General features: G+C 46.3%; 1 protein-coding gene and 1 long non-coding RNA gene across 3 annotated transcripts; both read right to left on the reverse strand.

Annotated features, from left to right (window-relative positions):
• Positions 1-23,477: 23,477 nt before the first annotated feature.
• Positions 23,478-232,077, reverse strand: LOC147673212 (beta-1,4-galactosyltransferase 1-like). 2 transcript variants are annotated; one of them, XM_086947006.1, is made up of 7 exons: positions 231,625-232,077; positions 143,156-143,272; positions 70,876-71,111; positions 50,660-50,847; positions 35,341-35,463; positions 30,433-30,537; positions 23,478-25,214 (listed from the first exon to the last, which is right to left on the reverse strand). In XM_086947006.1, exons 1-7 carry the CDS (start codon positions 231,764-231,766, stop codon positions 25,079-25,081), a joined length of 1,047 nt encoding a protein of 348 aa, XP_086803132.1. In that variant the 5' UTR covers positions 231,767-232,077; the 3' UTR covers positions 23,478-25,078. The 2 variants fall into 2 exon arrangements, with proteins under 2 accessions (XP_086803132.1, XP_086803133.1); XM_086947007.1 differs by lacking the exon at positions 231,625-232,077 and adding an exon at positions 151,692-151,809.
• LOC147673213 (uncharacterized) lies at positions 179,324-181,192 on the reverse strand. The gene is made up of 2 exons (XR_015302503.1): positions 180,829-181,192; positions 179,324-180,233 (listed from the first exon to the last, which is right to left on the reverse strand). It is a non-coding gene; the product is annotated as an uncharacterized LOC147673213 (long non-coding RNA).
• Positions 232,078-288,358: the final 56,281 nt, after the last annotated feature.

Raw genomic sequence — 288,358 nt, forward strand, 5'->3', positions numbered from 1 at the left:
CTCCTTAAAGTGACAATGCATGCACCGAGTGGGTGTATGGCTGCACCGTCTGCAAGTCTCGCTGTTTCGCATCATTCTCGGTAACACAGCGCTTGGATACCCTCACAGGTAATAAGAAGCACTTTACAAATCCGTCGTTTGAACGGGGATTAATGGTACTCCAGTTATCGGTGTCGTCCTCGGAAGGATGAACAGCGGATTCCGCTGAGCCAGGATCACATCTTTGCCTCTTTTGGCCACAGGCAGATGTCTTTAAAACCATAGACCATCCTAAAGTGATGCAAATACCGCGTGCAAACACACCTACACATACACATGGTGGGAGCCAGAGTATTATACAGTATTAACCTCCTCAGGGTGGGCTGGTACTTACAGGTGAGTGCAGAGCGCATGGCGGCGGGCGCGGGTCCGAGGCACAGCTCCTGTGCTCGGAGTGGGCTTGGCAGGTCATAGAGGCACCAGGGAGGGGGGAAGAGGGCCCCTCTCCTCATTGGCTGGCACTCAGAGCTGTCTGTAAGGGCGGAGCATAGTTACCTGTGCCCAGGGAGGGAGGGGCACCAGCTCCAGGTGGGGAGTCCGTCCAGCTTGTGTGAGGAGGGGCACACGGTGTGTCTGCGCTTTCGCAGTGCCTGCCCCTCCACTGATTCACACAGGGAGGGAGGGGGGACGATGGGTCTCAACCCCGTGATTAAAAGTCTATTTACAAGTCAGGCTTGTAGTCATGTTGTAAACTTTATTGCGGAAAGGTAATCCTGTCTGATGCAATCCCTGCTGCATTTCACATTTTATCGTATCTTGTATTTCATAGGAATATTTACTTTTTTCAAGCTGTTTTTTTCTGCATTTCTTTCACGCAGCATGAGCCTCGTACATGCTCTGAACTCAGTCACAGGGTGAGTTCCCGTTGAGGGTGGTTGTGAGGGGCACGAATGAGAGATCTGGGGTTGAGGAAGGCAGTGTGAGTTTCTCATAGTACCTGGTCATCAGAACCTAATTTGAGCCGGTGTTTAACAGGGAGGTTCCCCTGGCGCTCAGATTTGGGGACCTGTTCTCTTATTTATCCCTTATCAGAATTTGACGTAGAACAAGAGACAGAAAACGCAAAATGGCGAAAGAAGGGGGACGCGAAAGACTGAAAACAGTGACAGAAAATCCCAGGGATGAGAAAGAAGCCGAGCGAGTTAAATAAAAGGGAAGGAAGTGATAATGTTTCAAGTCCGAAAATGTGATGCTGCAAATTAAAGATTCCTACGGTTTTTGGCGCCTTGATTGTCCTCATTCTACCATTCACCATTTTCCTCTGAAGCCTCTCTGTTAGGCAGGGGCCAACACCCTTTGGGCTGAACAGGCTTCAGATACCCCCCCCCCCCCACCCCACACTCCTCAGCTGCCACTTCCCCAGACTCTTTGTTCAGTTTTATTTCCATAATCTGTAATGGTGATGTGTTTCAGAATGTTTCCTCTAGTGGGACAGCTGACCGTGCCTGGAGCACCGCCGGTTGGTATAGGCACTGCTCGTTGGTACCAGGTGTATAGGGCAGAGACACAGAGGTAACCTAGGCATAGACAGTTGGAAATACACTAAGCTCTGCCCCCCTTCTATCCCTCGTTGATTATAGGTATGCACACAAAACAACCGGAATTTATTATTAATTAGGGGGGAATTACTTATCATACCTGCAGGTTGCCTGGAGGCGACCGCTGCTCCACAGCTCACAGAGACTGCCTGCAAGCAGACCAAGGGTGCTGTTCTGTTGGACCTCGCCGCCGCCGCAAACCACGCCACCAGCGGCCGCGGAGTGGGAGGACCACAGCCCCCAGAATCACTGGCGTGTTAGCCACGCCCACCAAAACGCGATCTTTGGCGCCCGGAGGCGCATTTAAAACCGGCGCTTTCCCCGACAGAGCGGGGGAATTACTTATCATACCTGCAGGTTGCCTGGAGGCGATCGCTGCTCCACAGCTCACAGAGACTGCCTGCAAGCAGACCAAGGGTGCTGTTCTGTTGGACCTCGCCGCCGCCGCAAACCACGCCACCAGCGGCCGCGGAGTGGGAGGACCACAGCCCCCAGAATCACTGGCGTGTTAGCCACGCCCACCAAAACGCGATCTTTGGCGCCCGGAGGCGCATTTAAAACCGGCGCTTTCCCCGACAGAGCGGGGGAATTACTTATCATACCTGCAGGTTGCCTGGAGGCGACCGCTGCTCCACAGCTCACAGAGACTGCCTGCAAGCAGACCAAGGGTGCTGTTCTGTTGGACCTCGCCGCCGCCGCAAACCACGCCACCAGCGGCCGCGGAGTGGGAGGACCACAGCCCCCAGAATCACTGGCGTGTTAGCCACGCCCACCAAAACGCGATCTTTGGCGCCCGGAGGCGCATTTAAAACCGGCGCTTTCCCCGACAGAGCGGGGGAATTACTTATCATACCTGCAGGTTGCCTGGAGGCGACCGCTGCTCCACAGCTCACAGAGACTGCCTGCAAGCAGACCAAGGGTGCTGTTCTGTTGGACCTCGCCGCCGCCGCAAACCACGCCACCAGCGGCCGCGGAGTGGGAGGACCACAGCCCCCAGAATCACTGGCGTGTTAGCCACGCCCACCAAAACGCGATCTTTGGCGCCCGGAGGCGCATTTAAAACCGGCGCATTCCCCGCGACGCGGGACGCGCGCGGGTGCAGCCGGGCGGGCCCTCTTAGGCCCTCAAAGGCCAGACAAGGCCGGGCTGGGCCATATCCCCTTGCACTTAGAATCATGCCCAAATCTGGAATCGAGGTACAACCATCTGTAGAAGAGACCCCCATCCTCGGACCCCTCGATAAATTCTTCTTCAAGGCAGCAGGTGAAATTGATAGAGACCTGGCTCTGGCAGAGCGTCGCATTGCACGGCGTCAATCCATAGAGCTATTAAAAAACTCCACTCACCCAGCAGATCCGTTTCTTACTCCTGAGCCCCTACTACTTAACTCGACCTTAAAAAATATAGATGAAGATCCCATGAACACGGATGATGTTCCATCAGTGTTCCGATCTTATTTTCCATCAAATAATGGACCTTCTCTCCCATCCCCATTAAAATTCACTAACAATGCAATCTCTGAACCCCCTGATCTCATCGACTTGGTCACTCCTAATTTGCCAAAAATTGCTGAGTTCGTCCCCTCCGAAATAATTGAAATACCTTCTTTCTTGGCCACTCAAAAGGTAACCATGTTTCAACCTAGGCCAGTTATTCTAAAGTTAGATAAACCTAAACCTAAACCTAAACCTAAACCTTTACAAGATAAACCTTTACATTCAAAAAATCAACCCAATAAGAAACAGGTTATTATTAGATCTCCACCCAAGAAACGACGCAAAAAAACCGTCATGAAAAGTATTGCTAAGACCCAAACATCGGCTCAAGAATTATTAACCAAAGAACTATTACAAATTGCAGAAGGTATATCCAGACCATCTAGGGAAACCTTTACCTCCTCCGTCCCACCCACAATCAAAGACTTTGTGGACGCCATTGAACATCTCGTTAAGGCTTTACTAATACCCATACATGAGAGAGTCAAAAGAATAGCCACCCAACTTGACACTCTCTCAGAATCTCTAAACCAAAAACACCCAGCAAATGGGGCCGTAAAAGTCATCTCAAATTCAACAGCTAGAGACAAACCCACCCAGGAATCAAATCTTATAACCCCCAATGAAAAACCCACTACATCGGCGGACGGGGGAACAAATTCAAAATTAGGAAAAATGTCTAAAGTACAGAAATCTAATAAGCAACCCACGGCTTCAATCCAGCAAAAAACCCACTCTCCAGCCCCAACTAATAAGACAGCAACTACTCATAATTCAGTGCCCCCACCAAAAGTATCCTCTGACACTCATTTAACTCAAATCAATTCCCTTATAGCCTCAGCAAAAATGGGCAAGGTACAACCTACCCCGGAAAAAATAAAGCTTGCAGCTCCACAGGAAAAACACCCACCCAAAAGATACGTCGACTTACCCCCTGCCGCAGCACAGAACATTATCGTGCTGACGGGAGTGCTACCATTACCTCCTACAGGAGGATACGAAAACTATCACAGCTTAAAAAACAAGGTGATTTTTTGGCTTAGAGAAAATAGGCCCCTTCCCCCTTACATAAATGGCGACATAATAATGGTCAAAAGGACCCACTGGATCGGGATCCGCCCCAAAGACATTGAAGGGGACGTAGTGATTGTTACCTTCAGAGATCCAAGGGTCATCATGCACATTATAGACTGGTTCTCGGGCTTTTCTAGGGGTCCAATTTTGCCAAAACCCCTAGCTTATTTCTATCCCGAGGCGTTAATGCACCCCAAATTACATCAATCTAAACCTTACCATAATAATCCTACATCTGTGCATTATAGGGACTACAACCGAAAGAAGGGAACAGGAGAACAGCCATTCTTTCCTTTGATTAATTATATGCATTTGCCGACTCCACGGCACTACCTAGAGGGATTCCCTCAACCTTCCCCGTTCGTAAATCCAACATGGAACTTACCTTGCCATAACTATTATGAGTCACTGTACGGGCTGGACGACATAGAATGACTCATTCAAGACAAGGAATTTAATTATGATAGAAGGTTTGGTGATCAAATAGTGACTTATATCGATGTTAGTCAAGAGGACCCATCAGATGGGATCATTAAAAAGCTCACAGAAAATGACCCCATGAATAGAGTATCAACTCCTGAAAGTGGCAATGCTAGAAGACAAACCTCTCCTTCCTCAATTATATCGGGTAACCCAATTTTCACCCACAAGGCAGACCTTAATAATACGCATAATCTCCAATTCCTGTCATGGAATCTGGCAGGACTTTCTTCTAAAATTACAATACCGGAATGGCTAAAGATTGTTAGCCAGTATTCCATCTTGTGCTTTCAGTAAACCTGGGCTATTTCTCCGAACCATCTGCAAGGTTTTCAGACATTTCATTCCCCGGCTGCCACGAGTAAACAGGGCAGACATAAAGGGGAGCTATGCTCTTATATTAGCGTAGCAGTTGGTCACAGGATTAGGAAACAATCCTGAGAGAGTCCTTCCAGATAATTGTAATGGACATCGCCCCGTCACTGTCTTTATTAATTGTCAACTTCTATAATAACCTTACGGTAGAAAAATTGGGCTTTGAGCTGGAAAATCTCCAACAAGTGTTGCAAAATCTTAAAGAATCATTCGGCAGAGAGTGTGCAATGGCCTTTCTGGGAGATCTAAATTGCCATATTTGCCCACATATTGTCAGAGACGATTGTGATATCTTCGTGGCATATGATTCAGACACTGGTAAAGCCACTTTTAACCATTTCCTGCATACACTATCTGGGGATCACCTCAACAATTTCATGACCTCATTCAATTTACGCTTTGTAAATGAGCTTCTTCATACCCCTCGTCCACACAAATCAACTTTCCATGGTAGAGGTTCGAATACCATCATAGATTTTATTCTATTTTCAAAAACATATGAATCGCTAATACAAGACTGGAATACCCTTGACCACTTATACAGCGACCACTATCCTTTGTCCATGTCAATCGAACTACTGGGGCCTACAAAAAATCAAAGCCCACACAAGGTTAACTACCAACAACCTATCCAAATGGGAGCTACAAATGGATATTGTGTCAAATGGTCAAAAATTAATCCAAATAACTTGCTCAGAAATCTAGTTAATAAGAGGAGGGAGGAGATTTATATCTGTCTTACTACTAATAACAACCCTGATGTCATCTGTAAAGCCTTCATAAAAATTCAGGACACCCTAAAAGAACTTTTGACAAGACAGTTTAAACCAGGCCCAATTGAACATAAAGGATGGTTCGATGCAAACTGTTCGAAGGCTTTGAAACATCTAAAAAACCTGCTGCATGCCATACCCAAACCCCAAACAGAAATACGTTTGGCAAGGAATCAATACCGTCTAGCAATAAAAAATAGGAAAAGGACACTTAAACAGGAAGCATGGCAGAATTTGGTCATAACATCAGAAACGGGTGATATGTCAGCCTTCTGGAGACTTATCAATTCTCCCCTACCATGGGTAAAAATGCCTGAAAAGAACCTGGATATGGCAATAAGTGGAGAGACGTGGGTGGAACACTTCCAGAAGTTATATTCAAATCCCACAGGTCAGAATAACCTGGAAACAGAATGCCCCACTGTATCAAATTTAAATCCACCGCAACAGTGTCCTCATATAATTCCTTTCTCACTAGAGGAGGTGGAACTGGCGATCGCAGAAAGTCCAGCAGGGAAGGCACCTGGACCGGATGCAATTCCTGCAGACGTTTACAAAGCGGAAATGGAGTTTTGGGTACCTCTTCTGACCTCTGTCCTAAACTCGATAAACATCGTTGATCTCCTTCCAACATGGGGAGAGGCAATAGTAATTCCAATTTTTAAAAAAGGAGACAGACACTCGCCTTCATGCTATCGGCCCATATCCCTCCTCGATACCCTGATGAAAATTGTCGGACGAATAATCCTGAAAAGACTTACTATCTGGCTGGAGGAAAAACACATATTGTCGAAATTACAATATGGCTTCCGGGCAGGCAGAGGGACAATTGAACAGGTGCTCAATTTACATCTAATTAAGGCCAAATACATGGATATTAAAAAACGCAGTCTGTACATAACGTACATAGATCTCACTTCAGCATTCGACTGCGTCCAGCATGATCAACTCTGGGACATATTACATCAATTTGGGATAGATCCATCAATCCTATTACTCATCAAGGCTTTGTATAGAGAAGCTGGAGCCAGAGTTAGATTTGGTCTGAGGGGAGAGTGCTCGTCACGTTTTAACATCAATAGAGGGGTTAGACAGGGGTGCATCCTGGCACCTCTTCTCTTCTCCCTCTATATAAACGCGATTGGCGAGTATCTCAAAAACATCGAGTGTGATTTTCCGAAAATAGGTGGTCAGCCGGTTCCAATCCTGCTATATGCAGATGACGCCGCAATTCTCTCCCAGACTAGAATGGGCCTACAAAAGGCAGTCTTAGAGTTTACAGCTTTCATGAAGGCCAGGGGCCTCAGAGTGAACATAGGCAAATCTTACTCCATGCTAAGTAATAAAGGTCAGAAAAAAATCTCCTGCCCTATCTTTATCGAGGGCCAAAAATTGGAAACAGTGGAGGCATTCACCTACCTGGGCATCTGCCTACATAGAAAGTCATCCTGGAAGGCGGCGATAGATAAGAGGAAACTTGCCTTTGTGAGTGCCATTGGCGGGCTCCGCGACTTTGCAAGTAAAATAGGGGGAAGACCGGTGAAACAACTATTGACTGTATACAAGGCAAAATGTGTCAGCACTGCTACGTACGGGGCAGGCCTTTGGGGAATTGACAAAAACCTCTCGCCAATACAAATTGTAGAAAACAAATTTGTTAGGTATCTCCTGGCCTCCTCAAAAACAACTTCGGTGTATCAGATGCACATCGAATTGGACCTACCATATATATCAGATATCATAAAATCTGAACCTCCCCTTCTCTGGCACAAAATTTGGACCACCCCCGAAACTGATTTTAACAGAGAGGTGATACAAGACATTTTAAAACTGGAAGGGGCTAAACATCTTTTACCAAAATGGCTGACCTACGTGAAAAAGTTCCTTCTGGACATTGGGCACCCAGAATGGTTTTCAGATCCCTCGTCATTAGAAAACATCTCACGGAAAGGTCTAAGAAAGATGCTAATGGCCCACATGGAAACAGCCAGATGGAACAAACTGAAGCACAGTGCCACCATGCTGGCATATCAAAGGGTGACACCACACAAGGGCCTTCAGTTTTATCTATCAACAGACTTTTCGTGCTATTCAAGGATGCTGCTTACCAGATTCAGACTGGGTTCTTTCTTTCGTTATGTTACTTTTCCAAAAAGTAATGATTGGTCTCGGACTCTCTGCTCCTGTCCATGTGATAACATATCTCAACAAACCAACATTCATACCATTCTTTTTTGTAAATACTATGGGCTATTGAGAAAAGCTTTATTATTACCCGTGCTCAAGAAATGGAATCTCAGGTCGTGTAAACTTGCCTTTGAGCGTCTTCAGGAACTTGAAGATAGGGAGGTGATAACTAGAATGGAGCAGTTTTTAAAATTATTGATAAAAATCAGGAATACTTTAGACTGAAATCATAATTACTTCTGTTTTTAACCATCGTCTCTTATTCATTTTTTACCAATGTCGTTATTTTTTAAATAATTACCTCTCTTATGTTTTTAATGCTTTTTAAAAACTTGTATAACAATGTATGCTTATGTGATATTTGCTTGAATATCGAATAAAGCTTATTTTGAACCTTTGAACCTTATTATTAATTCCTGTTTGTAGAGCACAGACATAGCATCTCTTAGTGTTTCAAGGTACCAGAGCCAGCAAGGAAATTGGGTGAGTTGATGCCTGGAGTCACATGGTGCAGGTGAGCTAACTTAACTCCCACCTTATCGGCCGCTGGAAATATAGATGAGGATGGTTGCCGTTTGGGAATCCACCAATGGTTTGTTCAGAATAGCCAAGCATTGGAAACATGGCTTTGCTTGCTTTCCTGCCCCTTGGCTGTGCTTGCTTCCCTGCCCCCTGGCTGTGCTTGCTTCCCCGCCCCCTGGCTGTGCTTGCTTCCCCGCCCCCTGGCTGTGCTTGCTTCCCTGCCCCCTGGCTGTGCCTGCTTCCCTGCCCCCTGGCTGTGCCTGCTTCCCTGCCCCCTGGCTGTGCCTGCTTCCCTGCCCCCTGGCTGTGCCTGCTTCCCTGCCCCCTGGCTGTGCTTGCTTCCCTGCCCCCTGGCTGTGCTTGCTTCCCTGCCCCCTAGCTGTGCTTGCTTCCCTGCCCCCTGGCAGTGCTTGCTTCCTTTGTGCTTCTTTAAACTCAGCGCCCACACTTGCTCCCTGTCGCCGGCTGCAGCGGACTCCACCTTGTCCCCCTTCGGTCCCTCTCTTCGGCTGCAGATGCCTCCTCCTCCCTCCTGCTTTTCAAACACAAGGCTGCCTGCTGTCCCGGTCCCTGCCTTCTTAAAGCTGCTGCGACTGGTTCTGACGACGATGCCAGCTTTCCTGCTGGGTAATCAATAATTAAGTGCAAGTTTGCTTTGAATGCATGCACTTGCCGAGTTTGCTTTTATTGCCTGGCCTGGAGTCAGCAGGCGTGGAAGGCATGCGGGCGAGATCGGGCAGCTTTGTCAGCGCACACAGGCCGACTTCGACACGCTGCTCTCTCTTCAGAAAACGAAAACACTTTTCATCAAGCTTAGACAGTCTTCCGTCACACCCCGACCTCCCCCCTCTGCTCGAATTCCTGGAAGCGTCTCACCTACAAGACTCCAGGTAAAAGCGGCTCCACGCAGGGGCCTTTCGGGCACCGCAGGCATGCACAGGAGCACACCGTGTACCTAATACACTTTAATGTATGCACTCTTTGCGTTTGCCCTTGTAAATAATGGCTGGGAAATCAATAATTAGGCGCACCGCCACCTAGGCAGTGCATGTGCTTACCGGGTGGTAATCAGTAATTAAGTGCACCAGGACCCCACCTACATCCACGTCCTGTCAGCGTGCATTTCAACATCATGGGCCTGCATCATCGTACCATCCCATCTGCCTGCCCCTTAATGCTCACGGGTTGTACGGCGTCCATGCGGTTTTAAAAGCATGCTGTAGCTCTACTATTTTTAGCACTCTCTTATCTCTTTCCTGTCGATCTGCCCCTTTACTTCTCCTCACCCGCCCCCTTTCCTCTTCCTCTTTTCCTTCCACTCACTCCTCCCCTCCTCCTTCCTTTTTAAGAACCCATACATTTAGCACTTTACTCTCTCTGGCATATATTTGATTTCCTTATTTCTTCTCAGTGTCGGATTGGGATCACAATTCGGCCCGGGCACTGACGAAAAAAGTGGCCCACATTCAAGAGGCGTGGCCCATATTTAAGGGGCGTGGCCCACATTCAAGGGGCGTGCCCTTTCATGAAACACTATTTGCACAGACAAGGAATGAAAGTGGGAGGATACTGTTCTTGCACAGGACACAGGGCAAAGGTGTCAATGGCCTACATGCTGAGCAACTAAAAAAAATAGCAAGGCCCCTTTCTGTCACAAAATTATTCCAGCCCTCCAGCACAGGAGCACCTGAAAAGCAGCAAAGCCCCTGCTATTACTAACCTACTCAGCCCTCCCCAGACCTTCAGCTCAGGAGCACATGAACAGAGGTAAGGCCCCTGCAATTAGTAAATTAATCAGCCCTCCAGGCCTCGGGAAAATGTCCTGGCAGGGGAGCACAAAACACAGCTTTCTGGGTCATCCAAGGTAGCCAGGGGGGAGGCTGAGGTGAAGCTGGTGCATGGGAAGTGCCTTCCCAGTGTGTTCTGGCAGTTTGAGTGTTTACCATTTACTGTAGTATTACCCTTGTACCTGTGTATGGTACCCTTTTGTAACTTGCACACATCACTTTTCTCTGGTATCACACTGTATGCTACCTCTCACTTTTGTTTGCTTTAGATACTTGCACAAGTGCCACCATTGCCTATGTAACGTTTGTTCTTGTGCTGGAGTGTCTGCCATTTATTGCAGTATTATACCTCTACTTGTACTTTGTACGCTTTTGTAACATGCACACATATCACTTTTCCTCCTGCAATGTACCGATTGCTACCTCATGTATTTTGGTTGCTCACTATTGTCACTTTTGATTCATGTAACTTAACGTTTGCTTTTGTAATTTGTCCACTTGTAATTTTTCTCCTCATGTATTATTGCTGTTCCTTGTGTGAAGCGCTCTGACACCTTCGGGTAAAGTCAGCGCTATATAACATTGCATAAATAAATAAATAAAATTAAAAAAAATCCAAACATCACCTGGCCCCCACAGCAAGACCCATTCTTCCTCGTCCACTATGCCCTGAATGTGAAGGGCTGTAGGTGAGGTGCTAAGACTAATACCGCTTCTGGGCTGCATCGGCCCCAGGGGGGCCGAGGTGAAAATGGCTCAAAGGCCTGAGAAACACCTGGCCCCCAGGGAGGCCGATTCTTGCAAACAATCATCCCTCCCCAGCCCAGCCTCAGCTTGATTGCTTGGCAGGGCAGGGGTGGAGGAGAGGCCACAGCTGACAATCGCTGTCCGGCCACACAGCGAGGCTGCTTTCATTTTCTCTGTCTGTATCGTGCATTCTGTGGGCCGTTTTTTTTTCTCCCGTTTCCTAGTCCACTCTCTGTGGACTGGGACAGGGGAGAAAAAAACGGCCCACAGAGGGCACTGAGGCACCGGCCCTTCGGCCCATTCCCGAATGCCCGCCTTGCCAATCCGCCCCCGTTTCTTCTCAGGATCCCCGCCTGGGGTTTATTGTGAACTCATACATAAAAGGCACATTTAGGGGAGAGGACGTAGCCTAGTGGCTGGGGCGGTCGATATCTAATCTGGGTAAACGGGTTCGAGTCTCGGCCATGACGCTCAATATCCTGTGATTCTGGGCAAATCACTTCATCTCCTCGTGCCTACAAAAAATGAATGTGTCCTTGAGTAACACAGCTGATGCTCATGTAAAGTGCTCTGATCCCTTCGGGTCAAGTTCGTGCTATATAAAACAATGGGGGGTAAAAACCTCTTCGGGCAAGGGTATTACCTAAAAAGGATATATTAAACCACTGTGCACAACAATTAGTGAAAGCAATGAACGGATCATGCAGAGGCTGCTCCCGTAGGGGGCTCGAGAGCCGGCGCCATAACCAGCGCTGCGCCCCTGGACACAAACAAGCTGGTGGGGGGCTGCTTTTTGGCGTGCAAAGCGACCAGGAACTAAGGAAAGGCCCGGCCCCTTCCCCCGCTGCGGCCGCCGAAGAGGCGCCAGCACCCCCGGCCAATGGAGGCCGAGGCAGGCTACGAACTATCCAATGGGCATGGGGGCCCACCTGGCCTGGAAGGCGAATGGGGGAGGCATATAAGCGCTGCTCCCCCAGGCAAACTCCTATCTTATCGGAGCGGGGGTGCAGCACTAGCGGCGAAGTGCAAATTCTTGTCCCACCCACCCACACCTAAGGAACAGCAATGTCGCAGGGCTGAGAAACAGGCAAAGCGTGGCGAAGAACTACGCTGATATCGGTTGGTACGGAGGCACACCGGAGGGCGGTGCACCAGAATAGGTCCACTCACCTTCAGATGCCTCACGGCTGGGTGAGTTGGCCTAAGGACAGGTGTGTAGGACCACTCACTCTGGGATGCCTCACGGCTGGGAAGGAAGTTGGCCTACCAATGATGGGGGGGTAGCAAACGGAGACGGCGCTCGCAGCCCAGACCCCGCCTGAAGGCAGGGCACAACAAGAGTCAGACAAGGTAGCGAGGTGGCCTAACTCCGGGACAGAAGCTACCCCCTCCCCGCGCAAAGTGAGCGCAAAAAACCAAACTACCAAAGAGAACAACCCAGAAGGGCCAAGAGACAATAACAATGAAATTTTGTCAATACACGACATGCAAAATATGCAAAGTATATACCTGTTTATTTGTATTCCTAATAAACTGCGGCCAACAAATGACCACTATGTGACGAATGTGTACGTTGGCTTTTCTTGTCCGGATAAGTAATACAGTATGGGCAAAGGTGGTATACATGTGGGAATGGGGCAGAGTGCGGGGGTTAATTGAGCACTCGCCCAGCCCCCTCCAAACACACCAGCAGTACCCCTATTTACAAGCCATCATGCATTCCTGCTCTGCAGGCTGCATGTCAGCAGACTCACCCTGGTGTGCTCACAAGGCAAAAGAAAAGAAAATCAAGTTTCATCCACTCTATAATGCAAAAAAAAGTGGTTAGGCTTCCTTACCAGGTAGGATACACGAGAACGTTCTTTAACATTTCTGGCAAGTTAGTGTAGTGGGGCTCTGGGACACAGCATGTTCATATGATTTATTTACAACGGTCTCCTTTGCTTAGTTTCTTTTCTGTGTGTGTGTGTTTTTTGTGTGGACTTTAATTCTGATTAACAGATAGCTGTATTGTACAGATAGTAGAACTGTTCTTTTAATACTTTGCAAAAAAATATATAAACTGGGGTGAGTAGCAATGTACCGTAGTGCACAAGTAAAGCAATTGGCAAAAAAACATAACTAAGAAACATTGCTATTTGCATCGACAATATCTACAATTTTAACTAATGGAAGACATATTGCATTGCAAATGCTTTTTCTAAAAGGCTTGTTGCAGCTGGCACAGCACTCGTTCCAGAGACACTTACATTTCCACATCCCCATCTTCCCTCAGTGCCATGGTTTTCGGAGGATCTTAAAAAAAAGAAACACATTTGTAAGCAGCAAGAGCGCCTTTGGCGCAAAGACTACAACAGCCTAGAGAAGGACAGATACAAATTCTGCCTTTCTACCTATGAAGCCCTTTTAGTGAAAGAAAAAGCAGCTTTTTTTACCCAACAAATAGAGAGAGTTAAGCATTTTTCTAAAGAATTGTTCAATGTTGTTAGGAAACTTACCACACCAAATATGTCAAAGATTATTAGCAATCCGTCGCTCTGCGATAATATTGCAATACACTTTACGAATAAGACAGAACGCATGTTCGAAGTCTACGGCCCCAGGGTGAATTCTGCTGAAGCCCTTCTTCATGCCAGTCACGAGCTTGTGCCCATCCTGCCAGAATCTCAAACTACCCTCTAATTTTGCACTTCTTTCTTGTAATCAGGTCTTGCACCTCATTCTCTCGGCTAAGTCAGGTTCTCCACTGAACCCTTTTCCAGTTTCAGTTTTTAAATTGGTTCCTTAATTGATGATCAATAACCTAACCACCTTGTTTAACATCATGTTCAAATCTGGGTGTTTTCATAGGGCCTGGAAACTTGCCTCAAAACTCCCTCTTCTCAAGAAAGCTAGTCTTGATCCTAATGACACAAATAATTTTCGACCTATTTCTTGGCTTCCTTTACTTGCCAAATTGGTGGAGAAATGTATGAATCTCCAACTGTCCTCTTTCATTCAGGATAATTGTATGCTTGATGACACGCAATATGGCTTCAGAGGAGGCCATTGCACCGAATCTGCTCTGATTAACTCAGTTTAAGTAATCAGAGAGGCTCTAGATTCAGGAGGTAAGGCTTCCCTGATAATATTGAATCGCTCTGTGGCCTTCGATACAGTCCACCACGACCTCCAGTGGAATGCCTTGCAGCCATAGGAGTTCAGAGGGTATCTCTGGCATTGTTGCATTCCTTACTTTTTGACAGGAAACAGTTTGTGGCACTTGCTTTGTTAGTTTCTAAGCCTTTTTCTCTTTCCTGTGGGTGGGGTCCCACAGGGCTCGTCAATCAGCCCAACCCAGTTTAATTTTTATGTATCTGCTCAGATCCTTTGGATTTGGTCTGACCTCCTGTGCCGTGGATACACAAATTGTTGTGACGGTTTCAAACCAGGACATTAACATCGGCAGCAATTTCCATGACTGTATGCGGGCCATCAGTTCATGGATCAGTAGCAACTGTTTAAAATTAAATTCAGATAAAACGGAGAATATTCTTTTTGGCAGCAATCCTGCCTTTTGGTCTCCGTCCTGGTGGCCAGAGGAATTGGGTATATTATTCACTCCTGTCAAGAAGGCCAAATATTTATGAGTCATTAGAGAATATAAACGTTCCTTTGGAGATCAGACTAATAACTTGACATCCACCACATTTTTTATGCTCAGAATGATCAAAAATATCTTACAATTTATTCAATGTATTCCATCAGAGTCTCAAAAAACCTACCTTATTCTGTCAAGGCTAGATTATTGTAATAGTTTGTACATCAACATGCAACAGCAACAAAATGCCTCCGCCAAACTCCTTTTGGGCACTTCCAAATTTTGATCAAGTTCAAAGCCTTGTGTATGGCCTTTAAGGCTTTACACAATACTGGTCCTGTCCGTATCCAACAAAAGTTCTTGTGGTGTGTACCCAATAGAAATCTTTGTCCTTCAGATTCTAGAACATTGGTACTTCCCAGATTTAGAAGTTTAACTGGGGAGGAAGAAGCTTCATCGTTGGTACAGCCAAGGCCTGGAAGGAGCCACCTCACTTTATTCATTGCCCAATTTGCTCATTTTCAGGAAAGAACTTAAAACATGGCTATTTAATACTGAGGGCCCGGTCTTTTCCGCATTCAGATTGGAGTTACTGCCAGGACCCCTTTGGGTAACTGAGATCTATTAACATGGTTAACAATATACTCCGATACACTGAACGTTTGCAAATTTTTAAATATTTGACCTTCCTGTTACTACATTCTAGAATGTCGCATCGCACTCACACTTTCCATTCCCCTTTGCACCTCCATGTTATTTTATCGATAGGTGTCAGATCTCAAGAGTCACTTCTCGGATCCCTGTGCCGCTTTCCTGTCCAGATGGTTGAGCATACAAATAAATACAAATGGATACAAAAGTCTTGATTTTGGTCTTAGACTTGATTTATTTACAAAACACACAACCTTGGACTTAATTTATTTAAAAAATATACAGCCAAGCCTTTAATTGCACTCTGGTCAGATGTGAACTTGATTTTCCATTTCACTTCGAAGTATGCTTAAGCTCCCTTTCTTGTAGTTCCTCATTCTTTGGCCAACCCCGCCAGTATAGATCTGCATGTTTTGCTCCAACACTATTATTTTACCTTACAGTATTTCAACTGTGATACACAGGAATAGAGAGTTTGGTAAAGAAATGATTAATGCATATTTCCTTTCATCGTTTCAGTCTTTCGCCATTCCACATCAAAAAAAAGATCATGATACACGGAGAATCATTCTACCTGGTCCCTGACCGGTTATCCCACCTTCATGTTGTCTGGCTAACTTTCATATCTTCGATCATCCTGATTTTGCTATAGAGTTAGTATATTTCTAAACTAGTTAGTAGCATCATAATTTCTGCCACACAGACACACATATGGAGATGTGCAGTGTAATTTGCTATTTATTACCATTGTTGAGTAGGGGTTGGGAGGAATCCAAAGCCTTGAGTGGGCCAGGGTGCCCCTCGTTCTCCCTCAACAGTGGCAATACATAGCATGTTACATTCTGCACATCCGCATATATGGTTTATGCCCTGGGCCCTTTCTTGTGTATTTAACCTAACCAGGAGGCAAGGGGTAACATTTGTGCATTAAGGTAAAATCCCATTGAAGAGGCCTTGTGTCTTTTAGAACAGTTTTCTTGAGTAAAGTTATTTCAAAATGCAGTGTGTCTGGCAATAAACCTATTTTCTCTTGAATTTTACCCTCCTGGAGTAATAAACTGGAGTTTGACCTTCACAAAGTAGTAATACACCCGTGAATGTGTGTTTATCAGCACATTTGCTCCAAATAATACGTTATTCGGCCACATTCATTTGAACTGCCATGGCATAAATAAAAAACTCACAATCTAGAACATTCTCATTCTTCATCCACAGAACAGATCCTTTACCAGTTCCTCAAAGGAATAAAACACTTTCTTACATGAGCAACAAGCCATACCCTCTAAACAAACACTTGCCCACCTGACCATACAAAACAACCAAACAAACCCCTTGAAATCAACCATAAAACTGGAAGGATTGAGTGTTCAATCACCTTAGGCGTTACACACCATACAGATAAAAAAATAGAATTCTGGAGGTTATCATTGCAATGACCTCTCTTTTAGCGTTACTTTGGTTTAATTCTGTAAGCTCCTCTCCAATATTCTTTTGGTTCCTGGCAAATTCCAGCTATCCCAACAGTTCATTGCACTTCCACAGTATTTTGTGGCTAGAAACAAAGCCCTTCATAGTTAGATTTGGGCCCAAGCCTTCAAAACAGGTGACACACTTCTCTTTCAAGATGGCCGTCAGCACTCCCGAATCGAAAGCAGGTTTTTCGAAAACAACTCCTTGATAAATTCATAGGCCGCGGGCCTCATAGCTTTTTCGATCATGAGGTAGATGGAGGACGTTTGTTCCTAGTTGGCTACCCAAGGCCTCTGAATTGTACTATGTCCCAGGTTGTCCGAGGTCCACTGTGATTTTTGTGTACAGTTTGTGCTTGGTTGTAGTCACAATCTTGTATTGTATAGTTCTCACTCCATCAATGTTCATCCTCCTGTGAGCCTGGTTAATCAGTGGAAAGCTGAGAAAACATTAAATGCAGAAAAATTACAAATTGAACAGCCTAATATGGTAACATTTGGAATTTGAACAGTGCCCAGATATTTATTTTGTCTTAATTGTGGTTTAGTATGAAATGAGTAAGAGATAAATATATTTTGAAAATTTCATACACGGATTACAAATATTTTTTGAAATATGATTGACAGGCATGAATGAAGTTTTATAAAATTTTATTTCATGTTTGGAAGAATGATCCAGGTTGACGTTTACGAGTACAATTCCAACTCATGGATAAGGAAAGCTTACTACAAGTGCAAGCGGGACAGCGTAACCCAGTCATCAATATGGTGGTTATCTAAATAGGTGAATGCCATTCACTAAATCTTTTAAAATGAAAGTGTTTCACCAGTGCCCCAATGTACGGTAGTGCACAAGTAAAGTAATTGGAAAAAAAACATAAGAAACATTGCTATTTGCATCGACAATATCTAAAATTTTAACTAATGGAAGACATATTGCATTGCAAATGCTTGTTCTAAAAGGCTTGTTGCAGCTGGCACAGCACTCGTTCCAGAGACACTTACATTTCCACGTCCCCATCTCCCCTCAGTGCCATGGTTTTGGGAGGATCTTAAAAAACAGAAACAAATTTGTAAGCAGCAAGAGCGCCTTTGGCGCAAAGACTACAACAGCCTAGAGAAGGACAGATACAAATTCTGCCTTTCTACCTATGAAGCCCTTTTAGTGAAAGAAAAAGCAGCTTTTTTTACCCAACAAATAGAGAGAGTTAAGCATTTTTCTAAAGAATTGTTCAATGTTGTTAGGAAACTCACCACACCAAATATGTCAAAGATTATTAGCAATCCGTCGCTCTGCGATAATATTGCAATACACTTTACGAATAAGACAGAACGCATGTTCAAAGTCTACGGTCCCAGGGTGAATTCTGCTGAAGCCCTTCTTCATGCCAGTCACAAGCTTGTGCCCATCCTGCCAGAATCTCAAACTACCCTCTAATTTTGCACTTCTTTCTTGTAATCAGGTCTTGCACCTCATTCTCTCGGCTAAGTCAGGTTCTCCACTGAACCCTTTTCCAGTTTCAGTTTTTAAATTGGTTCCTTAATTGATCATCAATAACCTAACCACCTTGTTTAACATCATGTTCAAATCTGGGTGTTTTCATAGGGCCTGGAAACTTGCCTCAAAAATTTTCTCTCCTCAAGAAACCTAGTCTTGATCCTAATGACACAAATAATTTTCGACCTATTTCTTGGCTTCCTTTACTTGCCTAATTGGTGGAGAAATGTATGAATCTCCAACTGTCCTCTTTCATTCAGGATAATTGTATGCTCGATGACACACAATGTGGCTTCAGAGGAGGCCATTGCACCGAATCTGCTCTGATTAACTCAGTTGAAGTAATCAGAGAGGCTCTAGATTCAGGAGGTAAGGCTTCCCTGATAATATTGAATCTCTCTGTGGCCTTCGATACAGTCCACCACGACCTCCAGTGGAATGCCTTGCGGCCATAGGAGTTCAGGGGGTATCTCTTGCACTGTTGCATTCCTTACTTTTGGACAGGAAACAGTTTGTGGCACTTGCTTCGTTAGTCCTACAGGGCTTGTCAATCAGCCCAACCCAGTTTAGTTTTTAGGTTTCGACTGCAAAAAGCTGCGCAAGCAGCTTTTGCGCAGGAGAAATCTAATGATAACAGTATGTTGCTCGGGAATCCGCCCTCTGTTCCATTGGCTAGCTCCATAAATGGAGGCTAGCCATTGGAACAGAGAGGCGTCCGTCATGGCCGGACCAGATTCGGGGGCGTTCCTGAGAATTTTTGGCTTTTGGCTACGTCATGCTACGTCAGCCAAAAGCCGGGAACGCCCCTGAATCTGGTCCGGCCGGGCCGCAAGCAAGCCGGAAGTCCCGCGGCCGCTTGTTCTTTGCCACGGGAAAAGTGCCCGGGAGAAAGGAGTGGGGCCGCCAGCGAGGCCCCGGTGCAGGAGAGCCCCGCCCACGGCACCCGAGAAGAGAGCCCAGGCCCCGGCAGAGGAAGGACACCGCAAGCGCCCCCACCGCCTCCTGGGAGCAGTCCGGTGAGTTTTGAAGTTGATGAGCGTTAGGTATTGTATTGGGCTACTTTTAGTAGAAAGTCTGTTTGTTGTCGGCTTCTCTTGACGGGTGATTGGGCTTGTCACAGGTTTCACATCTGAAGCTCCTAAGCTCCAGGTAGGATGGCGCTGGCTCAAGCAAGGGAACCCGACCTTGTGTTGCGTTTCCTGCAGGAGGTGGAGGAGCGAGCCGAGGAGGTGCTGGCGGACAAACAGCAGGTGAAGAAGGGAGGGCGTGTGCATTTGGAGGAGAATGCAACTGTTTCGGCGTGCGGTGCTCGTGTGCCCCGCCCCCTTCCCAGGTGAAGCAGGATAAATGACTCATGACTCTTTCAGAGACCTGTTTTGTACGCTCTGCTCAGAAGTTGTAATACTCTTTACCTACAGAGGTTCGTTTTTGTAGGGGTAGGAAGATCTCCGGGGGTGCAAGGGGCTTCTAACAAACAAAATAATTCGGCTCTTGGGGGGGGTAGTTGCTGTATAAAAAACGGTTTGATTTGAATGAATCATTATGCACGCTCAGGGTGTAGTGTAAGATGCACACTATTTTTTTTGGGGTACCAGTTTCACTAATTGTTACTGGCGCGGGCGCATGTGTGCTGCGCAGAGTAATAAGCAACCATTAAAGAAAGTCCCTTCAGACGGTGTGCGGTGCTTGTGTGCCCCGCCCCCTTCCCACGCGTCGAGATGCCTCCAGGTGAAGCAGGATAAATGACTCTTTCAGAGACCTGTTTTGTACGCTCTGCTCAGAAGTTGTAATACTCCTTACCTTCAGAGGTTCATTTTGGTAGGGGTGGGAAGATCTCTGGGGGTGCAAGGGGCTTCTAACAAACAAAATAATTAGGCTCTTGGGGGGGGGGGGATAGTTGCTGTATAAAAAACGGTTTGATTTGAATGAATCATTATGCACGCTCAGGGTGTAGTGTAAGATGCACACTATTTTTTGGGGGGTACCAGTTTCACTAATTGTTACTGGATGCCTTGCCTGTTCCGATACCCGACCAACCGTCATCTGTTACCTTGCAACAATCCGTTGTCTAGGTGGATGACTACAGCTCCCAGGATGCATCAAGCCGCCAAATGACACCCGGGGCTGGGTTCTTGGTGTTCTGAGTGGCATTTCTTCCTTGAAACGAACAGACCCTTGCTCCCAAGGAAGTAGTTTGTGCTTTCCATGGGCAGGCACAGAATTGCCATCTTTACAAATATCTTGGGTTTTCTCTACACTGTTTTTACCTCCCTTCAGGCGTTTCCAAAACGCTGCAAATGTCAGCTGTTACTTGTACCCAAATAGGTGATCATTAATTTACAGATCTAAGAAGGTGAAAGGGCGAGTCTCCCTTGTAGTGTAGGCAGAATTGACAAACGTTAAATATTTTTTGGGGGTGGCGGAGCAGTATATTAAATGCACCATTAAGTTGGGCAAGTTGTCTTTCTGTATGTATGCGTGTGTACATGTCTATATGCTGCTTCTTTTGGTAGGGCCGGCTTATTTACCGGTCATTACAAATGTTTTTGTGATTTCTGAAGATGTGCCCACAGTGCAGGAATCCCTGCAACTCACAGCCCTCCTTGCAACTCACAGCCCTCCTTCCACCTCACAGCCCTCCTTCCACCTCACAGCCCTCCTTCCACCTCACAGCCCTCCTTCCAACTCACAGCCCTTCTTCCACCTCACAGCCCTCCTTCCACCTCACAGCCCTCCTTCCACCTCACAGCCCTCCCTGCAGGAGCTCACTGCACCTCACAATCCTTCCTGCAGGAACTCACTGCACCCCACAGCCCTCCCTGCAGGAGTTCACTGCACCTCTCAGCCCTCCCTGCAGGAGCTCACTGCACCCCCCAGGTGGTTAAGCTGATCTCGCGAGGATAGCTCTGGTTGGTTCCGGAAGTGGGGGTCTACGACTTTGAGACCACCTTCTCCGTGTTTATTCCACCTGGCTTTCCTGTGGCAGAGACTTGTTTGATATTGGACAAGGTGAGAGCAACTCGACGTGACAGCTTCTTGCATTTCCACCAGAATTTCCAGCCTGTCCTCTCCCTGCCTGTTGTCGTGTCCCGGCGGCAGCAGGCAGGAGCAAGTAACAGCCCTAAAGCAAGCAAGAAGTACGCCCCCCTCCCACCAATCCCTGTTAGGTAGTGGAAACTGTCCAAACTGGGGTGCAGGCAGCCCCTCTCACCTTTCGGCTTGGTACCACTGCACCAGCCGCACTACTTCCCTACTGACCGTTCTCCACTTCAGCCCCGTCTAAATTACAATTCCTGCTGTGACCCTTTTGCCTGCTTGTGCTTGTTTTCCTGACCCTGTTGCCTGCTTGTGCCTCCGTGTGCCCCTGTTGCCTGCTTGTGCCTCCGCGTGTCCCTGTCGCCTGCTTGTGCCTCAGTTTTCGTGCCCCTGTCGCCTGCTTGTGCCTCCGTTTTCGTGCCCCTGTTGCCTGCTTGTGCCTCCGTGTGCCCCTGTTGCCTGCTTGTGCCTTCGTGTGCCCCTGTTGCCTGCTTGTGCCTCTGTGTGCCCCTGTTGCCTGCTTGTGCCCCTGTTGCCTGCTTGTGGCTCCGTGTGCCCCTGTTGCCTGCTTGTGCCTCCGTGTGCCCCTGTTGCCTGCTTGTGCGTCCGTGTGCCCCTGTTGCCTGCTTGTGCGTCCGTGTGCCCCTGTTGCCTGCTTGTGCCTCCATGTGCCCCTGTTGCCTGCTTGTGCCATATGGGTGTGTGTGGAGGGCTCTGTGTGGCTGTGTGTGTGGGGAGCTTTGTGTGGCTGTGTGTGTGGGGAGCTTTGTGTGGCTGTGTGTGTGGGGAGCTTTGTGTGGCTGTGTGTGGGGAGCTTTGTGTGGCTGTGTGTGGGGAGCTTTGTGTGGCTGTGTGTGTGGAGGGCTTTGTGTGGCTGTGTGTGTGGGGGCTCTGTGTGGTTGTGTGTGTGGGGGGCTCTGTGTGTGTCATTTGCGAGAGATAAAGCTAGTGGCATTGTAAATGACAATGCCATTTATTTATGTTAAAAAAACATAAATAAAAATAATGTCAAGAGCAATGCCAATAGCTCTACCTTTAACAAAGGCGAAACCATTGCATTGTAAATGCTTGTTATGTATCTGCTCAGATCCTTTGGGTTTGGGCTGACCTCCTGTGCCGTGGATACACAAATTGTTGTGACTGTTTCAAACCAGGACATTAATATCGGCAGCAATGTTCATGAATGTATGCGGCCATCAGTTCATGGATGAGTAGCAACTGTTTAAAATTAAATTCAGACAAAACTGAGAATATTCTTTTTGGCAGCAATCCTGCCTTTTGGTCTCCGTCCTGGTGGCCAGAGGAATTGGGTATATTATTCACTCCTGCCAGGAAGGCCAAATATTTATGAGTCATTATAGAATATAAATGTTCCTTTGGAGATCAGACTAATAACTTGACATCCACCACATTTTTTATGCTCAGAATGATCAAAAATATCTTACAATTTATTCAATGTATTCCATCAGAGTCTCAAAAAACGGTGGTGACCTACCTTATTCTGTCATGGCTAGATTATTTTTAATAGTTTGTACATCAACATGCAACAGCAACAAAATGCCTCCGCCAAACTCCTTTTGGGCACTTCCAAAGTTTGCTCTGTGAAATCAGTAATTCAGAAGGTTCACTGGCTACCTGTCAGGAACAGGATCAAGTTCAAAGCCTTGTGTATGGCCTTTAAGGCTTTACACAATACTGGTCCTGCCATATCCAACAAAAGTTCTTGTGGTATGTACCCAATAGAAATCTTCATCCTTCAGATTCTAGAACATTGGTACTTCCCAGATTTAGAAGTTTAACTGGGGAGGAAGAAGCTTCATCGTTGGTACAGCCAAGGCCTGGAAGGAGCTACCTCACTTTATTCATTGCCCAATTTGCTCATTTTCAGGAAAGAACTTAAAACATGGCTATTTAACACTGAGGGCCCGGTCTTTTCCGCATTCAGATTGGAGTTACTGCCAGGACCCCTTTGGGTAACTGAGATCTATTAACATGGTTAACAATATACTCCGATACACTGAACGTTTGCAAATTTTTAAATATTTGACCTTCCTGTTACTACATTCTAGAATGTCGCATCGCACTCACACTTTCCATTCCCCTTTGCACCTCCATGTTATTTTATCGATAGGTGTCAGATCTCAAGAGTCACTTCTCGGATCCCTGTGCCGCTTTCCTGTCCAGATGGTTGAGCATACAAATAAATACAAATGGATACAAAAGTCTTGATTTTGGTCTTAGACTTGATTTATTTACAAAACACACAACCTTGGACTTAATTTATTTAAAAAATATACAGCCAAGCCTTTAATGCACTCTGGTCAGATGTGAACTTGATTTTCCATTTCACTTCGAAGTATGCTTAAGCTCCCTTTCTTGTAGTTCCTCATTCTTTGGCCAACCCCGCCAGTATAGATCTGCATGTTTTGCTCCAACACTATTATTTTACCTTACAGTATTTCAACTGTGATACACAGGAATAGAGAGTTTGGTAAAGAAATGATTAATGCATATTTCCTTTCATCGTTTCAGTCTTTCGCCATTCCACATCAAAAAACATATCATGATACACGGAGAATCATTCTACCTGGTCCCTGACCGGTTATCCCACCTTCATGTTGTCTGGCTAACTTTCATATCTTCGATCATCCTGATTTTGCTATAGAGTTAGTATATTTCTAAACTAGTTAGTAGCATCATAAATTCTGCCACACAGACACACATATGGAGATGTGCAGTGTAATTTGCTATTTATTACCATTGTTGAGTAGGGTTGGGAGGAATCCAAAGCCTTGAGTGGGCCAGGGTGCCCCTCGTCCTCCCTCAACAGTGGCAATACATAGCATGTTACATTCTGCACATCCGCATATATGGTTTATGCCCTGGGCCCTTTCTTGTGTATTTAACCTAACCAGGAGGCAAGGGGTAACATTTGTGCATTAAGGTAAAATCCCATTGAAGAGGCCTTGTGTCTTTTAGAACAGTTTTCTTGAGTAAAGTTATTCCAACATGCAGTCTGTCTGGCAATAAACCTATTTTCTCTTGAATTTTACCTTCCTGGAGTAATAAACTGGAGTTTGACCTTCACAAAGTAGTAATACACCCGTGAATGTGCGTTTATCAGCACATTTGCTCCAAATAATACGTTATTCGGCCACATTCATTTGAACTGCCATGGCATAAATATATGTATATAAAAATATCTCCAGTTTATGTGAGGGCAAAAACTCACAATCTAGAACATTCTCATTCTTCATCCACAGAACAGATCCTTTACCAGTTCCTCAAAGGAATAAAACACTTTCTTACATGAGCAACAAGCCATACCCTCTAAACAAACACTTGCCCACCTGACCATACAAAACAACCAAACAAACCCCTTGAAATCAACCATAAAACTGGAAGGATTGAGTGTTCAACCACCTTAGGCGTTACACACCATTCAGATAAAAAAATAGAATTCTGGAGGTTATCATTGCAATGACCTCTCTTTTAGCGTTACTTTGGTTTAATTCTGTAAGCTCCTCTCCAATATTCTTTTGGTTCCTGGCAAATTCCAGCTATCCCAACAGTTCATTGCACTTCCACAGTATTTTGTGGCTAGAAACAAAGCCCTTCATAGTTAGATTTGGGCCCAAGCCTTCAAAACGGGTGACACACTTCTCTTTCAAGATGGCCGTCAGCACTCTACTCCCGAATCGAAAGCAGGTTTTTCGAAAACAATTCCTTGATAAATTCATAGGCCGCGGGCCTCATAGCTTTTTCGATCATGAGGTAGATGGAGGACTTTTGTTCCTAGTTGGCTACCCAAGGCCTCTGAATTGTACTATGTCCCAGGTTGTCCGAGGTCCACTGTGATTTTTGTGTACAGTTTGTGCTTGGTTGTAGTCACAATCTTGTATTGTATAGTTCTCACTCCATCAATGTTCATCCTCCTGTGAGCCTGGTTAATCAGTGGAAAGCTGAGAAAACATTAAATGCAGAAAAGTTACAAATTGAACAGCCTAATATGGTAACATTTGGAATTTGAACAGTGCCCAGATATTTATTTTGTCTTAATTGTGGTTTAGTATGAAATGAGTAAGAGATAAATATATTTTGAAAATTTCATACACGGATTACAAATATTTTTTGAAATATGATTGACAGGCATGAATGAAGTTTTATAAAATTTTATTTCATGTTTGGAAGAATGATCCAGGTTGACGTTTACGAGTACAATTCCAACTCATGGATAAGGAAAGCTTACTACAAGTGCAGCGGGACAGCGTAACCCAATCATCAATATGGTGGTTATCTAAATAGGTGAATGCCATTCACTAAATCTTTTAAAATGAAAGTGTTTCACCAGTGCTGTGAACTACAGATTTAGATTTCCTCCACCTCAATAACGTTGGGATGCTTGTGTTGTTTCTTACACGATACAATACTATGACACAAGTTGTGGCTTCATGACTTAGGGTCAAAAAATGGCAGATGTCCATCCCGCCCAACTGTTTGTTACCTAACCTTATTTACTGGTGCAGGAACTGTTGTGTTTTTCTGTTGGAGGCATAACCAGATCAGATCACTGGTATGCAAGCACCAGGGGCATTGGAGGGGCAACTTTTATAAAGGAAGCTTTTTTCCGACGTCAGCCAGGCTTTTATTTGCTGTTGTGAACTTCCATATAAACAAATGGCTTGATTTAGAGTTTGGTGGACAGTGTACTCCAGTCCCTGATCGCCAAACTCTTGTTCCGCCTGCCTCACTTAGAGATGAATGGACCATAAGTATTGCCTCATGGGAGCCCCCGTTGGCTCCATCAACTGAATACGTCTTCAGACGGCCTGAGAGAGTAGGAGCCATCAGAGGAATGACATTACACTTCCAACTCTATTTAGGGTGGACGGTGTAATGACATTTTTTCCTCTCCGCCACCACCAGTAAAACATGGCACAGAGAGACAGGAAAAATAGAATAATGATCTCCACACAATGGTGGAACACTTCCAGGCATGGGGTGTCATTTTTGTTTTTCAAACAAACAAACTTTATTTGAAAAACAAACAGTTTTTGACAAGTTTGATGGCTCACCATCATGGTCGACAGCACCACCCATAAACCTTTCCTTCAATGACAGTGGCCACCGTGACAACTGTTCATGGGATTGTATAGAGATCCATCGTGCCTGCAGACATCTCCAATTTAAAAAAAAACCTTTTTATTGGTATTTGCAACATTACTCCACACATTGCCATACAATACCCACTGGCGGCATTTCTCCGCTGTTATGCCGCTCGGATATGGTTCTCTACCCACCCTTTACATCTCTAGGTTTGGTGGATGTGATGTGCATCTGGGCGATGGAGTAAAGTACTTCTTCACCCTAATGTGCATTATTTTGTCAGCTGAACTCAAAATCAGGTCCTAAGCCTGAACACTGGAAACGTTGGTTATGTTTTTGTAGTATCTACTCATATAACAAAACACTTCTAGGCGTGTTACCTCATTTAATATAGTCTAGGTTTCACAGTGGCATATGATTTTTAGTACCACATGTCTGGGAACCCGCCACATTCCTAGGTTCAGAGGTTTTATGGTTTAAGCTTTCTTGATATTTGCAACACTAAGCTTTTAGACATGAGACATATATCATAGAATGAGTTAGGAGCAGGGTTGCATGAACCAGTGTCACATATCTAACTTGCTCCTCCCTAATCTTGTACTGTTACCACTTAGGATGGGCTATGCCCATGTCTGTGCATACAATTCTAAACCTCGCATGCAGTACATTCGCCAGGCTAAGTGAAGCAATTGCCATTCAAGCTCAGGTCTGGTTTGGTTTTTACAAATTAAGAGATACATTTAAAAAGAAGGATCTTAAATCTATGTTGGACATGTTTATTACAATTAAGGCTCCCAGTTTTATTGTTTTTTTTTATCATTCCGTCTGGAATGGAGAAGTATGGCTCACTGGTTAGAGGAGGCAGACCTGGAAGCAGAGGTCAGCCCGGGACCAGGGTTCAATTCCCGCCTCAGCGGGGTCTTGAGTCCTAAAATGTCCATGGACTCGACAATTCTCGCTCCGGTGCCTACTTGATTCACGGGTTCACACTCTGCGACTCTGGGCAATAGCTTGCTTAATCTCCACAACGGCCCCTCGCGGCGGGATACCTGGCTTTCACCTTGTGGATACCCTGCCGGGGTTATCTCACAGGGGAATACCAGGACGGGTTCCCTAAGCAAGCGCTTAGAGACCGGTTGGTGATTTGCGCTATATAAATTCCTGTACATTTACATTTACATGTATTTATCCATATTTATGTTTGGGCCATTGTATTGGTCTTTATCCATATTTATTTTATGTTTTGAAAATAAATGGAGTTGTAAAATGGTGAAATTCCAGATTTATTTAACTTATAAACATGCGCTCATACTTTGATGCCTGTCACGTTTTAGCAAATTAAGCAAACAAATATAAATAACACTATTCCGGCAGGTAGATATTAGCATTATGTACAAATATATGTTAACATATTCCTGTATTAAGGAAATCTCCCTATTTTTACATTCTCATGGTGTCTATCGGTTTAGAAGTTGGTCTGGAATTCATGAAGCATAACAAGGACTGTCACTCACAAGAAGCACAATTTTCTACTTTTAAAAATGAGTACAGGCAGGAAATAAAAAAAATTCTGTCTGTATTTATCTGTAAAAACCAGTAAAATCGTAAAACTGGATGCCTTAATTAAAATGCACATTGGAATATTATGTCACAAACAAATCTTTAAATCTCAATCTTTGGAAATGGGTTTAAATGTAATTCTTATAAATTCATATGATGTGGGAAAGTGTCGGGGTTTTTAGGCAATTGCATTTATATATTGCTTCATACCATTGACTAGTTGCTAAAGTGCTATTAGAGGAAACGTAGCACACAAATTCATAAGTTATGGACCATGCGTAAGATATCTCAGGCATAAATATGGACTTTGATTCTTGGTCCAAAGACCAAGAGTTTTTGATGTAAAGCTACTTAAACTCTTCCAGTAGAAACCATTCAGTACCCAACTTCTAAATGGGGCAAGGGAACTGTGAGGTTGGCGGACAATACATCTTCTGGTTACTAGAGTATGCCCCAATAAACACTGACCTCTAAATGAGGTCTTATGCCCACCAGTGGTGGAATTATACAGAGAATGGGTCATTTTTTTGATCACTCCTCTTTACTTGTCCTACAAACCCCTCTCTAGGACAGATCATCTTTTGTCCTGGTATACTGGATGCCTCATGCACATTACTGTCTAAGTGAGATAAGACAGGTCTACCAAGCACTCTGAGGTATGATAGGTCCGGAGAAGACAGAGTGTCCTCAATCTGAGTTTTGGAACCGGTGGACGGAAATAAGTACCTCTGGGGGAGTTTTGGAAATTGGAATGCCCTTCTCATGGTGGTCCTAGGTGAAAAAGTGTGTGCCTTTGTATGGCTAAGTTCTACCCTGAAAAGAGGGGGGGGCGGCGGTGGAGCTCTGGGCAGGTTTTCCTGCAAGAATGAGGACAACGTAAGTTAGATTTTGAGAGGACTATTTTCTAAAGTGCTGTTGTTTAATATGTCAATATTTTCTCATGGACAAGCCTTTGTTGTGGGGCTCGGTATATCTGCCTTGTTTGTACCTTTAGATGCCAGAGAAATTTGTGATATCAGAGAAAATTGGTGCTTTTAAAGCCACAAATTTACAGTTGTGTTTTCTCTTTTTAGAGTAGTTTACTAAGCATATTAGTTTAAGAACTAAAGTTCTAAGAAGGCAGCGATTTAGCAACTTGTGTGTATGATTTGATACTTGGCTAATCTCATTTGTAAAATCACTTTTTGTCATTGTTAAATCACAACAGTTATAGATAAAGTAATTGTGATTAAAAAGTTTGACTAGATTCTTTGATCAATACGTAGGTTAGAAATATTACTTCATAATAAATTATGCAGTCACATAGGGGTAGCGGCATGCGCTGTAAATTGTTTTTCCACTTATGCCTGGTTGGCTTTTTACACACAAGAAGTAAAGTCCTCAATTCAATGAGCAAAAGTGAGATGTCAGGCCCCTTGCGACCATTAGTGAGTTGCTACCATCACCCATTACATTTTTTTGATAATACTTTTTTCGCCCAGCATGCTCCAGCATTTGATATAAATAATTAAACATGACCCATACTCAAAAAGTCTTTATGTATCGTAAAATAAATGGGTCAATAATTATGTAAATAAAATCGTTGGCATGTACAGTCATGCTGTGGCCTGTCTCTTGCAAACGTCATGCACCTTTCAAGCAAGTTCCCTTTATAAGAGCCCATAACAAAATAGCGCAAAGCGTACTTGTGAATGTGCCGAAAGTTCTTGTGCAACTTCTCAAACCCTTACTTTGATGAGTGCGAAGATATTTTGAGTACTATTACTGCATAAATGTTTAAATATCTATTAGACTTCAGTCAGCAAGACCTAATTCACGTCTTGCAACACAAGATCAGAAGAACTTTGAAAAACAATTGAAGGCAAGCCTGTGAAAAAGTTGAAAAAGTCTAGCAAAAGGTCTCCCCAAGAAATTCAACCAATTATAAACCGATCCAATGGAAATAACCTGGCAGTCTGTCCAACAGCAAGTTAATAGTGTTAGTCAGATCAGAAATCAACATCTATTTGGACATGCCAGATGAGCTCTACACATCACTTCATGAGATTGTGCATACACCAGACAGGGTTTTAAACATATGAAGAAAAAATTGTCAGCAACAGATCTGAAGAAATTTGATCATCCTACAATGAGTAATATTCTGCATAACAGCCCTGAGCCTTCTCATCTCCCACTGTATTTGATTGTCCCGTTCTTTTCTTCTGCTTTCTTACTGCCTCTTTCTTCCAGTTGTTCATTGTTTATTAGTAGTTTCATTTTTTATTATTGTAAAAGTTACAAGCTACTATATAGAATATTTTTAATATGTACACGTTTTTGCTCCTTACAAGTCCTACTCCTTTGATTATATATATATATATATATATATATATATATATATATATATATATATAATCAAACATGCATCTAATATTGTTTCTAATTAAACCCTAAGCACATTGATGCACACAGTGACAACACTTGTGGTGGGGATTATGAAAGCTGAAGTTCAATCAGTGCCTACACACAACATACCTTTTACCGTTGCTTTCATTCCCAGAATCCCTGTTGTGGACAATCATTTTAGACCTTGCGATGGCACTGTTGGGACGCTCAACCTTCATGCCTGCTGATACAACCCTATTTATCGTGGACAAAAGCACAAATGTTACTTTATAGGAGACCAGTTTCTCTGCTCACTCATTGCATGTATTGGTGGCCCAATTGGCACACTGAATGAAAGAGGGGAACAATCGTAAATGTTAATTGTGGCTACCCTTCAAGAATGCCTAAAGCTTTTACATTTCGGTAGCTTTCACTTGTGAGCCATATGCTTGTTTACATGTTTAGTAGATATGCAGGAACCACAAACAAATGTTGTGATATTAGGAGTAGCAAGAGTGCATTTCCTGAAATAGTTGCTACATTATGTACGAAATATAAACCAAGTCCTAAGGCAACACAAATTATGGAATTCGAAAAGAGGAAGTCTGGGTAGTTTCCATTGCAAGTGGAGGACAGTCTGAGTGAAACATCAATTCACCAGCAACATTTGAAATATACGCTTCTCAACTGACTGTATTTTGAGAACGTTTGGGTGTTGAGTTAGCACATGCATTAAGGGTGTGGCTGGTGGACTGGTGTGCGTGGAAGGCTCCAAATACAAGGAGAGTCAACCCAACTGGCCAAAAGGGACAGGGTAGTTTACAACTAAACAACAAATAATCCTCCCTTTCATGCTTTGTGTGGGTCTATACACCCTTCATTACACACCTCAACCATTATATATGAAAGAATTTACATCTAGGGTAATATTCAACAACAATATTAAAAACACAATTACTATTAAAAACAAAAAAAATAACTGTCTGTCTCACTCTCCTTTCAATGATTATCAAGTGTTACAATATATAAATTACATTAAAAACACATGCGTTTATTGAAAAGGATCACATCAATATACACCATATTCAAATAAATAAGTCATTTTACTTTTGTTAAAATTCTAAATAAATAAAATTATCTTTTTAAAAAAAATCTGTTGACAGTTTCGATGGAAGTCAGAATGGTTCACACCACCTTCATCAGGACATATATTTTAAAATCAAGAGACTATAGGAGACAGAGAAGCATAAATTACTAACGTGCATTGCAACATAATATACAATCCCCTAGCGTACAATCAAAATTACAAAGAAGGACTCCCCTTTGTGCTCCCGCTTTATATATGTAAACCATTAGTCTATATTATTAGCGTGGTCAGAATGCACTACACAAAATACTCCATATATTGTCAGTGCATTAAACCATATTTGAAACTCACTCCTTACTGTGAAAATATATACATGTGTATTGTAATTATTCAAATAAATTTAATAATGTCCACTGTTCACATGTACAAAACAATAGACAGTTAAAAGTTTAAAAACATAGATATATCATATCATCATATTTATTTATAGTATTGCATAAACAAACTCCCCTTTCTTCATAGACACTGTTTATATATATCCCACATTATAAATAAAAATATCAAAATATTTGAAACAGCAACATACATTCCTTTCCCTATATAGGGATATATTGATAACCATCTATCAAGTTAGACACATTATAAACAAATATATACCTTAATCATTATTCATCACACCATCGCTCAAGAGTTGTCTTGTAAGTGAGGACTTAATAACGGGTTTTACAATTAGAGATGAAATCATTAAGTAATACTTTAAATTAGGTCGGCTAATTAATTTTTATATATTGTAGGACATAGAAATTTTCAAGAGACAATTATATATAGACCTCCACAAGACCACCCCTGAGCAAGTGTGTAAAGGGTCGGTGATTTTTAGCCAGTAGTCTGCACTAAAGTAGGATACATATTTAATGATGCTCAAACATAATTGCTAAATATGGATTGATTGGGTTTTTAGGTCTCTCTTGTTTCCTATAGAAACAATTGTTTTACTGTGTGAATTTTATATCTAAATCGATTTGTCCTCAGGAAGGCGGGGGATTGATCTCACGAACCGACTAAACGCATCAACAGTATTTATTAATGCAAAATGACTTGATGTGATAGAATTTTAACGTTTAGGGATGCATTGTTGCTGTTCCAATTTTTTTAATATTTTTATTTATAATGTGTGAATTATATAAACAGTATCTATAAAGAAAGGGGAGTTTGTTCATGCAATACTGATAGGAGCAAGCTGCACCTAACAGTTGCTCATCTAATGGTAATTAGTTCCATTGTATGATTACCAGAAACATTGTCTCCACTTTTTGGGATTAACTAATCTGTAATGAATAAACCCAATTATTTTAGTTAATGCAATCCTTTATGATGCACACTTCATTCTTCTGTGTAGTACGGCTAATGAAATGTCTCCTCACTCTTACCTCATTATTTATCATTGCTTGGTGTTCTATATTTCACACAAGACTTACATTTCCTTATCCGTTTTCTATTAATTTAAAACCGTCCGGAGTTGGTTTAATTATCCACTCCCAAGACCGATATACTTTGCAGGAGGCAAAACAATAAGAATTTAACATAGCGCACTTCCTCTAAATTTAAATGTAAAGGACATACCTATGGAATATGATTTGATACTACCTAAATTAGTGAGCATTATTTAGAAGAGTGCAAAAGGGAAGCAAATCTTGTTAGAATATTTTTCTACTATAATGCTGGAAATTTCATTAATATCAATGTATTCTGTCATTAATCAACACTGTGATCTATTTCTAAAGTGTATATAAAAAAAAGCTGGCAATGGTAGGAGCTAAAAATACGGATTTAATGTATACAATGGAAGAGGTGGTGACAAAATGATTTTAGGGCAGCGCAAACAGCACTATATTTTTTCGGCATTAATTCTAAGTAAACAAACTGTTGGAACAATCAGTAAGCTCTCAGAAGTGATATGAATCTATGAAGACCTGTGTCTTTGCCACAACATAAAGACATCAAAATGTAGGCTCTTCATCAAATCTACCCCCAACTCCATCATCGGGAAATTTTTTATTTGCATGATGGCTATTTTCACATGCAGAGTTAAGAAACATTGAAAATTTCTGAGGTACACTGTAGGAGGAAACCTTTACCAATACAAGGTTCTTCCTTTCGATCTCGTCTGCTCCACAACTTTTCTCCATATGTATGATGGCTGTGGCAGCTCACCTCAGGAAAATGAAGATTTTGGTCTATCCATAGGAAGACGATTGGCTCAATAAGGCATTTTGTATCAACAAGCAAGCTCTTAGTCAACTGGGACTGTAGGTAAATTACAAGACATCTACCTCAACAGCAGTTTAACCCCTACATGACCTGAGTGCAGTCCTAGACACGGTGTACACAAAAGTGTTTACTTCTGAGGAGAAAGGCTTATCTACCCTTCAGAAATGTTGCAATATGAAGACAACAGCCCACCCCAATGCAAGAAAAGTCTCCCCTCCTCAAGGATCAATGGCATCACGCATTTTTCTGGTCCCGAATGCACGTCTCTACATGAGGCCTCTACAACAGTGCCTAGGTGATCAGTGGGATCAGCTGTCAGGAAGAAGGGAGGGCAGAGTGGTGGTAATTTATGTAAAACAATCGCTCAGCTACGTCGCCGAGCATAGCATCTTTTCAGAGGAGTGAATTTCCATCCAGACATTTCAATCAAAGCCATAGTGACTGATGCTTCCCTTACAGGTTGGGATGCTCAATTGGACCATCTTCAAATACAAGGTATGGGATCCCCAAGGGAACAGTCTTACCACATCAACCCATTGGAGCTGAGAGCAGTACATTTAGCCCTGAAAGCTTTCCTCCCACTATTCAGGATGCATTCTCTCCTTGCTCAGATGAAGAATACAATAACTGTGCATTATCTTAACATTGACATTATCTCCATTGAAATCATAAGCTCAACCCCGAAGGAAGAGACATAATAAGTACAACTCTATCCTGCTAATTTGTATATCCAAAAGAACTGAGCAAGCTGCCATCTACAGGGCATGATGGGAAACTGGAGGTTACGGAGCACTAGGTGCAGTGTTTCATTTTCAATATATTCAATGCTGCAGCCTACCCTACATATCTACATTGCCATATATTCCCCTATCTCTTACATCAAAAAGAAATAAAAAGAGTTTGGGGAGGACGTTTTTAAAAGGTCACCTTTTAATTATTTTTATTGAATTTTTAAAGCTTATGCCTTTTTGCTTCCAAGTTTTAAAGGAATTCAATATATTTGGCAATATAGCCTGTTTTCAGGCTGCAACATTTCACATTTGTGTCACATGTGCTCCTGGCCTTTCTGAAGTACAGCAAAGAAAATGTGACGTTGAAAGATCTTCTCCAGGGTCCTCGCACGTGAGGGGGACTATTCAGTGTTGTTGATCATCAATGGAGATCCCATGAGACAGAAATAGTTTTCAACATGAAAGTGCATGTCAAGCAGGTGCAGGAGTCACAAGGGGGCCCATAGATATCAGAACAACATGTGGTGAGCCCAAAGTGGGGTGCTTGTCATCGGTTACTGTGCCCTGGAAAGCATTGCCGTACTGTCCTTCCTGTCCCTTCCTCGGTCCTCTCCATGGGAGCAGGGTGGTGCACAAAAAACATAAGCTGACCCATATGCTTCGGTGGGTTTAATAGACAAATATTTTGATTACTGGTACATCTGTAATTCCAGTGGGGTTGGTAATGGGCTCTACTGGTGAAATTTCCAGGTGAAATATCAGGAGTAAAATGGAGGCTGGGAATTACTGATTTCCTCTTGAATCCTGTATTTCACAAAAGACCCTCTTGGTTTGACACAAATTACCATATTGTTGTGATTTGTGGACATAATGTGGCGACATATCGGTTTCTTGTTGATGTGTATACACCCCTGGTCTGCAGACACAACCCGTACCAAAAATACTTTAGACTTTATCTGAGATACAGACCTGTTGTACAATTCATCGTCTTCTCCTCCCCAGCCCCAGAACACGTTGGAATATCCATTGATTTTGAGAAATTGGTCTTTGCTGAACGCTACCACTCCACCGAAGAGCGTATCATAGGGTAAGCTATGCAAAGAGAAATATTCAACAGAATGAATGAGGTGGCCTTGGACTTAGGAACCATAACATCACATTTTGTTTACCACTACACTTGCTAGCTAAGAATTCCCCTAACCCGATCAATGAAGATAGAGAGTACAGTGACTCTTGAAAAACATTGGCACACAGTGGCAGAGGTCAGAAATTCTATTTTATTAAAACTAACCACACTGAAAGTTTTTTTTAGATTAAAAAAGCTGTTTGTCATTATTATGAACCCTTCCCATTACCAAGTTATACAGGATATTGTTTCAGTAAAATAGGTTTTCCCATCTCTGCGTTGACGTAATTATAAAGAAGCATTTTGAGCAATCACTGTATTGTTATACATCATCGTTTTAAAAGGTAAAAGCGAGGATACATTTATATGCATTAACAGTGCCTGACTGAGAAGTTGGAAACAGGGCTATTTCAATCCAATTCAAAATAAGCTTTATTACATTTCTTCTGTGGAAATCATAAAAACAAAATGCAGATATAAAAACACTATTTCCAAAGCTAAAAATCATGTACAAATTAATTAAGTATATGACAATCACTGTAGCTAAGAAAATTTATCATAAAATACAGTCACATTTACATCACCAGAAGATCACAATATGAAGGCCCTTTTGCACCTAATTACAATCTTTAAAAACATTGCCATAGACCACATAGTGTACTCATTGGCTAACAATTGAAAGGATGAAAATGCTGGACGGCATTGCCTAAGGCCAAGAAGCCTTAAGGTCGGTAAAGTTAAAATCTTTCTCTGTTTTTATTAAAATTTACGAAAGAGCACAACATGAATTGTTGTCTGTTATGACTTATCGTCACATGGACATTTACAAAGCAAACATGACCAGACAATAGTTACAGGAAAGCTTGTTAGGCGATGGAAAATGCCTAACCTAAAGCGCGTTTAAACAAATCTGTCCTGCATCCCCTCCATGAATTACAAGTATGGCTGTATATCATAACTGGTCAAGATAATTTGTTTATTACAAACACGCACCTTCAATATTTCCAGAGATGTCCTAAGAGAGTCCAATAGCATCATGAACTCTCTTTTAAGATCTTTTCTGCTGATGTATCTAGAGATTCCAGCTGTTCATAATATTCCGGGTGATCTAGGTCTCTTGTGAAATCTTTGATATACTTCATCCAAGGTATGAAAACAAGTTACTTACCTGTAACTTCAGTTATCCAGTTTTAGTATCTTTCATAGATTCACATGCCTGTATCATTCCCCGTCGCTGAGGTATATAAAAAAGTTGTGCCAAAAGTAAATTACAGTAGTAGGCCCTATGAGAAAGGCCTGAGGCCTAGATTGTAGTAGCCTATCTACCTCATTATGCTACAAAAAAACAAAGTCTTTGTTCCAACCAATCAGCCCACAGCACCCTCTAGAACCCTCCCTGCAGAGCCAGTTCGCCTCAGATTTTCGTTTGCACAAGTGGGAATGGGTATCCCAAAAATTAGATAACTGACTCTCTGGGGAGGAGGGTGGGTGCATGAGAATCTATGAAAGATACCAATATTGGATAACTGAAGTTACAGGTAAGTAACTTGTTTTCTTATCCAGTATTGGGGTATCTTTCATAGATTCACATGCCTGAATCAGAATAGCAAGCAGTATGCCAGACAAAAGTCGGTTGCGGATTGTGGGAGACTTATTGTGATACACTCCCAAAAACATATTTAACACCCAACAATCGTGAAGTAAATACATTATTAATTAAAAACATGACTAAATGCTAAATAGCAGTCATATAATATTAAACAGAAAAAGTAATATCAGTACAAAAGAAGCAAGTAATCTGTACAGCATGTACATCTTTAACCTTTATAAAAATATTGAAAGGCATAGACTTATTATAAGATGAATAAAACATTGGTTACCTGAATCTGTTCTTATGGAAACAGGTGACGTAAAACCGCTTGACCAACTTCTGCATCCTGTTGATTTGCTGATTGCAGGCAGTAATGTCTTGTAAACGTGTGGACATTCTTCCATGTCGCAGCACGGCAGATATTCTCTAGTGTCACTCCTGCAAACAATGCTGTAGACACTGCCACAGCTCTTGTAGAGTGCGACCTGACAGTTCTTTGAAAATGTCGTTTGGATTTGATGTGGCAAAAATGGATTGCGGAGGCTATCCACCTGGAAATTGTGGCTTTAGTGACCGCTTTTCCCAGTGTAGCTTGGCCATAAGCCACGAACAACTGATCTGATTTCCTGAAGCTTTTTGTTCTTTAAAGATAAAACGTCAAACATTGTTTAATGTCCAAAGAATGCAGTGTTCTTTCCGCTGGGGTTGTAGGATTTGGGAAGAAAACTCGCAATTTCACTGGTTCTTTAGATGGAACCGAGAAGGCACTTTGGGTATGAAAGTTGGATTCGTTCTAAGAGTGACATACTCTTGAGAGAAATGTAAGAAAGGTTCCTTTATAGTGAAAGCCTGAATTTCTCCCTCTCTTCTGGCAGAAGTGGCGGCTAAAAGCAAGGCGACCTTCCATGTCAGGTACTTGAGGTGGCTTTGTGAATCGGCTCGAACGGGTGCTTCATCAGTTGTGAAAGGACCGTGTTGAGTTCCCATTCCGGTGGTGAAGATTTAACCGGAGGATAAGTCTAGAAAAGACCGCTCATGAACTGTTTTATCAGCGATAAACAGACCCCCCAGGATATAGCGGCATGGATTAGCAAATTTAGCGGCACAAAAATGGAAATTTAGCGGCACAAATATGGAAATTTAGCGGCAATTTTGCAGCATTTTATGTGGCCATTTTTCCTACAACAAGCACAGATATCTTAGTTTTTTTAGTTATTTAACATGAAGCTATGTATACAATATAGACACTTTGGGGCAGATTTACAAGCCCCTTGCGCTGCTTTTACGCCGCCGTTGCGTCACTTTTGTGACGCAGCGGCGGCGCAAAAGATGCACCATGGTGCGGGGTATTTACAACGTGACGCCGGAGAGTACGGCCAGGGTGCGGATAGTACGGCCCATGTGTGCAGAATCCGGCCCAACTGCGGATGTAAAGATACGACTCGCAAACTATCTCTGTAAATACTAAAAGTCATAAAGTTAGACCTTTGTCTAAGATTACCTTTGGGAATCGGCCCATAAGTTTCTCATTGCTTAAATAGGTGTAATTTCTGATATTTATGTTTCCCTCGTCTTCATTGCTTGATTTGCTTGTGAGAAAGTGTCATTCATAATCGTTGAAATGTAACTCATATTCACACTGAAAGTATGAAAATGTCACACATAGCATTCTGAAGCCTTGACAGTTATGCTGTTTTATTTGCGAATAGAGGCCACTATTATTTTGGTGCCAGCGCGTACTTTCTGTTCCAGAGGACACTGCTTGTTGGTGGTGCAGCAGATCGCAGAGTGTTGTCAGGAAGGAAATGGTGGAAAACCACTCGAGAAAGTTTTAAATATTTTTGTTTGAGAAAATTCAACAACAACAAGTGAATCCCAAATAGAAATTGCTGCTCCTCAACAAAAGCGTAAAGATGAGATCGTTATTCATTACCAATCAATGCTTGGTTTTAACATTAAATGCACCGCACAATTAATTGTTTACCAGAGAGGCTTTTTATTGGGCACCTGCAAAGAGAGGCACTGTGACATAACAGTACATCACTACTCAAGGCTCAAGAGGCGCTAAAAGGGTTTGTTTATTGAGTAGTTTACACAACGCCCCCGCCCCCTCGAGATCTCCCCCTCCACTGATTTATAACCTTGTGATAAGAATGCCGTTTGATTAATCTCTCTGAAACCTTGTAACGAGAAACATAACAGCCCTGTATATATTTCTCATAAAACCATCAGGGAGTTAGCAGGTATTATATGTGCCTCGGAGATCAGCATCTCTCCCACTTCGTGAACATCACGAAGAAAGGAAGGAAGGCCTGTCGAAAGAGCCAGCACCTGTCCGTCAGTACCGGGGGATAAGAGCAGGCGCCCTTAGCTCGAGCCATCAGTGCAGAAACAGCAGGCGGCCTTTGACCAATGTGCAAACCAGCAGGCGGTGGTGACGGCTTGTAGGTTGGCTGGAGAGGCAGGCAGACAGCCACAAACACGCCAGGTACGGTAAACTACCCAATCCACAGGCGATAGCCGCACAATTGCCAAATGGGCTGGCGCTGGGCTTGGCACCTTCACTCCTTCCTAATGTTTGTCACGCTGTGACTTGTAGGTTTGCAAATTCGTGTTGACTGAATCTCCAAGACGCGCTGGAGGTGTCAGATTCTACACGAGCCCTTGCGGCAGCTTTGCAAAGGAATCCCTGACTCCCGGCCCCTGCTGCCAGTGTATCATCTCGCAGCGGCCTTCATGAAAGGAAACCGAAGCTCGCGGCCTGGTAATCTACCTGTTCAAGGTGAAACAGAGGGAATGCTAGAACTGGGAGTTGGCATGTTTAAATTCCATCGAAACAGAAGAACTCACCTGCCTACCTTGCTTGGCCTCTCTTTAAAAATGCTTGCCTATCTAGTGTACCCCAGCCAGCTTTCCACCACTGACTAGGCTGAGAAGTTATCAAGGACGCCCAGCCCTTGGTCGCACATTTCCCATCCCAAAATGCACTGATTCGCGGTGCCAAAAGTTTCACGGGACTCTGACACCTGGCCAGATGGCAGGAGAAGAGGCGGGGCAGCGCATTCCCTCCCCCTGGTTCCCAGCCTGTGAGGTGGGGTGCGCAGGCCATTTGCATTGCTGATTATTGTGTTTGATCTCAAATGAGTTGCCAAGACAAAGGGCACATTCAGAGCTGTGGTGCGGGGTGTCAGATGTTATATACACCCATTCCAGGACAAAGATCTTTCAGCATGCTGTGTGAAAAGGATTAACGCGCACACGCATGCACGCAAGCTGTCTGTCACACACACGCTTATGCACACAGACCCCCCAGGATATAGCGGCTTTTGTAAAAATGCCGCGATTTCTAGAAAAATGCCGATTTCGCGGGCACTTTTGTAAAAATCGCGGCATTTTTTCAAAATTGCCGATTTCGCGGCAAATCGCGAAATCGCGATATCCTGGAGGGTCTGGATAAAGAACATAGTGAGGGAATGTCAGCCACCTTCCTGAACCTGGATAGAGCCGCTAGGTGGACCTTTATCGAAGAGAAAGGAAGACCAGAACGAGCCAGATATAAGAGATAAGGGAGATTTTTTTCTGCTGGAGCTTCAATAAGGTGTAAAGCATTTGAAGTACACCAGGAGCAGAATCGCTTCCATTTGAGACGATAAGTCTTTAATGTGCTCTGGACTCGTGCTCTCTTTAAGATGTCCTGGCAATCCTGAGGAATCTGGAGGTGTTGAAATTCTAAGAAGTTAGGAGCCATGCATGCAATTTCAGAGATTGAGGGTCTGGGTGAAGTATTTGACCCTTGTTGCGCGACAGTAGTGTTGGAGCCGGGAAAAGTTTGATTGGAGGCTTCTGTGATAGCAACATGAGCTCCTGAAACCAATACTGACGAGGACATCTGGGAGCAATTAAGAGGAGCGGCAGCTCTCCAGTTTCATTTTGCGCAACACTCGTGGAATCAACAGGATCGGAGGAAAGGTGTAGGCATAAATCCCTGACCATCGCATGGACAGGCCATTCCCTCTTGAACCCTGTTGAGGGTATTTGCTGGCGTAATACCGCCATTTCTTGTTCTGTTGGGTCGCAAACAAGTCCAACGTTAGCTGGCCCCAAGTCTGAAACATCTTGGTCAATTGAGTGTTGTCCAGCTCCCACTCGTGGCAATCCGACAAGGATCTGCTGAGTTTGTCTGCTAGGGTATTGTGGAGGCCCTTGACATGTTCCGCCTTGAGAGTTATGTTGTGAAGTGTCTGCCATTCCCATAACTTCTGAGCCTCCTTTGAGAGCGTAGCTGTCCTTGTCCCTCCCCGCTTGTTTACATAAAACATGCTGGTGGTATTGTCCGTTCTGACCAGGACTGAAGACCCTGCAATTCTGGGAAGGAACGCTTGTAGAGATAATAAGATGGCTCTCAACTCTAGACTGTTGATGTGACATTGTTTGTATTTCTGGGACCATTTGCCCTGCACTTGCAAATCCTGGAGATGACCTCCCAACCCACCATGGACGCACCTGTTGTTAGAGCGAAGTCCGGAGGAGTTTGCAAGAATGTGAGTCCTTGTTTTAGATTGTGCAGTTGCGTCCACCGTTGAAGAGCATCTACCGTGCGTGGGGTGACTTCGATGATGTCCTCGAAGGAACCTGTTCCTTGTTGCCACTGGAGATGTAGCTCCTCCTTTAAAGGCCGCATTTTGAGACGTGCCAGTGGAATGAGATTTATGGCCGACTAACACATTCTCAGAAGGGAAGCAAACAGGCGAACAGAAAGTGACATTTTGACAGTTTTATGGCCAATGCCTGTAGACGGAGCTGCCTTTCTTGAGACAAGAATGCCTTGCATTGTTTCGTGTCCAGACGAGCCCCTAGGAAAAGCACAACTCTTTTCGGAAGAGTTTGAGATTTGCTTTCGTTCACAGTGAGACCTAGGGATGCAAAGAGATTGTGACACTCTGCTATGTCGTTCTGCACTCTGCACTTTGATGGACCTTTGACTAGCCAGTCGTCCAAGTATGGGAACCCCTGGATCCCTGACGAGCGTAGTGCTGCCGCTATCGGAGCCAGGCACTTCGTAAAGATCCTTGGAGCCAACTTGAGGCCAAATGGGAGTACTTTGAACTGATAATGGGCTCCAGCCACAGTGAAGCGGAGATACTTTCGATGTTTGGTTGAATTGGGATGTGAAAGTAAGCGTCTTCTATGTCCAAAGAAGCCATAAAATCACCCTCGTTTAGGCAAGTAAAAATTTCCGAAAGAGTGACCATGCGGAAACCCTGCTTCTTGAGATATCTGTTGAGATTGCGCAGGTCCAAGATCGGTCGCCATTCCCCTGATTTCTTTTTTATGAGGAAAAAACGGGAACAGAAGCCTGTCCGCCTCTGATGAACTGGGACTTTTTCTATAGTGTTCTTGAGGAGCATTGAATGAACTTCCTTGAACATTAAGTGAAGACGAGGGGGAGGGGGACCCCTGGGCGGAGTTATTGGTGGTTTGATGACAAACTCCAGGGTGTGTCCATGTTGAACTAAGTCCAGCACCTACTGATCGAATGTAATCCTCTGCCACTGTTTTTGAAAGGCAGATGTCTCCGCGCCCACAGGGAGGGAAGGAACTAAGGTTGGTGCCCGGCTGATCTCACTGTTTTCTGTGAGTGTCTCGCCCCGGATTGTTTGTGCGCTTTCGTCCGCCTTGGCGAGAGAAACTAGCTGTTCCGGACTGGCGATAAGAAGACTCATAATTTTGCCGGTACGGAGGCTGATATTGTCTGCCTTGTTGGTAGTAACTTCCTTTAGAGAAGTATCCACGTCCTCTAGCACCTCTAAAAGATCCTCTCTTATATTGTATTGCACCTAGGGATCTTGCGGTGTCAGTGTCAGTCTTGATTGCTTGGAGAGCCTCGTCGATGTGTTTTCCAAAATAGAGACTCTCCGTCATAAGCCATGTCCAAGATTTTTTGTTGGACCTCGGGCCTAAAGGTGGTAGCCTTTAGCCAGCCCTGTTGTATGAGAACTGCAGCTCCTGCCAGTTGTCTAAAGTTTGTATTTGGAATATCCAAAGCGCAGTCGATGGTTTCTGCAGCTGCACGCTCCCCCTCCATTAAGATCTTCCGTGCCTCTTGCCTTTTATCATCTGGAATTAGATTAATCATAGCAGCCATCTCTGACCACATTTGGCGATCATAGCGCCCTATAATCGCCAAAGAATTTGCAGCTCTGATCGAGGCAGCAGCCATGGTAGAATTGTTTTTACCGATAAGGTCCAAACGACGCCCCTCCTTATCTGGCGATGTTGTAATGGATGACTGGGTTTTTCGATCTTTGCTGCACGGCCTGTGAGATGACCAAATCCGGTCGCGGGTGTCCAATGAGGCATGAAGGACTATTGAGAGGAGCGCGATATTTTTGATCAATCTTTGGTAACACGGCCGGCACAGAAGCGGGATTTTTCATCACTTTGACTCCTTCTTTCCAAATATAATCTATAATAGGAATGGCTCTTGAGACCTTCCTAGTTTCCTCTTTAAAATCATGAAGAAAACATTCTGTCTGCTCCACTGTTACCGGTAGTTGAAATCTAGTTGCAGCTCGCTGCATAAGATTATGGAAGTCACTTATGTCTTCAGGTGGTGAGTCTGAAGGCTGTGGAGTTGGTAGAAACGGCATGGGAATAACGTAAGTATCCCACGGATCCAACGGAGGATTATCTGGTAACTCGCCCTCCTCTACTTCTTCATCCGAAGAAGTATCCGGGGTGTTCGCAGGCACATCAGGTTGAGGTAGTTCAGTTACCGGAGACCTAGGTGGTGGAATCTCAGGTTGAGGAACCGGAACTGCAGGTTGGGGTGGAGGCACGACCTGCTGCGGCGGAAAACGTTGTTTATAGTCTGCCAGCATGGCCTATAAATCCTGTATAAGGCTCGGTGGCAGATGGCTGGATTCCGAAGGACGAGATCGCCTTTGGTATTCTGTCTGACGAGGCACTACAATGTCCTCCTGATAGTAATGTTCGAAATAGTCTTCATCCTCCTCATCATCCTGGCACTTAATGTTCAATTCTGAAGGATGGTGAGCTATCCCAAAAGCTCCCTCATTTTCATCATCCTCAAAATCATCTTCCTCTTCATGAGCATAAGTCTCTTACAGATGGGAAGGCGTAAGTAGAGAGATGTAAGCACCTTCTTGCCGCTGGTATGGTATTAATTGAAAAGGTTTAGAAGAAAGTGGCGTAGAAAAAACCTGCATAGTGGTTGGAGGCCATGGAGTAGCAATAGCTATTAGTCTTGCTGGAGGCGTCGATGACGGGACCATCGTCGAAGGAATCCAGGTCGACAGAGTCGTCGACGGAGTTGACGCCGACGGGACCACCGCCGACAAAATCCTCTTCGACGGGGCCACCGTCGACGGACTCAAAATTGACGGACTCGACGTCGACAGGACCACCGTCGACGGACTTGTCGTCGACGGACTTTGCCTCTTCGTCGACGGTACCATATGTGACTTCGTCGACGAGGGCATCGATGGTGTCTTAGTCAACGAGTGCTTCTTCGATGACGAGACTGTCGTCGACGGATCGTCGACGATGGTTCTTTTTGTCACAATGGAGATCCTAGTAGACAGGATAGGAGAGGTGATGGCTGTGGTGAAAATCATAGCCGTAGACGAAGGAGCAGAAGATGAGATGGTAGTCACAGGTGAGGAGACAGAAGAGGTCTTACTCACAGTTTTCTTTGTAGATTCCTTGAGAGCTGGGGCTTCAGGGAGAGAAGATGAAGATCTCTGTGAAGAGTCCGAAGGGGAGTGGGAGATTTTAACATGCTTTCTCCCCTCACTTGGATAATCCTCCTGCGATCTCGCTCTCTTACTTGAGGTCGAAGCTCTGTCTTCATTATCAGTTGAAGAGGATTTGAGCCATAAGAGGACTCTGGCCTCCCTATCCCTCAAGGTCTTGGAAGGGAAGGTGCAGATCTTACAATTTTTTGCCTCATGTTTTGGATGAAGGCAATAAATGCAGTCCTTATGTTGGTCATCAACATGGACCCTTTCTTTAGACATATTCTGCAAGGTTTAAATAAAGCCTTTTTGTCAGACATCCTGAAGTAGAGAAGAAACTGAGGAGAGACTCAGAGAGACTCCCTTCCACATGACGTGCGGTGAAAATCTGAGTAGAACTGGCTCTGCAGGGAGGGTTCTAGAGGGTGCTGTGAGCTGATTGGTTGGAACAAAGACTTTGGTCTTTTTAGCATAATGAGGTAGATAGGCTTCTACAATCTAGGCCTCAGGCCTTTCTCATAGGGCCTACTACTGTAATTTACTTTTGGCACTGCTTTTTTATATACAGTGTGACTCCCACCTCGGCGACGAGGAATGATTCAGGCATGTGAATCTATGAAAGATACCCCAATACTGGATAAACTAAGTACCCATTGTAATTTAAGACAGTCCCTTATAATATCCCTATTAAGGGTGGTTTTATCTGAGGACCAAATCTTATGCCATAAAATAATTGATTGTATTTTATTTAAATTTGATAAGTGGGGGGACTGCTGATCCGCGTAGCATACATAGGTGGAATAGCTAGTACAAATCTTAAAAAGGCATTCTCCACCTGATGTAGGGGCTGACAATCATAATAACCCATAACCCAGCACCATACATAGCTGTAGTTATGCACTTAGCCTTAGATATATTTATTAATTCTACAGGCGTTTTTTTTCCCAGCTTCCTTGAGAAGTTAACCAAGGCTGCCGAAGCTTTAAATGACAATAGGTTTCTTCGTTTAATTGCCAGGCACCACGAGCCATTCTGGTCAAACAGGATCCAGGTACGGAAATGTCTTGATGAATTCAATCTTCTTCTTATCTATGAGGATATCCCTGCACTTTGAGATCACTTAACACAGTCCTTTATGAAAGTCTTCGATTTATTTACTTGCAACCCCAGGTTCTGCATGTAAGCATTAAAGCTGATCAATAGACGCTGTAGCCCCAACTGAGTTTGTGCCATCAGCACTGCATCATCGGCATAGAGGAGGGTAAGTATTGGACGATGTCCAATTTGTGGTAAATCCCGGCACTAATCAAACGGTGTCAATCCCAAACTATTAATATATAATGTAAAAAGAAAGGGTGCCAAAATGCATCCCTGTCTTACCCCTCACTCTCTGCTGAATGATACAGTGCACTCGCCCTAAACCCCATATCGAACACTTGCTTTCATGCCAGAGTACAATTGCCTCAAGAAGTCTAAAAGCAGTGGCTCCACACCTAAATTGGCAATTACAATCCATAATTTATCGTGCTCTACAGAATCAAAAGCCGAGGATAAGTCTACAAATGCCAGAAACCGTCTATCATGTTTGGCCAGGATGTATTTCCCAATTAATAGGTTCAGCTAAAGTCCCAGCTCAGCTGTGCCAAGACCTGGTCCAAAGCCAAATTGCAACTCAGATAAAATATCATTGGCCTCGGCCCAGTCCTGAAGTTTATTTAGTACGCGGCGTCCAGCCACCTCGACCAAAGAATCGAGAAGTGAGATTCGCCAGAATTCACGCGGTCACCTTTCTTGTATATCAGAACTAAGAGTGATTCCCATCTTCTAGCAAAGAAACCTATGTTACAACAAGCTGTTATAACTTGTGTAAGTAGTGGGCCCCACAGGGGCCTGAGGAGGTCTACTGGTATCTCATTGGGGCCAGAAGCTTTCCCCTCTTTACTTGCTTCAAGAGCTAAATTAACCTCTTCTAGGGTGAACTGAAGGTTTATTAGTGATCTGCGGGGCAGGGGAGCAATTGTGGGAGCACTATCAGTTCTTATCTTCTCTACTGGAAGTTTATACATATTTGAGTTGTGATTCACTCATTCCTCTTCGCTGATTGCAATCTCTATGGTTGGAGTATCCTGGGATCTCAGGAAGGGGGCGTTTACGGCCCCCCAGAACGCATTATTATCTCTAACCAACGTTGCTTCATGCAGTGCCCTCCATGCATCCTCTCTCATGCCCTTTATGCGTTCTCAAAGAGCGTGTTTATACCCCAATCTTCATACTTTTATTTCTTACTTAGCTTACAAAGTTTTTTGTGTAGCGAAGTTTCAGGTTCCTATATGCCCTGGTACATCTAGTGTCAAACCAAACGTTCCTTTTTCTATTCTTTTTTTTGGGGAAATCTGTTTTTATTGTTTTAAGATAACACTCAGTAATAACAGGCATTGCATACAGAAGTTTGCAATCATGCATCGATTTTTGATCAGTACATGAGCGTGTGGCCACATTAGTTTAACATGCGTTCAAGCTTTACTGTGAATGAAACAATGAATGCTCACCTAGGAGCTAGCTGTACTACGTTCTGCCAGTTTTGATTCAGTCTCTAAATTACAGTAGAAAAACAGTTTATCAACCTCCCAGGTACTCTTGTGGTCCAATGCTGATCATTCAGCTCCATCAATGAAACAAATGTTTTACTTACAAAGCAAAGGAACAATAACAATGGCAGCGTAAACCATGTGTACATGCTTAATTCCCTCCCCCCTTACCTTTGCCCCCACCCCTTGCCCCCGGGGTCACTTGTGTCCTCCTCAGCTATAACTGCGCTAGTGTAGTTGCACTCGTGCCAGAGTAGAGCAGGGAAAAAAGGGACCATACTATCCTGTCAGTACAGCGGCCTGTGGCATGCCTCCGCCTGCGTGGTCATTACCTGCTTCCTCCGTGTCTCATGTGGCCCTCCCTTTCCAGCCGCTGTAACGCATAGAGCATCTGCTCCCAGTGGGCCGCTATAGGCTCCTTCCGTAACCCCAGCGTTTCCTCCCTTCGGTTGGCAGTCCACTCTGCCCTAGCCCATGCCTGAAATGAGGAACTCCATGCCCGTCTGTGTGGCGGGTCATGCGCCTTCCATCTCCTTGTAAGGAGGCGCTTTGCTACCACGTGCCCCAGAACTAAGAATCGGGACTTTACCTTGTCTTTAGGGGACCTCTTGAAGTGATGCAAGATGTACCCGGGCCAGTCAAAGGGTATGGTACGACCCGTGTGCCCTGCAGCAGCCCATTAATCGCGCGCGAATAGGTGCCCAGCCCAGTACAGCTCCACAACATGTGCAAGAACCCCGCCCCCAGCTCATTACACCTAGGGCGCAGTGCATCGTTACGATAAAAATACCTGTTGATCAGCTCTGGAGTGAGATAAGCCCTGTGGACAATGAAGAACTGGATTTGGCGGAACCGCATGTTCATGGGGATACGCACGGGACTTTTAAGTATCCTTTCCCACTCCTTATCCACCAGTGGCTGCCCCAGGTCCAGTTCCCATTTGCATCGAAGCGGGCCCAAGCAGACAACCGCATGCTCCCTCAGCAATGCTGCGAACCAGCGAACCAGGTGCCTGCCTCTCCCCATGATGTGTAGGTATTGCATAGTTAGATGCTAGTTTGGCTCCGTGGTCAAGTCCCCCCATTTGGCAGTCAATTTCGCCATCAGGAAGCGGTGCGCAAAAAAACCCCTGGGCGGGAGCCCCTCCTCTGCCACCAGGATCTCTTATTGTATGAGCTCACCATCCCGGTATAGATCTCCAAGCGTATGAACATCTGCCTCCCACCATTCCACAAGCGCATGAGCCGTAAGCACCCCCCCACTGCTAGGGGAACCCTCCAGAGGTATGGCCGGTGCGTAAGGGACAATATTGCGGGTGAGATATAGGGCCCTTCGGTAGCACTTGTGTGCCACAGCTAGGAGGAGCAGCTTTGGCCGGCTAACTGTAGCAAGAGGATGGAAAAGTCTGGTTATTTGTTCTAGCGAGTATGGCGGCATTGTTGTGGCTGTATCATCCCTGCTCCTATCCGCCAGCCAGCGAGCAACTCATTGCAGCTGAGCGGCCAGATAGTAGTGTTCGAAACAAGGAGCAGCCAGGCCTCCCCGATCCTTTGGCAGGTATAATTTCGCAAGCGCCAGCCTGTGCCTAGCAGCACTCCCAGAAAAAGTCCCGCAGCATCCTATTCAGCATGCTAAAGAAGGGGGCCGGAATAAATAGTGGCAAATTAATAAAATAGTACAGGAGGCGGGGAAGCATGACCATTTTGGCGAGCGCCACCCTACCTGTAGTCGTCAGCGGAACTGTACTCCAAAAGCCCACCTGTGATTTAAGAGCCGTGACTGCCCTTCCCAGGTTCCCATCAAACAAATCAGCGGGGCGATGGTAGATTTGTATACCCAGTTATCGAAAGGTACCCTTTTTCCACTGGGCCTGTGTACCGTCAAGACAGTATCCCGGGTCCGCAGACCCTGCCCTAAAAGCATAAAGACAGGATTTACCCGCATTCACGTGAAGCCCCGAGATGGTGGCAAAGGTCTGCAGCAGCTGGGCCAGCCGCCCCAGCATGCGCCCCACATACACCAACAGGTCGTCAGCATAGAGCGACACCTGATGAACCGTGTCCCCCAGTGGTATACCATCCCCCAGAGTCGCCCGTATAGCCACCGCTTGGGGCTCAATTGCCAGTGCGAACAGCAACGGGGACAGGGGGCATGCCGGGTGCCCCGGCCCACCGGTACCGCTTCAGAGATGTAGGGGCCTAGCCGCACACGGACTGCGGAATTCTTGTATAGCAGGTCAACCATATGGAGGAACCAAATGTCCAAGCCGTATCGCAATGTTCCCTTTTCTATTCTTGACCAATAAGCCTGCTTTAATCCCATGAGTAATCAATTGGAAGGATTCTAAAATTTTAACATGATCCACATTCTCACCTAAACAAGCTAAAAAAGCTTTTAGTGTTTACCCACAAGCTGCTTGGTAAAATTAACAGGATCAACTTTGGACCACCCGTAAAGAGTAACCATTAGTTCTGTTAAGAGAAATAATACTAACCGCATTTGAGCACTTACCCTTTCTTTTTTTTGCTTTGCTAGGCAGTTTAAAACGTACAGTCTGCGGAAAGTGATCACTTAGAGGATTGTTATGTGTTTTAAAACCATGAACTCTAGATGAATTCCGTTATCACATAATCTATAATTGTGTTTGCACCTCTCCCATTAAAGGTGCAGTCGAATGGTACTGGTGGAGTGAATAATTCATCAGCCAAGCCTAAATCAAACGAGCATAATATCATTCAAATTATCCACATGAAGTGAATGAGGGAACGAGGTATAGCCTATAGCACCTTCTAATGTTACACTACAGGCTTTTTTCTGCGTAATGTGGACACAGACTAATATTAAAATCGCCATTCCAAAGTACAAACATGTATTTAACTGTGTCATTGGGTATGTACGAAAAATCATTACCATTAGGCATTGTCTAAGGGCCACGCAAATCTGCTCAAACGCAGCGTTATTAGAATAATGTATCACAACTAATCAGCAATGCTTATTGATTTCAATAGTGATAATTTGATATTAAATTTTAGATGCCAGCAGCTTTATCTTGGTCACATCCATATAATTCGAAATGTATGTACATAATCCTTGCTTAGCTCTCCCATATACAGAATGTACGGCTGAAGTATGACAAGTCTTATACCCATTGATATGAATTCGATCCTCTACCCAAGGTTCCTGAAAGCAGAGAATAAAATGACAGATGCAAACCATATTCATTTACCGGAAGCCAAATTTGTCCACGGCATTCGCCATGTGCCGAGGGTTGCTGCCACAGCGATAGAGGTTCCGGTCATCCATTGGGATGATGTCAATGTCCGAGAAGACAAAACAGTTGTAATCGTATTCCTTCTGGGCCTCGCTGAAACCCACGTTCATCAGCTTGGCTCGGTTAAAGGTTGTGTCCCCAAACTACAAAGATAAACAGAAAGCTGTTAGGAATGTGCAAAAAACACATCATTAGATTTGATTAATTACAGTATGCAACAGAGAGGACTGTTCAAAAACATCATGAGATTTTATTACACCATGCAACAGAAAGAAATCTACAAAAACACATCATGAGCTATTATTAATTAGAGCATGGGACAGAGAGCAATGTGCAAAAACACATCATAAGCTATTATTAATTAGAGCATGGAACAGAGAGTAATGTGCAAAAACACATCATAAGCTATTATTAATTAGAGCATGGAACAGAGAGGAATGTGCAAACAAATCCTAATGTTTTATTATTTAGAGCATGAAACAGAGAGGAATGTGCAAAAACACATCATAAGCTATTATTAATTAGAGCATGGAACAGAGAGGAATGTGCAAAAACACATCATAAGCTATTATTAATTAGAGCATGGAACAGAGAGGAATATGCAAAAACACATCATAAGCTATTATTAATTAGAGCATGGAACAGAGGAATGTGCAAACAAATCCTAATGTTTTATTATTTAGAGCATGAACAGAGAGGAATGTGCAAAAACACATCCTAAGGGATTAATAATTAGAGCATGGAACAGAGGAATGTGCAAAAAACACATCATAAGGTATTAATTATTAGAGAATGGAACAGAGGAATGTGCAAAAACACATCATAAAATATTATTAGAGCATGGAACAGAGAGCAAAAACGCATGACAAGGTATTATTAATTAGAGCATGGAACAGAGGAATGTGCAAAAACACATCATAAAATATTATTAGAGCATGGAACAGAGAGGAATGTGCAAAAACGCATCATAAGGTATTAATTATTAGAGAATGGAACTGTGGAATGTGCAAAAACACATCATAACGTAATATTAATTAGAGCATGGAACAGAGGAATGTGAAAAAACACACCATAACGTAATATTAATTAGAGCATGGAACAGAGGAATGTGAAAAAACACATCATAAGGTGTTATTAATTAGAGCATGGAACAGAGGAATGTGAAAAAAACACATCATAAGGTATTATCAATTAGAGCATGGAACAGAGATGGATGTGCAAAAAACACACCATAAGGTATTAATTATTAGAGCATGGAACAGAGGAATGTGAAAAAACACATCATAACGTAATATTAATTAGAGCATGGAACAGAGGAATGTGAAAAAACACATCATAAGGTATTATCAATTAGAGCATGGAACAGAGATGGATGTGCAAAAACACATCATAAGGTATTAATTATTAGAGCATGGAACAGAGGAATGTGAAAAAACACATCATAACGTAATATTAATTAGAGCATGGAACAGAGGAATGTGAAAAAACACACCATAACGTAATATTAATTAGAGCATGGAACAGAGGAATGTGAAAAAACACATCATAAGGTGTTATTAATTAAAGCATGGAACAGAGGAATGTGCAAAAAACACATTATAAGGTATTATCAATTAGAGCATGGAACAGAGATGGATGTGCAAAAAACACATCATAATGTATTAATTATTAGAGCATGGAACAGAGGAATGTGAAACAAGCATTTGCAATGCAATAGGTCTCGTATTAGGAAAGTTTGAGCTATTGGTATTGTAAATGCCAAATCTTTTATTTATGTGTTGGTTTTGAAAATAGCGAAATTAATAGCTTTGTCATTTACAATGCCAATGGTTTTAACTTTCGCAAATGTGACACCTATAGTATTTGTAATGCAATATGTGTTGTATTTACGTGACTTAGATGTATTGATATTACAAATAACAATGGCCTTTAATTTTAAAAAAATAATTAATACTTACATAAAAGTTATTGTAATTTATAATGGCAATAGCTTTAACTTTTGTAAATAACTTTTGTGAAGATTATGTTCAGTGTATTTTATTGTAATGAAAATCCAAGAACAGAAGTGAAATATTAACATATTTTTCTGACATTTGTAATAAAGCTTGAAACATTGAGAGAACATATTTAAACCAGTAGTTGTTGAATGGTTGCACAGATTGATGCTGTGGTGGCGCTGAGTGATGTTGTGGTGGCGACAAGTGATGCTGTGGCGTTCAGTGATGCTGTGGTAGCGCATAGTGATGCTGTGGTGCCCCTGAGTGATGTGGTGCCCCTGAGTGATTCTGTGGTGATGCGATAGAGTGAGGGTGATAAATAGATAGAAGGAGGGCGATAGATAGAAGGAGGGCGATAGATAGAAGGAGGGCGATAGATAGAAGGAGGGCGATAGATAGAAGGAGGGCGATAGATAGAGGGAGGGCGATAGATAGAGGGAGGGCGATAGATAGAGGGAGGGCGATAGATAGATAGAGTCAGGGCGATAGATAGATAGAGTCAGGGCGATAGATAGATAGAGTCAGGGCGATAGAGTGAGGGCAATAGATAGATAGAGTGAGGGCGATAGATGGAGTGAGGCCGATAGATGGAGTGAGGCCGATAGATGGATAGAGTGAGGCCGATAGATGGATAGAGTGAGGCCGATAGATGGATAGAGTGAGGGTGATAGATAGAGTGAGGGTGATAGATAGAGTGAGGGCGATAGATAGAGTGAGGGCGATAGATAGAGTGAGGGCGATAGATAGAGTCAGGGCGATAGATAGAGTCAGGGCGATAGATAGAGTGAGGGCAATAGATAAATAGAGTGAGGGCGATAGATGGAGTGAGGCCGATAGATGGAGTGAGGCCGATAGATGGAGTGAGGCCGATAGATGGATAGAGTGAGGGTGATAGATAGAGTGAGGCCGATAGATAGATAAAGTGAGGCCGATAGATAGATAGATAGAGTGAGGCCGATAGATAGATAGATAGATAGAGGGCGATAGATAGATAGATAGATAGATAGATAGATAGATAGATAGATAGATAGATAGATAGATAGATAGAGGGCGATAGATAGAGGGCGATAGATAGAGGGCGATAGATAGATAGATAGATAGATAGAGGGCGATAGATAGATAGATAGATAGATAGAGGGCGATAGATAGATAGATAGATAGATAGATAGACAGAGGGGGATAGATCGATAGATAGAGAGATAGATAGATAGATAGATAGATAGATAGATAGATAGATAGATAGATAGATAGATAGATTGATAGATAGATGGCGATAGATAGAGCACTATCACAAGTGGGCTGTTTCCCGAGTGGCAAAGTTATGTGCCCAAAAGTTAGCTTTTCCAGATTAAACGTTTTGAAAGTGAATGCAATTGGATCTATTTTATGTGTTCTTTTTTTCTTGCAGTTAATTACTTAATGAAAGCGCCTTTGTCTCGGTAGGTCACTTTAATTTTCTAATGAACAATGTGTTCTGCCTTTTCTTTTCCCAAAAACGTTGTTTCCTCGAATCAAGTACAGCATTCTCATTTTTTTTTTAATGTCCAGTGATTTTTAATTATATGGGATTTAAGTATGCTATTTTTAAGTATTAGATGCTGGCTTGACAGGTTTTTTGGCTCTATTTCGGAGTGATGAAGACTTTAAACTTGCTCACACCTATAGGCTGTATTCTTACCTTGTGTTGGCCCTTTTAAGCCCTTTTTCCAGACCTAGAAGAGGATAGCTGCTTTATATGATGATAGATCCCTTATTCTTGACTCTAATCCATCTATTGCCTATTGGCTTTAGCATAGTTATGTGTTCTTTCATTATTTTGCCTATAGTAGAGGGTGGATCCTGTGGTCCTGACTTTATATTACACATTGGTATGGTTTGTGTAGGTACTCTGACAGAGCTAAGGGTTATTTCATCCTTGTCAGGCCTACAAGGCCCAGAACTAGAGAGACTCCATTTTGCTTTCTATCCCTGCAGAGCTGAGATGCTTGAAGGGGAAAGGTAATATTTTGGTTTTGAGCTGTTGTTCGCCCTAAGCGAACCGGAGAGAACCGGCCAGAGCTGAATCTAATCAAGAAGTGTCCCTGGGCTCAGGTCTCTAGACGAAACAAGCAGTTGATCACTGTGGGAGCGTCTGGAGCAAGGAACCTGGTGCATGGACCTGGTGGGAGGAGGCTGATGGCTGGAACTTTCCATGAGGAAACAGGATTCCATAATAGTGAAGTGCAGAGGCGGAGTCAGTTAGTTGAGCTGGAGTGGTAGAAGCAGTTGAGTTGGAGGAGCGGAAAGAGTTTGAGCTGAAAGCAGTGGAGTTGGATTGGAGCAGAGGAGAGGAGTGGAGTTGCAGGAGGAGAAGAGACAGAAGCAGTTACTTATCAGGAGGAGTTGTGAATAGCTGGAGTCTGAAGTAATGCCTTTTAGAAGAGACTGAAGTTATATCGTGGATTAATCTGTGGGAGCAGCTAGAGTTAATTGGACATTGGCATGGAAATATTCAAACAGAGTGAAGAAGCTAGTGGAGCGAACGGTTATCAGAGCGGCAGAAACCATTAGACTGAAGTTGGAAGGTGGAGAGAGTCCGTGGGGGAGAGGAGTTCAGTGCAAAGTGATCAGCGCAGATGTGTGTCCAAGAGTACAGGAGAGAATCTAAGACGAGCTAAGGCACAGACGAGAGAGAAGCCCAGATGACAGCTAGAGCAAGACTTCATACTCCCAAGGTGACATTGTTCCTTACTTTATAAATATTAACCTTGTCCTTATATTGTATGTCTAATCCTTTTCTTTCAGCGGTGTGTTAAAGTTCCTGTTAGTTATAGAGACCCCGCAGATCTGTGTATGTGTATTCTATTGTTATTGTAATAAAGATACCCCAGTTCTTAGTGAACTAGTGTGCATGTGTTGTTCTTATGATAGAGAGCGTTTTTACTCTTGCATACAATGTGTGTCTATTGTTCTTAAAGCACAGGTAACCTTTCCTTCTAGTCGGGTGTTACAGCCAGAACAGATGCTGCCCCTGATCCGGTAAGTAGCCACTGAATAATTAGGGAGAGAGAGGAGCCCTTGAGCTAGGGAATTATTGACACTAAGTGATTCGGCCACCCCATAATATTATTGTAGTAGCGAACCCTTAGTGAATAGTGAGAGAGACTTCCCAACATAGAGAGAGAGCTGAAGGTATTCATAGGAAAGTGGTAGTCATTGGTAAGTGGCGTTAATGAGAACACCAGGTAGGAGACTGGTGTGTAGATTCGCCGAATTGCGGATCGGGCTGTAAGTGAGCGAGCACTGGGAGGGAGACCAGTGTTGAGGTCCGCCGGATTGTGGACCGGATAAAGAGAGAGAGAGCACTGGGGCTGCAGCCCAGTGTTTATTGCACGCCGGATTGCGTGTCGAGTGAGCACTGAGGGTGAGCAGTGTGTATGGCACGCTAGATTGCGTGTCGAGTGAGCACTGAGGATGATCAGTGTGTAATGGTACATAATCAGAACTGCCCCAGGGTAGATTAGTAATCCCTATAGATTTAGTGGTGTTTCTAATGATATGAGCTTGTATATTGCGAGTTCCCCATCCTCAGGTAGGTACCCAGGTGTCTGGATAGATGGGTCCTGAGGAGGGAGGTGGTTACGTTCCGACTGGGTTGGAGGTGCTCCAAGGAGCTGATCCCATCTGGTTCGAGAACCCGGTCGTTACAGATGCTTATGTCTTATGCACACACCTGGGGTTTTGTATATTTGGTTCTTATTTTTTAAGCATAAATAGTCGGTGCAGTGTGAGCTTTATTCCTGTCGATGTTCCCAAATCTGAAATTGTACAAGTAGTATTTATTGTGTCCTGTGAATTTTAGTTTTGGTCGGGTTTGAGTAGGGGTGGGGGAGGGGAAGTTCTCGGTGCATACCCGGGGAAGGGTCGCCCACAGCTGCTTTGGTGACGTTACTTTTCGCAGTTCTAGTCGGCGAAAAGGTGTCGTTTGTACGCATCCTATATTTCATTGCTCGTCCCATCTTTATTACCAGAGGGGGTGGTTGCCTGTTTTAAGTAATAAAAAGGGGGATACTACAGATATAGGCATTGGCAGTGTTGTCCAGAAGGGAAGTGAAATCAAATGTGGATTCTGTTTTGGTGCATCTTTAAAAGTACATTTTATGCCCTCCCCGAGTTTCTGACTGTCTCCCATATCCTGAGAGTGTGTGAAGCTAATACTTTCAGAACAAACGTGTTTGAGGGGCCCTTTGAAAAATGAAAACCTGGCCAGTATGTCAGTCGGGACAAATGTTTATCAATGGCCATCCGCTAAATGCTCGCCGTTTAGCCTGTAAACCCTATGTCATTAGGGGTCTAGTTCGAGCTGTTATCACCCCCAGCACCCCCTTTCCACTTTTCACTTGTAACAAAGGTTTCCGTCTAGTGAAGTCCATGGGGCCTCTCCAGTGCACTGCCTGACCGCCTTCCCCTCTGAGAGCACACGTGTCTGTGGCGGTGTACGCCCGGTGGGAACACACCGTGGCATGTCTATGGTAATGTATCTTGTTGAAAACACAGAGGCGTTTTTCAGTAATGAATTCTGTTGGAAACACAGTGGCATGTCCCTGGTAATGTGTCGTGTTGGAAACACAGTGGCATGTTGCTGGCACAAGATGCAATGTGCGAACCCTGCGTTCCTCGGCCTATCATCTCTATGAGATTAGGCAAGTAGGGCCCTTGCCGATCTCCAAGAGTTAGCAGTAATTTTATTTGCCTTGCCTCTCTCTTTCCCAACAACATGCCTTTCTCCCTGCCAGCTGTCTGTTGAAAAGGCACAGGCTTGTTCCTTGGCCCTAACAATGCAATTACAGCCCGAAGATCGCACGGTTTGTGCATTAAGTACAGTGCCAAAACGAGGCGAATTGATCGTTTGACTTGACGAAGCCATGTGATCTCTTCCATGCGGGTGATGCGACATGCATGAGCTGGCACCGCTGCAGCACACCCCGGACCCAGACCTTCTCTTGCCCCTGTCCTTGGAGCAGTAAAAGCAGCCTCAAGAGAGCGCCACGGCGCGCATTCTCATCACTGCAAACTATTCTAATAATCACGCCCTTAATTCAGTATTTAAGTCTAACCGGCATAAACAGGATCTCTGCTAGTAGGCACTGGAATACCTTAATAGGTATTCCACTGGCCGTGACTGGCGCAGTCTTGTCAAACTATCTGCGTAGCCTGGCCTGAAGACTAGGGTAACCAGAATTTTAAAGCAACAAAAACCGGGACATTTCACAACAAGCATTGCTGCCTGCAGTTGCTGAGTTTAAAGAAGTAATGGCAGAACAAGCATTAGCGGCAGCAATAGCGGCCATGAAACAAAAACCGGCCAAGCGAAAGGAGCAGGGGAGTGAGCGAGTGGGAGGGAAGCGCTGGCGACAGGGGGCTGGGGATGGCGCCTCCAGCCTAAGCGCGGTCGTCTGACAGCAGCGGGCTACTGAGTTAGACGGGAGTCGAGGTGCTCTGAGCGGTGCACAAACCACATAATGCAATCACGTCTCTCGTCTAGAGTATACATCTGTGTTATCGTCGTACAACCGTCTCCAGGAGCTCCCTCCCAACTTCAAGGAACCGAGGTGGGTGGTAGAAGTACTAGTAGTAGTGGGAAAAAATAATTGGTGCCATGTCTTATCTAGTGGTCAGTAAATTCATAGAACATGGAAATTGCAGAGTGTAGGTAGGGAGTCTCATGTGGAAAATGCGCAAGATGTGGGTGGGAGTAAACTCAGATAAGTGGTAGGGTTACGTAAAGAAATTGGAAGTGGTGATCCAGTGGAAATTAAAATATGGGTTGCATTTTATTATATACACGGTCACATGTACACTGACCCTATCTGAAGTCCGGTAGTCTGCTATTTACAAAAGAAAAGTATATACTAAAACTTGCAGTTTGGTATTTTCATAACTAAACAATGCTTTCGATGATCCCCTTTGCCTCTGTTTGGAGCACATGCATTCGGAAATTGTTCTCATTTGCTGATGACGACAGCAATGGTATTTATAAGAATATTAATTTCAACGTCGTAGTCTAAAATACGATATAAACTTAATAAACAGTAGGTTGCGCCGTTGCTTGGAAATTATTCATAAGTACTCACGGGATTTGGCAATTGATTTTACATTGGTGGTTATCTTCTTACTTACCTGCAACTAAACATCATTACAGTCCCGGTATTACATATATATTGAGGCCATCTAAGTTGATCGTATGGGTCCTGCAGTGTGTTAGTAGGACTGTATCCTGGCTGAGGAGCTACGTCTACCAGGGCACAAGTCCTTAAAAACAAGAAGTGGGCAAAGAGGTGTCACGAGGGAGACTGGGAGAGGAAGGAAGAAGAGGGAACGTGGAGGGAAAGTGAATGCAGCAGGGGGCGGAGCGGATCCCTTTGAAGCACGGCCGCCGTGAAAGAAGTGTGTGTTAATTAGGGGGAGGAGAAGTGAGGCAGAGTGCGAGTGCGCTGGGGAAGCAACAGATGGCTTTAATTTGAAGCTCTCGGAGGCAGGCGGCTCGGATAAAAGCGCGGTCACGAGAACTCATGCACTCGTGGAAATCCGCTTTAGTTAAAGTTTTTGGGTTCACCGTAATAGGTCTCTCTACGAGACCTAAAAACACATCATAACGTAATATTAATTAGAGCATGGAACAGAGGAATGTGAAAAAACACATCATAAGGTGTTATTAATTAGAGCATGGAACAGAGGAATGTGCAAAAAACACATCATAAGGTATTATTAATTAGAGCATGGAACAGAGATGGATGTGCAAAAACATCATAAAGTATTATTAATTAGAACATGCAACAGAGACGAATGTGAAAAAAGCACATCATAAGGTATTATTAATTGGAGCATGAAACAGAGAGGAAAGTGGAAAAAACACATCATACGGTATTATTAATTAGAACATGGAACAGAGGAATGTGCAAAAAACACATCATAAGGTATTATTAATTAGAGCATGGAACAGAGGAATGTGAAAAACACATCATAAGGTATTATCAATTAGAGCATTGAATAGAGAGGAATATGCAACAACACATCATAAAGTAATATTAATTAGAGCATGGAACAGAGAGTAATGTGAAAAAACACATCATAAGGTATTATTAATTAGGGCATGGAACAGAGGAATGTGCAAATAACAAATCTTAATGTATTATTATTTAGAGCATGGAACAAAGAGGAATGTGCAAAAACACATCATAAGGTCTTATTAATTAGAGCATGGAACAGAGATGGATGTGCAAAAATACATCATAGTGTATTAATTAGAGCACGGAACAGAGAGGAATGTGCAAAAACACATCATAAGATTTTATTAATTACAGTATGCAATAGAGAGGAATGTGCAAAACACATCATAAAGTATTATTAATTGGAGCATGAAACAGGGAGGAATGTGGAAAAATCACATAAGGTATTATTAATTAGAGCGTGGAACAGAGAGGAATGTGGAAAAAACATCATAAGGTATTAGTAATTAGAGCATGGAACAGAAGGAATGCGTTACTTACCTGTAACAGCAGTTATCCAGTATTGGTATCTTTCATAGATTCACATGCCTGAATCATTCCCCGTCGTCGGGGTAGGAGTCCCCGGTAAATAACAATAGTAATGTCACATAGACATATACTTAGTAGTAGGCCAGAGGCCTCACATTAGTAGCCTATCTAGGTCCTTATGTAAAAAGGACCAAACTTTGGCCAGGAGCCAATCAGCTACCATCACCCTTCTCACCTTCCTGGAAGGAGCCCTAGTCCCTCAGATTTTCGTAAGCACAGTGCTAAGTAGTACCTACTGAGAGGGAGAAGGTGAGCCCTTCCAGGGGAGGCGGGTGGGTTGCATGTGAATCTATGAAAGATACCAATACTGGATAACTGCTGTTACAGGTAAGTAACGCATTCCTTATCCAGTATTATGGGTATCTTTCATAGATTCACATGCCTGAATCAGAATAGCAAGCAATAATGAGCACATTTCGCATAATACATTCGTAAAGACATAGTAATCTTATCATAAGTTGTTACACAGTTTACATGATACTCACAACCTGATAAGAAATGTGCGATAAATTACCTGGAAGGTGGGATGATAGGAAGAAGGCTCACCACTAATGAAATAGATGACGTAGGACAGCCTGTCCCACTGCTGCATCCTTCATAAGTTCAGAGTCCAAGCAGTAGTGCTTCGTGAACGTATGTGGTGTCTTCCATGTCGCCGCCCTGCAAATGTCGACAATGGATACCCCAGCAAAGAGCGCCATGGAGGTGGAAACCGCTCTAGTGGAGTGTGCTCGTACTTTTGAAGGCAGAGGGTGGCCCGCCTGTTGGTGACAGAAGGCGATGGCCGCTGAAATCCATCTGGAAATGCTCTGTTTTGTTAAGGCTAAGCCTTTCCTGGGTCTGCTAAATGCAACAAACAATTGGTTGGACTTTCGAAATTGCTCCGTCCTGTGAAGGTAAAATTTGAGACATCGTTTGAGGTCCAATGAGTGAAGAGATCTTTCAGCCGCAGATGATGGATTCGGGAAGAAAGATCGTAGGACAATAGGTTCGTTGAGATGGAAAGAGGACGGAACCTTCGGTATAAACTTAGGGTTAGTCCGTAGAATGACCCTGTCGTTCTTGAACTGGATGAAGGGGTCTTGCACGGAAAAGGCCTGCAGTTCACTCACTCTCCTTGCTGACGTGAGCGCCAGCAAAAGAGCTGTTTTCCATGACAAATATTTTAGATCTGTTCTGTGGATTGGCTCAAACGGGTGTTTCATTAGTTGAGCTAGTACCACATTTAGTTGCCATGTAGGTGGAGGCGCTCTAACTGGAGGGAAAGATCTGAATAATCCCTTCAGAAACTGTTTGATTAGTCTGTTGGTCCATAATGAAGCTCCACACGAAGATCGTCTGAACCTGGATATGGCCGCCAGGTGGACCTTTATTGAAGCGTGTGCCAGTCCAGAATTGGCTAAGTGGAGCAAGTAGGGCAGAATTTGTGCTGGAGTAGAAGTGAACGGATGCAAATTCTGAGCTCTACACCACAAACAGAACCTTTTCCACTTGAGGGAATACGTCTTATTAGTACTTTCAGCCCGAGCCCGGGCTAAGACGGCCCTGCATTCCTGTGGAATATCTAAATCCTGGAACTCTCTGAACTCAGGAGCCAAGCTGATAATTTTAGAGATGTTGGATCCGGATGCTGGACTTGTCCCTGGTTCATTGTGAGGAGATGTGGGCATGTCCTGAATAGAATTGGAGGTTCCAGCGATAGAAGGTGTAGCTCCGTATACCAGTGTTGGCGCGGCCACGCTGGGGCTATCAGGATCATGGTACAACTCTCTGCTTTCAGTTTCCGGAGAACCCTGGGGATCAGGGGAAACGGTGGAAAAGCGTAAGCAAAGACGTTGCACCATGTCATCGAAAAGGCATTCCCTAGGGACCTTTTCTGGGGAAGCCAGCTTGCGTAATGTTGGCATTTCGCGTTCACTTCCGTCGCAAAGAGATCCAGGTGAGGTTTGCCCCAACGGGAGAACACCGAGTCGAGCGTCTGCTGGTCGAGCTCCCACTCGTGGCAAAGTGAACGCTGCCTGCTTAGCGAGTCTGCCAGGGTGTTGTCTACTCCTGGGACATACTCTGCCCGCAGAGAAATGTCGTGTTGTACCAGCCAGATCCAAATTTGCTGAGATTCTCGAGACAACGTCCTGGATCGAGTACCCCCCTGCTTGTTCAGGTAGTGCGTTGTGGTGGTGTTGTCCGTCCTCACAAGCACTGGGGAGTTCCTGATTCGGGGCAGAAATGCTCGAAGTGCCAGGCGCACTGCTCTCAACTCTAGCAGATTGATGTGGAGTTGTTTGTCTGCCACTGACCATTGACCGTGTACTTGCAGTTCCTGCAGGAACGCCCCCCATCCTTACAGTGAAGCGTCTGTGGTTATCACATGAGGAGAGACTGGGAGAAGAAAAGGGAGACCCTTGTTTAAGTTGTCGCCCAGAAGCCACCATCTCAGAGCTTTCTTCATGACCTGAGTGATCCTGATCCAGTCGTCGAAAGACCCTGTAGATTGGATCCACTGATTTGTTAAGGCTTCCTGTAGAGGCCGCATGTGTAGGCAACAGTGAGGAATGAGAAAAATGTTGGAAGATATCATTCCTAGCAATGATTTGAATAGTCGAACTTTGACTCTCTGTTTGGCCTGAATGTGGACAGCCAGGGTCTTCAGCTTGACCTGACGTTCTCTGGAAGGAAAGGCTTTCTCTTGTTGTGTATCCAACGTTGCTCCCAGGAAATTGAGACGTTGTGACGGTTGGAGAGTTGACTTTTCCTGGTTGAGTGTTAGGCCCAGATTTTTGAATAGATGAAGGCAGGCCGAAGAGGACTTGGCTACGCCTGACCGAGTCGGAGCTTTGATGAGCCAGTCGTCTAGGTAGGGAAAGACTTGGTGATGATGCTGGCGAAGGTATGCCGCTACTGGTGACAGACACTTCGTGAAGATGCGTGGAGCTGACTTCAGGCCGAATGGTATAACTCTGAACTGGTAGTGCCTGCCTGCCACTGCAAACCTCAGAAATTGTCGATGACTCTTGTGAATGAGGACATGAAAATAGGCATCCTGGAGGTCTAAGGATACCATATAGTCTTTTGGATTGAGTAGATGTAGTACCTCCTGGAGGGTAACCATACGGAAGGACTGCTTCTTGAGGTATACATTTAGGTTTCTCAGATCCAGTATTGGTCTCCATTGCTTCTTCTCCTTTTTTCTGACCAGGAAGAATCGGGAATAGAATCCTCTCCCCTTCTGACCTCGAGGAACTCTCTCCACTGCTCTTTTCTGGAGCATTAGAGAGAGCTCCTGCTGAAGTAGACGTAGATTCTTGTGCTGCATAGGACATGGTGGGTTCGGAGGAGGATGTTCCACAAACTCCAAAGTGTGTCCGAAGCGAACTAACTGCAGCACCCAACGATCTGTTGTAATTTGCTTCCAATTGTGAAGGAAGTTGGTAATTTTTCCTCCAACTGCGAATTGTGGAGAAGAGGTGGAGGCATGCTGGAGAAAGCAGTCATTGGCGTCTGTAATTATCCTTCTTTCCTCCTTTCCCTCGAAAGGACGACTTGTTGTAGGAAGCTCGTCCTTGTTGCTGTCGCTGCTGATATTGCGGCTTGTACTGCTGAGAAGAGTTATAAGCGGACTTGTAACCTTGATAGCTGCCTCGATTCTGCTGCCCTCTACCTCTGGAACCTCGAAAGGAACTAGTTTTGTATTGTAGGGTGCCTAAGGCTTTCGCCGTGTCGGTATCCTTCTTAATACCTTGCAGCATATCATCGATATGTTCACCGAAGAGCAGTTCTCCATCAAATGGCATGTCTAGAACTTTGGCTTGCACATCAGGCCGGAATGCTGTGGCTTTTAGCCAGCCCTGGCGTCTCAAAACCGCTGCTCCTGCCAGTTGACGAAATCCTGTGGAAGCGATATCCAAGGCCACATCGATCATTTCTGAGGCAGAGCGTTCGCCCTCCAGCAAAATTTTCTTAACCTCTTCTTTCTGGTCTTCTGGGATTTCCTCTAGATATGGGGCTATATCTGCCCATATCTGTCGATTGTAGCGACCTAGTAATGCTAGAGAATTTGCAGCCCTGACTGATAGGGCGGACATAGAAGAAAATCTTTTGCCGATGGCATCAAGTTTTCTCCCCTCTTTATCAGGAGGCGCTGTTATTGCCGCTGACGGGTTGCTAGACTTCTGCTGAGCGGCCTGTGATATGACTGAGTCCGGTTTAGTCTGGCCAGTTAAACATGCGGGAGCAGTGTCTGGGGCTTTGTACTTCCTTTCAAGTTTAGCCGGCACTGGAATGAGAGAGGAAGGATTTTTCATAATTTTAAGTCCTTGCTCCCATATATAATCGATTACTGGGATGGATCGAACAGATCTTTTGAAGGATTCCTTAAAGTCATGAAGGAAACAGTCCTGCGTTTCCGAAACTATTTGGATGTTGAATCTTGCAGCCGCTCTCCCTACTATATTATGGAATCCCCCTAAATCTTCAGGGGGTGAATTATCCTGTACTTGCTCTGGGGATGCCGGATCCTGGTTGGCGTTATCATCAGAATCCTCATCATGTATTTCACCTTCCTCATCTTGGACTTCATCATGTCTCATTTCTTCCTCATATTCATCCTCATCCGAAGAAATTTGAGGAGGCAATTTCTCTTGCTCCTGATGCACAACCAGAGGAGGTGGTCGCTGGCGACGTTGAGGGGTTGGAGCTTCCTGCTGTGCTGGCACTCCTGAAGCAGGAGCAGAAGACGGAAATCTTTGCTTATAGTCTGAAATCAGAAACTGTAGGTCAGAGACAATTGACGCCGGAAGGCATACCATAGGCTGAACAGTGGTATGCTGACGAACTTCTTCTTGAATTGTCACCTCTTCAAGATCTTCACAGTCTGAACTCTCATGAACCTTGATGTTAAGATGAGAGGGACTGGATGCTATGGGAAACATGTTCTCCACGTCAGGGTCTTCTGCTTCTAGAAACTGCGTTGGCAGCAGTTGCTGGACTTTGCTAGGTGAAGTCATCTCTGGTGTCACCATGCATGATGACATCTTAAAATGGGTATAGGAATACTTCATTGATGGTGAGCCCTTTGATTGTAGATTCATTGTAGCGTCTGATGGAGCGTCTACAATAGATGACATTTTATCATACATTTTCATTGTGGACTGCATCGACGTCGATGATGTCCTCGTGGACGTCGACGACAATGCCCTCGTCGACGGCGGCGTCGACACTGCAGAAGTCGACGACGATGGCTTCGTCGACGGTGTCGTCGTCGACGGTGCCCTCGTCGACGGTGCCCTCGTCGACGGTGTCGTCGTCGACGGTGTCCTCGTCGACGGTGTCGTCGTCGACGGTGTCCTCGTCGACGGTGTCCTCGTCGACGGTGTCGTCGACGGTGCCCTCGTCGACGGTGTCGTCGTCGACGGTGCCCTCGTCGACGGTGTCGTCATCGACGGTGCCCTCGTCGACGGTGTCGTCGTCGACGGTGTAGTCTTCGTCGACGAGGAAGTCTTCGTCGACGGTCTCGACGTCGACGGTGTCCTCGTCGACGGTGGCTTCGACGACGATGAAGTCTTCGTCGACGATGAACTAGACGTCGACGATGAACTAAACGTCGACGATGGGTTTTTCGTCGACGCTGGAAGCCTTGCCTTCGTCGACGATGAAGCAGACGTCGACGGGAGTGTCGTCGACGGTTTTGTGAGAGGAATAACAGAAGGTATTGACCTACCCATCGTCGACGACGTTGTGGCAGTGGAAGCCATGGAGAAAGTAGACGCCGTGGATGTCGAAATGGATACTGTCGACATTGTCACAGGCAGGCCAGAAGATACCACAGCAGGCTTTTTGAAGGCTGTCATCTGAAGAGAAGGTTTGACCTTAGGATGACCCTCCATAGATTTTGGCTTCTTGTGAGGAGGCACAGCAGACTGACCTGGAGATGTCTGTCGAGGCCTTTTAGGAGAGGAGTGGAAACTTCTGAAGGAACACTCACTCTCACCTGAGGAGACTTGGTCCTTGTCCTTCCGTCTCTGGAGCCACAGAAGCAGTCGCCCTTCCCTGTCTTTCAATGTCTTGACCGGGAGAGTGCGACAAATCTTACATTCCTTGGCAGAATGCTGAGGATAGAGGCAGTACAAACATTCTTCATGCTTGTCCTCTATGTGTAGCCTCATTTTACTACATGAGGCACATGGCCTAAAAAGTCCTTTTTTAGGAGTAGTAGACATATTAAATACTAATATTCCTTTCCCAACTGAACCTGAAGAAAAAGTAGGCAAAAAACCAAAGATATAGGAAAAAACCTGAGCAGAGCTCAGTGGAGACTCCTCTGCACGACGTGCGGTAGAAAATCTGAGGGACTAGGGCTCCTTCCAGGAAGGTGAGAAGGGTGATGGTAGCTGATTGGCTCCTGGCCAAAGTTTGGTCCTTTTTACATAAGGACCTAGATAGGCTACTAATGTGAGGCCTCTGGCCTAGTACTAAGTATATGTCTATGTGACATTACTATTGTTATTTACCGGGGACTCCTACCCCGACGACGGGGAATGATTCAGGCATGTGAATCTATGAAAGATACCCATAATACAGGATAAACATGTGCAAAAAACACATCACCCTGCGCATGCTCCGAAAGATCTTCCGGTGGATCCCCACCGAAACCAGAAAGACGGTCACCCAGGCCCTCGTCACCAGCCGACTGGACTACGGGAACGCCCTCTACACTGGAACCACAGCCTTCATTCACCCACTGGCGGTTATGCTTAATGGAATTAACTTGAGGAACGTGGCGCTGTCTCCTAAGGCACACGCCCACCTCCAACAGCCCCATTAGTACTGATGCATGGCTGTATTGGCCCATCACCGCCACACTCCGCGCTTCACACGCGCCATTCTCTCTTGTGACACTGACGCTTTATATATTTAGATATCTGTTCCCTACTCGTATTTCTTAGTGATCACTCCTTGCTTCACCGTTAAACACTGCGCTTCACACGCCCCACCAGTTCCGTCGCTATTCCACTGACGTGTATGTTACTAAATTCTTAGTGGTCGTAGGTTGCTCCAATTGCACGATACATAATCCTCGTGGCCGTTAACTGCTCCAAATTGCTGTATTGATCTAATATTGCAATATGCTTCTATGGTTTCTCAACTTGTGCACTCGGCAACCTTGTTTCCACACACAACTGTTCCTCGTGATGCGCAGGTATTAGTAATGAATGTACTGCTGAACGGCGATTGTCTATGTATGTCAATTTAACCCTTGCCCACATTGTTTTAAATTGTTCTCATTTCCGGCCATAACATCTAATATTAATTAATATGCATGGTTAATCCTCGCCCATAGTATATTTGCAAGCTTGCCATGTCACATCCCTCCCTGAGAAAATTCGGCGCCTTAACCTTTCCTACACGCGTTCAAGATATATTGAATACTAACTACCATAGACATGTATACAAGCGCATAGACCTGTCTCCCCACCACCTTACTTGATGCACTTCGTAATTCACATACTTAGGGGCCGATTATGATCGCGGACGGACTTGCGTCCGTCCACGATCACTGAGGAGGAGGGGACGTCCGCATGGGCTGCGGAGTCCCCTCCTGTGCGATTAGGATGTGACCGCCACCCTGGCGGTCACATCCTCTATTTTTAACATTGCGGCGGGTGCGGCTTCAAGCTGCACCCGCGGCAATGTTAAAAATGCAGTCATTGCATTTGCATGCAGAAAGAGGCAGGCACCGCACGGTGCCTGCCGCTTTCTGCATGCAAATAGGTACCCCCATAGGTATCCCCCATGTGCACCCCCCACCCCTCCCTTCACCTAGGGGGCCCACAACGGGCCCCCGCAGTGAAGATCCGTATGCTTTTCCACGGCGGAAAAGCATATTTGACAGCCCATCCTAATATGGCTGACGGTGTCTGAGAGACACCGTCACCGTATTAGAGCTTTTCCGACGCGGTTGTGAGCCAACTGCGGCGGAAAAGCTGCAGACGGAAACCAGGACCCACCAGCCATCATAATGTGGCGGTGGGTCTTTGGTCAGTCCGCTGCGGTTTTTCCGCATCCTTTGGGCCGGCGGTGGCTTCCGCCGGCCCCGAAAATGCGGAAAAACCACAATCCTAATCTGCCCCTAAGTGCCAATTCCAATCAAGCAGATGAATCACTCTTAATAACCCTTGACTCCTACGTTCTTAGACGCACGGCAATCACTGATGCCATTTCCAATCACACTCACCCACACCATGACCAGCCTAAATCACAATATGCCACATGGGCCCTTTGGAGTTACACGCAGGTTGTCACCCTTATTCCTTGTCCCCCGTTACATCTTCTATAACACCTGTTTTTCTTGTATTTTCCTCCCCCTTCTTCCCCAGGCAATTGAGGCTTTCAAGTATTAGGCATCATATCTATGTCCTGAGGATGATCTGCAAATTATAAGTCGGATTGAAACGCCGTCAACAATTGAAATGCCTTATACAATTCAACCTTCAGTGCACTAAATTGTAAAGGTGTTTAACGCGATTTGCTGCCTTTGATATTGTTCACTCGCCATGCACAACAAACCGTGAAGCTTTGCCTAAAGCCCTCTGTATGGTGCTTTTTTGTTTGCAATTGTTTCTCATGTGTTTAGTAGGTCACAGGCTTGTGTCCCACTTCTTGTATTGTTAAAAATTGTTTTCTACTACCAAAAGTAAAATTTAGACCTCTGCGACATGTCACTCTAATACAGTTACGACTGAGTCTATATTTATTGTCCCTTACCCCCTTTTCCTGGGACCACTGTTGCTTATAAAGAAGTACTTCCCAAGGTCCCTGGTTGATCCTTTTGAGTTCCCCTGTTGCTTTAAAATATAGTCTTATCTGGAGGGCAGACAAGTAAGGCTGTTCATCTCATTGTCCACCTTTAATCATCAGCTGGTTGGCTATAAATGTGCCTTAATTTGGGCAGACTTTGGGACTTGGGGTAATGGGTGATCATTCAAGGCTATTTGGCTTGCTTTGGTATCTATTATAGAGAAAGTACTGTAAATAGGAAGACGGACGAGGGGCAATCTTCATAACCCTGCAATTCTTTGCACACTACTTTCACTTGTCTACCCTCAATACATGAACCTTTCTTTTTAATCTTTTTTTTAGATCTTTTTTTAAAACTATCAATTTTAAAAGTTACAAATAGTACCACGTTAGTGACAGTACATGAAATATGTTGTTGTAAAAACACAAATTTGCTCCATTGATGCAAGAAGGAATAGCATAGTTGACAGTTTGTTCTACACATACAACAATTAGTGTATCCGTTAGTAAGTCCAACAATCATCATGTAATGAAACATATAAACACTTTATCTGCATCATACCTTAGGGGGAAAACACAATGTTTGAATGTATACACAAACAAGAAAACTGCAACGTATGTGTAACACAAAGCATAAGCCAAATTAATCAGCCCGGTCAATCGAATCCCCGTTGCTGCAAATATATGTGTAGTGGTTGCCAAATATTCCAAGGATGGGATGTGGGTGGCTGCAATTAAGCGTACAGTTCACTAGTGTGACAGACTGAGACTTTTAATCCACATCCACTTTGCAGCAGTGGGACAGTGGCTACTGCCCCAGCATAGAGTAATTTCATGTTTTGCCAACAAGACTGCCCTCGCTGTAAACCTTTGAATCCCCTTTGGGACATCATGTACATATCCCAGCAGTGCTAACACTGGGTCAGGTGTCAAGGTGGATTCACCATCAGGGAGAGTTGTGCGAAGTTATCTGCCCAGTAGTTGCTTATGTGTATACATATCCATGTTAGATGTATAATATATGCTTCATCAGCATGGCATTTAGGGCAGGCCGAGGGTCGGGTAGGGTCAATCTTGGCCAAGAGACTGGGCATAATGTAAGTGTGTCTGATACATTTCAGTTTGTTTTTAAAGCTTTATTTAACGAATATAGGATCTGATTTAGTTCTTGGCGGACGGGTTACTCGGTCACAACAGTGAGGGATATCCTGTCCAGCAAAATATACATCCTGTTGGATATAGTGGGATTTATATTTCAGTGGATGGGATATCAGTCACTGTTGTGATGGACTAACCTGTCCACCAAGATCTAAATCGGGTCCTTAATGTATAATAGTTTCCTGACAAAGTCATTAAAACTCTTATTAATTTAATATAATAACAGTAGAAGATGTGTGCATAGTACATCTAACAATATTAAGATGCAAACAAACTATTTTTCTTTGAAACTGAAAAACAGTCATAACCATAGACATAAGCATATATATAGCAACAAAAGCTAAAACAATGCTAAAAAAGAAAGTAAAAGAAAATTAGGAAGGAAGGGTTGAAAACAATGGTTTCGATATTAAAGATAGTACAAGAATAATTGCACGAATGAAAAATAAAGTAAGTCGCAAAAAGTTACCCAAACGTTACATTATCTCACTGTAAACTTAAAACAGATAACATACAATGCACACAGACAAATGATCTTTGATATGTGTGAGTTGCCGCGTTCAAGGCAAAAGGCGGAAAAATATTTTTCTTATGAGTATACAAGCAGAAAGCCTGTGTTCAGTGGAAATTACCAGTAAGTATTTACCTGCTCAATCACATAAATTCCATAGTCTCCTTGCTGTCGTTTGAGGATGGGGATCAGGTAATACAGCCAGAACTTAAGGTGTGTCTCGCGGTTGCGGAAAGGCACCACAATGGCGATGCGCTGGCGGGCCGTGCACTCCGCTGGCTTAAAACGCCCCCCTTCACTCACATCTCCATGCTCCGCAATGATGTCGTCAATGGTTATTGTAACTGTCAAGTCAATGTTGAGAGGCCCAACTGCAAAATATTAGAAACAAATCCTTACTGTTTCAATTAAGTAATTGTATTTGTAAAGCGCACGTTCGCCTGTGAGCATCTTGGCGCTGAATAACAGATTTTTCTTTTTTTATTGATTATCATTATGGACACAGGTTCAACATCAGGGCATTCAAATACACAGGTATAGACACTAGGTTGATATAGCCAAGACTGATCAATACAGTCGAGCGTCAATATTACACATCTGCATCTTCTTGCCCAAGTAGTTTGCATCAAAGTCCTGGACCCTGGGTCCAATTAACAATCCCTGCAATATCGGCAAGGGAACATGGGGGGAAAAAGAGTAGAAGGGGATAAAGAAGGGGGGGGGGTGGCAGAAAAGGCCGCTGGCCTCCAGGCGAGGTGGTCTTACGAGCCCACTTACATTCGTTCGGTCTGTGTACAAGTGAATTGTTTCCACCATGTGAAATTCATTCATAGCGACGGGGGAGTCTTGTCGAAGACTTGTGGGTGGGAGTTAAGATACCTCTGCAATGGTTCCCAGATGACCCTGGGTGGAGTCTGGGCAGGCATAAGTTCCCAGTACTCAGTCAGTTGTCCCTGACAGAACACCGCATCTCTAAGTCAATCAGCAGCACAAGGGCTTCAACGTCGGACCCAACACATCGCCATCCAACATCGGCGAGTAGCAAGAGCAGAGCCCCTAGATTTCTATTCGTCGCAGCCACAGGTCGCACATATCCCAGCAAAATAACAGATGTTTGTTGTCACACAAATCAATGGTACTCATTTCATCAATCTCAGGAAGAGGGAAGGCTGAGGTAAAGTGGTGGCTATCTTTGGTTATCCAGATAGTCACAGGACAGTAGAGGTTCTAAGGCTCATAACTGCAAAGCAATTAGTACAGATATTTGTATAAATAAAAAAAGCCCTTGCGCTGCTGCACTCTGCATAACTAATTAGAAAACCGTTTCGCCTGCCTGGTTCTAGAGCAGAAAGGACTCTTCTGGGGGCTTTGCACATTTGTTCTAAAGCTGGAGAGCCTCAACCAAGGCAAATATGGTGCCTCGATACTCGCTATGACACGCCCTCTTGTTGCAGAGGGTATATGCCAGCTTAAAGTGGCACGTGCCCAGAGCCGAATTACCAAATAGGCAAAGTAGGCACCGGCCTGTGGGCCCCACTCCTTTTAGGAGCCCGTGACAACGGATCAAAATAATATTGATTTGATCTTGAAATCGATCTTCAATGACGCAAGAACGACTGAACTCACTTGCCATTATGGCCTATGAATATGACGTCTTGCAAAAACTTCCAAGATATCCTGAATGATTTCAACACAAACAAATTGAGGAAGGTGTATAATTAAAGTTTTGTTGGTTTATTAAAAACATTGAAAAAAAGAATTTTTATTAAAAAGTTATTGGGAGATAATTTGCGAAGGGGGCTCAGAGTAGCTGGTAGGATTTATCCACTATAAGTGTACAAGGTCACTATTTTGTAATTTGTTTACTTTAGTTTGCAGTCGCAGTTTTCAACTGGTCCTGAAGAAAGCTAGGACCAATTGTCCATCTAGCTGAAACATGTCGACCTCAATACACCATGCCCCTATATAGTTATTATTTAAAACTATTGGGCGTTGTTTTTATAGTTTGACCCTAGCACCATACCTATTAAACTTACTTTTGGTCCTTTGAGTCAATTTTATCCTCACTTTCACTTCTCACTTGCACTGCACTCCATTGGCATCACCAGTGAAGCACTGTGGTCTAAGATTATATCTACAAAATCCATCTCCGCATCATGATCAGGTGCATTGACTGAGATCTGGATTTATGATACATCTCCCACGTGACGATACTCCACCAGATGGGTGGGCTGATGGGAATTTTTTCTAGCCCTGTGCTATCACTTCAGTGTTATTAATGGATTCATGGTTCTAGACTCAATATGGCATACCAACAGTAATTTGGACCAGGCTACTTTCTTTTGTTTTGCTATACCCTACTGTTGGCCAGCTCCCCTACGGGGCACTCCATGAATCCACGGGCAGGAAAGCGTGGTCAGTGGTTGAAGAGGGTTAAGCCTGAAGGACTAAGGGCCTGATTTAGAATTTAGCGGACAAGTTACTCCTTCAAATAAAGGACGGATATCTCATCCCCATACTTGCCAACATTTTAGAGAAAGAAAGAGGGACATTTTTACAAAATCATTGGGAGAATGCATTTCCCCCATTGATTTCTATTGAAGCGGAGGCAGTTTCAGGCGGGAGACAGGCATGGCTTCATAAATCGGTAGCCTCCCACCTGAAGTAGGTCTATGGGAATGCATTCATCCCTCTTACTGTAGGTGCCACAGGATATAATGCACTTGTAAGGCTGATGGGCTATGCGTCACGCTTGTGATGGAGCCACGCGTCTGCCAAACTCCAGCTCAGGCCCGAGGGAACACTGACCCTGTTGCGCCCTCTTAAGGAGACAACTACAGAATGCATCGCCAAGACTCCCGACCCAGAGCATGGCTCCGCCTTCAACTCACATGTCCTCAGAATTCAGCAACAGTAAGATGCTGTGCCATAGACACACTTTTATGCAGACTTTTGACTGGAAATATCAGCCTTTGAGTGAGAGATCATATCTGATTAATCATTTAATAGTTTACTGGTTAATAGAGAATCTTGAAATGCACATTTTTCATGCTACTTAGGCCTTTCAAAGGCCAACAGTGTGAACTTTGTGCTAGGTCCGGAAACTTGTCTGGAAGTAGTACCTGGATCCACCTTAACTAATGAAGGTATAAGGTGGCCTATGAACAGTCAGGGCAATGGTGTAGAAGGGAAGCAGATGTATGTAGGGCACATTGTTTGACTTGCAGTCGTTTAATTTAACATCAACTCTTCTCATACTGAAATATGCAATGGGCCCGATTCTCTAAGCCACTTCATCTGGAAATATGTCTTTCCATTTCTCTTACCGGAGGTGCGAGGAAGCATGCGCAGCTTCTTTATATGAACTTTGACCCACCGTTGCTTGGTTCGTCACAGGGCAGGGTAGGGTGGGCTTAACAGTGAGGCTTGCTGAACTGTGATTGGTGTGTATCCCTGGCCTCTGCTGAGCTGTAGCCCACAACGCCCAGGTCTAACTTTATTGGTGGGGGAGGTCCTCCAGGAAGGAATGCAATGTCTTTGTCGAGCTGGTGATCTCGCGAGCCTCAAACTTTATTGGCTGAGAGGTCCTCCAGGAAGGAATGCAATGACTTTGTCGAGCTGGTGATCTTGCGAGCCTCTGAGCTTGTTAGCCGGGCACATTTAGGATTGCTGGTGCGTGCTCGGAGTGCATAATTTGTACCTGCTAAAAACCTGACTTGCGAACACTGCCTGAAGTCAATGTCTGCGTACTGGCAGAAATTATTTTTTACTTTTAATCGTAAAAAAATAAAAAAGCACAGCTAGGGGGGCAGAGAAAGGACGCCCCTCCACCCATACAAATGAACCGCCACAGGACCACACCCAGTTTTATAGATACTTGCAATTGAAGCAGCGCTCCAGCCATATGTACCTGCAATCACTGACCTACCTAACTATAGTCCCCCCAAAGCAAAACTGATCATGCCTAGAGCATGCGTGGACCAGGGAAACTGATTGGGGCCGGGTCTCCACCAAAGACCTTGGTACTTAACCCTGCAGATTCCTTCCCAGGACTACGAGGTAAATGGGAGGCGGAACTTGGCCAGTTAGACAATGTTTATTGGGCAATAGCTTTCATCAGGAGTCATCGATTACCACATGATTCTGCCCGATCCAACTTAAATATCTGCATTGTATATAGTTAACCCCACTACTACTCTGGCGAATGAACAGAGAGGCAGATCCCACTTGCCTCTGATGCAGAATGGGTGGACTGTTTCCTACACAAGGTTTACAGTTACACAGTCCCTCGCCCTTTTTGGGACTCCACTGACAACACTCAGTGCTGTTGTTGACCGCCCAATTGGTCTCACTCCCAAAATGGCTCTCCTTAACGTAGTTGGAGATGAAGAGTTTAAGTGCAGAGGACCCTTGTCTTGTGAGACTGGACCTGGTGACAGGGAAAAGAGACATAGCCCATCAATTGATTCTGGCTGATGCTCCTTTCCAGGGGGAGGGGGAAGCATGGAGAGCGGAGATGGACCTATGCTGTTTAATGGAAAACTTGTGTATCAAGCCCGGGTTTGCACCAGAGGCACAAGACTATATTTGGGGAGGGTGAGTGGGCGGGAGAGTCAGTAGCACTGATTTTGAGAGGATGTTTGAAGCGATATGTTTTATTGGATGCTTGATCGATTAATGGCAGATGGGCAATGGGGATTCTGACAAGATTATTACTCATATGGGCAACGCTTGGGCTGTGTGTGGAATTAACCCACTGTTATTGTCTGTAAAGTCGATGTTAACTGAACGTTATCACAAAATCCAAATAAAAACAATTTCGCTAAAAAAAAGACAATAGGCCTGGTATATTATTGTGAAAAGCATATGTTAGAGGTTAAAGGCATTTACGGGGGGTTAGTTATTAATCTGTATTAAAGCATGCAGAGAGGTATTTTGTTGCATGGAATTTCACAGATTACCTTAATAGGTATGAGGGGATCACTGAAATAATATCGATGACACAAATATAGACTTACCAAAATATCGAGGCAAAAATATAGAATGCAAAAATATCGAATCCTTATCTCCAAACAGGTAAGTACAAAAATATTGAATCAAAAATATTGTTGTAAAAAATATAGTTAGTCAAAATATCGATTTTTTATGTCTTAAAAGTCATTGAAAATTAATGAAATAATAAATATAATGAACTTAAACATACTTAAATAACCTTAAAACTAATAAATAATTAATGTAAGTAAAAGACAACAAAATACAATTTAATATATATATATATATATATATATATATATATATATATATATAATAATAAAAAATATACAATATTTTTACCATTGAATAGCGTAGGGGTAAAAATTAGAATTCCCACTCCAGAGAGTGCAACAGTAGGGACAGTGTTGGATAGCGGGAGGGTAAAAATTACTATTCCCACTCCAGAGAGTGCAACAGTAGGGACAGCGTTGGATAGCGTAGGCATAACAATTACTATTCCCACTCCAGTGAGTGCAACAGTAGGGAAAGCACTGGATAGCGTAGGGGTAAACATTACTATTCCCACTCCAGTGAGTGCAACAGTAGGGAAAGCGTTGGATAGCGTAGGGTGAAAATTACTATTCCCACTCCAGTGAGTGCAACAGTAGGGAAAGCGTTGTATAGCGGGAGGGTAAAAATTACTATTCCCACTCCAGTGAGTGCAGCACTAGGGAAAGCGTTGGATAGCGTAGGGGTAAAAATGACTATTCCCACTCCAGAGAGTGCAACAGTAGGGAAAGAGTTGGATAGCGTAGGGGTAAAAATTACTATTCCCACTCCAGTGAGTACAACAGTAGGGAAAGTAAATACTTCATATATGAATACAAATAAAATATTAATACCAATTACAAATTAATTAAAAGTAATTACCAATTTAATATAATATAATATTTAATCTATTAAAAATACAAATAAACATTAATTATTAAAAATAATTACCTATTATTACAAATTAATGACCAATTACCAATTAATTTAAAAAATCATTCAAAATTAATTTAAAATAAATACTAATAAATAAATTACATTTTTTTAATTAATTACAATTAAATTACTTTCCACCCTATTCCCCTATAAACCCACAACCTGCAACAGAAAATAAATAAAATTAACATAATTATCAATTAATCAAATAAAAATTAATTATCAATTATATTTTAATTAATTACCAATTAAAGATTAATTAACAATTAATTCAAAATAAATACATTAAAATATTTTACTTCCTGGTTTATTTCTATTAGTATTTACTACATATTTATGGCATATTATTGCTTTTTTATGTACCGTGGGGCTCCCACTCCGACGACGGGGAATGATTCAGGCATGTGAAGCTATGAAAGACACCCCTATACTGGAGAACTTACTTACCTCAAATTCGATATCTTTGTTGACTATATTCTGTCCATTCGATATTTTGTCCATTCTATATTTTGAATTCGATATTACTGCAATTCAATTCGATATTTTTGTTGACTATATTCTGTCCATTCGATATTTTGTTCATTCTATATTTTTTTATTCGATATTACTGCAATTCTATATTTTTGACTCGATATTTTGACTGTATACCGGTATGAGGGGTGAGGTTGGTCGGAGCGCCCCCTTCTGACAAACTAACGGTGGAAGATTTTCACTGTGATAATCCTGGTTTGGACTTTTTAAAAAAGATTGTATATTGTTTGCCAGCTCTAGTTCTGTCTATATAACAACATTTGTCTGTTCACATGGACACAACTGCCTGAAAATAATAATGGTGCTTTATTCTCAGGGCTAGCAACCCAGATCTTTAGTTTTCCATGTTCTTCTGTTATAGATAAGTTTTTATTTCTTTCCTTCTCCTCCTATTATTTTCATTGTTTTAGATCTTCGTACAGCTCCCTAGACAGTGCGAGTGGGCCACTTGCTTGCCACTCCTTTCATCTACAGTGAGCGGCATCCCGTGCAGCCACTGCTCTAAACCACACGTCACATAGAATTGTATCGTCTGGAGTGCATTCGTGTTTTAGCACTCAAAGATGGTCGACACATTACTTCGTCATAATAAGCTTTAGTTCGGCAACTGCCATAAAAGCAAACACAATAACTTTCAACTGTAAAATCATGCATAAAAACATAACATATAAGCTATAAATAGTTAAGATATTTATATACCCACGGTTAATGCTAGCAGCATATAGAGGGAGCATGACATATAGAATATAAAATAATTGTAATATTTATGATACCCACAATTAAGACTAGTAGCATATAGGGGGAACATCACAACAGTTTTTAGATGCAAGAGTGAATCTCATCTAACAACTCCTGTACCGGTTATCTACTATTACACAGGCTTTAAAGAAAAGTCATAAATGACAGAGGAGTGCAACTCGGACACACAAGAAGGTGCTAGATACCGGGCAGCAATGTGGCAATCTTTTTGTGTCTGTGTCTGCACATATATACAAGAAACTGGGAGACAAAAAAGACAAATAATTGAACTGGGTCTGCCCTGAATACCCTAGTTGCAATTTTGTGCCCAAGTTACAGCATAACGGTAGGATTCCTTTCCTCCTGTGTGCATGATACTGTGGGCAAGAGTAAAGGACACGAGCTACAGTTTCCTTAACATCTGGGCAAAATGGTCAGCATAAGTCAGGCTCAGCATCAACGAGGGTGTGCCGCCACTTCGTAGTAAATGATCAAAGTGGCAAAGTCCCAATTCAGAACTTAACGTAGAGGGTCTTAGCACCCAGGCTCAATTCGGTCCATATACCTTTCCAAGAGATAAGTGTCTTTAAATTTCAAAAAGGTAGAAGTTAGGATACCTGCCCCTACATACTGTTGCACTCTACCATCTACGTATCTCCAATACCGGTCCTTGAGCATAGACTTGGAAATGCCACTGGATGTTTGGTTCTAAACATGGCGGCCATGACAGAACGTTAAAACAATGATACGATATGTATAATCCCATTAAAATATGGCCACCCATTGCTATGTTTAATTTTATTTGTTATTGCAAGCATATGCTCACCATGTTTACATGGCAACAGGTTTTCTTTTTCTACTTGTACTCTTATCTTGCATATGTTGTTAATTTTGTGTGTGTGTTTTATTGTGGCTGTGTAAGTGGGTGAATGTAAGTGAGGCTTGGTGTGTGGAAGAAGGGATGCATGAGTGAGTGAAAGAGTGTGCATTATGATTATTTATTGAGTGCCTAATCCCATCAATTACTGAAGAGGCGCTTTCTTGAATCTGTACCTATTGGCATTTCCAGTGCATGTTTACTTCCAGGTTCCATTCTTTCCCAGAAACTAGGCTGCCCGTTTCTAATCTTGGCTGCTATTGTTCCCAAGTAGATAAGCCTTCACAGTGGCAGCTGTCATGGTGCTTGCTTTGTGCATTACGGTCCACACCGGTCTTTTTGAATTGTCATGAATGTCTTTCAGAGAAGCAATAAATGGATCAGTTGTTCACTGCTATGACCACAGCAAGAGCATTGTGGTGATGTCAGCTTTGTCATTGCATTAAGGATCCCAGTAACTTCTTGACTTAAAACAGAATACCCGGAAGAAGAGTCTTTCCTGTTAAACAGACTTTCTTTGCTATGGCTTTTTTAGTTTAAGCGTTGATTTTTGCAGAGCGTTTGATATCTCTTTACCTTGCTTATATATCATTAACAAAATCAACATTAAAGATTCCTGGAGTGTAGTTTGCGGAGCTTCGTGTGTGTGTGTGTAACTATATAGATTTATTATTATATATACACACGCATATATATCGCTTCTTAACCAAATGACAATGAGAATGCCTAGCCTCGCGGGTCAGCGCTTGTGTGTGGGCATTGATATATATATATATATATATATATATATATATATATATAATTTTGCACAAGGCCCGTGGTATCTGGGAGTGAAATATCTGAGAGTCACGGGGACAAAAGTATAAACCGAACAATTGCGTAATTTGCACAGACATAGCAGCATTTAGGCTGGGAGTTTGCACATTTAATTCTGCATTATAAGAATGATTTATAAGGGTTCATCTTGTAAATATGTATGAAATGTGTAAATAATGTGTAAATAATAATGTAAATAACTTTATAATTACATTGCAAGAATTATTAGAATTATTTATTTGCGTACTGTTAGTCGGATATTTATGCATTCAAGCTGTTATATTTTACCGACAAATGAACATTATATTAATAAAAACAATGTATAATGTAACCAATATGTGCTCAAAGGAAGTGTAATTGCCATCTAAACCACAAGTATTTCTTCACTTTCCATAGTCACGTGGCGTCTTGAAATGAAAAAATGAGTATTTAAATGTTACCTCGTACTGCATGAAGGTTATGTGATCAAGGGTATTCGTTACCCGAAACGCGTCATGCCACTTGAAACTAAGAGGAGATAATAAACTTGCCAATTTACTCGAAGCTGCTTGGTGGTCCGTGATTTCGGTGTGCCGCATTGGAGAGACAGAAGCTGCTCGGATATATATATATCTAAAAGAAAGCACGCTTTCAACATCTGAGAGCATGAAAACGAGCCACACCATCGGTAATCTGGCACAAATCGTTTATTTCAGCGAACAGTCCATCATGGCGCGTTTCCTTCCACTTTGGGTCTTGATCACATGACGTTCGCAGTGGTCAGTTCCTTTTTAGGTCGAGGACCGTAGGCTGCGCTTGCGCAGTCTGTGGGAGGAGATTTAATGTTTTGGAGTATGGGGGCTTGAACCTGCGTCTCTCCTCCATTCTCCTCCATTGGCTGGCTTCCTAAATGGAGGCCAGCCATTGGAGGAGAAAAGAGTCACTCCAATAAACCCCCGTCTCTTTCGGATTCGGTGGCGTGTTTTTTTGCGTTCTTTCGACTGTGATGTCATCCGTCACTCAGAACGCCAAAACACGCCCCCGATTCCGAAAATTTCGGAGCTTTGAGGCAGCCATTTCTGCTCGAAGCTCACCATGATGGTGGACGCGACTCCCTAGCGCTCTGCTTCTCATCCCCAGCTTTTCCTTCAATTTTGTGAAAGTGTTGCCATTGGGGTTTTTAAACAATGGATTTACAAGCGCCTCTTCCAATTTGGTATGTATGTGCACAGCTTTCAGTTTTGAATTTTACGACAGTATAGGTTTGGCGTAAGGGATTTGTCTGTTACGGGTTTGGATTTCATACCCGGCTCACTACACATAGCTGTAGGGGACAGGCGAGCAGAAGAAGGACACACCACATCTGCAGAGCTCTGCCTTCAGGCTGCAATCCCGATCCTGGAGGTCCGCACTGACCCCACCACAAAACATCGCCTCCAGACCCGCATCTAGAAGGGGAGAAGGTTCCTCACACCGGAGCCTGCCCGCCGGCGGACCCCCTTTCCGGAGAAGCAACCCCCCGCGGCTGGCTGCCAGCGCCATCGCCCCCATTCCAAAAGCAGGCATTGCCACTAGATCGGGACCAGAGGGCACCACTAAAGCTGCAGCGAGACCCACTGACCGGCTGAGCCACCCGCCTGGCGAGTGAAAGCTGCAGCGAGACGCCTCACACAGCGGGACCAGCCAAACCACAGTCCCCCCACCTGGCGAGTGAAAGCTGCAGCGAGACGCCTCAAACAGCGGGACCCGCCAAACGGCTGACCCCCCGCCTGGCAAGTGTCCCGGCTCCCTGCCAAAATCGGAGCCACGCACCGGAGAAAGAAACCCTCATCACCTACCCTCTCACCCGACACCGAGGGTCCTAGGAGCACCTGGTTTTTCCTTTGGCCATCCCAGGGATTTGGACGCCCCCTGAGTGCCTTTGTCGCCACAGTGAGGTCCAGGATAAAACGGACCCTCTCCACCGTTTTTTTCAAGTTTTTCCTTGCACCTCCGATCACCTGCACACAAAGGGTGACCACCGCCAAGACCACATCAGCAACAAGACCCTGGGAAACAGAGCTGCACCCGTGCCCATCGCAGGCCACCTAGAAGAACAACAGACGAGCCCCTCCAAGAGAAAAACGGACCGGCTGTTCGCCTTAAAGAGCAGCTGTGTCCCCTTTTTGCCACCCAGCGGCCGCCAAGCAACAATGCGCAAAGTCCAGCCTGTCACTGCACCCGAGCGCAACCAACGACAGAGCGCAGGGAAAGCTGCCAGCAAACGGCCATCACAGAAGACTGCCCACAGTGAAATCAACGGCCAACAGATAAGGTGAGTCTGTGCCCCCCTGCCCTCTGGGGGCCCCTCCACGGTCAGAGCCCCCCCGAGGACCGGGCCAGCATCAGGGTCACCACTCAGACACCTAAAAGGGTGTGGCGGGGCTCCGTGTCATCAGGCCGGTGCTTGCTGTGGCCCAATGTCGGGTAGGAGGTGTGCTCCTCTATCTTCCCTCTCCCCCACCCTCCCTGCCTCCACTCCTGCCCCTTCTGTTCCTCTCCACCCTCCTCCAATAACGTTGACTCTCCTCACCTCTTCCTTTTGCTCTTTTACCCTCTTCTCTCTTCCAAACTTACCCCCCTCTCTCTTCCCACACCCGCCAGGAAACGAAGGTATGAGGACCCCTTTGCACTGAGCACCACCGTCATCGCCCCCGCCACCCATTACGCATCCATGCATGATATGTTCGAGCCTGCCAGAATTCCTTTTCATGTACTTTGTGTATGGATGCCTGTGTCATATGACTGATGTTTATTTCATTCCATGAAGGGGAGCGTTTGATCATTATTCGGGCTGTAGTGTCTATGCTGCTGAGGCATCGTTTGCCAATAGCACTGGCATCCTCTTGTGTGCTGTGAGTGGCATATTCTGTAAGGTTGTGTGTGAAGTGGGCAGCGCCCTCTAGAAGGCAATAAATAGCCGCCAGTAAGGCTTTGCTACGCTGATGTCTGCCTCCGGTTGCGATGGGGCCTAAGTCCTTAACTGATTGAGGGTTGGTTGCCTGAGAAGAGGGGTTTGGTGTGTGGGGTTTGGCTACTCAATGCTTAGCAGGTTGCTTTGGTACAGTGTTTTGTGCATGTGAGTTCTGAGAGATATTTCTGCTGTGCTGATTGGGGTTTAGGGATGTTTAGAAGTAGACCGAATGCGATGGGTAATATACTCTCTTCGCTTGTAAGTGTTGCTGAAAGACCCTTGATAGATTATTATAGGTCATATTTGTGCTTTGTTGGATGCAAGAAATACCTGCAGGTGATAATTTTCTGGGTTAAATAATGGACTCTCCTGCGGGGGCAGTGTGAATAAACATTTTGTCAGGTTGATGCTTAGGAAATAAATTTGATGTAATGATTGGTGCTACAGCACAGTTGCTGTCAATTGGTGTGATATACCCCCTTTACATTCTACAAATATTTACAGGTTTTTCTGCATTAGTCAGGTTTTTAAGAGGAATTCCTTTATCTGGTCCAGTTATGAGATTCAAAATGTTTTTTAGAGTTTCTGGGTCTGCCTGAGGAAATATACATTTTATGGTCAAGAAATGTTCCCTAACGTGTACCCCACCGTCTCCATGTACGAGCTTAAAGTGCATGTAACTTCCCTCCTGTATCAGCTATGAAGACGCAAATACATTTGCGTCCAACGTTAACATGTCCTCTTTGAGATCCACCATGAATGGGTCAGATATTCCGTTACTGAGTGTGCCTTGCCAACGTCTTTTCATGGTGCACTTTTCACGTTTTCCCTGGCTCAGGCGAGTTAGGCCCTGATTTCTGTCATCGAGTCCTTTCCTGCTTTTTGCCTCTGAATGCTCCAGCTTGGATGAGCATCTGTATCCATGACCTTTGTCTTACTCCCTGCGCGGCTAACGGTGCCTGGCTCAGCCTGTTGCCTGCCAAAACGGTATTTTGCCTTCAAGTTATCTGCTCCGCTCCTCGAAAATACATTCCTGTCTAGTAGTTTAGGAAAACATCCTTCCAGCTGCAGAGCAAAGGGCCCGGCCTCACTGTCTCCATGCAAGTAATTCATAGCTCCTGTTACCATGGTAGGCCCATGCCCCCTCGCATCTCATGTAGACACGTAGACGCATATGCACGCACTAGCAGTCAGTATAGAATAGCCTTTTGCCCGAGAGACCTTTCCTTCCAGATAATACAGTTCCTTAAACACAAGATATTAGATACGATTTGGGATTAGGTTGTTCTGACACCCCAGACTTCTGTCTCCTCATGTAAGGCTAAATGTCAAGTCCCCTTCACCCTCCAGTTACACGTCAATTACACGTCATACTGCTGCGCGCGCATCTCTGCCATATATTTCTGCTGACACTGCAGGATTCTCTTATGGATCCACCCACCTGTGATATCACATAATGACGTTTCTAGTACATGCCCTCATGCACGCCTATTGTAACGCCTCTTTCATTACGCATGTGTATTCTTATCTCTCCTCTCAGCTGTTACGCCTCCTGCATCTGTCTCTACTGTAATGCATTGACTATATATATGATAACTTGTCAATAAAGTATTGTCTATCCTTTCCCGAGCCTTAGTGGCAACGGAATACGATTTGCCATGGTTCGAACCATATAACCAATTCCTTTTTAAGGAATAAAACCCCTTTTAAAACCTCAAATACCACGGATTCTGCCTCTTATTTTTGACTGAGTTATTCTTATTGAACTTTACCGCATAAATTAAGTATAGGTAATTTAAATTTACCACATAATTGCGCCCGAACAGGGACCCCTCCCTCACCTTACGCGCCGGAGGTGCGTTGCAGGCCCGGTCCCCTGCCACAGCCGGACGGACAACTACGCGTACCCGCAGGATTTCCTGTATCTCCCTCAGGCCAACGGAGGTGACCGAGGCTGCGATCAACACCCAGACGAGGCGGTGAGGAGTGCGGAGGATCCCAACCAGAGCCTAGCTGAGAGAGCAAGATCCGAGGTATACGGAGGCCCACCAGGTTCCGAAGTTCCGAAGTATCTGCGTCACGAGTCGAGTCCAGTCCAGTCCAGTGTCGAGTTTCCGAGGCCTTCTGTTCAGTGCTTCCCGGTGAGTACCGTTGCTGGGGACGCATCTAGACGTGCGCATTAGTTTGTGCCGGTCAAGACGGGTTTGGGTACACAGACCCGGTATGCACTGTTTTGAGCGGTGTATCTGTACTGTTTAGCAGTATATACGGTCTGCACTGTTTTAGCGGTGTATCTGTACTGTTTAGCAGTACATCCATGCAGTTAGCTAGTTTTATTATAATTATTATTGTTCGTTTTGAGAATGTTTTTATTGTGGTTTTAAATGTCGTGGTATGAGTGATTGTTCGATTTTCATTACTGTGTTTATTGTATTAACTGTGTTCAAGTTCGAGTAAGTATCAAGTACTAAGCAGCACGGCTGAAAGATGCCGCTGTTCTCCAAATTAAGACAGATAAAAACCAGAAAAGGGGTACTCGAGGAAGCTGTTCCTATTCCACCTAGGGACACTCCAGGGTACTTTATGTACCACAAACATGGCTTAGATGCCGTATTATATCTCGATTTGTGGGTAGATTATACTAAAGATTTAACAGAGAATCAGAGATGGCCCGCTGCTGGGACATGGGATGCTGATTGCATCATGAGAGTAGAAGAATTTACCAATACTGATACTGAAACGCTGTTCTCAGTCGCGCTGCTGACCACGCTAGCACGCATCTGTTTGCACTTGAAACTGCATTATTTTAAAATCGCCGCTTTGCTGCATACTTGCTAATAGCATTATTTTAAATCACCGCTTTTGTGCTGAAATTGTTGACTATTTGCACGGTACATTTTTAATTGATGTGGGCGCATTAACGAAGTCACCTTGCTAGATACGACCGCTTACCTCCCCGTTCCACCGCAGCTTGTGCTGTTTGTTGTGGAGGGAGTGTCTAACGCGGTACAGAGCCCTCCACCCTCACTTCCGGGGGCCATCTTGGAGAGCTGACGGTCTAGTGGTTGTACTAGGACCGTCAGCAGCCTCCTATTTAGGGCGAGCACTTCCTGCCGCGATAGAATCTAGAATTTACCAATACTGATACTGAAACGCTGTTCTCAGTCGCGCTGCTGACCACGCTAGCACACATCTGTTATCACTTGAAACTGCATTATTTTAAAATCGCCGCTTTGCTGCATACTTGCTAATAGCATTATTTTAAATCACCGCTTTTGTGCTGAAATTGTTGACTATTTGCACGGTACATTTTTAATTGATGTGGGCGCATTAACGAAGTCACCTTGCTAGATACGACCGCTTACCTCCCCGTTCCACCGCAGCTTGTGCTGTTTGTTGTGGAGGGAGTGTCTAACGCGGTACAGAGCCCTCCACCCTCACTTCCGGGGGCCATCTTGGAGAGCTGACGGTCTAGTGGTTGTACTAGGACCGTCAGCAGCCTCCTATTTAGGGCGAGCACTTCCTGCCGCAATAGAATCTAGAATTTACCAATACTGATACTGAAACGCTGTTCTCAGTCGCGCTGCTGACCACGCTAGCACGCATCTGTTTGCACTTGAAACTGCATTATTTTAAAATCGCCGCTTTGCTGCATACTTGCTAATAGCATTATTTTAAATCACCGCTTTTGTGCTGAAATTGTTGACTATTTGCACGGTACATTTTTAATTGATGTGGGCGCATTAACGAAGTCACCTTGCTAGATACGACCGCTTACCTCCCCGTTCCACCGCAGCTTGTGCTGTTTGTTGTGGAGGGAGTGTCTAACGCGGTACAGAGCCCTCCACCCTCACTTCCGGGGGCCATCTTGGAGAGCTGACGGTCTAGTGGTTGTACTAGGACCGTCAGCAGCCTCCTATTTAAAGCTCATATGGAGCAAACGCGCAGCGGTGACGCGCAGCGGGCGCGCCATTGGTGCGCCGGAGGTTCGCCAGAGGTGAGCCCATCTTTGCCCATCCGTGACCATCCGGGGCCTGGGGCCAGAACCCCTGCCCAAAACGTGTTATATTCTAGGGATGACATATTGCAGCTCAACTTGGGCAAGTCTCATCTTGAGCCAGCTACTATACATCGGCTGGCTTGTGAGGGCTTGTTAATCTTACCCAGGAGCATTAGAGGGCGACAGCGCTCGTCTAACACCCATACCCTGAGCTACGGCTTACTGAATACTCGCTCTCTGCAGAGCCATAGGTTGGAGGTCTTCACACTTTTGGAAGACGGAGAGTTAGATGTCCTCGCGCTCACCGAGACATGGCTGGAGGATTGCTCAGCGCCAGATTTAGTGGCGGCCCTTCCAGATAACTATCTAGCCATTCATCTCAACAGGGCGGGGGCCAAGAGAGGAGGAGGAGTAGCCCTCTTATATCAGTCATGCCTCCATGCGGATAGGTTCCTCTCTGAAACCCTTGGAGGAGCCGAGGTCATGGGGGTTAAGCTTAGGAGGGGAGCGGTCTGCGTGGTGTTCTTGGTGGTTTATCGGCCACCTTGGGCGTCGCCAGATTTCCCCACGCTCTTTGTAAAATTGGTCCAGGACCTATGCACAAGATATGATAAACTGGTGATCGTTGGGGACTTCAACTATCATTGGGAAAAATCCCCCAAGGAAGGACAAGCGCTACAGATCGAGGAGGCGGCCTCCTCACTAGGTCTTATTCAACAGGTCAAGGAACCAACACATGACAAAGGTCATATACTCGATTTAGTCTGGACCAATATGCCAGTCCAGGGCAGCACGGAAATTCTACCCTGTGCTTGGTCCGATCATTCTTTAATAAAGGGCAGACTTATACTGAAGGGCCCTCCGTTCAAACCTGGGGAGGGCTGGAAAACGGCCCGCAAATGGAGAAATCTAGATGGAGAGAAATTGGTCCACCTTTTAGAACACTGCCCTCCAATAAAAGAGCAGGATGCCAACGTTAACGCTCTATGCGGTCACCTCCAGCACAAACTGAGGAGTGCCATTGATGTGGTAGCACCTCTTCGTAGGATAAAGAAGGTGGCAAGAGGAGCTGGGGCACCTTGGTATAACGATTCCCTAAGGGAGATGAAACGTGGGGTGAGGAAGAAAGAACGGGCATGGCGTAAAAAATACGACGCCATCTCCAAACAAGAATATGTCTCATCCTTAGCCCAGTATAAACTAGCCATACAATCTAGGAAGGCTAGTTTTTTCGAGGAGAGAATAGTGGCTGCAAAAAACCCACAAAAAGAAATCTTTCGGGTTTTGGCAGAGCTCAGGGTCAACAAAGAACAAGGTCCCGAGTTTACCCAGGAGGACTGTCAGAGGTTTCAGGATTTCTTTGTAAAGAAGATATCTGACATCTTACACGAAATTGAGGAAACTGTACCCCTCGATTGCCCCCGCCTACCGGACCTTATCACCCCATTAAACATCCCATCATTAGTTGAGTTCGCCCCTATGTCCAAACTAGAATTACTTAACATCATAGGCCGAGTTAAATCGGGTTCCTTGGTAGACCCCTGCCCTCCTGACATATTCAAGGTGGCAATGCCAGGAATAGAGGAAGAGGTCCTGCACTTATTGAACACCTCTCTTCGCACAGGACAGATCCCTCTAGCCTTCAAAGAGGCTCGCCTGATCCCCTTATTGAAGAAACCCGGTGCAGACACAAAATGTCTGAAAAACTTCCGGCCCATCTCTCAGTTGCCTTTCTTGGCCAAAGTGATTGAGCAGTATGTGTTAGCTCTTCTCTCGACCCATCTAGAGAGTAACAACCTGCTGGAGACCAATCAGGCAGGGTTCCGTGCTAATCATAGCACGGAACTAGTTATGCTATCTATTCTAGATGAGCTAAGAACCCGGGCTGATGTAAAAACGCCAAGTGCCCTGATACTATTGGACCTCTCCGCGGCGTTTGACACCGTGTGTCACAAACAGCTTCTGTCGCGGTTGAGATCCTTTGGTGTCATGGGCACAGCACATGCATGGCTTGCATCATTCCTGCAGGGTAGGACACAACGAGTGCAGTTGGGCGATCTACTCTCCACCCCCGCGCCGATCACCTGCGGGGTCCCACAGGGCTCTGCTTTGTCACCCCTACTTTTTAACATCTACCTGCAGCCATTAATTGCTCTCCTGAATAGGATGGACTGCCTAGTGTATAACTATGCCGATGACACCCAGATCATCATCCGGCTGGATGATGGCCCAGGAGCATCCACTAGGCTACAGGACATACTGAAAACCACAGTTAACTGGATGTCTGAGAACTCTCTGAAGGTCAATCCAGACAAGACGGAAGTGTTGCCCATTTCCATCTCGGGCAACCCCTGGAGCGATAAATTCTGGCCTAAAGAGTTGGGTACACCACCAAAACCGGCAGCCGCAGTCAAAAGCTTAGGCCTATATGTGGATAACAAATTATCCATGGAAAAACAGGTTTCCACTGTAGTGGGCACCTGTATAGGGCTCCTAAAACAACTAAGGAAGATCTCTGCATTGCTTTCATTCCCTACTTTGAGACACGTGGTCTCAGCCACAATTCTGGCTAGGCTGGACTACGGGAACTCCCTTTACCTAGGCTTGCCTCAGCGGCTGCTGGACAAGCTTCAGGGAGTTATGAATGATGCAGCTAGGCTCATATTCAAAAAACCCAGGACTGCCCATGCCTCCCCCCTGATGCAGGAGCTGCATTGGCTCCCAATACGTCAGCGAATTGTATCCAAGGGATTGTGTATTGCTCACAAGGCTCTGCACGGCAAAGCACCCAAATATCTGAAATCCCGAATATCCCCCTACACACCGGGTAGGACTTTGCGTTCGTCGGACGCCACTTTTCTGTCCCAATCTCGCTTCAAACTGACCACGGTGGGGGGCCGTGCGTTCTCCAACGTGCTTCCAGCTTTATGGAATAAATTGGATTCAGATCTCAGGAAGGAAAGCAATTTACTTCCCTTCAGAAAAAAACTAAAAACTGTGTTGTACAAACAAGCATGGAGTAGCTCTTAGGTGCACAGCTGATTTCAAGTGAATGTAACATCTCATTACGTAACATCTTTCACGTAAATCTGGACAGACAGCGCTTAGAGACCCCTGTGGTTATAACGCGCCATACAAATCAAATAAATAAATAAATAAATAAAAATAAATAAAGAAGCATTATGGAAAAAGAAAGCCAGACAATACAAATCAAATAAATAAATAAATAAATAAAAATAAATAAAGAAGCATTATGGAAAAAGAAAGCCAGACAGTCAAAAAAAGATGCCATCGAATTATGGCGTAAAGAATCGCATAGACGCACAGAGAAAGCGCTCAGAAAAGAAGAAAAGAGTAGAGAGGAGTCGGACAAAGCCCGAGAAAACGTATTAGTTGAGGAAGGTATACGAGTAAAAGCAGAACAAGTAGACAGACAACGAAACACTCTTATGAATGGTATGTATCCTCTTCTGACCGACCACCCCGGAAGTACCAAAAGATCTGCCACCTCCATTGCTCCCGACTAAATTACACCACAAGACCGCAAAGGACATTTTTCTTTCATCTTACTTAGACGATGTAGCTCCCGCATATACAGATCCACGTGTCCAGGCGCCACCCGCTGATGGCACTCCGCCCCGAAATAATCCGCCCCCACTTCTACAGCAACAAACTCCTCCTGCCGATCAACACCTTCCGCCCGTTCCACCACCTCTTCCTGCACCTATTCTCCCTATCTTCCACTCAACATATCCTTTTGGACCTGGCACCTCAGGAGGTGCCACAGGAGGTTTTCAGACCCCACCACAAGCACATAGACTGACTTTTAGGGATTTAGCACACCAACGTGCACCACAATCAGCGAATTACGACATACTTAATGAACCTCTTACAGACTGTAGATATGATCCAGTGCCCGGTAAAGATGACGACAGAATGATGCTATCATCAGTACGTCTACGACGAGTCTCGAACTACTTACTGTTACTACCAGGAATGGTTGATCATCTAGACAAAATATCACTTTGTCCAAACAGGGCAAGGTCCTGAAAGCATTGGCGAGGCCATGGCATACCAGAAAGTTGATACTCAAAAACTGTTGTTACGTTTTTTCATAAACTGCTTAATAAGAAACAGAGATAGGCCTGGTGTAGACCAGGAAGAAATGAAAGCACTTAATAAATGGGGTCAGAATATAGCAGACGGAAAACATGATAAACAAAGTTGTATAGAAAATATGTACAAAAGAATCCGAAAAACAGTAGTACAGATACATGAAAGAGAACAGCCTGAAATAGAGAATGATGCAGATAAGACTGAATCTTCGGAGGAGGACGATCAACAAGGAACGACAACAGGACAATTACAATTACAATTACCAGCTAGAGAAATGATAGCTTATGTAGGTAAGGGAAGACCCTTGAATAATTCAATACGTCCGGTACGTCCAGAAAGTAAGAGACTTTATCAAGCTGCCATGTCAAATCGGAAGACGCCTGAACACTTATTTCAGGCTACGGATAAAATACTTCGAGAACGAATGGGGTACCATGTACTCGATTCTATGGATGAACAAGAATTAGCCAGGTCAGCAGTACAATGGGCTGACAGTCCTGATAAATACAGTGATGATGCGCTAGCACACATGTTTTTGAATCTTGCACCACACGAACAGCGTTTAGCTGGTATGTACATGATACAACATCTTCTTATATTGTATAAAAACCAACACTCTGATCCAGGTCCCCTACCCGATATATTGATAGAACTACTCATGAGGAAATGGAGAGGTCTAGGTACTGATTTAATTAAAGTAATTCTAGAACATCGGCACAGGTACAGTGCCTTCTTGCGTCCACGACTTGATCCAGCTCCCTTCATGGAAAGAAAAACGTATTACATAGACAGACAGAATCCCTTACGAGAAGTACATCCAGTAAGAAAAGATGATGACACACTAGAACGTGTGTATGTATATACACCCCTCACAAAAATAGAATTGCTCGAGATGAAGAAACTAGTACCCTGTCATGATAAAGACCCTGCAGGTTTTCACCGAGAAATTAAAGATATGCTACTCATGGGAGACTACACATATTCAGATATTATGAAAATGTTAAAGGTTCTGTTGCCAGCCGGCATTTACGAGAAACTCAAAGAGAAAGAATGGGAGGTGGGAGATAAAAAGATTAATTGGACCGAGATAGAGGATGAAGAAAATGGTCGTACTCCAGTGGTAGGCCTTGGGGACAAAGCTAAAGCATTACCAGGATTAATTGTGCAAGTTCTGCCAAGATTATTGACAACGAAAAAAGAAGACTGGGATGCAATCTCAGCCTGTAAACAGAAACACGATGAAGACACTAGTGACTATTATTCAAGGTTCGAGAAATGTTTTATTATTAACAGTGGTCTGAAACCAAGTAGCGAGTCATACCCGCACCTTTTTGTAACAAAATTAGTCGAGAATTCCCTGCCCCAGGTTAAGAACCGTGTATATAAAGTTGAGAGTACATGGCAAGCAAATTCCCCATCCCAAATGTTACAAATGTTACAGTACCACCAGAATAGAATTAGAGAAGAACAGGAACACGAACAAAGACGTATGAAAGACACGAAAATGAAAATGCTAGTTGCTCAGTCAGTTCCAGCTGATGGCCAGAAAAAGGGTACAACACAGTCCAATAATTCAGCAGGTCCTGTTAAAGGGACATGTAACTACTGTAAGCAGCCAGGTCACTATATAAACGATTGTGCAGTTTTGAAACATAATATCTCTACGGGTAAAACCAAAGAGAGACCACGTCCACCCAGACAAGACCAGGTCCAACAACAGGTACCACAGAATATCCAGCCTATGCAAGCCTCACAACAGACAGTACAGACCGTAGCAGTGCCACAGTCACAGCCCAGCACCGCAACACAAAACACGACAACAGATGTATCAGTATGCGCAAAATGATTATCCTGACTATCAGCGATACACATGAAACAGCCTAGAGAGGGAGGTTGGCTTGCCTCTTATTGAGGTTCCTGTAGATCAAGAGGGTCCTTATGTACATAGTCAAATATTAGGGAAAGACAGAAAGTTTTTAATTGATACAGGGGCAAGCAGGACAACTATCAGTCACGACGAGGTTCCAGGGGCACCCCTCTCAGGCTTACAGAATGTTTCCCTTGGATTTTCAGGAAAGCCTATTATTAACGAAGTATCGCAACCACTTCCCCTCGCAGTTGGTCCTTTGACACGTACTACAGACTTACTACTTACAAAATCATGCCCAGAAAACTTGCTAGGTATAAAGACACTGAAAGCTCTAGGAGCTGTAATATGTTGTTCTCCGGAAGGAGTACGACTATTTCTGCGCGACTTTAAAGGTCACTATGTATTGAGAGATATGGATCACAGATTACAGAATGTCCCTGCACATTTATGGGCGCAAGGCCCCACTGATGTAGGTTGTATGCACATCACACCATATCGAGTTACACTCAAGCAAGGAGTGGTATTACCCCGAATGCGACAATACAAGTTACCCCCAGATGCTGTAGTGGCTTTACTGCAAATCATTGACGAGCTCATTGCACAAGGAGTGGTTGTGGAAACAGACTCCAATGTATGTAATTCACCTATCATTCCAATTCTTAAACGCACCGATCCCAATGCACCACCAGTTTATCGATTAGGTATTGATCTGCGCGAATTAAATAAATGTATTGTACCACAGTACCCCGTGGTCCCAGATATCTCTTCATTATTGACAGCTATCGATCCAGAAGCAACGTTCTTTACCGTAATTGACCTGAAGAACGCTTTCTTTAGTGTTCCAATTGACCCAGAGAGCCAATACTTGTTCGGATTCTGTTTAAATGGACGAAGCTTCAAATTTGCACGCGCACCTCAAGGATTCACAGAAAGCCCCAGCATCTATAGCCAAGCACTAAAAAGACAACTCGACAGTATTCACATGCCTAATAACACTGCCCTACTTCAGTATGTCGATGATCTGCTGATCACCGCCCGAAGCGAACCTGAATGTGAAAAAGCATCACTGACGGTTTTACATTTCCTGGCCGACAAGGGGCACAAGGTGTCCCCTTCGAAGCTGCAATTCTGTGTTCAGCAAGTTGTTTACCTTGGGCACTTGCTGTCCAAAGGGGGGAGACAGCTCACACCTGATCGCATCCAGTTAATTGTAAATATGTCACGACCCAAGACACAAAAGGAGGTACGGGCCTTCATAGGCCTCACTTCTTACTGCAGACAATGGATTCCCCAATATGCATTTCTAGCAAAGCCACTCATTCAGTTGACAACCCAGGAGGCAGCGTCTTCGACTGTCCTCCCTTGGACTCAGGAACATACACAAGCTTTTGAAGACTTAAAGAAAGCCTTATGTCAAGCACCTGTTTTAGCAACACCATGTTACAATAAGCCTTTTACACTTTTTGTTACTGAACGCGAAGGTACTGCCTTGTCAGTACTCACACAGGAACAAGCAGGTTCACACAAACCGTGTGCTTACTTTTCTAGCACATTAGATCCAGTAGCCCAGGCCCTGCCTGCGTGCTTGAAATCAGTTGCAGCGACAGCTCTAGCAATCAGACAAAGTGATTCTATAGTGTTAGGACATCAGTTGACAGTACAAGTTCCACACTCCGTGGAAGTTCTTTTAAACCGAACACAGACCCAGCACTTGACTATAGCACGACTGACAGGTTATGAATTGACATTGTTTCAGCCACACATAGAGATCAGACGCTGTAGTACATTAAATCCCGCCACACTTTTGCCGCTAAGTGGAACAGACCCATTGGCACATGATTGTATTGAAGTCATTACTATTACGACGAAGCCTAGACAAGACTTGACAGACACTCCATTACCAGACCCAGACCTGACACTTTATGTGGATGGTTCATGTATGAGAACAAGTACAGGAGAGTTAGTGGCCGCCTACGCAGTCACGACAGACACTGAAGTCATAGAAACAAATTGTATTGACACCCTGTCAGCTCAAGCTGCAGAGCTCATCGCTCTGACACAAGCCTGTATCCAAGCCAAGAACAAGAGAGTTAACATATACACAGATTCCCGTTATGCTTTCGGAGTTGTGCACGACTTCGGCGTATTATGGCGAGAGAGAGGTTACTTAACTTCTCACGGTGCCAACATTCAACACGGTCCCCTCATTCAAGCTCTGTTAGACGCAATACATCTGCCTACTGCTATATCCATCATGAAGTGCAAGGCACATACAAAAATCACTGATATCGTTTCCCAGGGTAACGACCTGGCAGACCGAACAGCCAAGCACACAGCTCAGACTCACGCAACTGACCTGACAAAGACAATAGTTCCGACACCGACTCACTGCATGACAGTTTGGGATCCCGCCCATGATGTAATTGACATACAGACACATGCCACACCAGATGAAATAAAGAAATGGACTGAACTAGGAGGGATCCAAACAGATCAGGGATGGATGACGAAGGGAAGATCTACATGGTTTCTCCCCGACTCTATGGTTCAAGTTATCATCAACACAGTACACAGTCCTGCACATCTAGGAGAAAAAGCTATGCTAGACAGTATTGAAAACATCTGGTTCAACAAACACTTACGAGCAGCAGCCAAACAGAAAGTGCGTACTTGCATGATCTGTTGTCAGTTCAATCCAGGTAAAAGCATTCCTGTAGAGCAAGGTGGATTTCATCCTCCCGATCACCCTTTTGAAGTCCTCCAGATGGATTATATCCAGATGGAACGTTGTCGAGGATTCAAATATGTCCTCGTAGTTGTATGTGCACTCTCCCGATGGACAGAAGCATATCCAGTCCCAGATTACACTGCTCCGACCACTGCTAAGCAGCTGGTTCGTGAATTCTTCCCACGGTACGGTTTGCCACGTATCGTATACTCAGATAACGGCCAGCCATTCTCATCCGAGCTTGTAAAACAAGTTACACTCCTGTTAGGCTATCAGTGGAAATTCCACTGTGTCCGGCATCCCGAGGCAGCAGGTCTCGTGGAGCGCCATAATCAGACTCTGAAAATTCGACTTGCTAAAATCTGCAGAGAGAAAGGCGTTGACTGGATAGTAGCTTTGCCAGTTGCGCTCTTCTACATGAGAATGATAGCACATTCTCGATCAGGGCTATCCCCGTATGAGGTGGTCTTCGGTAGGCCACCAAATATGTGGGGGACGCCTATACCTCGTAAAATTACTGATGTTGATTGTAATATGCTGACAGATTACCTTGCCTCCTTGATGTCTGCACTACAATCTTGTCGTTCACAGGTAGCTGCAGCCTTTCCCGACAACACCGACGTGAAGCCCCATGAAGTGGTTCCTGGGGATTATGTTTTTATAAGGAACTTCGACCGACGGAGCCCGCTGGAGCCCCGCTGGCAAACGCCGAAATTGGTACTTTTGACGACGAGGACTGCTGTGAAAATTGAGGGCCGGAAGGGGTGGCTGCACTCGAGCCACATCAAGAAATTTCACGGACTGCCTTCTGATTTGAATTCTCAGCACTGCCCTCTTCCACAGACTGACTCAAAACTCCCCCTGGTTGAGAAAACCGCTTCTCAAGAATACAAACTGAAACTAAGGTCTAGCAAGTCAGACAGTTTAATTGTTTAAGTCCTCCCCTAGGTGAATCGGTTAAATTAGTTTCTGACATGTATCCCCTAGATCGAAATAGAGAGAGAGATAGACAGAGACAGCTCAAGAAACATGAATATTGTAAATCACTTCGTAGTCACTGTATAGTGACACTATTGATTATGTTTTTTCTAAGTCTTTTGATTATTGCTGCAAGTATACTATTGCACATCTATTACCCTATTTCCAAGCGTGCACATTCTGCTTTCAACGTCACTGCCGAACATTCTTTTAGTGAATTACCCCCGCATGAGTTGTCCTACAGACTTGCGCTGCGCAACAACACCTTCATTAGTATGTTACATCACTCTCATCAGACCAGCAACGCTACAAATTGTTGGATATGTGGCCGACTCCCTCCCTACCAGAAATACAAGGGAGTTCTGCCCCTTTTTCCGTACCCGTTCACACATAATGGTTCCTGTGGCGCATGGTTTAGTTTGATTAATTCTTTAGATTCAAATACAGTAGTTTACCAGGGCAACTGGGTATGGGGAAACCTGAACACAGTTCTGCATAAAGTAGGTTTCCCTGACAAGGAGGGACTCCCCAAAAGGACAGGGACTGATCTAGAAAATGAAGTATATGGACTAGGTAACTTTACACTTAATCTCATGATTCTGAATGTTGAATCCGAATCCGAGCCAGTCTTGCCTGCTATGTCAGTGTTACCAGTCAAAGGTGAATTATGTGTTAGAAAGAATGGTTCAGTACACCTGGGTCATAGTAAATGTACTACTGTGATCGAATTCAGTGATAAGGGCAAGTCTGCGTTTAAAGCTTCACAACATTCCTACTTCATTTGTGGTCATACCGCATATATACGTTTACCTCTAGATTGGGACGGTACCTGTTACATTGCATTCCTTCTGCCACCTGTTTTCCTAGCTCCTCCTGATTATCATAGGAATACCCATCTAGTACACAATAGACCCCAGAGAGATCTCCCGATTGTCGACTATACTGAAATGGCATGGGAGCAATACACAGATTTCAATAAAGGTTTCTTTCCCTACTTAGGTGCTATCTTTAATAGTAAACTGATACGCAAGTTAACTAGAACCCTCGAAGCAGTAGTGAATGAGACTACTTCTGCCCTAGGCAACCTAACAGAGGAGCAGTCTGCGATGCGGATTGTTGTTCTTCAAAATCGTCTCGTCCTTGACGTCATCCTGGCCGATAGGGGCGGAGCCTGTAGAGTCATCGGATCGAGTTGCTGTGTTTTCATTCCAGAAAACGAGCCATCAGTATATAGAGCCATTACTCGTCTTCACAAAATTGCAAGTCAGATACACCAGAATCCAGGCACCTGGACTTGGTCCGGTTGGTTCTGGACCACGTTGTCAGCCTGGGGATGGAAGATCCTATCCTTCCTAGGTATTGCCCTACTCATAGTATTCAGTTGTTGCCTATGTCTACAATGTGGACCAGCGATTTGCGGCTTGTGCGCCACATCATGTATTCCTCATTCAAGTTCTCATTCAAAACGACATAAGAAGAAAGAAGAGCAAATGATACTACGTGAACAGATTGATAGACTTATGAGTATCGATATATCATGAAGGGTCCTTAGGGAACAAGGAGGGAATGAGGAAATATAAATTTTATGGTCAAGAAATGTTCCCTAACGTGTACCCCACCGTCTCCATGTACGAGCTTAAAGTGCATGTAACTTCCCTCCTGTATCAGCTATGAAGACGCAAATACATTTGCGTCCAACGTTAACATGTCCTCTTTCAGATCCACCATGAATGGGTCAGATATTCCGTTACTGAGTGTGCCTTGCCAACGTCTTTTCATGGTGCACTTTTCACGTTTTCCCTGGCTCAGGCGAGTTAGGCCCTGATTTCTGTCATTGAGTCCTTTCCTGCTTTTTGCCTCTGGATGCTCCAGCTTGGATGAGCATCTGTATCCATGACCTTTGTCTTACTCCCTGCGCGGCTAACGGTGCCTGGCTCAGCCTGTTGCCTGCCAAAACGGTATTTTGCCTTCAAGTTATCTGCTCCGCTCCTCGAAAATACATTCCTGTCTAGTAGTTTAGGAAAACATCCTTCCAGCTGCAGAGCAAAGGGCCCGGCCTCACTGTCTCCATGCAAGTAATTCATAGCTCCTGTTACCATGGTAGGCCCATGCCCCCTCGCATCTCATGTAGACACGTAGACGCATATGCACGCACTAGCAGTCAGTATAGAATAGCCTTTTGCCCGAGAGACCTTTCCTTCCAGATAATACAGTTCCTTAAACACAAGATATTAGATACGATTTGGGATTAGGTTGTTCTGACACCCCAGACTTCTGTCTCCTCATGTAAGGCTAAATGTCAAGTCCACTTCACCCTCCAGTTACACGTCAATTACACGTCATACTGCTGCGCGCGCATCTCTGCCATATATTTCTGCTGACACTGCAGGATTCTCTTATGGATCCACCCACCTGTGATATCACATAATGACGTTTCTAGTACATGCCCTCATGCACGCCTATTGTAACGCCTCTTTCATTACGCATGTGTATTCTTATCTCTCCTCTCAGCTGTTACGCCTCCTGCATCTGTCTCTACTGTAATGCATTGACTATATATATGATAACTTGTCAATAAAGTATTGTCTATCCTTTCCCGAGCCTTAGTGGCAACAGAATACGATTTGCCATGGTTCGAACCATATAACCAATTCCTTTTTAAGGAATAAAACCCCTTTTAAAACCTCAAATACCACGGATTCTGCCTCTTATTTTTGACTGAGTTATTCTTATTGAACTTTACCGCATAAATTAAGTATAGGTAATTTAAATTTACCACATGCCGATGTGTACGAGATTGCTCTTGCAGTCAGCTATGACTAGCATTGCCACTTGTTTATTTCAGTCTGAGATTAGTTTGCGTTAAATTGATGATAAACACAAAGTATTGTACAACGGATGGAGGCAGTTGTTCCTTTTCAGCGTTAAACGTTGAAATTGAGGGCTGAGAGCTACTTTCGTTTCAAGAACCCAGTTCCATCTGTAAGGGAACAACACTTACTACAAAATGACAAGTGTGATATAGAAAGGTCTCTGAGAATTATTGTTCCCATGGATTCACTTACTTCTTGCTCTCCTGTCCCCTGGCTGTGCTTGCTCCCCTGCCCCCTGGCTGTGCTTGCTCTCCTGCCCCCTGGCTGCGCTTGCTCTACTGCCCCCTGGCTGCGCTTGCTCTCCTGCCCCCTGGCTGTGTGTGTGGGGAGGGGGGTTGGGGGGGGGTGTTCTGTGTGTGTGTGTGTGTGTGTGTGTGGCTGTGTGTGTGGGGGGGGCTCTGTGTGTGTGTGGGGGGGCTCTGTGTGTGTGGGGGGGCTCTGTGTGTGTGGGGGGGGCTCTGTGTGTGTGGGGGGGCTCTGTGTGTGTGTGGGGGGCTTTGTGTGTATGGGGGGCTGTGTGTGTGTGGGGGGGGCTCTGTGTGTGTGTGTGTGGGGCTGTCTGTCTGGGTGTAAATGCAATAGGTCATGCATTTGCAAGCGATTAAGCTATAGGCATTGTAAATGACAATGCCATTTATTTAACGATTAAGCTATTGGCAATGTAAATGACAATGCCATTTATTTATGGTTTAAAAAAAAAAAATCATGAGCAATGCCAATAGCTCTACCTTTAATAATGCCGAGACCATTGCATTGTAAACGCTTGTTAAACGTAAGAGCAAGATCAAAGAAAGCATAAGCATCCAATACGTCCATTATCAATAACAGCATAAGCAGGAAAATCCATGCTTATACTATTTTTGATAATGGATTTATTGGATTAAACCTTATTTCATCGTCACACCGCTGTAAGTGCGCTGTTTTGTTCCAGTTCGGCAGAGCTGGATTTGTGCTGTTAATATACATTTATATCAACGTTTTGCAGTGGATTGTGGCGTCACTGCATTTTTCTCTATTACAACTATGACCGCGGGATTAGTGAATCAACTGGTTCATATGCAGTTGTGGTGAAGTTCGAATCTGCTCATGCAAGTTTCACTTGCGCCCGGAGGTCACAGAGGGCTCTTCCTGCTGCATGGGTGGTCACAGTCAGAAGTGCGCGCGGTGCTGGAGCCACCTTGTCTGCTCTTGCAGTCCTTCCGGCCTTGCCCGTGCACGGCCGATCTTGCAGAGCAGTTACAGTGCAAGTCAGAAGCTGTTCTTGCGAACAGCGCATTTATTTTCCAGGCCTAAAAGTGAATCAAATAAGAGTCTTCATCACCAGGTGAGGCTGGAACCCGGAAGAGGGCTGAAGATGCCCATTGGAGCGCGCACTTCCGGATTCCAGGGCTGCAGTGGGGATAGAGGGGCAAAGGTCAGGGACACACTTTGCAACTCTGCACGTGTAGCGTCAAAGAAGCAGCCAGGCGCTGTTCAAAGTGTGTTCGTTGCTCAGCAGGCTTGAAGCTGAAGCACCAGGTGAGGATCACAGAGTTTTTATCCTACAACCTGCAGGGTGTCCTTCAGCACGGGTCAGGGAGAAGTCCCGGAACACTGACTTTTGGGTTTCAGCCCCATTTTTATACTAATATTTTGCCAGAGAAAATTTGTGGATTCTTCAGGCACAACTGTCAGCCTTTTGGGCTTGTTTTCAGGAATGTCGACTCCTTGTATTTATTCCTCCCAGACTGGTTAAGACACAGTCCTTGCCTGTGAGTGTCAGCAGGAAGCAGGACTGGGCAAGGGAGACTGACTCATAGATCCGAAAACACACAACAAAAGAAGGATGAGTCTTCACACCCTAAAACCATCAATTAGGTCTTGGTAGCACCTCCAGTGGAACAAGAGGGCTCAGTACTTTTGACCTTTGCCTCCTTTACATGCACACCCTAGAGAATGGCTTGTCGCAAAAGCTTCAAGAATGATTTGAAGAGACCAGAGGATACCCTGCTCACGTGGCAGGCTTCTTCGTTCTCCATCGCCATGTTGGACAACATACATCCGAGGAAATCCAAAGTAGATCATGCTGAGCCTACAGTCAACCATGACACACACACACACTCCTTACGCATTTGATGCACACATACTATATATATGCAAATATGAGATCCTCACATAACTGGATGCAGAGAAGGAACCGGTCACAGGGGACCAGCCGACCAGTTTGAGGGGGGAAAAGCCTGTATGCAAATCTCCCTGCAAAGGTTACAGGTAAGAAGACCTTGTCCTACCATGCAAACACATCCCTGTATAGCCCGGTGAGCGGATACTAGTCCAGCTCGATTAAGGAGTTTGCACTAGGCGTGCCCCTCCACACCACAGAACCCTGCCCTGGGTCCTAATCCACAATACACCGGACCCACTCTGTACTTGCAAGACGGTCTGTGGCAAATGAAACAGAGTTAAAATACCCAGTGACTCACTGGCTAACTGATGGCAGAGTCGTGCAGAGAACATTCCCTGCAGAGATGTCATTTTTCATTGTCGATAGAAAAGGGGGGAGCTTTCTTTGGATTCTAAGCATTCATTCTCATTGTAGGTGCTGCTGAGGATTCTTGCACCCACAGTAAGATTGGCAGAAAAGAAATGCGTTACTTACCTGTAACTGCAGTTATCCAGTATTGGTGTCTTTCATAGATTCACATGCCTGAATCATTCCCCGTCGTCGAGATGGGAGTCCCCGGTACATAAATAAAGTAATGTCCTATAGACATATAGAGAATAGTAGGCCTAAAGGCCTCACATTAGTAACACATCCATGTCCTTTTGTAAAAAGGACCAAACTGTAGAGCAGAGCCAATCAGCTGTCACCTCCCTCTAGAACACTCCTGGCAGGAGCCTCAGTCCCTCAGATTTTTGTACACACTAAGCTAAGTAGGTGTGTTACTGAGAGAATTAGGTGAGTCCTTCCAGGGGAGGAGGGAGGGTTGCATGTGAATCTATGAAAGATACCAATACTGGATAACTGCAGTTACAGGTAAGTAACACATTTCTTATCCAGTATTATGGGTGTCTTTCATAGATTCACATGCCTGAATCAGAGTAGCAAGCAATTCAGAGTGCACATTTCGGATGGTACAGTATATACAAGTCATTAGATAATAACATATTAAGCGACTAGCAACAGCCAATAGACGCCAATAACAAGTATCAGTAAAGAAATGTGCATACAAGAGAAGGATGGAGGGACGAAAGAAGGCTCACCTCAGTGAAATAGATGGCGTAGTACTGCCTGTCCCACTGCTGCATCTTTCATAAGCTCCGTGTCCAGGCAGTAATGCCTAGTGAAGGTATGCGTCGACTTCCATGTTGCCGCTCTGCAAATGTCAATGACCGGCACCCCTGCAAAGAGTGCCATAGAAGTGGGCATAGCTCTCGTGGAGTGGGCTCGCACCTTAGAGTGTAGTGGCTGTCCTGCTTGATCATGACAGAAAGATGGCAGCAGAAATCCAGCGTGGGATGCTCTGTTTAGTAAGTTGGGAGACCCTTCCTAGGTCTGCTGTAGGCGACAAAAAGCTGGTTTGACTTCCTGAATGCTTTTGTTTTGTCAATGTAAAATTTTAAAACATCTCTTGAGATCCAAGGAATGCAATGAAATCTCTGCTGCTGTACTTGGATTTGGGAAGAAGGAACGCCAAACCACAGGCTCATTAAGGTGGAAATCCGACGGAACTTTTGGGATGAACTTCGGATTGGTTCTCAGGATCACCCTGTCATTTTTAAATTGCAGAAAAGGACCCTGAATTGAAAATGCCCGCAGTTCACTCACCCTCTTTGCAGAGGTGAGCACAAGAAGGAGCGCTGTCTTCCAAGAGATGTACTTCAGGTCAGCTCTGTGCACAGACTCGAATGGATGCTTAATGAGCTGATTAAGAACCACATTCAGATGCCATGTAGGTGGCAACATCCTTACTGGAGGGAAAGATCTGTATAATCCCTTCAAACATTGATTAATCAACCTGTTTGACCAGAGGGATGGACCCGCTGAAGTTCTCTTATAACGGGATATTGCAGCCAAGTGGACTTTAATGGAAGAGTGGGCTAGGCCCGACTTTTCCAGATGTAATAGGTAAGGTAAAATTTGTTTCGGTGAGGAAGAGAAAGGGTGTATCCCTTGATCTGCACACCAGACACAAAAAACTCTTCCATTTCAGGGAATACGTTTTGGTGGTGCTATCGCTCATGCTCTGGCTAGGATGTCTCTACAGTTCTGTGGAATATTCACATTTCGAAACTCTCGGAACTCAGTAGCCAGGCGGCTAACTTGAGAGATTTCAGATCCGGATGTTGAACTTGCCGGTTGTTCATTGTGAGCAGAGACGGACACTGCTTCAGGCAGATCGGCGGCTTCAGGGATAGACGGTGGAGTTCTGTAAACCAATGTTGTCTTGGCCTAGTTGGGGCTATTAAAATGAGAGTACAAGGCTCCACTTTCATCTTCCTGAGGACTCTGGGAAGCATCGGGAATTGCGGAAAGGCGTAGGCAAAGACGTTGCACCATAAGATCGAAAATGCATTCCCTAGAGACCCTGACAGGGGATGCCAACTTACGAAGTGTGGGCATTTGGCGTTGTTCCTTGTAATGAAGAGATCGATCTGTGGCGTGCCCCATCTGGAGAAGATTTGGTTGAGGATCTTCTGATCTAGCTCCCACTCGTGAGATGATGTTTTCTGCCTGCTCAACGAGTCAGCAAGTATATTGTCCATGCCTGGGACATATTCCGCCCGTAGGGCCACATTGCTCGTTATTAGCCAGTTCCAGATTTTCTGCGACTCGCGAGAGAGTATCAGCGAGCGCGTACCTCAGTGTTTGTTGAGGTAGTGCATCGTCGTAGTGTTGTCTGTCCTGACGAGCACTAGGGAGTTTTTTATCCTTGGTAGTAAAGACTGCAGGACCAGGAAGACCTCCCTCAGCTCGAGCAGATTGATATGGAGTTTCTTTTCTGCAGCTGACCATTTTCCGCTTATCTGCAGCTCCTGTAGGAAAGCTCCCCAACCTTCTAAGGATGCGTCTGTTGTGATGACATGAGGAGCCACTGGAAGCAGAAATGTCAATCCTTGAGACAGGTTTCGTGATGACATCCACCAATGCAAAGCTTTGACCATCTGAGAAGTCACCTTTATGCGGTCGTCGAATGACCCTGTGCATTGGACCCATTGCCTCGAGAGTGCCTCCTGCAGAGGACGCATCCGTAGACAACAATGAGGGATCAAAAGGATGCACGATGACATCATCCCCAAAAGGGATTTGAAGAGGCGGACTGTCAAAACTCTTTTCGAGGCTACTCCAGAAGCTAGTGCTATGAGTTTGTTTTTCCTCTCCTGAGATGGGAACGCTTTTGCAGAACGTGTGTCCAAGGTTGCACCCAGGAAGTTGATGGTTTGAGAAGGTTGTAGGGTCGATTTCTCCTGGTTGAGCATGAGACCTAGGCAATTGAAGAGACTTAGACAGGCATTCGAAGACCTGGACGCGTCTTCGAAGGCTGGTGCCTTGATCAGCCAGTCGTCCAGATATGTAAAGACTTGATGACGGCGCTGTCTGAGATATGCCGCCACTGGGGAAAGACATTTTGTGAAGATGCGGGGTGCAGACTTGAGTCCAAAGGGCAGGATGCAGAACTGGAAATGCCTGCCCACTACTGCAAATCTCAAGTTCTTTTTGTGATTCCTGTGAATTGGTATATGGAAGTAAGCGTCCTGTAAGTCTAGTGACGCCATGAAATCTCCCTCTTCCAGGAGATGTACGACCTCCTGGATCGTCACCATGCAAAACAACTGCTTCTTCAGGAATTTGTTGAGAGCCCTGAGGTCTAGGATTGGCCTCCATTTTCTCACTTTTTTCTGGATCAGAAAGAATCAGGAATAAAATCCTTTTCCCCTTTGGGATGGTGGACCCTTCTCTATTGCTCCTTTTTATAGCATAGCAGAGATTTCTCGTAGAAGCAGCCGTAGGTTTTTGTGATGCATTGGGTGAGGCGGAGTTTGTGGAGGGGTGCGCATGAATTCCATAGAATGGCCGAATTGTATTTATTGAAGGACCCAATGGTCCGTAGTAATTATCTTCCAATTTTGCAGAAAATGGGTCATTTTACCTCCAATTTTTAATGAGTGCGATGAGGTGTGGACCGGCTGAATAAACAAGTCATTGTCTACGCCGTTGTTTCTCCTTTGTCCTCTACCCCGAAAGGACGACTTTCCATACGAGGATTGTTGGCCTTGTTGCTGCTGGCGTTGCTGGTACTGCGGCCTACTCTGGTTGGAAGAGTAAGAGGACCTGTATTGAAAACCTCATTTGTAGGAAGATTGACCACTTCCTCGGTTTCCTCGAAAGGACTTATTTCTATATTGGAGTGTGCCCAAGGCTCTTGCAGTGTCTGTGTCCTTTTTTATATTTTGAAGAGCCTTGTCATTTTTAGAGCCAAATAATAGTTGGCCGTCATATGGCATATCCAAAACCTTTGTCTGCACCTCAGGACGGAATGAGGTTGCTTTTAGCCATCCTTGGTGCCTCAAAACCGCTGCTCAACCCACTTGGCGGGATCCTGTCATAGCAACGTCCATTGAACAGTCTACAATCTCCGATGCTGATGTTTCACCCTCCAGTAGTATTTTCTTTACATCCTCTTTGGACGCGTCAGATAATTCAGACAGGTATGGGGCTATATCTGCCCACAATTGTCTATTATAAAGCCCAAGAAGCGCTAGGGAAATTTGCTGCCTTGACGGTCATTGCCGACATTGAGGAAAACCGTTTACCGATGTTGTCCAACTTTCTTCCGTCTTTATCAGGCGGAGCCGATAAAGGAGATGAAGGATTCCTGGAGTTCTTTTGGGCCGCCTGCGTCACCACTGAATCCGGTTTAGGATGACCTGTCAGACAGGCTGGTGGCGTATTTGGAGCTTTGTACTTTTTGTCCAATCGAGGGACTACTGGCGAAACAGAGGCGGGATTCTGCATAACCTGAACCCCTGTGTCCACAGATAATCAATAATAGGAATTGACCTCGTTGATTTTTTGAGTGGTTCCTTGTAATCGTACAGGAAACAGTCCTGCTATTGGGAATCCATCGTAATTTGGTAGTGTTTAGCGGCCCTTTCCACCACATTGTGGAAACCGCCGATGTCAACCGGTGGAGAATCCGAGGTTGCGGGCACCAGAAATGCTGGCGAAGGTATATCCTAATCCTCCCAGTCCTCATGGACAGATTGATCATCCTGCAATTCACCTTCTTCTTGCTGTTCCTCCTCTTCTTCTTCATCAGAAGATTGAGGACCTGGCAAATCCACCCGTTCCTTTTGAATGGTTAAGGGCGGGGGTCGCGGTCTTGGTGATGGAGCTGCCGTGGACGTTGGAGGAGCTGGAGATTCTGGGAACCTCTGCTTGTAATCTTGGATGAGGTATTGCAGAACTGTAACTAGGGATGTTGGAAGTCAGACCATAGGTGTAGGTGGTGGACGAACTGCCTCTTCCTGAATATCCTCCTCATCTGAGCTCTGGCATTTAACATGCCGTTCTGAGGGGCTAGTTGCCAACTGGAACATATCCCAGTCGTCAGAATCCTCATCCTGAAGGAGACATGCTGGTGGCAATAGTTGCACACGGCTAGGAGAAGTTAATTCCGGCGTCAGCGTCTTTCTCGTGATCTTCAGACACACAGGAGCTGTTTGGAAGCCAGAATCACTCACCGTCAATGGGCCCGTCGACGGTAAGATCGTCGACAGAGTAATGCCGACAGTTGCTATAGCCGGTGAAGCTGTCATCGACGGTGCCGTCGTCGACTGTATAGATGGTGCCGTTGACGGTGCCTTCGACGGTGCCGTCGTCGACTGTATAGATGGTGCCGTTGACGGTGCCTTCGACGACGGGGCCTTCGTCGACGGCGCCATCGTTGACGGTGTCTTCGACGATGAGGCCGTCGTTGACGTGGCCTTCGTCGACGGTGTCGATGTTGACGGTGATGATCTCGTCGGGATCTTGGGCGTCGACGATGATATCTTGATAACAATCGTAGACGATAAAGCCTTAACCGCCGTCGACGATGGGGTCGTTTTCGATGATGATAATGACGACGATGCCGTCGTCGTCGAGACTGTCGTCGTCGATGTAGACACATAAGCAGGAGACTCTGCTTTCTTCATCAATGAAGATGTCGTCGACGATATTGTCGTCTTTGACGGTGTAGGCTTCTTGAAGGTGTGAACCTCTTTCTCAGAAGCTGTTTTTGGCAGGCCTCTGAAACTTTTTTGATGTCTTCTTTTGAGGAGTATCCAAGGGGCTAGGAGAAGCTACCCTTGGCCTTTTCAGAGATAATTTTGAGGAGATTGAAGAACATTCACTTTCCTCAGAGGAATCCAAATAATCTTTATCTTTAAGTCTTTGGAGCCAGATTCAAAGGCATCCTTCTCGATCTTTGAGGGTCTTAGTTGAAAAGGTTCAACATAACTTGCAGTCCTTAGCAGAATGATCTGGGTATAGGCAGTACAGGCAGTCCTTATGTTGGTCATCAATGTGTAGTCTTTTCTTCCCACAAGAGCCACAGGCTCTAAAGAGACCTTTCTTTGGAGTGTCAGCCATAGTGTACAGCTTTCACTTGAGGAAAAAACAGGAAAACATTCCAAAATGCTGAAGAGAAATCTGTGAAGAAACAAACCTGAGCAGAACTCAGGGGAGACTCCCTTAGCACAACGTGCGGTAGAAAATCTGAGGGACTGAGGCTCCTGCCAGGAGGGTTCTAGAGGGAGGTGACAGCTGATTTGCTCTTCTCTAGAGTTTGGTCCTTTTTGCAAAAGGACATGGATATGTTACTAATGTGACGCCTTTAGGCCTACTATTCTCTATATGTCTATAGGACATTACTTTATTTATGTACCGGGGACTCCCATCTCGACAACGGGGAATGATTCAGGCATGTGAATCTATGAAAGACACTCATAATTCTGGATAAAGAATGCATATAAATGTACATCAAACAACTGTCAATAATTGTCCATCACTACAAAGTCCACTTTTATTTAATTTTATAATGCGCGACAGCTACCCAAAAAGGGTTTCCTGGCGCTGCGAGCAAATGCAGTATTTAGATAAATAATCAGCCTCTCTTGGTTTTCTATCAAAAAGCCACGTCTTTAAGGACTTGCGGAATTGAACATAGTCTGTTTCATTGCCTAGTGCTGTGGGCAAGGCGTTCCAAAGTGTGGGACCAAGATAAGAAAAAGACCTTCCGCCCATCCGACCTAGTTTGATTTTAGGGACAATGAACCTCCCTTGAGTGCCGGAGCAAAGTTTTCGGGAGGGAAAGTAGGTATTTTATGTATTATTTAAATTTAGACTTCTCCGTCTTACGAGGCATAGTGGGTGAAGAATGAGCAATGGAATGTGGCCCTGAGCCATTGTCAATGTTGTAGACCTTTGCAAGAATTCTGCTTATCTCCTTTCTATTCTGTGCATTACCTTATGTATGCCTAGTCAGGCGTCCCGTGCTTACAGTACCAAAGGTCTTAAGGCACAGCTCACTGATAACGCCTAAGTAAGCTGGAACCGGTTTGGATGTGCTTGACATTCCATTCAAAAGGGATTAGGCCACGGAGTTCAGGCGGGACTGTTCCAACAAGGGTATTTATGACTAGTCACCGTCTAAAGTAGCACAGTTGGTGAATAAAAATGGACCTGAATGCAGCCCTGAGTAATTGCCAGTGGCAGAGACTTTTGCAAGCATTCAATATTTCACCTTTGTGTTTTTTCTCAGTGCGACGCCCTAAGCGTGACATGAATGCCCAAATGTTGGGCATGATCACTCGTTGAGTAAGTTTCCCAAGTAAGGTCAAAAGCTATGTCCGCACACCTCCGCTGAGGCCAGTTCTAAAGGAGGCAAGAATGAATGCATGAGATGATTTTATGAAGCGCGCATCACCCAAGGGTGTCTTAGCGCTGAGCAGATTCAGTCCGGAAAGAACAAGGGTGTCATAGGTTTATGGGGTGGGGGGTTGGAGAGTTCAGGTGACCTAATTGACTTAATGTCGAAACAGCCAGGTCTTCAGCTGCTTCCTAAACACCTGCAGCGCTGGCTGTGCGCGTAGAGTCAGGGGGAGAGAGTTCCATAGTTTTCCTTAGTGATAGGCTAGCGTTCTGCCACCCCAGTTGGCTCGTTTGATTCTAGGGACCGTAACCATGAATGCGGAACTGGATCGAAGGCTCCTGCTGGGCGTGTACCAGGAGAACCGCTCTTGAAAATATGACGGGCCTGTTTTATAAAGCGCCTTGTGCATAAGGTACAGTGCCTTGAAAGACACCCTATTCTCCACAGGCAGCCAGTGCAGATCATGCAGTAAATGGGATACAGGTTTGAATTTAGGAATTTTCAGAAGTGTCCATGCTACAGCATTCTGAAGAGACTGCAATTTCCTTAGCAGATATTTAGAAGCCACTAGATAAAGGGAGTTACAATAGTCCTATTTGGATGTGATGAGGGCCATCATCACAATTTTTTGCAGGTCGAAGGGAATGTAAGGGAAGACTTTTTGGAGTACACGAAGCATGAAAAAGCCTCCCGAAATTACTGCATTAATGTAAGCAGAAAAACACAGTTTTGTGTCAAATAAAACTCTCAGGTTTTTAGCCTTCTGCACTGGCTTTGGAAGGTTGCCCAACTCTGCCGGCCACCAGGATGCATTCCAGAAGGAGGTCTCTCTCCCAAAGAGTAATACCTCCATTTTGCCTGAGATTAATTTGAGGCAGTTGGTCCGCATTCAACCCACCACTGCCGTCATGCAGAAGAGTGACTGCTTCACCATCACCATCGACACGTCAGACGGCGAGTGCCCAAGTACTGGTGCTCTTGATTAGCTGAAAAGTAAACAGACTTCTAGGGAGTATTGTGCATCTTGGGGACCAGATGAAGAGCCCCTTCTATTGTTTCAAAGATGGACTAGTTGAGATAAGCATCATACCAATAACACCGAATGGAAAGTGATAGCTGTGTAGGAGAAAGCCTTCCTCACCTCCTGCAACCTGGCCTTCAGGAGTGTGGCTGACACACACCCAGACACTTCTGAAGACATTCCAAACATGCCTCAATGTGGGATGAAGATGGGGTTTTGTCCAGTGAGCACGGGTGGTGATGAAATAAGGTGGTCTAGACTTAGACAGTCAGAGTGCATTCAGTAAGTACAACTCAACCAAGTAAAGAAAAATGTTTTCTCAACCTACAAAAAGCAGGAAATATTGAAAACTGTAACTTGAAGATCAGCAAGAAGTCCCTGGAACTGACAGAAGCTACCAGTACTACCGTGCCTCTAGTAAGGGGCAAGAACCCACTCATGATCAGCAATTGAGTTCGAACAAGCACCAGGAAAAGAGCGTGCTGATACAATCCACTTTTTAGGTCTGGCGTTGATTTGACTAAACTTCTATGTATAACATTCGTACTTACAGGGATTTTCAGCCAGGTCTCTTCATACATTAGTCTGTTGCATCATTCCCATTTTAAATGCAATAAAATCCCTGAAAAGAGTTAAAGCCCCCGGCCCTGATGGCATCTCCGTTGAACTTATCTCCTCCTTTTCACATATTTTTGTCCCACATTTACATGATCTTTTCACCTCCTTTCTATCACATTCCAAACTGGAGGGCTCCTTTTTTGATGCCCTCATTGCCATGTTATGTTATTTTAATTTGAAACGCGCGCAGATACTCGTGAGTGTCCCGGCACGGAGCAAAGAGAGGTAACCAACAGAAAATTAGGCAAAGAGATAGGTTTTCAGATTCTTCTTGATGAGGCGCGGGTCCTGGACATTCCGAAGTGTGAGAGGAAGAGCGTTCCAGGCAACAGCCGCTTTCCTTGCCTAGGAGCTGCCTCCAAGCCTCTGACGTTGGAAGCGGGGGACCAGAGCCAGGTGCTGGGACAGAGAACGCACATGACGTACTGGGGTATAGAAGGCGAAGCGTTTCTGTAAGTAGGTGGGACCAAGCCCATGAAGAGCACGATGGACCACGACCACGGATTTAAATTTAACCCGTTTAATCACCAGAAGCAGAGAATGCAGGTAAGGTCTCATGCTAGTCCTGGCCGGAATTTCCAGAAGGAGTCTGGCTGCCGAATTCTGGACTACCTGAAGTTTCCTTAGCAGGTACTCTGGAATACCCACATATAGGGCATTGGCTTAGTCCAATTGAGACAAAATAAGGGCGCAGATGACTCACTCCTTCGCCTTCATAGGTAGGAGCGGTAAAAAATTTCTGAAAGATTTCAAGAGCCCAAAACAGGTTTCTTGATCTGTGTGGCGAAAGAAAGATTTTCCGCGAACCACACCCCTAGAGAACAATCTCAGATATTTCTTCGTTGCACATGAGTTGTGCTGCGACTACCCAATGAAAAATAGAGGACAGGCAGTATTGGGCAGAGAAGACCGAGTCCACATTCTTGTCCCAAGTGAAAAGGAGCTGGGTGTAATCACCATAGGCCATGACCTTAGCCCCAAGTTGCTCTGCTAGATACACCAGAGGTGTGACATAGATATTAAAAAAGAAGGGGGCTGAGGGAGGACCCCTGCGGAACCCCTGTGGCTGCTATCTGAGCAGGAGAAGAGGATGGAGGAAGCCATATCTGTTGAGCCCATCCTTCCAGGAAGGATCTGGGCCATCCCCACATCGCACATCGCACCTGACACCCCAATCTCTATTAGCCATGATAGGAGGAGGGAGTGAGGGACAGTGTTGAACAGGTCAAGCAAAACCAACGCAGCTTTCCCACCAGCATCCAGACACTCCCTAATGGACTCCTCAACCTCCCCCAGGGCAGGCTCCGTGCTGTGGGAGGCTCTGAACCCTGACTGGGCTGGATGTAACAGGCCCTCTCTCTCAACAAACTCCATGAGTTGTCTGTTCACCACCTTCTCGCATACCCTGGCCAGGCTAGGTAGCAGGGAGATGGGCCGGTAGTTTGCTAGGATGAGAGGATCGTGGGACGGCTTTTTTAAAAGGGGCAAAATCTTGGCCTGCTTCCAGGTCTCTGGTACGCAGGAACCACAAGAGATAGATTAATAATACCGTTGACCTCGTTATTAATGGTCTCGGCAACAGCTGTCAGCATTCTAGCCGGGCATGGGTCCAAGGGGGAGCTCAACTTCAGGCATTTAAGAATTTTAAGGGACTCAGAAAGGTTCAAGGGCTTGAAGGTGTGCAGAGAATGCTCTGGATCAGCTGGTGGTGATACCATCATTGTCCTGGTGTCCATATTACAGGGGACAAACGCCACCTGAATAGAAAAGATTTTGTCCCGGAAGAAATTAGAAAGGCTCTCACACCAGGTGTCCGTGGATTTTGACTCCCTAGGTAGTCCAGCAGGGGATGTGAAGCTCTGTACAATCGAGAAGATTTCTTTAGCGTTGTTATTTGCTAAACCGGATAAACACAAGTCCTTTGTCAAAATTATGGCCCAATATCATTAATTAATTATGACTACAAAACGTTTGCAAAAATCCTTGCCTCTAGTTTAGAAAGTGTCATACCCTTCCTTATAAAATCTGACCAATCTGGATTTATCAAGGGAAGACTCACCTCTGATAATGCTAGGATGTTCTCAAATATCCTTGCTATGGCAAAGAGCAATCCTGACCCCCTGGCTGCTTTATCACTAGATTCTGAGAAAGCATTTGATCGTATAAATTGGCAATTTATGTTCAAAACTTTACACTGGTTCGGTTTTTGTCCCAAATTTATTTCCTTTATCAAAATATTATATTCAGCCCCACAGCCATGCGTCTCGGTTTACGGTCTACTAGCCCCCTATTTTGACCTACACAGGGCCACCAGGCAAGGTTGTCCCCATTCCCGTCTTATTTCTCTTATGTCTCGAACCCTTTCTTGAACGCATTCTCCATAACTCCTTGATATCTGGTTTCCAACATAAATCCTACGAAATTAAATCATCTGCATATGCAGATAACATTCTAATTTATCTCTAGAAACCTATAACTTCTTTACCGCCCTTCTAACAAGAAATTGATTTGTACTCAAAGTTATCTGGTTATAAATTCAATTTTTCTAAAACTGAGATTTTACCTCTACATTCCTCGTGTTATTAATTTGTGTATTCTAACGCTAATTTCAAATGGTGTCCCTCTAAAATTGAATACCTAGGCATTTGGTTTCCCCCTACCATTCCTCAAACTAATTTTAGTACATTAAAAACTAAAATTCTAAATGCTTTTTCCACCTCTTCACTTATCTTGGTTGGGTAGGCTAGACACCATCAAAATGATGATTGTACCACTCATCTTATTTTTACTCTCTATGTTACCTTTTAAGATTCCCAATTATTACTTTAATCAACTCAATTCCCTTTGTTCTAAATTCCTCTGGAACAACAAACCTGCTTGTATTGCATTATCCAAATTAATCAAAGCAAAAAATGAAGGGGGTGTAACATTTCCTAATTTTAAATCTTACCACACAGCTTTTTTACTCAGACAAGCTTATGCATTAAACAAACAATATCACGATGAACCGATACCCACCTGGATCACTTTTGAATGCTCTCTACTAAATGAATTCTCTTTTTTTGACAACTGTTTTATGTCCAATTGTACATTTATAGCTAAGCACCCCATTTTAAAATACTCACAATACCTGTTACATTCACTGTTTAATAATGGTTCCAATTTTCATCAAGCTTTTCTTGCCTCTATTTGGTATAACAAATTTATTAAATTTAGACATAAATCTTTCTATTTCAAACATTGGAAAGAGAAGAATATTATTTATGTCCATCAACTTCTCTCATATAATTCTGTTATTCCTTTCAATACTTAACAAGAATGTTATGATTTACATTCCTCTGGTCTACCCCAATATTCTCAAGTATCACAGGTACTCAAGGCTTTTATTTCTAATAACAATTTTACACCGAATGTCACTCTATTCTCTCCCTGGAACCGTTTGTATGACATTTCTCCTGGTTTCGAATGTGAAAGCCTCCCTTATATATAAACTCCTCTTCTCTTCTAACTCAGAAAGACCAAAAACATTGATTGAATTAGCTTGGGGACTTGATCTCTCGATAACTCTTTCAATTAAAGATTGGGATAAGCTATGGCACAAACTTTTTAATACCTCTAAAGCTGCTAATATCACACAATAGTTTTTTCGATATAAAAGAGCTTATCGAACAAATGTTTTTCTACATAAAATTAACCCCTCACTCTCCTCTTTGTTGGTCTTGTTTATCTTCTAATGGTACTTTACTTCATTTACTGTACTATTGCCCTAATATTTTTTTTATTTTGGGAATTCGTATGGTTCAAATGTTCTAAGAATTTTCATTTTTGTATTTCATTATCTATTCAAAATGTATTTCTTGGTTCCATGTCTAATGATCTTCATATTACTTCGTTGAGGTTGAATTTACTTGATCTCTTTATTGCTATGGCATTTAAAGTTATTCTTACTTGGCAGTCACGGCCGAACGGGCGTCGAGATGGCCGCTTAGTCAGCGAGCTCCGCTGACCGCAACATAAATCCTGATTAAATCCTGCCTGTTTCCGCTCGCACAAACTCGGAACCGACACGATACGACATCGAATGATCTGGGGCATAATCGACGGCAACTCCGGTGTCCTGGCACAACCGGGAGTCCATCTTAGACTCCTTACTGCCTGGGCCGTGGCGGAGTCGGGCTGCGAGCGGAGGTGCTGGAGGTCGGCGCCGGCTACTGGTGCCAACTGAGGACGCGGCTGTGTGGGCCTGGACGATCGCTAAACGGAACTGCGGGAGACGGCACAGAACCCGCGCTGGTGAAGGTGGGGTAAGGGCGCTGTCCCAGCTACGGATGCAATACATTAAAGATCCCACCTTGCAAGCCCGCATGACTTTATCTTTGCTTTGAAGCCTGCTTGTGTGGGTCGGCAGGGCGGGGGCCGCCATTTTGGATTGGGCACAACACCGCAATTAATGTTGGAATTGGGGCAGAGCTGTGCATCCTGATTTCTAGACATCAGTGACGTGGAGGTTATTGATTTTACACACGCTTGGAGGGTCAACCATTAAAAGCATAATCCCGTGTCACACAGCGCTACTGTTGCCTGCGCCTCACACAAGGGGTCCAGAAACTGAGTGATCTGTGCATGATCATGGTGGCAATGGCGGATTGCCCCTAATTGCTGAGGATGGTGTTGGCCCCTGCCTTGTGGATCTAAACACAGTTCTTATACCAGGTAGAACTGACTGGGCTTCTGGTGCTGTGTTGGGTGAGGAGCTACATCACGAGAGACGGAGATTGGACCGGACACGCACGATGGAGCCCACGGTTCGAGACCTCTTTGTTGCTCTCGGCTCCCTCCATGCCGCCTGGGTGGGAGGAGCCAGAGAGCTTGGACGGAAGCTGGACGCCATTGTTGTCCCACCGATGGATGGGAGCCCCGATGGTCCTCGGACGAGTGGTGCCGCCCGCGGCTCTGCACCGGCACCGGGGGTCACTGTTACACACCTACAGTTGGTTACGTGGGGGGCCCCGGCATGTATGAGAGATGGGTTCCATACGGCCGATCAAATGAGTGCTGCAAGGGGGCCTGGAACTACATTGCAGGCAGAATATTTCCACAGAACAGTGCCTTTGCCTACTCGAGTTGCACCGCCTTTGCACCCGGTTGAGATGGCTTTCTATCCTTTGTTGCCCTGGCTGTGTCGCGATTTGGGAGGATGGCTTGGAACCCTGTTGCTAAACCTGGACGTCCGTGTGTTGTGTTTTGTCGGTCCCCTGCTGCTGGAGTCTCACATGGAGTTGGCTTTGCTTTGCTTTCCTGTTGACTCTGATCGTGTGAGATTGTACTGTATGGCGAATGTTCAGTTGATACGTACCAATGGACGGGTTAAAGTGGGTCAGGGTTGAATTTTCTTCCAGATGACAAGGGACGGATGCCCGGCCAGCTACTGAGAGGGGGGTGCTTTAGTGTTCTGTTTTTATAATGCAACAGTCGATTGTCAATTCGTGGGCTTATCTGTGATCGATCCTGTGCTACTTAGTGCGAGCGGGGCGGGGGAAGGCAAATGCCTGGTTTTAATGGCTCTCCTCCGTTTTCTCCCTTTCTTTGGGGTTCATTTCCGGGGCGACAGGCACGCTGGTAGGGGGGTGGGCCGTAGCCTCTTCAGACGTGCAGGGCGGGGGGTTGGGAGGGGTGGGGCTCTTGGTTTCGTATACTCCTTATTTCTATGGCCCTCTTTCTTTGGTTAAAAGTCTCTCTTCTCTATATTTCGGGTTTTCGTTTTAAGGGCGACAGGCACGTTGCCAGGGGGGGGTAGGCCGTAGCCTTTGCAGGGGTGCAGGGTTGGGGGATGGGTTTATTGTTTCATTCTCCCTTAGTTACTATGGGCCTTTCCTTTTTCTTCTTCTTTCTCTCTCTTGTTTCTTTTATCTATCCCTTTTCTTTTGGGTCAGTATGCTGGGTCAGTGTGGTGCCTCTTGCTGTTTTCGCTTACTGTAGTAATGCGGGAGGTACTAGGGTTGTCCTACGTTCTTGGGGTGGGCGATGACTGGTGTGATACGTGTATAGGTACCTCTTATCCTATTAAGTGTTTCAGCACCGGTATTCTGAATAATTCGCTGTGTTGCCGTTCTGATGTACGTATTGCCCACTCGGTGTTTTTTGATCGATTGTATAGCATTTGATCCTTTATATTCTAATTTTTTTTTTAAATGAACCTTATTTACTCCTGCATCTCAGTAATCACGTTTGCTTTCAGTGTAACTCGGAATACTTGCTGTTTTTATATCGGTGTACTGCTGAGTTGTCATATAACTTGCGTATGTGCTGCAAATTGACGTCGAGGCCGGCCAGGTGGTTGTAGGCCCGTAACTGTCTGCTGATACTGCACAATAAAGGTTTAAAAAAAAAAAAAAAAGTTATTCTTACTTGTTGGAAAGACAGCTCAAACCTATGTACACTAACCTGGTGGAACTTTATCTGTGATGAACATAGAATCTCTACTGTTTCATCTTTTTCAATACCTCAAAAAATTAAATCCGACTTACTTTGGTTACCCTTTACTACCTTTCTATCTGCACTCATCCTTTCACTAATTATTAATTATATTTCTTCTGTCTATTCCCTCTTCCTTCTTTCCTCCCTCCTTTCTTCCTTTTTCCCTTCTACCTATGCTTTCTTTCTCCCTCTTTTCTAATATTCCCAAAATATACTCATAATTATTAATTAATAGATACCTAATTGTTCCTTTCATTCCTATGCATAAGGTTGTATATTCTTCTGTTATACTTCTCTTGTTACCATGTTACTTTTCTTCCTCATGTTATTTGTAACGAAGGTACTGTTTTAACCATTCAATAAAACATTTTTTAAAGTGCACCGAATCATCATACATTAATTCTGCATCTTTTTCCACTTCCGCAGGCTTTTAAGTTTTAGCCAGAACTTAAAATGCAATCCAGCCCTGTTGCATTTGCTGTGCTTTACAGTGCTTGTTACTTTACTGCATACAGCTTTTTCTAACGGTGTGGGTATTCTTTTAGTACAAATATATTTCCTAATCCCACGATTGTTTTGTTACTTAGCAAGGGTGTTCATTGCTTAATAACATGACAAAAGTAAAATAATAATTTCTGGTTGCGACACGCAGAACTCGCCGTCTGCTGGTGAATGCTCAAAGTGTAATATTAATGGAACTATTGTAAACTATCGGACATTAAAACAATCCAACTGACTTCATGTGGTTTGAGCGCCACGCTGAAGTGTGACAAACAACCCTTGTGACTTGAACACGCTCTCCCATTTTTCGGATGTTCCTCTCGGTCTTTACCTTTCTGTATTTCTCGGCCTACTGGTCCTGTACCAGATCGCTCTGACCTCTTTTATATATGCCCTCGAGAAAGATTTAGCTACATTACCAGACTCATGAAATCCACTTGATGTATAAAAAAAAAACATGTGCATAGGGGCTTTGCGCCAGCCCTCTTCACCCATTGGCCTGTTCAACAGTAAATCATATTTTGCTTCCGCCCCCCAATGCATACACTATAGGGCCCACTTCAGCCTGTGACTCTCTTGCACCAGTGGGTGGTAGCATTAGCTTTAGCACATGTGCAAATCCACGCAAAAAGACGCACTGTACCCTATTACACGTACAACTAAAATAACTACTGTCCAGTGCCATGGCAAGTACAACACTTTGCCAAAACCTTTTTTTCGTCTCTCTTTTTGCTTTTTTAAATTTGTTTTAGCCATCCTGGTGTTTAAGCTACAGGCCCAATGCACTAAGGGCAGTATACAAATCAGTATATGTAAATTGCACACTGACTGGCTTGTGAACGCCTCACCTTGTCTTGTAACTCGTACTAATCCGTCATATCGCAAATGTATACTCGTAGAGTCGCAAAACTGCCATATGAATATTAATGAGACAGGCTGAATTTTGAGACCCTCTATATATGACTTCCAACATAAAGATGGAGGCCTGCAAGGAACAGTAAACCTGTATTAGCATGGTCAGCATTCCTCTTAAAGGGACAGATGCCGTTTTAAAAATGTAAATGTTGACATGTTGGAAAGACATTGCAGAAGCAGGCTGGGGTCAACAGGACATTTGTGATGTTAAACATCTGAACAAATGTCTTAAAACTACTAAGAGCTGGGTGTCCAAACACTGTTTACAGTTAAAGTGCCCTAAAAACAGAGCTGAAAATGAGTGGCAATGAGTAAAATCCACCTGCCCATTTTCATATCCTATGCTTAAACTAGTATTAGAGCTCAGGTGTCCAGGTTCAAAGGTCAACATCACTGCCCATTTTAAAGGCAAACCTTTGCTACTTTTCCAGATTTCTGGTCAGAACTCGGACAACCATTGTCGAGTCTGCCAAGTTCCACGGCGCTTACTCAGTAAAGTGAGGCATTTTACCCCCCAAGAGTGAATTGTGTAGGTGGTCAGACACTGATCCTATGTGGAGTTGATTCCAAGTACTGCCCGCCTCTTTTTAGCCCCCAGAAACCTCTTCAACGCATAGTTACGTGCTACTGTTGAGTAATATCAGAGGACAAGGAAATCAAATGACTCCGTTCTCCGAGAACCTTCACAGCAGCTCTTGGAAGGTAAACATCGCATGTCTAGTTTCCCCAGGCCACGCTTACCCGATAGAATCAGGATGTGTCAAGAGATTCAGAACTTTAGAGGCTGATCCGTTTTATTTAGGAAAGTTTAAACACAACAGCCACCTTCAATAATGCAAGATTCTTAGTCAGCACCGGGAACCTGGCAGGACACAGCACTTCTAAAACGGCTTCTTTTTTTATAATAACTCCTGTTACAACATGTACAAGACCGCACAGCTGGAGTGGAATGTCATTATAGCTGTGACCTCATCACTTCTCGCTAGGAATGACAGAAGAACTCTATTGTAGCTTTGCATTCCATCCCATTGTTTCACCCTGACTAACGCTGGGTACCGGGTGCCAGTACACATGCATGCGCGAGCAGTCATACGTACACACATATGCAGGCACAGACACGTGTATCCTCTCACACAGAGTACATAACGCCACACATCTTACTCCTCTAGAACCACAGACACAGTAAAGACCAGAGAACCACACCGCATAATCGCCCTAAACAACCAGAGCCAGACTGACAGACAGACGGGTGGACGGACAAGGCGAGGGACATCTTCCTACTGAACACACACAGCCTGCCATTGAAAGATGATGGAGGAAGGAAATCCTGGGATTTCTTGTATTAGACAAAACAACTTCCCACTTTTCAGGAGTAGCAGTTTTTAGGACTCGCAAGCGAAGCGAAGCGAAGCGAAGCGAAAAGCCCTTTTATAGGGGGGTTTAAAAATGGACCTGGAAATTCCACACAGCTCGTGCGTGATATTTCCTAGGTCCATTTTGATTGGGCTGTGCATGTGTGCTGTTTTTTAACAGAACACGCAATAGGCCGTAGGCGGTAGCGTAGCTCCGCCCATGGCCTATTGGTGTCTGTTATGCGCACCAAAGCCCATATATCTTTAATTATCGTGGCCAGACACGGCCGCGATAATTGAAGACATATGCCTCGCTGTGGCGCGCGTGCACGCACCACTCGCGGGTGTTTTTTTTGGGGGGGGGGGTCCATTTCACGGCGAAGCCTGATGTCTTGTCTGTAATGGCCTCGTTCTTTTATTTACCCATACTGAAGTGTATTCCGTTGTGTCTTTTTTCTGCTTTTTTTACGGGTATCTGCTGATAAGAGAGAAATACAAGAATGAGGGTTTCCCTGAAGGTGACGACAGCGAGCGCACTGGTTCAGTTCTTGAACGTGTATGCTGCCTGTGGCCTTTGCGTTGGCACCTCTTGAAAGAAACAGACACAACCCGTCCTTGACCCGCCCAATGCACTCTCGCTGTGAGGGATCACAGGGATGCGGGCCACGCCGCTGACCTCGGCCCCCGGGGGGTGCAGTTGAAAAGTACATAATCAAAAGGCCTGTTTAAATTGTTTATGCAACTTTGTCTACAAATTCTTTTTGGTTTTCATGCAGGGGTGAAATTCTTTGTTTTCACTCCCTTAACCCGGCTCCTCTGTGGTGCGCGCCCACCACTGTTTTTTTTTTCTTCAGACCCTAAATACTTTAATTGCAGAAATGAGTACGAAAAGTGTGCTTCAATTGCGTTACACCGCCTTTTAATTTTATGTCGGAAGCCACACTGGAGCAGCTCTAGCCACTGTGAGTGCCGGGGTAACTAGGAGGCGGCTGGGCACATTTGTGCTGGTGCCATGTGAGTACATCTTATTCGAAGCGTAGTATATATCTGTAAGTGTTTGCCTCATAGTGTGAGTGCCGCAGTTCCTGTGATCATGTCAATCATTGCCAGAACTGGTGACTGTTTGTGCTGATGGTAATATGAGTATCTCGCTGTCCGTGTGGCCATGCCTGCCACTGTAAGTTCTAATGACGCTTGACTATCTCTTATTGTGAGTACCCGTGAACACATTTGCCATTGTGCCTACTGATGGGCAGGCGAGTAGCTCAACTGTCACCGAGTATTCAATAGTCTGTGATTACCTCGCTGTCTTGTTTATGTGTGAGCTAGCTTCTCCAATTGATAGGGGGACTCCGCTCAGTGTTTCCCTCAGTGTAGGGCCCAGGATGATGGGTGAGTGAGTGCTCATATGCCACCCCATCCACAGTGCACCGCGTGCGCCTCCCGGGTTTCCGTCTACATCGCAGCGCATTTTGTGCCTTACAAACGCCTGATAGAATGTTTATAAGTGTAGACTTGGTGAGTGTTTGGACAGAGGGTCCTGGGGTTTAGAGACATTACTGGTGGTACCCCCTCCTCACTCTGTCCTGCGGTGGTGTTCAAACTGCCCATCGGTATCTCTCACCACTGTTCACCTCTGACTGCTTTTCACTAGTGTCTGCAAAAAACACACGTATCTCTGCCACTGCTCGCCTCCGCGTGCTGCTGATCGTGCCGCTGTGTATGTATCCCTTGTCCAGCGTCTCCGCGGGCAACGCACACAGGGCTGGGTCTGCTTTGCGCACCTGGTGTTATCAAATGCATTATTTCCTCTGCTGCGGTCCTTACAGACGTGTTTGCTTATCTGGCATTGCGACACTGTTTCCCTTATAAACAGTTTTTATTTTTAAAACCCTATGTTGAAAAATCCCGGTGTGGACACCATGAACCCATCCATTTGCTCCGCGTTTTCGCAAACTTGTTTTAATTGAAACCTAGAAAAGCTAACAAGTGAGCTGCACGTACACCGCGAGGAGCTGGCCCATTTGCATGATCGGGGTCTGCATTTGCCCACCCAAAAGCACGGACTCAGCACCGACATTGATGAGGCGAGTGTAAGCGCCCTTTACTGCAGCCAATCAGCAGCCTTAGACCTAGGGCTGCGTAGGACACGGCTGATTGGATCGCATCATCTCCTTGTGACGTCACTCTCTCCAGGAGTAGTTATACTTTATGATCTTTCTCATCTGCAGCGATTGCACTGGTTTTACTTTAGTCAGGAGCCAGCTATACCATAGATTTGCATTCAATGATGCCCCCCACCTCTCCCAGATGAACACCACTTTATATCTCTATCGGCCGGCTATATAGCACAGTGCTACGAAGTGGGCCTTCTTCCAGCATTCCGCGCTGTACGTGTATGAAATACAGAGCAGCGCCTCATTAGCGCGAGCCTGGTGGGAAGAGCTGAATGGGAACAGTGTTTCGCCCCCGTGAGGATTATTTATAGGTCCAGGATGAAACCTGGTCGACAGGGTGTTTTTGTGAAGGTCTTTAAATATTCCCAGGGTCCTACCCCACCGTTGTGTTCCTATTGTTTTTGTGTACGCCCATGCCAGGGTAGAGTCGGCGCTAAGCACAGGCGGGGGGCGCAGCCTCTGTCTGGAGATGACTATTAAAAGTAAAATGTGCCATTTACAAAGCACTTTTTACAAACTGTTGGTTTCTTTGCACTACAAGGTTACGTGCTGTCATTACCTAACGTAATGGTAATGCTTCCTCAAGCGTGGAAAGGTTGAAAGTCGGAGTCAGCCCTGCTTTGATGTGAGCCTGTGACTGCTGGGTGCTCACAGATGTCTTCAGTACACCTGGTGACAGTCGCACCTGTAATCTGGGGGTTCACACCTGCCCTGCAGGGAGCGTGCAAGGTTCTGCAGCAGAGGCTCAACTCCCGGACCCATTTTGTGGGACTTACAGCTCTTATGCCTGTGCGGTACATTCTAACGTGGCGCAACTGTTTAGCCATTAATTCCCCTCCGTCCTGTAAATGGCATAACTGTGCCTCGCCTCCCCCTTCCCACCACACTTGATATTTGTGTATTCCTCCATGCTCGATTCCTGAGGCACACCCAATGCCACCTGCTGACGACGTGGTTGCAGAATTACCCGGGGCAGTCTCCAAATTGTCGGGATTGTCCAGGGAAAAAACGGGACAATTGCCACGTATGATGAAACATTTAAAAAGCTGGAGCGGACGTTGCGCTACGTCCATGACAGTTTAGAGGAACATTTCACGCTGCCGCTTCTGTGAAAGCCAGGGACATATTACATTCTTGTTTGGCATGGCTTTGGCGCGGGTTTCCAGTTCTTCTTCAAATGAAGTTCTTCCAAATAGAATTTCAGCCAAACTTCCCTTCAACTAATTCTAAAAGTAACGAAACTTTAGTGTAGTGATTGATACATGGAAGTTTACCACTTAAAATATTATTAGAACCGGGTCCCCAGTTCCAAAGTAGTAAATAGCTTGGCCGTTACGCCACATCCTCTCCTCAACTTCCAAGTTTCCCTACTTAAGGAAGGATAGCGCAACGGTGTTGTAGGGCAGAAGTGACACTGGCAGGCCTAAAAATATATGTGGCATCGAAGAGGCTGCCAGACAGATTTGAAAGCGAGTGCTTGTTTTTCTAGTGGGAAGGCCTTATTGCTTCATTCGGTCTAAGGAAGGCCTCCTGTGGGTCGCAAAGGTTTGTGGTTGGAGTTTCATTCTCTTTTCTGGCCAACAACGTCTGTCCAAAGACACGACTATTGTATTTACATACCAAAGCTTCCTTCCGTGGCAGCCTTAACAATTGTGTTTCTTGGTTTCCAACCGGATTACTTTGGCAAAGCTCCCGCACCCTCTGGTCTAGTTTAGTGCTCCGAAGTTATTTTGCCATCTATTGAGAAGGGCACTTGGACGGTTTGCTTCGTCCTGTAGCCATGTATGTCTCAGCGCCCATCAAGGGTTCGGGGTTCGCTTTGCCTGGAGTCATGGTGTTTTTTTTTGCCGAATTTGGTTTCAGAGAAGGCAGATCTCGCATTTACACGAGTTTAAAACATTGGCATTGTAAATGACTGCCTTTTAGTTTTAAAAACATAGAAAGGGCAGTCATTTACAATGTCAACAGCTCAAACTCATTTTTTATTTTGTTGATTGCAGACAAAGAATGTCCCCATAAAAATCATTCCTGTCGCTGTCGCAGAAGAGTCAGCGCCAGCAAATTAATTAACCACACACTGTTGATTCAAGTCGTTGCTATTACTACAGCGATACGAGGCTATACTAATGGCAGTCTGCGCTAAGCAAACGCATATAACATACCATGCATGCCATACCATATCCTATCATCACGTTACATCACATAAGATAAACTACTGACGTGCAGGAATGTGCACCCTTGCCTTCAGACTGTACGCTACACTTCCAAAAGTGTAAAGACACTCCCTCCTCCCCAGGCCTAGGGCACTCTCCACTAGTGCACATTTACACACATGTCCTGCATTACATGAGTATATGCACCACTAGAGTACATGTACATGTCCTGTGCGTTCAGCACTCCTGAACATGTTTGCACATACCCTCCATGCCACACCTTAGTGTACGTATTACTACTTCACATATAGACATACAACATCTACTCCAGGCCTAGTGTTCTCTGCCTTGCACATATACCAATCACTCCTAGCCTCAGTATATTCCACAGTACTCCACATGTACACATATACCACTCACTCCACGCTTCAGGGTACTCTACAGTACTGAACATGTATGCACATATACCACTCACTCCTAGCCTCAGTATAATCCACAGTACTGCAAATGTACACATACATCACCCACTCCATTCCTCAGGGTACTCTACAGTACTGATCAAGTATTGAATGAATGAATGAATGAAATGTATCTTGTCCTGCGCAAACTTTGCCCGATGGGCGTCAAGGCGCCTACTTCAAATAATACAGCTCGCCGAATAAGACAGCATTCTCTCATTGGTAGGCTCTGATGAAGAACCAAGTTTTAAGAGCCTTTTTAAACAAATCAATTGAGGGTAGGGTTTTTTTTTTTTTTTGATTTAAAGATTTTTATTGAAAAATAAAGTGGCATATACATTGGCAGTCTTACAACAGTGCTGAAGAGAAAGAGAGGGACGAAAGAAGAAGGAAAGAGAGGGGGGGGGATTAGTGTGGCTCCTTTAAATGTTCGTCGAGTTGTTTCCACATGTGCTCTTGGGGCGTGTGTTCTTTCGAGAGGTTGCCCGTGATGTTATCTGCTCCTCTTAGGAAGGTGACCCAGTTGATCCATGTTTTGAAGTTTGCTTTCGCCGTGTTCTTCCAGTTTGTTAAGATTATCTTCAGGGCTGCTGTCAGGAGCAGGTCTAGAAGGTCTCTTTCTTCCCTGCTGTTCAGGTTTGCTGTTACGTGCCCTGTCGCCAGTGTCACATAGTTTAACATTAAGTCTGTTTTGAACATGTCATTTATGAATGCGTTTATCTGGGCCCAGAACTTCTTGACTTTGACGCACCCAAAGATGAGGTGTTCAAGTGTGCCCTCCTCTTTCTGGCAGTTCCAGCAGTCGCCTGAATCTGCTATGCCGCTTTTATGGAGCCTGGATGGGGTCCAGTAGGCTCTGTGGAGTAGCCAGTATTTTGTTTGTGCCAGTTGCGGGGTGATCTTGCTTTTTGTAGCTGAGGCCCACATTTGCGCCTGTTCCTTTTCGTTTAGCTGTCTGCCTAGGAGTGTTGCCCATGAGTTTGTTGTCTTCATGTTTAGAGACAGGGTCGTTGGGGCGAGCAGTTTGTAGATCTTGGCGGTTTGGTGTCCCGCCGAGTTTAGCATTAGCACGTACTTGACGATGCCCGGTTCTTCTCGGGTTAGGTTTGCTCTGGTTATGGCAGTCCTTATTTTCAGAAATGTGTATAGCTCTTTGTTGGGGAGGTTGTGTAGTTGTTGTAAGTTTGAGAAGGTTAGCTGCTTCCCCTTTGTTTCTATTTGTTTGGGAAGGCTTATCCCCTTTTTAGGTCTCGCTCGAGACCTATTGTGATTAAGACGGCTCTCAAGGGACGTCGAGAGGGGAACGCGCGGCGATTTCATAGCGTGGACGCGCATGCCCCGCCCCCCCCAGCCGTGCACATCTCCAGAAGCCGATTGCCAGGGTCAGCCATGCCTCTCCAGTCACACGCGCACACACACTGCATACACGCACGCGCGCACACACACACTGCATACACACACGCTGACACAGAGGTGCCAAGCCCCACTTACCGCCTCAGCCGCCTCTCCTGACTTCTGCTGCCATCCACTTCGTGAGAGTGGGCGCGGGCTTCTCCAAAAGACGGAAGTCCCGCCCCACGACTGCCGTGAGCGTGCACATCCCGAGACCGGAAGTTCGGGAGAGTGCACGCTCACTGCTTGTTTAGTCAGTGCCCGGGCCGAATTGTGATCCCAATCCGACCCTGCCTCCAGCCACAGGCTCCGCTCACCGCCTGACACTAGAACTGGCCCTTCCTGCTAGATCATGGGCTTCTGCCGGCCACTCGTGCTCCAAAACACACTGACGTCTTCTCAAACATTAATATGGCACCGACCTCCGCACTACTCTGCGGCTGTAGCGCTGCTTCAGATTTTGCCAGCATCTTTCGCTCCTTTTGCTATAATCAGCTGGCTGCAGGTTTCGGGTTTACAATGTTTCAGGACACACAGTTTTGGGATGTCGGTCCTCTTACGGCTGAGTAATGTTTTCCGGGGCAGTTCGGCGACCTCTTCAGGTGCAGCCGGGTTTGTTTTCATCAGTGTTGGATGGCCGTGCTGCTCGTCCTAACCAATCGCAGGAGCTTAGCGGGAGGTGCAGCCACACAGACACTCCCAGCACGGCGCCCTGACCTGTCCATCGCAACAAACCCAGCTTTCCCAATTATCTCTCTCTGGTTGGCTATGGTTAGAGTTGGAAGCGAAGAAAAATAAGAAGCCTGGCGTTCTTGGGGCGGTAGGTGAAGTTCAGTCTCGGGTTTCTCCAGATTATGAGATTAACATCAGTGTTTCCTCTAAACAAACTCAATCGAAATTAGAGCAAAATAATTTCACGGTGTCGCTTTGGGCACTTAATTTTTTTATTATTTCAAAGTTGAAGCTTGCACTTCAGTTTGTCATACGTATGTTTGACGTTGTGCGCGTAAATTCCACAATGCTGCTTGCGAATTAAAGTATTTGGTAATGTGATACATTTGAATGTTAAAACAATTCGCGCCACTTTGTGTGAGCTTGTGACAGCAGCGGCTAACCTTCACCGACCATTGCGCAGCTGCTCAAAGTTGCACTGTTGCTTTCCTGTTTATTTGTGACTGGCTCGCTACATTTGATCAACATCCACCCCTCTCAAGCGAATTGCTTCTTTAGCAGGGATAACAGCGCTTTAAAAAGATAACCAAAGAAGGACATGATGCTGAAAAACCTGCGTAAAAAGTTATCTTCGTTCGCTATGCTCTTGGCTGCCATGCAGGTCCCGTGTTATGTGCAGCACCTTACTCGGTGCCTGCTGTTTTTAGATTGCCATGGGCATTTCTGCTTTCAGGGATATGTATTTGTGTGTGGCAAAATGTGAGTAACACCCCTTGATTCTGGGCAAATCACTTCATCTCCCCGTGGCTCCCCCAAAAAATGCATGTGTCCTTATATAATGTAACTGGTTAAGCGTTCCAATACCGTCGGGTCGAGTCAGCGCTATATAAATAAAACCACAAAAAACAAAGTATGAGGTCAAAGCGCTATTGGTTAAAAAGGCAAAATGGCATAGTGCTATTCAGCTGCCGTTCTTCGCACGGTTTATGTTTACGTATTCATTTACGTGCTCACGATGCAGGGCTTTCACAAAGTCTGCAAAGCAGGCAAGCGCCTAGATGTTTTCTAAACTTGCACGTTCATGGTTTACAGTGGAAAGCACTGGCAGATTATTGTTGTGGCTGTCAGACAACCAGAACTGGCAATGCACGAGGCTGCCTAAAGGGCTCTCTCTTTACAAGACCGACGGGAAGTGCAGGGCTGGAAAGCAACAAGATTGGTATAGTGCAAGGGCGTTATCACAGTCAACTTTTAATGGCTGGCATTATGCCTGACTGGCAAGCTCTGTGCCCGCCGGCATTGCAAAGAAGCCATGGCTGGTATTGACTGCTGTCGGCAGTCTGCTTGACTGGCAGATCACAATGTTGTCTCCATTGCCAGAAGTTTGCAAGTAAAGCAGAGAGGGATTAGGGCTGCACAAGGCCACTTTTGCACACAAATGTCACTAGGGTTTATGGTGTGAGGGGCAGCTTGAAGGACTTTTTGTGCAATGCTGTTTATGCAAAGCTACCTGTTGGCTCTCTGCGCAAGGCAACCTCTTTACATTTATCAATGTATAATCACAATTGATACTCCAGGGAATAGCAAATATGGAAGGAACACGAACAAACCCTCCATCAGGTGTGTGCTTACTCTCCTGGTCAGTATGTGGTGTTTGTTTACAATAAAGGACGCCAAGCCCTCATTCACCCTAGCGTGGCATGTTTCATGATAGGGCCGGCTTTTCACTCACACTATATATCTTTGCTTCGAGTGCGCTCGATCGCCTTAATGAAGGAGTATTCAAAGTTGAGATGGTTTTATTATGGACACCATCACAGAAATGGAATCTAAAATTAACTAGATGCCCGTCGTAGACTTCGTTATGGCTGCCTCCTAGTAAGGGAAACAACAAATAGGGGAAATTACAGTGACAGCAGTAACCATAGTGGAGTCACTAAATGTGGGAGTAAAGACGCCTGACCCGTTGTGAGTGATTTGAGTGCATCATCAGGCCAGGAGCCGAGGAGACTGGGAGGCTCCACAGCTGAGACAGTTAAAGATGCTTCACACCCTCATCGCCGCTCTCCCCGCTTCGCCCCCTCCCCTGCCTGCCGTGTCTCATTTCTCCTACCCCCCCCCCCCCCCCCTCCCCACAGCAATGCCCTCCGTCTTGGTTTTTTTTTCATTCCACTTATTGCCCTGACTACCACACTTGTTTTAATTTGGAGGGGCCTTCGGGAAAAGCTAAAGTGGCTCTCACGTGAATGCACTGACTGTGAATCTTCCTGTACTAATGGACACAAGCACAATGCACAAAGCTGCAGAAAATCATTGAGTGCTATCTGTCTTTTTCTAGTGTCCATTTAAAGTTGCGGCGGCTTTAGATTGACATTATTGTATTCCCAGCAGCACCGCCAGTCAATAACTAACGTTATTTGGCCTTCATGAGCGGCGTGAAGGCCCGTAATGTTGTTAGCACATGAATGTTCTGCCTGCTGCCTCCTATAATATTCCGGTCGGCACTTCCGGAAACCAGGAATCTTAGAGCCTTTGCATTTCAAGGAATCTGATTGGCTGTCCTGCTCCCACCATCCAATGGCTTTAATGATCAGAACTTCTGCTTGAATTCATTAAAGCTAAAAAAGGGCATGAGTGTCAAATAAAAGTAGAAAGGGGTAGTTGTTGCCAGTGCTCGTTGTTGCTGGTACTTCTCTACCCCTGGTCTCAGAAACCACGAAGGCAGCGTCAGGAAAAGAAAGTAAACACACTTCTAAGAATTCTGTTTAATTTCTCTAAACTCCACCCATTGCCCCCTCTAGCCTTTTACTTTAGGAGGAGTCAGTTGTCGAGAGGTCAGGCTGTGATAAGTGGGCAAACGTGTGATGTGACAAGGGTCAAAGTGGGCTTAAAGTCACTTGCGCTAATTTGCTACAGTAAATTTGCATACCCAGGGCTTCTTTCTGTTTCCTGATTTTGGAATGAAATTCTCTAATGAAGGGCTACTCTGGGGTTGTACAGTGCCTAGATGGCCACAGGTTTTATTGTTACCATAGTAATAGGTGTTAATTCATTGTTTCCTTGGCATGGTGTCATTACTGGCCACACCAGAACGTCCGCTACTGTAAAAACACGTCAAACATCCAACACCGAGCAGCAAGCAACTAGGGCGAAAGTGGTCTTTGATTGTTGAACATCTTTGGAAAGTGTTGTTACTTGGCTGATGAACTGTAATTTTGAGTGACCCGCCCTGTTGATCGTGAAGATATTTTGAGTTTTTTTTTTACACAGAATCACTAAACTTACAACTGTACAATGGTTTTCTACTGTCACTGCACTGCACTCCTTTACTTCTTGAAGTCCTGCGCGTTTGCAAGGACCCAGCTGCAGCAAGCTCCGAAGCGCTTGGAAAAAACCTGTTGGCTCTCTACAAAATCTCTACAACAACAGCACGTCAGGATACATGGTCTCCTGCCTCCACCGCACTTAAACCAGACCAGGTTCCCGGGGAGGAAAAATAGCCCCGGGTGCAAGGTGCGAGCTGCAGCGCCACACAAAAGCTGTATTGTTCAGGCTCGGCTGGACCGACGGAGGGGTTGTTTATGTCAAAAGCCAGTCATTCCTCTACCCCCCGCTTAACGACTGTCTATTTGTGCATTCAGTACTGTACATGCACACTGAGCTTTGTCCATGTAGCGCTGTACAGGCACTCAGCCTATCGATGTAGCGCTGTACATTCACTCTGAGTTCGATCATAGCGCTGTACATGCATTCTGAGCTTTATCGAATTAGCACTGTACATGCACTCTGAGCTTTATCTGTATAGCGCTGGACATGCCCTCTGAGTTATATCATAGCGCAGTAAGGCACTCTGAGCCTATCGATGTAGCGCTGTACATGCACTCTCTGAGCTCCATCGATGTAGCGCTGTACATGCACTCTCTGAGCTCTATCGATGTAGTGCTGTACATGCACTCTCTGAGCTCTATCGATATAGCGCTGTACATGCACTCTCTGAGCTCTATCGATGTAGCGCTGTATATGCACTCTGAGCTTTATCTGTATAGTGCTGTACATGCCCTCTGAGTTTTATCATAGTGCTGTAAGGCACTCTGAGCCTATCGATGTAGCGCTGTACATGCACTCTCTGAGCTCTATCGATGTAGCGCTGTACATGCACTCTCTGAGCTCTATCGATGTAGCGCTGCACATGCACTCTAAGCCTTATCTGTATAGCCCTCTCACGCTCACCCCCTCACACCCACACACACTCACACACACACACCCTCACCCTAACACCCCCTCACCCTCTTACACCCTCACCATCTCACACCCTCGCTCCCCTCACACCCTCACAACCCTCTCACCCTCACTCCGCCTCACACCCTCACCCTCGCGCCCTCTCACCATCACCCCCCTCACCCTCACACACCCTTACCCTCATCCCCTCACACACCCTCAGTCACCCTCACACCCTCACCCTCACACCCCCTAACCCACACCCTCACCCCCTCACACACCCTCACCCTCACACACCGTCACACACCCTCACCCTCACACACCGTCACACACCCTCACCCTCACACCCCCTCACTCACCCTCACACACCCTCACACACCCTCACCCTCACACACCGTCACACACCCTCACCCCCCTCACTCACCTTACTCACCCTCACATACCCTCACCCCCCTCACCCTCACACCACTCAGTGCTGCAACACATATTGTGTTACAATAGGTGTCACATTTGCGAAACATAAAACTATTGGCATTGTAAATAACAAAGCTATTACTTTCGCTACTTTCAAAACAAGCACATAAATAAAAAATGTGTCCTTTACAATACCAATAGCTCAAAATTTCCTAATGCGAAACCTATTGCATTGCTGTGCTGCTCTCCCCCGCTGCACTCTCCTGCTCTCTAGAGATGTGGCCTAACTACCAGAGCTGCCATCTAAGTAACGTAAATACAAAACATGTTGCATTCCAAATGCTATAGGTGTCACATTCGCGAAAGTTATTACTATTGGTGTTGTAAATGACAAAGCTATCAATTTAGCTATTTTAAAAACCAACAAATAAATGAAATATTTGTCATTTACAAGACCAATAGCTCCAACTTTTCTAATGCGAGACCTATTGCATTTCCAATGCTTGTTGATCCATGTGTCATAGTTTATTACTGCCCCTTGATATGATATTTTTGTGTTGTACCAGATGGATTTCCATGTTGTACCTCTCAGTTTCTGTGCCATTCGCCTGTCCACCCCCATCAGCGCTTCTCTGGTGTGCTTCAGTATCGTGTTGGACCATAGGGGGTGTTTGTTTGCAGTTAAAATCGCTGTCGGGTGTAGGCCTCCTAGGAGCTCTCTTTCCAGTTCTAGCCAGACTGGTTTGTATTGTTGTGTTTCGTCGATCCATGCGAATCCTTGTTTAGCTAGACAGGCTGTCTGGTAGGTTTTGAAGTTTGCCAGGTTGAGGCCACCTAGTTCCTTCGCTAGCCTCAGTTTGGGTAGGCTAATTTGTGGTTTTTTGTTTCTCCATAGGAAGGTGTTGATCAAGCCGTCCAGTTTTTTGTGGAAGCCTTCCGTCATTTGGATCGGTAGCATGTTTAGCGTGTAGTTTATTGCGGGTGTTATCATCATTTTTATCGTCTCTATCCTTCCCCACCAGCTGATGTATTTGGGCGACCACAGTTCCAGTCTATCTTTGACTTTTTTTAGCAGTGAGTCTTCGTTGTGCTGTATTGTTGATGTTAGATCCCTTCCGAACTGTAGGCCAAGGTACTTGAGTGGTTTCGTTTGCCAGGCTAGGCCGGAGTCTCCTAGTACCGATTTTGTGGTGTGTATGTTCATTGGTTTGCATTCCGATTTGTCCTTGTTGAGTTTGTATCCGGATGCTTCTGCATATTCCCCTATTGCCTCCATTAGTGCTGTGATTGACGTTGATGGCTTGGTGGTGGTGATGAGGATGTCGTCCGCGTACGCTGCGAGTTTAACTGTCTTCTCTCCGATCTTGACACCCGTTATTCCCTCATTGTCTCTTATTTTTGCAAGTAGTGGTTCAAGTGCCAGTAGGAAGAGACCAGGTGACAGTGGGCATCCTTGCCTAGTTCCTCTTCCTAGTAGGAGCGGGCCAGATGTGCTCCCATTGACCACTATTTTTGCTCTCGGTTTGTTGTATAGGGCCATTATCATTGCTATGTACTTCTCCCCTAGTCCGAACTTTGTCATGCAGTTCCTAAGGAATGGCCACGAGACTCTGTCAAAAGCCTTCTCCGCATCCAGTGCTATCATGACCGCCTGTTCATTGCTCTGTGTTGTGTGGTTGATCAGATGGCACAGCAGCCTTGTGTTGTCTTGCGACAGCCTGTGTTTGATGTAGCCCACTTGTGAGTTGTGTATGATGTCGGGTAGAATTCTATTAAGTCTGTTAGCAAGCACCTTTGCATAAATTTTGCAGTCCACATTTATGAGTGATATAGGTCTGTAGTTTTGCGGGTATTGGTGGTCTTTACCTTCTTTGGGTATTATTGTGATGTTTGCCTCTCGCATGGTGTTTGTCATCTCCCCTTTCCTTATGCAGGCGGCGTATGTTTCCGATAGTATTTTCTTGATGTTTGGGCAGAAGGTCTTGTAGAACACGGCGGAGTATCCGTCTGGTCCTGGGGCTTTGTTCCGTTTTAGCTGATTGATTGCGGCTTCGATTTCCTCTTCCGTTATGTCCGCCTCTAAGGGTGCTTTCTCCTCCTCCCTGAGTTTCGGTAGGTTGATGTCCTTGAGGAGGGAGTGGCCCCCATCTTTGCTCAAGTTCTTGTCTTCGGAATATAGATCCTGATAGAACTGTCTGAATACCTCCAGTATGCCTTTGTTTGTTGTTTGCGATTTGTTGTTTTTGTCTGTTATTGCTGCTATCGTGTGCTGTCTTTGCTTCCCTTTGAGGTAGGATGCAAGCTGTTTCCCTGCTTTGTTCGCTCTGCATAGATTCACCGACTTGAACTTTGTTAGCCACGAACCAGCTCGTTCGCTTAGGATTCTGTTTAGTTCGTATTTTTTTTTTGTGAGCGTGGTGAGTGTGTTTTTGTCTGTTATGTTTGCGCAGTGGCCTCTTTCCAGTGCTTCTATTTCCCTTTCTATCTCTGAGATCTTCTTATTCCTGCTTTTGTTCATTCTTGATTTGATGTTTATCAGTTTTCCTCTTAAAGTCGCTTTGAGTGCTTCCCAGATGGTGTCCTTCTCCACTTCGCCATTGTCATTGTCTTCCAGGTAGTTATTTAGTGCTTCCTCTATTTCTTTTACATTGTCTCTGTTCTGTAGGATGTCGTCGTTGAGTCTCCACCTTCTCGTCATGCTTTCATTGTGTTTGCCGTTGAGGGCGAGGGATATATGTGCATGGTCGGAGATGGTTATTGGGGCTATCTCTGTGTTCTCAATTAGGTGCGTGCGGTCGCTGGACATCAATATATAGTCAATTCTGCTGTAGGAGTTATGCGGGTGTGAATAAAAGGTGTATTCGCGCGCTGTGGGGTGTTGTAGCCTCCATGGGTCTGCTAGGTGGTGTTTGATACAAAGATCTTTAAGGGTGTTGCTGCCTGGAGAGTTGTGGCTTGGCCTGCTTGGGTGTCTGTCCGTGGCCTGGTCCATTGTCTTGTTCAGGTCGCCGGCTACAATCAGGAGGTCGTCCTGTGGTAGCTTGCTGAGTTCGCCGTCTACCATTTGCCAGAAGTCTCTGTCTTCAGTGTTTGGTCCATAGATGTTTGCTACGTGTAGCTTGTCGGTTCCTCTTTGGACACTTGCTATCAGCAGACGTCCGTCTTCGTCCGTGTTCGTCTTATGTATGGTGAGGTTGGCTTTCTTGCTTAGGATGGTTACCACACCTCGCTTCTTCCCCTTAGCAGGTGAGCATAGGATGTCACCTATCCATCTTGCCTTCAGTAGTTTAGCCTCTTCCTCTGAGAGTTTGGTCTCCTGTAGCGTGTAGATGTCCCCCTTGAGTTTCCCCAGATGTTCTAGTATTTTCCTGCGTTTGATTGGATGATTTAGGCCTTTGACGTTCATGGAGATTATCTTTAGGTTCGCGGAGAGGTTCGCCGGTGTTTGGTCTGTCATGGGGGTTTGTAGTTGCCGCTGGTTGTTCTGTCATCTTCATTGCTGGATCTTGAGGTGCCTGCCTTTGTTCCTCCCAAGTACTTGGGTCCCCCCCCCTGGGGACAAAGTGAGCAGGGTGGGAGATGAGTAAGGGAATGGGTGTAGAGATCAGTATAGAAAAAAGAGAAAGAGTAGCTATACATTGCACCACTGTCCGTTGTCACGCTGGCCTTCATGCCCGCCCGCCCCCCCCGCCCCATCTGGCCGCCCCCCTCCCCTCCCTCCCCCCTCCCTCCGCCTGTAGAAAACCGGGTGTGTGACAGCAAGGTTCCTCACACTCCCCTCCCCCCCAAGTCTGGCAGTGTCTCTGCGGACAAAAGGCAAAGGATATGTGCATCATCGGTCTTCATTGTCTCTCCGATCATCATTGGCGATATTGAGGTAGCAGCGTTGATCATTGGCGATATTGAGGTAGCTTCGTTGATCAGTGTGTGCGTTATCGAGGTAGGTTTGTTGTCTAAAGTTCAAGGTTAGTCATTCTTGTTGTGTGCTTAAGCTTTGTCTCGTGCGTTCGGAGTCTTTGAGCTGTTTGTTGAATATTGACCAGCGCTGCATTCTTGTCATATGCCCTCTCCTTCGGTCTCGTCCGTGGAGGCTCTTCTCTTGGCCCCTGGGCTTTGGTGTTCCATCTCTTCTGGAGGTGGCCCCAGTAGGTACCTGTGTAGGTCGTTGGGGTCTTCGAAGATTTTGCTCCCGTGTCTGTCTGTGATTCTCAGTTTGGAAGGGCCTGCGAAAGAGAAGGTGATGTTGTTTTTCCGCAGTGTATCTCGTTGAGCTAGGAAGCCCTTCCTCACTTCCACCGTTAGCTTGGATAGGTCTTGTGTGATAGTCACTTTCTTCCCGTTGATTGTCATTGGTTTACCTTTCCTGGCTACTGCGAATATTGCCTCTGTGTGGTCCTCTCGTAGCGGTTTGCATATTATTGGTCTCGGGGTGTTGCTGTTTGATTGTTTCTTTGCTGGGATGCGGTATGCTTTGACCAGCTCAAGTGGTCTTTCAAAAGTGAGGCCTGTTAGTTGGGGGATGATGTCCTCCAGCATACGGGCGCATGCCCCCGGGGTGTCCTTCTCCTCCTCGGGTATTCCTAGTAGTCTTATGTTCCCCTTGCGGCTTCTGTCATCCTGCTCGGCCATCGATCTTTGTAGGGCTGATGTTCTTTTTATGACTAGACCTAGATCTTTGTGTGTTGTATTGGCCCGGTCTTCCAGGTTGCTAATTCTTTTTTCCGCTTCGTCTATTCTGCCGTTGGCTCTGCTCTGCTCCGCTCTTATGGCTATTAGTTCCATTTGTATGTTGTCCACTATCTTTTTTGTCGCCTTTGCGAGGTCGTTCCCCTCCGTTATCTTCTTCAGTAGTGTGTCCAGAGTAGTTGTTTCGCCGCCCATGTCTCCGCGATCTTTCGCGGGTAACGCGGTCAGATCGTTTTTGTTCTTCTTCTGGGCGTTTGTCACTAGGTTGCCTTCTTTCTCTGCCATTGTGTCAAAACCTCTCCTGACCTGGTGCGTTCTAGGTTTAACTTCTGTTGGCTGCTGCTTTGTGGGTGTCTTTTGTTGTTTTTCGTCCTCCTTTTTTCTTTGGGCCGGCCCCGTTGTTAGGTTGCAGTCTCTGAAGCGGGGTGGCCACTTGACCACTCTGGTCTTGGTCCTGGCCTCCGCCAGCCTCCTGCGATTCTGCCCTTTTTATTCCTTGCTGTGTCAGGCCTCTGTGGTCGCTCGTCGGTTGGGCCTTGCATAGGCAGTCGGCGAGCGGGGTCTGCTTCGTTGTTGTGCCTGTAATCCCGCTCCAGTTATTGTGCTTCTGTTAGCTTGCTGTCTGTTAGTGCTCCCCACGTTCTGCTTCCATGCCCGCCTGGCAGCCTCCTGCGTGGACTGAGGCGGACTAGTGTTAGCCCTGGTTGTGTTGGTGCCTGTGAATTAGTGTTCCCTTGCTGGTGGCTGTCTGCCTTCACACGATTTTCACACGACCTGCGGTGAGTGGCTGCCTGCGCCTGCGCCTGACCACGCTGCCTTCTCCCCGTTCTTCGCCCTGATGTTCCGCGGGCGGGTAGCTGTACTTCCTGTATATTGCTCTATTTCCCGTTGTTCCCCAGCCTCGCCTCTTCTCGCCCGGTTTCTCAATACGGCCGCTCCTGCCGCCGGAGGTCTCGCTACCTTGTCTCGCAGGTGCCGCACTTATGTCGCTTCGGGAGTGGGCCCGGGGGTTCCGTGGTCTCGAGCGTTTCTGTGTGGCTGTGTGGCTTCTGTGCGGTTTGGCCTTATTTCTGATTGTGGACTTGTTGTGCACGGGTTGGCGCTCCGCTCCGCTGCTGCTGCCCCTCCTAAGATGGCCGCCGCCGTTCAATTTCTTCGGTTTCCGTCGCCGATTCTCATCCCACCCCCTCGATCTGGTTCCTTTTCAGGGTCTGCGCTCCTGCCCTCCTGCCTGTGGTTTGAGTGTAGCGCTGCCTTTGTATTCGGCGCCTGTTTGGACCTGGGGTGTGGCTCCGGACTTTACCGATATGGCCGCCTCGGTGTTCAAATGTGCGGTCTTCTTCTCTATGCCTTTGCTCCTGCTACACTCGCTGTGCTCATCGGCCTGCCCCGTTTTCGGTGCGCTCGCCGTCGGGTGGTTGGGATGTTCCCCTAGCGCTTCCCTCCGCTTGGTCGTCTTCCCTTCTTTGTACTTTTTACTGCACCAAGATGGCCGCCCCTACGCCTCCGTCCAGGTGCCTCTTCCCTCCGCCCTTGCGCCGATGTTCGTTAGTTTAGGCGCTCCTTTCTAGGGGTCGAGGGCCTGTTCGGGGGTTGGGGGGGGGGGGGGGGGGGTTGCGCGCTATTAGTAAGCCGGTTCGCTCGGGTATTCTTACTTGAGGCTTTTCGGAACTTTTCAGGAGTCCGCCGCCATCTTGTGCTCCCGCACTCTCGTTCCCTCGGCGGTTCTTTTTGTCTCTAGCGACTGCCCAGCGTGGTTTGTGGGTTTGTAAAGGGTCGCGGTGGGTGCCCCTTCAGTTCATGCACCTCTCCGTGTGTTCATTCCGTTGCCTGTTGCGTTTTGTCCTTTCGCTTCGCCGTTATTTGACTTGGGGGATCGGGAGCTCCGGACTCAGGACTGCTGCCTCCTTGCCATCCAAGCCACGCCCCCCAATTGAGGGTAGGGTTTTAATCTCAATTGGAAGAGAGTTCCAAAGCTGAGGAGCGGCTACAGAAAAAGCTCTCGCTCCCCATCTAGTCAGCCTAGTACGGGGCACTACAAGTTGGAATAGGCCGGCCGATCGAAGGCATCTTTTTGGAACATAGCGGGTAAGCAAGGTACCAAGTGCATCATCGGGGCCAGCCGTAAGTGCTCTGTATGTCAGACATAGGATCTTAAAAGAGATTCTATACTGGACAGGAAGCCAGTGAAGGTCTCTCCTAGCAATTGTGGTCGATGATGCCATAGGAAGGGCCAGAACAAAGCGCGCTGCAGCATTCTGCACGATTTGCAATCGATGAATGAGGCCCTTGTTGAGCTCCACATACAAAGAATTACAATAGTCGATCCTGGAGCCGACAAGAGCGACTGCGATCTGATTGCGCGCCTGAAGGGAGAGATAGTTACGAATTCTATTTAGGATCCTAATGACACCCCAGCACGTAGCCACAGTCCTGTTCACTTGGAGCGTCATAGAAAGTGAGGTGTCAAAGACAACACCCAGATTTCTGGCTGATTGGGAGGGAGAGGTGGCAGGTGCCAAGAGATGAAGGCCACCACTCGCTCGACCAAACATCTTGGTCTTTCCCAAAGACCAAGACCTCTGTCTTATCGCCATTTAGCTTTAGGGAGTTGATGATCATCCATTCTGCCACATGCTGCATGCATGACCTAAAGCTAAAGGCGGATGTACGGACAGAGGAGTGAGCCAGCGATACCATGATCTGGGTGTCGTCTGCGTAAGACACCACCTCCTTCCCCTGCGATCTTACTAGTCTAGCAAGGGGGGCCACATAGATATTAAACAGGGTCGGACTCAAGGCCGACCCCTGTGGCACCCCACATTGCAATGACTTGGCAGGGGAGAGGAAATTTCCAAGCATTACTCTCTGTTCTCTACCATGGAGAAAGGAGTTAAGAAGATATTCACATATACCACCCACTCCAGGCCTCAGTGTACTCTGCAGTTCTGCACATGTATACACATATACCACCCACATATACCAGCCACTCCAGGCCTCAGTGTACTCTACAGTTCTGTACATGTAGACATATACCACCCACTCCAGGCCTCAGTGTACTCTGCAGTTCTGCACATGTATACACATATACCACCCACATATACCAGCCACTCCAGGCCTCAGTGTACTCTGCAGTACTGCACATGTATACACATATACCACCCACATATACCAGCCACTCCAGGCCTCAGTGTACTCTACAGTTCTGTACATGTAGACATATACCACCCACTCCAGGCCTCAGTGTACTCTGCAGTTCTGCACATGTATACACATATACCACCCACATATACCAGCCACTCCAGGCCTCAGTGTACTCTACAGTTCTGTACATGTAGACATATACCACCCACTCCAGGCCTCAGTGTACACTACAATACTGCACATGTAGACACATATACCATTACCACCCACTCTAGGCCTCACCGTACTCAGTAGCACTGCAGGTGTATACACATATACCACCCACTCCATGCCTCAGGGTACTCTGCGGTACTGCACATGTATACACATATACCACCCCCAAGGCATCAGTGTAGTCGACAATAATACACATATATACATATAAAACACCCACTCCAGGCCTCACTGTATTGCACATATATGCACACCCCCTTCACTCCTGGCCTGTGTGTATGCACCCTTCATACCACACCTTAGTGTATGTATCACTACTGCACATGTACACATACACCATCCACTCCAGGCCTCAGTGTACTCTGAAGCATTGCACATGCATACACATACACCAGCCACTCCAGGCCTCAATCTACTCTGCAGTACTGCACATGTACACATACACCACCCACTTCTGGTATGTGTACACTGCATTCCTGCACATGCATGCATACACCCGCCGTACCACACCTCAGTGTATGTGTTACAGTCAAAGGGTGAAATCCCACATTCTATAGAATGCCTAGGTAATGTATAGAATGCCTGAAAATCGAACATCAAAGTATGAAATGATTGATATTTTATACATTACCTTGGCATTGAATACTTTGCCGGATTGTCTGCCGGCAAAGTATATAATACACCTAATCCGGCCTTTCTTAGTGTAACAAGTACTTCAATCTCAGTTCTGCTTTCATTGTTTTCCAGTAAGAATATCCTGTGCTTTATTTTGTAGTTTTGTTCTTTCAGTTTTAAATGCGTATTAATTAATAAAGGCTTCTTATCTTGTGCCCTTTTAACAATTTGTGTAAATGGTACTGGTCGTTCTGTATAATGCCTAGGAATTGTGTAGAACGCCTAGGAAAAGTATGTAATATTTTCACAAAAAACGTATATTTCCTAGTTTGCCTCTAAACCATCAGGCATTCTATACATTACCTAGGCATTCTATACAATACCAGGATTTCACACTTTGCCGAATGCCTAGGAATCTCATCTTGTGGCCTTTTAACACTTTGGTTAATGGTACTGGTCATTCTGTATAATGCCTAGGAATTGTGTAGAACGCCTAGGAAAAGTATGTAATATTTTCACAAAAAACGTATATTTCATAGTTTGCCGAAAACCATCAGGCATTCTATACAATACCGGGATTTCACACTTTGACTGTAACATATGTGTCACTACTACACATGTACGCATACACCCTCTACTCCAGGCCTAGTGTACTCTGCACTTCTGCACATATATGGACATATACCACCCACTCCACGCCTCAAGGTACTCTACAGTACTGAACATGTAGGCAGATATACCACTCACTTCTAGCCTTCGTATAATCTGCAGGACTGAATACCATCCACTCCAGGCCTCTGTGTACTCTGCAGTACTACACCTGTATGCAGTTATGTACATGTACCAGCCACTACAGGCATCAGTGTACTCTTTAGTGCTGCATACGTATGCACATGCATCATCCACTCTAGTCCTTTGTACTCTCCACCACTGCACATGTATGCACATATATCAGCCAGTACTGGTCTGTGTATTCTGCACTCCTGCACATGTATGCTCATACCGCATCCACTCCAAGCCACACTGTACGCTGCAGTACTGTAGTGTGTGCACACACCCTTCGCACCAGACTTTAGGGTACTTTGCACCACTGTGCATTTGCGAACACACATCCTCCCCTACAGATCTCAGTATAATGTGCATTGCTACACACCCAGTCACCTGGCCCAGTAAGCTCAATACACTTGCTCTTTGAGTGAGGGGTCTACTCTTATATGTACAAATGGTTTAACCAGGAGTCACTTCTGCAGCCTATGACAGGGGCTTGCATTATGTTCATGGCCAAACTGAGACCATCAGGCAATATTCTCATTGGTCGCTAATCAGGTTGTTCATACGTGAACTCTAATTGGCTTAAACATAATTAAATCCTTCCTCCTTAAGAAACAGGCATTTGCAATGCAATAGGTCACGCATTATTAAAGTTTGAGCTATTGGTGTTGCATTATTTAGCAATGCCAATAGCTCAAACTTAAATAATGCGAGACCTATTGCATTGCAAATGCTTGTTTTTCTTTATAGGAAACAACCAAACATTTTCCATGTCAGATTTCTTTTTCATTGGTTTGAACTACCAAAAAAGGTTCCAGGAGCTTTACAATGCGATGAAAGGCCAGTTTCTTTTACATTACCTAGTTACTGTACAGGGACGTCAATAAGGGGAGGGCAGTGGCACCAGTTGCTACCTTGGCTTTCCTATTGAGACACCTCGCGCTGCCCTTGAAACACCTCGAGTCAGTTTATGAAGGTACCAACAGGAACGGAGAGCGAACATGTCTCCAAGACCGCCGCCAGTTCAGGTGCTGAGGGTGGTCCAAGGTGTCACTCCGGTGATGCGATAGGGAGCTCAGCGGTTATGTGATGTCACTGCCATACGATGAATTTTTCTACGAGACTCTACCCCGGCACAACCTGGCAAAATTCTTCTGACCTCACTTATAAGCCAAAACTACCCGGAAAGCTGAGGTTCTCACTTGGGAGAAATACATATGACCAGTAGCTGTCCTACTTGCACTGGTGGAACATGCGGACATATGACAAATTCGAACACTGGAATGTGGAGAGCTCCATTGAAGAGAGTGGAGTGGCTCTGAGCTTAACATTTCTGCTAAAAGCCCGGAGCAGCACCATTCCAATGTTTTTCTTCCTGTTTCTTCCTTTTTAATTTAGAGAATTCTACCCTTAGTGAGTGGGATGTTCTAATTACCTTATAGCCCTCCTGCCTAGAGCTATACCGGTTGTTAAAGGTCCTATCCCTCGTCAAAGGCCCGGGTTCAGGGTTTTTAACAATTGCTGTAGCCCTCGGCAGCAGACTACAAGGCTATAGTGTTAAAATCTTTTTCTTCCCCAGCAAGGCGTGAGCCCTTCCCCATCCCTGGTATTCCTATCCCTATCGAAGGTGGCAAAAAGCAAGGAGACGGTGCAAGAATTAGTGAGCTCCTTAAAGGCCAGAATATTGGTATTGCACAGCATTTTTGTCGCAAAAAAATGCATGGGTTTCACATAGCCGTGGGCCAAAGGTAGGGACAAGCTCCCAACTCCTATGCAGTGGAACAGACTCCAACTTGTTGCCTTGAATCTCATCCACTGGGGTCAGTTGCCCCACCAGTGGGGACCCAGAGTACATAGATGGTACCTAACGACCAATCATCAGCTGTTGAAACTTCAGGCTCCGCCCCTTCTTCTGTGCCTGGTAAAGATGGGCTAAGACCACACAGCCCAGGGGGTCCTGCTTGTAGGGGGTCCAAAGCTGGCCAGTGCCAGACCATCCAGCCCTTTGGCCACTAAGTGCCCGGTACATCCCTCAGGAGGGACCCACATGCTGTCAGAGTCCTCCCACTGCGGGAATATCGTTCTCTCCACCCCCTTTACCAGAGCGATTGGCATTTCCATTAATAAAAGTAAAGTTTGTGCCTGGACTCTATCCTGGTAAGTAAAAGCCGAGTGATATTTAGAATATCGACGGTTATGGGGCAGTAACTTGTCATTGTACACACCACAGTAAAAGAAAAAAGTTGCAGTTATTTCACATGCATGTCCCACAGCAAAGTGTGCACTCATAAACACGCCTCCTTACCTAAGCGGGGTGGAGCTTCCGGGCACTGGGGGATGGCTTCTGCTGTTGAGTTACCAATAGTTTCACTTTCGTGAAACTCCTCCTTGAACCGTGTGACATTCACAGACGGGGTAGTGTCTATTTCAAAACAGACAAAGAGAAAAAGTTACTTTTACAGCATTCTTTACATTTAATTATTGACAGTTTCCCATAGTGCAAAAAACACAGTTGATGGATAGAATGCAGAACAATGTCTTACATTCACCCCAGTACAAAGATCTGGGCCTAAATCCATCGTTTTTTTGCACTCCACACCACCCTAGGTCAGACACTGGCTATATGCAAATCAGCCTTGACCCTGTGCCTCATGGGAACAGTCCAGCCCGAACTACCAAGCCATGTCTTTCCTAGACCGGAATAAAGCATCCAAGGACCGGTTTCTGGCTATCAGCCTTCTTCAGCCTGGATAGCTTGACTCCAGTGATGTGGAGAGCCTGGGACTCACGTGAGTCTAGGAAAGACATGGCTTGGTAGTTCGGGCTGGACTGTTCCCATGAAGCCATAGTTGCTGCTTATTTATCTTATGCAACTAATGATCATTGACAAAGCCAATAGTTGTGACTTGTTGTAGGTATGAGGTTACTTGTATCATATATCTGAATGCAACAACAGAAACAGAAAAATACAAGTCAGGCAGCACACTATGCTAAGTACAGATTTTTAGCTTATGCATTTTTAAGCCACACCCTTAATTACTTTGGCCACGCCCCTTTAAGAACCCCCTCCCCCCTCCCAGTTTTTTCATACCACTTAAAGCCCTGGGTAGCATAAAGTAGCGGTAAGAAGCGGCAAGTTAAAGCTCAGCAAAAGATGTATATTTTTGTGTTTATTTATTTATTTATTTTGAAAGTTTTATATAGCACGAACAAGATCTTTGCAGATATCAGAGCGCTTTACAAAGAAGGGGTACGAACAGGAGAGTGAATAACAGGCAATTGGGCATAGCGTAGTTGTAGGTAATAAGTGGGGTGGGGTAGGTACATGAGGGAGCATAGTCAAACAGGTACGTCAAAAATGTTAATAGTACAGATAAGTGGGAGCATTGACAATCAGGTAAATCGATAATACAAGTAATACAAATAAGCAAAGGGATCAAACAAGTGGTACAGATCGATGCAGAGTCTTTAAAAAAAATCCAAAATAATAGCTCAAGTGTATTTAGCCATGAGGATAGCTTTTACTTCTTTCTTAAAAAGTGTAGTGGAGGAGATGAGCCTGGTTTCAGGAGGGAGTGAGTTCCAGATCCTGGGTGCCATTCCTGAGAAGGAGCCTTTATAAGTTTTTTCCTTACGGAATCTTCGAGGCTTCAGCAGAAGATTGTTTGTGCTTCTAGTAGTTCTAGAGCCTCCAGAGATTGTCAGCTTCTGGGTGAGGTATCCGGGAGAGCTCAGGTGTACAGCCTTGTGTGTCATGCAGGCGATTTTCAGATGTATTCTGGCTTCAAAAGGCAGCCAGTTCAGGGATTTAAAGTCAGTGGAAATATGCGAGTGTTTTTTTGACCCAGTAATGAGTCTCGCTGCAGCGTTTAGAGAAGCTCTTAGGGGTGCAGTAGTAGTTAGGGGTAGTCCGCAGAGGGCGATGCTGCCGTATTCTATTCGAGGGATGACTAGTGTTTGTACTGCAGTTTGGAAGTCTTTGGCTGGGAGGAAGTGTTAATCTAGGAAGTCCGCTAAATATATGAGTTTTTGTGCAGCCCATGACATGACAGCTATGCAGTTTCAGTGATTAGTTTTGAAAAAACTATGAATATAAGGATTTGTGAAAGTGTGTGCGCCGCAGGGATATCTAATTAATTGGAAGTTGTGTAGTTAACTTTCAATGCAGAAAGTTGTGGCACTTGTAATGTGCTGTTAAAAAAGCAGAAGAAAAAAGCGCTATTGAGGAAGCAGCAGGCAAGGAGGAAGGGGGTGGAGGGTGGAAGAAATAGTACCACACTCACGCCGGGCGTAGCGGACGGGCACTGATTATGATGAAATAAATCTGTGATTGGGTCCTGCTTCACAAAGGATCGGAAGTGGCGTTTTGCCTGCACTGGCCAATTAACAAAGCTTCAAAGAAGAGTGCCAATGTAGCCAACAAATGGTAAGCAATGGGCGGGCTCCAAGCCCTTTTTGTTAACAATAGCGTCTTGCAAGTGAGACACATGCGCTAGCGCAAGCTGCATGGACATCATTTAGGGGTCGCCAGGGGTTGCTCCTGCGATCCCTGGCCTGCCCCTAATGAACCCTGGCACTGCCTTTGCGACCCCTAGTGTCAGCAGTGGCAAAGTCAGTGCCAGGAACAGAAGCAGCCTTATTGACATGAGTGGGGGGCTTCACTCTCCTTGTTTTTTGACATTTTTGTATTACACAGGTAGTGAATATTATTACATTGTTTGCTATTATTTTAATAATAAATGTAGTACAAATACCTGGAATATAACTTTCTCTAGCAGCTGAGGTAAGTAAAAAAAATGCGCTTTTAAATGTATGTAGTGACAGTGCTTGCAGTTTTGAGTGTGTTTATGTAAGAGAGTGTGTGTGTAATGTGTAGGCAGAGTGTGCATAGGTGTGTATGTGTAAGCATGTGTACGTGTGAGTGAAAGTGAAGGTCAAAGGACATGTGAAGTCACTTCCGCTACCCCTGGCATTTTGGTGAATTGACGTCCATGACATGCTCTCACAGGCTGGACCCTAAAAAAATTAATACTGGCGATTTATTTCATAAAGGGTTAGGTTTCACTTAAGAATAATGTTGGGGCCTTAGCAGAATGTTAAAGTGTGAACAGTTGCCCAGTATTTTTCTCTATGAAAGGTGTAAACCGTACATTCAAGACAACTGTAAAAGTTAGTCTTATACCGAAAAGGCGCCATGTTCAGTTTCTAAATGTTACTACTTAAACTCTTGGGGGCAGATTTAGGGATGGGGGGCTGCGCCTTCGCGTCACTAGGAAGGTGGACGCCCACCGCCGCCTATGCGTAGCCTGCAAAGACACCATTCATCACATATTTTCACTTCCCTGCTTTTCAGGTGGGACACTTTTAGCAAAAGTGCTCCAGGTGAAATGGCGAGAGCACTTTCAGAGAAAAACCATTGCTGGGACAGCTGACACTCCGGGCTGCCCATTTGTCATTGTTTTGATTCTCAGAAACAAAGGCCTAAAAACAGAAAGGTAACGGAGTATCAAGTTGTGCATCCATACATTTAATTGATCCTTTATAAGCCTGAGGCTGTTCTATTGGATATATTTTTTTTATTAAATCTTTTTATTCGTTTTTGTCTGTTAGCACAGTGAAACCGTTTTATATTGGATATATTTTTAATAGTTCCTCCTCAGGACCTCCTAAACATGTTATTAGTAGACCATTTGCTTGATTGTTGTTTTTATTATTTTTTCCAGTGGTTTTACAGTTCTGTGTTTTGGTTTATTTTCGCTTGCTTTCTTTTTCTGACTGCTACACCGACTTCCTTTATGGTGAAACTGCTTTTCTGCCTACAGGCCTTCATTTCACCAGCAATGTGTTTACTTGTCCCCATGCTGATCTTACTTTTCTTTAATCGGTGTCCGTGGTGACAGCCTATAGCACGTGTCCCATGCATTTCATCGCATTTTCTGCTGTATCCTTACTAACAATAAGCAACGCCTCTCTTGCGCCTACATCACATGTCTGGGCGTGAAACACGTGTTTATAAATCAAACTGCTCAAGTATTTGCTTTGATCTTTTCTTGAGTCTGAAAAAATGCCATCAAAACACACACACATTCAACAAAATCATTCATTAGCCCAGAACTCTGCAGCGAGGCTACTTACGGGTACCAGCCACCGCACATCAGCTGTACCCGCGCTGAGCACCTTGCATTGGCTTCCAATAAGGGAGCGGGTTCACTTCAAAACCCTTTGTCTGGTCCACAAAACACTCTATGGGAGGGCCCCCCCCCATCCTAAATGACATGATTAGGCCATATAAACCATCTAGGAACCTTCGCTCGAACCAGCAAAACCTTTTAGTAATTCCCAGGATTAATAGGGCCCGCACAGGGGGCCGTCTTTTTTCGCAAAATGCGGCTAAGTTATGGAATGCTCTTCCTCCACTTCTCCGTCAAGAGCCTAACTTACTTGCATTTCGAAAGAAGTTAAAAACTGTCCTGTTCCCCAAGATCTAGACGAGTTAGGCTTCCGCACCTTCTGCAATCTATTTCCCTTTGGTTAGTCCTAAGCGCTGGGATGCTTCCGAGTAGCCATGCGCTATAGAAGGTCCTTTACAACTACAATTACAATTACAATTAGTCATCCCAGTCATACACGAAGATAATATTTTGATTTAATACATGGCGTAACCCAGTGTTTCTTAGCCTGTGGTCCGGGGACCCCCCGAGGGTCTGCAAAACCTACTCAAGAAGTCAGTGACTGCTTATAAAATTTAATAATAGTAACAGAATAATGAAGTGTATACAAATGAAGAAACAAAATGTAATATTGAACATTTTAAAACGTTCTGTAAATGTGAAAGAATTTGAAATTGGAGGCTAAAAAGTTAGTATTTATTTTATTTATTTATTTATTTATAGAGTTTTATATAGCACAAACGTGACCCAAGAGGGTATCAGAGCACTTTATATATGGTCGGGGAAAAGAAAGAGGTCATGCAAAAAACTAGCATATTTAAGAATGATACAGGATGGCGCAATGCCAAGATGAAGGGAGAGAGACCCGTACAGAACAAGGCGGACAAGTCAAAATGCATGAGCGTAGATAGTCGTAATAAACATGGGTGAAGAGAATACGCCATAACACAGTCCGGGCGGAGGAGTTCGGGAATTAGAGCTCAGAAAATTATTCATCAGTAGGCCTTTGACTTCTTTTTTGACAGCCGCAGTTGAGAGATTCAGTCTGGTTTCAGGGGGCAGGAAGTTCTAAATTCTTAGGGCAATGCCCGGAAAAAAAGCATAGTTGAAAGTTTCCTTTATATGAAATCTTTGTGGTTTCAGCAATAAAGTGCTGGTGCTTCTGGAGGATCTGCAGCTGCCAGATAGTTCCAGTTTTTGGGGGAGGTGCAGCGAGGTGTTGAAGTATAGGGCTTTGTGGGCCATGCAGGTAATTTTGAATGGAATCCTAGCCTATATGGAAGCTAATTAAGAATTTTCAAATCAAGAGAGATGTGGTTGTTGCTTTTAGATCCTGTGATGAGCCTTGCAGCCGAGTTAAGAGAGGCCCTTAGAGGACACAAATTGTATCTCGGTTGACCACCGAGGGGTGCACTACCATAATCCAACCTAGAAATTACTACGGTTTCAACAGCAGACATTTGAGTTTTAAGTACAGTTGTGATGAGAGACCGGCTATCCTCAACAAAAGATATTTTCAGGTACAATTGGGTGTCATCAGCATAATGTGATAATGGATGGTAGATGATTTCAGAATTTCAGTTAACGGCTTCATGAACAGGTTGAAGAGAATGGGTGAGAGCGTGGACCCCTATAGAACCCCAGGCGTGATGGTGTGGAATTGGACAAAAACTGATTGACCTTGATTCTTTGCATTCTGTTGTGGAGAAACAAGGTGAACCAGTTTAACAAGGACCCAGACTGTCCTTCGTGGGGGCAGTGCAAGTGCATCAAACAGAATATAGTATGGATAGGAAGCACCCTCAATTCAATTTAGAAAAACTCAAACCTTGCCAATAAAATTTGAATGTGGTTTTTTTTTACATTTCTTTATAGATTTAAAAAAACTTTTCATCATTTGTGTATTTGTTTGATGAATGCTTGTTTCTGAATTTTTGTGTACTGTTTTGTGGTTCAAGTAATGGAAAATGCTTAGGCTTGTGTCCCCGGCTTCCAGTAATGACAGGGTGGGTGGGGGGTGTCAATGGAATGCAATAATGATTCACTAAAGGCCCCTAGATTCCAGAAATGATTAAATGGGGGTCTATAGGAGTCTAGCCTATCTAAAGGTGCTTTACCTGCTATTCCAAGTCGAAGGATAATTTCATCAGATGAAACGGGTCTATGACAGAATATCGAAAGTCAGAATGTCGAGATACAAAAATATCGCAACAAAAATATCGATGTCAACAATATCGACATCCTATCTACAACAAAATATCGGGAAAAATATAGATGTCAAAAATATCGTTTAAAAAAATATTGTTATTTTCAATTAAAAACAATATGTAAAATTAATTAAAAATACTTTAAAATATAATAAATATAGTTAAACATATTTTATATTATTTAAAATTAATATACATAATTTAATAAAAAATATTAAACAAATACATATAATAGATAATATATACTTAATAATCAGTTTTAATAATTATTGTAATAACATAATTAGAAATCATATAAATTACAAATTCAACTATAAACATAAAATAATAAATAAAAATGTAATAATTATAAAAAACAAATTTAAAAAAAATATTTACTTTTAATATTTCTAAAATGAATTATATACTACATTAAGTGAAACAAAACAAAAAATATTAAATAACAGAGAAAATAAAATACTATTCCAACTCCCCCAAAAAAAACAGTAAGGAAAATGTTGGATAGCGTAGGGGTAAAAATTACTATTCCAACTCCAGAGTGCGCAACAGTAGGGAAAGTGTTGGATAGCGTAGGGGTAAAAATTACTATTCCCGCTCCAGAGAGTGCAACAGTAGGGAAAACGTTGGATAGCGTAGGGGTAAAAATTACTATTCCCACTCCAGAGAGTGCAACAGTAGGGTAAGCGTTGGATAGCGTAGAAGTAAAAATTACTATTCCCACTCCAGAGAGTGCAACAGTAGGGAAAGCGCTGGATAGCGTAGAAGTAAAAATTACAATTCCCACTCCAGAGAGTGCAACAGTAGGGAAAGCGTTGGATAGCGTAGGGGTAAAAATTACTATTCACACTCCAGAGAGTGCAACAGTAGGGAAAACGTTGGATAGCGTAGGGGTAAAAATTACTATTCCAACTCCAATGAGCGCAACAGTAGGGAAAGTGTTGGATAGCGTAGGGGTAAAAATTACTATTCCAACTCCAGAGAGTGCAACAGTAGAGAAAGCGTTGGATAGCGTAGGGGTAAAAATTACTATTCAAACTCCAGAGAATGCAACAGTAGGGAAAGCGTTGGATAGCGTAGGGGAAAAAATTACTATTCCAACTCCAGAGAGTGCAACAGTAGGGAAAGTGTTAGATAGCGTAGGGGTAAAAATTACTATTCCAACTCCAAAGTGCGCAACAGTAGGGAAAGTGTTGGATAGCGTAGGGGTAAAAATTACTATTCCAACTCCAGAAAGTGCAACAGTAGGGAAAGTGTTGGATAGCGTAGGGGTAAAAATTACTATTCCAACTCCAGAGAGTGCAACAGTAGGGAAAGTGTTGGATAGCGTAGACATTAAAAATAACATACTTATAAACACATTTATATTTTAAAATATTAAAAATATTATTTATTAAATAAATCTAAGCTATTTACAAATACCAATAAATAATTATTAAAAAAATAATTACCAATTAATAATTAATATCCAATAAATGAATTACCAATGCACAAATATAAATGTAATAACTACTTAATTACATATCAATTACTTTACACACTATTCCCCTATGAGCGCACAATAAACACCAATAATAAAATAATACACTTAACATAATTATCAATTATTAAATGAATAACAATTAATTACCAATTAATAAATATTGATAACCAATTAATAATTAACAATAATATAATTACCAAAAACAATTAATAAAAAAATTATTACTTAGTTACATTTAAATTACTTCCCACCCTATTCCCCTATAAACCCATAACCCGCTACAGAACATAATTATCCATTAATCAATTAATTCAAATAAATCACTAATTAATAAAAATGAATTACCTATTAATTAATAATTAATTTATAATTCCTAAGAAAATACTAATTAGTTTACTATAATTAAATTACTTCCCACCCTATTCCCCTGTAAACCCATAACCCGCTACAGAACATAATTATCAATTAATTAAAATAAATAACTAATTAATAAAAATGAATTACCTATTAATTAATAATTAATTTATAATTCCTAATAAATTAATAATTAATTCAGTATAATTAAATTACTTCCCACCCTATTCCCCTATAAACCCACAACCCGCTAAGGTACTAAAATACAATATTTACTTAAATTACGTAAAAAAAAATACATAATAATATACATAAAAATCATATAAAAATCGATATTAGTAACATCGATATTACTATTATAGATATTAGTAACATCGATATTACTAACAGATATTAGTAACACCAATATTACTTACATAGATATTAACAAAATCGATGTTAGTTACCTTCGATATTACTTACATTCGATATTACTTACCTTCCATATTACTACTTCGATATTATTGTACTTCGATATTAACAATTCGATATTTCGACTGCCTACCAGATGAAAGATAACTTAAGGTGATGAATACATTACACATTGACCAGGGTGCAAATAGGGATACGTGATAATGTGCATACAGCTACCTGTCAGGTACAAATAACCATCTACCATTTGTGTGCTCTGTGCTGCTCTTATGGGTTTTGGCGCTTTACCGGGAGCAGAAGCAGATGCTGTGGCAGATGATGGATGGGACAACCCTAGAGGGCCTTAAAAGTTAAAAAAATTAAAATTAAAATTAATATATGAACATTTAGTTCTTTAACAATATAAATCGCACGGTGAGACTTGGCTACAAATAAAAGTATTTGACTATTTTAAACATATTGTAAAATATAATCTTTGGCCATAGCAAACAAAATGGTAAAAATTTCCTATAGTGTGTTAGTAACATTGATAGCATAATTTTGGATACTTTGCAAGACTTGGGGCCGTATTATGGAATGTGGCGCATTTTCCTTGTTAGCACCGGTGCACCGAGCAAACAAGGTGAGTGCTCTGTATCACAATGAATGCGCTGCCCCCAGGGCAGCTGCAAACTCATGCTTCCCTGGGGGCAGCGCATTGGGAGTGAAATACAGAGCGGCTTTGAAGCAGTCGCTCCGTATTTCATTGTGCAGGTGGCAACCCACCTGCACTTTTAAGGGGTAATAGAGATACTCTTGCAGGCGTGTGCAAGGGGATGTCTGAGGGGTCCATAAGACCCCATTTCCCCCTTCAAGAGGACTGCTATCAGGTGGCACACTCTCAGTGCGCCGCCTGACAGCTTCTTTGCCTCTGCGTCCGCGCCCTATACGCATATCGCCACGCCCCAGTGCAAATGAGGCAACACCCTCTGGTGATAGCACTGGTGCTTTATGTGCTCCAGTGCTATCTGTATTACAGAAAGGGCTGCACAAGCATCTGCGGCCCCTTCTGTAATACCAAAGTGCCCAAAGTGTTCAAAGTGGGCGCACATGTCCTATGTGTCCCTGGGCACTTTCTATAATACAACCCTAGTTGTGTGTGTTGCCCTAAAATGAGTGAGTTTGCGTATTGGAGCCATTGGAGCTCCCTGAGGTGTGATGTGATATGAGTTTGTTCTGTGTGGGAAGTTGACAATGAGTCTGGCTTTTGAGGTCTGGATGGTTTGAAGTCTCCTAGTGAGTTGCTTGAGAAACCCGGCATATAAGGTGTTCCCATAGTCCAACCTGTTGGTGACTACAGTGTAAGGGACAGTTTTCAGAGTGTTGCTTGGGAGCCATCTGAAGATCTTACTCAGCACCTTAAAGGTGTGTAAACAGGATGCAGTGGACTCGTGCGTGACTTGTATGGTTGTGTCCTGTTTGCTTTTAATGATTATTCTGCGGTTCCTGGCATAGGCGCTGGGTGTCGATCCAAGATTGGCCAGCCACCAGTTGGAGTCCCATATGAGGTGCTCTTCTTGAAGAACTACTTCTATCTTGTCTGTGTTGAGCTTGAGGCAGTTGGATGAGTGATTGTAGGTTTATTGTTATGGAAAGAGAAAGAAGCTTAACATCTGACCTGGAACAAAATTAGTGTCATCCAAAAGCGGTAGCCCATATAGCAGATGGAGCGGATAGCTTTCTCAAGGAGGGGTGGGGGGGGGTGGAGGGGGGGACGAAAACAGGATCCAGGTTCCGCTCAAGAAAGAGGTTGCTCCAGCTGAATCCTGGAGAATTTCTCCCTCATACACCTCCTCATCTTGGCATTTCATTTTAACATCCCCCACGGCGAATGTATGACGTTAAAACGCATGCTTTTACTTTTACAACGCATACCTTTACAACGCAATTTTTACAACGCAACATCCATTACAGCGCATACCATAACAACGCATACCATAACAACGCATACCATTACATTGCATGTATGGTAAGTATTGGATAGTGTAGGGGTAAAAATTACTATTCTAACTCCAGGGGGGTGCAACAGTAGGGTAAGTGTTGGATAGTGTAGGGGTAAAAATTACTATTCTAACTCCAGGGGGTACAACAGTAGGGTAAGTGTTGGATAGTGTAGGGGCAAAAATTACTATTCTAACTCCAGGGGGTGCAACAGTAGTGTAAGTGTTGGATAGTGTAAGGGTACTATGCGTTGTGATGGTATGCGTTGTAATGGTATGCGTTGTAATGACATGCGTTGTAGTGGTATGCGTTGTAGTGTCATGCGTTGTAATGGTTGCTTTGTAATGGCATGAGTTGTAATGGATGTTGCGTTGTAAAAGTTTTGTTGTAATGGTAGTCCGTTGTAAAAGTTGCGTTGTAATGGTTGTTTCCCCCCACGGCGCATGCCTCCTCCCAAATGCATTGACAGAGTATCTCACTTCCTGCATCAAGGCTCCATTGTGTTTTTTTACTGATGGACAATGGAGGCAGCCCATGCAGTTGTTTCAGTATTTTTCACCATAAATTTAACTAGATGGCCCTTCATCTCCTCAGAAAAGTTTCTTTTCCTCTCAAAATTGTGGCCTACGTTATTCAAGAAGCATGTGGCGGTTGCAGGATCTAAAAGATGAAGAGGAAAAAAGGAGAGCTCATGGTGTGGGCAATAATTATATTATTGGAATAGAATGGGTGTCAGGTGTGCGAGATTTGGTACCAGTGTATGTAATTCTATTATAATACATGTAGAGGTCCCCCTCCTGTGTGCGGATGTCTTTGGCCCAGTTGTGGAGGTCTGTGCCCCCCACTTCTTTTTTGCAGTATTTTATAGCGTAAACTCTACCCAAAGGTATTGGAGCACTTTACATAAGGACCACTTACATTACACAAGGTCAGCTTATTTTTTTTTACTTTTTAAGGCTCCGGGAGATTAAGTAATTAGCCCAGAATCACAGGTTGTCGAGACGTCGCCAAGACTCGAACCATTTTGCCCAGTTTCAAAGTTGACAGCTCTGGCCATAACGCCACATCATTTTCCCCTTTTTCAGAGGTCTCCACAAATTATGTGGAACCTTAAATACAATTGCAATGTTAATTGTGGCAATTTAACAACTGTAAATTACATTTACGCAGACTCCACCCTCTGAACTGAGGGGGTGGACACATTTAAGTCTACAGGTTTACACTTGGAAATAGTGAAGAGTGAAAACTAGTAAAGATACCCTTACTTATAATTGTAAATTCACATTTGTGAACATGCCCTTCCTCTTTAACTTGATATTTTTGTTTCCCTGAAGGTTAGTAAAAGGAACCAGGTATTCTAAGTACCGCTCTAGCATTTAGCGTATTTATTTTCACAAATGAGCAAAGACAGTTTCCTTGTTTTTAAAAATGCAAAATACAGAAAGCAGGATTTCTTTTAAGTGACTCACCATAATGGGAAACATAGCTACTAGTAAAATAACAGTGCAGATTGACAGCATGAGGAAGTACAAAACCAAGAGATTTCCTTAAATAAATATGCACATGCACTTGAACCATGATGCCAATTTTTTCATAGGATTATATCATATGTTATAAATGAGGCCCAATGACACATTATTTAGAGCAACTGTACTAATAAACACACATTCGCAGATGGCAGTAAAGCACGATGAACACGTTGCAGTCTAGCAGATCTCCAACAGTGGAGCACCAATGGGCACGTGGCAGTCTAGCAGATCTCCAACAGTGGAGCACCGATGGACACGTGACAGTCTAGCAGATCTCCAACAGTGGAGCACCGATGGACACGTGACAGTCTAGCAGATCTCCAACAGTGGAGCACTGATGGACACATGACAGTCTAGTAGATCTCCAACAGTGGAGCACCGATGGACACGTGACAGTCTAGCAGATCTCCAACAGTGGAGCACCGATGGACACGTAACAGTCTAGCAGATCTGAAACAGTGAAGCACCGATGGACACGTGGCAGTCTAGCAGATCTCCAACAGTGGAGCACCGATGGACACGTGGTAGTCTAGCAGATCTGAAACAGTGAAGCACCAATGGAAACGTGACCGTCTAGCAGATCTGAAACAGTAAAGCACCGATGGACATGTGGCAGTCTAGCAGATCTGAAACAGTGAAGCACCGATGGAAACGTGACAGTCTAGCAGATCTGAAACAGTGAAGCACCGATGGAAACGTGGCAGTCTAGCAGATCACCAACAGTGAAGCACCAATGGACACTTGGCAGTCTAGCAGATCTGAAACAGCGAAGCACCGATGGACAGGTGGCAGTCTAGCAGATCTGAAACAGTGAAGCACAGATGGACGCGTGGCAGTCTAGCAGATCTCCAACAGTGGAACACCGATGGACACATGACAGTCTAGCAGATCTCCAACAGTGTAGCACCGATGGACACGTGACAGTCTAGCAGATCTCCAACAGTGAAGCACCGATGGACATGAGGCAATCTGGCAGATCTGAAACAGTGAAGCACCGATGGACGCGTGGCAGTCTAGCAGATCTCCAACAGTGGAGCACCGATGGACACGTGACAGTCTAGCAGATCTCCAACAGTGGAGCACCGATGGACACGTGGTAGTCTAGCAGATCTGAAACAGTGAAGCACCAATGGAAAAGTGACAGTCTAGCAGATCTGAAACAGTAAAGCACCGATGGACATGTGGCAGTCTAGCAGATCTGAAACAGTGAAGCACCGATGGAAACGTGACAGTCTAGCAGATCTGAAACAGTGAAGCACCGATGGAAACGTGGCAGTCTAGCAGATCACCAACAGTGAAGCACCAATGGACACTTGGCAGTCTAGCAGATCTGAAACAGCGAAGCACCGATGGACAGGTGGCAGTCTAGCAGATCTGAAACAGTGAAGCACAGATGGACGCGTGGCAGTCTAGCTGATCTCCAACAGTGGAACACCGATGGACACATGACAGTCTAGCAGATCTCCAACAGTGTAGCACCGATGGACACGTGACAGTCTAGCAGATCTCCAACAGTGGAGCACCGATGGACACATGACAGTCTAGTAGATCTCCAACAGTGGAGCACCGATGGACACGTGACAGTCTAGCAGATCTCCAACAGTGGAGCACCGATGGACACGTAACAGTCTAGCAGATCTGAAACAGTGAAGCACCGATGGACACGTGGCAGTCTAGCAGATCTCCAACAGTGGAGCACCGATGGACATGTGGTAGTCTAGCAGATCTGAAACAGTGAAGCACCAATGGAAACGTGACAGTCTAGCAGATCTGAAACAGTAAAGCACCGATGGACATGTGGCAGTCTAGCAGATCTGAAACAGTGAAGCACCGATGGAAACGTGACAGTCTAGCAGATCTGAAACAGTGAAGCACCGATGGAAACGTGGCAGTCTAGCAGATCACCAACAGTGAAGCACCAATGGACACTTGGCAGTCTAGCAGATCTGAAACAGCGAAGCACCGATGGACAGGTGGCAGTCTAGCAGATCTGAAACAGTGAAGCACCGATGGACACGTGGCAGTCTAGCAGATCTCCAACAGTGGAACACCGATGGACACATGACAGTCTAGCAGATCTCCAACAGTGAAGCACCGATGGACATGTGACAGTCTAGCAGATCTCCAACAGTGAAGCACCGATGGGCACGTGACAGTCTAGCAGATCTCCAACAGTGGAGCACCGATGGACACGTGACAGTCTAGCACAGGGTCTCCAATCTTTTCTGTAGTGAGAGCTAATTCTGCTCAAGGAAAGTCCTGCTGAGCTACTAGCATATTTTATCACTGTAAAATGCTGATATGTATTAACATTACACTATGACCACCCTAAGCACAATTATCAGTAGTAACCACCCAAACATTCCAGGTCAAGTTATCAGCAGAATGCTAGGAAAACATTTATCAATATTAAATGCTTGTAATCAAGTAACATTCAAATCATCACATGCTGTGTGCCACAAAGGGTATTACGACATCAGTAAGTCTCCCCAACTCACATTGAATTATCATTCAGCTAACAACTTTAAATGTGTTTTAGAATTGCAATATTGTGTTGTCATTAGCATATTAGTTTTTGAAAATACACATATTTTTCTATCAAAATCCCTTTCCACTTTGAGCAATCAAACTCAATTTTCCAGAAGAAAAACCTTTTCTGAAAAAGCATAATTGTTTCCTTTAACCTCATAGCTGCTATTACACATTCCTCCCCAGTGCTGCGCTGTCCATTAGAACTAGTGCTGAATGGACGTTCAATGGTCGTGCGCAGCACTGGGGAGGTAGTGCTGCCGTCGGCCAATGCACTGAGGCAGCACTTAAGGGGTTAAAAATCAAATCAGTTTTCATTGTTAGAAAATACACAGTCCCTAAACATCAGCTTTTCTATTTCATTGAGTACCACCATGACAAATGCCTCTCATGGACAAATTATGCTTCAAATACCCAGGTATTGAAATCATAGGCCATGCTTCCTCACCATAACACTAAGAAAGCCTCTGTTATGCCAATAATGCCCACTATTAAACCAAGGCTACCACTGTGCCACATCTGGATGCCCAACATATATCAGTTATGGCCATTGTTATGGGAAAAGCAGTTGCCACTCTGTCAGGAATGGCTAAAAGCAGGCAAGTCATGCTCTTAATATGTCAGTGACGGCAGCAAGTATGTAATTACTAGACTTGTATGCCCAAAATTGTCAAAGACGAAAATATTATGGCTATGGCACAATTATACCATGAATGGGCACAATTGCATCAGAGATAATACTCTTATGAAGGAGACCAGCATACATATTTGGCAGTCCTTGACGCTAGGAGTAGCTTTAAGGAAACAACACTGTTTATGTGGGAAGGACCTTCAAATGGACCCACCCCCCGAATCCAGGAAGACCGTCACCTATGCACTCATCACCAGCAGGCTGGACTACGGGAAAGCCCTCTATGCCGGAATCAACAAATCTCTACCCCACAAACCTCAGACTGTCCAGAACACCACAGCCAGACTCATCCTCAGCATCCCACGACAAGACCACATTACCCAGCATATACGAGCACTCCACTGGCTCCCCGTCGAAAAAAGAGTGACCTTCAAGCTGCTCACACACCTATAAAGCCCTCCACAACACTGGACCCCAATACCTCAATGAAATAATCTCCTTCTACACCCCAAAAGAAACCTCCGCGCCGCTGCATCCACAGAACTATAACAGGAGGCACACCCTTCTTCTACATCATGGCCAAGACATGGAACGAACTCCCCCTGAGCATCAGATGAAGCCCCACACTGAAAGCATTCAGGAAGAGCCTCAAGACCTGGTTTATCGAATGACCTGAGCTGCCCAAATCCCCCCAACACACTCCCCTAGCGTCTTGAGACCCTCACAGGTGAGTAGTGCACTCTATAAATCCCAAATGTATTGACTAATAGGCCACCACAGTGTGTGTTTGAGTGTTATCAACAGGCCCTGTCATTGGTTTGGCTGTCTGTAACTCTTAAGGGTAGTGAAATGAGCAGTGCTGCCTTCTTTCATATACACAGAATCTCTGAGATTGACTTGGTTTGGCTTCACCTCTGAGAGCTACTTTGAGGGTGCTGGTGAGCTACCAGTAGCTCCTGAGCTACTGGTTGGAGATCCTCTAGCAGATCTAAAACAGTGAAGCACCGATGGACATGTGGCAGTCTAGCAGATCTCCAACAGTGAAGCACTGATGGACACGTAACAGTCTAGCAGATCACCAACAGTGAAGCACCGATGGACACGTGACAGTCCATCAGATCTCCAACAGTGAAGCACCGATGGACATGTGACAGTCTAGCAGATCACCAACAGTGAAGCACTGATGGACACGTGACAGTCTAGCAGATCTGAAACAGTGAAGCACCGATGGACAGGTGGCAGTCTAGCAGATCTGAAACAGTGAAGCACTGATGGACATGTGACAGTCTAGCTGACCTGAAACAGTGAAGCCCCGATGGACAGGTGGCAGTCTAGCAGATCTCCAACAGTGGAGCACCGATGGACAGGTGGCAATCTAGCAGATCTGAAACAGTGAAGCACCGATGGACACGTGACAGTCTAGCAGATCTGAAACAGTGAAGAACCGATGGACATGTGGCTGTCTAGCAGATCTCCAAAAGTGGAGCACCGATGGACACGTGGCAGTCTAGCAGATCTCCAACAGTGAAGCACCGATGGACACGTGACAGTCTAGCAGATCGCAAACAGTGAAGCACCGATGGACAGGTGGCATTCTAGCAGATCTGAAACAGTGAAGCACTGATGGACACGTGACAGTCTAGCAGATCTGAAACAGTGAAGCACTGATGGACAGGTGGCAGTCTAGCAGATCTCCAACAGTGAAGCACTGATGGACACGTGACAGTCTAGCAGATCACCAACAGTGAAGCACCGATGGACACGTGACAGTCTAGCAGATCTCCAACAGTGAGCACCGATGGACACGTGACAGTCTAGCAGATCTCCAACAGTGAAGCACCGATGGACATGAGGCAGTCTGGCAGATCTGAAACAGTGAAGCACCGATGGACGCGTGGCAGTCTAGCAGATCACCAACAGTGAAGCACCAATGGACACTTGGCAGTCTAGCAGATCTCCAACAGTGAAGCACCGATGGACAGGTGGCAATCTAGCAGATCTGAAACAGTGAAGCACTGATGGACACGTGACAGTCTAGCAGATCTGAAACAGTGAAGCACTGATGGACAGGTGGCAGTCTAGCAGATCTCCAACAGTGAAGCACTGATGGACACGTGACAGTCTAGCAGATCACCAACAGTGGAGCACCGATGGACACGTGGCCGTCTAGCAGATCACCAACAGTGAAGCACCGATAGACACGTGGCAGTCTAGCAGATCACCAACAGTGAAGCACCGATGAACACGTGGCAGTCTAGCAGATCTCCAACAGTGGAGCACCGATGGACACGTGACAGTCTAGCAGATCTCCAACAGTGGAGCACCAATGGGCACGTGGCAGTCTAGCAGATCACCAACAGTGAAGAACCAATGGACGCGTGGTAGTCTAGCAGATCTTCAACAGTGAAGAAGCGATGGATATGTGGCTGTCTAGCAGATCTCCAACAGTGGAGCACCGATGGGCACGTGGCAGTCTAGCAGATCTGAAACAGTGAAGCACCGATGGACACGTGACAGTCTAGCAGATCTGAAACAGTGAAGCACCGATGGACACGTGACAGTCTAGCAGATCTGAAACAGTGAAGCACCGATGGACACGTGACAGTCTAGCAGATCTGAAACAGTGAAGCACCGATGGACACTTGGCAGTTTAGCAGATCACTAACAGTGAAGCACCAATGGAAACGTGGCAGTCTAGCAGATCTCCAACAGTGAAGCACCGATGGACAGGTGGCAGTCTAGCAGATCTCCAACAGTGAGCACCGATGGACACGTGACAGTCTAGCAGATCTCCAACAGTGAAGCACCGATGGACATGAGGCAGTCTGGCAGATCTGAAACAGTGAAGCACCGATGGACGCGTTGCAGTCTAGCAGATCTCCAACAGTGAAGCACCGATGGACACGTGGCAGTCTAGCAGATCTCCAACAGTGAAGCACCGATGGATACGTGACAGTCTAGCAGATCTTCAACAGTGAAGAACCGATGGACATGTGGCAGTCTAGCAGATCACTAACAGTGAAGCACCGATGGACACGTGGCCATCTAGCAGATCACCAACAGTGAAGCACTGATGGACACGTGGCAGTCTAGCAGATCACCAACAGTGGAGCACCGATGGACACGTGGCCGTCTAGCAGATCACCAACAGTGAAGCACCGATGGACACGTGACAGTCTAGCAGATCGCAAACAGTGAAGCACCGATGGACAGGTGGCATTCTAGCAGATCTGAAACAGTGAAGCACTGATGGACACGTGACAGTCTAGCAGATCTGAAACAGTGAAGCACTGATGGACAGGTGGCAGTCTAGCAGATCTCCAACAGTGAAGCACTGATGGACACGTGACAGTCTAGCAGATCACCAACAGTGAAGCACCGATGGACACGTGACAGTCCATCAGATCTCCAACAGTGAAGCACCGATGGACACGTGACAGTCTAGCAGATCTCCAACAGTGAGCACCGATGGACATGTGACAGTCTAGCAGATCTCCAACAGAGAAGCACCGATGGACATGAGGCAGTCTGGCAGATCTGAAACAGTGAAGCACCGATGGACGCGTGGCAGTCTAGCAGATCTCCAACAGTGAAGCACCGATGGACACGTGGCAGTCTAGCAGATCTCCAACAGTGAAGCACCGATGGATACGTGACAGTCTAGCAGATCTTCAACAGTGAAGAACCGATGGACATGTGGCAGTCTAGCAGATCACCAACAGTGAAGCACCAATGGACACTTGGCAGTCTAGCAGATCTCCAACAGTGAAGCACCGATGGACACGTGGCCGTCTAGCAGATCACCAACAGTGAAGCACCGATAGACACGTGGCAGTCTAGCAGATCACCAACAGTGAAGCACCGATGAACACGTGGCAGTCTAGCAGATCTCCAACAGTGGAGCACCGATGGACACGTGACAGTCTAGCAGATCTCCAACAGTGGAGCACCAATGGGCACGTGGCAGTCTAGCAGATCACCAACAGTGAAGCACCGATGGACGCGTGGTAGTCTAGCAGATCTCCAACAGTGGAGCACCGATGGACATGTGACAATCTAGCAGATCTCCAACAGTGGAGCACCAATGGGCACGTGGCAGTCTAGCAGATCACCAACAGTGAAGCACCAATGGACGCGTGGTAGTCTAGCAGATCTCCAACAGTGAGGCATCAATGGACATGTGGCAGTCTAGCAGATCTTCAACAGTGAAGAAGCGATGGATATGTGGCTGTCTAGCAGATCTCCAACAGTGGAGCACCGATGGGCACGTGGCAGTCTAGCAGATCTGAAACAGTGAAGCACCGATGGACACGTGACAGTCTAGCAGATCTGAAACAGTGAAGCACCGATGGACACGTGACAGTCTAGCAGATCTGAAACAGTGAAGCACCGATGGACACGTGACAGTCTAGCAGATCTGAAACAGTGAAGCACCGATGGACATGTGACAGTCTAGCAGATCTGAAACAGTGAAGCACCGATGGACACTTGGCAGTTTAGCAGATCACTAACAGTGAAGCACCAATGGAAACGTGGCAGTCTAGCAGATCTCCAACAGTGAAGCACCGATGGACAGGTGGCAGTCTAGCAGATCTCCAACAGTGAGCACCGATGGACATGTGGCAGTCTAGCAGATCACTAACAGTGAAGCACCGATGGACACGTGGCCATCTAGCAGATCATCAACAGTGAAGCACTGATGGACACGTGGCAGTCTAGCAGATCACCAACAGTGGAGCACCGATGGACACGTGGCCGTCTAGCAGATCACCAACAGTGAAGCACCGATGGACACGTGACAGTCTAGCAGATCGCAAACAGTGAAGCACCGATGGACAGGTGGCATTCTAGCAGATCTGAAACAGTGAAGCACTGATGGACACGTGACAGTCTAGCAGATCTCCAACAGTGAAGCACCGATGGACACGTGGCAGTCTAGCAGATCTCCAACAGTGAAGCACCGATGGATACGTGACAGTCTAGCAGATCTTCAACAGTGAAGAACCAATGGACATGTGGCAGTCTAGCAGATCACTAACAGTGAAACACCGATGGACACGTGGCCATCTAGCAGATCACCAACAGTGAAGCACTGATGGACACGTGGCAGTCTAGCAGATCACCAACAGTGGAGCACCGATGGACACGTGGCCGTCTAGCAGATCACCAACAGTGAAGCACCGATGGACACGTGGCAGTCTAGCAGATCACCAACAGTGAAGCACCGATGAACACGTGGCAGTCTAGCAGATCTCCAACAGTGGAGCACCGATGGACACGTGGCAGTCTAGCAGATCTCCAACAGTGGAGCACCAATGGGCACGTGGCAGTCTAGCAGATCACCAACAGTGAAGCACCGATGGACGCGTGGTAGTCTAGCAGATCTCCAACAGTGAAGCACCGATGGACACGTGACAGTCTAGCAGATCACCAACAGTGAAGCACCAATGGACGTGTGGTAGTCTAGCAGATCTCCAACAGTGAGGCATCAATGGACATGTGGCAGTCTAGCAGATCTTCAACAGTGAAGAAGCAATGGATATGTGGCTGTCTAGCAGATCTCCAACAGTGGAGCACCGATGGGCACGTGGCAGTCTAGCAGATCTGAAACAGTGAAGCACCGATGGACACGTGACAGTCTAGCAGATCTCCAACAGTGGGGCACCAATGGACACGTGACAGTCTAGCAGATCTGAAACAGTGAAGCACCGATGGACACGTGACAGTCTAGCAGATCTGAAACAGTGAAGCACCGATGGACACGTGACAGTCTAGCAGATCTGAAACAGTGAAGCACCAATGGACACTTGGCAGTCTAGCAGATCTGAAACAGTGAAGCACCGATGGACAGCTGGCAGTCTAGCAGATCTGAAACAGTGAAGCACCGATGGAAACGTGGCAGTCTAGCAGATCACTAACAGTGAAGCACCAATGGAAACATGGCAGTCTAGCAGATCTCCAACAGTGAAGCACCGATGGAAACGTGGCAGTTTAGCAGATCTCCAACAGTGAAGCACCGATGGACAGGTGGCAGTCTAGCAGATCTCCAACAGTGAAGCACCGATGGACAGGTGGCAGTCTAGCAGATCTCCAACAGTGAAGCACCGATGGACATGTGGCAGTCTAGCAGATCGGAAACAGTGAAGCACCGATGGACACGTGACAGTCTTGCAGATCACCAACAGTGAAACATTTAAAGACTGCTTTGATCTGGTAGGATATGTCCCTTCTTAAACATTCTAGAGCTCGTGACATATTGTAATGCAGTGCAGTTGCCATCTGGAGGGGAACCCATTAATTACATATTTAGAGTTTGGTGCACCAGTGGTTGCCGGTCCGGTAATTAGGCCTGCACTAGGCGAGTAAAACTACAAGCAAGGTGGGGAGTGGACAGAGAATGATGTTAAAGGGGTGAACGCCCAGTGCATACTAAATTGCTGCACAATCCCAAGTTCCCTCTCGCTCCTTGACATCCAGAGATTTACTCCTGCAATCCAGTGAGTGCCAAAGGATTGCAAGCATATCTTGGAAAACTTTTTGGAAATTTCACATAGTCAGAAATCTGCAACAAATCAGGGTCTGAAACCTTGGGGTAATTTATCCCAAAATGACACTGAATCATGTGGCAACCACGGCTGACACTCTTCAGCAGTGCCTCTGGGCTTGTGTTATTTTTTATTGCCGTATGCGCTACCTGGAGAGATCTGTGTGACTTTGTGTGTGTGTGTGTCAGAGCGTGTGTCTGTATGGGTTTGTGTTGTTCCAATGTATGTCAGTGTGCATCTGTGGATGCGTGTTTGTATGTCAGAGTGTATATTTTTTGAGTGTGTTGTATGACTGTGTCTATGTTAGATAGAGTGTGTTAGTGTATGTGTGTGTAGACCTATGTCAGTGTGTGTCTTTGTAAACACGTTTGTTAGCGTGTGTGGTGTGTATGTGAAAAGAAGCTCACTGAGTCAGACAGTCTGTACAAAATGTCTACATCAAAGATTTCCCTCAACTTACTTGGTAAGGTCACTGTTCTGATCTGACTTGATGGTGCATTATTCCAATGCAGATCACCTTGTTTGACCGGGCACAGTTCTTCATCGATTGTGTGTGCAGAACACTATGCCCCACTGGTCGTCTGTCTCTTGGTTAAAGGCCAATTTAACTTCAACATTAACGGGAATTTCTGTTTGATAGTCAGGGACGTAGCTTAGTCAATGAGGAATTGTAAATCTCAAATGTGTCAAGTAAACAAACATAATACCGCAAGGTGGAGAAGTGACATGACCTGGGTTTAGGGTGCCTGTTCCCGCGAGGAGCAGGGTCAGCGCTGATCTGTGTTATGTGGGCCTCGGTCTAGAGTGACACAGTGGGTGAGAAATAATGGGCCGGCATGCTGCCCGAGCGCCTGGCAGTGGTCAGACTATTTTCAAGCATTCGTCCCATCACCGGTAGCATGCCTGGAACCCTGGGCATGGTGCAGCTTCCAGGCCTACTAGAGACTTCCCAGAAAAGTAATACATTTGCACCCACTCAAGGAGTACTTTTTTGAGTGCAGATTTACTAATCATTTGGTAAACCAATCACTGTGCACACACACACACACACATATGTACAATACATGTTCCTTATCAAAACAACACGTTCAAATCTCTTAGTCAAAACAAGGATGATGCAAAAATACAACAAATAAATAGCAGACTCAACTCAGGTCCCCCAAACTTAACTCTCAAGGGAAGAACGTATTTATTAGGGGAAGTGTCACACCCCAACCACCACCCCTGAAGCTTTGCCCATGTTGGTTGCCCCTCTGACAACCCGTCCTTGGGGTGAAGAAGCATTGCCACAGTGCCAGGCAGAGCCAAGCTGCCACACGTCCTTCCCAAAAGCAGGCATGTTTCCTGAAAATAGCTCCTGCAGGCATTGTGGGAGGAGAGGTTTTTGGCAGGGTGGGGTGGTTGAGTAGTGGAGGAGGAGGCTAGAGAGGATGCTGCGGATAAAGGGACCTGACCTGGTGTATTGGGGATTGAGCGGAATGGGGGACCGATGCCTGGTCCCTGGAGTGATGGTGTACGCAGGGTTGAGGTGATGAACACCTCAGGAGAGGCTTTTTCTGGTAACGGAAGCAAAAAAGGCTCCGATACAATAAAAGGGGTGTGAGTGACATAGGTTTAGTAAGTTTAGAGAAGGAGATACTGAAGAGAAGAGATGGGTGGGACTGGCAGCCCTGGTCCAAGTGTGGAGGCGCTGCCTGAAAGACATGGCATTTGGTCGGGAAAGCAAGAATGGGAGGAAAATGGTGCCAGTGGGGCAGAGGCTGGTAGGTCTCATTTCTCGAAGAAATGCGAGACCGTAAGGCAACTGGGTCCGCGTAATCCAAGTGGGGGGGGGGGGGGGGGGGGGGGGATAGGATTCAATTCAGGAAAGAATGGTGGAGCAGAATGATGGTCAGATGAAAGTAGTTAACGAGAGGGAGACGGGCATATGGGTCAAACGGGGTACATTCATTTTTCTAAAGGATGGGGGAATCTGTAGTTAACTCAATGCATTAATTTGATGTGAAGGTCCATAATAAAGCATATTTTCCCCAAGCCCAAAGCACGCCTGAATGGTTTGTCTGCCACCAAGAGCAAAGGGTGAGAGTGACCTTGCATTGGTTCCTATCCTACCAGTGAAGTGGCCCTGAAGCGCTCTGTGGTACTTGTCCAGTTGTAGCATCCTGCCTCATGTCAATGGACGGGAGAGTGAATGTTTATCGTGTGCCCTAGTCTGAAAGCATTGGTTGTTTTGAGTGAAGGACAGAGGCGGCTTGAGTTTGTAAATGCGGGCTTGGCAGAGTGGAACAAGACCATAAGCTGGCCACAGAGCCAACAAAGAGCTTGTCGGGCAAAATGAAGCGCTGGGGCGCCTAGGGCTGTCTGCTGCTGGAAAGCAAGCTAGTAAAGGCTTTTGGCTTGGCATGGGTAGCACTGAACGCAGTCTCAGAGTGTTCTGAGAAGCCTAAAAGGCAAGTGCTCGAGGTGCCCCCAAGGGTCCATTGGGCAGACAGCATTACAAAGCATGAGCAATGCACACATATCTTACAGCTGCATAACTTCACTGGGATGCTGGACTGTGACTTGGCGCTTGCAGTAGCTCCTAGCAAAAGATAATCCAATTATCAACTTCAGAAGGATAAAAGGTTAAGTCGCCACTGTCCAATTTTCAATCTGTGACTTGAGATTATGCAAGTGCATTAACCAACTGAGTATCCCTAATGGGGTTGCAGCATATTACCTTTACCTGAGGTGTTCATTGACACATATATGGTGAGTAGTCAGATTGCTGCTGATTTAGAAATGTAAAAAGGAGCCGTCATTGTAGGAGGGATCGGTATACCAAGCTGATCCTCTATTGTTCCAGGATTTATTTATTTAGTGTGTCTTGTATAGCGCACAGCTACCCCAACGGGGTGTCCCGGCACTCCTGTGCAATCTTAAGTTGATTTAAGTGTTTTTATGAATAGGTGGTTAGCAGAACAGGAATGTTTTTAAGGCTTTCCGAAAGGGGAGTTCTTCCTGGATCATCCGGATGGAAATTGGGAGCTTATTCCAAAGGGCAGAGGTACATACTAGAAAAGTTTTTCCGCCTGAACGGGTTTTTTTTTATCTGGGAGTGGTAAGCAGGTTTTTTGAAGAGAAGCAAAGGGGCCTGGTAGTACTGTATGGGGAGAGGCAGGCATAGAGGTAGGCAGAGCCCTACCCCTTATTGCGCGATGTGCCAGTTCTAATGCTTTGAATTCTGCCCTTTGTTGTATTGGCAGCCAATGTAGTCTACGGCGGTGGGGCGTGATGTGCTCACGTAGGGGAATGCCACTAACCAGCCGTACTGCAGCATTCTGGACTGTCTGGAGTCGGTGGCAAAGACCTGCGGACAGTCCAGTGTATAGGCCATTGGCGTAGTCCAGGTGCGAGGTGATCAACGCCTGGACTATGGTCTTCCTGATGTGGTTAGGTAGGTAATTGATAAACTTTCTCACCATCCTTATTTTGGCAAAACATGCTGCAGAGACCGTATGTATTTGTTGTTGGAAAGATAGGTTGGAATCCCATCTAACCCCTAAGTTTTTCACCGAATCTTTGGGCTGGGGAGGGGCACTCAGATCAAGAGGCCACCAAATGTTGGGGTCCAAAGGGGATGGCTGGTGAAAGAAGAGTACCTCAGTTTTCCCGGCATTAAGCCGGAGGAAATTGTTGGCCATCCAGTGGGCGATGGTACGCAGGCAGTTTTTTAGTGGGTCAAAGGTGGAAACAGTGGTGCTGTTAAACGAGAATAAGAGTTGAATATCATCTGCGTAGGAAGTGGCCTTTATTCCAGTTTGTGCGATGATTTCAGCAAGGGGTGAAAAATAAACGTTAAATAGAAGGGGACTCAATGAGGAGCCCTGGGGGACACCCCACCTAAGTGGACGACTGTCCGAGGTGTAGGGAGGGGTGAACACTGCCTGTGTCCGGTTGGACAGGAAAGATGCAATCCAATTTAAGGCCGTACCCTGGATACCTTTGGATTGTAGGCGGTCCAGGAGGAGGGGGTGGGAGACGGTGTCGAATGCTGCCGACAAGTCAAGCAGCACCAACACCGCTCTTGATCCCTCGTCCATCCTCCAGCGTACGGCATCGGCCATCTCGATTAGTGCTGACTCAGTGCTATACCCTGTTCTAAAACCGTGCTGAGAGTGGTGAAAAGCACAATGTGTTTCTAGGAAACCTGCCAGTTGTTGCTGGACCAGTTTTTCGAGTACTTTGGCAGGCGCTGGTAGAAGAGAGATAGGCCTGTAATTGGAGGGTTCACTGGGGTCGGCATTGGCTTTCTTTAATATGGGTACCAAGGGAGCATGTTTCCAAGAGTCTGGGAAGACACCAGTATGCAGAGAGTCATTCCAAATCCCATTCAAAATGGGGTTGAGAATGGGTGCCAAGGATTTGTATTGCTTGGCAGGCCAGGGATCAAGAGGAGAGCCGGATTTGCATTTTAAAAGTTCTTTAAGGGATTGATCCATGGTAATCTCTTTAAAGTTGGAGAACGTGCAATCTGATCCAAAGGATACAGTATTGGTTGCACGAGATTCTGGATTAGTATTGCTGGGGAAGGAGTCGTATATAGTGGCAATTTTATTTTCGAAAAAGTCGGAGAGACTATTGCATAGTGTCTGAGATACCAGAGGAGGTCGTTTTAAAGCCAGGGGGTCGGTGAAGGTTCTGACTGTGTTAAATATTTCCCTAGCCTAGATGATCCCTGTGCGCAGTTAATTTTTTCTTCCAAAAAGATTATTTTGTGTTCAATTATTTTTTTCCTGTATTCTTTTTGTGCAGATTTATAGAGGAGCTTCTGGTCGGGGGAATAGGTTAGTCTCCAGCGTCTCTCAAGGAGCTTACATGCTGATTTGCTTTTTCGAAGCTCGTCGGAGTACCAAGGGGCAGAAGGAGCAGAACGATGGGTTTTGATAGGCCTAATAGGGGCAAGGAGGTCGATGGCGGAAGAGATCCAGCCTTTGAAATTGGTCAGTCTGGCGTCTAAATTAGAAACCGTATCCAAAGGATGGATAGGGGAAAGGTGGGCAGCTAGACTATCAGGGGAGATTTTACTCCAGTTTCTACCTAGTGATTTAGCCGGGCGTATATGGCGGTTTTGTTGGTGCAGAGAGAATGAGAATGGAATAAAAAAGTGATCAGACCAGATCACCGGGAGGGGTTCACTTGTGGATAGTCCAACCAGGTTGGTACAGATCAGGTCAAGAGTATGACCGGCCTTATGTGTAGGACTGCAAATAAGTTGGGTTAGTCCTCCATCTGATAAGGTGGAGAGAAAGTTGAGTGTAGTGGGGTCCGAGGGATTATCGACATGGAGGTTAAAATCCCCGAGAAGGGTGAAATTTGCATACCGCGATGTTGCTTGCAGAACATAGTCTAAAAAAAAAGGTAAGTGGGATGTTTTAGAGTTAGGGGGGCGGTAAACCAAAAGGCCAGAAAAGGTAAAATTGGCCGCTATTTTGATGCAGAAAGGGAGTGCTTCAATGCGTTCCAATTGTTTGTAAGGGAAGGAGGAGATAGTCCAATGGGATCTATATATTATGGCAACTCCACCTCCAGGGCGAGAGCCCTGTCTGTTAGCACACAATATACTGTAGCCAGGAGGTATGGCTAAGTGAATAGCGGGATTAGTTTCGTCCCCTAACCAGGTCTCGGTTAAGAATAGGAGATACCACTTTTCCTCTTCCAAGGTTTGGGCAATGTCGAGAGAGTGTTTTCCTAAAGAGCGGCAGTTAATCATACCAGATTTTATGATTAATGTGTTTGTAAAGGGAGGGTTAAGTACCAAGGACTGAGTAATAAAACATTTGTGCCTTAAGTCATTCTTAGGCAGTCCTGTGCTGCAGGTTGTAAAAGAAAGGTGAGGGGTAAGAACATGAGAAGCGATGGATGCCGAGGTACAGTGAGTGGGCTTAAGGTTCTTAAGCGTTACACTGTCGTAGGAAGTGAGGGAAGGGGGAATAGAAAGTGTAACATTACTTGCGACTGCGGCCGCTTCCTGGTCGCGGACGGGCGCAGACGGGCAGGACTCTGGCACGACTCCGACGCGTCCGCTGATCGCGTCTGCTGCGCGGAGCCATTACCTTCCGTTTTTATAGTGGCCAATAGAGAGCGTGTAAACGCTGCCCCAAACAAAGATTGCCGCCAAAGTCGATTCAACCTGCCCGAGACTCGGCTGTCTCAGTGCCCAAATCGGCTGAGGGGGGTCCGAGTGGCAAGGGAGAGTCGGTAGCGCTTAGTAAGTCAAGCGGAGGGCGGGGGGATAATTACCACCACTTCTTGAGTCGAGCAGGGTAAAACACACGAGGACATACAAATTGTTCGGACAGTGCTGCTAAGCTTCGTGGTCAAGCTGAGTGCAATGATGTTAAAAGCTGAGGGTCCAGCGAATTTTTAAAAGGTGCAAAAAGTAATGAGAATCAAACAAATAAAACAACTACCTCCCGGCTTCCGCCTCAGGAGGGGGTTAGATGCACAGCGAATTAGAGTGCTTGGTCTAAGATGTCCTTTTATAGTGGCCAATAGAGAGCGTGTAAACGCTGCCCCAAACAAAGATGGCCGCCAAAGTCGATTCAACCTGCCAGAGACTCGGCTGTCTCAGCGCCCAAATCGGCTGAGGGGTGTCCGAGTGGCAAGGGAGAGTCGGTAGCGCTTAGTAAGTCAAGCGGAGGGATAATTGCCACCACTTCTTGAGTCGAGCAGGGTAAAACACACGAGGACATACAAATTGTTCGGACAGTGCTGCTAAGCTTCGTGGTCAAGCTGAGTGCAGTGATGTTAAAAGCTGAGGGTTCAGCGAATTTTTAAAAGGTCCAAAAAGTAATGAGAATCAAACAAATAAAACAACTACCTCCCGGCTTCCGCCTCAGGAGGGGATTAGATGCACAGCGAATTAGAGTGCTTGGTCAAAGATGTCCTTTTATAGTGGCCAATAGAGAGCGTGTAAACGCTGCCCCAAACAAAGATGGCCGCCAAAGTCAATTCAACCTGCCCGAGACTCGGCTGTCTCAGCGCCCAAATCGGCTGAGGGGGGTCCGAGTGGCAAGGGAGAGTCGCTAGCGCTTAGTAAGTCAAGCGGAGGGCGGGGGGATAATTACCACCACTTCTTGAGTCGAGCAGGGTAAAACACACGAGGACATACAAATTGTTCGGACAGTGCTGCTAAGCTTCGTGGTCAAGCTGAGTGCAGTGATGTTAAAAGCTGAGGGTTCAGCGAATTTTTAAAAGGTTAAAAAAGTAATGAGAATCAAACAAATAAAACAACTGCCTCCCGGCTTCCGCCTCAGGAGGGGGTTAGATGCACAGGGGACTAGATGAACCGGGGACTAAACATGCAGACATTACTATTTTCCCCATATGTGAACCTGTATCTTCAGTCTTTGTGGCCTTGAAGAGGTGTCCCAGGTGAACATACAGAATTTTTAGCATCTACAATCCCATCTACATTAATACTCTGTCACTGTTGACTCCTAGCCAGATGGGAAACCATTTGCACCTTCTAATGAGGGACTTAAAGTATTAATCTAAAAAATAAGAAGTATAATGTGGTCTGAAGCCAATATTTTACCACTTAAGAGACTACAGACAATACAAAACACAGCAGCAAGACTCACCCTCGACCTCCCCAGATATACCCACATCACCCACCACCTCAAGACGCTACACTGGCTCCCGATACAGAAGAGATGCCAGTTCGAAATGTTGATCCACGTATACAAAGCCCTGCACAACGAAGGACCAGCGTACATCAAACAACGCATGACTTTCCACCAACCGACCAGACACCTATGTTCCACCTCCCTCTTCCTCGCGGACACTCCCCAGATCCTTAGAGCCAAAAGCAGAGGATGTTCCTTCCAACACCTGGTGGCCAAAGCTTGCAACAACCTTCCCCTGCACCCCATGACTGCCTCATCGCTCCCGAGAATTCAGGGTCGGAGCCAAGACCTGGATGTTTGTATAAACAGATCTCCTTGATGCAGCTAACTACTCCAGCGCTTTGAGACCCTCACAGGTGGTTTGCAGCGCTTTATAAATCCCGCTTGATTGATTGACCACTGATCAGCACGGTGCAAAACATATTTGATTTTCATTCCAAGAGATAAGGATTGTCGACAGCCAAAGGTTTAGCACTGAGAGGTTAATATTTAAGGACTGATAGCAAGGACAAAACATAAATCTGATATACGGTGCAAGGTCCAACACTGGACTGCTTCTAGGAAACAACGGAATCAATGGTTAACAGATTTAATACCCTGAGCAATGTTCCATGGAGACATTCACAGACCGGCCCGTGTCTCAAACACAAAGGGCTCTTATCACAAAGCTATTTTCAGCCTCAAACATATATTAACTGATCAAAACATCTGATTTACGCATACCTGATGTCTACAAAAGGCTGATCATTTACGACAAAGTTGTAGGTGTCCCAAGAGGAGGTGCTCCAGATTGCAGGGAAGCCTGACAATTCATGTGTATATCTCTGGAGAGGACCCCCAATTTACAACAACTTTAAAGAGGGCCCTCACAAACCAGCCACGGCGTCATGCTTCATCAGAGGGCAGCAGCATTAGTAAGAAAGGATTATAGGGACAAATAGGGTCCCTGATTTCAGGGAGTACTTTCTGTGGTAGTAGTGCGGCATCCAGCATTGGTGACTAAAAATCTCAGCCTCTTCCAAAAGATATTACTTTATTTCTAGACTGCCCTGGAGATGATTAAAATAGAGTCCTACTTTTGAGGAGCGTTATTCCCAAAGCATGAGTTCCGCAAAAGGCTATGTAGCAGGCATCCACGCAACCACTGCTGCATGGCAGTATGCCGTGATAGCAGGGGTTGGGCGGCTCAAGCCATGGTTTGTCCTGGGAGTTTGTGAACACCCACACACTTGTGCGTTTGCAGGCATTCAGAAACACCTTTCCGAGCCCTACCCACATTGCAAATAGTCATTGTATTGCTCTAGGAAATGTCTTCCCTGGACCGGAATCAAGCATCCTAGGACCGGTTTCTGGCTCTCAGCCGTCTTCAGCCAGGGTAGCTTGACTCCAGTGGCCTAGTGAGCACGGGACCCACGTCTGGGCATACCCTTCCCACATAGGGTGAACAGCAAAACACACAAGGTGATGGACGGAATGTTGCACATTGGCAAGATGATAACGCAGAAGCATTTACCCAGAGAGAAGATAGAGTCTGCTGAGAGAACAAACTGGTAATTCCCCCGATTAAAAAATTGTCCCCCCTGGCACTCCAAATGAATGCACCAACGCTGAACCAGGCTTTGCGAGCTGGGAATGGTAGAACAGACTCCGGAAAGGAAGGGAGGCCCACTTTTAATCGTATTTCATGCACCAACCTTATTGGCTACATACTGGTAGACGTGAGGGTCTGGCCGCATGTAACTGATGTGGCTGTATTACCCAGGCACGACAGTGACCATAATGCCCTGATCCTTGCTGTGGACCTCCACGCTTGCTGCAAGCGAGTTAGCTCCACCGAACCCTTTGACAGAAGACTGAGACCAACTAATGGTAGGTGTAGAGTAGAGTGGCCACTAAGGCTCATTCCCAAGAGCTGGTCCGGGCAGTTTATAAGCTAGTATCAACAAGTACTGAGGGATCCCTTCTTCTAGACTGGTCCCTAAACAAAGGGGAAATACTGGAAAATATCAGCACCATTAATAATAATAGGTGGAAACAAAAAGGGTCGTCAGGAGGAAAAGCCGCCCCGACCAGTAATATACATAAGGCAGTCACTATTACCCTTTTAAATAACAAACACGTCCTGCTTCCTTCTTTTCTAAGCGCACAGCAGGCTCATCTTTTTGGCGTGTTAGTGCCATATATAAATGCAATTACAGCACACCACAACACTCAAAACAAAAAACACATGGGTAAAATACATTGACATTTACAATGCATATAGCCAGGCTAGACTACCTCAAACACAGCCAGTACAAGCTGCATCGCGCACAGAACAGGCATGTTACAAGCAGCCAAACTAGATTACGTCAAACACAGCCCAGACAGAGCCAGTGCGAGCTGCTTCGAGCACAGAACAGGCATGATACAAGCAGCCAGACTAGATTACGTCAAACACAGCCCAGACAGAGCCAGTGCGAGCTGCGTTGTGCGCAGAACGGGCATGTTCAAGCAGCCAGGCTAGGTTACCTCGTACACAGCTCGGGTAGAGCCCGGGCAATCTGCATCGCGCACAGGACAAGCATGTTAGAAGCAGCCAGGCTGGAGAACGTGAAACACAGCCAGTGCGAGCTGCGTCAAGCACAGAACAGGCATGTTCAAGCAGCCAGGCTAGATTACGTCAAACACAGCCCAGACAGAGCCAGTTCGAGCTGCGTCAAGCACAGAACAGGCATGCTCAAGCAGCCAGGCTAGATTACACCAAACAGTGAAAGCTTCCTTCACACACAGAGCACTTTCCGCAGAAATATCCACGCTGGTGCGCACAACCCTCACACAGAGCACCACCTGGGACTCATCACCCAGGAAGCAGAGATATACTTGGCACTGAGCTAGCACCGCGGTTGATTTGCTGACGCCGGGTTCCCCACAGCCCAGGTATCATTCGTTACAAAGCTATAGCGTGTAACAAGGGGAGAACCACTGCCAAGCGTGAGGTCCGAATGACCAAAGAGGCAAAGTATGCCCCGGCCTGTGGGCTCCACTCCTTATAGGGCCACGCGACAACGGATCAAACTAATATTGATTTGATCTTGAAAGAAAATCACACTCAAGCTTTCTTAACTATTGTCTCCAAAAGATAGGGGGAAAAAGAATCAACTCAAAGAAACAAAAACTTTACATTAAAGACTCTATAGATAAAATCCTGTATTAATGTAATGTACCCATTAACAACTTAAAGTACACAAAGCACAGACATTAGATTCACATAGCCGTTTATCTCAGCTCATCTTCTGGTAGCTGTGTCTGTTTGTAAAAAAATCCGGTGCATTGGGTATTAGGAGAGAATTTGCAAGGGGGGGGGCGATATTCACACTGCCTAGGGGGCTCCACGGGCTTTAATCTGGCACTGCCAAGCAAGGCCAATTTACCAACCAGCAGGCCAGTCCATGGCCCTAGCCAGAGGCAGGTGCCTAACTAGAGCTCAGCAGCACTGCGGCCCTTGCAGCGGGCACATGTGGGGCATGGATGCCAGGATGGGCTGGGTTATGCCCTGCCACCCCTGGTCCAGAGCAGCAGGAGTAGGTTTTCCTGCTATCAACGATTGCCACGAAAACCGACCCTTTTATTGTTAATAAAGAGTGTACTGTGTGAGGCTTCCACGTTTAAAATCACTTTTGGCAACTTTGCGTGCGACTTCATCAACCGAAAACAAATGCTTCCTTCTCACACCGCCGCTTCCTTCTCACACAGCCTCACCTCCAACTCTTCTCTTAATTCATCCCCACCAGCCGCGGCCCGTGCAGGTAAGAGCAGTGAGGACGGGTGGGGTTTGCTGGGAATTCCACGGACAATGACGAGGGGAAATTAAATATTCAATTTTCCCTCGTCATCGTCCATCGAAATCCCCCTCCCCGCAACCCGGCCCCACAGCATTTACCTGCACAGGTTGCGGCTGATCCCCGCCACATTCCCTACGCTCATCAGCAACGGGCGAGTGTCAACAATCCTACAGAAATTTGGTTTAGAGGCAGGTCGGACTGGGAACCACAACCAGCCCTGGCAAACTGATCGTCCGCCCCCCCCCCCCCTCCCTACTCGAGGGGGTTGGAGTGGCCACCTAGCTCTTTGCCGGGCCCGGTTTTTGGACGATTTTGCAGCTATGCTGCAATATTGGCCCTGTACCAACAAGCATTGGAAATGCAATAGGTCTCGCATTAGAAAAGTTGGAGCTATTGGTCTTGTAAATGAAAAATGTTTTATGTATTTGTTGCTTTTTAAAGTAGCTAAATTGATAGCTTTGTCATTTACAATGCCAATAGTTATAACTTTTGCGAATGTGACACCTATAGCATTTGGAATGCAACATGTTTTGTATTTACGTGACTTAGATGGCAGCTCTTGTCGTTAGGCCACATCTCTAGAGAGCAGGAGAGTGCAGCAGGGGAGAGAAGCATAGCACTGCAATAGGTGTTGCATTAGGAAAGTTTGAGCTATTGGTATTGTAAAGGGCACTTTTTTATTTATGTGCTTGTTTTTAAAATAGCGAAAATAATTGCTTTGTTATTTACAATGCCAATAGTTTTATCTTCCGCAAATGTGACACCTATTGTAACACAATATGTGTTGTAGGGGTGAGTGGTGTGAGGGTGAAGGGTGTGAGGGTGAGGGGTGTGAGGGTGAGGGGTGTGAGGGGGTGAGGGTGAGGGGGGTGAGGGGTGTGAGGGTGAGGGTGAGGGTGAGGGTGGTGAGGGGGGTGAGGGGTGTGCGGGTGAGGGGGTGAGGGTGAGGGTGAGTGTGAGGGGGGTGAGTGTGAGGGGGGTGAGGGTGAGGGGGGTGAGGGGGGTGAGGGTGAGGGGGGTGAGGGTGAGGGGGTGAGGGTGAGGGGGGTGAGGGGGTGAGGGTGAGGGGAGGGGAGGGAGGGTGAGGGAGGGTGAGGGAGGGTGAGGGAGGGTGAGGGAGGGTGAGGGGGTGAGGGAGTGTGAGGGAGAGTGAGGGTGAGGGTGAGCGGGTGTGAGAGGGTCAGTGAGGGGGTGTGTGAGAGGGTGAGTGAGGGGGTGTGTGAGGGGGTGTGTGAGAGGGTGAGTGAGGGGGTGAGTGAGGGGGTGAGTGAGGGGGTGTGTGAGAGGGTGTGTGAGAGGGTGTGTGAGAGGGTGTGTGAGAGGGTGAGGGTGTGTTAGGGTGAATGAGGGTGAATGAGGGGGGGTGAGGGGGTGAGGGTGGGGTGTTGAGGGAGTGAGTGTGAGGGGGTGAGGGTGAGGGTGAGGGGGTGAGGGTGAGTGTTAGGGGGTGACCGTTAGGGGGTGTGAGTGTTAGGGGGTGTGAGTGTTAGGGGGTGTGAGTGTTAGGGGGTGTGAGGGTGAGGGTGAGTGAGGGGGTGTGAGTTTTCGGGTGTGTGACGGTGCGTGAGTGTGAGTGTGTGTGAGGGTGAGTGAGGGTGTGCGAGGTGTTGTTACACAGAGGGTGTGTGACGGTGTGTGAGGGTGAGGGTGTGTGAGGGTGAGTGTGAGTCATTGGGAGTGAGTGTGAGTGAGGGGGTGTGAGGGTGTTGTTGTGAGTGTGAGGGGAGTGAGCATGTGTGAGTGTGATGGGGTGTGAGGGTGAGGGGGTGTGAGTGTGTGTGAGGGTGAGGATGAGTGATGTTGTTTGTGTCTGAGAGTGTGTGAGGTGTAGTGAGTGTGAGAGTGTTGTGATGAGTTTTAGGGGAGCGTGTGTGTGTGAGGGTAAGGTGTTTGAGGATGAGGGGGTGTGTGTGAGGGTGAGTGAGGGGGTGTGACGTTTCGGGTGTGTGACGGTGTGTGAGTGTGAGTGTGTGTGAGGGTGATTGAGGGTGAGAGAGGTGTTGTTAGGCAGAGGGTGTGTGACGGTGTGTGAGCGTGAGGCTGAGTGTGAGTTATTGTGAGTGAGTGTGAGTGAGTGTGAGTGAGGGGGTGTGAGGGTGATGGGGTGTGAGGGTGAGGGGGTGTGTGTGTGTGAGGGTGAGGGTGAGCGAGGGAGTGTGAGTGTGTGTGAGTTGTTGCGGCTGAGAGTTAGCGTGTGTGAGGGTGATGGTGTGAGGGTGATTGTGCGTGTGTGAGGGTGAGGGGATGAGGGTAAGGCTGTGTGAGGCTGAGGGGTGTTGATGGTGATAGAGTGTGAGGGGTGTGAGTGGGTGCGGCTGTCCGGTGTAGTGAGTGTGAGCTTGTTGTGAGGGGTGTTATTTTTTGAGGGGAGTGAGGGTGTGTGAGTGTGTGTGAGTGTGAGGGGGTGTGAGTGTGTGTGAGAGTTATTAGTGTGAGTAAGTGGGTGTGAGGCTGAAGGTGTGTGATGGTGTTTGAGGGAGATGTTGTGTTAGGGTTATTGAGGGTGTGTGAAGGAGTGTGATAGTTTTGGTGTGTGAGGGTGATGTTATGAGTGTGTGTATGTTAATATTAATTATTTAATATGTGTTGTGTTTAAAAAATGTGATAGATGTTCCCTTTGTAATTGTCCTGTCTTATGTGTATATTTGTATGTAATCTAACTGTGTATGTTTTGTACTAACTGTGTGGTGATGTGTGTTTTACGTGTTTGTGGAGTCCCGTATTATTTTTTATTTTTTAAAAATGGCCGACGCAATGCGTCACCTTGACGTTGGCTACGTTAGCGGTCTAGTTTTTTTTGTGTTGTGAGTGTTTACGTTTTTTGACGTTTATTTCTAGCCAATCGGAGCGCGACGTTTTTGACGTTGCGTTCCGATTTGCTTACGTCAACGGTGGAATTCCCCAGAGATCGAGTATGTTGGTGCGCGGAAGGCGTGTTCTTGTTCCTGTGCTGTTGCTGCGTCGTTTGACAGGTAAGAATGTATTCCAAAGTTTTTTTTAATGTAATGTAATGTAGTATATATACTATGTTTAAGTTAAAGACTGAATAGGAGGGTGTTTTTATAACTTGAGAAATGTATTTTTTTCGATCGTAATATTTGTAAATGTTTGTAATGTAATGTAAATTAAAGTTTTGTTTTTAATTGTTGATATGTAATGCATATGTTTTCTTAAACTGTAATGTAATGTATTTTTTGCTGTTTTTTGTTATTTGACGTACAAGAGCTGTTATTAGAACTTTGAAGTGCTATTTATTTTATAATATATTTATGTATGTTGTGTTTGCATTTTTTTTTTCTTGTGATGCTGAAGTAGCCGGATTATATGTTATTGACGTACTTGATGTATGAAAGGAAACTTTGTGTATTTGCTGACTTTATTATCCCTAGCAATGTATTAAGAGGATGTACAGTGATGTAATGTGTTTTTTTTTGCGTTTTGTGAAAGAATAGTTTTATTTTCGTAATATGTTTCTTATATTAGATGTAATTCCGTGTGAATAACTGCTATTGTTATATGCGTACGGCTTTTTGTGTAACTCTTGACCATTGTCTTTAATCCGTCCCATTCCCCGGATGAATAGTGCTTGTTTATTGCCCCAATCAAAAGTTGGCTGTTTCACTTTTGTCTTTGTACATCCTCGTCCTCGCTTTCTGCCACATATTTCTCTTTGTTTTGTTGGTGTAATATTGGTGTAATATTGTACGAATGTTTTTTGCTTTTTGGCCTGAAGCCTGATCAACATCCTTGCATGCTGTAGCTCACTTTTGGGAAGTATATTTTGTGTGTAACGTATCTGATGCACTACTCCGTAGACCCCCTTTTTTTTCCGTCCTAAAAGTTGTTTATGTCTATGAAAATGGCATAACATTCATCAATTTGCAGAGTGGGTGACTGAAGCAGAGTGGGTGACTGAAGCAGAGTGGGTGACTGAAGCAGAGGGGGTGACTGAAGCAGAGGGGGTGACTGAAGCAGAGGGGGTGACTGAAGCAGAGGGGGTGACTGAAGCAGAGGGGGTGACTGAAGCAGAGGGGGTGACTGATGCAGAGGGGGTGACTGATGCAGAGGGGGTGACTGAAGCAGAGTGGGTGACTGAAGCAGAGTGGGTGACTGAAGCAGAGTGGGTGACTGAAGCAGAGGGGGTGACTGAAGCAGAGGGGGTGACTGAAGCAGAGGGGGTGACTGAAGCAGAGGGGGTGACTGAAGCAGAGGGGGTGACTGAAGCAGAGGGGGTGACTGAAGCAGAGGGGGTGACTGAAGCAGAGGGGGTGACTGAAGCAGAGGGGGTGACTGAAGCAGAGGGGGTGACTGATGCAGAGGGGGTGACTGATGCAGAGGGGGTGACTGATGCAGAGGGGGTGACTGATGCAGAGGGGGTGACTGATGCAGAGGGGGTGACTGATGCAGATTGGGTGAAAGATGCAGATTGGGTGAAAGATGCCGATTGGGTGAAAGATGCAGAGTGGGCAAAAGATGCAGAGTGGGCGAAAGATGCAGAGTGGGCGAAAGATGCAGAGTGGGCGAAAGATGCAGAGTGGGCGAAAGATGCAGAGTGGGCGAAAGATGCAGAGTGGGCGAAAGATGCAGAGTGGGCGAAAGATGCAGAGTGGGCGAAAGATGCAGAGTGGGCGAAAGATGCAGAGTCGTTGACTGAAGCAGAGTGGTTGACTGAAGCAGAGTTGTTGACTGAAGCAGAGTTGTTGACTGAAGCAGAGTTGTTGACTGAAGCAGAGTGGGTGACTGAAGCAGAGTGGGTGACTGAAGCAGAGTTTGTTCAATTAGCCATTAGAAATGTTAATTACTTTACTGTGTTAATGTTTTATATTTTAATGGATGCATTTCTTTAACTTATTAAAATAAAAATTTGCTAAGTAAACACACTTGAGCTTCATATTGTTTCGAAATTTACCCCCATGTATTTTCAAAATCTGAACTAATGATGTCGACACATGGTATTCATCCATCTCCAAGATGAATTAAATAAATTTCAAGAACAAGAAAATAATTGACACGTCATCAACCCTAAATTAAACACTTGTATAGTTTCACTACCAACTATAAAGCTCTTAATATGTTTAGAACAGATAGGGACACACATTGCTATATTTTTTATTCTTTGGTTTGGGCCTGGCATAATGATGGGTTGTTTGACTTTGAAAAGATAACATGTCGGAGGACGTCTCCACACAAAGAGTATAGTGCAGGCACACAATATAGACCCCATCAGATTTGGAACCACATGGCTTACTGCTTAAATCAAGGTCAATCATTGATCTGCTGTTGGTTGTTGGGTTGTGAGTGAGCCTATTAAAGACCATATTTTGCAGGTGCTTGAAGGAAGAAGAGGTTGTTGTTGGAGGCGGTGAAAGGGTAAACACATGTTGTTTTAGTACGAGTATAATAGTTTGATGAAGCAGAGGGAGCTGACAGCCTTCCACTTATCCTTCCATTCAGCTCTATCTTGCTGAATACCTACCGTACCACCTGCGTGTCTGTGTCTGTCTGTCTGTCTGTCTGTCTGTCTATCTATCTATCTATATGTATATATTTATTTATCTGTCTGTCCATCCTATGTGAAGTGGCTCATCGAATTATAGCTGGCATGTTTACTATATTGCAACAGATTGAAACCTAACATCTTTAAATGCTGATTTAACACGTCAGCTGCACTTGCTGCTTCATCATCCTTGGCAGCGTTTCATTGCCTCTGAAATACCCATTCAGCTGACATCATTGCTTAATTGCTGTATAAAGACATTATCTGACATCAACGTACTGTTCCGGGACTGGATTTTCGAGTGATGAATTACTAAATTAATAGCTGTGTTCCTTCTTCAAGTGAAGCTACAATGCTCAGCGATTATCCACACATGTAGTGTTAATGTTCATCAAAATACATTGGGAAAATGATATTAGCAGGAAAATTGACTTTTAGAAAATGTTTATTAGTTGACGGTGTCTCTGCTGCGTATGAACGCAATGTATAGCTTTTGGATGTTCATATTATTTATATTTTTGTTGTATTGTGAAGTATTCGATAGAATATATTGGCAAAGGTTATTTTTTTGTCATAATAGTGCAACATGTTGCATAATTGCGTGACTTTACCTTTTATAGCGGGAAAGTTTTTTTTTTTAATCATTTTGTTCAGAGCCTGTGTCTCTTTAGTGATGCAGTTAATGTATATTAAGGACACATTTTTATGTATGTGCTTGTTTTTAAAATAGCGAAATAATAGCTTTGTTATTTACAATGCCAATCGTTTTATCTTTCGCAAATGTGACACCTATTGTAACACAATATGTGTTGTGAGGATGAGTGAGGGTGAGGTGTTGAGGGTGAGAGGTTGAGGGTGAGGAGTTGAGGGTGAGTGAGGGTGAGTGAGGGTGAATGAGGGTGAGGGGGTGAGGGGTTGAGGGTGAGTGAGGGTGAGGGGGTGAGGGGTTGAGGGTGAGTGAGGGTGAGGGTGAGGGGTTGAGGGTGAGTGAGGGTGAGGTTTTTAAAATAGCGAAATAATAGCTTTGTTATTTACAATGCCAATCGTTTTATCTTTCGCAAATGTGACACCTATTGTAACACAATATGTGTTGTGAGGATGAGTGAGGGTGAGGTGTTGAGGGTGAGAGGTTGAGGGTGAGACGTTGAGGGTGAGTTAGGGTGAGTGAGGGTGAGTGAGGGTGAGGGGGTGAGGGGGTGAGGGGGTGAGGGGTTGAGGGTGAGTGAGGGTGAGTGAGGGTGAGGGGTTGAGGGTGAGGGGTTGAGGGTGAGTGAGGGTGAGGTGTTGAGGGTGAGGGAGGGTGAGGGTGAGTGAGGGTGAGGTGTTGAGGGTGAGTGAGGGTGAGGGTGAGGCGTTGAGGGTGAGTGAGGGTGAGTGAGAGTGAGGGTGAGTGAGGGGTTGAGGGTGAAGGGTTGAGGGTGAGTGAGGGTGAGGGGTTGAGGGTGAGTGAGGGTGAGGGGTTGAGGGTGAGTGAGGGTGAGTGAGGGTGAGTGAGGGTGAGGGTGAGTGAGGGTGAGGGTGAGTGAGGGTGAGTGAGGGTGAGGTGTTGAGGGTGAGTGAGGGTGTGTGAGAGGGTGAGTGAGTGTGAGAGGGTGAGTGAGTGTGAGGGGTTGAGGGTGAGTGAGGGTGAGGGTGAGGGTGAGGCTGAGGTGTTGAGGGTGAGTGAGGGTGAGTGAGAGTGAGGGTGAGTGAGGGGTTGAGGGTGTGAGGGTGAGGGTGAGGGGTTGAGCGTTAGTGAGGGTGAGGTGTTGAGGGTGAGTGAGGGTGAGTGAGGGGGAGGGGTTGAGGGTGAGTGAGGGTGAGTGAGAGTGAGGGTGAGTGAGGGGTTGAGGGTGAAGGGTTGAGGGTGAGGTGTTGAGGGTGAGTGAGGGTGAGGGGTTGAGGGTGAGTGAGGGTGAGGGGTTGAGGGTGAGTGAGGGTGAGTGAGGGTGAGTGTGGGTGAGGGTGAGTGAGGGTGAGGGTGAGTGAGGGTGAGTGAGGGTGAGGTGTTGAGGGTGAGTGAGGGTGAGGTGTTGAGGGTGAGTGAGGGTGAGAGGGTGAGTGAGTGTGAGGGGTTGAGGGTGAGTGAGGGTGAGGGTGAGGGTGAGGTGTTGAGGGTGAGTGAGGGTGAGTGAGAGTGAGGGTGAGTGAGGGGTTGAGGGTGTGAGGGTGAGGGTGAGGGGTTGAGCGTTAGTGAGGGTGAGGTGTTGAGGGTGAGTGAGGGTGAGTGAGGGGGAGGGGTTGAGGGTGAGTGAGGGTGAGTGAGAGTGAGGGTGGGTGAAGGGTTGAGGGTGAGGTGTTGAGGGTGAGTGAGGGTGAGGTGTTGAGGGTGAGTGTGGGTGAGAGTGAGTGAGGGTGAGGTGTTGAGGGTGAGTGTGGGTGAGAGTGAGTGAGGGTGAGGGTGAGTGAGGGTGAGTGAGGGTGAGGGGTTGAGGGTGAGTGAGGGTGAGGGTGAGTGAGGGTGAGGGGTTGAGGGTGAGTGAGGGTGAGTGAGGGTGAGGCTGAGGTGTTGAGGGTGAGTGAGGGTGAGTGAGGGGTTGAGAGTGAAGGGTTGAGGGTGTGAGGGTGAGGGGTTGAGGGTGAGTGGGGGGGGGGTTGAGGGTGAGTGAGGGTGAGGCGTTGAGGGTGAGTGAGGGTGAGGGTGAGTGAGGGTGAGGGTGAGGGTGAGTGAGGGTGAGTGAGGGTGAGGGGTTGAGGGTGAGGGGTTGAGGGTGAGGGGTTGAGGGTGAGGGGTTGAGGGTGAGGGGTTGAGGGTGAGGGGTTGAGGGTGAGGGGTTGAGGGTGAGGGGTTGAGGGTGAGGTGTTGAGGGTGAGTGAGGGTGAGGAGTTGAGGGTGAGTGAGGGTGAGGGAAGGTGAGGGGTTGAGGGTGAGGGAAGGTGAGGGGTTGAGGGTGAGTGAGGGTGAGGGTGAGTGAGGGTGATGCTGAGGGGTTGAGGGTGAGTGAGGGTGAGTGAGAGTGAGGGTGAGTGAGGTGTTGAGGGTGAAGGGTTGAGGGTAAGTGAGGGTGAGGGTGAGTGAGGGTGAGGCTTTGAGGGTGAGTGAGGGTGATTGTGGGTGAGGGTGAGTGAGGGTGAGTGAGGGTGAGTGAGGGTGAGTGAGGGTGAGGGAGGGTGAGGGAGGGTGAGTGAGGGTGAGTGAGGGTGAGTGAGTGTGGGTGAGTGTGGGTGAGGGTGAGTGAGGGTGAGGGTGAGTGAGGGTGAGTGAGGGTGAGGGGTTGAGGGTGAGTGAGGGTGAGGCTGAGGTGTTGAGGGTGAGTGAGGGTGAGTGAGAGTGAGGGTGAGTGAGGGGTTGAGGGTGAAGGGTTGAGGGTGTGAGGGTGAGGGGTTGAGGGTGAGTGAGGGTGAGGGGTTGAGGGTGAGGGGTTGAGGGTGAGTGAGTGTGGGTGAGGGTGAGTGGGGGTTAGGGTGAGTTGGGGTGAGGGTGAGTGGGGGTGAGGGTGAGTGGGGGTGAGGTGTTGAGGGTGGGTGAGGGTGAGTGAAGGTGAGGGTGAGGTGTTGAGGGTGAGTGAGGGTGAGGGTGAGGTGTTGAGGGTGAGTGAGGGTGAGGGTGAGTGAGGGTGAGTGAGGGTGAGTGAGGGTGAGTGAGGGTGAGTGAGGGCGAGTGAGGATGAGCGAGGGTGAGTGAGGGTGAGTGAGGGTGAGGGTGTGGGGTTGAGGGTGGGTGAGGGGTTGAGGGTGAGTGTGGGTGAGGTGTTGAGGCTGAGTGAGGGTGAGGGTGAGTGTGAGTGAGGGTGAGGAATTGAGGGTGAGGTGTTGAGGGTGAGTGAGGGTGAGGGTGAGTGAGGGTGAGGGTGAGGTGTTGATTGTGTGTGAGTGTTAGGGGTTGAGGGTGAGTGAGGATGAGGTGTTGAGGGTGGCTGAGGGCGAGTGTGGTTGAGGGTGAGTGAGGGTGAGTGAGGGGTTGAGGGTGAAGGGTTGAGGGTGAGTGAGGGTGAGGGGTTGAGGGTGAGTGAGGGTGAGTGAGGGTGAGGGGTTGAGGGTGAGTGAGGGTGAGGCGTTGAGGGTGAGTGAGGGTGAGGGTGAGGGGTTGAGGGTGAGTGAGGGTGAGTGAGGGTGAGTGTGGGTGAGGGTGAGTGAGGGTGGGTGAGGGAGGGTGGGTGAGGGAGGGTGAGTGAGGGTGAGGGTGAGTGAGGGTGAGGTGTTGAGGGTGAGTGAGGGTGAGGGTGAGGGAGTGTGAGGGGTTGAGGGTGAGTGAGGGTGAGGGTGAGTGAGGGTGAGGCTGAGGTGTTGAGGGTGAGTGAGGGTGAGTGAGAGTGAGGGTGAGTGAGGGGTTGAGGTTGAAGGGTTGAGGGTGTGAGGGTGAGGGTGAGGGGTTTGAGGGTGAGTGAGTGTGAGGGGTTGAGGGTGAGTGAGGGTGAGGCGTTGAGGGTGGGTGAGGGTGAGTAAGGGTGAGGCTGAGGTGTTGAGGGTGAGTGAGGGTGAGTGAGAGTGAGGGTGAGTGAGGGTGAGTGAGAGTGAGGGTGAGTGAGGGTGAGTGAGAGTGAGGGTGAGTGAGGGGTTGAGGGTGAAGGGTTGAGGGTGTGAGGGTGAGTGAGGATGAGGTGTTGAGGGTGGCTGAGGGTGAAGGGTTGAGGGTGTGAGGGTGAGTGAGGATGAGGTGTTGAGGGTGGCTGAGGGTGAGTGTGGTTGAGGGTGAGTGAGGGTGAGTGAGGGTGAGGGTGAGTGAGGGTGAGGGTGAGTGAGGGTGAGGGTGAGTGAGGGTGAGTGAGGGTGAGTGAGGGTGAGTGAGGGTGAGTGAGGGTGAGGGTGAGTGAGGGTGAGTGAGGGTGAGGGTGAGTGAGGGTGAGGGGTTGAGGGTGAGGGGTTGAGGGTGAGTGAGGGTGAGGGTGAGGGGTTGAGGGTGAGTGAGGGTGAGGGTGAGATGTTGAGGGTGAGTGAGGGTGAGGTGTTGAGTGAGGGTGAGGGTGGGTGAGGGGTTGAGGGTGAATGAGGGTGAGGGTAAGTGAGGGGTTGAGGGTGAGTGAGGGTGAGGGTGAGTGAGGGTGCAAAAATAACGACACCCTTAAAGTGGTGTCGTTATTTTTATTAGGAAAATCGTGAGCATTGCTGAGGATGCGGCCCTTGAATGTGTCTGTGGGTAGTTTTAAATGCTGGAATTGTTGTTGCTGTGTGTGTACGTGTTGTAAATACAGAACTTTGCTGCGGATGCGTCCCTTAATGTGTGTGTGGCTACTTTTAAATCCTGTAATTGTTGTTTTTGGTGTGTGTGTACGTGTTGTAGAATGAGAAAGATGGTGGTTATCCCAATGAAGAGAACATCGGAAATCTTTCACTGAAGTCAACATAGGAAATCTTTAGTCTGTGCAAGCGTAGACGTACAATCCCCCAATTTTACATACCACGCTCTAGAGGGAGGCTGTGAAATAGTAGGCATGGTATGTAAAGTATAGGAGTTTTGTTAAAAAAGCATCACAGTTCTAGTGTTAGTATTTTCTTTCAGTGGGATTTTTGTTTTTTTGGGTTTGTTGGTGTTCTCGGGCTAACACCCGGCTCGCATCCTGCTGATGTGCGCGACTTGGAAGTGTGAATGTTTGAATGTGTATGCAGATGGAGTTTCGACATTGGCGCGACAGTAGACTTCCCTGGGCAACTCCCTTAATCGCACATAAGAGTTCGCTCGCAACTGACAAAGCAAAGGGCATTCATTTTTTTTCCTTAGTGTAATTCGACTTCAACTGTCTGCTCCAAGTTACCCTTAAAAATGGCATATATAAAGCTTCCAAAGTATACAAAGTTTTCCTTTTAAACCTACAACTCTTGTAATATACAGGCTCAAAGTTGTGGCGTTTATGTTTAGTATGAAAATACTGAACATTGCTGCGGATGCGTCCATTAATGTGTGTGTGCCAACTTTAAAATCCAGTGGTCGAATGAGAAAGATGGTGGATGATTTTGTTTGGCAAAACATAAATGTAGAGACAGATGTGGCGAAATGTTATGAGCTGATGTATGGTGGTGAATGGGTCAGAGGCTGGATGCAATATTTGCCATTAAAGTAGTGTTGTTATTTTTATTATGAAAATCGTGAGCATTGCTGCGGATGCGGCCCTTAAATGTGTCTGTGGGTAGTTGTAAATGCTGTAATTGTTGTTGCTGTGTGTGTACGTGTTGTAAATACAGAACTTTGCTGCGGATGCGACCCTTAATGTGTGTGTGGCTACTTGTATATCCTGTAATTGTTGTTCTTGGTGTGTGTGTACGGGTTGTAGAATGATAAATATGGTGGCTGATTTGTCTGGCAATACATCTTGGTGTGTGTGTACGTGTTGTAGAATGAGAAAGATGGTGGTTATCCAAATGAAGGCAACATAGAAAATCTTTCAATGAAGGCAACATAGGAAATGTTTAGTCTGTGCAAGCGTAGACGTACAATCCCCCAATTTTACATACCACGCTCTAGAGGGAGGCTGTGAAATAGTAGGCATGGTATGTAAACTATAGGAGTTTTGTTAAAAAAACATCACGTTTCCAGCCGCCATTTTTTCCCTTACTGTAATTCGACTTCAACTGTCTGCTCCAAGTTACCCTTCAAAATGGCATGAGGGGTTGAGGGTGAGTGAGGGTGAGGGTGAGTGAGGGTGAGGCTGAGGTGTTGAGGGTGAGTGAGGGTGAGTGAGAGTGAGGGTGAGTGAGGGGTTGAGGGTGAAGGGTTGAGGGTGTGAGGGTGAGGGTGAGGGGTTGAGGGTTAGTGAGGGTGAGGTGTTGAGGGTGAGTGAGGGTGAGGGGTTGAGGGTGAGTGAGGGTGAGTGAGGGTGAGTGAGAGTGAGGGTGAGTGAGGGGTTGAGGGTGAAGGGTTGAGGGTGAGTGAGGGTGAGGGGTTGAGGGTGAGTGAGGGTGAGTGAGGGTGAGGGGTTGAGGGTGAGTGAGGGTGAGGCGTTGAGGGTGAGTGAGGGTGAGGGGTTGAGGGTGAGTGAGGGTGAGTGAGGGTGAGTGTGGGTGAGGGTGAGTGAGGGTGGGTGAGGGTGGGTGAGGGTGAGTGAGGGTGAGTGAGGGTGAGTGAGGGTGAGGGTGAGTGAGGGTGAGGTGTTGAGGGTGAGTGAGGGTGAGTGAGTGTGAGGGGTTGAGGGTGGGTGAGGGTGAGTGAGGGTGAGGCTGAGGTGTTGAGGGTGAGTGAGGGTGAGTGAGAGTGAGGGTGAGTGAGGGGTTGAGGTTGAAGGGTTGAGGGTGTGAGGGTGAGGGTGAGGGGTTTGAGGGTGAGTGAGTGTGAGGGGTTGAGGGTGAGTGAGGGTGAGGCGTTGAGGGTGGGTGAGGGTGAGTGAGGGTGAGGCTGAGGTGTTGAGGGTGAGTGAGGGTGAGTGAGAGTGAGGGTGAGTGAGGGTGAGTGAGGGTGAGTGAGGGGTTGAGGGTGAAGGGTTGAGGGTGTGAGGGTGAGGGTGATGGTGAGTGAGGATGAGGTGTTGAGGGTGGCTGAGGGTGAGTGTGGTTGAGGGTGAGTGAGGGTGAGTGAGGGTGAGTGAGGGTGAGTGAGGGTGAGTGAGGGTGAGTGAGGGTGAGGGTGAGTGAGGGTGAGTGAGGGTGAGGGTGAGTGAGGGTGAGTGAGGGTGGGTGAGGGGTTGAGGGTGAGGGGTTGAGGGTGAGTGAGGGTGAGGGTGAGATGTTGAGGGTGAGGGTGGGTGAGGGGTTGAGGGTGAATGAGGGTGAGGGTAAGTGAGGGGTTGAGGGTGAGTGAGGGTGAGGGTGAGTGAGGGGTTGAGGGTGAGTGAGGGTGAGGGTGAGTGAGGGTGCAAAAATAACGACACCCTTAAAGTGGTGTCGTTATTTTTATTAGGAAAATCGTGAGCATTGCTGAGGATGCGGCCCTTGAATGTGTCTGTGGGTAGTTTTAAATGCTGGAATTGTTGTTGCTGTGTGTGTACGTGTTGTAAATACAGAACTTTGCTGCGGATACGTCCCTTAATGTGTGTGTGGCTACTTTTAAATCCTGTAATTGTTGTTTTTGGTGTGTGTGTACGTGTTGTAGAATGAGAAAGATGGTGGTTATCCCAATGAAGGCAACATCGGAAATCTTTCACTGAAGTCAACATAGGAAATCTTTAGTCTGTGCAAGTGTAGACGTACAATCCCCCAATTTTACATACCACGCTCTAGAGGGAGGCTGTGAAATAGTAGGCATGGTATGTAAAGTATAGGAGTTTTGTTAAAAAAGCATCACAGTTCTAGTGTTAGTATTTTCTTTCAGTGGGATTTTTGTTTTTTTGGGTTTGTTGGTGTTCTCGGGCTAACACCCGGCTCGCATCCTGCTGATGTGCGCGACTTGGAAGTGTGAATGTTTGAATGTGTATGCAGATGGAGTTTCGACATTGGCGCGACAGTAGACTTCCCTGGGCAACTCCCTTAATCGCACATAAGAATTCGCTCGCAACTGACAAAGCAAAGGGCATTCCTTTTTGTTTTCCTTAGTGTAATTCGACTTCAACTGTCTGCTCCAAGTTACCCTTAAAAATGGCATATATAAAGCTTCCAAAGTATACAAAGTTTTCCTTTTAAACCTACAACTCTTGTAATATACAGGCTCAAAGTTGTGGCGTTTATGTTTAGTATGAAAATACTGAACATTGCTGCGGATGCGTCCATTAATGTGTGTGTGCCAACTTTAAAATCCAGTGGTCGAATGAGAAAGATGGTGGATGATTTTGTTTGGCAAAACATAAATGTAGAGACAGATGTGGCGAAATGTTATGAGCTGATGTATGGTGGTGAATGGGTCAGAGGCTGGATGCAATATTTGCCATTAAAGTAGTGTTGTTATTTTTATTATGAAAATCGTGAGCATTGCTGCGGATGCGGCCCTTAAATGTGTCTGTGGATAGTTGTAAATGCTGTAATTGTTGTTGCTGTGTGTGTACGTGTTGTAAATACAGAACTTTGCTGCGGATGCGTCCCTTAATGTGTGTGTGGCTACTTGTAAATCCTGTAATTGTTGTTCTTGGTGTGTGTGTACGGGTTGTAGAATGATAAATATGGTGGCTGATTTGTCTGGCAATACATCTTGGTGTGTGTGTACGGGTTGTAGAATGATAAATATGGTGGCTGATTTGTCTGGCAATACATAAATGTAGAGACAGATGTGGCGAAATGGTATGAGCTTATGTATGGTGCTGAATGGGACAGAGGCTGGATGCAATATTTGCCCTTAAAGTGGTGTCGTTATTTTCATTAGGAAAATTGTGAGCATTGCTGAGGATGCGGCCCTTGAATGTGTCTGTGGGTAGTTTTAAATGCTGGAATTGTTGTTGCTGTGTGTGTACGTGTTGTAAATACAGAACTTTGCTGCGGATGCGTCCCTTAATGTGTGTGTGGCTACTTTTAAATCCTGTAATTGTTGTTCTTGGTGTGTGTGTGTACGTGTTGTAGAATGAGAAAGATGGTGGTTATCCAAATGAAGGCAACATAGGAAATCTTTCAATGAAGGCAACATAGGAAATGTTTAGTCTGTGCAAGCGTAGACGTACAATCCCCCAATTTTACATACCACGCTCTAGAGGGAGGCTGTGAAATAGTAGGCATGGTATGTAAACTATAGGAGTTTTGTTAAAAAAACATCACGTTTCCAGACGCCATTTTTTCCCTTACTGTAATTCGACTTCAACTGTCTGCTCCAAGTTACCCTTCAAAATGGCATGAGGGGTTGAGGGTGAGTGAGGGTGAGGGTGAGGGTGAGTGAGGGTGAGGCTGAGGTGTTGAGGGTGAGTGAGGGTGAGTGAGAGTGAGGGTGAGTGAGGGGTTGAGGGTGAAGGGTTGAGGGTGTGAGGGTGAGGGGTTGAGGGTTAGTGAGGGTGAGGTGTTGAGGGTTAGTGAGGGTGAGGTGTTGAGGGTGAGTGAGGGTGAGGCTGAGTGAGGGTGAGGGTGAGGGGTTGAGGGTGAGTGAGGGTGAGTGAGAGTGAGGGTGAGTGAGGGGTTGAGGGTGAAGGGTTGAGGGTGAGTGAGGGTGAGGGGTTGAGGGTGAGTGAGGGTGAGGGTGAGGGGTTGAGGGTGAGTGAGGGTGAGGTGTTGAGGGTGAGTGAGGGTGAGGGGTTGAGGGTGAGTGAGGGTGAGGGGTTGAGGGTGAGTGTGGGTGAGGGTGAGTGAGGGTGAGGGTGAGTGAGGGTGAGGGTGAGTGAGGGTGAGGTGTTGAGGGTGAGGGTGAGTGAGTGTGAGGGGTTGAGGGTGAGTGAGGGTGAGTGAGGGTGAGGGTGAGTGAGTGAGGGGTTGAGGGTGAGTGAGGGTGAGGGTGAGTGAGGGTGAGGGTGAGGTGTTGAGGGTGAGTGAGGGTGAGTGAGAGTGAGAGTGAGGGTGAGTGAGGGGTTGAGGTTGAAGGGTTGAGGGTGTGAGGGTGAGGGTGAGGGGTTTGAGGGTGAGTGAGTGTGAGGGGTTGAGGGTGAGTGAGGGTGAGGCGTTGAGGGTGGGTGAGGGTGAGTGAGGGTGAGGCTGAGGTGTTGAGGGTGAGTGAGGGTGAGGCTGAGGTGTTGAGGGTGAGTGAGGGTGAGTGAGAGTGAGTGAGAGTGAGAGTGAGAGTGAGGGTGAAGGGTGAAGGGTGAAGGGTGAAGGGTGAAGGGTGAAGGGTGAAGGGTTGAGGGGGTGAGGGTGAGGGTGAGGGGTTGAGGGTGAGTGAGTGTGAGGGGTTGAGGGTGAGTGAGGGTGAGGCGTTGAGGGTGAGGGTGAGTGTGGGTGAGGGTGAGTGAGGGTGAGGCGTTGAGGGTGAGGGTGAGTGTGGGTGAGGGTGAGTGGGGGTTGAGGGTGAGGGGTTGAGGGTGAGGGGTTGAGGGTGAGGGGTTGAGGGTGAGGGGTTGAGGGTGAGGGGTTGAGGGTGTGAGGGTGAGGGTGAGGGGTTGAGGGTGTGAGGGTGAGGGTGAGGGGTTGAGGGTGAGTGAGTGTGAGGGGTTGAGGGTGAGTGAGGGTGAGGCGTTGAGGGTGAGGGTGAGTGTGGGTGAGGGTGAGTGTGGGTGAGGGTGAGTGAGGGTGAGTGAGGGTGAGGGGTTGAGGGTGAGGGGTTGAGGGTGAGGGGTTGAGGGTGAGTGAGGGTGAGGGTGAGATGTTGAGGGTGAGTGAGGGTGAGGTGTTGAGTGAGGGTGAGGGGTTGAGGGTGAATGAGGGTGAGGGTAGGTGAGGGGTTGAGGGTGAGTGAGGGTGAGGGTGAGTGAGGGTGCAAAAAGTAACGACACCCTTAAAGTGGTGTCGTTATTTTTATTAGGAAAATCGTGAGCATTGCTGAGGATGCGGCCCTTGAATGTGTCTGTGGGTAGTTTTAAATGCTGGAATTGTTGTTGCTGTGTGTGTACGTTATGTAAATACAGAACTTTGCTGCGGATGCGTCCCTTAATGTGTGTGTGGCTACTTTTAAATCCTGTAATTGTTGTTCTTGGTGTGTGTGTACGTGTTGTAGAATGAGAAAGATGGTGGTTATCCAAATGAAGGCAACATAGGAAATCTTTCAATGAAGGCAACATAGGAAATGTTTAGTCTGTGCAAGCGTAGACGTACAATCCCCCAATTTTACATACCACGCTCTAGAGGGAGGCTGTGAAATAGTAGGCATGGTATGTAAACTATAGGAGTTTTGTTAAAAAAACATCACGTTTCCAGACGCCATTTTTTCCCTTACTGTAATTCGACTTCAACTGTCTGCTCCAAGTTACCCTTCAAAATGGCATGAGGGGTTGAGGGTGAGTGAGGGTGAGGGTGAGGGTGAGTGAGGGTGAGGCTGAGGCGTTGAGGGTGAGTGAGGGTGAGTGAGAGTGAGGGTGAGTGAGGGGTTGAGGGTGAAGGGTTGAGGGTGTGAGGGTGAGGGTGAGGGGTTGAGGGTTAGTGAGGGTGAGGTGTTGAGGGTGAGTGAGGGTGAGGCTGAGTGAGGGTGAGGGTGAGGGGTTGAGGGTGAGTGAGGGTGAGTGAGGGTGAGTGAGAGTGAGGGTGAGTGAGGGGTTGAGGGTGAAGGGTTGAGGGTGAGTGAGGGTGAGGGGTTGAGGGTGAGTGAGGGTGAGGGTGAGGGGTTGAGGGTGAGTGAGGGTGAGGGGTTGAGGGTGAGTGAGGGTGAGTGTGGGTGAGGGTGAGGGTGGGTGAGGGGTTGAGGGTGAGTGAGGGTGAGTGAGGGTGAGGGTGAGTGAGGGTGAGGGTGAGTGAGGGTGAGGTGTTGAGGGTGAGTGAGGGTGAGGGTGAGTGAGTGTGAGGGGTTGAGGGTGAGTGAGGGTGAGGGTGAGTGAGGGTGAGGCTGAGGTGTTGAGGGTGAGTGAGGGTGAGTGAGAGTGAGGGTGAGTGAGGGGTTGAGGTTGAAGGGTTGAGGGTGTGAGGGTGAGGGTGAGGGGTTTGAGGGTGAGTGAGTGTGAGGGGTTGAGGGTGAGTGAGGGTGAGGCGTTGAGGGTGGGTGAGGGTGAGTGAGGGTGAGGCTGAGGTGTTGAGGGTGAGTGAGGGTGAGTGAGAGTGAGGGTGAGTGAGGGGTTGAGGGTGAAGGGTTGAGGGTGTGAGGGTGAGGGTGAGGGGTTGAGGGTGAATGAGTGTGAGGGGTTGAGGGTGAGTGAGGGTGAGGCGTTGAGGGTGAGTGAGGGTGAGGGTGAGTGTGGGTGAGGGTGAGTGTGGGTGAGGGTGAGTGAGGGTGAGGGGTTGAGGGTGAGGGGTTGAGGGTGAGGGGTTGAGGGTGAGGGGTTGAGGGTGAGGGGTTGAGGGTGAGTGAGGGTGAGGGTGAGATGTTGAGGGTGAGTGAGGGTGAGGTGTTGAGTGAGGGTGAGGGGTTGAGGGTGAATGAGGGTGAGGGTAGGTGAGGGGTTGAGGGTGAGTGAGGGTGAGGGTGAGTGAGTGTGCAAAAAGTAACGACACCCTTAAAGTGGTGTCGTTATTTTTATTAGGAAAATCGTGAGCATTGCTGAGGATGCGGCCCTTGAATGTGTCTGTGGGTAGTTTTAAATGCTGGAATTGTTGTTGCTGTGTGTGTACGTGTTGTAAATACAGAACTTTGCTGCGGATGCGTCCCTTAATGTGTGTGTGGCTACTTTTAAATCCTGTAATTGTTGTTCTTGGTGTGTGTGTACGTGTTGTAGAATGTGAAAGATGGTGGTTATCCCAATGAAGGCAACATCGGAAATCTTTCACTGAAGGCAACATAGGAAATCTTTAGTCTGTGCAAGCGTAGACGTACAATCCCCCAATTTTACATACCACGCTCTAGAGGGAGGCTGTGAAATAGTAGGTATGGTATGTAAAGTATAGGAGTTTTGTTAAAAAAGCATCACGTTTCTAGTGTTAGTATTTTCTTTCAGTGGGATTTTTGTTTTTTTGGGTTTGTTGGTGTTCTCGGGCTAACACCCGGCTCGCATCCTGCTGTTCTAAATTAGCACATCCCCAAAGGAACTTGACAAGTGATTACAATCTTGACGACGGCGCTTAAAGTACTCTAGCATCCTGTAGTTTTGTTTACGAAAGCCTTGGAGTCTGTGGCCTGCCTGTGTGTTTATGTAAATGGAATTGAAGAGTGGTACGAGCAGGTCCGACGTATTGTTGGGGGTTAGGGCGGGTTGCGAGGACTGTTTAGTCACGTGGATGTGCTAGAGGCTCTGTGATGTCACGCTGTGTCGAGGGAGGGAAATAGTAGGCCCGCTGAATGGGACTGAGTCTGTGTCTTTTATTTCGTTTATAATCATGTCAAAATATTAAATGTTTTTTAGGTGCAATGCTATAGATACAATCGCTAATTTTTGCGTAGCACGCTGTAGAGGGAGGGGGGGAAATAGTAGGCCCGCTGAATGGGAGTGAGTCTGTGTCTTTTTTTCGTTTATAATGTCAAAATATTAAATGTTTTTTAGGTGCAATGCTATAGATACAATCGCTATTTTTTGCGTATCACGCTGTAGAGGGAGGGGGGGAATAGTAGGCCTGCTGATTGGGGAATGTACACGGCGATGTAGCTTGTAATTCGTCTGTGATTATTTGTTTTTGTCGACGATTTCAGTTTCAAGTCTTTCGTTTATTGTGTTGTGAGAGCCTGGCTGTGTGCAGGGACAGAGAGGGGAGGTGCTGGCGTCTGGGGAGGGGGAGTTGAATTGCGAGCCTGGCTGTGTCCGGGAACAGAGAGGGGAGGTGCTGGCGTTTGTGGGTTGGGGAAGAGATGTCGAAGGCTGTAGAAAAGTTTGTTAACAAATAAGTATGTTTCATTGTCCCAAAAAAGAGATTTGTGGAAGTTAGAGTTCAAGACGAAAATCATTTCTGCTGGGCAATAGGTCTTGTTAATGGTAAGACTTTCGTGTGGCAGACAGTTTCACGGAAGACAAGCAGTGCTAGAGTGGTGGTAGAGAGAGTGGGGAGGGGGCGGATCGGGAGGTGCGTCGTGAGGGGGAGTGGAATTGCGAGCCTGGCTGTGTCCGGGAAGAGAGAGGGGAGGTGCTGGCGTTTGTGGGTTGGGGAACAGATGTCGAAGGCTGTAGAAGAAATGCGACACGGCAGGCAGGGGAGGGGGCGGAGCGGGGGTGTGGGAGGGATGCGCCTGAGGTGAAAAACATGAAAGGCAGGCGGCTGCAGGCAGGCATTTATTTTCAAAACGTTTTTTATGCAACATAACTTTGCCTTAAAACACTAAATACATAATATTACTCTTATACTGTTACTAGATAATAAAAATAAACGTTCGCATTTAGAACACGGTGCGACACGGCAGGCAGGGGAGGAGAGTAGGAGGAGGAGGGGAGAGGAGAGTAGGAGGAGGAGGGGGGAGGAGAGTAGGGGAGGCACGGCCTAGCGGCCGTGCAATCAAGAAGTGAGGGGGCGGAGCTGGGGGACTCTGTGACAGAGAGAGCAGGCAAGGCAGGCGGCTGGGGGCATGTGCACGCGCTTTGAAGCTCATTGCGCATGCGCATTGAGCTTAAATTTCTCGTGCACTGCAAGGAATCGCCACGATTCCTTGCAAGTTGGTTAAAGAGTGGATAAGCCCCCATAGTCTCGCAAGCTCGATGCGCATGCGCATCGACAGGCAAGGCCTAAAAAAGGCCCACAGGGGCCCAAAACGGCCCCCACCCATGCGGCGTACCGGGGAATTTCACGGTGCCCGCTATGGCCAGTCCAGCCCTGTTTAGAGGGAGGAACGACCTATAAAATATGTTTTTCTGGAAATGTTATGGTAAAAAAACTTGCAAAAAAAAAAAGTCATGAAAAAAGTTTTTTTTCAAAGACATTTCACCCAAAGCAAATAGTGTTAGCAAGTGCAGATTCTACCACTGGCCGTCTCCTGCAGGCAGGAGTTTTGTACACCGGAATGAAGGCACACAAGAAGGTCAATGCAGTGGAAGTTAGTAATTCCGAAGACCCAACACTGACTAACCAAGTTCAACAAACCCTCGTAAAAACAAGTCTCTCTTACCACTCACTAGGTCAATGCATTGAAACGTCTATGGTCCCAGCCTAACTTACTAACAAGCTCTCATGGCTGCCATCAAATGCACTATGGGGACCTGACCACAACACACCCCAGACCACAAAACCTTGACACCAGGGCACAAGTCTTAAAAAAAGAAGTGGGGGGATGCTATCACCGGAAGTGACGTCACAACAGGAAGTGACGTCACAACCGGAAGTGACGTCACACAAGATGGCTTGCACCATCAGGCTCATTGCCTCCCCTCGCTTACCCCTTAGATGCGTTGGCATCTGAGAATCCAGCGCGTGAACAGCGTTCTGTGAGCTCCGATCTCGGCCCAGAGAGACCAAAGAGTGAAGTCCAGCTGTTTGGCAGGGGGGGCGGCATCCACCCGGTAAAATAAGTGGGGGGACGCCGTCCACCCGCGTGGTACTCCGACTCGAGCCCTGGTTGAGACCACCATTATCTGCTACAAATTGCTGAATACCCGCATTGTCCCAACACCATGGTTCGTAAGCCAGGGCAATGGAATCAATATTTACGTATCTGCGCCTACGGGACCAACAGTTTACCGGTGATAATTCTATTATTAGAGAGCTACACCGCCTTTGCATTGATTTGCATGACAGTGCTGAGGACGTTGCAAGCCCAAGGGGAGCTGAAAAGCAAACAACAGGCACCATGCAAATCACACGCGGAAAATGCTGTTGAACCAGGATGTTTGTGCGGTGAGGAAGGGGAGTCCTTCGCAAATCAACACATGACAAAGTGAAGCAGGCTCAGATAACCACTTGGGATTGAGGTTGAATGAAGTTAAGAATGTTGTAAAGTCTGATCCTATCAAAATTCAAGGAAGGGGCAAGCTTTAAACTTCACGCTTGGTAAAGTTGGTCATCTTCACACGCTGATCAGCAAGTGAATTTAGCGAAGTTAGCACAATACCTAGATTTTCTTGCAGAGGTGCTCAAAGGCTTCAAGGCACTAAGGTACCTGATGTATAAAACTTTCTAATGGTTGCAAACCCTCCTATTCACCAACGTCAGAGAATCTGTGAACGTGAACAAGCATTTTTGTATTTAATATACACATTTACAAACTATGATTTTGTTTTACAAATCTGTAAAGGGGTTTCTAAATGGATTACAAATCGCTATTTGTAAAGCACGTAATGTGGCCGTCCCTTCCAAATTGCGATTCGTAACCTGATATATGAATGGTTTGTGACTATAATTCTGGTTGCAAATTGTTGCCCTGTTACTGACTTTCAATGTGGGGTGGTAACTGATTTGCAAAGGAGAAGAGGTTTCCTCTGGACTTGTCAGTGAATGTTCCAAAAAATATTTCAGGGTGCGTATGCAGAGATCCGCGATACCATTGCCAACTCTCTGTAAAACTTTTTTTTTACACAAAAGAAAACGTTTTTTTTAAAACACAGTCCGATTTCCTTTAAGAATAAAAAGAGCTGCATTACAAAAACATTTTTTTCTTCACACAGTCGGAATCCGAGTGGTCTGTTGATCAATGCAGGCCACCATCCTTGTGATTGTGACCAATTGCAGGGTGTCGCAAATTGCAATCTAATGCATGAATATTAATTAAACAGGTCATTATGTGGTTTCCTGCGAGTCAGTATTTTGGGAGCTTACCTATGTCTGCATTGGTCAGCTCGCAAAATAAGAGTGCTCTCACAAAGTCGTTACGGAGTTTGTTACCACTTTTGGTGAACGTAATCTTTGTTCATCTGGTCTGACATTGATAAACTAATAGTTTTGAGGCTGCCAGTCACATCATCAGTGTGCTAAGGCACCAAGAAGCTATGACCTGCCTTGGAGGTGGCTATCTCACGCTCAGGGTTCTGTTGGGAGCCAGTTCCATACGTGACCAGTCCGTACTTTAAACCTTCCGCCGCGGCCGGAATTCTGCGCCTGTGCGGCACATTCCGATCGCGTGCGTGGTCATGACGGCTCCCGGCCTTCATCAGCACACGTCCACCGTAACTGATGATGACCGGGAGCGGTCATCAGCACCGAAGGGGTTAAAATCTCTACCTCCTCTACGGGTTTTATGAAATTTTTATTTTATTTTTATTTGACTGATTTGTAGAGCGCGTGGCTGCCCGTGAGCGTCCCAGCGCTAAGTGACAAGAACCTTCTGCGGTGGTGTCTCACGGGAATAGCCATGTTTTGAGTTTTGAAACTGACACAATCGCAACTCATAGCCTTCCACTGACCTCCAGAGCCCGCGTGGAAACTAAAATCAGCACTGGCAAAAACGTTCAAATAAACTCTGCACTGCAGGACTAGATTAGACCGAGATCATGCATAGTTGCCAAGTTTCCAAGGTCCACGTATGATGTGCTGCTCCAGTCCAGGTTGTTTCTTCTGTTATATTCTGGGAATATTAGTCTTGTTTTATAATGGAATAAATAAGGACTATATGTACGTCCTGGTGAAACCTTTGTGTGATTAATGCAATCGAGTGCAAAGTCACTATCCGCCCCGGAGCCTAGCTAATACCTTTGTGCCATATACTTTTTGCAGGTCATTCTTTCCCCATTGCCTTTGTATATTGGGTGGTTATCCTTCTATGGATTAGAATAGTATATATATATATATATATATATATATATATATATATATATATATTTACTCAGCTAACTATAACTGCTGAATTTATCTAGTTTTGTACGAGTGAAATGTCAGCCTAACTATAAAATCTCTGTAACCTTTAGGGTTTTTTGGGTGAATTTCTAAGGTTGTTTAAAAGCTAATTCCTACCTATAATGTCCCTGTAACACTTGTTCTTTTAGTAAAATTCTAAGGTTTTCTTTACATTTTATTTCTTAATTGTAACATCCATTTTTTTAAAGTGAACCTCTAAGATTTTCGTTTTTTCTTTCTATAATTGGATGTTGTATATTATATTTATATTTGATTGATACTTTATTCGATATTGTCATATTATAAAAGTACATTCATCATAAAAACATTAGGATGGGGCGTGGCTACGGCGGCGATGTGAGCAGACGTGTCTCACTGGAGCTCCGTCGCCCCGCTGCTTTAATTCGCCTGCTTCAGCGTAGTTCTCGGGGGGTGATCACTCCGGGGGACCCCCACACATCACGGTCCCTGCTGGTGCCCCTCGTTTACGAAGAGACGCGGCCGCGAAAGCCCCTGCGGCCACACCGCCAGCCGGCAGGACTGTCACCAACGGTCCCTGACCGCCATCTTGCCCTGAGGCTGCTGCTGTGGTGTCGGGACGAGCCCCTGGGGAGGGGACCGACACTGCGGCCCAGAGGGGACACCGGAACACTCCTGGCCTCACCTGTGGCCGTGCGGGAGCAGCGGACCCAGTCTATCGCCGGCGGAGCCGCGCCGGAGCTGCGGGAGCCGGACTGCCGGGCTGCCACCAGCGAGAGGCACAGCGGCGGCCCGGACGCCGCTCCTACCTGAGCCCCCGGTCTCGGCGGGAAAACCAGGCCCGGACCTGTGAGATTGCCGGCGGCCCCAGAGTCCTGGTCGGGACTCCATCGCCCGTCCTGGGCCCAGACGGTGAGCTGCACGCGCTGCCCCCCCTGCCTGCCATCTCCCGAGGGGGCCCAACGCTTGCTCTTCCCTGAGCCCCCGGTCTCGGCGGGAAAACCAGGCCTGGACCTGTGGGATTGCCGGCGGCCCCCGAGTCCTGGTCGGGACTCCATCGCCCGTCCTGGGCCCAGACGGTGAGCTGCACGCGCTGCCCCCCCTACCTGCCATCTCCCGAGGGGGCCCGACGCTTGCTCTTCCCACCACTTCCCACCTCTGACGGTGGGCCAACCTCCACATGCCGACGATCCCAGCCTGAGCGCTCCCAGCCGCCCTGGACACATGGCCTGCGGCCTAGCGCGCTGCTGACCGCGGTGCATTGGCGACCCCTGAGCCTTGGTGGGCCCCAGCCTTGCAGCACCCGACCCCCGGTCACCTTGCCGCCGAGACCCGACCCTATCACGCCTGGCGGACCCCGGACTGGGTGACCCTGCTGTGCTCGCGCGGGGGCCCCAGGGATTCCTGCTGCCTGTTGCCCCTTGACACTGAACTCCCCGCCGCTGGGAGGCAGGGACCCTCCTGGACACTCCTTGCCGGCTGCGGTGGGACCGGCTGGGCACGACGCTGAGAGGAGGCCCTGGTCTGGACGGCGCCGGGGTACTGAGTCACACCACGAGACTGCGAGAGGCCACCCGCCTGCGGACACCGGCCCGGCCTGCTGTGGCCCTTCTACAGTCCTCACCTCTCCGCCGCCTCCCCTGCCTCCGCGCTGCCTCATCTTCTCGGGTGCGCTGCCCGCCCTAGCTCCGGCGGCCCCTCCACGGTCTGGACTTCCCCTATTTGAGTGCGGCCCACGTGGACCATGACCCGCGGCAAGGGGAGTAAACCAGACCCCACACCCACGACGACCAGAGGGGCGTCTGTAGCTTCTATGTGGGGTAAGGCGGGCTCGCCATCACCCTCCGGTGGACCCTCGGCATCGTCAGGGGGGGAAGCCCCCACCGCCACCCGACTCCCCACCGGTGACGCAGGCCTTCATGTCCTCCTTTATGGCCGATCTGAAGACTGAAATTGGGTCCCTCAGGACGGAGGTCCACACCTGCGTCAAAGAAATGCGCAAAGAAGTCACCGACCTTGGCGATCGCGTTGACGGTCTGGAAAGAACGGTCGACTCCCGCACGGAGGACCTAGAACAGATTTGGCGGAGAGTGGCGACCCTCGAGGAACAACATATCCAGCTCCAGATCAAGCAGGAAGATTTGGAAAACAGGGGACGCCGCAACAACCTCCGCATACGGGGTGTGCCACTCGGAGAAGAGGGGACTAATACCATGGCCTATGTGGCCCTACTCTTGCAAGCGGTGTGGGGCGAAGAGGACGCCCCCCCACCGCGCCTGGACCGCGCGCACCGTGTCTTCGGAGCGGGGGGAAAAGCGGGTCTCCTGCCCGACATCGTCACCAGGCTCCACTACTTCACCGAGAAGGAGGCCATCTTGAAGGCGGCTAGGGATAACCCGGACCTGCGCTACGAAGGCCACAAGATCCAGATCTTCCAGGACCTGGCCCCCACCACGCTCCACAGACGGCGAGTCTTCCGCCCGATCACAGAGAAGCTCCGGACCCTCAACATCTCTTACCAGTGGGGGCATCCCTTTGCACTCATCTTCAGATGGGAAGGCAAACGCAGGTCACTTAGATCCTACCGAGAGGCGGCACAACTGCTGGACATGCCGGAGTCACCAGATCACAGCCCAACGCGTCCTCCCCCCTCGGGGAAGGCTCCTCCACGCTCTGAATGGTCCACTGTGCGCAGACGACGGCGGTCCCCCCCGGTGGACGCACTCTCTACCTCGCAAACTAAGCAGGACATCATTGCCCACATCCGCTCCCTCGAGGGCGACCGCGAGGAGCGAGCCTCCCAGTCCCCTGCTTCAGGATCTGAGGGTGGAGATCGCCCCTCAACTCCGGATGCCCACTGAACGTTGTCACTGTGACTCCAGCTACCCCGTACACACGCTCGCCTTCTAGACACTTCAGCGTGTCTCCCTGCTCCATGATGGCCTATCCCCAACGTTCGTGGAAAAGACGACGCCCTTTGCCTCCCTCAGGTCATGGACTTCACCGCAGAGCCCCTGCGCCCCACTGGCGCCTAAACGGACCGAGTGGCCCCGTAGCCTGACGCACCCCCGGACTACCTCTGGGCAGCGGGGTGGACGGGCTCTGAGACGATTTGGTTCCACTCTACTTGCCCAGATCTCCACTTCCTCCCCTTGTCCTGTAGGAAGTGACATTCCTGGATTCATCCAAACCCTCGGGTAGAGGATGTTCGGTACCTGGGACATTGTATGCTGGCCCTGTTGGCCTGTTTTGGTTCGATCTCTTTTTTGTGCCTTTCTTCTTTTTTCTTACCGTTCTCTTCCTACTTCACTTTTATACTACCCCTATCGCGCCTGCGGTGGGGTGGAGGGGTGGGTTCTGCGGGGGCTGCCGCGCTGGAAGCAAGAAGCGGCTGCCGCTGTATTGTCTACGGGAGGGTCTGCTCCACTGGGTTATGCGCGACTTCACTCCCCCTTAGTGCTATGACAGCGAACATCCCTACACCCTTGAAAGTCCTATCTCTCAACGTCAAAGGGCTCAACTCCCCCAACAAGCGGCAGCAGGTATGGCGCTACCTCCTACACCACGCCCCTGACATTATCCTCCTCCAGGAGACACACCTTCTCAGGGGAGACACCAAACGCATGGCCCACCCTAGATACCCTACACAGTTCTGGGCTTCCTCTGACACCAAGACAGCGGGGGTGGCAATCCTATGCAGGGCTGGCATTAGGCGGGGAACCGTGAAACCTTTCAAAAGTGCTGACGGGCGCTTCCTCCGAGCCACGGTGCAGCTGGGCCGTGCGCAGTTCACGCTTGGGTGTGTCTATGCTCCCAACCAGTCGCAGGACAAATACCTCCAGACACTCCTGCGGGAGCAGTTCCCATCGGGCGATAGTAATGTGATCCTGGGCGGCGATTTCAATCTTGTTTGGGACCCCGAGCTAGATCGGGCGGGAGCCCCCTTTAATGGAGCGGGAGCAATGTCTTCCACTCTTAAAACACAGCTAAGGGACCTGGGACTTGTGGATGTGTGGCGCTACCACAATCCGGGGACCCGGGACTACTCCTTCTACTCACACTCTCACAGGACATACTCCCGAATCGACTATCTTTTCGCCTCCCTCGAGATGGCCCGAGACTCCTTGGCTGCTGCTATCTCCGACATCTCCCTGTCAGACCACGCTCACGTGGAGCTCCTGCTGCAGGACCCCTTGTCCCAAGCCATTCGTGAACGCCGATGGACGCTCCCCCCGAGGATCCTTCGGGACCCGGACGACGTCGCCAGCATCCGTGACGCCATAGACTCGTATTTCGCCGTTAACGACACCCCTGAACTGCCGTTTCACACGGTCTGGGACGCCTTCAAGGCCACCATTCGGGGTCACATCACCTCCCTGGCGGCGGCACGGAGGAGGGAGGAGTCCAAGATGGAAACCGACCTGGCTAGCGAAATCAAACTTGCGGAGGCCCGGGACCGGACTTCCCCCTCGCGGGCGTCGAAGAGAGCTCTAGCTAACCTACGGGGGCACCTCCGCACCCTGCGCACCAACAAGGCGGAACACTCCCTGCTAGCACTCAAGCAACGGTACTACGAGGGTGGGGACAAGGTTGGCCGACTACTGGCCGGCAGGCTGCGGGCACGTACCGCTAGGGCCCACATCGCCAACGTCAAGCAGCAGGACGGCACTTGCGCCACCTCCGAGAAGGCCAAGCAGGCCGCCTTTGTTGCTTACTATTCCTCCCTATATGCTGAGGAGCCCACCTCCCCAGAGGCCCGAGAGGCCGTCCTCGCAGACTACGGGGGGTCTACCCTGTCCCCGGCGTGTGCGGCCTCGCTGGAGAGCCCCCTACAGGAGGAGGAAATAACGGAGGCTGTTCAGGATCTCCCCGTGGGGAAAACCCCGGGGCCAGACGGCCTACCGTTGGCCTTCTATCGTCTGTTCTTGACCCAGCTCCGCCCGCATCTGCTGCGACTGTACAGCTCCTTTTCTGAAACCGTCGGCCCCTCCCCTGACATGGGTCTGGCGGAAATAGCCCTGATCCCCAAACCTGGGAAAGACCCGGACCTATGCGCCTCCTACCGCCCCATCGCCCTCCTTAACACTGATCTTAAGATTTATACCAAGGTTTTGGCCAAACGACTTGACCCACACATGCCGGGCCTGGTGAATCCGGACCAGGTGGGATTTATCCGGGACCGCCAGGGAGCTGACAATGTCCGCAGGCTGGCGCACTTGGTGGGAAAGGTGCACCATTGGAAAATACCGGCCTGTCTCCTCTCGCTGGACGCAGAAAAAGCCTTCGACCGGATCGATTGGACCTTCCTGCGGGCGGTCCTCAAGAAACTAGGTCTTGGCCCTATCATGATCTCCAGGTGCATGGCCCCCTACCTAGGACCGCATGCCCGAATTCGGGTCAATGGCCAATTGACACCGCCGCTTTCGGTCCACAGGGGTACGAGGCAGGGATGCCCACTGTCGCCGCTCTTGTTCGCTCTTGCGGTTGAGCCGCTGGCGGAGCTGATTAGGCGTAACCCCGATATTCATGGTGTCCCCCACGGAGGGCGCACGAATAAGGTAGCGCTCTTCGCCGATGACCTGATTCTTACTCTTACGAACCCTCGGGTCTCCTTCCCAGCGGTGCACGAAGCCCTTTCCCTGTTTGAACAAGCGTCCGGCCTTAAAATCAATCATGCCAAGTCTTGGGCGCTTAACCTTACCGTCCCCGACGAGGAGATCTCTTTCCTGCAAGGGGTCACGCCCTATCGCTGGGCGGACAGCCATATTCAATACCTGGGCCTGGATCTCGCGCCCCATCTCGACTCGTGGTCCTCGAGGAATTGGGCCTCTTGCCGCAAGGAAGTCCTGGCTGACCTGCGAAAATGGAAACCCTTGATGGTCTCCTGGCTGGGGCGGCTCAACGCTGTCAAGATGTCCGTCCTTCCCCGCATTCTGTATGTTTTCCAGTGCCTCCCCACCCCGATCCCGATCCACTGCATCAGAAACCTTCAACGCGACCTCACATCCTTCATATGGGGGGGCAAAAAACCCCGGTTCTCGCAGAAAGTCCTGATGGAACCGAGAGACAGGGGCGGTCTTGCCTGCCCGAATCTCCTCCACTACTATTGGGCGTCACACCTCCGGTACGTGATCGAATGGGGTGCACGCGAAAGCGACAAGCACTGGTTCCACATGGACCGATCGGTCACGGGGCGCACCATATGGGACCTGCCTTGGTTACCGCGAGTGGCGCGTTCAAGAAGTGCATATCTTGCGGTCCCCACGAGGACGGTTCTTGAGGTATGGGACAGGGTAGCGGTGGCCAAGGGTCTCACTACGTTTCCCTCTCCGCACACTCCCATTGCGGGTAACCCACACTTCCCTCCAGCCGCCCAGACCCGAGCTTTCGAGAGTTGGACGCAAGGCGACTGCAGAGTTGCGGGAGACCTCTTTCTTGGCGGATCGCCTAAAACATGGCTAGACTGCAAGGAGGAATTTAGGCTCCCCCCCACCGCCCACTTGCAATACACACAGCTGCGCCACTGGACCTCGGGGGAGGACATGTACCAAGCTGCTACTAGGACGTATACCCCCTTTGAGAAGTTGGCACGATCCCTCGGGGGGCTGAAACGGCTCATCTCCCAGATCTACAACATCTTGCAGCACCCTACCGCCCCACCTGTACACCCCTATCAGAAACAGTGGCAATCGGTGACAGGCGCTGACATCACGCCCTCTCAATGGGCTCGGCTTTGGAACGACATCCCCAAAACCTACCGCAGCATCCCGCAAAGGGAAAACGCATACAAAATGCTGACGCAATGGTACTACACCCCCCTGCGACTCAGCAAAATGTTCCCCGCTTCCTCGCCGTTGTGCTGGAGGTGTGGCACTGCGACTGGCGACTTCGTACACATCTGGTGGTCCTGCCCTGCCCTAGCGGTCTTTTGGAAGGAGGTCCTCAGTCACATCAAGAAGGTGTTGGGTTTCCCCCTCCCTGAAGAGATTTGCACACTCCTACTGGGCATCCGACCCCCCACACTTAGGGCCCTCACGCGCAGCGACTGGATCCTCACCCTTCACATGTTAGGTGCTGCCAAACAGCTCATTGCCCTGTATTGGAAGCGAGCAGAGGCGCCGCCAATAGCATCCTGGTTCGTGCGCCTCTGGCAGGTCCTGACTATGGAACTACTCACAGCGCGGATACAATTCAGGGGGGTGCGCTTCAAGGCAGTGTGGGAACCCCTGGTGCGCCTCTTGTGCTCGATTAGCTATGCCCGCCACATGCCTCCCAGGCTCCGCGCTCTGCAATTGTTCGAGGACGCCCTAATCCCTGCTGACCCCAGCAGGCTAGACTTTTGACCGCTAACCCCAGCGCCGCTTTGTGCTTTGTGCTTTGCACTCCTTGTTTGTGGCCACGGGTGCGCCCCTCTACCTCCTCTTCATCTTGTCACTGCTAGCTCCTTTCCTGACTTTACTTCCTTCCTACTTGCCACTCTGGCTTCCACCCCTCTTTGGGGCAGTTAGGTCCCTGTTGGGCCTGTTGAAAATGTGACACCATTGCTGTTCCTCACATACGTGCCTACCCCACACAACGACGCATTGCCAGCTTATGACCACCTCTTGCTATGCTCTCCCCTAAGCCACGCGGCCGGCCCCCCCCTCCGGGGGTTGTAGGCAGGGCGCTGTGTTAATAACTCCATCCCCCCTGTCTAGTTCTACCTACTGGCTCTTCTATGCGCGGCCGGCTCCGGAAAGGGGTTGTAGGCTTATCGCTGTGTTCACAATAAAAACAGATTTGAACAAAAAAACATTAGGATTAAAACACATTTCATTAAAATTGTTTAAAAATTTCTATATACAATTAAAACATAATATGACCCAAAGATACATAGCAATATTAAATATCACAAAGTTTAAAAATAGGTTATTAATTGGCGATCGTGTCCGTACGGCCTAAGTATTGGTAACATTACATATCCTTATGCGGGTGAGCCAAGCACTTGATAAGTATTTAGCCACACCGCAAACAATAAAAAGAGGGAACGTGTTAGTTGTAGTAATACGTAGAGGAACCCGAAAATCTCTAGTCCCAAGCTCCCTGCAGACTGGTCTAAGCCATCTCTGTCTTGCCCTCTTATATGTTTTGCAGCCAAACAGAAAATGTGCAAGGGATTCTGATTTGCAGGGACAGCAAGGACATGCACCGTTCAGGGACCTTGTGGCTCTCCATCCTTTGGTGAATTGATTAGGAGGTAGAGTTCCACATCTCATCTTTAAAAAAATCACTCTGTCTCTAGGTGTTGTTATCAAGTCTAGAAAGGGTTCCAGCTTTCTGATTGGTTTATGCTCTAGAAATTGCGTGGTTAGGGTACACAGTGAGGAAACTTATAATATGCTTGGCATTGCAGCAACGGCACCACCAAGCATATTGGGGCCTCAAGACTGCAGGCCAGGGATCATAGATCCATTGTGGCTGCAGCTGTTCTCTCCTGGTCTGACCACTGTACTCTTAATACGGTGGTCGGACCACTAGTAGCGGTCCCTGACCGCCACCACACCCCCACTGCGAGTTTGGCGGTCCTATAGACTGACAAATTCGAAATCAGGCACTTACTGCTCATGCTGCCACAATACACACATGCTCGGAAATTCAGTTATGTTCGTCTTAGGAAACCAAAATGTTTGCACACATCATCTGTAGCAAAATGGAGCTACAAACATTAAGGCCTAAAAGTAGAAAACAACACTTTTGTCAAAAGTATGTAGATCTACTCAGTGGCGGCTCGATCCGAACAGGGTGACGAGGCGGGGGATTACAATTTTTTTAATGAACGTACCTCGTCTGCCGCACCGCTGCACACCTTTCCAGGCGCAGCATGCCTCTCCTCCGTCTGATGGAAGCACCGGAAGCCCTCAGGCTTCCGGGCTCTCCCAGCCAATCATGACGCTGCAGGAGCAGCATTGTGATTGGTCTGAGCGTCCTGTTTGGACGCTCAGGCAATGCCTGGGACCCTGGGCATGTTCTCCACTGGGCTGTACAACACAGCCTAATGGAGAACAGGCCAAGTGCGCATGACGGTTTGGCCAGCTCAAACTGCCATGTGCACTTAGAGGAGTGCAAACCACTACTCCCCTGCTCTGGCTTTACGGAGCCAGCCCCACTCCAATTCCCGCATAGAAATAGAAAATGATAATAACGTCATATTATTATCAATTTCTCTTTCCTTTTTCTGCACTGCTGAAATCACAGTGGAGCGACGCTCCTCAGCCTTAGCGGAGAAGCCGCCACTGAATCTGCTGCTGTAACCTGAAGGCTTAGAGGTTACTGTTGTGTCCAACTCTGCAAAATTTGTGAATAGATATAAATAGTGCTCCCGGTTTTATGGTATATAGTTTATGAATACGTCAGTCTGTATTTATCTATATTTATTTTTGGGCCCTTCTATCGGTATTTAACCAGATTTATTTTCTGCTTTGAAAATAAATGAAGTTGTATTTTGTTTATTTCCATACTTATTTAACCGATAAATGTCCCCTCATACCTTGCTGCTTACGCAGTTTAGCTTATTACGAAGCAAAAAAGAATTTAAAAAATTGCACCTGTATGAAAATATTAGCATTGTAGCATAGACTTTTGTTGAGGCATCCAGTCATTTAAGGAAATCACATTTATCATTTTACTCCCAACGCTGTCAATCTGCACAGCTAATAACATGGAATTTATGTAGGACAGCATGGCGAGTCAATCAAAAGATGCACAATTTTCAGCATTTTTCCACTTTTAAAAATAAATACAAACAGGAAACACTCTAGTTTCTGTCTGTATTTACTGTAAAAATCTGTGAAAAAGGAACCAGAGAGCCTTAGTTATAAATCGCTTCGCGTGCACACGCTCAATGCAGACACAATTTGACTTAAAGCACTTTGTATTTCTACAGACTGCGCTGTTAGTGCGGTGAGTGTTTTCCTGTGCATGACTCAGCGCTCTGTAGTGGCATACTGCACTGTGTGTCCTTGCACACATAAAAAGCTGTCATTTTGTGGGAAGTGGCTTGTGTGCACTCTCGCGTACACTAGATTGCATTTAGTATAGTGAAGTCTGTCGTGCGGCACACCAGTGCATCACACAACGGGGCATAGGGAAAGTTATATGTTCTCGGCAATCACTTTTTAGGTCTCGGCTAGCGTAGGCTGCGCACATGTGCAGTTTTGCTGGCGAAATTTAATGACATTGAGGAAATTTCACTAGCGAGGTTAAGCCCCGCCCCTCTTCTCCATTGGCTGGCCTCCTAAACGGTGGCCAGCCATTGGTGAAAAGGTCCTAGTGACGTTCTTCTTTCGATCTAAGCCCCGTCCTTTTCAGACTGGGGGGCGTGTTTTTGACTGTTGTTTCTTACATTCTTTGATGTTTTTAGGTCTCCGCTTACGAAAGACTGCGCACATGCGCAGTCGAGCTGGCAAAGACCTAAAAACATCAAAGGATGTAAACAACAGTCAAAAACACGCACCCCAGTCTGAAAAGGACTGGGCTTACAGACAAAAGGCTGTTTATGACAGTTTACTATTCACAGGGCCGCAGGAGGAGTGGAAGAGCTTGGTTGGTGCATAGACCTGTCCGACTCAGTGACTCGGCAACTGGCCTGAGGGAACCGGAAGATCCGGGTGATGTACCAATGTTTGTGCGTCGCCTCTTCCCACGAGGAGGGACCAGAGTGACTGGGCCCCGCACACCAACAGTCTGTGCAATGCCAATCTCTGCCAAGAGCCACTCGGTCAGTACGTGCGGACCGAGCGGCTTCACATCCCTTGGGCCGAGTCCATGCCTCCCTCTCCCCCTGTTGCTCCGGAGCGCCGTGGTCCCTTCCTGGGCTCAAGCTCCACCCTGTACCGCCGCCGCAGGCGAGTGCCCCTTGTGTTCGCAGGGCTCAGGCCAATCTGAGCGGCTCCCGGAGCTGCCTTCTCCTGCCTCTGTTATCAGCCTGCCGGGACTGCGGTAAGTGAGGCGGTATGACTGTCCCCTTCAGAGTGGCTGCCATTGGCTCCTTTCCATCGGTAAGGCTTGGCTGCTGCCTGGCTCCACCACACCATCACAGTCTGACCCTCGCACCCACCTCACCCCTGGGCTCAGACTCCTCACCCCTGGGCTCAGACTCCTCAACCCTTAGCTTCTCACCCTCCACAGATTGGGGGATGAGGTATGGGGGTCTGGGTCTGACCCACCTCACCTCTGGGATCCCCACCGTCCATAGATACGGGGAGGAGGCATGGCAGTCTCACCCCTTCCTCCACCTCACCTCTGGGCTCTGCACCGCCAATAGATTGGGACAACTGGCATGACAGGTTGACCCCTGCACCATCTTACATCTGGGCGCTGCACCGTCCATGGATGAGGTATGGCACTCTGACCCCTTCCCCACCTCACCACTAGGCTCTGCACCGCCCACAGATTCGGGGATCAGGCATGGCAGTCTGACCCCTTCCCTATCACACCTCTGGCCCTACACTGTCTGACAAAGGAGAAGGGTACATAGTGCAAAGTTATAATGGGCTAGAACACATGCCAGATGAACTGAAAGAAAGAAACACACACCAGGGCCCCAGGAAGAGCTTTGTTTTTTGTCGTGTTTTCCAAGTAAAAAAGAGCACTTGTAATTAGGAGTTAATTCATGTAAACAAAACTTTGTGAGGCCATAAATCACATTGTTATGTTGAACACCCTCTCTCCCTCCGCCAAACAGCACCACTGCAGGGCCTTTCCGAAAGAGGGTGGAGGTGATAAATAAAATGTAAAAAAAGACATTTATTCCAAGATCATAGACATCAAACAGCCGAACGCCCACAAAGACACAAGCATGCGGCGTGTTTATATATCACCAACTCATTTAAAAAAAACAGTTAATAGCAATACAGCTCAGCTGTAGCATATGTAATGCAGGCACTTTATAATAACAAATACTTTGAGTGTGCTGTGTGGGTGTGGCTCTGTGTGTGTGTGGCTCTGTGTGTGTGTGTGGCTCTGTGTGTGTGGCTGTGTGTGTGTGTGTGTGTGTGGCTGTGTGTGGCTCTGTGTGTGTGTGGCTGTGTGTGTGTGGCTGTGTGTGTGTGTGTGTGTGGGTGTGTGTGTGTGTGTGGGGGGGGGGGTGTGGCTATGTTTGTGTGTGTGGGTGCAAATGCAATAGGTCTTGCATTTGCGAGAGATTAAGCTATTGGCATTGTAAATGACAATGCCATTTATTTATTCGTTTTCAAAACCAACACATAAATAAAAAATGTGTCATTTACAATGCCAATAGCTCTAACTTTTGCAAAGGTGAGACCGTTGCATTATAAATGCTTGTTTAAAGCACTATTTGTACACAGCCTGTGGAACAGACGATGTGCGCGTGATACTGCAGAGCACAATGCGGGCGGCATACTGCACTTTGCGTGTTCATGGAACAACCTATTCTGTATAAAGTGTGACAGGCGTACATTATACACACTTTCTTGTGCAGGGTATGCACTTGTGTTGCACAGGGCACCACAGAATGTAAAGCAGAGCACTTTACGTGTACATTGTTGCGAAAAACTTCTTTCTGTTAAGAATACATGTTGGGCGAAAGAATAGAATGGTCTGTAATTTTGCACAGCTGCCAGGTGACGTCAGCCACTCCTGGCATGGACACATCGCAGTGCATTCTGGGACATGTAGTTCTATTTTTAACAATGACAACGAAGGGTAAAATATCCCAGCATGTCAAGCTGCTGCCAACATAGCCCGCAAGCATTGGTTGAAGTGTCACACGTGGCATAGGGCCACTTGGTCGTAATAATGTCCAAGCCATGTGAAACACCAAGAAACAGACCTAGCCAAGCTCCCACTGTCTTCTTGTACACAGAGACATACATTTTCCATAACAAAATAAGAGTCTAGAGGGAAAGACAGAACTAGGACGCCCTCCACTCAAAAGTCATCAAACAAACCAAATCCTAGTTCTTGTGGCAATATTTATCTATTGCTCTGTAGACATCAATGGTAAAGAATAAATCACCCCAGGGAATCTCTTTAATTTAGATATAATCCCGATGTCTCAGTCTATTGCCTCTTTAAAAAAAAAACAACCTCTCTGATCTATACATTTAGAACAGCACAAGACTGACAGTTACTTTGAAAGACAAAAAATGTGTGAATAGCGAGAAGGCACCTCACGGGCGCACCACCAATGGGACCCCTGGCTGGTACTCACCAGGACGGCCCGGTTCTTATCATTGGTGCCTTCAAGCGTTAACGTAAACGTGTCTCAAACCCAAAGTAAAAGGACAGTGAATGGTGCAGTGAACACAACTTATATGTGACAAAAACTTACAACATTAAACACTTAACATACAAGTTACCGTGCAACCAGGACAAAAAACTTTATTCACGTTCCTTGCTTTGTTGCAAACAGTAAACACATAAACATAAAAAAGGAGAGTGTGAATACTACCTATCGATTCACACCCTGCTTACAGCCGACATGTTTCATTGCCTTGGTTATTATCAGGCAATTTCCTCAGGGCAACTCAATTTAAATGCCACTGCAAGAGACACTGTATCTCCGGTGCCTTCAGGTAGCCTTGCCTCTCATACCAGTCAAGAGGACTTTAAAATCAGGAACGCAGCCCCCATAGGTGAGCGTGGTCCTTTCTCCCTTGAGTTCAATTACAGTGGAGGATACTCGGTCGGCGTCTTCTCAGCACTCGAACCAAGGCAATGAAACATGTCGGCTGTAAGCAGGGTGTGAATTGATAGGTAGTATTCACACTCTCCTTTTTTATGTTTATGTGTTTACTGTTTGCAATAAAGCAAGGAACGTGAATAAAGTTTTTTGTCCTGGTTGCACGGTAACTTGTATGTTAAGTGTTTAATGTTGTAAGTTTTTGTCACATATAAGTTGTGTTCACTGCACCATTCACTGTCCTTTTACTTTGGGTTTGAGACACGTTTATGTTAACGCTTGAAGGCACCAATGATGAGAACAGGGCCATCCTGGTGAGTACCAGCCAGGGGTCCCATTGGTGGTGCGTCCGTGAGGTGCCTTCTCGCTATTCACACATTTTTTGTCTTTCAAAGTAACTGTCAGTCTTGTGCTGTTCTAAATGTATAGATCAGAGAGGTTGTTTTTTTTAAAGAGGCAATAGACTGAGACATTGGGATTATATCTAAATTAAAGAGATTCCCTGGGGTGATTTATTCTTTACTATTGATGTCTACAGAGCAATAGATAAATATTGCCACAAGAACTAGGATTTGGTTTGTTTGATGACATACATTTTCCATGCCTGGAATTTGCTGTTAGATATCAGTACATTTTGGGATTTGCAGTCTTGGTTCATTTTAGTTGAGCACGCTTGGTAAATAAATGCAAAGTCCAGGAATGGAAAAGTAGTGCTCAGATGACATGGTGGATCTGGTAAAAGCCAGGACTGGCTGCAAGCATCACACGAGGTATGGATAATGGCCACTTGCCAGCAGTGCCTAGATTTTAGGTAACATTTTGAGTCACAATGACCTTTTTTTATCCCATTATCAAATGAGGACAAGTCTTGGAATGCGAAGTATAAACTCGGACTGGATGACGTACACATGGAACTTGGAGGCTCAGAGCTCAGCACTCCTGACAACAGAGCATGACGTCCTTGGTGACACAGGGTCACGTGGTACCAATGGATAGGGGGCCGCTGAGCCGTTCACCAGAACTGTCTTCCCTTCAAGTACTGCGGGGACATGCAGTAGCCTGGATATCAACAGTGCAGCAGGTGCAGTGGCGCTGAGGACCAGGGATGCCAGGATCCCTCTGCACCCCAATTGTGCCTATTACTCATTTCCTTAGCTTGCTTTATTGCCCATGGGTACCTTTGATACATCACTGTGAACAGGCCGCCCTGCCAAGTTTCTCAGGACCATGTGTGGTGTGCTGCTCCAGTCCAGTTTTTTTCTTGAATTATGGGACTTGTAGTGTTTTTAATTTTAAGTCCATTATACAACGGGACTACAAGCCCCGGGAATCAACAGAAAAAAAACGTGGAGTGGAACAGCATATCCCACCCACATGGACGCGGGGAAATTGGCAGCTATGCACATGGTTCTCAAAATTCTGAACATTTGCAAGGAATATTCCGTAATAGCAAACTTGTGTAACCACAAGCCCGCCCTCCGCGTGCTTAGCTTCACGACCACTCCCTTCCTGGTCAGCTTCTGTTCTGCTGAAAGGAAACTCAAAGCAGAACTTTCCTGTTTCTTTGCTTTTTTTAAGTGTTACACCACCAAATCAGCCAGCCACCCACCAACATCTTGCTTAACTTGCTTTTACAAACAATGCTTCCAAGGAAGGGTGTTAGTCAGACTGATTCTGCAGAAATGGAGCCAGGAGCGAACTCCCAGGATGCACTGGTTTGGATGTCCCCAGGACTTGCCCAATGGTCTAGATTTGACACCCCCACACTCCCACCCCCACCACCGACACATGCTTATCAGGGTATCTCTCCTGCGCCCCAGGCTTCAGCAATAATCACAGCGTGGAATGTAAAGCAGTAACACCTGCTCTGGCAGCACAGCAGAAGCAACAGGCCAATAACGAAGGGTCAAAGGCCAATCACCTCCCAGGCACGGGAGCGAAGATTGCTTAGTTTGATAAAAGTTGAGGACATTATCCCATAGTCATCTTTCTGTGAGCGCCTGCACCGCGTTCTAACATCTTGGGATCTGGAATCAACCCCTGAGGTTTCCGCGACGTGCCTTTAGTTTAACAAATCAGTGCATCATGGGAGTTGTAGTCCTGCGTTGCTTCAGTTGAACTGTCCCGTTTGGAGACTGGCTATCACACAGCGAGCATTTGTTCATGTGTAAATGTGGGGGAGGGGGCTGCTAACTCTGGGCTGCTCCATCGGCCTGGTAAGTCGCACACCCAGCAAGCACTGGCAAAGCAAATTAAAATAGGTCAGGATTTGACTGTTAGACCATGCCAGAGACTGTTTTGTGTTTTTTCATAGTAACTGTAAAACTGATTTGTTGACGGAGCTGCTGGGACCTTGACATTGCAAAGTGGCTAACAGCAAACATATTTTTGTTGCTCTCAAAAAGCAAACATTGCCACAATAGTCCAGGCCACTGGAGGGAACAGCCTTGTGAAAGAACAGAATGCTGTCGGACACAGTGGAGTCGAAAAAAAAGCCACTATATATATATATATATATATATATATATATATATATATATATATATATATATATATATATATATATATATATATATATATATATATATATTCTCAATGAAAACAACCTCAAGTTAAGGATACGTTAGGAAAACGTTATTTACCCTTTCTACACAAACCAGACAAGCTAGACAAATATTAGAAATTCAAATAACATTTTCTCAGTTATAACTTACATTTATGCCTCATGAACCACCTTCAAATTACTGTAAGTCGCACACCTCTGTACACAGTCTAATCACCTCACTCGCCACTCTAGAATATATATATAGGGTGGAGTGGGGTATAGTGGAGTGGCATAGAATGTAGTGTTGTACACTCTAATAGAGTACACTGGATCGTTGTGGAGTGCTGTATAGTGCAGGGGCATACAGCATACAGCTGAGAGGCGTGGGGTGGCGTACAGTGGAATAGCATAGAGTGCAGTTATGTACATTAAAGTGGTGCATAGTAGAGTGGTATTGAGGAGAATAGTGTGAAGTGTAATGTCATACAGTGAAGTTGCGTACAGTTGAATAGCGTACAGTGGAGTAACGTACAGTGGAGGGGCATTCAGTGAAATGGTATAGAGTGGAGTATCATTGAATGGAAAGGCGTACAGTATAATAGCATTGGTGTGTAGTGTCGTATACTGAATTAGCAGAGAGTGCAGTGGCACAGAGTGGAGCGGCACAGAGTGGAGTGGAGAGGCACAGAGTGGAGTGGAGAGGCACAGAGTGGAGTGGAGAGGCACAGAGTGGAGTGGAGAGGCACAGAGTGGAGCGGCACAGAGTGGCACAGAGTGGAGTGGCACAGAGTGGAGAGGCACAGAGTGGAGAGGCACAGAGTGGAGAGGCACAGAGTGGAGAGGCACAGAGTGGAGAGGCACAGAGTGGAGTGGAGCGGCACAGAGTGTAGCGGCACAGAGTCGAGTGGAGCGGCACAGAGTGGAGCGGCACAGAGTGGAGCGCCACAGAGTGGAGCGGCACAGAGTGGAGTGGAGAGGCACAGAGTGGAGTGGAGCGGCACAGAGTCTAGCGGCACAGAGTCGAGTGGAGCGGCACAGAGTGGAGTGGAGCGGCACAGAGTGGAGCGCCACAGAGTGGAGCGGCACAGAGTGGAGTGGAGAGGCACAGAGTGGAGTGGAGCGGCACAGAGTGGAGTGGAGCGGCACAGAGTGGAGCGGCACAGAGTGGAGCGGCACAGAGTGGAGCGGCACAGAGTGGAGTGGCACAGAGTGGAATGGAGAGGCACAAATTGGAGCAGCACAGATTGGAGAGGCACAGAATGGAGTGGAGAGGCACAGAGTGGAGCGGAGAGGCACAACTTGGAGAGGCACAGAGTGGAGAGGCACAGAGTGGAGAGGCACAGAGTGGAGAGGCACAGAGTGCAGCGGCACAGAGTGCAGCGGCACAGAGTGGAGTGGAGCTGCACAGAGTGGAGTGGAGCGGCACAGAGTGGAGTGGAGCGGCACAGAGTGGAGTGGAGCGGCACAGAGTGGAGTGGAGCGGCACAGAGTGGAGTGGAGCGGCACAGAGTGGAGTGGAGCGGCACAGAGTGGAGTGGAGCGGCACAGAGTGGAGTGGAGCGGCACAGAGTGGAGTGGAGCGGCACAGAGTGGAGTGGAGAGGCACAGAGTGGAGCGGCACAGAGTGGAGCGGCACAGAGTGGAGTGGAGAGGCACAGCGAGGAGTGGAAAGGCACAGAGTGGAGCGGCACAGAGTGGAGCGGCACAGAGTGGAGCGGCACAGAGTGGAGCGGCACAGAGTGGAGCGGCACAGAGTGGAGCGGCACAGAGTGGAGCGGCACAGAGTGGAGAGGCACAGAGTGGAGAGGCACAGAGTGGAGAGGCACAGAGTGGAGAGGCATAGAGTGGGGTGTTTTAATTGAAACATACGTACAGTGAAAGCGCACAAACCGATGTAATGTAGCAGGAATATACATTATTCTGGTAGTATGTGTGAACAGTGTAAGTAGTGTAAAAGTTATAAGTTTAAAAAAACGTAGTTATATGTTGTGCAGCAGTATAGCGCAGTAGGTTTGCAGAATACCACAGTATAAGCGGATGAGAAGTCAGTATATGATTGGCTAATGGCTGGGTTTACCAAAGGTAAATGGCAGCCATGTCATTTTTATTACAGTTTTGCTGTGTTCTAAGGTCTATGTTTCGCTGCGTTCTGGGTCAGGGTCTTAGATATAGGTAAGTATTAGGTTTTGTCGATGTTCACTACCTAGTACCACCTTATTTAAGTGGTAATAGGTAGAAAATGTTATTCTATTCATATTTTTCCATATGTTTTTATAGAACTGCACTTTTTTTAACGTAGTGCAGTAGTTTGTAGGTATCAGTGTGCTATGCCGTAGATTTTTTGTGCATATTTAAATATGTTAAAAATAGAAAATACACTTTAGTACACTATATTTGTAAAATATTGTGTATTATATTGAAATGTTACATTTTTTTACTTTTTTTTTTGGTACCATGGAACTCCAGAAGCAGCACTGAGGTACTCCGCACATTAAAAAATATATATAGAAATTGAAAAATCTTTTTCCCTACCTATTACTGCATTACTGAAGTGGTACTAGGTATGGGACAAATAACAAACCTAATCCTTACCTAGGTCTGAAGGCGTAGCGCAGAACACAGCCAAACTGCATCTTTTAACAAGATGACTGTCTTTAACCTTTGGAAAGGCAGTCATTGGCGAATTGTTGGGCTTGGCCCTTTTTGCAGGGTCATCCTTGAACTTTTTGCCTTCCTCCTGTATTTTTTCTGGCCTGTTGTTGGAGGTTTTATGACTCTGGGGATTTTACCAATGCAGATTTGTGCTAACGTGCATGTGCTCTCTCTGTTAAACTTGGTCTACACCTGTTTGGCATATTTAATTTCCCTCTCAGTCCCTTGTACAGTGGTATCCCATATACCCAGAGCCAGTAAAGTAAATGCTACTGGTGGGCTTGCAGTGCTGCTTGCAGCGCTGCTTGCACCACCCACTGAAGTATCCTTTCAAACCTGTCTCAGGCCTCTGGTGCTGCAGGGCCTGGGCACGCAGTTTACTGCTGCAGTGATGTGGCATGTAAAGTGGTTGCCACGTCTGTGACTCTCCGTTTACTGCATATAAGTCACAGTAAGGTAGGCCGTGGCTAGCCCTATTGCCAGGGTGCTGTGTAGGTAGAAGGTAGGGCATGTGTCTTAACTGTGTGGCATGTCCTGATAGTGATTAACAGCCTATTTGGTTTCTCTCTGCTGTGAGGCTGCCATCTATAGGTTTGCATCGGGGATTCCCTGCAGTTATCCAGTATTGGTGTCTTTCATAGATTCACATGCAACCCTCCCACCTCCCCTGGAAGGACTCACTTCTCTCTCTAACAAGTATTACGCCTAACTAGCTTGGTGCGTACGAAAATCTGAGAGACTGAGGCTCCTGACAGGAAGGTTCTAGAGGGAGGTGGTAGCTGATTGGCTACCTTCAGGAGTTTGGTCCTTTTTACAAAAGGACATAGATAGGCTACTAAGGCAAGGCCCTTAGGCCTTCTTTTCTCTATGTATGTCTATAGGACATTACTTTTCTATGTACCGGAGACTCCCGTCTCGACGACGGGGAATGATTCAGGCATGTGAATCTATGAAAAACATCCATAATACTGGATAACTGTTGGTAATCTAAAGCACTTCAATACCTTTAGGTCGAGTTTGCGCTATAAAAACAGCAAACATAAATAAACACAGACAGTCAGCAACACACCCACACCCATGTAAACCTGGCACACACGCTTTGAGTGAAAGGACACACCCAGAGCTTTGTGCCACACTCACAGGCGTGTAACAGATTGGTAAATCACACAAGAACCAATGGAGCACAGGAGGAGCCAGGCCCAGTCACAAACGTAATAGACTGAAATGATACGCCCCAGCCGAGAAAACACAAGCTGAGCACACCCACCCCTCACAATATACAAGATTCTGCGGGTGCTCCCTCAAGCCACCCTTTTATCCACCGCGGAAGGATGAAAGGCTGCCCTGCGACTGGAATCTATGTTCACAAGCTCAACTAGTGGGCACCCTACTGCACTGAGACACCAGGCTGACGTGAGCAGACGTACTACGTAGGCAGCCAGACCCTTCTTAAAATACCTGTATTATAAGAAGGAAGGCACCCATTTTTTAACTAAGCCCCTAAAATGTCTGCAAATATTAATATAGTACAAAACGCCAGAACCGCTGAAAATATTGCATGGCTGGGGCAGATTCAGTGTAATCAGCAGGTACCAGTTTCCAATGTTAGTGAGGTAGCTCAGCCGGTTAACGTGGCCCGTAACTGCAAATGGTAAAGGGCGCATGTTCAAGCCCTGTTTGTGACTGGTCTTCCCACAGCAGTACACGATGAGCTATACTAGTTAGCCCCTGCATTAAAAAAATGTCGCAAACCTATCCTACCAACATCTAAACGTAGCGTCACCCAATGACTGCAGCATCAAAGAACCTAGAAACGATGTTATTTAAAGTGTTTCGCTCTATAGCATCCTATACACACAGATAGCACAGCAATCTACACACACCATGTGAGTTGCTGAAGAACTCTCAACCTGTTGCACTGAACTAGGAATAAACCGTAAACAGGTAAAACAATCCAGTCACAGTTCACTGTGCGTAACAACCCAGACAATGAATACTCCTATACAGAGAAATGTGGGGTATAAACTCTCATATGCTATCTCGGTGGGTTAATGCCCTGCCACGTCTGCCTGCCTCTAAGCAAGCGACATGTTCTGCTGTAGTTTCCGCTCGTACACCCCACAAGTCACTTATCTCAGAGAGGCCGGTCTCCAGTGGGAAGTGCATGCTGAAGGTCCAGGCATAGGGTAAGACGCTGCCCGAAAAGGAGGAGGTCGGTGTCAAAGAGCCCCTCGCCGAAGCGCTGGTCGAAGAGGCGGCTGGGGAACAGGGGGCCTGGGAACCAGGGGCACCTCATCCAGGGGTGGCTGATGGGGATATCCATGGCGTCTGGTGCGACGGTTTCGGAGGTATTGCAGTGTCAGATCAGGAGCTTCTCTAGCGCTTCCTGCAGTCCTTGTCCGCCAGGCGCCTCCTCTCTTCCTTATATACCCGTGCTGTGATGCCATGGAAGGAGTCAGAAGGTTACAGAAGAGGACCAATGCCAGCTGAGGGCAGAAAGTTGGGGGCGAGGTGTGCTGTTTATTGATCCGTAATGACACACCCACATTGTCCCTCTTCCAAAAATATTACTTCAGAGTTTTGGTGAACCCTTATGTGTTTCTAACTGACCCGACCTCTCAAAGGAAAAAAATCTTGACAAAACCAAGATTTTTTTCCTTTGAGAGGTCGGGGCAGTGCGTTCCTCCATGCTAATTAGAAAAACATGGCCCCATAAAGATAAGAAAGTGCTTCATGACAGCTGTGATGCAGACAAGCCTGTCCGGATGGGCCGTCTGAAAAAGGGAAAGGGCAGCGGCTACAAAACCCCATTTCCAATGGCAGGCCACCGTTTAGCATAAACGGTGACGCTTGCCAATGGAAATGAGGGGTATGGCTTCAAGTCCCTTTCTCAAAACTCCTCTCCAACTATAAGACTCGACGAGCGAGCAGCGCATGCGCTGCATTGCTAGGCGAGACCTAAAAAAACAAGAGCCAGGAAACATCCCGATGACGCAGGCCCCTGGGCCCCGGGAAACAGTGATTTATGTGATTGTGGAATAATGCGTTTATGAACATTACAAAGGATATTTTTTATATAACCTTGTGTGGAGTCTCTTTTTGGGGTATGCCTAGTGTGTCACTGGAGTGTGTTTGTGTATTGCGCAAACACTTTACACCTTTCCTCCGGGATAAGCCTGACTGCTCTGCCAAGCTACCAAGGTGGTGAGCGGGGTAATCTTGGGTGTGTAACTCCCTTGCCCTGACTAGAGTGGTGGGTTCTGCCAGGTTTAGGTGCATACCCTAGCCAACCACAAACCCCACTTCCAACACCAATCACCTAATGACTTGTCATCGTTATGTACCATATCATGGAGATGGTATCTATGTAATCACCCATGGCCATAATGAATCCTTGTGTAACATCAAAAAAAGGGATTTCCTTTTTTTTTATTTCAGTACTTTTTTATTGAAAATAAAGGAGCATATTTACATGGTACAGGGCGAATCACATGGGGAAAAAGAAAGGAAAAAAGATAGGAAACAAGCACGGGGGGTCAAGCATTGTCTAGATTGGCTTATATTAGTTTGGCTCTTGACAGTACAGTTTGTTTCATCTTCTTCTCGCCCGGCTTGCACGTTTCCAGTTTCCCCCCCGTGCCCCCTTGCAACCTGTCTGGTTATCTTTTCGCACCCCTGGTGGTGTGAGGAGATAGAAGAACAAAAGAAGAGAGGTGTAGGAGTGTAGAGAGGCGAGAGATAGACATAGGCGCATTATGTTGTTGAGTAGGATGCGTGTGTAGGTTGTTGAGTATTGTCTGGTCTGGGTGCTTAGGGTGGCTTATGAGAGGACAAGTAGTTGTCTAGTGACAGCCATATCTTGCTCTTTTTCCCTGGGCTCGTTTGGCTGTTGGTCGTTATGGTGTCGGCTCCTCTTAGGAAAATGACCCAGTTGAACCAAGCTTTAAAGGTGGCTTTTACTGTGTCCTTCCAGTTGTTCAACACCATTTTGACCGCCGCTGTGAGCAGGAGGGATTTCCAAAACATATCTAAGTAAAAGTTTTTCACCAACAACTAATGTCTCTTAAGAGCCAATCTACAGTGTATGTAAATCATCTTTCCTCACTTTTCTCTCGCAGGAATTCACCGAACTCACGAGCCCTTGAAACCTCAGATTACTAACACTGACCGGAGCCTCCCTCCCACCCAACAGACACTTTTCACACACAGGCAGAAAAGGAAGATACTTAGACGGTTCAGACTCTAGTACGAGCAGGCACCCGAGGGGGGGGGGGGAGAGGGAAGTTGGGGAGGGGGCCACTAGTCTCTCTTTGTATTAGTTTTGCTATATGAAAATGGTGCACTAAGACTGACGAGGCGGAATGTTGAGGCGGAGTCTGAAGCTATATATTGACATATCTTTAATGCTACAGTAAAATAATGTAAACATAAAAATGTGTCTTCATTTCTTAGAATGGTTTTTATGGTAACACGGCACTTCTTAGAAATTCGCCTGTAGTAGTCCGTAAATTAAAAAATATATATACACACACACATATGAAATGGCATATCCCTTTCATTACTATCTTGCGTGGGCTTTCTGAAGCTTACTTACTTTATTTTTTTATATTAATATACAACACACAGCCAAACCTCTCTTGCCGATCCAACATGCTGCATTTCTACTGAGCACTATCTGCCAGTAGCTAATCATATTTTGGGATGTCATAGCTATGTACCTCGGTAGTACTGCAGTACTACTGCAACAGATATCGCTACATTGTTTTGCCTCATAACTTAACAACAACAAATCCAATTTAGTGGCTATGGGAAAAGGATCATCTACAGATTATACAATACACTCCTGTGAAATTGTATTCAAATCCTTGTTGGCGCTAGGTTCAATACAAAAATTCTATGTAGAATGTATTTGGATCCAAATCTGTGATGGGACCACCCTTCTTTCTTTGCACCTCCTTGACCAAACGCCCTGAAACTTTACATCATCAACCAATGGACACTGAGAAATAGTTCTGGAAAGTGTTGGGGAGATTCAGAAAATGCTTGCAAAGTTATTAAGGGGTAGATATCCGAGGGATTCCTATCTCTGGCAATCCTAATAGGGTGCTCCCAAGGCATCCGGCCACATGGTTCATGTGCATGGTTACTAGAGGTCACTGCGGGAAGTGCTCCCAGTCCTGGACTTCTATGTTATAGAGTAATGCATCCTGGGTGCTGAAAAGGGACATAGCTGGGTCACAAAAACTAAACGGCATCCCAAAATGTAATGATAGACCGTGTGTTGAAACTTTTCAACACTCACCCCCAGTCACCAATCTGGGTTTAATCTATCATTATTTTGCTCGCAACGTCGCCCCAGTTTGGACCCAGCCATATGCAAATCAGTCTTGACCCTTTGCCTCATGGGAACAGTCCAGCCCAAGCTGCCAAGCCAGGTCTTCCCTGAACCAGAAACAAGCATCCTGGGACCAGATTCTGGCTAACAGCCCTCATCAGCCAGCCTAGCTTGAATCTAGTGGCGCAGCGAGTAAGGGACCCACGTCGGGGCATACCCTTGGCAATCAGGGCACATATAGCAGCATCATAAAATAAACTGATGGACGGAGTGTTGAAACTTTTCAAACACTTGCCCTCATAAAAACGAAATAAACGACCCCCTTTTTTTGCATTAGGGACATTAATTGAGATTATTAGATACATTTCTGTCTTGTTGTAATGTGCAAATATTCTTATTACTGATTTGAGCTATCCCATTTGATGAAAGAATGTATTTAAATGTGCTTTTATGATTTTATAATAAAATCAAATAAAGTTTAATAATGATTGATACTATTTTTTATATTTGATCATAAAAAAAATGTACAATCAGCATAGGAATAGTCACATTGTCAGAAAATACAGAAGAAATTTACTACGCAGACCTCAAAAGAGAGATTCTCCTGCCACCCTTCATTGCCTTCACCAATGTGCACCCACTTTACACAGTCCAAAGGAAGGCCTGGACAGAGTTCGGCAAAGTGACAAAAAAACTCTGCCAAGCTACGCGGAGGTCTGCCAGCAACAAAGTGCATTACCTAGCGCCGTCCGCACTGATTTTTTAGTTCCGGGTTTTTGTCCTGCGCTGTAAAATCAGCACAAACAGCATCACATGCAGCGCAAGAGGGCGCTGCTTCTTTCTGCCGCTCGAATAGTAGTTCTACTAGAGTGACAGCTTCCTCAATGTGAACGGAAGAGTTCTCAACACGAGCAGTAGCGACCATCCGCGACCGGCACCGTTGAGAACTCTCGCTGGGAAGCAGTCTAGCATTGGATTTTCCCTCACTCGCACCAGTTTAGCGTTGGCGAGCGTGGAAAAAACTCAGCTGAGCTGAGTTTTTCGCAACACTGCAAGCTCCGTGGAGCGCGAAAAAATCTGCAAACTCCGCAAACGTATTGAAGTTCACCGCTCAGGCCTGTTCAAAGGTTATTTGAAATACAAAAAGGTTGATTTCCCAGTCCTTCTTGCACCTTCTCTGTAGTTTGTTAAGTTACTTTGTAATTAAATGTAGTCATTTCTACAAAACATTTTTAACTTGTACCCTCCTTCAACTTTGATGGTAGCGCTCTACCTCGTATTATATTACTCATAGTGTTTCTTCTCAACATTACACAGATGCATTTTGCAAAGCGCCTGTGGTTATGAACATTTTTGAGAGATGGCTATCTTCTGCCTAACATACACAGTGACGCTGATTCTAGATTATACCAGAGTTTTGCTAGTCATGGAAGCCATTTGGATGAAAAATACACACATATAGACATTCTTAATGGGGCTCCGAGTCAGGCCTCTTCGTCCACCGGCCTATTAAATTAACATTTAAATGTTGCTTTCACCCACTACTGTATACCGCATGAGGCATAGAGTCAGCCCACAGTGGCCACGGCACTGGCGTAACAAAAATTGAGGGGCCTCCCTGCAAGGCATGTGGAGGGGCCCCCTACGGACTCAATCAGGAGCTCTCCGGCCAGAGTGCTGTGCTGAGGGGGCCCCCCTATGGGCCTGTGTTACACCCCTGGGCCTCTTACAATGTGAGTGATGGCATTTTGCGGGATCACATGTCCACACAATTTTAAAAAGTAGTGCTCTTCGGTGCCAGAGCTTTGGGGCCTATCTTTGCTTTCATTTCTTAAAATACTTATTTATTTTAAGCTAATCATTTCTATTACATATGGATGCACAAAAAAATGTTTTTATTGCAAACTTGCCAAGGACAAGCACATTGGCTTTGCCAATGCTTGTTCCTTCAGGTTCTCAATCCGATACCCCATACTCTCCTTTCTCAGTCCTTCTTAGACAATGCCCAACAATAGGCATTCCAGAATGTCCCTTGTTTGATGAAGTAATTTGAGTCCAATTATGACGTAATCACAGGACTGCCCCATTAATAGGATTGAGGGGGTGAAGGGGTTAACTCCCCTCTAGCTCTTTATGTTTTATTCGTTTCTGGTTTCTCTTTTTGATGTGGTCCAACCTGGGCAGTGTGCAGGGGTCAAACCAAACAACACCTAATTGCCCGCATTTAAGTCATTTATTTGAAAAAGTGAGTCTAGTGAGTGGCTGAGACATTAATTGTAACCAAAATGTCCATGGGATAGTTTTCTCTCTAGTTTCCTCTTTCTCTTCTGTCCTCCAGTTTGCTCTTATGTTTTATAGGTATTTTTAAAGTTGCTAACTTGAGATTGTACATTTTTATAAGTCGCCTTTTTTATATAAGCAGTTATTTTAGTTTTTGACTTGTTACATTTATTATATTGATTGATGTCATAACTAACATGTTTTGTGCTATCTTATTGTCAAGTAAAAATGATTGAACATTAAAATATTACTTTCAACAACTGGTTTCAATTGCAGTTAAATTTTTCTTAAATTAAGCACTGGTTTATTTCAAACGGTCTTAGATAGATATTGACAAGTGAAGACCCAATTACAATCACATGAAAATCCCAAAAAGGCTGCCCTACCTAAAGGTGACAAGAGGATAGGGTGTACAATGCAGTTCCTGTGCGTGAGTGAACACCCTAGGCAGTCAATAACAGTGGCAAAACAAGTAATATCAAATGACAGTAAAAACTAAAGGTGAGCAAAGAAAATTAAAAATAGTCAGAACTTTAATGTAGACAGTTAAAAATCATACAAATACATGGCATATTCATAAACACAATATAGACATAACAATTAAAAACATATATTTCATTGCTATTTATACATCTAAAAATAAAGATCATTTGATTTATAAAAATCACACTGTGTCGAGTGCAACTCGACGCGCGTTTCGGCGTAAGGACATATGTGGTAAGTCTGTAGGGCAGTGGTTCCCAAAGTGTACGCCGCGGCGCCCCGGTGCGCCGTGATGAGAAGCCAGGGGCGCCGCCGCGCAGGATGTGGAAACTGCAGCCTAAGAAATGTTACATCCCTTCCCCTGTGAAGTGTGGACGGTGCACCCCGAGTGTCTTGAATAGGCCATAGTCTATGTTCCCTCTAACCTGGGCAGCCGCCACAGTGTAATAATCACCGCACAGGGGGGCCTTAAGGAGCGCACAAAACAAAGGAATCTCCTGCTGACAGGAGAAGCGCTCTCGATGGCCTGCTAATTAGTAATTGTGATGTTTTTCTCCTGAAGGTGCGACTCCCCTGCCCCACCATCGCCATTCTCTGAAGAAAATCAAGTGACAAACTGTTTTTGAGACGGCAATAGCAGACAAGATTAAAACACGTTGCAAGCATTTTTGTGTGGGTACTACCATTTTTATAATAAAAGCATAAGCTTTTACTTGATGCTTGTGTTTAAAAGATGTTGCTGCTAAAAAAAAGCCTCAGCCGTTCCAAGAAAATAGTGTCATGTTCAACCTTTAATTAGGGATGTAGAGAAATACCAAGCTGGAAAAAAATGAGGCCGGTTGAAAATTACTGCCATAAAATAATCTGCCTCTCATACATGCTGTTCTCCACCTCTAGGAAACACATTTCCCTACTTATATTTTTAAGCTATCTGGTACAACTGAGCAGTGTGCATTTTGAGGGGAAGATGAGCAGTGTACCAGCAGGGCCGGACTGGGAACCAAAACCGGCCCTGGCAGAGAGCTCGGCCGCCCCGCCCCCCCCCCCCCCCCCCCCCCCACTCTGGGAGGAGGGGGAGGTGCGACTGCGCTCTGTGCCAGGGCCGGTTTTTGGCCGTTTTTATTACAGGGCTGTTTTTGCAGAATAACGGCCCTGTAACAAAAACGGCCCCCAGGGGGCAAAAACCGGCCCCCAACCATGCGGCCCACCGGGGGATTGCCCGGTGCCCGCAACGGCCAGTCCGGGCCTGTGTACCAGTTTCAGTGTAGGGGGAGGGATGCAACTTTGTGAATTTACAGTGAGAGCAGGGTTAGTAATGGGCAAAGTACACGATGGAAGGAGTGAGAGTCATCAGAAGTGCATAGTGAAGTGATTGGATAAGTGCAAGGTGAATTGTGTGAATGTAGGGTCAGCAGTGTGCCTGTGTGAGAATGAGGAAGTGTTCATTCTGTGCAGGGTGAGCAAAGCATGTTTTGAGTGCAGGTTGAATAGTGTGTATTGTGAGTGCAGTGTTTGGGTGTGGCTTTATGACTATACAATGAGTTGTTTGCCTAAATGAGTGCAGTGAGTAATGTGAGGGCAGAGTGAGTGATATGCATAGGGAGATCAAGGTGAAAAGATTGCTTGCAGAGTGTAGACTGAGTGGTTTGTCTGTGTGAATGTATTGTGACTCGTGTCTGTGTAAGCGTGAAATAAGCAGTATGTCAGTGTGTGTACAGTAAATAATGTGCTTGAATGCAGAATTTATGTGCGTTTATAAGTGTATCTGATTATTGGGTAAGCAAAGTGCCTGAATGTAGGGGGAGCAATGTGTCTGTGTGAGTGCAGGGTAAGCGATGAGTCTTCAGAAGTCTAGGATGAGGAGTGTGCTGTATGAGTGCAGGGTGAGTATGTGCCTGAGTGTACGTTTTTAGCTGTATTGTGTTTGCAGGATGAGGGGTATACTTGTATAAGTGCAGGGTGCAGACATTGTCAATCCTTGTTAGACAATTTTGCTAATATCACTCAGTTGCGCATACAAACAAGAAATGTGTGCACACAAACAGGTCACTGCCACACAGAGACAAAAATAATTAGAGGGAACACTGGTCTATATTTTAATATCAGAGAAGCTCAGGCATGGTGTGCAGATGTATTTAAAGTTCCGAAAGCTAACATATTTTGGAAAGTGAAACGAGTCACAGAAGGACGGAAGTGCTAAAACATAAAATCAAATAGTCACTTATTCTTGTACAAAATGTGCATAAATGATTTCCTGACATTTCTGATATGTACCAGTGGATTGGTGTCGTTACAACGCAGGCTATTACAACGCCTGCTGTTACAACGCGGTTTTTACATCGCACACCACTACAACGCATAGTGCTTTTAAGCGCTGGATAGTGATTTATTTAATTTACTATTCCAACTCCAGTCCCCGTGGATAGTAGGGAAGGTGTTGGATAGTAAATTAAATATATTCCCTATCCTAGAGCGCCCCCCAGCGCAATGCGTTGTAATGGTTTGCGTTGTAATGGTTGCGTTGTAATGGTAGTGCGTTGTAATAAATGCGTTGTAAGTGATGTTTCCCGTACCAGTGCATGGAAATCATGAAATGCTATTGTTGCAAAGGTGCTGAGAAGTGCCAGAAATCTCCCTACTAAAGCAAAGAATTGCAGGTAGCCAGTATCAGACAGGACCTGCCCATTAAAAAAAGCTTCAATTAGAACATTACCTCAAAACATGATAAATATAGTGGCATGCCAGTTGATTGCCAGGAAGTATCCTTCAGTACATCATTAGAGCAGTTGCCTTTGTATATATGGGATGATATAGACCAGTGGTTCCCAAAGTGTGTGCCGCGCCCCGGTGATCCCCCATCCCTCCCACTGGCAAAAAAAATTGTGGGGAGCCACGGCCAACTGGCAATTAGGTCAAGGGAGCCACGGGTCAAAAAAGTTTGGGAACCACTGCTGTAGGGTGAACCTAGCCAAGAGGCTAGCCTGTGGAATTTGTCATAGATCCGGCCCTCTTGGTCTTACGTTGGCGCCGTTAGTCTACTGTAAGAGTAATACGGCACCTGTTGTTTAAGATGGTAAATAGGATCGAAAGTAAAAAGGGATGTTCCTAAACTCCCTGGACTTGTACAAGTCTTTGCTTACTCCAGTCAACTAAACATTCGTGGCACCTAGGGATGTACAGCTTTGGTCAATAAAGCCACTGCAATATGTCATGTTAACAGATTTTGTAGAGCGGACTATACCCCGAAGGTGTCAAAGCGATTTGGGAAGCAGTACATAGCAGTCTATTGCAATGCAGAGGGTAACTAAGGGGTCTATGATGAAAAGAGCAACACTTTCCGAAGTGTTTTGAAAACAGAAAAAGCGGCAAGCACCGAGATGTTGGGTGGGGGGGGGGAGAATGTTCCATAATTTGGCAGAAGCCACCGAGATTGAGCGTCCGCCCCACCAGGCCTTCCAAAACCTGGAAATGATGGCCTTTTTATGGAAGAAGAGCTAAGTAGACTGCTAGGGGTGTACCAACGAAAGAGTGAGTTAAGTTGACTGAGTAGTTTCAAGGCAAGGCGAGGCAAAGCTGGACGTAGCCTGCGGTGCTACCAGCACAGGTCGCCAGTCGTGTACCTTTGGTGAAGGGTGTAGCTACACAAGTGCCAAAAAAGAAAAGGCGGAAGTCGAAAAAGTGCCCTGTCGATGGGTTCAAAATACCTTGAGACATCCCTTGAAGTGACCCATGCCACATTCTCAAAATAATGCAAAGATTTACCATTTATATGAGTTATGCGCACACGTAAAATAGAGGATTTCCTGAATGTCTGGCAAGGATCCGGCAAGGTGAGCCAACGTTCCCATGGACCAGGGGCACCCGAAAGGTACCAACATATTCCGCTTGGATGTCACAGGGTCTTCAAACTGGCGGCTGGGCCCCGTGGGAAGGGGCTTGACATGGTTTTAGGGTGAGTGCCACTCTCTGGCCAAGAGGAGTATTTTATTACCTCCCTGTGTCAGTCAGCCACTCTGTAGTGCTCCATCAATAATGTATTTTTCTTTCTTGTACTGGCTGGAAATAGGTGTCAAATTGTCTAGGCTGCCACTAGCATTTATTGGTAATCCTGTATATAACAGCGTTTTTAAACCCAGCATAACTTCAATGTTTGAATTGCTGGCCATGTTCAGAGATGACATTTTTTATAGAACTGTTGGTCATTCGAGGGCGGGCACCTGATCACCTTGTATTTTTTTTAATTTTACACGATGCGGGGGCGCAGCACTGAAAAGTTTGCAGACCACTGTAAAATGATAGCCCCATTTTGATGAACCGCGCGAAAGACTCCGTTCGCACGAACGAAGCAAAGACACCAAAACAACTATTTTAATCTTCCTAAATGTCTCCTCTACCTGGAGAGGCACATACCTTTTCCATTTCACAACAGCGTACTACCTTCACGTCTGTAAATGATTCCCACCCTCTGCCCCATAAAGAATTGCATTTCCCCCTCGTACCCAGGGCTACAAGTGGGCCGAGTGGGCCGAGTCTGAGCACTGGCAGTTTTTTTAAGGAGGCCTCGAAACGGGTCTCTATCGGGCTCTGTTTTGTGCCCTGGCACAGGCGGTCAGGTCAGTTTTTTTCGAGCGTTATAGGGGAAGGGAATTCCTTTAAAGAGTCATGTTCTCTCTGGATTTCCTTCTCTTTTTGAAACACAGGAGCAGCAACATTGTCGTAATGTCACCAGGGCTTTAAGTGGAAGCTTTTTAAATGTAATATACAAGCGACACTTGCTGCTTATTTATCTTATGCAACTGACAGCCATTGACAAAGCCAATAGTCCTGACTTGTAAGTATGATGTTACTTGTTGTATCATATATCTGGATGCAATGACAGGAACAACAAAATACCAGGCGGGCGGCACACTATGGTAAGCACAAACTTTCAGCTTATGTGTTTTTAAGTCACGCCCTTAATTACATTGGCCACGCCCCCTTGAGAGACCCCCTCCCAGTTTTTCATCCCACTTAGAGCCCTGCTCGTACCGACCCCCAACTCACCGTCGTGCTGCCGGAAAATACCAAAGTTGCTAATTCCGCGCAAAAACTCAGCATTTAAAGAGATCCACTGGAAACTCAGAGCGAAGCTGAACACAAGAAAGAGGCCGACGAGAAAGATGAGGTGTCTCCGCGCCAAGACCATCTTCGGGTGTGTGGCCGGGCATCTAGGCGCGCCGTCTCCGGAGAAGGCGCCCGCACGTGCCCCGGGCAGGCATGCCCGATTGCCGGGGTGTGTGCGCTGCTGGGAGCCACTCCCTCCCGCACACCTGCTCACCGCGATCGACTGCGGACACTGCGCAGCGGGACAGCGCTCTCACCGTGACTTCCACCTCCAGGCGCCTCGCCCCGCCCTTTCGCAGCAGATCTGGGTGTGGTGTGTCACCGGGGAGGGATGCCTGCTTGCAATCATATCTGACAGGTTCAAACAGGCCGAAGATTCTTTTTCTGTCTCTCATACTCACGTGCTTCTCGTGAATTTCCTGCGCCATGTCGCTGGAAAGTCGAAAGTCCAAAATACAATAAAAACACGAGTCGGCGGAAGAAACCGCGAGCGCGACCACAAGTCGCGAAACCCTCGCTGATTGAAGGCGATTTCTGTCTCCTGAAAGCACCTCACAGGGTAGTAGAGACTGGCAGAGGAAGTAGCTTTCATATAGCGCTTCAGGCAGTGGTAGTCGCGTTTATACAGCGCTTCAGGCAGTGGTAGTCGCGTTTATACAGCGCTTTAGGCAGTGGTAGTCGCGTTTATACAGCGCTTCAGGCAGTGGTAGTCGCGTTTATACAGCGCTTCAGGCAGTGGTAGTCGCGTTTATACAGCGCTTTAGGCAGTGGTAGTCGCGTTTATACAGCGCTTTAGGCAGTGGTAGTCGCGTTTATACAGCGCTTTAGGCAGTGGTAGTAGCGTTTATACAGCGCTTGAGGCAGTGGTAGTAGCGTTTATACAGCGCTTCAGGCAGTGGTAGTAGCGTTTATACAGCGCTTCAGGCAGTGGAAGTAGCGTTTATACAGCGCTTCAGGCAGTGGTAGTAGCGTTTATACAGCGCTTCAGGTAGAGGTAGTAGCTTTTATACAGCGCTTCAGGCAGTGGAAGTAGCTTTCATATAGCGCTTCAGGCAGTGGTAGTCGCGTTTATACAGCGCTTCAGGCAGTGGTAGTAGCGTTTATACAGCGCTTCAGGCAGTGGTAGTAGCGTTTATACAGCGCTTCAGGCAGTGGTAGTAGCGTTTATACAGCGCTTCAGGCAGTGGTAGTAGCGTTTATACAGCGCTTCAGGTAGAGGTAGTAGCGTTTATACAGCGCTTCAGGCAGTGGTAATAGCGTTTATACAGCGCTTCAGGCAGTGGTAGTAGCGTTTATACAGCGCTTCAGGCAGTGGTAGTAGCGTTTATACAGCGCTTCAGGTAGAGGTAGTAGCGTTTATACAGCGCTTCAGGCAGTGGTAATAGCGTTTATACAGCGCTTCAGGCAGTGGTAGTAGCGTTTATACAGCGCTTCAGGCAGTGGTAGTAGCGTTTATACAGCGCTTCAGGCAGTGGTAGTAGCGTTTATACAGCGCTTCAGGTAGAGGTAGTAGCTTTTATACAGCGCTTCAGGCAGTGGAAGTAGCTTTCATATAGCTCTTGAGACAGTGGTAGTAGCGTTTATACAGCGCTCCAGGCTGTGGTAGTAGAGTTTATACAGCACTTCAGGCAGTGGTAGTAGAGTTTATACAGCACTTCAGGCAGTGATAGTAGAGTTTATACAGCCCTTCAGGCAGTGGTAGTAGAGTTTATACAGCGCCTCAGGCAGTGGTAGTAGAGTTTATACAGTGCTTCAGGCAGTGATAGTAGAGTTTATACAGCGCCTCAGGCAGTGGTAGTAGAGTTTATACAGTGCTTCAGGCAGTGATAGTAGAGTTTATACAGCGCTTCAGGCAGTGATAGTAGCGTTTATACAACGCCTCAGGCAGTGGTAGTAGAGTTTATACAGCACTTCAGGCAGTGGTAGTAGAGTTTATACAGCGCCTCGGGCAGTGGTAGTAGAGTTTATACAGTGCTTCAGGCAGTGATAGTAGCGTTTATACAACGCCTCAGGCAGTGGTAGTCGCGTTTATACAGCGCTTTAGGCAGTGGTAGTAGCGTTTATACAGCGCTTCAGGCAGTGGTAGTAGCGTTTATACAGCGCTTCAGGCAGTGGTAGTAGCGTTTATACAGCGCTTCAGGCAGTGATAGCAGCGTTTATACAGCGCTTCAGGCAGTGGTAGTAGCGTTTATACAGCGCTTCAGGCTGTGGTAGTAGAGTTTATACAGCGCTTCAGGCAGTGATAGTAGCGTTTATACAGCGCTTCAGGCAGTGGTAGTAGAGTTTATACAGCCCTTCAGGCAGTGGTAGTAGCGTTTATACAGCCCTTCAGGCAGTGGTAGAAGCGTTTATACAGCGCTTCAGGCAGTGGTAGTCGCGTTTATACAGCGCTTCAGGCAGTGGTAGTAGAGTTTATACAGTGCTTCAGGCAGTGGTAGTCGCGTTTATACAGCGCTTCAGGTAGTGGTAGTCGCGTTTATACAGCGCTTCAGGCAGTGGTAGTAGAGTTTATACAGCGCTTCAGGCAGTGGTAGTAGAGTTTATACAGCGCTTCAGGCAGTGATAGTAGCGTTTATACAGCCCTTCAGGCAGTGATAGTAGCGTTTATACAGCGCTTCAGGCAGTGGTAGTCGCGTTTATACAGCGCTTCAGGTAGTGGTAGAAGCGTTTATACAGTGCTTCAGGCAGTGATAGTAGCGTTTATACAGTGCTTCAGGCAGTGATAGTAGCGTTTATACAGTGCTTCAGGTAGTGGTAGTCGCGTTTATACAGCGCTTCAGGCAGTGGTAGTAGCGTTTATACAGTGCTTCAGGCAGTGGTAGTAGAGTTTATACAGCGCTTCAGGCAGTGATAGTAGCGTTTATACAGCCCTTCAGGCAGTGATAGTAGCGTTTATACAGCGCTTCAGGCAGTGGTAGTCGCGTTTATACAGCGCTTCAGGTAGTGGTAGAAGCGTTTATACAGCGCTTCAGGCAGTGGTAGTAGAGTTTATACAGTGCTTCAGGCAGTGATAGTAGCGTTTATACAGCGCTTCAGGCAGTGGTAGTCGCGTTTATACAGCGCTTCAGGTAGAGGTAGTAGAGTTTATACAGCACTTCAGGCAGTGGTAGCGTTCATATAACGCTTGAGGCAGTGGTAGTAGCGTTTATACAGCGCTCCAGGCTGTGGTAGTAGAGTTTATACAGCACTTCAGGCAGTGGTAGTAGAGTTTATACAGCGCTTTAGGCAGTGGTAGTAGCGTTTATACAGTGCTTCAGGCAGTGATAGTAGAGTTTATACAGCGCTTCAGGCAGTGGTAGTCGCGTTTATACAGCGCTTTAGGCAGTGGTAGTAGCGTTTATACAGCGCTTCAGGCAGTGGTAGTAGAGTTTATACAGCCCTTCAGGCAGTGATAGTAGAGTTTATACAGCCCTTCAGGCAGTGGTAGTAGAGTTTATACAGTGCTTCAGGCAGTGATAGTAGCGTTTATACAGCGCTTCAGGCAGTGGTAGTCGCGTTTATACAGCGCTTTAGGCAGTGGTAGTAGCGTTTATACAGCGCTTCAGGCTGTGGTAGTAGAGTTTATACAGCCCTTCAGGCAGTGATAGTAGAGTTTATACAGCACTTCAGGCAGTGGTAGTAGAGTTTATACAGTGCTTCAGGCAGTGATAGTAGAGTTTATACAGCGCCTCAGGCAGTGGTAGTAGAGTTTATACAGCGCTTCAGGCAGTGGTAGTCGCGTTTATACAGCGCTTTAGGCAGTGGTAGTAGCGTTTATACAGCGCTTCAGGCTGTGGTAGTAGAGTTTATACAGCCCTTCAGGCAGTGATAGTAGAGTTTATACAGCGCTTCAGGCAGTGGTAGTAGAGTTTATACAGCGCTTCAGGCAGTGGTAGTAGAGTTTATACAGTGCTTCAGGCAGTGGTAGTAGCGTTTATACAGCGCTTTAGGCAGTGGTAGTAGAGTTTATACAGTGCTTCAGGCAGTGGTAGTAGAGTTTATACAGTGCTTCAGGCAGTGGTAGTAGAGTTTATACAGCGCTTCAGGCAGTGGTAGTAGAGTTTATACAGTGCTTCAGGCAGTGGTAGTAGAGTTTATACAGCGCCTCAGGCAGTGGTAGTAGAGTTTATACAGCGCTTCAGGCAGTGGTAGTAGAGTTTATACAGTGCTTCAGGCAGTGATAGCAGCGTTTATACAGCGCTTCAGGCAGTGGTAGTAGAGTTTATACAGCGCTTCAGGCAGTGGTAGTAGCGTTTATACAACGCTTCAGGCAGTGGTAGTAGCTTTTATACAGCGCTTCAGGCAGTGGTAGTAGCGTTTATACAGCGCTTCAGGCAGTGGAAGTAGCGTTTATACAGCGCTTCAGGCAGTGGTAGTAGCGTTCATACAGCGCTTCAGGTAGAGGTAGTAGCGTTCATATAGCGCTTCAGGCAGTGGTAGTATCGTTTATACAGCGCTTCAGGCAGTGGTAGTAGAGTTTATACAGCGCTTCAGGCAGTGGTAGTAGCTTTTAAACAGCGCTTCAGGCAGTGGAAGTAGCGTTTATACAGCGCTTCAGGTAGTGGTAGTAGCGTTTATACGGCGCTTCAGGCAGTGGTAGTAGCTTTTATACAGCGCTTCAGGCAGTGGTAGTAGCGTTTATACAGCGCTTCAGGCAGTGGTAGTAGCTTTTATACAGCGCTTCAGGCAGTGGTAGTAGCGTTTATACAGCGCTTCAGGCAGTGGAAGTAGCGTTTATACAGCGCTTCATGCAGTGGTAGTAGCATTCATACAGCACTTCAGGTAGAGGTAGAAGCGTTCATATAGCGCTTCAGGCAGTGGAAGTAGCGATCATATAGCGCTTGAGGCAGTGGTAGTAGCGTTTATACAGCGCCTCAGGCAGTGGTAGTCTCGTTTATACAGCGCTTGAGGCAGTGGTAGTAGCGTTTATACAGCGCTTCAGGCAGTGATAGTAGCTTTTATACAGCGCTTCAGGCAGTGGTAGTAGAGTTTATACAGCGCTTCAAGCAGTGGTAGTCGCGTTTATACAGCGCTTCAGGCAGTGGTAGTAGCGTTTATACTGCGCTTCAGGCAGTGGTAGTAGCGTTTATACAGCGCTCCAGGCAGTGGTAGTCTCGTTTATACAGCGCTTCAGGCAGTGGTAGTAGCGTTTATTCATCGCTTCAGGCAGTGGTAGTAGTGTTCATACAGTGCTTCAGGTAGAGGTAATAGCGTTTATACAGCGCTTCAGGCAGTGGTAATAGCGTTTATACAGCGCTCCAGGCAGTGGTAGTCGCGTTCATATAGCGCTTCAGGCAGTGGTAATAGCGTTTATACTGCGCTTCAGGCAGTAGTAGTAGCGTTTATACAGCGCTCCAGGCAGTGGTAGTCGCGTTTATACAGCGCTCCAGGCAGTGGTAGTCTCGTTTATACAGCGCTTCAGGCAGTGGTAGTAGCGTTTATTCATCGCTTCAGGCAGTGGTAGTAGCGTTTATACAGCGCTTCAGGCAGTGGTAGTAGCTTTTATACAGCGCTTCAGGCAGTGGTAATAGCGTTTATACAGCGCTTCAGGCAGTGGTAGTAGCGTTTATTCAGCGCTTCATGCAGTGATAGTAGCGTTTATACAACGCTTCAGGCAGTTGTAGTAGAGTTTATACAGAACTTCAGGCAGTGGTAGTAGCGTTTATACAGCGCTTCAGGCAGTGGTAGTAGTGTTTATCCAGCGCTTCAGGCAGTGGTAATAGCGTTTATACAACGCATCAGGCAGTGGTAGTCGCGTTTATACAGCGCTTTAGGCAGTGGTAGTAGTGTTTATACAGCGCTTGAGGCAGTGGTAGTAGCGTTCATATAGCGCTTGAGGCAGTGGTAGTAGCGTTTATACAGCGCTTCAGGCAGTGGTAGTAGCGTTTATACAGCGCTTCAGGCAGTGGTAGTAGCGTTTATACAGTGCTTCAGGTAGAGGTAGTAGCGTTCATATAACGCTTCAGGCAGTGGAAGTAGCAATCATATAGCTCTTGAGGCAGTGGTAGTAGCGTTTATACAGCGCTTCAGGCAGTGGTAGTAGAGTTTATACAGCGTTTCAGGCAGCGATAGTAGCGTTTATACAACGCTTCAGGCAGTGGTAGTAGCTTTTATACAGTGCTTCAGGCAGTGGTAGTAGCGTTTATACAGCGCTTCAGGCAGTGGTAGTAGCTTTTATACAGTGCTTCAGGCAGTGGTAGTAGCGTTTATACAGCGCTTCAGGCAGTGGTAGTAGCGTTTATACAGCGCTTCAGGCAGTGGTAGTAGCTTTTATACAGCGCTTCAGGCAGTGGTAGTAGAGTTTATACAGCCCTTCAGGCAGTGATAGTAGAGTTTATACAGCGCTTCAGGCAGTGGTAGTAGCGTTCATACAGCGCTTCAGGCAGTGGTAGTAGAGTTTATACAGCGCTTCAGGCAGTGGTAGTAGAGTTTATACAGTGCTTCAGGCAGTGATAGTAGAGTTTATACAGCACTTCAGGCAGTGGTAGTAGAGTTTATACAGCGCTTCAGGCAGTGGTAGTAGAGTTTATACAGTGCTTCAGGCAGTGATAGTAGCGTTTATACAACGCTTCAGGCAGTTGTAGTAGCTTTTATACAGCGCTTCAGGCAGTGGTAGTAGCGTTTATACAACGCTTCAGGCAGTGGTAGTAGCTTTTATACAGCGCTTCAGGCAGTGGTAGTAGCGTTTATACAGCGCTTCAGGCAGTGGAAGTAGCGTTTATACAGCGCTTCAGGCAGAGGTAGTAGCGTTCATACAGCGCTTCAGGTAGAGGTAGTAGCGTTCATATAGCGCTTCAGGCAGTGGTAGTAGCGTTTATACAGCGCTTCAGGCAGTGGTAGTAGAGTTTATACAGCGCTTCAGGCAGTGGTAGTAGCTTTTATACAGCGCTTCAGGCAGTGGAAGTAGCGTTTATACAGCGCTTCAGGCAGTGGTAGTAGCGTTTATACAGCGCTTCAGGCAGTGGAAGTAGCGTTTATACAGCGCTTCATGCAGTGGTAGTAGCATTCATACAGCACTTCAGGTAGAGGTAGAAGCGTTCATATAGCGCTTCAGGCAGTGGAAGTAGCGATCATATAGCGCTTGAGGCAGTGGTAGTAGCGTTTATACAGCGCCTCAGGCAGTGATAGTAGAGTTTATACAGCGCTTCAGGCAGTGGTAGTAGCTTTTATACAGCGCTTCAGGCAGTGGTAGTAGAGTTTACACAGCGCTTCAAGCAGTGGTAGTCGCGTTTATACAGCGCTTCAGGCAGTGGTAGTAGCGTTTATACAGCGCTTCAGGCAGTGGTAGTAGCGTTTATACAGCGCTCCAGGCAGTGGTAGTCTCGTTTATACAGCGCTTCAGGCAGTGGTAGTAGCGTTTATACAGCGCTCCAGGCAGTGGTAGTAGTGTTTATTCATCGCTTCAGGCAGTGGTAGTAGCGTTCATACAGCGCTTCAGGTAGAGGTAATAGCGTTTATACAGCGCTTCAGGCAGTGGTAATAGCGTTTATACAGCGCTCCAGGCAGTGGTAGTCGCGTTCATACAGTGCTTCATGCAGTGGTAGTAGCATTCATACAGCACTTCAGGCAGTGGTAGAAGCGTTTATACAGCGCTCCAGGCAGTGGTAGTCGCGTTTATACAGCGCTTCAGGCAGTGGTAGTAGCGTTTATTCAGCGCTTCATGCAGTGGTAGTCGAGTTTCTACAGCACTTCAGGCAGTGGTAGCGTTTATACAGCACTTCAGGCAGTGGTAGTAGAGTTTATACAGCGCTTCAGGCAGTGGTAGTCGCGTTTATACAGCGCTTTAGGCAGTGGTAGTAGCGTTTATACAGCGCTTCAGGCAGTGGTAGTCGCGTTTATACAGCGCTTCTGGCAGTGGTAGTAGAGTTTATACAGCGCTTCAGGCAGTGGTAGTCGCGTTTATACAGCGCTTTAGGCAGTGGTAGTAGCGTTTATACAGCGCTTCAGGCTGTGGTAGTAGAGTTTATACAGCCCTTCAGGCAGTGATAGTAGAGTTTATACAGCCCTTCAGGCAGTGATAGTAGAGTTTATACAGCACTTCAGGCAGTGGTAGTCGCGTTTATACAGCGCTTTAGGCAGTGGTAGTAGAGTTTATACAGCCCTTCAGGCAGTGATAGTAGAGTTTATACAGCCCTTCAGGCAGTGATAGTAGAGTTTATACAGCACTTCAGGCAGTGGTAGTAGAGTTTATACAGTGCTTCAGGCAGTGATAGTAGAGTTTATACAGCCCTTCAGGCAGTGATAGTAGAGTTTATACAGCCCTTCAGGCAGTGATAGTAGAGTTTATACAGCCCTTCAGGCAGTGATAGTAGAGTTTATACAGCACTTCAGGCAGTGGTAGTAGAGTTTATACAGCGCTTCAGGCAGTGATAGTAGAGTTTATACAGTGCTTCAGGCAGTGGTAGTAGCGTTTATACAGCGCTTCAGGCAGTGGTAGTAGCGTTCATACAGCGCTTCAGGCAGTGGTAGTAGAGTTTATACAGCGCTTCAGGCAGTGATAGTAGAGTTTATACAGCGCCTCAGGCAGTGGTAGTAGAGTTTATACAGCGCTTCAGGCAGTGGTAGTAGAGTTTATACAGTGCTTCAGGCAGTGATAGCAGCGTTTATACAACGCTTCAGGCAGTGGTAGTAGCGTTTATACAGCGCTTCAGGCAGTGGTAGTAGCGTTTATACAACGCTTCAGGCAGTGGTAGTAGCTTTTATACAGCGCTTCAGGCAGTGGTAGTAGCGTTTATACAGCGCTTCAGGCAGTGGAAGTAGCGTTTATACAGCGCTTCAGGCAGTGGTAGTAGCGTTCATACAGCGCTTCAGGTAGAGGTAGTAGCGTTCATATAGCGCTTCAGGCAGTGGTAGTAGCGTTTATACAGCGCTTCAGGCAGTGGTAGTAGCTTTTATACAGCGCTTCAGGCAGTGGTAGTAGCTTTTAAACAGCGCTTCAGGCAGTGGAAGTAGCGTTTATACAGCGCTTCAGGTAGTGGTAGTAGCTTTTATACAGCGCTTCAGGCAGTGGTAGTAGCGTTTATACAGCGCTTCAGGCAGTGGTAGTAGCTTTTATACAGCACTTCAGGCAGTGGTAGTAGCGTTTATACAGCGCTTCAGGCAGTGGAAGTAGCGTTTATACAGCGCTTCATGCAGTGGTAGTAGCATTCGTACAGCACTTCAGGTAGAGGTAGAAGCGTTCATATAGCGCTTCAGGCAGTGGAAGTAGCGATCATATAGCGCTTGAGGCAGTGGTAGTAGCGTTTATACAGCGCTTCAGGCAGTGGAAGTAGCGTTTATACAGCGCTTCATGCAGTGGTAGTAGCATTCATACAGCACTTCAGGTAGAGGTAGAAGCGTTCATATAGCGCTTCAGGCAGTGGAAGTAGCGATCATATAGCGCTTGAGGCAGTGGTAGTAGAGTTTATACAGCGCTTCAGGCAGTGATAGTAGCATTTATACAATGCTTCAGGCAGTGGTAGTAGCTTTTATACAGCGCTTCAGGCAGTGGTAGTAGAGTTTATACAGCGCTTCAAGCAGTGGTAGTCGCGTTTATACAGCGCTTCAGGCAGTGGTAGTAGCGTTTATACTGCGCTTCAGGCAGTGGTAGTAGCGTTTATACAGCGCTCCAGGCAGTGGTAGTCTCGTTTATACAGCGCTTCAGGCAGTGGTAGTAGCGTTTATTCATCGCTTCAGGCAGTGGTAGTAGTGTTCATACAGCGCTTCAGGTAGAGGTAATAGCGTTTATACAGCGCTTCAGGCAGTGGTAATAGCGTTTATACAGCGCTCCAGGCAGTGGTAGTCGCGTTCATATAGCGCTTCAGGTAGAGGTAATAGCGTTTATACTGCGCTTCAGGCAGTGGTAGTAGCGTTTATACAGCGCTCCAGGCAGTGGTAGTCTCGTTTATACAGCGCTTCAGGCAGTGGTAGTAGCGTTTATTCATCGCTTCAGGCAGTGGTAGTAGCGTTTATACAGCGCTTCAGGCAGTGGTAGTAGCTTTTATACAGCGCTTCAGGCAGTGGTAATAGCGTTTATACAGCGCTTCAGGCAGTGGTAGTAGCGTTTATTCAGCGCTTCATGCAGTGATAGTAGCGTTTATACAACGCTTCAGGCAGTTGTAGTAGAGTTTATACAGAACTTCAGGCAGTGGTAGTAGCGTTTATACAGCGCTTCAGGCAGTGGTAGTAGTGTTTATCCAGCGCTTCAGGCAGTGGTAATAGCGTTTATACAACGCATCAGGCAGTGGTAGTCGCATTTATACAGCGCTTTAGGCAGTGGTAGTAGTGTTTATACAGCGCTTGAGGCAGTGGTAGTAGCGTTCATATAGCGCTTGAGGCAGTGGTAGTAGCGTTTATACAGCGCTTCAGGCAGTGGTAGTAGCGTTTATACAGTGCTTCAGGTAGAGGTAGTAGAGTTTATACAGCGCTTCAGGCAGTGGTAGTAGAGTTTATACAGCGTTTCAGGCAGCGATAGTAGCGTTCATACAACGCTTCAGGCAGTGGAAGTAGCAATCATATAGCTCTTGAGGCAGTGGTAGTAGCGTTTATACAGCGCTTCAGGCAGTGGTAGTAGAGTTTATACAGCGTTTCAGGCAGCGATAGTAGCTTTTATACAGCGCTTCAGGCAGTGGTAGTAGCGTTTATACAGCGCTTCAGGCAGTGGTAGTAGCGTTCATACAGCGCTTCAGGCAGTGGTAGTAGAGTTTATACAGCCCTTCAGGCAGTGATAGTAGAGTTTATACAGCACTTCAGGCAGTGGTAGTAGAGTTTATACAGCGCTTCAGGCAGTGGTAGTAGAGTTTATACAACGCTTCAGGCAGTGGTAGTAGCGTTTATACAACGCTTCAGGCAGTGGTAGTAGCGTTCATACAGCGCTTCAGGCAGTGGTAGTAGAGTTTATACAGCCCTTCAGGCAGTGATAGTAGAGTTTATACAGCGCTTCAGGCAGTGATAGTAGCGTTTATACAGCGCTTCAGGCAGTGGTAGTAGCGTTTATACAGCGCTTCAGGCAGTGATAGTAGCGTTTATACAGCGCTTCAGGCAGTGGTAGTAGCGTTTATACAACGCTTCAGGCAGTGGTAGTAGCTTTTATACAGCGCTTCAGGCAGTGGTAGTAGCGTTCATACAGCGCTTCAGGCAGTGGTAGTAGCGTTTATACAGCGCTTCAGGCAGTGGTAGTAGAGTTTATACAGCGCTTCAGGCAGTGGTAGTAGCTTTTATACAGCGCTTCAGGCAGTGGAAGTAGCGTTTATACAGCGCTTCAGGCAGTGGTAGTAGCGTTTATACAGCGCTTCAGGCAGTGGAAGTAGCGTTTATACAGCGCTTCATGCAGTGATAGTAGCATTCATACAGCACTTCAGGTAGAGGTAGAAGCGTTCATATAGCGCTTCAGGCAGTGGAAGTAGCGATCATATAGCGCTTGAGGCAGTGGTAGTAGCGTTTATACAGCGCCTCAGGCAGTGGTAGTAGAGTTTATACAGCGCTTCAGGCAGTGGTAGTAGCTTTTATACAGCGCTTCAGGCAGTGGTAGTAGAGTTTACACAGCGCTTCAAGCAGTGGTAGTCGCGTTTATACAGCGCTTCAGGCAGTGGTAGTAGCGTTTATACAGCGCTTCAGGCAGTGGTAGTAGCGTTTATACAGCGCTCCAGGCAGTGGTAGTCTCGTTTATACAGCGCTTCAGGCAGTGGTAGTAGTGTTTATTCATCGCTTCAGGCAGTGGTAGTAGCGTTCATACAGCGCTTCAGGTAGAGGTAATAGCGTTTATACAGCGCTTCAGGCAGTGGTAATAGCGTTTATACAGCGCTCCAGGCAGTGGTAGTTGCGTTCATACAGTGCTTCATGCAGTGGTAGTAGCATTCATACAGCACTTCAGGTAGAGGTAGAAGCGTTTATACAGCGCTCCAGGCAGTGGTAGTCGCGTTTATACAGCGCTTCAGGCAGTGGTAGTAGCGTTTATTCAGCGCTTCATGCAGTGGTAGTCGAGTTTCTATAGCACTTCAGGCAGTGGTAGCGTTTATACAGTGCTTTAGGCAGTGGTACTAGCGTTCATAAAGCGCTTCTGGCAGTGGTAGTAGCGTTCATATAGCGTTTCAGGCAGTGGCAGCGTTTATACAGCGCTTCAGGCAGTGGTAGTAGCGTTTATACAACGCTTCAGGCAGTGGTAGTAGCGTTCATACAGCGCTTCAGGCAGTGGTAGTAGAGTTTATACAGCCCTTCAGGCAGTGATAGTAGAGTTTATACAGCGCTTCAGGCAGTGATAGTAGCGTTTATACAGCGCTTCAGGCAGTGGTAGTAGCGTTTATACAGCGCTTCAGGCAGTGATAGTAGCGTTTATACAGCGCTTCAGGCAGTGGTAGTAGCGTTTATACAACGCTTCAGGCAGTGGTAGTAGCTTTTATACAGCGCTTCAGGCAGTGGTAGTAGCGTTCATACAGCGCTTCAGGCAGTGGTAGTAGCGTTTATACAGCGCTTCAGGCAGTGGTAGTAGAGTTTATACAGCGCTTCAGGCAGTGGTAGTAGCTTTTATACAGCGCTTCAGGCAGTGGAAGTAGCGTTTATACAGCGCTTCAGGCAGTGGTAGTAGCGTTTATACAGCGCTTCAGGCAGTGGAAGTAGCGTTTATACAGCGCTTCATGCAGTGATAGTAGCATTCATACAGCACTTCAGGTAGAGGTAGAAGCGTTCATATAGCGCTTCAGGCAGTGGAAGTAGCGATCATATAGCGCTTGAGGCAGTGGTAGTAGCGTTTATACAGCGCCTCAGGCAGTGGTAGTAGAGTTTATACAGCGCTTCAGGCAGTGGTAGTAGCTTTTATACAGCGCTTCAGGCAGTGGTAGTAGAGTTTACACAGCGCTTCAAGCAGTGGTAGTCGCGTTTATACAGCGCTTCAGGCAGTGGTAGTAGCGTTTATACAGCGCTTCAGGCAGTGGTAGTAGCGTTTATACAGCGCTCCAGGCAGTGGTAGTCTCGTTTATACAGCGCTTCAGGCAGTGGTAGTAGTGTTTATTCATCGCTTCAGGCAGTGGTAGTAGCGTTCATACAGCGCTTCAGGTAGAGGTAATAGCGTTTATACAGCGCTTCAGGCAGTGGTAATAGCGTTTATACAGCGCTCCAGGCAGTGGTAGTTGCGTTCATACAGTGCTTCATGCAGTGGTAGTAGCATTCATACAGCACTTCAGGTAGAGGTAGAAGCGTTTATACAGCGCTCCAGGCAGTGGTAGTCGCGTTTATACAGCGCTTCAGGCAGTGGTAGTAGCGTTTATTCAGCGCTTCATGCAGTGGTAGTCGAGTTTCTACAGCACTTCAGGCAGTGGTAGCGTTTATACAGTGCTTTAGGCAGTGGTACTAGCGTTCATAAAGCGCTTCTGGCAGTGGTAGTAGCGTTCATATAGCGTTTCAGGCAGTGGCAGCGTTTATACAGCGCTTCAGGCAGTGGTAGTCGCATTTATGTAGCTCTTCAGGCAGTGGTAGCGTGGCCAACCTCCCATACATCTCCGTTCTAGGTCTGTCCAACGGGGACAATACGCACGCGCTCTTGAAAATACTAAAATGGAGTAAAATAGATATATCCGGCATGACAGTCTGAAAAAGCAACTGGTCCACACTCGCCAAAGACTTTGCAGCAGGCAACGCATCTGAGAATTGGACAAAATTGGCGCTGGAGCTGTACTGGCTCTTGTTAGGCAAATATCAAACCACCGGCCTGATTACAGAGAGGGGGGTGCTGCCAATTCCAACCCAGGTGCAAAAAAATGAACAAAGTAAGCGGGTCTTGAGACAAGCCAATCGCAATCATATGCGAGAGAGAGAGATGATAAAACACTTCAAAATCTGTTGATTGCGAGGAAAATACACAGGAAAAATATATGGGACCATAAAAGGCAACAGACAGATTCCCAATAGCTGCATATATTTTTAGTCTGGTAATTCCAAGCAGAAAGGCTGAATTCTGGTCATAGATCAACAGGTTGTCCGGGCACGGCCATGACCGGCGTAATGGGGTCGCCAGTCACACATGGATTAATCATGTGAACTCATTGTACTGTAGCGCATTGGATCATATTCCTCCACAACACCAATGACCCTTCACTAGCACTACCCCGTTTAAGACTTATCAAACAACCACTGAAGAAACAGCTGAATGTTATGTTATGTCATGTTATGTTAGGGTGTCTTATATAACGCAACAGCTGCCCCAGCAAAAGGGCGTCCCGGCGCCGAAGGAAAGACTTACAGATCGCAGAGTAACACCAGCTAGTTAGTGGGGAAGAGAAGAGTCTTAATGCCCTTCCTAAATTCCAGGTAGTTATCTAGACCCTAAATCTGCACAGGAAGTGTGTTCCCTAGCGTGGCAGCTCTATAACGAAAAGAGTGTCCAACGGCCCGAAATCTTCGAATCCGACGGACCATCACCAAATGCTGACCCTCTGACCAGAGAGGGCGTGATGGAACATACGAAGAAAGAAGATTAGCCAAAATAGGCGGGTGGCAGATTTCAAAACCTTAAAAGAGCTGCACAGGGCCTTAAATTCAATGCGCCTGGCCACCGAAAGCCAATGGAGGCGACGGATGGCACTGGACACAGAGCAGGACTTGCGCAAGCCTAGAAGTGTTCTGACTGCTGCATTTTGTTTCCTTTGCAGCCTCTGAACCTCTGCTTTATTGGACCCTAGTAGAGGGAACAAGCATAGTCAAGTGTAGACAAGACCATCGCTGGATAATGACCTGACGTATAGAGGCAAAGAAGCCCATCAATGGCCTGAGCCCCCGTAAAAGTCCAAAGCAAATACCTGCTGTTTTTTTGGTTTGGACTCGATAGTTTAAAGATGAGTCCAACCAAACCCCTGCGTTCTTTACCACTTGCTTGGGGGAGGGGGGCATGCCCAGACTTGCTGGCCACCAGAGGTCACTCAACAGACCATGGTCTCTGCTTACCACCAAAACCTCTGACTTGTTAGAGTTAAATTGGAGGCAGTTAGCAGTCATCCACTCGGCCACTGCCGCAAGATCGCCCTGAAACATAAGGGCGTCTTGCTCTGTGTTATTAGAGAGTGCCACCACTAACTGAGTGTCGTCAGCATATGAGACCATGGTCAGGCCCCTACCCAAGGATACAGCAGTCAAAGGTTGGACATAAATATTACACAGTACCGGACTAAGGGAGGAACCCTGTGGCACCCCTAGTTTGATACAGTATTCACTGGACACAAACGAGGGGCTGATACTGAGAATGACCTCCCGTGAAGAAATGAGGTAAGCCACTCCAATGCCTCACCCGCAATTCCTACCTCTGCCAGGCATCTCAACAGAATCTAATGTGATACTGTATCAAACGCGGCACTTAAATCCAACAGGATCAGTGCCGACGTTTGCCCCACATCCATGGCTGACCATAGATGTTCTGCCACAGCTAGGAGAGCAGACTCCGCGTTGTGGCCTGGCCTAAAGCCATTTTGAGAGGGGTCCAGTAAGTTGTTGAGGGTGAGAAAATCCGACAGGAGGGAGTTCACATACGCGTCTATAATCTTAGCGGCCCAAGGTAGCAGAGAGATGGGCCGATAGCTTTCTGCTTTAGTTGGATCAAGAGCAGGCTTTTTAAGCAATGGAATGACTTTAGCCTGTTTCCAGACTCTGGGCACTGTAGCAGTATTGAGGGATTTATTATTCACCTGAATCAGAGAGGGTAAGATGCTTGGCAATACATTCTTGAGTTGGTCAGGTTTAAGAGAGTCAGCAGGAGAGCCGACTTAATCCTACTACACAGCAATCGCAGCTGATCCACCGAAATCGGGGGGAAAGAGTGGAGAATATTTAGCTGCTGACAGCACAATGCCGCCAATGGATTGCTGTGTACGCTCGGAAAGGAGCTGTAGATATCATCCACCTTTTTAACAAAAAAGGTGGTCAGCTCCTCGTACTGCTTGTTATACTGCTTCTTCTGATGTAGGAAATCGTGTGGCATCAATACTTAAAAACATCAGAAGGGACGGGGGCCCGGGACCTAACGGCCATCCTGGATACCTCATTAAAGAAGACTGTCAATTTTGGGGAACTATATTTAGCCCGCTCTATCAGTTCTGCATGGACAACTCAATGATCCTCCAAACCTGGATAGGTTCCCTGCTCCAACCAATCCATAAAAAAGTGATAAAGGAGATCCAACCAATTATAGGCTTATAGCCCTTTTGGATATTGAGGCAAAGGGAGATGCAAACCTTCTTTTGCAAGATTTGCAAAATTGGGCCAATGACAATGAAATCTTACCAGCTTACCAATTCGGTTTCAGGGCAGGAGCATCAACTCTGGATAACATCACAGCCCTCGCATATCCACCCAGAAAAAACAGCTCCCACTTTTCGCATGCTTGGTGGATTATTCTGCGGCATTCGATTGTGTTAACAGTAACTTGCTGTGGTCGAAACTACAAAACTGGGGGATCCCGACTATGCTGCTGAAAACAATTATTGCCCTCTATACTGGAACTTGGGTACAGGTGAAATTATCCATGAACTCAGCAACCAAAAAAATCTACACAGACCGAGGGCTGAAACAAGGCCCTGTATTGGCGCCCCTGCTTTTTAATCTCTACACTGCAGACCCTGGTAAAACAATATCTAAAGCCAATTTGTTATCCCCCAAAATTGGGTCTTCCAGACTGTTTCTAATGCAGTACACAGATGACATGCTGCTAATAGACCATACTAAGGCGGGGATGCAAAGAACATTGGATGCACTAAGCATCTATAATAATGTAAACGCAGGAAAAGCAAAGTTAGTCATTTTTGGGAAGCATGCTAATAAACTTAAACAACAGTGGAGAATGGGCAATTTGAAAATAGCAACAACAACTAAATATAATTACCTGGGGGTTTGGATCATGAGCAACAGGAAGTCCACTGCACACACTGCATGGATTGAATCAAAAGCTAAGGCAGTGACATATGCCGTATGTAAACTGAACTCCAATTTCAATTTCAAAATGCTTTATTCGGTATATAAAAATATAACCATATAGCAGACAAAAAAGAATTATACATTGTAGTACATGTAAAGGGAGTACAATTTACTATAATGATTTTAGCCTTACAAAATCTGTACGGGTGTATAAGGTTATTCTCCACAAACAAATACGTTTAAAAAACAATATAAACGAGTGTGCAAAATTCGCAATATAATAATTCATGCCAACCTAGGGTTAATTATTTATATTAATTCCTAAAAACACAAATATAAAATTCATAAGTATAAAATATAATTCCTACAATAGTCCCAGTACAGAAAGTGCAATATTAAAGTGACCTGTGCTAATAACAGTATATAGGCTCATTTCTCTTACTATGGAGTTACAATGGAGTCGAGTAAGTCATAATCATGTAACAATTGATTTCCTTATTGATACACATTTTAAAATATATATACCTACATGAAAGCAAGTATCTGTACTATTCAATTCAAACATTATCCACAGTGCATCTTTAGTTTTTCTTTTATTATATTTTAAAAAGATGGGCTTTAAATACTTTTTCCTTAAAAAAATATAAAATTTGCAGAAAATCATGAAATGGCAACAGCTCTGTTTGGATATCCCATCACATGGACAAGGTAAGATACTACTCCGTCCGGTATAAGGAAAGGACACAAGGTGGTGCACGGTTCCTAATCTTAACCGTGTCAATACAAAGCGTATGGAGCTTCTTGTAACGGCTGTCAAATATTGCTGAAAACCTTCTTTAACATTATATTCCTGATAAAAAGCGAAGGTGCGTTGATTTGCATATTCGACAGCCCTGACCTTCCCTACGTGTTCTAAAAAAGATACCTTCAACTCTTTTTTTGAAATGGGAACACCCTGTTCCATATCTAAAAAAGGGTCCAAATCAAAAACTAACTTGTAACAGAACCGGATGTGCCTGAGCCAAGGTATGCGCATACAATGTTCCAGTTTTAGGCAATCCTTAATTACACCTTGAGTGAATTTAGTTTCAGGTTTGGACCATATGGACCGCCATAAGGTCAGTGGGCGCAGGGCAGCTAAATCCCTGATATAGTGTAAGCCTACTTCCCTATGAATGAGCTCAATAGAAGCAGATGCGGGGGTACACAGCAAGCGGTTTAGAAAAAGATTTTCCTGTTGTTGAATCAACCTGCAGCTATGTGTATGATGTCTCCACTCACCTGCTCCATATAGTGCTGATGACAAGCACCTCATATTATAAATATGGATCATCTCTTTTATTCTGCGGTTCCCCAGTTTGGCGGCGAATCTAAAAACGTTATTGGTATTCCTAACCATTTTTAACTGGACACTCTCCTGTTCACTGGTCCATCCCCCGTCACCAGAAAATGTAATGCCAAGATAACAACATTTCTTAACGGTTTCTAACCTTACATTTTCTACAAAAAAGGTCCTGTTTTGTTTAGTCTTCTTCCCACATGTCATTATAAAAGTTTTATCTTTATTGATTAACAATTTCCGTTTGGCTATGAATGTCTGGAATTTGTCAATGAGGTGTTGAAGGTCATTTTGGGTGCCTGATAGAAGAACCGCATCATCTGCATATAACAGAATTGGGATAGGCTTACCATCAATTAGAGGTGCATCCACAACGGTCGTTCTATGTATTGAATCTATCTGATTAATAAATAAAGAAAACAAAAGTGGAGCTAAAACGCAACCTTGCCTAATGCCTCTATTGACTTTAAAATACGGTGTGCACTCACCGGCAATGCCGAAGCGCACCTTACATGTCAGTCTTTCATACAGTCTGGCCAGGAAATATATGACCTCTTTTGGTGCACCCATTTTTAATAAGACAGGCCATAAAAGTGTGTGTTCAACCAAATCAAAAGCAGAACTTAAATCAGCAAAACATAAAAAAATGTTTCCTTCCTTAACTGTTGTAAATTTGTTAATAATAAGGTTAAGGTTTATGCATTGCTCCATCGTTCCAATCCCCCTCCTGAATCCATACTGTACTGGTGATAAAATAGATTTCTCCTCCGCCCATGTTTCTAATCTATCTAGGAGGACTCTACTTAGTACTTTAATTGATGAGTCCAGAAGCGAGAGGGGACGATAGTTGCATGCCTTTGACCTTGAACCCTTTTTAAAAAGGGGTACAATAATTGATTGGCCCCAAGTCTGTGGAAGGTCAAATTCAATTGCAGCATTAAAAAAACGTGTTAGGATGGGTGCCCATAGGTCCATCTCGTGTTTATATAGGTCTACCGGCACGCCATCCGGCCCCGGGGCCTTGCCAGCATTACTCTTCTCAAGTCCTGCCTGAACATCATCCAGACTAATGGATAACGGGATAGTCGGCCATTTACCATAAGTATCTATTTCGCAGTCTAAAAACAGCCCATCTGAGTTAAAAACCGTAGAAAAATGCTATATCCATGCATTGCAGTTAACATTAGAAGATATTACGGGTATGTTGTCATTCTTTAAGAAAGGGCAGTTAATGGTCTCCCACAGAAGTTTACTATTTTTTGCGATTGCAGCCATGTCTAAATTATACCATGCCTCATCTTGCAGCTGTTTTTTCCGTACGTCTAGCGTAGCTTTGTATATGTGCCGCTTTTCCCTGATATGATTCATATCTCTTGGTTTTATTGCCAGAGCGAGTTTTAGTGAGGACAAAGCTTGTGTACAGTCTTTGTTGAACCAACCAATTTGTTTAGCCCTGTGTTTACGACTCTTTCTAGTGAATGTCTGACTAAATATCGAAATCAAAAATATCGACATACAAAAATATCGGGACAAAAATATCAAAGTCAAAAATATCGGAATCCTATCCCTAACAAGGTAAGTACAAAAATATCGAAAAAATAATATCGTAGTACAAAAATATCGAAATTAAAAATATTGTTTTTTTAAATGTATTAATAATAATGTTAAAATAATTATAAAATACATATAATGTTACAAATATTAAATAAAAATATTAAAACATAATAAAAAAATTAAAACTAATACATATACATTTAAAATAAATTAAAAACTTAATAATTTAATGTAATTTTATATTTTGTAATTTCATTTAATTGATTTAATTTAAATTTATTTAATTTTTACCCTGTACGACTGTACCCCAAAAACCCAAAACTGACCCAGAACCCTAAAAATACCCCTTTACCCATGAACTGAAAACTGACCCTGAACCCTAAAAATACCCCTTTACCCAAAAACTGAAAACTGACCCTGAACCCTAAAAATACCCCTTTACCCAAAAACTGAAAACTGACCATGAACCCTAAAAATACCCCTTTACCCAAAAACTGAAAACTGACCCTGAACCCTAAAAATACCCCTTTACCCAAAAACTGAAAACTGACCCTGAACCCTAAAAATACCCCTTTACCCATGAACTGAAAACTGACCCTGAACCCTAAAAATACCCCTTTACCCATGAACTGAAAACTGACCCTGAACCCTAAAAATACCCCTGTACCCATGAACTGAAAACTGACCCTGAACCCTAAAAATACCCCTTTACCCAAAAACTGAAAACTGACCCTGAACCCTAAAAATACCCCTTTACCCATGAACTGAAAACTGACCCTGAACCCTAAAAATACCCCTTTACCCATGAACTGAAAACTGACCCTGAACCCTAAAAATACCCCTGTACCCATGAACTGAAAACTGACCCTGAACCCTAAAAATACCCCTGTACCCAAAATTAATTAATATTATTTAATTACCAATTAATTATTAATTAACAATAACAATAAAGTAAATATATTAGCACATTTGCTGTAATTAATTTAATTTAAAAATTAATATTATTTTGCACAATTAATTAATTAAGAATAACAATAAATTATATATAAAAATTACTATAATTAATTTAATTAAATAATTAATAATAATTAATTACCAACTAATTAATCATTATAAATATGAAAAAAATTATAATAATTAATTAAGTAATTAATAGAAATTCATTACCAATTAATTATTATTTAAAATATGTACAAACATATATCAATTAATTAATTATTATTAAATTACTTCCCACCCTATTCCCCTATAAACCCATAACCCGCTACAGAACATATTTATCAATTAATAAATTAATTAAAAATAATTTAAAATTAATTCTCAATTAATTAATTAATAATTCCTAATAATTAATAATTAATTTAACATAATTAAATTACTTCCCACCCTATTCCCCTATAAACCCACAACCCGCTACAGTAGTAAAAGACAATATTTAATAAAATACCATTAAAAATAAATAATAAAACATAATAAATACAATATAATATACACTAAATTTATTTAAAAATTGATATTAGTAACATCAAAGTTATTAATTTCGATATTATTAACATCGATATTTACAACTTCGATATTACTGATATCATACCAATATCGATATTTAGACTGTCGATATTACTTACCTTCGATATTTTTGTATATCGATATTTAAACTTCGATATTTTTGCATATCGATATTTAAAAATCGATATTTTGTCTGTGTACCCTTTCAAGTCAATAATCCCTCTATTATTGTATTTATCTTGTTAATCATAGATAACACAGTTTCTGGGCTAATTTATCTCTTAAACAATAACTTATTTCTGCTCCACATTTAGCATTAACATCCGCTAGGAGCTTATTGGGATTAATTTTGGCCCACTTAATTCTTGGTCCATTCGGTCTTACGGCCGTAATATCCTAGGTCGGTTTACTATAAACTTGTGTTGTACAGCCCCAACCTAATAATGTAAAAATAATACTATTATGATGACTCACTGCTTGCTCAACTATCCACAAATCACAATAGGCCGTGCCACAGGAAACTAATATGTGGTCAATATTGGAGTTAAAGTCCCTGCCTTTAAAGGTTGGGCACCTAATATTGCCCCTTTTTTTGAGCAATCCAATAATTCTAGATCTAGTTTAGCAGCTAAGCTGTTCAACGCCAGTCCATATGTATTGTGTGGAAAGTGGTTATATGTGATATTGCCTCTATCATCGTAATCATATGTGATGCCGCAGATCCCCTTCTGGACATCTTTACAAACTTGTAAGTTAAAATCTCCTGCCCAGAGGATAACCGGGGAATCTTTGTGTTCTGCAAGAATTTCGTCTAATGCTCTGCCTATATCTTGTACCACAGATCCTCTGCTAGCATCAAAGATGTTATTATAAAAGTTGACAATGACTAAATCATTGGCTTTATGATGCTCCAGGCATATTATTTGTGCATAAGGCCCAACTTCAATACATTTTCCTGGTTTAAGTTCTGTAAGCCCTGTGGATAACAGGGTCAGCAGACCACTTTTAGCCCTTCCTGCAACAGAATTTACAGCATCTACACAAAAGGACGTATAACCTTCAACATTAATTTGATCTCTATACCATGTCTCTTGAAGACATATTATATCGTACCCTTGTGCAATGAAGTCATTCCAAAAAGGGGTATTAAGTTTACCATTTATGCCCGCTATATTCCAAGTAGGGATATTCAATCCATCTCCCATGCCATGCATTATTTGGTATGGGGGTGATGTAGTTAGATTAATGGGTTGAATAATATCAGTTACTGGCATGTTATTATATTGTATCAAACTTTCAGCCTCTAGAGTATCATTTGTGGCCGTCCCACATTGTTTACTGCCCAGTTCATTAGAGGGGTTTGCATTCCAAACTGTGTCTTTTATGATGTTCCTTCCCTTTTTTATTATTTCCTCCAAGGCGTCCAAGTATGGCGTGTCCAACTCCTGCCCAGCCTCCTGACCATCCCTGGCCCTATCCAAAACCTTCAGAACATGATCTACTGTGTCCACCTCTAAAGGGACACCTAGCGTCATACCCATTCCAACAATTTCGTCACCTACCGATGTACCAGCCAAAAAAGAGTCCCGTTTCCCATCAAATATTTTTCTGTTCTCATCACTGCCTATCACCTGGGGCTCGATAGTATCGCCCATGGGATATAGCAGTCAGTCTACCCCCTCTAAGTCTGTAAAAGGCTCAAATCGATTTGACAGGGAAAGATGGTAGGCCACCCTGCCAAAATGACTTACACCACGTGGTCTCCTTCTGTGTGCATAATGCTGCGGAAATGGTGGACCACATTTTACGCAAGGGTAAAAGTAGTTTAAATCTAGTGTTTATATATCTCCTTCTCTCCCAAACCTTGGTTCCCTGCGAATGAAGTCAACTGCCCAGGGATCTTTGAAATTCACAATAACGCAGTCACCTTCTAGGTCCTTAACACTACACCCCACCCAACTCACCCTCCATACCTTTAGTATCTCTGTATTAGTGAAGGGTGGGAGCGTTATATTCTTATCAAGCCAGAAGGTGACTTTATTTTTCAGTTCCCTGTGTATTTCAACTTTATCTGTTCCAATCCCTCGGACTCCCACCAAGATGATCGTGTAGGGTACTGCTTCGGGGGGAATATTTATAAAAGGAAATCGTTGGGGAATACACTTATTACCTGAGGGAACTTGCCCATTAGACTGAATTGCTACAGTTTGTGCACGCAACACAGGTTGCTTTCTAGCTGTCGCGCCAGTTCCCAAAGACTTGACCCCAGCAGACCTTGATGTATTACTCTCTACTGGGCATTTTTCTACAACGGTTTGGGCAGGCTGGAAGACTGGATTTGCAGAGGTACTTATATGGATCGCCCCGTTATTACTACTAGAGCCAGTGACTTATGGAACAGGGGCAGATGAAGAGGCATTAGGATTTTTCAAAATTTTTGTTATGCTATCCAGTGAGATCATATTACCAGTAACTAGCTTTTCTAAATGGTCCAGTTTAGAATTAATAATTTTTGTTCTTTCGATTAGCGGCAACATCAATGATTTAACTAATATTTCTATTTTCTCTAAGAGCCCCTCATTGGTGCTACATTGGGTGACTGATTGAGATTTGTCTGTCATGACCATAGGTGGTCAGGGAGACTGCACAGACTGCTGGGGTGCCTGATGTAACTTAGGTTTTTTCGAAGTTTTGGCTGCGGCACCCTTCCGTGAACTACCCCCTCTTTTTCTTTTTCCTGGTAAGCCAGTGATTTTCGAATTTATACTTGCTTCTGGCACAGGGTTAGCAGGTTTCGGTGGCAGTAGCGGTATAAATGGCGAGAGGGGTGGTGAGACACTATCCCGCGAGGTACTAGAAGCCAAGCTAATTGGTGTTGAACTTAAAAGGGAACAGGCCACGATATTATCTGTCTCCCCCTGCGTAAGACTAGATTTTGGACTCAAGGTGACTAATGAATCTTTCCGTTTGGGACGTTCAGGGGTAACAGCTGACCCAATTTTACCCAATGAGGAGCGTTTCCCTGTTAGGAGGTCTATTGACAAACGTTTCTCAACAAGGGCTGTCTCTTTTTCTAAAACCACTTTAGCCCGTGTAAGATAAATTGGTAGATAGTACCTGTAACCACCCCCCCCCCGATGTAGATATTGCGACTTGACGGCCCTTCCTAGGACGTTGTGCCATTATGCCACAATTCCAACAGCTGCTAACACAAATCAATATACAGAAAGGTACGATAATTATAATATTTACAATAATCAGCAGGACCCAACTCGAAGGGGGGGGGCGGCCTGTCCGGCCTCGGTGGTCCTCGGACGGCCACAGACGGCCCGCCCTTGTCCCGGGCTTTACCCGGGCTTGACCCGTACGCGTCCCGCGATGCAGGAGATTCTCCGCTCTTTTGAGCGCCTCAGGGCACTGTGGTAGGCGGAAGTGGGCGGGATGACTAGCAAGGTGTCCTGGGGGATGTAGTCTCCCCGCTCGGCGGCCGCGTGATGTTTGAAGCTGCGGCGGCAGGGGAGACTGATGGCAGGAGCCCCCAGGAGAGTCAGCAACCAGGTGAGAATTATGTCAGGATTCGCCAGCAAGTGTCCCAGCTCTGCCGGAGATTCTCCGCTCTTTTGAGCGCCTCAGGGCGCGGTGGTAGGTGAAAGTGGGCGGGATGACCAGCAAGGTGTCCTGGGGGATGTAGTCTCCCCGCTCGGCAGCCGCGTGATGTTTGAAGCTGCGGCGGCGGGGGAGACTGATGGCAGGAGCCCCCAGGAGAGTCAGCAACCAGGTGAGAATTATGTCAGGAATCGTCAGCAAGTGTCCGGGCTCTGCCGGAGATTCTCCGCTCTTTTGAGCGCCTCAGGGCGCGGTGGTAGGCGGAAGTGGGCGGGATGATCAGCAAGGTGTCCTGGGGGATGTAGACTCCCCGCTCGGCGGCCACGTGATGTTTGAAGCTGCGGCGGCGGGGGAGACTGATGGCAGGAGCCCCCAGGAGAGTCAGAAAGCAGGTGAGAATTATGTCAGGAATCGCCAGTAATCGCCAGCAAGTGTCCCCGCTCTGCCGGAGATTCTCCGCTCTTTTGAGTGCCTCAGGGCGCGGTGGTAGGCGGAAATGGGCGGGATGACCAGCAAGGTGTCCTGGTGGATGTAGTCTCCCCGCTCGGTGGCCGCGTGATGTTTGAAGCTGCGGCGGCGGGGGAGACTGATGGCAGGAGCCCCCAGGAGAGTCAGCAAGCAGGTGAGAATTATGTCAGGAATCGCCAGGAACCGCAAGCAAGTGTCCCCGCTCTGCCAAAGATTCTCTGATCTTTTGAGCGCCTCAGGGCGCGGTGGTAGGCGGAAGTGGGTGGGATGACCAGCAAGGTGTCCTGGGGATGTAGTCTTCCCGCTCAGTGGCCGCGTGATGTTTGAAGCTGCGGCGGCGGGGGAGACTGATAGCAGGAGCCTCCAGGAGAGTCAGCAAGCAGGTGAGAATTATGTCAGGAATCGCCAGGAAGTGTCACACACTGCATGGATTGAATCAAAAGCTAAGGCAGTGACATATGCCGTATGTAAACTGAACTCCAAACTAAGTAGCCCGACAACCAAGCCCATCTCTTTTAAACAACATGGTAACTGGGTGGTTGGCCAATGTTTCCATGTTATTGGACTCTTACGAAAAGTTTTTCCAATATTACCGGACTCCGCCAGGAAAACTCTGGTACAGGCATTAGTATTGAGTCGCCTGGACTATTGCAATGGTCTCCTGCTGTCAGCCAATGAAGGTGTCCTAGCAAAACTCCAGGTGATACAAAATACTGCAGCGAGGTTAGTATTGAATGCCCCTCCAAGAACGCGATCGAAACCCCTCCTGGATAAATTACATTGGCTCTCAGTCCGTAAGAGGATCAATTTTAAGTCATGCTGCCTGATCCACAAGAGCCTACATGGATGTGGGCCCTCCTATTGGAAGGATAAATTCATCCCATATAATCCTACTCGATCTCTCAGGTCAAGCAGCCAACTTTCATTGAGAGTACCAACCACAAAGAAGGTCAGACAAGGTGGCAAAGCTTTGTCGGTTGTCGGACCTACCTGGTGGAATAAACATCCTCTCGAGCTTAGGCAATGTCCAGAACATCTAAATTTTAGAAAAAAACTTAAAACATTTTTATTTCAGACTTAGTCTATGTACCCTATGTCCATACTGAACTGAACTATATGCTAAACTGATGCTGCTGGTCTCTTTCTTTCTTCTTCTCTCCTCTCTCTTCTGTGCGCAGAGATACTCTGTATAGAGTCAATTCTAGCGCATTACAAACCTATAAATAAATAATAAATCAGAAAGGTCATAAGAGCTAAGTTACTTCCTTCAATCACATATGGCCAACTACTCTTTCCTGCGGCATTAATCAACACCATTGAACGTGCCAACTACTGAGCATTTAAACAGATTTTTCAGATACCCGCCTATACCCGGAATGCCTTGGTACAACTTGAATTCGGGCTAAACAAACAATCCTACGAACATTGCGCATCGATTGTTCGGTACTATCGAGGGGCCTGTGCAGCACCACTGAATACAATGAAATCAATTTTGAAGGAAATCTTTGCAAAAGGCAGCAATTCGTGGGCCAACGGACTTCTCACTGCTTGCACTGAATTGCACCTTAAACCTGTCTAATTGGCAGGATTTTATCCATCTACCTGAAATTTTAAAATCTATTTTACAAAAACAAATTAGACTATTATCCAAGGAAGATGTCATGAAGGTAATAGAGTTCTCCAGTAGTAACATCGGATTATTAGCTAGTTCCTTCCAAGAAAAATTGAGACAGCCATACCATGACTCTGCCTTGAACAAGACAATTTTAAAGCACATTTTGTCAGTGAGACTCATGGTATTGCCAATAAAAGATATTAATATCTACAGGAATACATTAGAGGGGGTTACCTCCTGCAGACTGTGTCATCAGTATGAGAATCCATGGCTCACTTGCTTTGTACATGCCAACGAATGAATCATGCACGTCGCACTTTATTGAAACCACTGTTTTTAAAAATACGGCACACATACTTACAGAGATGCAATGAAACTTCTTTTCAATTTGGAGACTCCAATGGAATTGGCCAGACTAGCGAAATGTGCACATCAGTTGAAAGAACTTATAAGCAAAGACTTAGCCAAGGACTAGAGGCGGAATACAGCTTCAAACTAGTGTTTACATACTTAATTATACTTGTCTCTTACTGTCTTGTGTCGTGATTATTAGACATGTTAAATGAAATAATTAAGTTTTATCCATAATTATTAGACTTGTTAAATGAAATGATTACGTTTTATCCATAATATTAGACTTGTTAAATGAAATGATTACGTTTTATCCATGGTTATTAGATTTGTTAAATGAAATGATTACGTTTTATCCATGATTGAAGAAGGTGCGTGGACGGAGCCATCACACACAGTTGTTTTGTGTAACTATTTTAATTATTGAAACAATAAACCATTCATTCATTCATTTATTCATTCAGTGGTAGCGTTTATACAGCGCTTCAGGCAGTGTTGGTAGGGTTTATGCAGCACTCCAGGCAGCGGCAGCATTTATATAGCGCTTCAGATAGTAGTCGTAGCGTTTATACAGCACTTCAGGCAGTGGAAGTAGAGTTTACATAGCGCTTCAGGCAGTAGTAGTAGCATTTATCCAGCGCTTCAGGCAGTGTAGGAGCGTTTATACAGCTCTTCAGGCAGCGGTAGTGTTTATACAGCGTTTCAGGCAGTGGTAGTGGTGTTTATACAGTGCTCCAGGTAGTGGCAGCGCTTATATAGAGCTTCAGGTAGAAGTCGTAGCGTTTATACAGTGCTTCAAGCAGTGAAAGTAGAGTTTATGTAGCGCTTCAGGCAGTGGTAGAAGCATTTATATAGCGCTTCAGGCAGTAGTAGTAGTGTTTATCCAGCGCTTCAGGCAGTGTAGTAGCGTTTATATATCGCTTCAGGCAGTGGCAGCGTTTATATGGCGCTTCAGGCAGTAGTAGTAGCGTTTATACAACGCTTCAGGCATTGATAGTAGCGTTTATCGAACGCTTCAGGCAGTGGTAGTCGTGTAAATAACTCTTCAGGCAGTGGTAGCGTTTATACAGTGCTTCAGGCAGTGATAGTAGCGTTTATACAGCTCTTCAGGCAGTGGTAGTGTTTATATAGCGCTTCAGGCAGTGGTAGTAGCGTTTATACAGCGCTTCAGGCAGTGGTAGAAGCGTTTATACAGCGCTCCAGGCAGTGGTAGTGTTTATATAGCGCTTCAGGCAGTAGTAGTAGCATTTATCCAGCGCTTCAGGCAGTGTAGGAGCGTTTATACAGCTCTTCAGGCAGCGGTAGTGTTTATACAGCGCTTCAGGCAGCGGTAGTGTTTATACAGCGCTTCAGGCAGCGGTAGTGGTGTTTATACAATGCTCCAGGCAGTGGCAGCGTTTATATAGCGCTACAGATAGAAGTCGTAGCGTTTAAACAGTGCTTCAGGCAGTGGAAGTAGAGTTTATGTAGCGCTTCAGGCAGTGGTAGAAGCGTTTATATAGCGCTTCAGGCAGTAGTAGTAGTGTTTATCCAGCGCTTCAGGCAGTGTAGTAGCGTTTATATAGCGCTTCAGGCAGTGGCAGAGTTTATATGGCGCTTCAGGCAGTAGTAGTAGCGTTTATACAACGCTTCAGGCATTGATAGTAGCGTTTATCCAACGCTTCAGGCAGTGGTAGTCGTGTAAATAACTCTTCAGGCAGTGGTAGCGTTTATACAGCGCTTCAGGCAGTGGTAGTAGCGTTTATACAGCTCTTCAGGCAGTGGTAGTGTTTATATAGCGCTTCAGGCAGTGCTAGTAGCGTTTATACAGCGCTTCAGGCAGTGGTAGTAGCGTTTATACAACTCTTCAGGCAGTGGTAGCGTTTATACAGCGCTTCGGGCAGTGGTAGAAGCGTTTATACAGCGCTCCAGGCAGTGGTAGTGTTTATATAGCGCTTCAGGCAGTGGTAGTAGCGTTTATACAGCGCTTCAGGCATTGGCAGCATTTATATGGTGCTTCAGGCAGTAGTAGGGATTAAGCTATTGTCATATGACTATGAACATATTAATAATCTACAGACAGGATCAGAGGTGAAGGACCCCTGAAAAAAATAGAAATAATAGTCTCAGACTCAGCCTTCTGTGTGCACTGGTCTAACAGGTCAGTACTCGGGCGTTTTTTTTTATTGGGCTGTTTGTGGGCCTGTTCTATGGTGGAACACCTTTTTTACTGTGGATTTCCCTGTCATTAAAACAAACATTGCCAGCAGCAAGCTCAAATCCCTGCAGTCTTTCATAACTTACAAAACACTTCTACAACGTGTCTTTGCAAGCTCCAAACGGCCCACATTTGCAAAATGGGCTACTTTTTAGCTTTCGAATTCACTAATGGTGACCACTTTTATTTTCGTGCCCGGGCCTATTTTCCGTCTTTGTCTGAACCGGTCTACCTGGCCTCACACTCGAAACTCAGCACCGAGATCTGAAGACAAAGTATGAACTGTTGATGCAAAACAGGAAACACAAAATATACTCATTTAGGGGGTGAACTGCACAACGTGCAACAGGAAAACCACTGCTAAGCCTCGAGTCTTGCAGCACCCTCAGATATGTGAAGTCAGAGTGTACGCTATTCAAAACAAGCATTGGTAAATGATTTGGTTTCACATATGTGATTAATAATGAGTTAAAGAAACTCCGTAAAAAGTGGTTTGACTTGTTTACTGAGAAAGACAATACATTGTAAATACTTCATAAGAGCAGTAATTCTAAATTCCAATTTACATACCATTTAAATGCCAGATATTTGAAGCCCAACAGAGCGGTGGCAAGGAGAAATGTAGCCTTGACTACAGAAAGAATTCAGCCTGGTGCTTCATTAGCAGGGGCTCAGGATTCCCGGTGGGGCCGTAGCAGGGTTAACCCTTCAGGAATTGCAAAGTCGGTGCAAGCCTCACCAGCAGGTCATGATTCCCTTGAGATTTTGGACTACTGTAAGCAACCGAAATATCAGAGGGGCACTCGGAAGAGTTCGAGGAATAAAATAAAACAAGAAAGGAGCACTTCACTTTATGAAGACTGTGTTTACACCCTTCAAGCTCCAATTTAGTAAATGCTTTTGCAACCAGACCTATAAACATTAACACATTAGAAAAAAGTTAGTCCTCGGGTCTCTTTCCAACTAAACAATGCACCTGAGTGATGTTTGATAGGTTGGCGCAAGTTTCAAAAACAACACAGAAACAACCAAAAGATGCACAGCCAACAACAGCCTGAAGAAACCGTGATCTCTAAGAAATCACAATAATTACAAGCAGTGTGTCTCTTGGTTTCATCTTAGCCTCATCGGATAGAATTTATGTAACACCCCAACAAACGCTGGAAATAGTGGTGTTAAACCTATTTAGAAATTATATTAGAACGAGAAATCATTTGTATTTACACACTTTCTTTAGGGTTCTGTACACAGTCGAACGAGGTACTGAAAGTCGCAATCACTCACAAGTTCACTTTGGTGATAGTGATCACCTTTACAACTCTCAAAATAAATGTAATCCACATTTTATTCAACATTTTTGTTCTTTAAATTTTTTCAATCAAACACATATTTGTATTACACCTTTATTTTGAAAAATAGAATGAATAAATAACCCTAAAATTGAAATGATAACTAATAAATGTAAGGGACCACAACTTGTTCGCGTCACCGTCAATGTAATTCTTGCCACATCATTGTTCTTCTGGAACATTTACTGTCACAAAGGGTGCCACCTCCATGCCACCGCATAAGAGCGGAGGAGGGTCATCTGGGCGCATGCAGCTGGACCGCATTTATTTTGTTTACGGTTATCACAAGCTTCCGAAGCTCGGCTGCTGGTGGGAATTCTACCTCAACCTTTGACGAGGAAAATTAAAAAGGAGGTTTCTCAGGGATTGAGCTATTGTCATATGACTATGAACGTATTAATAATCTACAAACAGGATCACAGGTGAAGGACCCCTGAAAAAAATAGAAATAAGTCTCAGGCTCAGCCTCTTGTGGCCGCCCGTTATACAATCATATGTCCAGAAAAAACAAGAGTGATGTAAGTGGGATTTTTACCAAGATTAGGTCAAACGGGTGTTCATGAGCGGGTGAATTACAGGTATTCTCTTGTTAGTACGATGTACATGGACACTTTAACAGTGAATATAAAATGATTGATCACATCACAAAAGTATAAACCCTTAGATATATTCAGTATTTTGGCTACTAAGGAAAATGGCATTTCGTGGACGGTCACATATTTAAAATTCTGAATCTCAGCAGATCAGACATAATATAAACAAACGAATGTGTCACTTATATTTTTTCTACACGTTTTTTTCTATATTCTACACATTTATTATGAAGTTATTATTTGGGGGGTACCTGCAGATTGTGTGCAACTTTGAGTTGTAAATTGTGGTGGATAGTATTATCAGTCAATAACTGGCACACCGGCTGCTTATTCTGAGCAGGCATGCCTTTCTAAAATGTGTCCATCTGCTGCAGTGTGGGACACATAAAATTAACTTTCTTACAAAAGTCTGAAATGCTTCAAGATAATTCCTCTTTTAACTGATAATATGGTCCATGTGCTAATCAACTAAGCTCACATGGTACTACAGGACATGAATCATGCATGAATAAGTTAGAGCATTAGACGTGGTTTGCCGATTGTTAGTATGTGTTTAAAGATTGTGGCACCTTCAGTGTTACACATCATTAGGACAGGTATGCTCCCAGCAGCTTAAGTTGAACCAGTTTCACAAACTGGGTGTGAAGGTAACCTATGATGTGGAGAGAAGTGTGGAAGAAAGCAAGAGAAGGGACATTTTAAACAAGCATCACAGTGGAGAGTATGTGGTGCAGTGGCCAGAGCTGCTGACTCGAGAGGTGGGGATCCTGGTTCGAGTCTCAGCGGCGCAAAATCCTGTGATTCTGGGCAAATCATTTAATCTCTCTGGGTGATAAGTTGTGCTATTTAAATCTGCTGCAAGACGAAAATAAACAGAAAGAGGCAAAACTTTATGAAAAAATAGTTCCACTAAGGCGGATGTTAACAGTATTTAGGCTAAGGGAAACTGATAAGAGAAGCAAACTAGGAACCAGCCTTGGCAAATGCAGGAAAATATGCTACAGCAAATAGAAATGGAGGAAAAATAAGTGTCATGCACAGGAACCAATCCAAGTTCATGTTTAAAAACTATTGCTTTTAAGAAATCTTTCTCAATGCAGTGATATAATATGATTTACTAAGGTGAAACCTTTCTTTGTGTTAAATAAATACACGTCTTTGAATTTGGAAGAGACTTTATCACATTTTGACAAGATGATTTTTGCATGATTTACTTGCCAAATATTTCCAGGGCATGGCTTGTGCCAGCCTCTTAACTGCAAGTCAGACCCTTAGCTCAACTCTCCCTGTTAATTTGTTGGCTCACCCATCTCTTTCATGGGACGGATAGCATGCCGCACCATGGTGCGAGTGCTTGTATAGTTTCTAGGAGTCTTGTGTGAGTGACCAGAGTAGGGTGTTTTCTTGTCTTGAAGTACAACGTCTAGCAATGTGATGGAAGCAGATGTTTGAGAGGTAGATGCTGGTCGTTAACACATTTATTCTGCTGGTTCCTCATTACGTTTGCAGTGGTTATAGGAAGCCTTCTTTATTCAATTTTTCTCAATCGGCGTAATATATATAGGTGTGTTGGTTAACGTTTGGTCAGTGCTCAGATGATTTCAAGCTTGCTCGGGTTACAAAAGGAATACACATTTTAAAACAAATACTGGCAAAGCCAATAAGTCTGCCTTGGCATGCTTGTGCAATGGTTATTATTTTTTTTAAATTTATATTGACAGCATATGCCAGATGAATAAAACAAAAATAAAACATACTGTCTTCTAAATGTTTTCACTATATGCTTGCAGTAAACATGTTATTACCAACATTACTGGTGTGGCTGTTTTACTAGTGTTTTTTTAATTTAAAAACCAGCCTTCCAGAAGTGCCATGCATTTACTATTATTTTTTATAATCGTGAAAAGAAGAAGAAATCATCTCTCAACCAAGCGCTCAATTTGCAGGCACCTACAATCTAACAAACACTTTATAACAACAACTTTAAACAAGCATTTGGAATGCAAACAGTCTCGCTTTTGTGAAAGTTAGAACTATTGGCGCTGTAAATTACAATGTTTATAACGTATGTTTTTTTGTTTGTTTTTTGTTTGCAGTGAAGTGATGATTTAAAAAAACAGAGTTAGAGCTATTAGCGCCGAAAATGTAATTTTCTTTTACTTGCATGTTAATAAGTGGCTGTATGTGGTGTTTAGTGGAATTATGTGGTTACCATCCAGATATCGTGAACATTTAAGAAGCAGAGGTGTAGTTAGGATGGATGGGTTGGTGGAAGGATAGCTATTTGTATGAATGCTTGAATGGATGGGTAGGTGTATTAGTACATGGATGGATGTCTGGGTCATTAGATGAATGAAAAGAGGATAGGTGATGCATGGGTAGGATAGTTACAGGCTGTTGGTAGGGAAACAGAAGGATGGATACTTATGGAAACTATTCATAAAAATGAAATCTTTATACTTTATTGGACGTTTGGCCAAGACTTGATGATATGTGAGGTAAGATGGTGGTCACAATGTATTGTAACAAGCACAGCAGATGCATGAAGCAGCAAAATGACAGTCGCCATGTTGAGAGCGCCAGGCTGCAGCGCGTGCACACACACACACACAGTCATGCCTGGTACAAGGAACCTGGAAGGGGTGTGCCAGGGTTTTAAAACCAGGTACAAGTACCTGTAGATAAGGAAACATCCAGAGCCCGACTTGATGTGAACGGAGTTAAAATCTAATAAAAAAACCGTGCTGTGTCCGCAAAGCCGTTTGTAACATGGGGACTTTAAGAACATGCTGTACCACATATACTATGGTATATGTGGAGGGCAAACAGTGCATTTCCAAACACATATTCCAGTGTTTAAGCCCAATTTCTAGTTTTTGCCAAGATGCTCTCAGCCTTCCGTGGTTACCCAGCACTGCGAGATGTCGGAGTCCAAAGAGTAATAATGGCTAAGAGAGGTCAGAGTGTACAGTATACACAAAAAGAAGAAACCAGAGACGGGAAGAAAACAGAAGTGTGTGAAACGTTCTAAAGAGAAGGGGTGCCACAGTGAGGAAAGTCCGGGCAGCGACATCAGGAAACAGAATGGAGAACTGGAGAGTTTCATAAAGAGGAAATAGAGGTGACACCACATTACAATCCAGAATCAGCCAGCGCCACAGATGCTTCTCCAGACCTATATTTGTTTCAAGACCCTTGCTTTGCTAGTTACTGTATTTGAGAATCTTTTGAACCAATGCCTCCTATCTATATTTTCCCCAAAACAATTGTGAAACATTTGTGAGGATACAGCATCTGAAATGCGCCTGCCCGAGGCCGCGCAGTGGCCATCAAGAGGGCGGGCACCTAGTCAAGGAGGGCGGTCCCGCCCCCACTTGCCTGTCCGGCACATCCGCCTCACCGGTTGGAGGAGGCGGCCTGCCGAGAATCTCGTCCGGGCGGCGGGGAGGGGCTTCAAGGGTACTTATGCCGCAGTGCCCTTCTCCTAAGCCTCTTTGCCGCCCGGACGCCGTACGATCTTGCGGGACACTCTTTTCGTTACTCTCGTCGTCTCGAGGTGAGCGTGGCCTCGGGCCTACCCCATCCCCCCCCCCTTCCTGCGTTGCCGCCTGCTCCCTCTAGGTAGGTCGAGCCTGGCGAGGCGGCCCGTTTGAGCGGGCTGCTGTGGGGGGGGACGACCGGGGCTGTTTCGGTCTGTGTCCCCATGTGCAGTGCGGGTCCGGCCGGTACTTGTCGGGCCCCGCTGTGATCCCTAGGTCGGCTAGCCCCGTTGTCACGGTTTTTGGGCCTTTTGTAAATTTGGGCGGCCTAGCGGGAGGGGTGAGGGTGCAGTCGCCGCAAGATGGGGCCTGTATCCCCCGGGGGCACATTCCCCCATTTCCCCTTCCCCGGCCCTCCTTACTCCCGTCTGGGTGGCCATTTTGTGTTTGGTTGGCGTGCTGTTTTGCTCATGGGGGGGGCTGCACGCGGTGGTTACGGTAAAATGTTCGGTTTGTGCGCGTGTGTTTTCCAATTGCCTGCCAGTCGCTCATGATATGTTGCCGCGCAATGTTTTATTTAAAAGTACTATTCTTGGTATGCAGATTTATTCATGTTCGTAAGTTCGATTTGTGCATCTGTGTCCAATGTTTAGGCAAAATGCAGTATCCATGTAGTACTGTAGTTATTATTACATTTCTGATGGCGGGGTATGTTTTTGAAGGGATGCGGGGAACCAGCTTCCAGGCTGCAGGCTGCTTCATGTTCGTATTGTAGTTTCATTATGATTGTGCTTACGTAGATCCATGTTTAGCAATGCCGTATCATGCTGGTACTGTAGGCTTATCGCTATGACGGGATGCCATGTGTTACATTGCTGATGGCGCGGCGACTGTTTTCAAAGGGATGCAGGGAACAACTTAACTGTTATTCAATGTATGTAGCGGTGCGGGGGGGGAGGAGCGCTGAGCTTGCGGTGTCCGGTCCGTGTGGGCGCGGGATCCGACGAGCAGATTTGGCGGGACTCCCTTGCGGCCTCACGCTTGCTGATATTCATTTAATATGGTTTTCGCCAGTGTCTTCAGTGGCTTGGGGGGATGGCCCCTCCGAAGTGTCCTACGCTGGCTATGTGCGTGTGCATTATTTGGCCAAATGTTTCTTTTACCGATAGGCCCTCGTGCCCTCTAGGCCTCATTCTTCCGATAGGGTCAGGACGTTGAGCGTGGTGGGGGGACCCGGTGGGCGCGTGCGAGTCCGTAATTTCGTAAGCCCCCTTCCCGAGGTCGCGGAGTGATCGCGCTGGCGGAAGTTTGCCTTCTTGGGGGGGGGGAGGAAGGTGGGGCCCGCGTTGCTAGGGTCCCGGGCCTGTTGGGGTGTTGTTGCCTGGTGCCGGCCTTTCTCCCTTGCGTAATGTACTAATCTTGTGGCTTCTTTCTAGGAAGCGTCGTCGAGGCTGACTCATGGGCCTTTCTTTTGTGGCTTCTTTCCAGGAAGCGTCGTCGAGGCTGACTCATGGGCCTTTCTCGCTGTGTGGGCGCGCGCACCAGCCATTGCGGCCTCAGCGGCGCCCGGTTATTTACATGCATGTTTCATTTTTCTTACAGATTCCGGCCGTTGCGTGCAGTCGCTTCCGCACCCAGGCCTTCCGGGATTGCCAGGCATCCGAGCATCTTGCGCGCGCTTGACACTCGCACCTCCGCTCGCCCATATTGCGCCCACGCTTACGCGGAGACAGTGTAAGGTATGTTTATGTGCGTGCGATTGGGTGTTCACGTGGAGGACTTCTCAAGCTTCCTGCCTTCTCGGGCCCGCTCCCCCCGGGGCGTTTACCGGCGGTTTAGGTGCATGGGTGCTCATTGTGTCCCGGTAAGGGCATTTTATGTTTGAATTCAGGTGTCTTACAGCCCACTCTGTTGTTTCAGGAATTTACTGGTTTTGAGGACTGCATCGGTGCGTTACTTTCGATCAAAGTCACGAGGATATTCGCAGAGGTATGTGGCGCTACGAGTGGGCTTTCCCTAGGAGGTGTTTGTTGGAGGGACAAGTCGTTTCCATCCTGGTATAGTGTCTTAGTGTGCTTCGGGGTGAGAGCTTACAAGGGGTGGAAGGTGTCTGCTGGCTTGACGAAAGTCGTGCGAATACGTTGCTCACGGTCATCTCTTTTGCAGGATACTTTCGAGGCGGCATGGAGAGTCAGGGGTCCCCCGCTCTTTTCTCTCAGACATCCCAGGTTGAGGATTCGGGGCTAGGACCGTCGCAGGACCCTCAGATGAAAGCCCTTTTGGATGCGATAAAGGCCAATGGGGTGGCGTGGGCGAGTGGACTTTTACTGGCCAACCCCCCTAAAGCACCAGGGCCGGCCCCTGCCCCACAAATAACTGAAATTGAGGTGGCAGAGGACACAGCCACAGTGAGGTCTAAACGCACGAGGAAGCCAACAGTCAAGGACTTCCCACCGGAGCCCCCCGCAAAGTCCAGGGCGGCTGACCCGATCAGAAACGTGATAGTGCACGCCCCCGCATCCCCCCCAGCGGTGGTCCGGGTGTGCCCCCCCTCTCCTCCTCGTTTGGTGGCCTCTAGTGCGGAATTCGCTACCCGGGCGGACCTGGGTAAGATTACTGACTCGCTGGCGTCTTTTATGTCTGAGATAAGAGCCAGTTTGTGCCCTGCACAGTCACGGACATCTGTTCCTATGCAATCTGTGATTTTGCCACCTTTAGCGGTGCCCCCCTTGTCTTCCGCCGGGGAGGCAGATGTTGTTCAAGTGTGGGGTGGTAGTCCTTCCCAAGGGGGGGTTAATGCGGGTCCCATCAGTTCTCCTATTGTCCCGACGGTCAGCTCTCCCAACAGTCTGGTGCCGGGAGCTCTTCTTCCACAGGTTTTGCCGCCGGTGCAGAGTGTGCCCCAGGAGGTCCTCTTGCCTGCGGTGGTCGCAGTCCAGCCTCTGGTGGGGGCATCTGCCGCTCCTCCACCCTTGCCAACTATCAGTGCTGTGGCTCCACCGACAGCTGTAGTGTCCATCCCTGCGCCCACAGCCCTCATGACCATGGCTCCCCTTCTGTCAGGCAAATGCTCCCTGGCATGGCAGGTTCCTCAGGCGGCTAAGGAAGGCATTTGGAGGAGGGAGTTCATAGACATTTTCTCGCTCCTCATGCTGGGGGTGGATGGGGTAGATGTGAGAAGGATGGGGTCAAAAGATGAGGAAAAGAAAGCTCGCTTCCAATCCTGGCCTGAGAAGACAATAAAAAACTGGCGTCAGGCCTTCGCCATCCTGGCAGCTGTCATAACTGAGCGTTTCCCTGATCAAGCACAGGGTCTTTTCCAATACAATAGCGTCATAATTAATGAAGCGGAAGCAACATCAGGGATGGGGTGGTATTTGTATGACTGCGAGTTTCGTAAAAAGATGTCGGTCTGCCCCGAGCTGGAATGGGACCAGGTTGAGGTCAGACTGTGGATTGCTCATATGGGCAAAAGTAAAGTGGAAAGTGGTAACAGTGTTGTCCAGGTCAGGAAGACGGATAATGTGAAGCAGTTCTCGCAGAAGAAGAGTAATTTTCGCCAGTCCTTTCGTGAGGGGCGTGGGGGGGCGGTTTTAACAAACAATTCGCCAAGAAGTATGCCCCTTCCTCCTGCAGGATGTTCAATGCGGGGAACTGCACCTGGGGGAAAGCCTGTAAGTTCTCCCATGTGTGCAGCAGGTGCGGTGGTTCCCACCCCGAGTCTTCATGTGAGAAGAGATCCTCCGCCCCCAACGCTGCCAGCAAGGACAAGTAGTATCTCCAGGGACTTCCTCCCCCCTTCCCCCGGTTCTGAGGTGCCCCAGCAGCCCGACTTTCTCATCCCTCCCCTTTGTCCACCTGTGTTGCCCGCCAGGGACCCTCCCCATCTTAGGTCCAAAGGCCCATCCCCTATCATTTTGCCTAGGTTGCTTGCCCTCCTTCACAAATACCCCAATGTGAAAGATAGGGATATCCTGTCTCATGGTTTCCTCGAGGGCTTCCAGATCCCCTATCAGGGTCCTAGAGTCAGCAGAGATGCTGAAAACCAAAAATCTGTGAGGGAGCTCCCAGAGGTTGTCGACAAAAAGATCACCAAGGAGGTAGTTTTGGGGAGGGTGGCTGGGCCTTTCCTGTCCCCCCCCCCTCCAGGATTTTGTAGTGTCCCCTTTGGGTGTGGTCCCGAAAAAAGAACCTGGGGCTTTCAGGTTGATACACAACTTGTCCTTCCCAGAGGGGAACTCTGTCAATTCTTGGTTGCCTGAAGAGGCTTGTTCGGTCTCCTACTGTTCTCTTGACATGGCCATAGATTTGGTGAGGAGGGCAGGAGAAGGAGCCTGGCTGGCCAAGGCAGATATAGAGGCGGCTTTCCGCTTGCTACCGGTCCATCCTGACAGTCAGCATCTCTTGGGCTTCAAATGGAAAGGGGGGTACTATTTCGACAAATGTATGCCCATGGGTTGCGCTGTCTCGTGTGCCTTCTTTGAGGCGTTTAGCACCTTTCTGCAGTGGGCCCTCACAGAGGAATACAATGTGGCTGCGGTGTCTCACTACCTGGATGATTTCCTTTTCATTGGGAGGGAGGGCACGCAGGAGTGCCAAGAGGGCCTGGACTGTTTTGTGGACCTGGCTGGTCGCTTGGGGGTGCCCTTGGCGCCTGGTAAGACCGAAGGCCCTGCTCAGGTGCTGACTTTCCTGGGAATCGAGCTAGACACTGTACAGGGAGTGTCCCGTCTTCCAGCAGAAAAGGTGGTGGCCTTGAGGGGTGACATTCAGGCTTTGCTGGGCAGAGACAAAGCGCCACTGGGGGTCATTCAGAGCCTACTAGGTAAGCTAAACTTTGCTGCCAGAGTGATTCCTGTTGGGCGCGTCTTTGCAAGGCGCCTGGCCAAAGCCACTGCTAAGATTAACAAACAGTACCATTTTGTCAGGTTGACCTCTGGTCTCAAGAAGGATTTGAGGATGTGGGATGTTTTCTTGGCCGGATTTAATGGGACCGTGAAGTGGAGGTCCCCGTGGGTGGAAAGTCCAGAGTTAAACATGTACACGGACGCCTAGGGCCGCGAGGGCTTTGGGGTCATTTTGGGAGAGCAGTGGTGCGCGCAAGGTTGGCCCAATTCATGGCGCAAGCGGGGCATTACTTCCAACATTGCTGTCCTGGAACTCTTCCCTATTGTCATTTCCTTACACCTGTGGCCTGAGGTCCTGTCCCACAGAAAAGTCTTGTTCTGGTCAGATAACATGTCAGTGGTGCAGGCGATCAATGGGTTGTCTGCCAGTTGCCCCTTGGTGCTGTCTCTACTCCGGGAACTGGCTAGCAGGTGCCTGTTTTGCAATGTCGAATTTAGAGCCAGACACATTGTGGGGGTTACCAATGTCGCAGCTGACGCTCTCTCTCGTTTTCAGCTGGATCGTTTCCGGGCTGCTTGCCCCCAGGCGAGAGAGGAGATGACCCCCTTTGCGCCAAGGCTTTGGCACATCTTGGAGTGGAGCAGCACATGAGGGAGATGGGCGAAAAATCATTAGCGTTGAGTACACGTAAGCGCTACTCAAGCCACCGTGCTACGTTCACTAAAGTTATCACTGACCTGGGTTTGCAAACGTTGCCATTAGAGAAGAAAGTTCATGCCTTTATAGTATGGGCTAAGAAGCAGTTGAAATCGCATTCTTGGGTTTGCGGCCACCTAGCGGCCATTGGTCACGAGGCTCGTTTGGGTGGGGGGCAAGATCCCACTTCTTCTTTTGCGATTAGGGCGGCCTTGAAGGGTTGGGCGCGGGAGGACCCTAGGGCCCCAGATGGTAGGTCTCCCATTGATTTCCCTTCTCTCCAGGCCATGTTGCAGATGTTGCAAGCAGTTGTGCACTCCGGGTACGAAGAGGCCCTCTTCGCTGCTGCTTTTGTCCTAGCTTTCTTTGGTGCGTTCAGGAGTAGTGAGCTGGTGGCTCGTTCCAAGTCAGATACCTCTATGGATGCCCTGGGTGTGGCGGATATTCAATTCGAGGGTGGGTTGTCTATTAAGCTGAGAAGATCCAAAACTGACCAGTCTGGTAAGGGGTCTCTTATTAGACTCTCCCCCCTTGGGGACTCCCGTTACTGCCCCGTAACAGTGCTGCAAGCCTTCCTAGCATTGCGCCCGTCGGGCCTGGTTACCTCCTAGTGCATGCCGATTTCAGCCCTTTAACAAAATATCAAATGGACAAGATCATGCTGGCTTGCCTTGACAGGGCTGGCTTGTTGGTTGCTGGGAAGAAGTTCTCTAGTCACTCCTTCCGCATTGGGGCGGCCACATCGGCCTTCCGCGCTGGGATGTCCCCAGGGCAGATACAGTCGGTTGGGCGTTGGGAATCTGCATGTTATAGGCGTTATGTTAGGCCTTGATCCCCTTTTTTCCAGTTTTGTGTTCATTTTGTTTGCTGTGCCTCGTATAGTTGTATAAACATGTGATTTGAATAAACACCCTTGAACATATCGCGTCTTTCTTTGACAGGTGCTCGCGTGTGGGTCTTGGGGCATTCTATGGTCAGCAGATTGGCACGATGGGCTGCCATCAGGCAGTGGAGTGGTACCTTCTTAGAGATAGAGTGCGTGTGGTTGGGATTCCCGGGAATGCGCTGGCATAGCCTACTCTTCCGCCTGCGGGAGATCCTTGCCCAGGGGGGGCCTCTTCCCCAGCATTTAATAATCCACTTGGGTGGCAATGACATTACCTCTGTGGGGAAGTCCGCTCTGCTTCTCAAGATGAAAACAGACCTGGGTATCATTGGCAGCATGTTGCGCGAATGCGAGATCTGGTGGTCTGAATTAGTGCCCAGGAGACACTGGCGGGGTGCTAAGTCCAGCGAGGCAATCGAGAGAACTAGAAGGCGCATAAATGCGGCCATGAAAAAGTTCACGCAGCGCAGAGGGCTGGGTTTCATTAAACATGACTTGATTCAGGAGAAAGTCAAGGGGTACTTCGAGGAGGATGGTGTTCACCTCACGCCTGTTGGCTTAGACCTCTTTCTGCTGGACTTAAAAGAAGCACTCATGAGCAGAGGATGCAGGTAGAACAGGTGACTATGGTGGGGGGGCCTGTGCGGCAGCGGTGACCACCGCACAGGCTGTGGCGGAGTTACGGGGCGATCCGGAAGAAGAGAGGTGCAAATGATGTACTTCAGCGGGCACATAGGGGTGCCAGAGCCTAACCTGTAACCTCATGGGAGGTGCAGGAATCCGTGTCGGCGCCCCAGTAGTCCTTCGGGCGGTTGTGGGCCTGTGCAGCCGGGGGTTTGCCTAGTCACGCCCAGCAAATGGGTGTGTCAGTATTTATTCTATTATACAGCAGTTGGGTGGTTCGCCACTGTGCTGTTTGGCTCAAACAGGCGGACAGGTGGCGAGAATGCGGCCTGTCCTGGATCGCCCGTAAGCTAACCCACCATCTTTACATATGTTGTATGTAAATAAATCCTGCAGCAATTTTTACCCAAACTCTAATTGTCTGTGTTTCCTTTGCGGGTTTGGGTATGTGGGGCGGGGGAATGTTATGTAGCCCTGAGTTGACTATGCGCCTGCCCGAGGCCGCGCAGTGGCCATCAAGAGGGCGGGCACCTAGTCAAGGAGGGCGGTCCCGCCCCCACTTGCCTGTCCGGCACATCCGCCTCACCGGTTGGAGGAGGCGGCCTGCCGAGAATCTCGTCCGGGCGGCGGGGAGGGGCTTCAAGGGTACTTATGCCGCAGTGCCCTTCTCCTAAGCCTCTTTGCCGCCCGGACGCCGTACGATCTTGCGGGACACTCTTTTCCCTCCCGTCCTCTTACCCAGAGTGTCAATAGTAGAGGGTTGGGGGGTGTTTTTAATGTGTCTTGTTTTTCGTTGCAGGCGGAGTTACGGGGCGATCCGGAAGAAGAGAGGTGCAAATGATGTACTTCAGCGGGCACATAGGGGTGCCAGAGCCTAACCTGTAACCTCATGGGAGGTGCAGGAATCCGTGTCGGCGCCCCAGTAGTCCTTCGGGCGGTTGTGGGCCTGTGCAGCCGGCGGTTTGCCTAGTCACGCCCAGCAAATGGGTGTGTCAGTATTTATTCTATTATACAGCAGTTGGGTGGTTCGCCACTGTGCTGTTTGGCTCAAACAGGCGGACAGGTGGCGAGAATGCGGCCTGTCCTGGATCGCCCGTAAGCGAACCCACCATCTTTACATATGTTGTATGTAAATAAATCCTGCAGCAATTTTTACCCAAACTCTAATTGTCTGTGTTTCCTTTGCGGGTTTGGGTATGTGGGGCGGGGGAATGTTATGTAGCCCTGAGTTGACTATGGCAGCTGCCTGTTTTCGAATGGCAGTCTTGGACTGACATAGGAAATGTCTGCTGTTTTCCACGTTTGTTTTTTTCATCACAAACGAAATATAACACCCTCAACTTTGACAGTACATCTGTGGATTGCCCTACTATATGGTACTAAGGTACCCAGGGCATAGGTACTCCAGAGGTCACCCATGGGATGGAGCATGCATTATACTACCCATAGGAGACCATTCAAAACGGAACTATAGGCCTGCCATTGCAGCCCATGTAAGCTGGTGCTAGCACCACTTACTAAAGATATAGGTTTCCTATATCTAGGATCACTGCACTTAAAACCTATAAATCATCCCTATAGCAGGCCTTCCTGATCCGGAAGGCAGGGTGCTTGGTTCTAAGTGAGAGGGTGCCCCTGCATGTGCAGGACACCCCTACAGCATACAGAGTCCATTCTCACGGTTTGTCATTGAAGCATATACTATATAGAAGGGTACCGCGTAATTACGCGATGACCATCTCGAAAACGGCAGTAAAACGAAGCATATCATGTTTGGTATCAAACATGTTGGAATCATACTCATGTGGTAGTTATGATTTCAAGCACTGGATCAGCCCTCCATTAAGCTCTCAGTGTTCTCAGTACCAGCCTTCTTGACCCGGACAGCACAAAATGGTTGCTGCCAACCAGAGACACTATTCTGCCCTCCAGCTGCTGAGCAAAGCACAAGCAGGGGAAGGTTGAACAGTAGGTAGGCATCCTGCCACAGGGAGGTGTGACTACCTCCCAGACAAGATTTAGTGTATTGGGGCAGGGTGGGTGCGCTTGCCAGCGCCACTCAGTCTACATTTGGAGCACACTTGGAGTCCCTGTGCATAGTCCCGTTCAAACCAGTCCTGGGAGCCGTGGCGCAAATCTGGACAAAGGACATGGTAGTAACCTCTCACCCTGGGAGAGTGCCCTGAATCGTCCCAACCCTTTCCTTAAGGTACTTAAGGGCTTACCTGGTTGTAGGTCCCTAGATTTGTCATGGGATAAGATTCAGATCAGACACCACTTCTTCTTCTACCGTCTACTTACTCTGTACTTCACTGGACTTCGTTTCGGCTCAACTTCGTCCCCCTTCCAGTCTGCTGCATCGTCTGCGCCTGTGCACCATACAGGATCCTTCCAGGGCCTGTGGGCATCAATGACACCAGAACGAATCTCCCTTGGAGTGAAGAAGTCACTTCCCTGCATTCGCAGGCACCAAAACTAAGCTGACCAGTCTGCCGATCCTGAGATCTTCCGGACTCCGTAAGGCTCAGCAAAACAGGTGTTGGTTCTCCACAGCTACCGAGGCCTGTTCTGCCCTCTCACCAAGTTTGAGGCCAGTATACCTCGTGGGGGTTGCAATATCCAAACCCCTGTGCACTGCATCAACTCTTTTGGTGAGCAGCTTAAGGTCCTCTTGTGACTCCAGTACCTCCGGCCTGTGGGTCCATTTAAGGGTCCCCTTTGTTTCTCTTGGGTTCTCCTGATTTCTCAGGCCTGCCCTGACTCCCCTGCTTGTAGTGAGGCCCCTGGATCTTGCTGGTCCCGAAGTTTCTCCTTTTTCAATTCCTGCATTGGTTGCATTTGCCAAGGCTTGTTTGTGCTCCCGTAGGACATCACCCCCTCAGCACTCGACATCCTTCGTGGGACAGCTAAGCATCGCCTGGTCCTCACAGCTGCAGAGTCAAGGTCATCATCAACTCGCCTGTAACACCCGACATCAGAGGACATTCGTCTTCCAAGTCTCATGGTCACTTCTGAGTGACATAAACTCTGTCCCCTCTGCTTGCAGGTACCTTTCATCTAGAATCCACCTTTGAATTCCACCGGACACTTTCTCCTTCTTCAACAGCGGCACTTCCCTGAAGTAATCTATTGTGTTTGACAGCGGTTTCCGACACCACTTCACACATATGCACCTGGCGTCCCTGATGTAGGTAACGTGGGTACTAGGGTATCCAAGGGTGGGGTGGCTCTCCAACCTTCTGTCTTCCACAGGGTTCTTCAGGGTACACTGGGAACGGTCCTTAATCTTTCAAAATCCAACCGCGATGTACACGTAGAGTTGTATGGCGCACACGGTCGTGCTCCCACACTGCACACACTCTCCGCGGGGTCCCTATCTGCTCACCCTGTGTGTTTTTTTGGTTCCCTAGCACTCCTACATCCTCTTGACCTTGTCTTGATCCGAGTCGTGGTTCTTATACCACTTTCTTAGTATATGGTTTGGTCACCCCGGGGTCCACTGTGTATTACGTGCTATTTACTGTGTTCCTTTGCTAAAGTATTGTGTGCATTGTGCATATCTCTGGGTAGGAGCTATTTCTATGTGTTAGAGAGTATTATATAATAAATACACATTTTTATAAATACCTAGTGTGGTTCTTTTTCGCTTAATCTATACATATAAGATTGCATTCTGGTAAAACAAGCTGCTTAACACTCCTTCTGGACCAAGCCTGTAGGCTGCTCTCCACAGCTACCACCTAGAGAGGTATCTAAAGTTGTCTAAGACCTCTTAAATCACCGTAAGCGTTGTCTGGACTGGTGCAAGGTGTCCACTTACATAAGTAGACATCATATACCAGGCCAGCTTCTCACGCGGTTCTGAGATCCATGGTGTAGTTATCATTAGTGCAAAAAATGCACAGATACCAGGGCTAGGAGTGTGAGAGACTTAGTGACCACCAGTTTCACCTCTATTTTACAACCCAACCTGGGGCATAGGGTCCATTTGCCATGCTTGTGTTAGGGCCCATGGTATCAACACTATGCCACTCAACTACGGGTGATCTGTACGACACTCCTTTTAGTTGAAAGAGTGTCTGAAAAGTTTGTTTTTCAAGAGTTTCTTGAACTGAATATAATCTGCTTCTATTTGCAGGTGGGGCCGAGGCTGGTCTATAATTTTGGTTCCTACACTCTCAAGAACCTCTGCCAGAGCAGTTGTTTAATCAAAAATGATGACAAAGAATGTGGGGTTCAGACCAGAGTGGAAAGGCATACCAGATTTTGGCTGGTTGTGCTTTGTGTGAAAGGCATAGGGTATTCAACTTGCTCGTAATTTCAACTGGAAGTCAACGGAGGGCTTCAGGCCTGTGTTAATGGGGCCATCTTTGTGACACGTCTACCAGATTTTTTATTCTTTGCACTCTGGAGATGAGAGTTTTAGGGGGGCGGTGAAGATTACGCCACAGTGGCCAAGTCTGCCCATGGCGAAAGCACAATTTGGTTGTGTAGGGGAGCATGGGGATTTTCTAAGTCGGAAGTTAAGTTCCTAGACTTCAGCATGAACTTTGGGGGGAAGTTTAGTCTGAAATGAGACTGAGCCACAGGTTTCTGAGTTGATGGAAAGAGAAGGAACGGGGAGTGCCCAGGTTAGGCGGCCCCTTGACAGAAAGCAATTCTTGGCAACCTCGCCTATAGTCAGGAGTTCCGTTTTTGATCTATTCAAAGAAAACTTTCCTTTGTCCACAAGTAGACGTGGTCTAGGCACGCCCAGGGCTGGTATGCTCGAGTATGCTTGAGCGATGTCCCTGGAGGGAAATCTATTGACTAAGAATGGAAAAAGAGGTAGTCTAGTTTGAATGAGCGGCATCTGGTATGACTGGTAGTCAGTCTCTGTAGTTGAATGTCTAGTATCACTGTACCTAAGTGGTTGAACATGTTTTTGAAGCATGAATGTTTACTTGTTCTGTTAATTGAGCCTATATACATTTGTGATTAGTAAGCAGCTGTCAGATATAAGATCAAGTAAACTTGTTTGCAGGGCTGGGTTCAGGGGCTCTCATCCCATTACAAGTGAATGGGCCCAGGTTCTTGTTGGCCTCAAGTGGAGATAGACAGCTTTTAGCCCCCAGCTCCAGGTCAAGACGGATGGCTGCATTCAGAGTATGCTCAGTTGCACCCCCATGGGCCTGATTCATGGTAAAAACCAAGAGCCTGGTTAGGATCTTGGCAGACGGGTTACTCCAACGGAGACGGATATCCCGTCTGCTGAAATATAAATTTCATTGTATCCTAATTTCACCCTTTACTCAAATCTAAAAAGAGGATATTTCAACATAGGGGGAATGGATCCTTCCATGCATATTTTTTTTCGTCCTGGGGAGCACATTTTTCCTTTGGTGAAAGCTCTTCCCTATTATCCCCATCAAATGTGGAAGTAATCAATTCCAACTGCTATCTTCTGTGAGACTTACTCCAGCCCGTGGGGAGAGGAACTTCCCGACCATTTCCACGGTGGAAACCGTTGGATTTCAGTTCAATTATGCTCACAAACTTACATGTTGTTGTGCGTTTACAAGCTTACACGACAAACCATACCCTGTAAAACCTATTTGCCATCCAATCACATGTTATTTACTAAAGCAAACTTCTCAACTCTCGTGGTGGAGAAATCTATAGTAGTAAATCCATTTACCATTCCCAGAAGTCCTTTTATGAATTCCTGACAGGGGAAAATAAGGTATTTAAGACATATTTTATGGCAAAAACACCTTAATGAATAGGGTCCTGTCTCTTTTGATGTCTTTATTTGCTTTAATTTGAAATCCTAGTATAACATTGGTATTTATAGAGCAGGAGTCTGCCACTGGACTGGATAAAGACAGGTGGCCTATGAAAGAAAAGCCTGTTGTTGTCTTCAGCATTCTCTGCCTAACAGACAGGGGCGTAACTTGGACGGTAAGATTGGGGGGTGTCAGCTTCATAATGTTAAAATACATTATATGACAAGCAGGGGCTTAAGGGCGGCAGAAAGGGAGATGAATTCGGACTAGTAGGGGTACTAAGTGAGAGAAAGCACATTATTTTGTGAAAAAAACAAACATTTTGAAGTCCTCTACCCAACTATTTATAAAAAAAAATACATTTATCAGGGGGATGTAAACCCCCCTCCCCCAAAGCATGTGGTACAGAGACCGGCTTGAGGCAAACACTTCCTGATCGCTTGCCAAGTTACACAAGCCGAACAAGAAAATCTGCTCCAATGATGTGTAATTTCCTGTTGTCCAAGAAGCTTTTCCTGGTCAGAGATGTTGAGAAACCCTGGAAAGGCGACTCTCCTAACACAAGGGACTGCAACTTGGATTTGTAATATTAATTTTGTCTTCGCTCACGTCTCCTCGTTTGGACCCTAGCAAGAACCTTTACAAATAATTGAGGGAAAGTTAAGATGTCTTTTTCTGTAAAAAACCCATTCTTTTCTGGATTAGAACTAAAGAATGTTGTCAATGAAATGACCTTGACTTCAACTAACAAAGCAAGGTCTGACAGGGTCCTGACTCTTCCTTCCTAAAATCAATATATTGGCCATCACTTATATTTTGTTAATCTTCGCTCTTCTAGTGGTAGAACTAACTAGAAAAAACGTTTTACCAGGACAAGTCATTCCTGCATTTTTTGGGCTGGAAGGTAATAAATGTACGTAATGTTAACAAACTTTAATAACTTCACAAAGTGTGTTTGTCAACCTTTCAAGCTAAATTTAAATTTCAATCATCCCTACCAAAGACCTGATTGGGGTTACAGCCAAATTGCTTCAGGAAACAGCATCCACTCAGATCCCATATTTTAGGGACTCCCCTCGATGTCGTAGAGGCGGCTTACCATGGGCCATAATTGTGATGCCCAATGGCAGCGAAGAGCAGAAGAGGGTGGAGGGTAGAGGCAATTAGAGTAACTCTAGGAGTGGAGTGTTTGGCCTGGAGGGAAGGCGGACTTCTTGTTGTGTTGTGATGTATTGTTCCTTAAAAAGATATCTTCAGCTCTTTGCTAAACTGAAGAATTATAGGGGGGATGCTGATGGATAAGGGGAAGCGGTTCCAGGTCAAGGTTATGTGGATGGTTTCCGGTGCTCAGCATCAGCAATTTATTGCAGCGAAAACACAGCGTGTAAGCGCTGTGTCTCGCCAGAGATCTTTTGTTACTGACTCAGCTTCCCAGGAGACAGCACCTGGCGCGCGCATCTCGCAAAAGGCGATCGGCGCAGGCCGCGCGCGCGCAAAAGTGCCCGTGGCTGTCTCCTGGGAAGCGCAACAAACATACACAGGCATACTTCTTCTTCACGCATGCGCACACACAGAGACACACACACGAGCGCACATACACGCACACATACAGAGACCCCCATCGCACACACACACACCTTCCCCTGCACGCATGCGCACACACATACACAAGCACACATACACGCACAGAGAGACATCCCCCCATCTCTCCCCACCCCTCCCCTCCCCTCCCACCCCTCCGCCGTCGCACACACTTAGACACACACACACGCACACATACAGGCATCCCCCCCTCCCCGCTCACCGGCACTCCGGACTTGTGCAGCCTCCGACCGCGGGGCTCTCCCTCGGTGCTCCTCCAGGCACTCCGTGGGCGCGGGCCTCACAAAACGGAAGTCCCGCCCCACGATAGGTTTCGTTTTGCGTGCGCACGTCTTCTTAGGAGTGGGCTTCGTGCACAAGACGGAAGTCCCGCCCCCACCAAAGGTTAGTTTTATGTATATGTATTTCTATTGAAGGGGTTTGTTGTACTTGTTATGTGAAAGTCAGTAATATAAACAAAAGAGAAAATCAGCCAAAGACAGTATTCACAACCTGCACCACTATAAATAAAAAATCAGAAAACTGTTCCCTGCTAAGCCCTTGGGATGTCTCCAGTGGCAAGCCTATCGCAGCAGAAGTGCGACGCACGAGTAGAGAAGTAAACTTCACAGCGTTGTATTTTCATCACAACGTCTTTTGCATCTAGCAAGGCCGAGGCTACCGGAGCTGCGAGAGATAGGGAAACATCAGCAGCAGAGTTGGATACCGAGGAGGGAAGATGGCGGATTCAATTTGAGATCACCAGTCACCACACTGTTAAAGCACCATAATGTCATAATAATAATGTCATAATAATGTCATAGTGTCATAAGTAATTTATAGCCAGGTATGAGTATATCTGGGGTTGAACTGAACGTCTTGGGCAAAAACGGTGATAGTGGTGGATACAGGTAGCCTCCCCAACATTGGGACATATCTCCAGGACGTTTTCTCGACTCCTATCTGGCCACTGCTAAATTTCAGCTTCCCGGTGGAGGTACAGAAGAAGTTTGTGCCCCGCCCGGCTGGCTCTGAACATCTGCTGGCCCACGGGCAGGGTCAAGGTGTGACACCTCGAGGTCAGATGAACATAAGAAGCAGACCCGAAGAGGTGGTCCACGGTTTAAGGGGTAATATAAATGAAGTTATAATGGAATACAATTTAATTAATTTGAATTTCCAGCCCCCTCCTACAGCATCATTTCAAATACACCAGTTGCCTCCGTAACATACACCTGTGATGTTCTCTGGTGCTAGCTATCCAGCTGCGGCAGTTTCTCTGTATATGGAGACTTATGTCTGTAGATGGTCACCATAATGCCCGTACATGATGTGAAATGTGAATAGTGCGAGACACAACAGTGCACCCATAGTGCACTAGGAGTTGGCGTCTGAACTGACCAGGTTTAACATACGTGGCTGCTCACTTCATGTATCCTTGATATCCCAGAGTGCTTCTGCTTGTTTCCGGTCCAGGGAAGACATGGCTTGGCAGTTCGGGCTGGACTGTTCCCATAAGGCACAGGGTCAGACTGATTTGCGTATGGCCATGTCTGAACTGGGGTGGCTGAGTGAGCTAAAGAATGGTGATGGATTAAACCCAGATCAGCTGACTGGGGGTGAGTGTTTGATTTGCTCAAACGCTCTGTCCATCATCCCCTTTTGTATCGCTCTGCTTCTTTCATGGCAGGATGCGGTGCAAACTAGTGTATAATGCAGATTTTCCACAGTTTTAATGGGAAGAAAATCATGGTTTTATTAAATGCACGAAGGCTAATATTATACATAATCCTTTATTGCTCTCATACATAGCAGTAACAAGAATCTTGGAATTAGAATACATTACAACTCTAGAACATACATGATGCAGTGCAAACTAGTGTATAATCTTGATGCAGATATGTTTTCTTAGCATATAGCGCATTATGCATTCTGTTCCTGGACGCTATTGTTGTGTTTTCTGTAGTACTACGATATCAAAGACTATTGAGGACGCATCCTGAAGCGATGCGCTAACAGTGCAAAGCAGAGACAGAGATAGATTGAGCCTGTTGTGTAATCTGTTCCCAATGCATTGTTGCGTACCAGGTGGACACCTTGGTGAATATATTCCAGAGTTCTTCACTTCTCAATGTAATTTTTCTGCCTTATGGCTTGCATGTACAAAAGTACAACACATATTGCGTTACAAATGGTTTAGGTGCCACATTTGCAAAAGTTATAACTATTGGCATTGTCATACACAATGCCAATAACTCAAACTTTAATGCTGCGAGACCTATTGCATTGTAAATGCTTGTTCCTTATATTGTCCTTGCAGGCCCTGATGAGACATCTCCTTTGTCTCGACCCCTAATGGATTTAGCAATGGAACTGCTTGTGAGAACAACTGCTGCCGCCTGCAACACCCAGCAAGAACAGATGACCGTGCATTCTGCTTCACAAGGACCGATGAAATGGGGCTCATTCAAGGACAACAAAACTGCAACCCAAATGCACCTTGTGTAATTACTATCACTGCCACTTATGTATCACTTTCATAGTTACTGTATTGTTGTATCTGCTTCATGAAATGTCCTCATAGGCTAAGACTGTATGATGTCACTTCTTGTTATGTAATCCCAATCGAAGATTTATGTGATGACACTTCCTGTGATTTGTTATGTAATCCCAATCGAAGATTATGTGATGACACTTCCTGTGATGTCTTTGAGGAGGTTATAGGATATATAATGACACTCCCACCGTGGAATGTTGTGATACGGATACTGCAACCTTCAGGGCAAAATCATTTTAGACTCATAGTCTTGACAATAAACACTACATTTTAAGAAACTAGCAAAGGTGATGTTAGTGAGGGTGGCCATGGCACTATTGGCACAGCTAAGACTGAATTGTATGTGGTTGGCATCTGTGTTATGGAGTTCATAATTTTAAAATAAATAATAAAAAACAAAGAAATGAACAACAGATCAAAATAGTAAGTGGTGAGGTGTTCTCTGCTAGACGCTGCAGGTGCCTAAGGGGAAAATCGGCATTTGAAGACTCAAGTCCATCAATCAATCATAACACTTGTCTAGAGCGCTACTCACCCAGGAGGGTCTCAAGGCGCTTGGGGGAGGGGGTCCGCTACTGCTCGAACAGCCAGGTCTTGAGTTGTCTCCTGAAGGCAAGATGGTCCTGGGTCAGTCGGAGGTGGATGGGGAGGGAGTTCCATGTCTTGGCCGCCAGGTAGGAGAAGGATCTGCCTCCTTGGGTGGCTCTTCGGATGCGTGGTACGGCGGCGAGGGCGAGGCTGGTGGATCGTAGCTGGCGGGTGGGCGTGTAGAATGTCAGTCGGTCGTTGAGTTACTTGGGGCTCAGGTCGTGGAGAGACTTGTGTGCATGGGTGAGGAGCCTGAACGTGATCCTCTTGTTGATGGGGAGCCAGTGCAGGTCCCTCAGGTGGCCGGAGATGTGGCTACGTCGGGGGATGTTCAGGATGAGTTGGGCAGAGGCGTTCTGGATGTGTTGGAGTCTCCTCTGTAGCTTGGCTGTGGTTCCGGCGTAGAGGGAGTTTCCGTAGTCCAGTCGGTTGGTGATGAGTGCCTGGGTGACCGTCTTCCTGGTTTCGGTCGGGATCCAACGGAAGATCTTGCGGAGCATGCGTAGGGTGTTGAAGCACGATGAGGAGACAGCGTTGACTTGTCGGGTCATCGAGAGGGAAGAGTCCAGGATGAAGCCTAGGTTGCGTGCGTGGTCTGTTGGTTTGGGAGCGGTGCCCAGGGCGGGAGGCCACCAGGAGTCGTCCCAGGCGGAGGGCGATGGTCCCAGGATGAGGACTTCCGTCTTGTCCGAGTTCAGTTTCAGGCGGCTGTTCTTCATCCACTCGGCGACGTCTTTCATTCCTTTGTGTAGGCTGGTTCTGGCGGTGTCGGGGTCCCTGGTGAGGGAGAGGATCAGCTGGGTGTTGTCGGCGTAGGAGATGATGTTGAGGTTGTGTTGGCGTGCGATGGCTGCAAGTGGTTTCATGTAGACGTTGAAGAGGGTGGGGCTGAGTGATGATCCTTGCGGTACACCACAGATGACTTCGGTGGCCTCGGATCGAAACGGGGGGAGGCGAACTCTCTGTGTTCTCCCGTCGAGGAACGAGATGATCCACTCCAGTGCCTTCTCTTGGATGCCGATGTTGCTGAGGCGTTGAACTAGGGTGCGGTGGCAGACCGTGTCGAACGCTGCAGAGAGGCTCAGGAGGATGAGTGCCGCTGGTTCCCCGTTGTCGAGCAGGGCTCGGATGTCGTCGGTGGCTGCGATCAGTGCGGTCTCGGTGCTGTGGTTGGCTCTGAAACCGGATTGCGAGGGGTCGAGGGATCCGTTCGTCTCGAGGAAGGCGGTCAGCTGGCTGTTGGCGATCTTCTCGATGACTTTCGCAGGAAAAGGGAGGAGCGAGATGGGGCGGAAGTTCTTGAGGTCGGTGGGGTCCGCTGTTGGTTTCTTCAGTAGGGTGCTGAGCTCGGCATGCTTCCAGCTCTCCGGGAAGGTGGTGGTGTTGAAGGAGGTGTTGATGATGTTCCGGAGTTGGGGTGCAATGGTGGAGTCGGCCCTGTTGAAGACGTGGTGGGGGCAGGGGTCGGTCGGAGATCCGGAGTGGATGGTGTTCATCGTGCGGGCTGTGTCTTCGGTAGTCACCGTGGTCCAGGTGCGGAGGGTGGCGGTGGGGGGTGTTGGTTTGACGGTTGGGTGCGTGGATGGTGCGCCAAAGCTGTTGTGGATGTCGGCGATCTTGCGGTGGAAGAACGAGGCGAGAGAGTCGCAGAGATCTTGTGAAGGAGTGATGTCGTTGTTGCCGGTGCAGGCGTTGGAGAACTCCTTGACGATGCTGAAGAGTTCCTTGCTGTCGTGGGCGTTGTTGTCCAGTCGTTCCTTCAGTGAGAATAGAATATGAATAGAAGAATGTAAGAATAGAAGAATGGCAGACCCTTGTCTAAAACTCTATGGAGGCTATTCTAAATGTATATACAGGCTCATCCCTCTCTGTCCCAGACAGACTCACAAGATCTCAATGTCTGTACGATCAAACACAACCACACATTAGTTGTAGGACAAAGGCTTTCCCTCAAGCGATCGGAGATGTTGTGTAAGTGATTTTATTGTGGTATTTATTATCTCCCTATACTAATTCAACAATAATCCCTTTTGAGTTCCGGAGTAACGTGCTATGCACCTCGACACCTAGTTTGGAGTAGTAGCGCTATATAAGTGCAATTACAATGCAATAGACCCTAGGGCCCTAAAGTGCAGAGTCCTCCCCTCTCACCCCTCTCACAGCCCTCATACCACATTCTGCTGTAAAGATGAACAGGGAGTGAGAAGAGGACATCACACCCAGAGCAGGGACTATGGTGTCAGCATGGGGGGCAAACACCAGAAGCAGATAAACATGTAGTGGTAACTTAAGGAAATAGAATTGTGTTGGAGAAAGCAATGGTCTTTGGCATAGATGCATCAAGCGAATTTGTGATCGCAATCGCTGCGAAACAGCGATTGCGATTGCAAATTCTCCTTCCGCAATGCATCAAGTGGAAAAGCAACAATTTGTGAATTCGCAAAACAAAGAATCGCTAAACCCGTAGAAACCCCCAGTGCTATTCCTTAAAAGTGATTCTCCACATAATCTGCGAATTTAATAGCGAAATCGCAGTCAAATAGCGAATTAGCAAACAAATCGCTATTCACATGCATCAGCAATCGCAAATAGCGAAAACAACATAATTCGCAAAAGACGAGTCGCAATTTAAGGAGAAGCTAAACCAAGTGGTAACCATGAAGTTAAATTGGCAAAAAAAAAATTTGGGAAATAACAAACAGGTGTTGGCTAAATCAAACACACTTAAGGAGACTCATTAAGAGCATGAGGAAAGTCACAATGGCAGGTCTATACATCGTGGCAAGGTGGCTGAGGCTCCAGGCTGCAGCCCAGAACAGACGCAGGATCCATGAACGCATCTTCCGGCTGCGGATTACACTACTGGGACAGACTGAAGATGAGATCTACTCCAAATACAGGCTCAATGGGGCAATGATTAAGAAGCTCATCAGAGACCTTGAGCCCCTGATGCAGCACCCTACACGGAGGACCAATGTCGTGCTCACCCATGTCCAGGTCCTGTGCTGCCTGCACCTCCGGGCCTCCGGCAGGTTCCAGGGGATAGTTGCAGTTGCAGGGGGGGAATCCCAGAGTACACTTTCACGCTGCCTACAGAGTTTCCTGGACGCCATGCTGAGCCGGATACATCACCACATCACCTTCCCAACAACCCAACAGGACTTAATGCAAACTAAACAGGACTTCTATCAAACCGCCCATTTCCCCCATGTAATTGGCTGCATCGACTGCACCCACATACACATCTGTCCACCCGCAGAGACCGAATACATGTACCAGAACCGCAAGTCACATCACTCCCTCAAGATTCAGGTGGTCGGCAATGCGAAGACCATCATTACAGACATTGTGGCACAATACCCGGGGAGCACGCATGATTTGTTTATCTTCCGGCACAGCGGCATACACACCTGCTTGGTCAGGGGTGAATTTGCCGAGGGACATCTCCTAGGTAAGTACACATGCCCACATACAGTATGTTAAGACCATGTTGCCGCGCATAAAAGGCACTGACCCTCTGCTCCTCCCTTCAGGTGACAGCGCCTACGCCCTCCGTGAATACCTCCTCACTCCATACCTCAATCCAGCAACACCACAGGAACGGAGGTACAATGGTGCGCATATGCACACCAGAAATGTGATTGAGCGAACATTTGGCATGGTAAAGAGTAGATTCCGCATCCTCCACAAGACTGGCGAGGCCCTCAAATACCGGCCCGAGATCTGCTGCCGCATCGTGGCCATGTGCGCAATGCTGCACAATATTGCCACCAAGCGGAGGATACCTGTTGAGGTGTCTGGTAGTGAGTCGGAGGGGGACAACCTGCCACCTGCACATGTGCATCATGCACACTGGGAGAATCCTGCAGAAGGTCACAGGTGCCGCACGCACATCACACAGAACTATTTCTAGTGCATCCATACCCCTCACACAACACTGCACTCATGCAAGCCACATCTAAGATTGACAGGAGGATGATTTGTTATCAAAATAAAGCTTGTGTTTATTTCACACAGTCTCAATGTGCTTCCATCAGCAACAAATAAGGGAACGGCTTTTAAACATCCAAGGTCATGTAACCTGAGCTGGTGTGATTGGTTGCCTCACCACGGCACAGCCTGAAATGTGATGAAACTAGCGCCTCCTGCCGTGCGCACCATGTCGCTTCTCACCCCTCACGTTACGCTGGTTCTGTCGGGATGCAGTGTTGGGCCGGGCAC

Source organism: Lissotriton vulgaris, chromosome 12, assembly GCF_964263255.1.
Source record: "Lissotriton vulgaris chromosome 12, aLisVul1.2, whole genome shotgun sequence".
NCBI classification, from domain to species: Eukaryota; Metazoa; Chordata; class Amphibia; order Caudata; family Salamandridae; genus Lissotriton; species Lissotriton vulgaris.

Bases quoted from the DNA above. Each gene is read 5' to 3' on its own strand.
- LOC147673212 (XM_086947006.1), bottom strand. From the start codon at position 231,766: ATGGTCTTGGCGCGGAGACACCTCATCTTTCTCGTCGGCCTCTTTCTT. The intron at 71,112-143,155 runs GTAAGGAGGCGT...AATATTTTGCAG, and splicing joins GGAAGCTCCACCCCGCTTAG to TTGGGCCTCTCAACATTGAC. The intron at 35,464-50,659 runs GTAAATGAATAT...CTCTTTGCATAG, and splicing joins GTGGACAAATTTGGCTTCCG to CTTACCCTATGATACGCTCT.